Source organism: Magnolia sinica, chromosome 4, assembly GCF_029962835.1.
Source record: "Magnolia sinica isolate HGM2019 chromosome 4, MsV1, whole genome shotgun sequence".
NCBI classification, from domain to species: Eukaryota; Viridiplantae; Streptophyta; class Magnoliopsida; order Magnoliales; family Magnoliaceae; genus Magnolia; species Magnolia sinica.
This window is the reverse complement of record NC_080576.1, coordinates 87,512,448-87,800,805: the sequence shown is the minus strand read 5'-3', so window position 1 is coordinate 87,800,805 and position 288,358 is coordinate 87,512,448. Positions and strand designations below refer to the sequence as shown.

The 288,358-nt window shown below is 40.0% G+C and overlaps 3 protein-coding genes across 16 annotated transcripts; 2 read left to right on the top strand and 1 right to left on the bottom strand.

The window, feature by feature from the left end:
* Window positions 1-18,076: 18,076 nt before the first annotated feature.
* On the top strand, window positions 18,077-24,242 carry LOC131243334 (uncharacterized). The gene is made up of 4 exons (XM_058242621.1): window positions 18,077-18,320; window positions 20,058-20,843; window positions 22,694-22,741; window positions 22,817-24,242. The coding sequence occupies exons 1-4, from the start codon at window positions 18,147-18,149 to the stop codon at window positions 23,138-23,140; spliced, it is 1,332 nt and encodes a 443-aa protein (XP_058098604.1). The 5' UTR covers window positions 18,077-18,146; the 3' UTR covers window positions 23,141-24,242.
* Window positions 24,243-82,833: 58,591 nt separating this feature from the next.
* LOC131243333 (DNA mismatch repair protein MLH3) lies at window positions 82,834-219,279 on the top strand. Of its 13 annotated transcripts, XM_058242613.1 has the most exons (27): window positions 82,898-82,977; window positions 91,869-92,005; window positions 119,603-119,663; window positions 121,340-121,391; window positions 121,481-121,528; window positions 127,355-127,509; window positions 127,616-127,673; window positions 167,554-167,611; window positions 167,761-167,853; window positions 167,932-168,097; window positions 168,195-168,210; window positions 168,321-168,544; window positions 179,192-179,270; window positions 179,404-179,487; window positions 179,727-181,385; window positions 181,907-181,985; window positions 182,073-182,185; window positions 184,319-184,392; window positions 184,515-184,715; window positions 186,733-186,777; window positions 186,858-186,911; window positions 187,048-187,154; window positions 187,323-187,371; window positions 209,652-209,711; window positions 218,110-218,182; window positions 218,708-218,793; window positions 218,947-219,279. In XM_058242613.1, the coding sequence occupies exons 2-27, from the start codon at window positions 91,989-91,991 to the stop codon at window positions 219,121-219,123; spliced, it is 3,888 nt and encodes a 1,295-aa protein (XP_058098596.1). In that variant the 5' UTR covers window positions 82,898-82,977; window positions 91,869-91,988; the 3' UTR covers window positions 219,124-219,279. The 13 variants fall into 13 exon arrangements, 11 of the variants coding, with proteins under 11 accessions (XP_058098595.1, XP_058098592.1, XP_058098603.1 ...); XM_058242612.1 differs by lacking the exon at window positions 119,603-119,663 and having other exon boundaries at window positions 82,834-82,973; window positions 91,866-92,005; window positions 179,407-179,487; XM_058242609.1 differs by lacking the exon at window positions 119,603-119,663 and having other exon boundaries at window positions 82,834-82,973; window positions 91,866-92,005.
* A 4,828-nt stretch (window positions 219,280-224,107) lies between these two features.
* LOC131243332 (putative pentatricopeptide repeat-containing protein At5g43820) lies at window positions 224,108-238,925 on the bottom strand. 2 transcript variants are annotated; one of them, XM_058242607.1, is made up of 3 exons: window positions 236,568-238,925; window positions 232,060-232,144; window positions 224,108-224,243 (listed from the first exon to the last, which is right to left on the bottom strand). In XM_058242607.1, the coding sequence occupies exon 1, from the start codon at window positions 238,676-238,678 to the stop codon at window positions 236,861-236,863; it is 1,818 nt and encodes a 605-aa protein (XP_058098590.1). In that variant the 5' UTR covers window positions 238,679-238,925; the 3' UTR covers window positions 224,108-224,243; window positions 232,060-232,144; window positions 236,568-236,860. The 2 variants fall into 2 exon arrangements, with proteins under 2 accessions (XP_058098590.1, XP_058098591.1); XM_058242608.1 differs by lacking the exon at window positions 224,108-224,243 and adding an exon at window positions 228,303-228,355.
* Between the last annotated feature and the right edge of the window lie 49,433 nt (window positions 238,926-288,358).

Below are 288,358 nucleotides of genomic sequence, written 5' to 3'. Positions count from 1 at the left end.
ATCCTCATCGTCGACAAAGTCTGCCTCCGCCTCATCAGTCGAGTCTCCATCTGCAGCTAAGACAGAGTCTGGTTGGGGTGTACAATACCGTCTCGTAACGTGGGAGTGAGTGATCAACTTAGTGGAACAATAAAGCAAAGGTTAACATGTTATCAATTCAGTCAAGCAGTAATGATAAGGCAATACAATCAAACATTCCTAAGTACTCTGATTAATGCAAGAATGATATGTATAAATGATGCATGCCCTCGCCTGCACTCCCTCTGCGATCTTCATCTAACGGTCGCGCATGTCAGTCACTTCCTCAGTGCTCTGCCCAACGCCAAACGGCACATGCAGTGCGGTGCATGAACGTGATTACCAAGTTCTTATTAGTCCTTTTCATACAGCAGGATTGAGAAGCTAAGGTACCTCCCTTATATTAATTCCCAAACGATGATCCAATTTAGGGTCGTCAATCCTAGTAAATCTCATACGATGTTACGGTTCTAGGTCGCTGCAAAGGGCTCGTCACCTTATCAGTGCAGGCCTAGTGTACTCTTGTTGCTACGTAAGGGCTCGTCGCCTCTACGCAGTTTTAGCGTACGCTCGAGGTCACTATAAAGGGCTCGTCACCTTATCAGTGTAGGCCGACAGCTCGAATACAGTGTCCCATACCACCGTATTCGGTTCACGAGTCTGGGTTGCTCACTGGTCACTATGGGGAGGCTTGTCACCCCAGCGTAGGCCGACAGCTCGACCACGGTGTCCCATACCACCATGTCCGGCTCATGAGTCTTAGCGGATCGAGGTACCAAGGTTTAAAAGGGTTTTCACTGGTGAGTTTGGTACCTTAGATTTAAGCAGTAGCGTCCATACATGGTGAACATACATCGGGTCAATCGGGTTACTTGACGAGCTCGACTAGTACGAGCGCACGTTGAGTTAATCGACATGAAGTCATAAGCACTCTGTGTGGCCTAACCACTGCCAACATCCCAAGTACGGCTCCGATTCATCGATCAAGTCCTATGTGGCGAGATAACCTCAGCCACCAAATCAGAACCTGTTACCAATTGCTTGGACTATTCCATAGTCCCAAACACATTAAATTATAACAGATAATCATTCAAGCTAATCCGAACAGTAATGGATCAACAATTCCAATCATACAAGCATGTGAGCATTTGATGGATTTCAACTTAAACAAGAATTCACGCATATGTAATCCCTAAGTAAAACAGATAGAGAATATAAGTTGCATGGAGGAAATCATACACATTGTTAAGGTAGTTGAGAATCTCTTCTCAACGCCCATATAAAGTACAATATATTACACACTTGTTCATTCAGACATTTCTACAAACACTTAGACTACATATTCCAACATACATTACGTGTGTTGGTGATAGCACGTCTTAGGGCAAATCCTTTCATGAGGGAGTTATTACACATACAACTAGCATAACCACACGATAATTAATCATGGCAAACACACGTTCAGATTCCATACATATACGACCCTTTCTACAAATACATGGAATGCTCTAAACTCCATATAGTTCATATATATCTGAAATGTGAAACAAACATCGCATTTGGCATGTGAAATAGCACCCATATCAGTAATAAACCATTAACCGACATTGAAAGCCTTGAAAACCATAACCTAAACATTTATAGTTCGCACCTTTCGCCAGTAGACTCATAACGAACTCAGTTTTAAAGCTAAGTCTTTGTCTACGGCAGATTGGCAACCTATAATATAAATTAGGTTAGTTATTTCATAACTTACACTATCTGAAATTCTAAAACAGATTAGGGTTAGGTTTTCTTACCCAAGTACATTGTCGAAAACGCCGGATTTGTGATGCAGAGGGGTTGGCTAAGTGCGTGGAGTAACGGGATCAAATCCCAGGAAGAACTTCCAACTCACTCTCTCACTTTCTCTTTTTTCCTTTCTCTTTTCTCTTCTCTCTCTCCTAAGGTTTCTCAAATTCGTATGGGGTGAGAGAGAGAGGGTTTAAGGTCCTTATGTAGGCCCAGGTTTGATGAAAATGGCCCCAGGGCCAAGGTATACTTAGGTTATATCCAAATACGGACCGTTCCGGTCCAACGGAGCACTTCTGGTGGCCCCTTTTTCACTTGCGATCGGACTTAAGCTCCTTGATCATGGATCTAGGTCAGGCTAAGTTTTCGTTTCGATCGAATTTATAGATCGACCGTGGCGGACCAGTTTCAGTTCAACGGTCACGGGTACTCGATCAAGGTCACAAGTACATGGCCATGCATGGGACATTTTCCCTAATCCGAGGGTGTATTTGGGTCAGATTCTGACAGTCTGAATCCTTATATTTGGCCCGCAAGCGACACGACTCAGATTACTTAAATTCAGATTTTTATTTCTAAATATTTTCATGTTTCTCACATACTTCGCTCTGGGCTCAAGTTGTGTATTTTTAGACACAGTTAGGACTTGATTTCCGAGGGAGTTGTCAAGTCCAGTAATGCGGTCGTATCCGTATAATTTCGCGGTCATCGGACTTTCGACGTGCGGTCCAGGTCCGATACGAAGTTTCAAGATGCTCTCAAGAGCAACCGGGTTTAGGGATGGATTCTAGATTTCAGGGTAATGTAGCGTCAATGATTTTGCACGTTTTGGGTCTTGCAGATTATATTTAAAGTGATTAGTGCTAATTTCATAAGTACTCTAGTTTAGTACTTGCTAATATTAATCTAATTTCTAAAGGTTTTGGTCCTAGGTGATTTCTGCCTGAGGTGGTAATTGGGACCTTGTACGGATTTTTCTGAGATGTTACAACCACAGTGTCCCATACTACCATGTCCGGCTCATGAGTTTTAGCGGATCGAGGTACCAAGGTTAAACGGGTATTTCATTGGTAAGTTTGGTACCTTAGGTTCAAGCAGTAGCGTCCATATATGGTGAACATACATTGAGCCAATCAGATTACTTGACAAGCTCGACTAGTACGAGCGTACGTCGAATTAATCGACATGGAGCGTGCAAGCACTCCGCGTGGCCTAACCACTGTCGATAATCACCGTATGACTCGGATTCATCGGAACGTGTTCAACACAGCTAGAACAGTCCAACCTCTGATCGTAAACCATTGCCAATCGCCTGGACTACATCGTAGCCCCAATCACACTCCGAAACAATAGCATTCACATATGATAGTTAAAGACAGCATGTGACGACCAATTTCAGTACCAAACTCATTTAAGCATTTCAACAAACACATAGCACACGTGTTATCATACATAGGCATGTCATCTACAACACACGTAGTAGTAGGATAGGTTACACAAAGGAAACTGTAACTACAGGTAAGGGGATTGAGAATCCTATCTCAACACCCTTATTAAATACAGTTCAACAAGTATTTTCTCATTCAGGCATTTTATCAAACACTTAGACTACACATATCCATATACATGTAATACATTAGTTATAACATATATTATGACGAGTCCTTTCACAAAGAAGTTGTCACACATACAACCATCATATATTTACAATTAATAATCATGGCAAGCACAAATCCAAATTCCATATTCATTCAGGCATTTTAACAAACACATGGAATGCATTTAAAATCAACATAGTTTACATGTATGTGTAATATACGGAAAACATCGTATCTAAGCATATGTGATAGCAATCAAGTTAGACATAAATCATTGCTGACATTGAAAGCCTTGAAAACCATAACCTAAATGTTTATAGTCCGCACCTTTCGCCTGTAGACTCGTAACGAACTCAGTTTAAACACTAAGCCTTTGTCTACGGCACAACGACAACCTATTGCATGAAATAGGTTAGTTATTTCATCACTTTCTTTATTTGAATCCCTAAAATGGATTAGGGTTAGGATTTCTTACCCAAGAACGGAGTCGGAATCACCGGAATAACGATACGGGAAGGCTAGTTCGGCACGTGGAGTAGTGGGATCGAAGGCCAGCAACGATCTCCCACTTTCTCTCTCTTTCCTTCTCTCTTTGCTCTCTTCTCTCTCCTAGGGTTTGAAATTCGTATGGAATGAGAGAGGGGTGGGTTAAGGCACTTATATAGGCCCAGAACTGGTCTCAATGGCCCCAGGGCCATGGTATACTTAGGTTATAACCAAAGAGCGGCCGTTTCGGTTCAACGGAGTACATCCGGAGGCCCCTCTTCTGCATATGGTCCGAAGTAAGTCCCCTGATGATGGATCTACGCTAGGATAAGTTTTCGGTCCAATCGGGTTCGTGGATCGACCGGGGAGGATCAGTTTCAGTTCAACGGTCACCGTTACTTGATCAGGGCTACAAGTACATTGACATGTGTTAGAAATTTTTCCTGATCCGAGTGTGTAGTTGGGTCAGAATCTGATGATCTGAAATCTTAAATTTGACCCGCAAGCGAATGACCCAATTCACTTAAGTTTGATTTCGTTTTCTGAAGATATTCGCGTTTCTCACACACTTCGGTCCGGGCTCAAGTTGTGCGTCTCTGGTTACTATTAGGACTTGATTTTCGAAATGGTTGTCAAGCCCAGTAAGGTGGTCATAACCGTATAGTTTTTCTTTAATCGGACTTTTGACGCGTGGTCCAGGTCCAATATGTAGTTTCAAAGTGCTCCCAAGAGCAACTGGGTTTTGGGATGGATCCTAGGTTTTTGGATAATGTAGCATTAACGATTCTACTGATTTTGGGTCTTGCAGTTCGTATTTAAAGTGATTAGAGCTAATTTTAGAGATAATCTAGTTTAGCACTTAGTTAATTCTCGTCTGATTTCTAAAGGATTTGGTCCTTAATGATTTCTGCTTGAGGTGGTACTCGGGTCTTTGTATAGATTTTTTCGAGACGTTACACGAACCCTACCACAAATTATGAACTTATACCATTAGATCCAAGTTCTATGTACTACCTAGGTTTAAGGTCATGGCCTATGGCTTGAATTATTTATCATTAGGGCTTTAATGTAGAATTTGGATTTTCTTTCTAGGGTTTGATTATGGAGTTTGAACTCTATTTTGCATGACCATTAATGATATTGTTAATGGGGGTAATAAATGAGTAAAATTAATAAATAACTTAGTTATAAAATTTGAGAATCTTACAATGGCTAATATTATATTAAATTACCTAACAACCCACGAATAATGATACTAGTAGTGACTCATACTAATAATAATAGGAAAAGGAACTTATAGTGATATCGTAGAGGATAAACTCATTAATTTATAAGGTTAAGATCATATCTTATGGCTTAGGTTACTTATATTCTGAGTTTTATCCACCAATCTAATTTTAGACTTTGGTTTAGAGTTTGAAATCTAACTCACACAATTAATTCATATTAATTTTAAAATGAAGTACAAGTAGATGATAATTGCCTATTAATGCTATCAATGTTAACCCTATTGTTAATAACCTACAATGACAAAATAGGCATAATTTGATAAATGTTAATATCTAATACTCATAATAATTAACACTAGTAAAGTTAACCTACTAATGGTAAACCATATTTAATAATTGCATTAATTATAGCAACATTAATGATGATAATAAATACTAAAATCTACTATTTGACAATTAAAACCTTTGATTATAATAGCTAGTTACAACATAAATAATCTACTAATGTTCTATTTAGAGTCCGAATGCAATGTATAAGAGGAAACACACTTATAGTTGGTCTGACTTAAACAGACTTGGCTCAACGTCCGAGTTGACTCGGCTCAACTCTTCCCTCCTCTTCTTTCTTCCTCTTTCCTTCCTTCTCCCTTTTCTTTCTCTTTTCTTCCTTCTTCCCCTACTGCTGGAAAATTCCAGCAAGATGACCGCCCGGTTCGAGCTATGACTCAAACCGAGTCGAGTCCAGTCGACTCAGTAGGAACCAACTCGACTCACAACACTCTCTATTCTATCTTTCTCATCTCCTCAAGCTTCCTTTCCTTCCTTGCTTCCTCCTCTTTTCTTCAAGCTGGTACATCCATCAAGGGACGTTAAACTCAACAGCGAGTCAACCCATGACTCAACCCAAACTCTTTCTTCCTCTCTCCCTTGTTTTCTCCTTTTCCTTTCTTTATTTGTGGCTGGTGGGTCCAGCAACAGACTTAGGGGAACCCGACCTGACTTGAGCTCGCAGATCGGCAGAGATCCAGACTCAGCCCAGGCCCGAGAACAGCCTGGTGTGGCAACAGACAGGAAGAAGAATGAAGACAACGTCCTCATTCTCATTCTCTCTCTCTATTCTCTTTCTCTGTTTCTTTTCCTAGCATCTTAGAAAGCCTGGATGCAAGCCAGACTCGGCCAACTCGGACAGGTTCGAAATGATTCCCGAAACTGGCCAATAACTTGGTGGGTCGGAAGCAGCATGGCGGACCTGCTACGGTCGCGCCCAAGCTAATCTCTCTCTCTGCCTCATTCTTCTCCATTCCTTTCTCTCTACTCCCTATCTCTCACTTCTTCTTTCTTTCTCTCTTTGCTGCTGCTAGAAGCATCTAGGAACATTCGAACCAGGCCCAAACCGATCCCTTATTCTCTCTCTCTCTCTCTCTCTCTCTCTGTTTTTCTCAAATGCGACTGCCGTTTTCAAGTGCGACCGCAAGAATAGGTGAAGGGATGCTATCTCTCCCTTTTGTAGGGATTTCAATGCCCCAAGGGCCGTTGGATGCGAATGGGAGGCGAGGATTCAATCCTGTTTTCTGGTTTCCTGGAAAATAGCCAGCGGGAGGGAGGTTTTGGCCATTGGTTTTACACAGAGGATCTTAGCTCACGTGAACGGTGAATGAGTGGTTAAGATTGCTCCATTGGGACGATCGAGATGAGCCCTTGCTGGCTCACGCGGATCGCCAAGCGGCGCACAAAAAACAGTTTCCGTTTTCAGAAACTTGGTTTTCTACAGTCCATTTGCGACTGGATTTGTGGCCACACACGTGTACATCTCCGTGTGAAATGGCCAGGGTTTTGGTCAGCCTTTAGTCGTGCACACGATAGACGGTTCTAATCGCCCAAGCGGGTCTTGATGGTGGGCCATCGATCAACAGACGGACGGTGTCCGTTTCAAATGAAATCGAGTGGGAGAGAGAGGGAATGCCTCTCTGTTTATGGAAACCGCAGCGCTGGTCAAACCAGCAGCCCGATTCCGTGCACTTCATGCACAATGCATTCAGTGCACTCGCACTTCGTGTGGGGGCCCATCGTGATGTGTGTGACTAATTCATACCGTCCATTCATCTTGGGAAGCCTTATAAGGGACTTTAGACAAAGATTTAGGTGGGCTCAAGGCTTAGGTGGGGCCATACTAGTTGAATTACGTCTTTTATCATAGAATGTGTCAACCCAATGGTCGGATTAGTTCCATTTCGACCATCAATGGTCAAAATGTCCTAAGGGATTACTTATATGTCTAAGCACACCATCATGTGCTAGTATTTAAATCATATGTTAATTTTAATATTAATATACTACCATATACATGCTATGGATCACATGTTTATTAGTATATAATTCATAATATATAATATAATATTATACATATGAATGAATTTAAGACTGTACAATATATATTTAATTAAAATCATATTTATATTCCATAATGTTGTTAGATAATATAAAATCTTATTAAAATATCTAATAAATCTTGTACACATATTTTATAGAAGATTTTTAGTACCACATCAGTATTTATGGTTTAATTATACATTATAAAATTATTACTCATTTTAATATTATTTTCATAATATTTTATATATGTTAGTTATATACATATCACTCTACTACAACACATTTTCATACATTATTTATATGATACACAAATTATCAAATACATCCATAATTCCTTTGATCTATGCTTGTGTAAAACTTATAATATAACAATTAAAAATATATGTACTTATTAAATATTACTGGATGGTTTGATTCTTCTATCAAAGTGACCAAAGTCCTAACAACGGGTTATGCTGATGATGTGATGGTCCGTCTCAAAAAATAACGGATGGATAGCCTGATATATGGATGGGAATCGTCCTTCAACGGTCAGATTTTGACCGGTATGCATGTGGACGATCACTCAAGATAGGTTTATACTTATACTAAATAAGGTTACTCGGTAGCACCCGAGTACCGAAAGTACGGGGTGTTACAAGTAACCCCAGTGTCTAGTACCCAATGCATTGTGTTGACAAATTTCACTTCAGATACTACTGCAATTATTTCAGCTTATCTGTTTTGTTCAGTTAGATTAGCCTGAGCTTAAGACGCTTTCTTGTTATGCATGCACTCTCGAATATGTTGCCCGGGTTTGCCACAATGAAAACATTTTCCTTTCCTTTTAACGAATTTCCCTTTCTTATTTTTGAGCCTATATTATTCAACACGATGGCATGATTTTCCATAGTTGAAACATGTTCCTTTTAAGTATCGGCATTTATCAATAAGGTGACTTGCCTTTCCACAGTGAGAACATGATCCTTTGATCCTCTTATTCTCATGATTTATTTCAATCAGGTTAGCATTTGAAGCAGTGCCATTAGCATTATTCTTTTGATCCCTTATACAATTTGTCATGCCCCGACATTCGGGTACTCGAATAGGGTATTTGGGACCCGAATCCCAAGTTTGTGAGTTTTAATATATCAATATTTATTACAATCCACATGATTCCATCAAATTAGGGGTTTACACGAACCGAGTTAGCTCGCTTGACTCAACTCAAAAAAACTCGATTCGACTAATAAAAAAAATAGTCATCGTGCATGGTGCATAGGTGTAAGTCAGTTATAAAAAAAATAGTCAGTGTGTGCACAGTGCATAAGTGTGAGTCAGTCAAGACTCGATTTTAGACATTGTGCATATTATTTTAGATAGATGTAAAGGTATTAAATATAGCATGAGAGGTGACAACGTAGGTTGGAACTTTTTAGTATTAGTATTGAATATAGTAATAAAATTAGTATTTTAATGTAAGAGTTTTAAAAAATTTATCGTGTATGAAACATCAAGACACATTTTACTTCACATATGAAGCACGTGCATGAACATTTATGGCATAGGTCCGATAAATAGGGGTTTAGCCATAAATGCTCATGCACGTGCTTCATAAGTCAAGAAAATGAAAAAAAAAAAACTAAACTTAATAATGTTTTTCATGCATGAAAAAAATAATAAATAAATTTTAAAACTCTTAACTCAAATACTTTTCAATACTACATTTAATGCCAAAACTAAAAAGTTTAAACTTACGTAAGCACTTCCCATGCTAACGCTTATGCTAATACATCTATTTCTACTTTAAAATAATTTGCACATAAACAAGATTTGTAGTTAGAATACTGTTCATTAGATGTATGCTTAGATGATTCTTATAATGAATAGTTTAGATTTCTAGATGGGCACTCCACATGACAAATTCTATTTCAATAGTCCAGACGATACGATTCGCCACTGGATCTTTTTGATTAGTTAGACCATCTATTTGGAAGTAGGTCAGGGTTTGAACTATTTGAACGGTTTAAATTGATATGATGATACATTGACTAGTTGATAAAAGTGAGTACTATGATATTTGAATGGTCCAAATTGGTAGAGTGTTTGAAATAATAAACATCCCATGTTTCACACACACACATATCCATTTATTTCTTTTTCTCATTCGCATGTGTGTCACATGTGTGCAACATGTGAAGGGTGTATGGTGTGTGTGGTTTAATTTGGTACGTGCATGTATGCATAGGTTGGTTACATTTTATCAAGGTTATTACACGATTGACTTCCTCTATTCGAATATGTATAATAATGTTTTTCATGAAAATTTCATTTTTTTTCTTGTATTTCATCTTGTTTTTGTATTCTTTTTAGGAGGGAGGAAGTTTTTCAATTAAAGCACCTCCAAGGAAAACATCATCCATTTTTAATCATTCAGATATAAGCCCGTGCACTAAAATTTGATATTCAATTATCTGGTCAGAAACAAATTTATTATCTAAAATAGAAACGTTTAAAAAGGAGAAAATAACATGCCTTTTGACACCAACTTCTTCTAACACATTTCTTAACCAATGCTGACTAGATATCCTTAGCTCTTTCATATGTAGCGTATACGTCATACAATTCATTAAAAAGGAAATTTTGAATATAATTTTTCCAGTTGTGGTCATCCCTTACAACAATTTCTTTATCGGCTTCATATTGGAAAGTATCAGATAATATATATGATACTTTTAATGTATTTAAAAGAAAGGTAAGTTTATGTTTCCACATTTTAAAATGGTTTCCAGAAAATAGTTTGAGTTTAGATAATTTGGCGGTCGGGTTTATTGTTATATTTGCCATCGTTACAGATGTACAAATCAGTAAACCAATTTCGGAATTGTATGAATTTTTAGATATGTAAATCCGTAATTATGAAAATTTGGAATTAAAAAATGAAATAAAAAGAAAATTAGAATAAGGAAGATTTTAGAAAATTTATTTGATTCGAAGCGCAACGAAAGTCGCTCGGCTTGAAATTGATTTGTCCTCATTTGAACGATATCCATAATGCAACAGGAATACTGGACAATCAATCTCCAGGATACCCTCAAATGTTGTTTCATCACATTGACACACTTGATGTATGAATACTCGAACTGTCACTATACGTCTAACACGAAGATTGAACTAGATAAAATCATTTTTCGTCTCTGTTTGGAAATAACTGTTTCAAATAAAGATTTCAAAAAGGTAATAAAACTTTTAGGCTTGCAAGTATACTCACTTGGCATAAATTTGTGCTGATGGTATAGCCGCGCCCACACAAATATCAGCTTGATCAAAAACTTCACAAATATCAGCTTGATCAAAAACTTATGTGGCTCTCAAATTTTATTTTTATTTTTTCAATGGTGGGTGTTCAATCTCCATTGTTTCCTATGATGTGGTCCACTCAGGTTTTGGATCTGTCTCATGTTTGGGCTCATGCCCTAAAATGAATTGGCGAAACGATTGGATGGAGTAGATATAATACGTATATCAGGGTGGCCCCCATATATAATACTACTTGACTCAGGAGGTTTATGAGTGGTTGGTCATTGGTTTATATGTTTGGCATACATCCAACCTGCTCATCAAGTGTGACCCACCATGATAATGGCATTTACAAACTATCATGCCAATACAATAATCAGGTAGGCTACCTAGAAATTACTTAAAATTACACACATGCATACATATAATAGAAATGGTATAAATGTTGTCCCATTTTAGCTGGCCTGCCATATGGTTTTAGACGTTTTAGGCACAATTTCACGTAATTTCAGATGATATAGCCCACTTGAATTTTAGACACGCTGATTTTGGAGATATCCATAACCAAGAGACCCACCAAATGCACGGTATATGGATATTTGAGATAGATCACAGTGGGGCCCACATAGCTCGACCTCACAGTAAGTAATTTACCTATTTACCGGCCATCTTCCTTCTTAAAAAAAAAAAAAAAAATCATAATGATTGAATATCAGGTTGGGCCACGTTTTTTTCTTCTTTTTTTTTGAGATATGGTCCAAATGGAAAGCAGTCAATGGTCCAAATTAAAAAATAAAAAATAAAAAAAAAAATAATCCTACTAATCAGTGGTTAAGTTCATTCAATCAATGTTATTTTTGGATGATGGCGTATGTATAAGAGAACGGATTGGCTACTCCCCCCTGCCGCTAGCCCCATGGTTGGTGGTTGGTGCTCTGTGGGCCCCATCATGATGTATGTGTTTCATCCATTCCGTTCATCCATTTTAAAAGATCATTTTAGGGCTTGATCCCAAAAACGAGAGGAATATAAATCTCAGGTGGACCACACCACATGAAAACAATAGTGATTGAATATCCACCATTAAAATCCTCCTAAGGCCCACTGTACTGTTTCTTTCACATCCAGTCTGTTTATTAGGTCATACATACCCAAATGAAGAGAAAAAACAAAGATCAGCTTGATCCAAAAATTTTATGGCCCCCAAAAAGTTTTTAATAGTCAAGGTTCATTCAACACTGTTTCCTGTAATGTGGTCCACTTGAGATTGGGATATACCTTATTTTTGGTAGCATACCATAAAATGATCTAGAAAAATATATGGACGGCATGGATGAAACACATACATCATGGTGCGGCCCACAGAACACTGACCACCAGCTATTGGCTGGTGGCAGGGGCAGTAGCCAATCCGTTTCCCATGTATAATGGGTGCCTCAATTAGAACTGCTTTTTGAGGTGATGTATGCTGCATGCATGATTTTAAGCGCCGGCATATCAACCATCACACTATGTAAGACTTGAAAATAGTTGAAAATAGTTATTCTGTTGAAGTACTACCTTGGAACTACCAAAAGAAAATTGGCCCACTATCCCATCAATTGGAAAAGATGGCCAATGCCGCGTCATGGACGCCCCTATATTCACCGTCTTCTATCATTCGTTGGCGCGTGGAGACTGTAACACATCCCAATGCATTGTAATGGGATAGTCGGATGGACTTGAATCTTTATTGGTCATACAAAAGCTAAGGGCCCGTTTGGCCGGTCGGATTGGAAGGGATTGGATGGCATTGGAAGGGATTGGAAGTTATATCCTGATATTTGCCGGGCGTGCCAAATAGAGTCGGTGATCCGATCACAATCCCATGGATATTAGGATAATCCACTGACAACACCATCATTACCTTTAAATCCCATCCAATCCACCCTAATCCGTTCAAATTTTCCTGGGACGTGTTTGGTTTGGGGATTGAAAGGGATGGAAAGGTTTAATCCTGAGAATGGCCGAGCCTGCCAAACAGACTGGATATAACAATCCAGCGATAGAGCAATCCCATAAATCTCAAGACAATCCACTGACAACACCATAGTTACCTAGAAGCCCAGGCCATCCACCCTAGTACCATTCAATCCCTTCCAATCCACCTGGCCAAACGGGCCCTAAAAGCTAACTGGCTCAAAGATGGACGCGGATTCCATCCTACCCAGCCGTCTCCAGCTGGGAATCGGGCAGGAGTTTTGAGTGTCCACCATTATGTATGAACCTTATCTACACCGTCTATTTATTTTTTTCCTATCATATAGGATAGAAGCCTAAAAATGAGGCAGATGAAAGGCTCAAATGAACCACACCACAGGAAGCAGCGGTGATCATGATTATCACCATTAAAACTTTTTTAATTTCCACCATGATGTTTATTTGCCATCTAACCTATTCATAAAGTTACATAGATTGGTATAAAGAGATAACACAAATATCAGCTCCATCCGGAACTTCCGTGGTCTCCGGGAAGTTTTTAACAGCAAGAGTTTAATCTCCATGATGTAGTCCACTTGAGCTTTGGATCTGCCTTATTGTTCCTATTATAAAATGATAAGAAAAAATTAATGAACTGTGTATAAGACCCATACAACATGGTTGACACTTAAAGCTCTTGCCCGTTCCCAGCTAGAGTGGGGTAGGACGTAATCCATGTCCTTCAAAGATGTACGCGAATTAGGTGCGGCCCGCATGGTGTGGCCCTTACTGTATGGCCTGCCTTGACGTATGTATTCTATATCTTTACCGTAGGAAGCGGATTTCCTGCCAAAGCCTTCTGCACTAATCCTGCCTAAGCATACTATGTGCAGTCCACTGATATGTTTGTGAGAAATCCACTCTGTCCATCCGTTTTTTGAGCTCATTTTTGTATATGAAATAAAAAATAAGTTGTAGACAATACTCAAGTGGGCCACAAGAGAGGAAACGGTGGGCATTCAGTGAGAACCATTAAAGCATTCTTATGGCCACGAAGTTTTGGTCTATCCTTTTAGTGTTTTCACTGCATTCCATTAGGAATGACCTTATAAACGGTTTGGATATCATATAAACATCAAGTTGGAGCTCAAGAAGGTTTCAACGGTGGGAATTTCTTTCACCAATTATCCCTCTGACCCACCTGAGTTTTATATCCAACTCATTTTGGGTCTATCTCCTAAAATGAGCTCACGAAACTGATAGATCGTATGCATTGCAATGGACCCCACCAGCATCCTTGGGAAGTAACTTCCTGCTTTCACACGAAATCCGCGTCCCTTACTGTATGTCCCTGCGTTCATCGTCATCTATCATTATTTAGTGCGTGGAGGTTACGACACATCCCAATGCGTTGTAATGAGATAGGTTGGGACTTGGGCCATTTTTTTTTTAAATCTTTATTAGTAAGGAGAGGATTGCCTGTGACTGTGTCTGGAGTTATGTGGGGCTCATCAGAGAAGTCCATGACAAGTCTACTCTGTCCATCTGTTTTGAAAGACCATAACAGGACAGGATGCTGATCAGATCCAAAACTTGTGTGGGCCATACCAGATGAAACAGTGGGGATTGATTGCCCGGTGGTAATAGGAGTTTAACAGTATGTTATTTGTTACTACAGTTTATTAGAGTGATAGTAATTCTATATGAATGGTTTGGATGACATATAAATATCATGGTCAACCCTGGGAAGGTTTGAATCGTGGTGGATGATATTGTTTCCACTGTTTTGTTGGTGTAGCTCACCTGAGTTTTGGATTTGTCTGATTTTTAATATCTTATTTATTTTGTGGTGAATGATATTGTTTCCACTGTCTTGTTGGTGTAGCTCACCTGAGTTTTGGATGTGCCTGATTTTTAGAATCTTGTTTTATTTAATATTTCGAAACAACAGATAGACGGGCAAAGCGTATTTGTCACATATCTGATATCTCTTTGGACCCACATAGCCGCAGACCGAGACTCCCATAGGCTACCTGCTTGGAATATGGAGCGGATTAGGTGCGCCCCAGCCTAACCTAAGGGTATGTATTCTATATCAGGGCATTCTATTTATTTTGTAATGTCATTTTAGAGTATGAACCCAAAAATAAAAAAGATTCAAATATAAGGTGGACCAAGCTACAGGAAATAGTGGTGATTGAAGACCTACTGTTAAAACTTCTTATGTCCCACTATAAGTTTTCAATACTCTCTATTTGTCATCCCATCTATTAATAAGGTCATATAAACCCGGGTGGAGGGATAAAACAAATATCAGCTTGATTCAAAACTTTCGTGGCATGTTAGATTTACTTTATTTTTGAGGTCATCCTCTGAATTAATCTAGAAAAAATAGATGAACAGTGTGGATATAAAATCTCGCGTGGACCACACTAAGGAAACAACTATCGATGAACACCCACCGTTAAAAACTTCCTAGGGTCCACTGTTATGTTTATCTACCATCCAACCTATCGATAAGGTCAAACTTACCTTTTGATGAAGAGAAAAACAAATATTAGCTTAATCCAAAAATTTTGTGTACCACAATAAATTTTTAATGGTCAATTACCATTGTTTCCTGTAGTGTGGTCCATTTTAAATTTGAATCTGCTTCATTTTATATATCATAGCCTAAAATGAGCTAAAAAAAGGATATACAGCGTGGATGTACTAAACATACATCAGGTGGCCCCCACGTCAGGGCCATCCTGTGTTGTTCGTGGCCGATAGACGCGGACTCTCGTGACTCTGCGTCGGTGCGTCGGTGCCTTTTAACGCTCGAGTTTTCTGGCGGCACAAGTGCGACCCACATCTCACTGATCCAAACCGTTGATATTTATGGGACTCACGAGGGATGGCCATCCAATCAAAATATCCAAGATTTGAAGATCCACTACCTGTAGCATATCTGGCCATAAAGCTCGAGTTTTAATGGGACTCACGGGGGAAGAGGCCACGTGTCTGACACGTGTGCGGAAAGTGTGGTTGGTAATTAGAGATGGACGCGAATTTTCTACAACACCGGTTTCAGGAGCCCGGATCACAAAAAGCTCTCTGGAATGTTTGTTTTTACCATTCATCCCAGTTAGACTCGACTTATGAACGGAAACGGATTGGCTACTCCCCCTGCCACCAGCCAATGGCTGATGGTCAGTGCTCTGTGGGCCCCACCATGATGTATGTGTTTCATCAATGCCGTCTATCTATTTTTATAGATCATTTTATGATATTACACAAAAAATGAGGTGTATCCCAGTCTCAAGTGGACCACATTATAGGAAACAGTGATGAATGAACGTCAACCATTAAAAACTTTTTGGGGCCCATAAAAATATTGGATCAAGCTGATCTTTGTTTTTTCCCTTCATCTGGGTCTTTATAACCTAATAAACAGATTGGATGTCAAATAAAAATTACAGTGGGCCTTAGTAGGAATTAAATGATGGATATCCAATCACTATTGTTTTCCTGTGGTGTGGTCCACCTGAGATTTATATCCCTCTCATTTTTTAAATGTAGTCTATAATTATCTTTAAAAACTGATGAACGGAATGGATGAAATAAATACATCATGGTGGGGCCCACAGATCACCGACCACCAGCCACGGGGCTGGTGTCAGGGGGAGTAGCCAATCCATTCCCCTTATGAACGGATTGGATTGCATGTAAATAACAGAGTGGGCTCCAGGGAGGTCTCAACGGTGGCCGTCCCCATCCCACTGTCTCATGTGTTTTGGCCCACTTGAATTTTTTGATCTGCCTCATTTTTTCCTCCACGTCGTAAAATGATCTGTAGAAGATGATGGACGGTGTGGATATCACATAAACATTTCTCTGGACCCACGAAGTTTTTGCCGCACGGGCTTCCTACAACAGCGGTTGTAGGAAATTCGCGTCATACTCCCGCCACTACACGTCGGCGCCCTCCGCTCTCGTGTAATAAAGGCTCATCGCGATCACGAATGCTACTCTCCACATACGTCCCAATGCAGATCCAGTCCATTCATCAGGTGGACCACACAGTTCAAATTCAGTAATTTAAACTAGGTTGGTCCAGGCCTCCACCTGGTCGCCACACACCCATCTCGAAATGTGGACCGCTGATGAATAACCACAATTCATTTTCTCGCATAAAAGTTATCATTTTTTGGCACATAGCATACAAGATGTTAAGTACAACTAACTAACGACCCAGATGCTCTACACGTACCAAATGACACGTGTTGGGAGATTCAGCTTGAAAAATCCTACTCTCGCGTGTACCCTTCCCATTTCTAATTCTTCTGATCTTTGTAACGGGAGCGTATTAAGTGCGGCCCCGGCCTCACCTAACACGATGAGGCCCTTATTGTGGGGCCCACCTTGATGTGTGTATTGTATATACTCACTGTCCATCAGTTTTTACAGCTTATTTTAAGGTATGAACCTAAAAATTAAGCAATTCCAAATATTCAGTGGACCATACCAGAGGAAACAGTGGTGATTGGACATCCACCGTTAATAATTTCTTTTGGCCTATTGAATGACCAAATTAATGTTTTTTGGCCATCCAACCTGTTGATAAGGTCATAAATGTCAACAGAAAAGTATAAATGTAATCTTGATCGAATTTGTTTTCTAATAAGTTTTTAATAATCAATCACCACTGTTTAAAATGGTGTGGTCCATCTGAGAGTTGGATATAATTCATTATTATCATATTTACCTAAAATGATCTTGAAAAACATTTGGACAGCGTGGATATATAATATATGTATTAAGGTGGGCTCCACGGTCAGGGCCGCACCATATTCTATGAGGCCAGGGCTGCACCTAATCCTCCTCCCTTTGTAACCACTTCCGCGAGGTTCCCAAACTCCAAAGGAGTATCTCGTTACAAATGAAATCAGGTCAAGATCCTCTGATAGTTCACCACTATTTTGAAAATAGTGGTTTCTCACCCTCGTGCCATTTTCATATTTTTCATTAATCCAGACCATCGAAATTGTGAGAATATTGTCAATGAAACGTATCTCTAAAATGTCGCCCATCCAAACGAAGACTATATACAATGATGGATTACTTAAATCAAATTTTAGTTTGATCCAACGTAAATAATGTTTTTTGGTGTAAATTTTTTGTTAGAATACATCCACCATATTTATCATAGATTTGGATGGTATGGATATATCTAAATATATAAAATATATATGGTTTAAAGGGTACCACTATTTTTTAAATGGTGGTGAACTAGCATGGGATTCTGTCCAAGAAATGAATAGCTTCCATAAGAGAGAGGGCGAGAGAGAAGAAAAGGTCTGGGAAATTGTGAGAGAGAGAGAGAGAGAGGGAGGAAAAGGTCTGGGAAATTTTGAGAGAGAGAGAAAGAGAGATGTGTTCATCTTCGTCTGAGGAAGAAGATGAAGGGATCGATTCTTACAGAAAGGGAGGATACCATGCTGTTAGAATAGGGGATCTCTTCGGTGGAGGCCGATACATTGCCCAAAGGAAGCTGGGTTGGGGGAATTTCTCTACCGTCTGGCTCGCCTTCGATACTCAATCCTCTGTATGTATTTCCAGACCATTTCTCATCTGGGTTTTCATTGTCTTGCAGAGATTTGTCTGAGTCAAGGAAAGATTTCATTTCATCATTTTGCCTTTTGAGTTAATATGCATTGGATTGATTTCTCATCTTGAAGGACTCTTGCTTTTGATTCTGTGTGTTTTGGATTGGTTTCTCATCTGGGTTTTCGCTGTCTTGTGGAGATTTGTCTGATTTTTGATGTGTTTGATTCCTTGGTGTTTGATTTTTAATATCTGCATCAATTTCTCATATGGGTTTTCTTTGTATAATGGAGATTCACTTGATTTCTGCTGCATTCGAAGAAAGATTTCATTTTTGCTTTTGATTTTGTGTAATTTGGATCAATTCTCATCTGGGTGCTTGTCATCTTGCAGAGCGTTTCTTTTCTTCTTTGATGTATTCGTATAAAGATCTCTTGTTTACTTTTGATTTTGTATATTTTGGACGTGTTTCTGATCTGGGTTTTTGTTGTCGTGTGGAGATTTATCTGATTTTCATTGTATTCGAAGCAATCCCTCACGCCTCTGAATTGTATATTTTGGATCGAATTCTCATTTTGGTTTGCTTAGTCAAGCGGAGATTTGTCTGATTTTTGCCATATTAAAAGAAAATTCCATGATCTCCCTTTGATTTTGTATAATTTGAATCGATATTTTCTATTGGGTTTTGTTATTGCGCGGAGATTTGTGATATTTTCTGTATATGTTGGAAATCTCCGTCCCCTTCTCTCTCTCTTTCTCTCTCAGGTTTGCTTTTTATCTGCTTCTTTCTCGATTGAATTGATTTGAATTCATTCTTTTTATGTGAAAAATCACACATGTTATTGATTTTTCTCTTATCAAATCATCTTCTTAGTTTTCTTCAGTATAATGAGATTACCTGAATTTCTAGAGTTCTATCTGTAAGTGGCTGAGATTGAGTTTGAGTACGTGATTTCTGTATGCAATTAGTCTCCTTTCTTTTTATCAATTTTCTGTTTCTGAAACCCCTTTGCATGGTGGGTTTTCTTTCTTATGATTTGATCTGCCAAAATTCCTATCTGTGAAATTAGCTGAGATTGGTTTGATTTCTTGCTTCCACTTGCAAACTATCTCCCTTTATTCTTTTCTCTTTCTGAACTCCCTTCATCCTTCTGTATTGAGGTTCTCCTGAATTCTGAGACCCACTATGGAATTTTCTGAGATTGATATGAATTCTCACTATTTTATGAGAACAATCTCATTTTTTTTGTCAATTAAATGTTTCCAGTAACCCCTCTTCCCTGACAGTAATTTTCTTATGGAGATTTTCCTGAATTTCCAAAAAATTCACCAGGTTGATTTGCATTTACTCTCCAGGATTCAAAAGAAATGATCTTTTATTGATTTTTTGTTTCTTGAACACCCCCTACCACCTTTTCCTTTTGCCTTCTGGATTTTCTTTCTTAAGCAGCAACTTTGGCTGAATCCAGACTATTAAGTCCCCCATTTCTCTCTGTTTTCCAATTCCCAAATATCTTTTATATTTAACATTTTTTCCTGGCATTTGCTTGGACCTTCCTCTCTTTTATGGGTTTTCTCTTTCTTATGATGATCTGTCTGAATTCTCCTTCACATTCTTGGAAAATCTACTCTTTTATACTTCCATCCTTTTTTGTTATTATTATTTTTTGGTAGGTATTGATGAACTTCTTCAGTTATCCATTTCATTGGGAAGCCTCATTCTTCCTTTCTTTTGCAGACATTTGTTGCTATTAAAATCCAAAAAAGTGCGGTGGAATTCGCTGAAGCCGCACTTCATGAAATTGAGGTTCTCACAGCAATTGCCAATGGCGATCCTTCAAATTCCAAGTGCATCATTCGATTAATCGACCATTTTAAGCATGCCGGCCCGAATGGGCAGCACACCTGCCTGGTCTTTGAATTCCTTGGCGATAGCCTACTTCGCTTAATTAAGTACAATCGTTACAAAGGCCTCGAACTGAGTAAAGTTCGGGAGATATGCAGATGGATCTTGTTGGGTCTTGATTATCTGCACCGAGAACTTGGTATAATTCACACAGATTTGAAACCCGAAAACGTCCTTCTTGTCTCAACCATCAATCCTTCCCAAGACCCCATTCGGTCTAGGGCTTTGCCAATCCTTGAGAGGCCCGAGGGCAATCCCAATGGTGGAGCTGTCACCAGTTTGATTGAGAAGAAGCTGAAGAAAAGGGCAAGGAGGGCGGTTGAGAAGATCTCAGGGAGGAGAGAATCAATAGAAGGGATCGCGTTTTCACCGCAGAAGAAGAGCTTGGAAGGGATTGATCTTCAGTGCAAGATTGTAGATTTCGGGAATGCTTGTTGGTTTGATAAGCAATTCACGGATGGTATTCAGACAAGGCAGTATAGAGCACCTGAGGTTGTTATCGGGTCTGGGTACTCCTTTCCTGTTGATATGTGGTCTTTCGCTTGCATAGCTTTCGAGCTTGCTACTGGTGACATGCTATTTGTTCCAAAGAATGGATCGGGATTTGACGAAGATGAGGTAAGATCAGCCTTCAGTTTTAAGCCATGATGCTTCTTATGTGAAAGGTTGATAAGAAATGCTGTGGTAGCTTGTCAGTTTATAAACTACGATTAACGGAAAAGATAAAGACTATTTGTTTAGAGGTTATAGAGAATGAAATATCTTGACTGAACTGATGCCTTAGTTGTGGAATGGTTGACAACCGTGATTTTCTCTCTTTAAATGTTTATAGAAATATCTTGTTTATTAGCTGATGAACTGGGAATTCTAGAAATGGCCATATTCATTGATGAGAAAGTGGAAGTATGCGATATTCATTTGATTGGCAATCTCCATGGAATTATGTCATAAAATGTTTTTCATTTCTTTTTTTAATGAAATTTTTTCCTTGATGTTCATTTGCTTCTTTTTTTTTTATTAAAAAAAATAAATAAATAAATAAAAAAAAAAAAAATCTATTTACAAGGTGATGTTGATCATATTTTCCTTGGAATCATAATTTTTTAAACTCTGATTTATTATGATCATCAATGTTATAAATAAATTAATGATGTCTTTCACGTAATGGTCTGCTAGTTACATCTTATCCAAAGGATCCTGTTTCTTAAAGCAATTGATCATCTATGAGATGATACCAATCTCTTCCTTTATTAATCTGTGCGGATCAAAGTTATCCTGTGAAAGCTTTTTCCCCTGATTTGTCATCTCATACAGAAGGAATTCTCAGATGAGTTGCTTGTGAGATTCTGAAAGAAATAATCTGCGGATCTGGAAACATTTGATTTTGCATGTGAGTTCATGAAATGGTTAACATATTTAATCTCCTACTTAAAAAAATAAATGCACCTTAATTTTCACGAATTTCGATGTTTATTCATATCAATTGGATTTTGTGGAATGTCATTCTGTTAATTGAAAACTTAAATTATATTTAAAGATGCACGCTGCTCACAAACACACACAACAGTTCACTGGCATACTGCTGTATATGCCTGTCAACTGATAATTTGTAACATGCAGAAGGGAATTTGTATTGCCTCTCTCTCTCTCTCTCTCTCTCTCTCTCTCTCTCTCTCTCTCTCTCTCCCCCTTAAATTTTTTTTTAAAAAAAAAAAAAAAAAAACGAATCAAGAAAGATAATTCATGGTGCAAAACATAGATGATGTGGCAGAGCATGACGCATGATATGCATGCACTTCAAAAGTACTCAGAAATTGCATACATGGCATGCAAGTGATTCATATTAAACTGTCCAAACTATGAGTTCCAGTTTTCAGATGTATCATGAACCAAAAATTATGCTTGTTTGCCTATTTGTGTACGGGATTGGTGGACATTTATTGGACGGCTGATAAATTAAATTATCCAATGGTCCTATTTCAATAAACAAGTGTCCATGAGTCAGAGGTTTGGATTGCTCAAGCAATTTGATTTTGCTTCTGTGACTTTGTCATTTAGTCAGTTTAAATTTGGTTGATGTTTGCAATGAGCAGTCTTCGAGTGTGTGTGCATCAACTGTCATACGTTGCCCGTGTATCAAATAATTCCTGCAATTTGCAATATGAAGAAGGGAATTAATATCTGCACCACACTGATTGATTTGCATGCACCCATTTTCCGCATTGGAGCTAACAGTGCATTCAGTGCTGTTTCAATTCTAATTTTGGAATGTACTCATTTAAATTCCGAATTTGGAAAATGGGCATGTGCCCTATTCAAAGAATGGCCTTTCATATAATACTACTCGTTCTCACCATCCAGGAGAACCATGGTTGTTTTTGCATATGTTCTTGCTCTGATGATATTTTGATCAAAATGGGTCTGTAGTTCCCTTCCGTGGGTGACTTATAGATAGGTCTTGATTTCAGGATCACCTGGCTCTTATGATGGAACTCCTTGGAAAGATACCTCGGAAGGTAAATTTTTTCAAAAAAAATTTCTCCCAACATTTACATGATTATCTAATGCTGGCCTCTTTCTTGTGAGCATAGATTGCTATTGGCGGTTCTCGATCCAAGGACTTGTTCGACAGACATGGTGATCTTAAGAGGATCAGAAGGCTGAAATTCTGGTCACTAGATAGACTTCTGGTCGAGAAATACAAATTTAAAAGCACTGATGCAAGTGAATTTGCTGAGTTTTTGCGCCCCCTCCTCGATTTTGCACCAGAGAAGCGGCCAACTGCAGCAGATTGCCTACAACACCCATGGTTCAATAGCAGAAATCCAACATTGCCAAATGCAGAAAATAAAGAAAAGGGACTTGAAAAGTTGGAGATTGGGATGAGCAAGGTGCAAGTTGGGGTGGCTAAGTGAAGGATGGGTTGAAAGCCTTGGAGTATTTGATGCCCTTGCAAATATCTATTCTCCAATTTGGGTTGTGTTTGTGATTTGTTTTAGGGCTGTAATGTTTCAATAAGATTAATTTGATTGATGAAGGTGTGTTTGGATTCGCAATTGACTCAAATCGCACTCCAATGGCAAAAGTCGTAATGACCAAAATGGGGCTAGCCCCAGTCCTGTCATAATGATGGAATAGCCCCACATAGTAACCACAATTGTTTCAGGTCCAACTTGAAGCACATGGAAATTGCAATTAGGGGTTTGGTCTTTGTTACTGGACATGGCACCAACCCCCCTTTTGGGTTTTGGCCATTTCTTCTTATATCAGATTTATCATTGCAATTCAGTTCAATTGAGCATCCAAACACGCCCTAAAATTTTAGAAGCGGCGATATCATCATCAGGAATAGTTTGGAGCTGAATGAATAAGTCACATGAAGTACAGAACTCCATTAGCATCAATGGACTTGCGCCGGTGTAAGTATATGCCACAAGGATTCTCGAAGATGGCAGCAATTTTGGAGGGGAAGGGATAGATAAGTCGCCCCACAAAATGGTTGTCTTGATTTGAAAATGCAATGCCTATTCCTATCCAAGGAAAAGGAGATCTCAGCCATTAAAGTATGGGCAGTGTTTGGGCCTTTTTGGAGGATAACCCATGTGGGTAATGTGAAGCTTTTTGCCTTTTAGAAGGAGAGAGACCTTAGTGGGTGGGGTGCCTTTGCTGTATATGATTGAGATGTACACTTTGATGTGTCCTATAGCTGTTGCAAGTTCATCACCAACAAAGAGATGCTTGACTTGTGAGGGACTTCATTCAGGTAACTCTAACACCTTGTGAGCTTTTTCTTTTCTTTTCTTTTTTCCTTTATTTGAACACTTGAAAGGGAAATGATCATGTATTGCCTTTTTTTTTTTTAATTATTTTTTTTTTTAAATTTTAAACTGACTTTGGTATCTAGAAATAATTGATTTTTATTATTGAAAATTTGTATATATGGCTTTGAGGTATGGAGTTAATTTTCTCAATCCTCAGCTGTTTTTCTGATAATGCTATCCACAAAATATTTAAGCAGTGACAGTAGGCTGACCTCCCTGTGCTTTCCGGCTTTTCTGTTCGGAATAGCGGCATTTACAATCCAGACTGCTATTTCTTCCAATCTGAAAATGCAGTTCGAGTGTTGATTAAGTTGCATCGCAAACTTATATTTACAACATACATATTTAGATTAGAATTGTGCAAAACAGGGAAGTCTACGAGTCCTCATGCTTATTCTACTATTGCTGCATGTGGGGCTGCTGCTTAACTTGCCCAGCAGGGTCGCCCATCTATGAATGTTGGATGCTCCCAAAATCAGGCCTATCCAACCACGAATGTTGGAGGTCTTTGGATGTCCATTGTTTTGTTGGCCCACCTACTCATTGTGTCAACCCCCTGAATAAGAGCAAGAACAACATTATATTTTCTACTATATATAATAACACGAGTAACCAAGGATATTTTTGTCCATGCAATTAGTTTTAGGAGAGTTGTAACCTTCCAAATTCTATGAGACATTAAATGAGATTCTCAATATAGATAAGCGATATTTCTAGAATTTAGAAAATTAGGAGGCTTAGAAATGGATGGTTTGGATTTTACCAGATCCCTTCCCCTCCCCACTCTTTTTTCATCTATAGTAGCCCGCACTCATCTCTCTTTGCATTTTAAGTGTAACCTGCACATCACATACTGTGTTTCAACACTGAAGTCATGGGTTCAAGTGCCGATATGGAGTGCGTGTGTTGGTGGGCGCGAGTCGAGTCATAAGTGAAAAAAAATAAAAAATAAAATTGTAACCTGTACATGCAATGATTAACATTCATGGCTACATTTGTTGTGCTGCCTGATGTTAGGACTACAGCCCCAAATAAGGGGCAGACCTAGAACAGTGGGCCAAAATCTGTTTTTCTTACACTTTTTTTTCCCCACTTCTCCTCCCACATAAAATGCTGATGAGAATTTTAAGGCCTGCTCCATCAATGGATGGTGACATCAAGCCAATGGTCTGGATCTCCAAAAATGGGTCCCACTTGTTATAACTGAAGGCATGATTACACATGTCAAGCATCCCACACAGTTCTCAAGCTGCAAGAACTGGAATAAGCAGACGGATGGCTTTAGTGTTTTTTTTTTTTTTTTTTTAAAACATGGGACAATCTTAGCCATTAATTTTTCAATTATAACTCTAATGGAAACAGATGAGGTGGATAGGATTAGTTGAGAGCTCACAGTTTCAACTTTAATGAAAACAGATGGGTGGATATGATTGGTTAAAACTCAATGCTAGGGACAAAGCATAAGGGTGGCCCCCGTTTCCACGTTTGAATGAACAACAACAACAACACAAATGAGGACGAAGAAGCTGTCTTTTCATTATCTGGACACATCAAAATCAGCTATGCTATCTGTTGCACCACGTCGCCTACTTGCGTGATATTAGGGCAAATTCGTCTCAAATCTCTTTCCATTGATTGCGTTGCAATGGTAGGCCCTAAAAACCATATCATCTTTGACTTTCAAGACAAGATAGAGAAAGAGAAGGAGAATATTTTCTGCTTTTGGACCATGTGCATGTTATGGCAATGGATGACGTCTTCCCTCCCTCCCTCATGTGACGCGGGATTGCGTACTGAGTAAACTCTGCGGGGCCCACATGTGATGTATGTCTTATCCGTGCCCTCCAACCGTTTTTCCAGATCATGTTATGGCATGAGACCAAAATTGAAATATATCCAAAGCCCAAGTCGATCACACCTGTCCACCGTTGGAACCTTCCTAGGCCCATAATGATGTTTATTTACCATTCGATCTGTTCATAAGGTCACACACAGACATGGATGTAGGAAAACACAAATATCAGCTTCATCCAAAACTTTTATGGCCTACGAACTATTTTCTGTGTGAAGTTATTACACAGTAAGGTGAATAAACTATTTTCTGTGCGAAGTTATTACACAGTAAAGTTTCTTGTTTCAGTGAGAAGGAAAACTCCATGTTGCTGCAGATGAATGCAAGCATATTGTCGCTAGAAATCATATGTGTGGCATATTTTCTTGTTTTAGTGAGAAGGAAAATGCCACACTAGCATGGATCGTTTTGTGCTATTGGAAGTGGTTTGCCATACCTTTGGAAACGGGCGTTTGATGCATACATACCGTTTCAAGGAAACCTTTTTTCACAAATACCATTTCATCTCCCACTCCGTGAAAACCAAATAAGGGCATATCCCAAAAATGAAACAGATCCAATTATCAGGTGGGCATATCATTCGATCTGTTCATAAGGTCACACACAGACATGGACGTAGGAAAACACAAATATCATCTTCATCCAAAACTTTTATGGCCTACGAACTATTTTCTGTGTGAAGTTATTACACAGTAAAGTGAATATTTTTTGTTTTAGTGAGAAGGAAAACTCCATGTTACTGCAGATGAATGCAAGCATATTGTCACTAGAAATTATATATGTGGCATATTTTCAAGTCATTTAAACTAGCTAGATCATGGGCTGTCGCTCAAAATAATATGTGGAATGTGTGCAAGTCATTTAAACCTGCCAGATCATGGGCCCCACCTGACGTGGATCATAAATCAATGTTGCTTTGAACTGATATCCAAACTAGCTGAGTGGTGGACGCTAAAGGTCACTTCAACGAGACCAAGAATATTTTATAGAAGGGCATCATATAAGAATCATGTATCCTTCACCGATACGCCACACTCGCATGGATCGTTTTGTGCTATTGAAAGTGGTTCGCCACACCTTTGGAAACGGCCATTTGATGCATAAATACTGTTTCAAGGAAACCTTTTTTTTCGCAAATACCATTTCATCTCCCACTCTGCGAAAACCAATTAAGGGCATATCCCAAAAATGAAACAAATACAATTACCAGGTGGACCATACCATTGGAAACAGTGGTGATTGAATGCTCTACCGCTAAAAGTTTATTAGGTAGCGCCTTAATGTTTCCATAGTGTTTATTTGCCATCCAATGGGTTGATAAGGTCACGCGCGCCTGGATGAAAAGAATATATATATATATATATATATATATATATATATATATATATATATATATATATATATATATATATATATATATATATATAGACACGGGGATGAGCGTGATGAAGTCGATCACCATCTTCCTCAAGGATAACTACTTCGAATCTATGGAGCTTCTCTGGCCACTTCATAGAGACTTCTTGAATCTATGTGAAAAAAAAAAGAGCAAGAAAAATAGAAATAAATTCTATAAAATTCGTAATTTGATTGATTGATGAAATAAACAAGTTCACAAATAGGGATACTATGCAATGGGAGAGATTTCAGAGTCAAACAACAACTAAAACTCCTAAAATTCGCAACTTACTATTTATAGACGGTCGTGATGTCTACTAGTGCAAAAGGTTTTCAGCCAAAAATAGTAGGTGTACTATCTGACTTCACCATGCTATTCTCCTAATTATTCTAAGCACTTTTTGCGTTGGGCGCAACTCCTAAAGTCCAACAGATGAAGAATTATAATCAAATTAAAACTTACTATTTATAGTAAAAACGGAATTAAAACAAGGAAATGACCGTTGATTTGATGGTATTTTACAAATCTAGCTCGTGCAACCCGGCATAGCAAGGTTGGGTGGTAAAGTAGCTCATTTTACCCAAAAATCATATATTTTATGTCCGATAACTCATTCCGTTCTGCGAGATACACTCGATTTAAGGTCTGACGGTCCGGATCATTTATGTTGTCGACTGGGCCTTTTCTGATCCATCTTGGCCATGAAACTATCCGCGACCCGCTCTACATCAGTCCCCTCCACTTCAAAAGAACTCGTCCTGCTTTAGTTTATGATACTCGGTCAGGTCCGCGATGTTGAAAGTCCGTGAAATTGCCATATCATTTAGAAGATCAACAATGTAAGCGTTGTCATTGATCTTTCGGATGATTGGTACTGGTCCAATCTTCTTATTCTTCAATTTGTTGTACGTCCCGGTCGGAAATTTCTCTTTGCGTAGATGGACCATAGCGTGGTCACCCACCTCTAACACTTTTTGTCGTCGATGCTTGTCCGCTTGCTCCTTGTACTTCTCATTTGAGGCATGTAGTTTAGTTTGCACCTTCATATGAATGTCTATGATCCTGTTTGCCATATGTTCTATTACAATGCTCATGCCTGAGAGCTTGGGCAGAGGGACCAAGTCAAGTGTGTGCCGAGGCACTCGTCCGTAAATAATGTGGAACGGGGATTTCTCTGTTGAGCAGTTCACCATGTTGTTGAATGCGAACTCTGCTTGAGACAAAGAAAAATTCTTCTGCTTCAGTTTTTCTCCTGAAATACATTGAGAGAGGTTTCCTAACGTGTAATTCACAACCTCGATCTGCCCATCAGTTTGTGGGTTGTAGGCGATGTTGAATCGAAGTCGTGTATCAAATTGAGTCCACAAAGTCCGCCAAAAGTAACTAATAAACTTCGTGTTACGGTCAGAAATAATAGTCTTGGGAACCCTGTGTAGCCGCACAACCTCTCTGAAAAATATATTTGCCACGTGTGTTGCATCAAGAGTCTTCTTGCATGCGATAAAGTACGCCATCTTGGAGAAACGATCTACCACCACAAACACCGAATCCATGCCGTGTTGTGTTCGTGGGAGATGAAGCATGAAGTCCATAGATAAATTCTCTCAAGGGCTGTCTAGCACAGGTAACGGGGTGTAAAGGCCCATATTTTGATGTTATCCCTTGGGAGGTCTAACAAACATGACAACGTTGTACTGCTTTTTTCACATCACGTACTAATTACGGCTAGTAATACCGCTCTTCCACAAGAGGTCACGTCTTATCTTGCGCAAGGTGTCTACCAAGGCCACCTCTATGTAGCTCCTGAATAATCTACTCCCTCAAAGAACTTCGGGGGATGTAAAATCGATTCCCTTTGAAGAGGAAACCGTCCTATATATGTAGGTCATTGGGATGACCTTCTTGGCACTTCATCCAAGAATCTTTGAAGTCCTCGTCCTCGGCATACAGCTCTTTGAAACAGTCGAAGCTGACCACCTCATTGCTCATTGTAACAAGTAGTGATGCACGACGGCTAAGTGCATCAGCCACCTTGTTCTGCTACCCTGACTCATGCTTCAGAATGAACGTGAATTCTTGTAAAAACGTAACCTATCTAGCATGCACATAATTCACATTAGTCTGATTATTAATAAACTTCAATGCTTGATGGTCAGTGTACAGAACAAACTCTCTTTGAATCAGATAATGCCGCCAATGTTATAATACCTGAACAATTGCGTACAACTCAAGCTCATACGTCGATCATTTCTTTCGGGCTTCGCTGAGCTTCTCACTGTAGAAGGCTACCGGCCTGCCTTCCTTGATAATACTCATTCAATTTTGACATATGAAGCATTATACTTAATCTCAAACAACTTGTCGAAATTAAGAAGAACTAAGACCGGTGTTGTGGACAACCAATACTTGATTTCATGAAAGCTCTTGTCAGCCTTATCGGTCAACTGAAACAGTCATTTTTTCATGCAATCTGTAATAGGTGCGACTATCACACTAAAATTTCACACGAATTGACAATAGAAGGTCATCAACCTATGGAAGCTCCTCACTTCATGAATGTTTGTCGAGATCGGCCATTCTCTAATGGCTCACACCTTTTCATCGTTCACACGGATACCGTGAATGTTACAACAAATCCTAAGAACAACTGGTTGTCCATTAAAAAACTACACTTTTTCAAGTTGAGGTATAACTTGTTAACTTGTTGGACTTGCAGCACTTGCATGAGATGTTTCCTGTGCTTTGTTTCATCCTGGCTATATATCAGGATGTCATCAAAATATACTACCACAAATTGGCCAGTGAACGATTTTATCACTTGATTCATCAAACACATTAAAGTACTTAGTGCGTTCGATAGACCGAAGGGCATGACTAGGCACTCATATAAGCCTTCTTTAGTCATGAACGTCGTCTTCCACTCATCACCGGATTGGATACGAATCTGATGGTACCTGCTTCTCAGGTCAAGCATAGAGAACACCTTGGCCCCTTCTAGCATATCGAGCATGTCGCTAAAACTTGAATCATTTGGTGTAGCTCTACAATTTACCACTGGTAGTGCTCTATGAAAATCGGGGTTATACCATATAACAATCATAGGTGGTGGAGCAACCATAGGCGGTGGAGCATTACCTAGGGCCTAGGGCGGAAGTAATGCATCTGCAAGATGGTTAAGGGTTGCCTGCGCAGCCCTTGTATGGTCAACTGACTTTCCCAGTGGAAAGCTTCCATTCTTTCCGAAAGTTAATGAATCCCTAGATCGCTATCTACATAATTTTGGTTCATGCCTTCATTGTTTATCATCGACCCGAGGAGAATCCTCGATCTGATACCAATTAACGTAGGGATGAACGTGATGAGGTCGATCACTATCTTACTCAAAGATAACCACTATGAATCCACAGAGCTTCTCAGAACTCCTCACAGAGACTTCTCAAATCCATGAGAAAAAAAAAAAGCAAGAAAAATGGAAATAAGTTTATAAAATTCGTAATTTGATTTATTGATGAAATAAACGAGTTCACAAACCTTTAAATAGGGATACTAAGCAATGGGAGAAATTTCATAATCAAACTACAACTAAAACTCCTAGAATTCACAACTTACTATAAATAGTAAACTTCCTATTTATAGATGGTCGTGATGTCTACTAGTGCACAAGGTTTTCGAGCAAAAATAGTAACTGGCCTATCTGGCTTCACCACGCTATTCTCCTAATTATTTTAAGCACTTTTCGCGTTAAGCCCAACAGATGAAGAGTTATAATCAAACTAAAACTTACTATTTATAGTAAAAACGAAATTAAAATAGGGAAATGACCGTCAATCTGATGGTATTTCGCAAATCCGGCTTGCGCAACTCGGCGGGTTGGGTGTCTAAAGTAGCTCGTTTTACCCAAAAATCATATATTTTACGTTTAATAACTCATTCCGGATTGCGAGATACGCCCGATTTAAGGTCTGGCGGTCCAGATCACTTCTATTGTCGACCAAGCCTTTTCTAATCCATCTTGGCCATGAAACTGTCCGCGACCCGCTCTCTCTCTCTATATATATATATATATATGTCAACTTGATCCAGAACTTTTGTGGCCCATTAATGGTAAATCATAACTTGATCCAGAACTTTTGTGGCCCATTAATGGTAAATCATCAATGTTTTCTAAAGTAATGTCCACCTAATAATTGGATCTGCTTTCATTTTTTGTATAATGCCCTAAAATGATCTTGAAAACTTTATGGACGGTGTGGATACAAAATGCATACATCAAGGTGGGGCCCATGGTAAGGGCCGCACGGTCTTGGGTGAGTCGGGGGTGACACCTCATCCCGGCATAGTCATGGCTGTAGCTTGAATTTGGACCGTCCTCAAACTTTTAATTAGTCCATTTCTTTTTCACATGTTGCCCGCCATGAAGAACTGACCATGTTGATCTTCGGGGCCACCCGTGGTTTGGATCTTACATGTTGGCACACCTTCCACGGCATGAAATACATGCCAAATACATGCCTACATCAAAAATGAATTTTGCCCTCATAAGTCATGACCTTCACTAACTATACCCAAAAAAAAATTTGATTTTCTCCGCACAATAAGTCTCACAAATACACTTACAAGGCTGGGTGTTTGTTATTCCATAATGGTTGTCCCCACCATTTGAAAAGGCTTACTTATTTTCTAATTTTGACGTTGATGCAATCCTTATTTCTCGCCTGAAGATAGAGATGAGAAAATACAGATGCTTCAACATTTCATTCTTTAAAACATGATGATCTCTTGATCTCCCTCTTGGACCTTCTCTTGACAATGCTTGGAATGCGATCTGGAGTAGTGTTGTCACATGGTTCTGTGAATGGTCCATCCTTAGACATGCTTATAAATCATTTTTATAGACATGACCTTTACTAAGGGATCTGGAACCATTTCACTTAGCAGCAATTAATCTTTTATAATTTCCTTTCTATCGACCATATCATCGTGTGAAGCAATTTATGCCATAAGGCTTTTTATCCATATGTCTTCCTTTTCTAAATATATTTCTCAATGTAAGGTTTTTAATGTTGGGCTTTGGACTGCGGAATCACACAGAGATAGATCTAGGATAGCAATCCAAGAGCACCAAGAAAATACAAGAGAACACAAAGATTTAACGTGGAAAACCCTTTCGAGAAAAAACTATGGCACAAAGCGACAGATCTTCACTATGAAAGCAGAAATTACAAAGAGGAAGTACTTACTAGACTTGAGCAATCCTCAAATCTCTCCATTGCTCCACCCTTTTAAAAACCCTAAAACCCTTTTAGAAAGCCTTAAAATCCCTTGGAATACCTCCCAATCCCATTTACACCCATATATATAGTTTTAGAAAGAATCTCAAACAAAATCATAAACGAAATCGGAAACAAATCCCACACTTTCGCAGTTATGCGAAAAATCTGCGTAGAATTTGATTAGATTTAAGATATCAAATACAATAATCTCCACCATGTCTTCAATCTTCAAACGTGTAGCTCCTTGTCCTCTTCTCTTATCTCTGCCTCGCATCATAGCTTCATCAATGCTTCTCGTGCACACTCCGTCTTCCTTTTACGCCATCGTCAAGCCCAGAGAAGTTGCACAGAACTTGAACTTCTCTATAGGAACAACCTTGGTGAGCATGTCTGCTGGATTCATGCTGGTGTGAATCTTCTCCAGAGTTACACTTCCTTCCTCAAGCACCTATCAGATAAAATAGTGATGAATATTAATGTGTTTAGTACGAGAGTGATAAACAAAAATTTTAGCCAAATTAATAGCGCTCTCGCTATCACAATTAACCGGTACGGCCTCCTGTTGAAATCTCAATTGATTTATCATGCTTCTTAACCAAACACCTTCCTTAAATACTTCCGTCACTACCATATATTTTCCTTCAGTTGTGGAAAGTGCCACCACGGACTGAAGCTTCGAAATCCAACTAATTGCTCCATCCACTAGTACAAACGAGTATCTTGAAGTTAACTTCCTGGAATCCACATACCCTACCAACTTTGCCCCTGTCTTTTCAAAAGTTAAGACGTAGTCTTTTGTACTTCGAATGTATCGAAGTAGCCATTTCACCACTTCCCAATATTGCTTGCCGAGGTTTGACATGTATTTGCTCACAACACCAACTACTTGTGAAATATCTGGTCTCGTATAGACTATGACATACATTAAACTATCTACTGCATTTGAATAAGACACATGAGACATAATCTACCTTTTCTCATTTGATTTACGACATTGTTCTGAGGAAAGCTTGAAGTGAGCTTCATGGGGAATGCTCACCGGTTTTGTCTAGTCCATCCCATACTTTATTAGCACCTTTTCAAGGTATTCTGTCTGTGATAACAAAAGCTTGCTCCTCTTCCTGTCTCTATGAATATCTATACCAAGAACCCTCTTTGCAGCCCCTAGATCTTTTATCTCGAATGTCCCTGATAACTGAGTTTTCAGTACGTAGATTTCAAACATATCATTACAGGCAATCAACATATCATCTACATACAATACTAGGATTATGAATTTGCCATCACTCAGTGTCTTGTAATAGACATAGTGATCATATTCACTCCGAGTAAATTTCTGAATCAACATGAAAGAATCAATTCTTTTATACCACTGCCTGGGCGACTATTTTAGGCCGTACAACGACCTCATTAACCTGTAAACTTTTTTTCCTGCCCTTTTAACTTCGTAGCTCTCTAATTGTTTCATGTAGATCTGCTCTACCAACTCTCTGTGCAGGAAGGAAGTCTTGACATCCATCTGTTCCAGCTCGAGATCGTATTGAGCAACTAGCACCAACATGAATTCGATAGACACTTGCTTAACCACCGATGCGAATATCTCTGTGAAATCAATTCCTTCTCTCTGAGCATACCCTTTCGCTGTCAGCCTTGCTTTGTATCTATCTTATTTTCTTTCAAATAACCACTTGCATCCGATCGTTTTTCAGCCCACTAGAAGCTCCACCAGCTCCCATGTATGATTTTTGTGCAACGAGTCCATCTCATCATCCATAGCCACTTTCCACTTTTCTGCATCAGGCTCATCAAGAGCCTCCTAAATAGTTGACGGGTCCCCCTCATCTGTAATGAGGGCATATACGATATTAGAGTCGTCCCTGTATCTTACAGGTAACCTATGATCTCGCGGTGGGTTCCTTCTCACAGGTGGCTGCTCCACCTACTCTTGTACCTCTGTCTGTGCATCTATTTTTTCCTGAGTATCATTTGTGTCAATCTGAACGTCTACGATCAACTTTTCTGATTCCACTTGCTCCTCTTGATCATTCTTGCAGAATAGAGAGCTTTCATCGAATCTGACGTCACGGCTAGTAATGACCTTACGTGTGACCTTGTTAAATAACCTGTAACCTTTCACACTAACACCATAGCCAACAAAAATATACTTTTTGGCTATATGGTTTAGCTTATCTCTCTTAACTGACGGTACATAAGAGTAAGCCTCACAACAAAATATGCTCAAATGTGAGTAGTCTAACTTACGACCACTTCATACTTCATCTGGAATTTTACATTTAGTTGCCGTAGACGGGGACTGGTTCACCAAATAGCAAGTCGTGTTAACGACCTCTATCCATAGGTCCTTACCCAACGCAACATTACTTAACATGCATCTAACCATCTCCAAGAGAGTTTGATTCATCCGCTTAGCCACACCGTTTTGTTCAGGCGTGTGACGCAATGTGTTGTGTCTGATGATCTTTCATCCTTGTAATATTCATTAAACTCAGTAGAAGTAAATTCTCCATCATTGTCAGTCCTTAAAACCTTTATTTTTCACCCTGACTATTTTTCCACTATTGCCTTCCATTGTTTGAATATAGTGAAAACTTCGGATTTTTGTTTCATAAAGTAAACTTTCCTGGAGTAGTCGTCAATGAATGAAACAAACCATGACGACCCCCTAATGGAAACCTCTGGCGATGGCTCCCATACGTCAGAGTGCACATAATCAAGCACTCCCTTACATACATGTTTTCCAGATTTAAAAGATAATCTAGATTATTTACCATATATACAATACTCGCATATATCTAAATCAGAATTTTTAAAAGTTGAAATCAAACAACGATCAGATATTACCTTTATGCTCCGCTCGCTCATGTGGCCCAAAGAGCATGCCACATAAGTACAGATGTAGAATCTGCAACAGCAACTGCCGCTCCACCTGCTGATGTGTTCCTGATCAACCTATAAAGGTTTTCGTACCTTTGCGCTCTCATAACCACGAGTGCCCCTTTTGAAACTTTAAGGACACCATCAATATTAGTGAACTTGCACCCTATAGCCTCAAGTGTACCGAGACAAATCAAACTTTTCTTCATATCAGGAACTTTCTTGACATTAGTCAAGGTACGCTCCATCCCATATAACATCTTGATGCTCACAGTATCAATAGCCACAACATTACAGGCATTATCATTGCCCATAAAGACCTGTCCACCATCGCATTCTTTGTAATCGGCGAACCAACTCCAATGAGGAGTCATGTGATATAATGCTCTTGTGTCAAGGATTCACTCATCTCTAAGATTGTCATGCAAGTGTTCGACTATAGACACAAACAGAACATCACCTCAACTTGTTTCTTCATCAGATGTGACAACATTGGCCTCCCTAGAAGAAGCCTTTGAGTTTTCTTTCTTTGCTTTAGGATTTGTGCAATCTTTCTTCATGTATCCATTCATCCCACAGTTCCAGCACTTTAGTTTTTCTTTGCCCCTGCCCTTAGATTTGGATATAGGTCTTGAAGATCCTGTACCTCGCTCAGTATTTCTTTCCCTTGTAAATAATGCATCAGAAGATGTCCACATGTCGTCATTTAGCTTTCTAATGGCCTTCCCTTAAAATACTGAGATAACGTTGTCGACACTTAAAGTTTTATTTGCTGTGCACATTGTGTCCTTGAATGACTCATACGATGCTAGAAGAGAATTCAACAACACACATGTTTGTTCCTTATCTTTGATTACTTCCTCTATATCCAGCAATTTGCAAACTAATTTATTAAAGTTGCTAATATGGGCCTCCAGATCTCCACCCTCCGCCATCTTGAAGCTATACCACTATATCTTCAAGTGTAGGCGATTTTCAAAGGATTTTTTTTGCATAGATATCCTCTAATTTCGCCCACAAACTAGTCGCAGTTTTCTCCCTCAAAACATTGTAGAGAACCTCATCTGTGAGACATAAACAAATGGAAGCTAAAGCATTCATGTCAAGAGTATTCCAGTCTTCATCATTTATAGTCGATTTTCGCTCCTCAAGAGCCTTAACTTCACCTTGCTTGGTTAATAGACTAATCATCTTGATCTTCCATTACTCAAAATTATTTTTGCTTGAGTACTTCTCAATATCAAACTTAGCATTTCCCATTGATTCTAATTCTGCATATTCAAATCTGTGCCCCAACGATTTCTCTGATGCCACTTGTTAGGTTTTAGACTGCGGAATCACACAAAGATGGATCTAGGATAGCAATCCAAGAACATCAAGCAAATACAAGAGAACACAAAGATTTAACGTGGATAACCCTTTCGGGAAAAAACCACAGCACAAAGCGACAGATCTTCACTATGAAAGCAGAAATTATAAAGAGGAAGGACTTACCAGACTTGAGCAATCCTCAAATCTCTCCCTTGCTCCACCCTTTTAGAAACCCTAGAACCCTTTTAGAAAGCCTTAGAATCCCTTAGAATACCTCCCAATCCCGTTTACACACATATATATAGTTTTAGAAAGAATCCCAAACAAAATCGGAAAGAATTATAAATGAAATTGGAAACAAATCCCGCACTTTCGCAGTTGCGCGAAAAATCTGCGCAGAATTTGATTAGATTTAAGACATCAAATACAACATTTAAACTTTTGACGATATGGGTCTGATGATAAAATTTTTTACCTTGGGGATTTAATGTTTGATTTTTTGTTTAGCAATGTAAGTCATAGTATTTAAGTAATAATGTTTGCCCATGTAATTGCAACAGTGGTACCGAAGTTGACGTTGACAGGGAACGTGTTTGCAAAGCTTTTGATTTTTGGAGAATAGATTCATACGGTTTCCATGTATAAAAATTGTGGGGCCTGTTGTGATGTATGTATCTTATTCAAAAAATGAACCTTAAAAAGCAATTTCCATCCATTTTGCAAACTCATTTTACAAGAGATTATGCACTTGCAATGATAAGAACCCCTATTTCGAATATCATAAAACCCTAGTTTTTCTTCTTTAGAACCCTTAGGAACATCTTAGAATTTCTCTAATCCCAATTACACCCAATATATACACTATCGCAACTGTAATAGGAAACAAATCGCACATTTACGTAGTTCTGCATGCATCATCGATCTCAGTGTCAATTGATCGAGCGCCATTTGATCGATCGAGTAGACCAAAGCTTGAGCGATTGAACTAGTCAAAAACTGTCAAGAGAATAAATAAGGATTTTTCTGAATATTGTCAATCAATAGCATGGTCCAAAACTGTCCAGTGAGCAATTTGTCTTATTCCGAAGAAGTTTGATCGATTGAGCAAGGCAGTCGATCGATTGATGTCCCTTGATTATGTATAGATTGAAGACATTCATTCAACAATATAAGCGTCCTGATGAGCTCCTCTCAAAGGCTTCGATGGTGGCTCATCTATTCTCACTTTTCCTGTCATGTGGCCCACACCTAGGTTGTGGATATGCCTATTTTGGGCTCCTTTCCTACTTCCGGCTTGTGAAATTGATGGATGGAGTGGATTTTTTATGGGCATCATAGTGGGCTAGGAAAGTGGACCTTAGTAAAAAAACATTTAAGCTATATAACCCTCATTTTCTTGGAATGACAAGGATATTTCTCAACAAATGCTTATAAGCCTGGTTAGACCATGCAATTAGAAATAGTGCAAAAACCATTGAAAAATCTCATGTGTTCATAAACATTGCTAAATACTTATTCTCCTCAAATACATGAGCTTAACAATTGAATTGGGAGGGTAATCAACAATGTTGAATTGGTGAGAGATGGAAAAGATTGTGTGGTGCCTTCGTAGTGTGTTGACATTACCAAATTATGTGGGCCCCACCATGATGTATATGTTATATCTGCATTGTCTATCCATTTTGCAAGATCATTCTAGATCATGAGCCAAAAAAATGAGAGAGATCCAAAGCTTGAGTGAACTACATCACATAAAATAAAGTAGTTGGGACAATGATTCTCACTGTTGAAATTTTCTTGGGGCCCTCCATGATGTCTATTTGTCATCCAATCTGTTCATGAGATCACACTGACCTGGATGAAGGGAAAAACAAATATTATATTGATCCAAAGCTTCTGTGGCCCCCAAGAAGTTTTCAATGGAAGACATTCTATTTCCATCCATTCCGCTATCTCATTTTAGGGAATGAGCCAAAAAATGAGGCAGATCTGAAGCCCAAGTGAACCACACCATAGGAAATGGTGGGAATTGAATGTTTAATGTTAAAAACTTCTTAGGGACTATAGAAGTTTTGGATCAAGCTGATATTTGAGTATACCCTTTATACATGTTAGTGTGAACTTATAAACAAGTTAAATGATAGATACACATCCTTGCGAGCCCTCAAAGTTTTCATTTTGAAGGGTGGAACATCATTAACCCCTCTATTTCCCATGGTTAGGTCCACCTGAGCTTCCAAACTACCTCATCGTTTAGCTCATGCCCTAAAATAAGATGGTAAAATTGATGGATGATGTGGATCACACACATACGTCATTGTGGGACCCCATGGATTTTAACGGTACTCATTTCATCTTGATTCCATGTGTGTGGACACTGTTTTGAAGGTGTAATTATGTAGTTATTTTTTTCCCAAATAAACACCCTTCGAAAGTCGTTATTAGCTATTTACCTTCATTTACAGATCTAATTGAAAAAACCAATATCCCTTAAAATTTTACGTACTTCTTCTAACGTAAGACACGCAAGAACCTGGGAGCGATAAGGAATCTCACTTCAGGCCAATGCAAGATCCTTTACGACAAATTACAATCTCGTGTATACTTTCTCTTTCTTTCAATGTAATAATTATACTTTTCTATAACATAGAAAGTGGTGCTGTATTCTTCAATAAAAAAATTTGGTGTTTTAATGATCTTAAAATACTTGATTAATACCACCCAGTCTTTAGAAAAAATTTAACAATAACATCCCACATATATAATGATCTGCACAATCTTCATGCAATTGTCTTCTATATATATATATATATATATATATATATATATATATATCAAATCTTCTTCAAATAGATTATCTTTTAAAACTATGATGTTGGAATTTAGAACAAGATCTACTTCCCTTTTGTTAAAGTCCCATGATATATATTGATACACTATCCTTTGAAGGCTCGAACTTTTATAGCAAGTTGTTATTTGACATGGTATCAAAGCGAACGGTCTTGTTTTCAAATTCTAAGAGCAGCAAATATGCATCCCTAACATATTCTCCCACAATGGCCATTTATTCCTGATATGTTCCCGTGTGGAGTTTCACCCTGCACATGCGCACGTGCAAAGAAGTGTTGAAGTCCCTTCATATACATTGATATCAAGCTTTTAGATCAAGTGGTTATTTGACACCTTGGAAAAAAGAGAAACCCATCTTTCACTTCCACATATCAAAATTAATTTTATCAAAATATTTCTATTTTTCATTACCTAACAACTGTAAGTCTCGAATCATTTTCTAAACTTCGAGGAATTTAAACTAGAAAAAATATTTTAAAATATTTTATGAGGAAAACTCTTTTTCCTTTGTTTTTTTTTTTTTTTTTTGAAATAATAATAATAAAATAAGACCATTTTTAAAATTCTCATCCCTTAATGATTTTAATAATTAATACCAAAAACTCAAGAAAAAATGTTGAAAATAACTAACCATTCAACAACAAAAAAAGGATTTAGTTGCACACCAAAGAATGATGATGGGGACCTACCAAACCAACTAATGTGGGCAAGTCATTGCCCACAATTAGGGGCTTTTTGATACACCTATGACCAATTTAAAAAATGGTAACTCCTTTTCAACATGGTTGGTTAAGCAGTGAAAGGTGGAAATTTTTTTAATTTGTGGTTAATATTTTAACTGGAAATCCTCAAATATATATATATATATATATATATAAATCTCTTAATATTGGTTTGTCTTTTTAACCACTTCCCATATCTCTCCCTCTCCCCTCAATACATAACTAGTGGTGACAATGGGTTGTGTTTAAGCCTGGCCTGTCACTTAAGGCTTTATGCGTGAGCTTGGCCCACGCTTGGCATTGGCCCACCACAGTAGACCCAAGCCCAAGTTCGAGAAGAAATTAGTTGGACTTGGGCCATAAAATCCCCATTTCCAACCTGAATGCTCATCATCTCTCCACTGATCAAGTGGGCCACACATGTAAAAAAAAAAACACTTAAAGAAACAAGATTAATGGTCTACATTCAAGATGCACGGGTTGCTTAATTGAGGATTAAAATGACATTTATAGGATATGAGAAACATGTAATTTAAAATTAAACCGTCCAAATTGTCAACTTTGCTTGAGATAAATAAACTAAACATACTAAACCATCTAAATAGTGGGCCCATTTTAAATGGAAAATAGAACATTATAAAATAGTGAAATAATATTTTAGTTGTTAAATTCATAGATGCCTGAAGGATTGTACTTTGTATATTTATTTTAAAATACTATAATACTTTTTACAATAGAGTTCAAAATTGTTTCATATTAACACGTGTAAAAATTTGTATACAACCAAGTTGCGATCTTCTTTTTTTTTTCAACCTGACAAAAATAAACTTTGTTGCATCCAAACAACCCCTTAGAGATAGAAATATTGCGTTCGTGTTGGGTATAATATGATAATAATCAAGAAGATAATCTCATCTTAATTGTGTAAATTATTCTTTAAAATATAGATTGATTGTAGGCATTGAAGGAGTTAATGTATAGTGAAACCAAACAAAATCAAACCAAACTTTTATATATGTATGATTTAACACAAATATAAAAGCAAACCATGAAGATGATTGGAAGACCATCAATACGGCGCTTTTTCTTAGGGAGTGAAACTTTGTGAGGCTTACTTGTCATGCTTCAAAATTTGGGTGCTTGAGTATAACAATTTGGACCCGAATCCCAAGCCCATGATATAAAAACTATATATACTATCAACATTAAATATCATCATTTCCCTTCTAATACACCATAATCAACATGCCGCCCAAAATAAACCAATACATTAAAAGTTCATATTATTCCATCAATCTTAAAATTTATTTTACCCCAAGTACTTAAGGAATTCAATCCAATGTCCAAATTATTTAAAAAGAAATAACTAAACTAGTTATAAAGCAAATAATTCCACTACGTGTGATGCCGGCAAGAGGTTAATAATAAAAGCCGGCATTTTCATAATATTCCAACGCAATACCCAAAATCATTAAAAACAAGGTCAGCTCGTAGGGTCACTTCACCCCCAAGGTTTGGAAATTCCAAGTTCACATGTAATGAAGAATAATTTAACAACTATAATATGAAATAAAATATAGTAGTAAAATGAAACAACCTGCCACTTGAAATAACTCAATATTAAATAGCAAGTGATTGATAACAATGTGATGTAAAGCGGGTCGTGGACAATTTCATGCCCAAGATGGACCAAAAAAGGGCCGATCGAAGAAGGAGATGATCCAGATCATCAGAACTTAAAACGAAGGTATCTCGCAAACCGTAATGAGCTATCAGACGTACCATATATGATTTTGGGGTAGGGCAAGCTACTTTAGCCGCCCAACCTCGTTATGTCGGGTTGCGCATGCTGAATTTGTGAAATATCATCACATCGACGGTCAAATTCATGTTTTAATTTCATTTTTACTATTTATAGTAAGTTTTAGTTTGGGTATAATTCTTCATCCGTTGGGCTTTAGGAGTTGCACCCAACATGAAAAGTGCTTAGAATAGTTAGGGGAACATCATGGTTCAGCCAAATATGATACTTAGTGTAACACCTCGAACTTTTTAATACTCAAGTATTGAAAGTTCTTGAGTATTACCATGAAATTTAACTTAGTATATACATGTGTACGATACCAATTTAACTAATCCTAACCTTACATTTAAATTATCGTTGGAAATAATCTGCATTCATAGATCAAGTCATCTGACTATTGATTTTTAAGACAGAATCATCATATATCCAAGTATTCTCACTTGTCCATCATAACCGACCGGTCAATCAACTATCAATCGCTAGGTAAAGATATCTGACTGTCCACTTTAAGTTTGGATCACCCGATCATATTAAACTAACTATCTGATCTTTACATCCACTCGTACACGTATCGAATTGAGATTCTGATCCGTTTATCTTGTTCACCACCTATGAATATTCTTAACCCATCATCAGAACTACAATCCGATAAACTTACATATGTGAACAAGTTATTTGAATATAACAGTATACATGTTTTACCTCTTGATCACTCCAAAAAACTAATTTGTGTTCATCCATTTACAAAAATGACCATTCATCCACCTACATACATGATCAGAACACTAACTATCGAGTTTTTCTATTTTTAACATATCATCTGACTATCCATCATATTTGGATCCGCCAAACGGTCCACTCAAATATCGGAATAAACTGCTCAGTTTGAAAATCGTAAGGTATATACCACAATTACCGACTAACTTCTCTATTAAATATATGAAAGTATTAGTTTAGACCTCGGGCGGGATAGCTCATTAAAAAGGCATCTTGGTCATCTATAAGTGATCAATGCCCAAATCGATGTGATGGAAAGAGCACGAAAAATAAAGAATACCTATCAAATTTTAATGCATTTGGATGGTATAGACCGGTGTTACGGATAGTAAAAGTTGGAGAAATAAAAGATGGCAAAATCGTAAATACTCAATGTCATTAACCTATACCATTGAATTCTGGATCACGTGGTTCTCATGATCCATTTCATGTGAAATTTTATACCATACTTATTTATCATAAATTAATTATACATGTCCAATTCCAGCCCTTATATTGTTGTAAAAGTGGCCCAATTGACAAATCAGCCCCTTAGCCATTGATTTTGGTGTCCATTGAGTGATGAAATTCTGTAGGTAATCGTAGTAGGATGTTTACCTTCATATAAATTACTTAAATTACCCATCATATAAACCGATTATGAAATGTGAGAACCCCACTTTAGTAGGAATTTCCTTAGTGGTTTTAGGCTTATCAACTTTTTTTAAATCTAGACCTTCTTATTTACCAACTTTTCACCGTTAATCACAACTCAAACTTGGACCACACTTTGACCTCATATGACTACGAGATCATACAAAATTTAGACCCCGATCTATGATCCTATACTATTGAATGTTGACCACTTTAGAGCTAATTCTTTCCTTTTGGTGCAAAATGTGAAATTTTAAATTTAGGCTTTTTCCACCATCAATCAACCACCAACTTTTGTCCAACCGTGTTTCGATATTGACTATACATTTTTGCCAAAATTGGGCCCTAATCATTAAGCGTGGACCGTTAATTGAGATGAAGTCCGTTTTACCACCCATTAGGAGAATTTTGAAGATAAACCAATATAAATTTTGAATTACCAAGAAAATCATATACCCCAGCTCTATTCGACGTCCCCATCTCTATTTGACAATCACGACATAGTGGATGAATTATATTTCAAGAAAGATCGCCAAAAAAATGTCAAATTGGAGAAACTCAATCCTAGTATGATGTGACACACCCCCTCTCACACGCCCACTCATTTATAAAAGGGGTATGCATCCCCTTCTCCACTCACATGCCCGTACTCCCACATCCATTGAAGAAAGAGAGAGAGAGAGACAGAGAGAGAGAGTCCATACGCCATCATTATCTTCTTTCTCCACACGTATGGTGTCTCCCTCTTGCTCAAGCGATGTCGTGGTTCATATAGAAGCTTTCATACATCGAGTATAGGGTTTATATATAAGGCTAAGATGAGGAATTCCTTTAATCTTACACTAATTTGAGTTGATATGATTTATCTTGTTTTTGCATATTTTTATATTACTGTGATTTTTCATGCAATTGATTGATGGACCATTATCATGTATTTATCCTTTTGGGAATTATGGTTAAGGTATGATTTTAATTATGCATGATTTGTATGAATTTATTTGGGGTGATGAATACAAGCCTCACCCTTTGCCAATTTTGAGAGCGACGCGTGCTTCCACTGTATATTAAGTTAAACTTTTACTCATCTCCCCTTATTTTTGTTGAGTTAGCCTATTTGCTACTCTTCTCTTTTATTAAGTTAGCTTATTATTACTCTTCTCCTTTATTAGGTCACATTGTGCTTCCTCCCTTTATACTTTAGGCATGTATCTTGAAATTCCAAAACCCTCATGGTTCAACTTATTTCTCTATTGATGCAAGTGATGTATTATAGACCTCATATATAGTGGTTTATATATAAACATTTCGGGTAGTAGCCCTCTTGGTCAACATGTAATCCCGTGGGTTGGGTAGTAGTGCACAATCGATGTAAGTAAACCGCCATGCGTGTTAGTATGTTACACCACTTCTCGGGATTTGATGTCACAAATAGTCACTTCATGAACAAATCATGTCACGTAAATCTTCCAATTGTGTGTTGTATCGCCTTGAGATGTTCACATAAATCTATGTTAACATTGGACACACCGACAAATTCCAAAGTATGGGATGCTGGGCGAGCCGAGCTTTTTATGAATTATATTCCACATTGTGATGATCACTATGTATGATGGATTGTACACACTATGTTAGGCATGCATTCATTTGAATTGGTTGCACATACCGATACCACTCATAGTAGTGGAGTACGAGATGTAACCCTCATATTATTTTTATGGATCTCTTGAATTATTGTTAATCTTAAAGGATAACCATCACTATGAGTAGGGCATTGATCATCTCCAACCATACAGACGTTGCAGGTGAAGTGCAGATTGAAGATACAGATGATGATCACTTTATAAAAGACTATTTCGAATAAAGAAGAAGGATAGTATTACATTTAGCTTTATTTATTTTTCGTTGGAAAACTTTGAATAATGTAATAAGCTCTCACTTGAGAGGGCATTAAACAATTAGTTGATTTTATACTTTGAAGGAATAAGAAGTACAATTGATTTTATTCTCGTGAATGGTTACTTTCGTGAATGTAACTGGATATGAAAAAAAAAATGTGCGATTTTGAAGCATTCAATTATAAATTAACACCCAGAATTCTCGGGCATGAGCATATACTTGGGCCGCGAAAATCTAGGGCATTGCACTTACTATTTTTGGCCGAAAACCATACGCACTAGTAGGAATCATGACTATATATAAATAGTAAGTTTACTATTTATAGTAAGTCACGATTTCTAGGAGTTTTAGTTATAGTATGATTCTAAAACTTCTTCCTAAGGTTTATAGCCTTATTTAAAGAGTTGTAAATTTATTTTTCATCATCAATAAGGTTATTTAGAATTTTCTAGAACTAATTTCTATTTTTTCTCGTGGATTCGAGGCATCTCTGTGAGGAGTCCAAAGAAACTCCATGGATTCGGAGTGGTTATCTTTGAGGAAGACGGTGCTCAACCTCTACACATCCTTCCCTGCGTCAATTTAGTATCAGAGAGAGGCTTTTCCCCAGATCTTTGGCTTTTAACGACGGGTTAGGCAACAATCCCATGGATGGTGCTCCATGGAATCATTATTTAACTGAGGCGGCTTTTAAAGCAGCACAGCGAGAGAATCGACAATTCATGCAAGAGAATCAGCAAGTCATGCAAAGGTTGCAGGTTGTCATCAACTGCTTGATGGAAGCTGTAGAGCAACTCCATGGTCATGACGATAATTCGCCAACACTTGTTACTAGAACTCGTAATCGCCCTGATCACAAGATAGTTCCAGCAGTGAACCAAAAGATCATTCTTGAGGAAGGGGGATCTAACAATGAGGAGGTCAACAACATGATCTTCCAAAATCCCAGACAAGGTGGCGATCGGGTAAATCGGACATATTGAGAATTCATGATGAGGGGCAATTTTCCTAGCTTTAATGGCCAACTTCACATCTAGGATTTCCTCAATTGGCTTTCTGAAGTTGAATGATTCTTTGACTATATGGAAATCCCTAAAACAAAGAAGGTCAAACTTGTGGCCTACATTTTAAAGGGCGGAGCTTCAACTTGGTGGGAGCAACTACAACTTGCATGAATGAGACAGACGAAAGCACCGATCTGCATATGGTAGCGGATGAAGCAGTTGTTATGCGCATGATTCATCCCTGGTGACTATGATCATGTCCTATTCCAACAATACCAAAATTATCGGCAGGGTAGTCGATTGGTGAGAGATTACACAGAAGAATTCTACCACTTGGCAGCGCGTAACGATTTGGTCAAGACTAAATCTAAGCAAGTCGCCCGATTCAAAGGTGAATTACGTATGACAATCCAGGATCGGGTCGAACGATGAATGATGTAATCAATTTGGCTACTCAAGCAAAAGCACAACTTTAATGCCCCAACACATGGACTTATCCTACCGCTAGGGTTGCCGAGTCAGATCTATCCCAGGGAGCTTCACAACCTAGAGGGAAAGAACCCATAGGAGCGCGCACTTAACCTCCTGCACTTATGAGCCAAGATTAGGGAAGTAGGCAAGCTAGGCCCTAACGGGAGTATCGACTACACTGATGAAGACCTAAATGTTGAGGAATTAGAGCACATCACAAAGGACGATGCGGATGAGATGGGTTGGGTTTAGTAAGATCATGGCGAGTTGTTCGTCGTGAGGCAACTATTGTATGCTCTAAGGAAAGAAGTATACCCACAACGACATAACATCTTCCGAACTAGGTATATGGTGAATCGAAAAATTTGTGGCGTGATCATTGGCAGTGAGAGCAGCGAGAACATCATCTCAAAGGTCATGGTGAAAAAGTTACAATTAAAGACAACGTCATCCCTCCCTATATACGATTGGTTGGATTAAGAAGGTCAACGAAACAAAGGTAATTGAATAGTGCACTATATCTTTTTCGATTGATAAATATTATGAAGACAAAGTAGTATGCGATGTAGTTGACATGAAGGCCTCTCACATACTACTCGGTCGACCATGAAAATCCGATCGTGATGCCACTCATAAAGGGCGAGATAATGTGTATATTTTCATTAAGGACGGGTGAAAAGTCATTATAGCCCCTATGAATCCAGAGGAGCCACCCAAAACTTCTATAGTGGAAGGTCGTTCTCTCTTAACTATACAGGACTCCATGGAGGAGTCCAAAGAAATAGGACATGCCTATGCATTAATTGTAAAATGGGAGGAACTTGAGCCTACCATCATCCTTGAAAGCCTAAAGCCCTTGTTGCATAAATTTAAAGAAATTTAGCTCGATGACCTTCCTGATGGATTGCCTCACATGCAAGATATCTAGCACCATATCGGTCTTGGCCTTGCGTCCATGTAACACCCTGATTCTCATAACCCCAGCATGATTGCTCGAGAACAAGAATCTCGAGGGTTACGTCATACTAAGAAACTACCATTCATCTAATGTCCAACACATTTCATAATATCAACACATAACTGCTATATAAACTATTTAAATGAGTTCATCATGTGTGAGAGGAAGTAAAGATAAAGCAAGATCCCATAGCAGGGGATTTTTTTAATTACAATTCAAACAAAATACAAAGTCTGAAGCATGAAAGCAAGTAAATCCTAAAATATCAGTTGAGCTTCAACTGCTCAACTATATCAGCATAGAGGCCCTCCTTGCCTAACTCCACCTTAGTCGTCCCTAGGATCCCGTCATAGGTGTCTCCACCGGTCATCAAACCTGCGTCTATTTGGTACAACCGCATGATTGGGTGAGTGAAAAATCAGTGGAAATTTCCCGCAAGGATTCATGCATACCATGTTATTCCAAAATAGTTTAAACCAAACATAATCAATTATAATGAGGATAATATGAACTCAAATGTAAATATATGGATGTATGAATGTATGCTCAAGTCACAGACCTGGGGATGCACATCTACCTGTCAAAATAAAGGGGTCTCCCACGGTAGTAGACTACCTGGAAAAGACCATACAGACCGCTCGCGGTAGATTAACTACTTGGAAAAGGCCATGCAAACGAGTGCCGCCAAGGGTATCTCCTAGAAAAATACACGGGGTACGCCCGACGAGAGTCTAATCCCGGAAAAGCCTCATGTAAAGAAAAAGCACCCAAAGTGGCACAAATGCACATGCTCTGGGAGTTTAACTAAAGTAACAAGACTTACAGCAAATTAAACAGAGTGTGGCTTACATTGAGCACTTGGAAAAGCCCATGTGTCATGCGTGGATGTCATGCACCATGATACTCATGCCTACTTCATATAATTAACAAGGTTGCTTTCATAGACTTTGTCAAAGATCACAATATATTAAACATCCAAGCATGATTTCAATCATAGATTCATTTACATTTTTCTAGGTCCAAATGAGGGCCCATAAATGTAACATGTCAAGTACGATCAATTGTTGGTAAGTTCTAACTATGTTCCTTATAGAAAATAATATTCCACTCACAATCTTCATTATACAATATGTAATATAGAATGAAATGAAATTTCATTACTAATTGAGATATGAATGTAAGGGTTCAATTACCATCCACATGATTCTATACATATTAGATATAAACTAAATGAAGTCTAGCACATGTAAGAAGCAATAATACAGTTTATAAGATGGGTGGAAATAAGATTCTTTATTTCATATTATACTAATAGGAAGGTACATATAGCCAAACAATTTCAAATGTAGCAAGAGAAGTATATTACTAAAATCCTATAAACATGAATTAGAGTAGTATGCTTTGGAACATCCATTAGTAATTATCAATATCAACTAGGCAAAAGGGAGCAAAATTAGTAATTATTCTACTCATTAGGCTTAAAACCAATTTGGATTAAAATGAATGAAAGAAGCCATGTGGGAAATCCCTCACCTTGATTGAGGGTTTCTCTTGATTTGAATCTTCCTATGAGGCGAGTCTATGAGCTCCTGATTTGGAATTGATTGAAGGAAGGTGTCTTTCAAGTGTATCAGTTGTAAACAGCCCCTAAATGAGATATTATAGAATCTCAGTGAGTCTGTATTGAGTTGACTTGGTTGGGGTCCTCAACTAATAACTAGTTGAGCTTGTTTCAAAGGTTTTGTTAGCCACGGGGTTAGATCATGGGTCTATTGAACTCGATGCTTCTCAAAATCACTCACAACTAGTTGGAGTGAACGCCCTGAAAATCGGGGGTCGAGCACAAACTCAACTCCCGAGTTCCAACGCATCACTTATGCAACATAGATAATGATGATTAAATGTTGTCCATATTAGTGCATTAAACATGAATGAGATTATACCAAAATAGCATATCATACTCCAGAGACAAGTGAATTTTGCAAGCAGAAGACTGTATTAGATGTATAAGATATATGAACTGTAGTAAGTCTCCGAAGTATGATCAGGTTACTAGGTTAAACATGTACATGTATACTCCCAAAATGTACAAAAAGAATATACATGTGTGCTCCAAAATACAATCATAATGAGTGTAATGATATCTAGTCAGCATCCCTGTAAGCCCCGTCGATCAGAACACGGTCTACATAGACACGCCTGATAGCTGCATATAGGAGAAACCCTCCTCATCATCCTCAAAGTCCGGCTCCGCCTCGCAGGCTACGCCATCATCTGAACCTACAATAGGGTCTGGTTGGTGTGTACAACACCGTCCCGTAACATGGGAGTGAGTGATCAACTCAGTGGAACAATAAAGCAAAGGTTAACATGTTATCAATTCAGTCAAGCAGTAATGATAAAACAATACAATCGAACATCCCTAAGTACTCTGATTAATGCAGGAATGGTATGTATAAATGATGCATGCCCTCACTTGCACTCCCTCAGCGATCGTCATCTAACAGTCGCGCATGTCAGTCACTTCCTCGTGCTCTCTACACATTACCAAATGACACATGCAATGCGGTGCATGAGTATGATTACCAAGTTCTTATTAGTCCTTTTTATACAGCAGGATTGGGAAGCTAAGGTACCTCCCTTATATCAATTCCAAAACGATGATCCATTCTAGGGTCGTCAGTCCTAGTAAATCTCATACGATGTTACGGTTCTGGGTCGCTACAAAGGGCTCGTCACTTTATTAGTGTATGCCTAGTTTGTACTCTGGTTGTTACGGAAAGACTCGTCGCCTCAACGCAGTCTCAGAGTACACTCGAGGTCACTACCACCCACACCTTACCAACTGGCAGTCTATTTTCGAAAGCTCGTCACTAACCCGACTGGGGACCACAGCCAGGCTGCGCAAGGGTAGACCGACAGCTCGAATACAGTGTCCCATACCACCGTATTCGGCTCACGAGTTTGGGTTGCTCACTGGTCACTACGGGGAGGCTCGTCACCCCAGCGTAGGCTGACAGCTCGATCACGGTGTCCCATACCACCATGTCCGGCTCATGAGTCTTAGCGGATCAAGGTACCAAGGTTAAAGGGGCCTTTCACTGGTGAGTTTGGTACCTTAGGTTCAAGCAGTAGCGTCCATATATGGTGAACATACATTGGGTCAATCGGGTTACTTGACGAGTTCGAATGGTACGAGCACACGTCGAATTGATCGACATGAAGTGCACGAGCACTCCATGTGGCCTAACCATTGTCGACAACCGAAGTACGGCTCGGACTCATCGAACACGTCCTGTGTGGCGAAACAACCTTAGCCACCAAAACAGGGCCTGTTACCGATTGCCTGGACTATACTATAGTCCCAAACACATACGGATATGAGAAATATGTACACATGACAATCATACAACATTTAACAATCAATGTAAACATGGAAAGCATTTGAATGTATAATGAAACACATATAACATGCCATTCTACATATACGTATTCTACACAAACCACGCTATTTAGATTACAACAATCTTGAAGGAATTTATGCATATAACTACGGTAGTTGGGAATCCTATCCCAACAACCCTATTAAGTACAATTCATCTAACTACTTCACATACAGTCATTGTGTCACACACTTATACTACACATATCAACATACACAACACATGTTGATTATAACATATATGTGGACAAATCCTCGCAACAAGGAGTTATCACGCACATAACAATTCATGTATTTGAATTCCATAGACATGGCAGACACAAATCATAATTCCATGTCCATTCAGACATTTCAACAAACACATAGACTGCACACTTTAACATACATGTATTACACTAGTTATAACATATATCCTAGTAAGCTTTTTTACAAAGGAGTTGCCACATACACAACGAGCATACATTCATGGTTAATAATCATGGCAAGCACAGATCCAAATTCCATATTCATTCAATCATATCAACAAACACATGGAATACACTATATTCAACTCAATTCATATATATGTGTAAAGTACGGGAAACGTCGTATTTAAGCATGTGATAGCAATCAAGTCAGTCATAAATCATTAACTGACATTGAAAGCCTTGAAAACCATAACCTAAACATTTTAGTCCGCACCTTTCGCCGGTAAACCCGTACCGAGCTCAGTTTGAACACTACGTCTTTGTCTATGGCACAACGGCTACCTGAATCACGAAATAGATTAGCTATTTCGTCGATATCTCTATTTGGATTTCTAAAACGAGATTAGGGTTAGGATTTCTTACCCAAATCGAAACCGAAACAAGTTGAGTAGCGTAGTAGAGAAGCGAAACAGCGTGTGGAGTTGTGAGAAAAGATCACAACAACAATCCCCAAGAATCTTTCCTCCTTCCTTCCTCTTTTCTCTCCTTTTCTTTCTCTCTCACCTAGGATTTCTAAGAAATTCGTATGGATTGGGAGTGAGGGGGTTTAAGGGCTATTTATAAGCACATAATCGATGTCAATGGCCCCAGGGCCAAGGTATACTTAGGTTATATCCAAAGAGCGTCTGTTTCAGCCCAACGGAGCACTTCTGGTGGCCCCTTTTCTGCGTACGGTCAGACTTAAGCTCCCTGACATTGGATCTAGGTCAGGCTGAGTTTTCGTTTCGATCGAGTTTGCAGATCGACCGTGGCGGACCAGTTTCAGTTTAACGGTCACGGTCACTTGATCAGGGTCACAAGTACACCGACATGTGTGGTACATTTCTCCTGATCCGAGGGTATATTTGGGTCAGATTCTGACGGTCTGAATCCTTATATTTGGCGCGCAAGCGACACGACTTAGATTACTTAAATTCGAATTTTATTTCTAAATATTTTCATGTTTCTTACACACTTCGCTCCAGGCTCAAGTTGTGCATTTCTAGACACAATTAAGACTTGATTTCCGAGGGGATTGTGAAGTCCAGTAATGCGGTCATAACTGTATAGTTTCGTGATTATCGGACACTCGACGTGCGGTCTAGGTCCGATACGAAGTTTCAAGGTGCTCCCGAGAGCAACTGAGTTTAGAGATTGATCCTAAGTTTTAGGGTATTGTAGCGGTATCGATTCTACTCGTTTTAGGTCTTGCGGTTTGTATTTAAAGTGATTAGGGCCCATTGCACAGAGAATCTAGTTTAGCGTTAAATTAATTCTCGTTTAGTTTCTAAAGGATTTGGTCCTATTTGATTTCTGCCTGAGATGGTACTTGGGCCTTTGTAGTTTGTATAAAGAGTGATCCAAGCTATTAATACTTAACTAAATTACGCCCTAATTACAACAAAATAAGGTCCTAGGGCAGTTCTACGTCCAAGGACATCCATTGCCAAGTTGGAAAAAATCCGGGATGTTACATGGAGTCAGCTTGACTCAGCCAGAAAATTGACTGAGTTAACCTGATAAAGAGCATTGAGCTGACCTAGTTGTGAAAAATGATCGGGTCAGTCCCCAAATGGCCAAACCTGTAACACCCATGGCTGGGCTGAAGCTTAACTAGGCGAACTACAACCCAGGCCCAATTGAGTCGAAGTTTTACCTCCCAAAACTGAACCTGAGTCACCGACTCAATGTTAGCTCATCCTAGCCAGGTTTCTTTAGCTAGCAGCGTGCAACTGTGTGAACCCATCTGAGATCCGATTATAGTGTTGGTCACTGGCAAGGTAGGTCGATCACAGCCATGGGTTCCAATCTGGAGTTTCCATCCAGATATGTAGCTGAGTCACTCAACTCGTGACCGAGTTGAGGTGACTGTGAATACAGTCAACCGAGCAAATGGACTTTAATAATAGTTGAGGGAGGATTTTCGAGATTACCCGATCAGGGTCGATGTTGGATGCAAGAAAGGGGTCTGGATGAGGTGTGCGTCTCTCTGAGCCTGTCGAAAATCAGGAAACTCGCCACCGGACCTGATTCTGGTTGCAGTCAGAAGCTTCCGAGTTGGACAGCGACTAGAAACTCGTTCCAGTTGTTGCTTCCACTCCCAAACTCCCCTGATTTCTCTCTTTCTATCTTCTCTCTATTCCTTCTCCTACCCTCAAAATCTCATCTCACACTCTCTGTCTCCTTTACTGCAGGCGGGTCACGTAGCCGAGTCGGGTTGCAACTGGTTATGCAACTCACTCCAGCGGCGCTAGGTACTCCAGCAATCTCTCTTTCTATTCTCTGCTTTAGTTTTCCTTGGGAGTCACCTAACACGCGGCTACTTATAGCCATTCTTATTTCTAGACCTTTCCACTGCTAATCCCAAAGATTAGCTTGCAGTTAAAACAGAGCAGGCGAGAACACTCACCATCAGGGTCTCTCACACCACTGATCATGTGCACGGGCATCTAATTTAAGTTTGGATAGGTATTAAAGAGAGTGGGCCATGAGATGGACGGCTTGGATTTGAGAAAGGATCGTCCCATCGAGATCTGTTGCTGATAGTTAGATCGGGTAGATAACCCGCTGATCATGGCATTTTTACCACAGTCGGGTTATCTGTCGATCCGGTGCGTTCAGTAGGTTTGGATGATGCTCAAAAGGTAGGTGTGGTCCACCCGACGGTGAGTAGGGACAGTTGGTTACTACATTAATCCAAGAGAGGCGGTGACTCGCGTCCATACGGCATCTCGCCAAAATATCGTTTCTCTTATGAGATTTTCACAAAACCTAATCTCAACGTCCTGGATTTGCTTGATAGAAGCTTCCAGAGGACGAGTGATGGCTGAGATTGGGAGTTGCTAAATGTGGAAAGCAGTGGGGCTGAGTGCGATCTTCCTGCGTACGTGGCACCCATCCGATGACTCCCAACGGTTGGTTCTGCCAGAGGAGCGACGGACGTGGATGTACTCTCCTCGTCAGCGACCTCTGCTTGTATTGTCTTAATTAGTCATTAATGGGGACGATGCAAGTGGTTTTCAATGGTGGTTCTAAACGTTGTTAGGGTCGACTTTGTTGAAGTGATAAATTCCCTTGATATATATTGATACACCACACCATACTCTGAAAGCTTAAGCTTTTGGAGTGAATGGTTGTTTGACAGACCGAACCCCACCTATCAAATGGACAGTCTGGATTAAGTTTCTGTATTCGGAAAAATGTCCGTTTGTGTCATCAAATGGACGGCCCCGTTTGAAACAGCGTCGGGCGGGAGTCCATTTGAAAATTTTTGAGATTTTTGGCTTTCATTAGGTCAAAGCTCCTTTGATCCGATGTGGTGGTCTCATGCGCGTCATGTGCACCTCATCTGTACACATGCATAGGTTAAATGTGGGGTCCACATCATGATTCAGGCCGATCAACACCATCCATTGGTCTTAAAAGGCTCCCTACTAGCTACAAATTAAAATGGGCAAGTTCAAGTATTTGAGTATTTACCCTTTTTAAGAGTTTAAGATCCTTATTTGTAGGTTATCATGGGTCCTGATCATTAGTGGGTGGAATCTGAGACGTACGTTCCTTGTACTAGGTTTATTAACTGTCCTGGGTTGAAGATCAATCTATCTCCATCCTTGTAAGGGGGTCCTACTTGCGAATTTATCCTAGATGAGGGTTGATCATTTCAATTGGGCTATTAGTTTCTATTCTCGATCTTAAGTTAGTAATCCTAAGGCATGTTTAAAGGAAGATAGAATATTTCTCAGTATTGGGACCTTATTACTGGGTTTAGTTTTGATCATAGTGTTGAAAAGTGGGGTGATTCGTCCCATCTCAAGTTGAAACATATGGTAAAATTTAAGGGTCGTTACACATGTCTAGATCTCTATAGCAACACCCGAGTATAGAAAATACGGGGTGTTACAGTCCAGCTTACCCAATCGTCCTCACTATCAAATGAATATGAAGGAGTGCAAAATTCTGCAGGGGTAAGTGGAGGAACTGATCCATAAGGGTCTTATTTGAGAAAGCGTGAGCCCATGCGCCGTACCAGCTCTATTAACTCCTAAGAAAGATGAGAGTTGGCAGATGTGTATCGACAGCTGAGCCATCAATAAAATCACTATAAAATACAGGTTTTCCATACCATGGCCAAACGATATGTTGGACATGCTTGAGGGTGCAAAGTTATTCTCTAAGCTAGATCTAAGGAGCGGCTACCATCAGATTCGAATATGGTCGAGTGATGGGCGAAAGATGGCTTTTAAGACCAAGGGTTGTACGAATGGATGGTCATGCCCTTCGGTCTTTCAACCGTGCCTAGCACTTCATGAGGTTAATGAACCAAGTTCTGAAACCATTCATTGGGCGGTTCATTGTGGTTTATTTCGATAATATTTTGATATACAGTCAGGACAAAGTAAGCCATATGGAATACCTCAAGAAGATCCTTTAAGTACTCACTAAAAATAAAATGTATCTCAATTTAAAAAAATGCAGCATCATAAATGATAGCCTATTATTTTTTAGCTTTGTCGTGACATTCAAGTGCATTCGGGTGGGATGTTGAAAATGTGAAGGCAATTAATGAATGGCTGGTTCCCACAAACATTCACGAGGTACGAAGTTTTCACTAACTGGCGACATTCTATCGTCAGTTCATGAAGAATTTTAGTACCATCGTGTCACCAATCAAAGATTGCATGAGGAAGGGGCAATTTTAGTGGACTGACGAAGCCGACGGGTGCTTTATTGAAATTAAGCACATGTTGTCCACAACCCCCAATTCTTGTACTTTCCAACTTCGATAAACTATTTGAAGTCGAATGTGATGCCTCGTATGTCAAAATTGGGGGAGTTTTATCTCAAGAAGGTAGGCCAGTAGCCTTCTACAGTGAAAATCTTAGCGATGCAACAAGAAGTGGTTGACCTATGAGCTCAAATTGTATGCAGTGGTCCAAGTATTGCGGCATTGGCGACACTACTTAATAAAAATGGAGTTCATTCTTTACACAAACCATCAAGCTCTCAAATTTATTAATAGCCAAGCTAATGTGAATTGTATGCATGCTAGATGGATTTCGTTTTTGTGGGAGTTCACGTTTGTTCTGAAACATAAGTCTGGACAGCAAAACAAAGTGGTTGATGCACTGAGTCACCGTGAAACTTTGTTAGTTACTATGAACAATGAGGTTGTCGGGTTCGAGCGCCTTAAGGACATATATGCCGACGATGACGACTTCAATGATGCATGGGTTAGATGCCAAGAAGGTCACCCCAGTGATCTCCATATGCAAGACGAGTTCCGTTTTAAAGGGAATCGACTATGCATCTCCAAAAGCACGTTGAGGGAGCAGATCATTCAGGAACTACATGGGGGTAGTCTTAGTGGACACCTTGGACGGGACAAGACACGGGCTCTTATTGAAGAACAGTATTACTGGCCACAGTTAGTACGTGACGTGAGTAGAGCGGTGTAATGTTGTCATGTTTGTTAGGTCTCTAAAGGGTAGTCTCAGGATACGGGACTTTGCACCCCGTTACATGTACCTGATGGCCCTTGGGAGGACCTATCAATGGACTTCGTATTGGGTCTCCCACGAACACAGCATGGCATGGATTCAATGTTCGTGGTGGTAGATTGTTTTTCAAAGATGACACACTTCATCCCATCTAAGAAGACCCTCGATGCAACGTACGTGGCGAATTTATTCTTCAGAAAGGCCATGCGACTACAAGGGGTCCCCAAGACTATCACTTCTGACTGTGAAACAAAGTTCATTAGCCACATCTAGCGGACTTTGTGGAACCGGTTCGGTACATGACTTCAGTTCAGCAGTGCCTACCACCTATAGACCGACGGACAAACTGAAGTTGTGAATCGCATGTTAGGGAACCTCCTTTGATGTATTTCAAGAGAAAAGAGAAGCAGTGGAATTTAGCCTTGTCTCAAGTAGAGTTTGCATTCAACAATATGGTGAACCGCTCGACAGGGAAGTCTTTATTCCAAGTTATTGATGGCTGAGTGCCTCGCCACACACTTGACTTGGTCCCTTTGCCCAAGCTCCCAAGCATGAGCATTGCAACGAAAAATATGGCAGATAGGATTATGGGTATTCATGCGAAGGTCGAAGCCAAGTTACATACCTCAAACAACAAGTACAAAGAGCAAGCCAACAAGCATCGGCAATGAAAGGTGTTCAAGGTGGGCAATCAAGTTATGGTCCATCTACACAAGGAAAGATTTCCAACCAGGACGTACAACAAATTGAAGAATAAGAAGATTGGGCCGATACTAATCCTCGAAAGATTAATGATAACGCGTACATTATTGATCTTTTGGATGACATAGAGATCTCGCGTACCTCCAACGTCACGGACCTGATCGAGTATCATGAACCGAAGTAGGACGAGTTCTTTTGAAGTAAAGGGGACTGATGTAGAGCAGGTCACAGATAATTTCATGGCCAAGATGGACCAAAAAAGGCCCGATTGGAGACAGAGATGATCCAGACCATTAGAATTTAAAATTGACATATCTCACAAACCAGAATGAGCTATCAAGCGTACTATATAGGAGGATTTTGGGGTAGGACGAGCTACTTTAGCCACCCAACCCCGTTGTCTCGGGTTGCGCATGTTGAATTTATGAAATACGATCAGATTGACGGTCGAATTCCTATTTTAATTTCATTTTTACTATTTATAGTAAGTTTTTGTTTGAGTATAACTCTTCATCCGTTGGGCTTTAGGAGTTGCGCCCAACATGAAAAGTGCTTATGAAACCCCAAAATCTGAACTCATCATAAGTGATGTAACTCCAAAATCTGAACAATCTACGTGAAGCAGCACCTCATGAAACCCTGGGCTCAATTTTTACTTTAATCCAAAACTTTAGTGGGCCATGAATATATATATATATATATATATAGATATATATATATATATATATATATATATATATATATATATATATATATATATATATATATATATATATCAAAAGCACGGGCCAAAAAATGAGGCCGATCCAAAGCTCAAGTGGGCAACATTAAAGGAAACAATGGGTACCCACTGTTAAAACTCAAAAATGGTTTGTAACATTACTAGAGTTAATCATCTATTTATAGACTTTTAGCATATTGTTATTTAACCCTTGAAAGAGATTATACATGGTAGAAGCAAAATTAGATCTACTCCTAGGCATGCATAGCTAAGAAAAAATATAAAAATCCACCTTTCAACAGAGTTTGAAAGAGGAAGATGATTGAAGTGGCACTTTTGACTCATTGCGATAACTGCAACCAGTGTGCCGAGAGTTTCTATTTTACGTGCCAAGGAAATTTCCCCAAAGTGTGGAACTCTAAGACTTCATTGATAACTCATAAGTATTCATAGACTTATAGTCTATTACCTTATAGCTTTCTTTGTCATAGAGTGATATTTCGATGGCAGTCATTATAAATTACTTTATCAAGTAGCACCCACAACGTATTTGCACAAACACCAAAGGACTTTGACTAAGTTAAACCTTTAAGACCGTTTGTCACACTTAAGCCTTTTTATGTGCACACTTAACAAGCATGTATGAAATTGCCCCACTCATGCTGCCATATACACTTCTTCATATTGCCTTAAGGCCCACTATTTTAGAGCTAACTATATCCCATTGCTATGATTGATTAATTAAAAAATAAATTAAATTTATTGATTTTACAAAATAATACATATGATGATTTTCGAAATCGGTTGTTTAATAAAAGGAATTATAAAAATAACCTTGTTCAACCATGTTAATTAGCTATTATGATTCATGAGAGAAGACTAAACTTGTAAGGGCTATAGGTTGTTTGTTGAGAATCCTAGTCCTTATAGGAGACTTGATTGGCCACCCAATTCACGATGATCCACTTAAAAGGATCACATATTGGTGAATCAGTAATTAGTCAAGCCCACATTTGGACCCAAGTTCCTCTTAAGTCTAAAGATAAACATGACAAGCATAGGAAGTACAACCTAATATAGATAATAAAATCTAGTTTGACTTTTCAGATCCAGTTAATGTGTAAACATGCATACACTTATATGTTTGGGGTGCAATATCCAACGGTAGAGACTAACCATACACCCAACAGTCACACCATGTATATGTTATCCCAACTTGTTTGTTAGCCATAATAATATTCTATGTTTATGAAGAATCAAACAAGTTAGGCCTGTAAGTGATAAGTTATATATCTAGCACCCCAAATTGTCAAATTTTGTTATGCCAAAACACTTCAATATGGTGGACTTGTTTTGATAGATGGAAAGTTCACCTTCAAGTTCAAATTGATGGAAAATTCACCTTCATTTGAAAATGAGCGTGTTGTTATCTACATCGACGGTATATGTGCTACATGTATGCATGTTCAACTATAACAACAAGTTGAAGTTCAACAAGTCGAGGTACTCAAGCTCAAGTGCATCATTACTTCAATCCTCAAGCTTAAAGTTTAAGCTTAAGTTAAAGTTCAAGTACACTACTTGAAGCTCGAGTACATTTTCTCAAGTCTCAAGATACAAGTTCGAGACAAGTTCAAGAATTCAAGGTCAAGCTTCATGTGCTTCAAATTGTCCTATCTACCGAAGCGACCGATGGTTCAATTTCAATACTCACATTTAAGGTATACATGACCCTAGAAAGACCTTAGGATTAGTCATTATCATTGCATATTTAATTTGGGTCATTGTATTTAATTTAGGCTTTGCTTCGACTAGTCCAGGCACTGGCTCGACCAGTCCAAGTTTTTTCTCGACCAGTCCAGATTTAAATTCAAATTTTTAAAATTTTCTACTAGGTATTCGACCAGTTGAGTACCCTACTCGACCGGTCGTGGAGACTAGTTCAACCAGTCAAGTGTGACTCGACTTGAACTCCACCAACGTGATTTTTATTCACTCGACCAGTCGAGCGTCTGTTTTATCTGATCACGCCAGAAAATTTGAAATGTCGTTCGGCTAGGACCAGTTGAGCCAAACCCAGGACTAGTCGAGTGAACCGCTTTGCAGCCTATAAATAGTGGACTTTTCTCAGAATTTTTCATTCATTCCAATCCAATTCAAGCCACCACTCTGAGAGATAAGTCCCCACTATTGAGAAGTTATTGTGAGGTATTTAAAATTTATTTTAATAGCTTTTTGATTTATTTAATTTCTTGATCTCTTGATTCCATTTTATTTGATTTAAAAAAGGGATTTTGATTTAACCCTTTATGAGATCCAAGAAATTGAATCCAAGTAGTTTAAGGTTGGATTTAATTTAAAATTCATCTAGACTTAGAACCCCTTCTTCTGTGAGATTGAACTGTGAACATCTTCATCTACAAAGAAGCAGTTTTACCGGCTACATCAAAGATCTTTCTTTAAATATGTATTGATTTTATTTTCTATATTTTTAGCTTGTGAGATTCAGCCAAGAAAATCTCTATTTGTGGTTTTGACTGAGATCAGCCAGGAAAATCTCAGTGTGGGGTTTTTTATTGTTTAAGCCCATTAAAAAACACATCTGTAAAGGTTTTAAGGTGAACCTTGGAAAACTTTCCTTCTTAGTGAAAGCCAATATCCCGTGGGTGTGGATATTGGGAGTGTAGTTATGTGGCTATTTTGAACAATTGGTGTACACACATGAACCACTATAATTCTTGGAGTTGTGGTGGATGATTGTATTTATTTATGTGTATGAATGTTGTAATCTATTTTATGCTTTTGTAGTGAATGTTGTAACTGTTATGTTTATTTCTTTTTCCTCTAAATCAGTTTGAGTTTTTGATACTCACAAACGTTATAGAAATTAGGTTGTCCTACCATAAGCCATTGGTTTTTGGTATAAGGTTGTCCTTGGAACAACGTTTGTATCAACCTCTCAATACTTATGCATTTGAGGTTGCTTTATATTTTTGTTATTTGTGTTATATTTTCACATTTTATTTTTATTTGGCATAGTCCCCCCCCCCCCCCCCCCCCCCCAAGGACTTGGTGCTCGCCCTTTTCAAGGCCTCACAATGTTTTTCACTTCAAAGTTATTGTATTTCATTATTTAAGGATATAAAGACCTCAAAAGCTTTTAAACCAAATCAATCCCAACCATTTCTATTTCACATCTATGTTGTTTTTACCAATTCAATCAAACTAGGCCACACATGTAAGTGAGGGCATGGATTGATTATTTGTGTGAGAGTGACATGTATGGGTGTGCTAGAGTCTGCTCGACTCAGAGGTTTTGATTGAACCACTGGTGTCCCTAGTGTCGAGATGGACATTTTGGAGACGAGACTGGGATCCAATTATCCTCTTAACCACTGGTTTGCACTCCATTCAAGCAATTTATGAAAGGGTGGGGGTTAGCCCTTCCGAATGAGTTCTTTTTGCCTTGTGATGATAAATGTGATTCTACAACCTTAAGGACTTTTTGTTTCGTCAGTCTTTATATTTGTATGCCTCTCAAATTAACAAGAATGTATAGATAAATGAAAAGTAGATAAATACGTTTCGTGTGAGTCCTCGAGCTCTTCTTCGTATGTTTTTTTTTTTTACACACTCACACACACCCCCACACACGCCGTAGTGGGATTTCACCACCTATGGATACTCAAACCCTTGACCAGGTGTTGAAACTCCTGAGAGTCTAACACCGAAGAAAGAGTAAGGATCCTCTCCTTCTTTGTATGTTCCTTTTATAGCTCGCCAAGGCGATGAAACCCCTTACTGGGCTTTCTTGTTTCTTCTGAATCCTTCTCATTCACGTCACAATTCTAAATATTGTGATCCCCTTGAATGTTCTAGAACTGACGGCTTGGATTGGGAAGAAAGGACTCCTAGCCAAATATAGACTTGTTAACTTCCTGGATCTTCTTCTCGTAGTTGATTCGTCGCGGAGATATTCATGGCTCACTATATATTAAGGTTGGAACCACCAAAGTTTCTCTGATGAAGACAGTCAAACCAAGATCCGCGAACCTCAAGGGTTAGACCTAGACCGATCATGGTCAGTCAACATCTCCGCTGATGGCCCACCTTATCAATTTCGAGGTGTTGGATAGTCCAGATCAAACCAACCCTTGCATTTAACCACCCATGCGACAATGGTTTATAGTGAGGTGGGATTTGACACCCGATATTGATCTATTATCGGGCCAAGTTAGATCTAGTTCTCTCATTCTCTTAATGCCAATTAATGTGTGGAATGGGGAACTTGATTGAACTGATGTGTCTGTCTCTCTCGTCTTAGGTCCGAACCAAAGCTGGATTGGCTTGGGCATAGGTCCGATCTCCTGATATTTAGAGCCTTCTTAAGTAATGCTGCCTCTCCGAACGTTTCTGCGAAGATCTCCTATTTTGGAAGGATTATGAGACACCACCTCATCAAGAATTTCATTGCCATATCTGTGATGAGATCCATTCTCTTGGTGGGTCTTTTATAGCCATGTAAGGCACATTGCTTCATAAATGGGCATGTCGATCATGACCACATGGCATGTGATGATTCATCCCCCTAAAGGCATGCATAAAGGTTTGTGCCACGTATTAATAACAAAATGCATAACGTCGAAGGAAACTCAACTGAAGATCTCTTCAAGTGCGAGTACATTTTCCATGTGTGCCAAACACGCAGTGTCACCACATGACAATTCTCTATTGGGATCACATCAGGGCACCAAAATGGGTGTAAACATATGCAATAATGATGAATAGTGAATAAAGCATTGATGAAGAAAATTATATAATTCATTGGACTAGAAGCACAGACTTTACAACAATAATAGGGAAGGAGTGTAATTATCTACTAGCTAAGACCGTATTTCTTTGAAGGGTACTCTGATAAAGCAGTATCATAATCATCTAAGTCTCGTCCCAACTAGTTCGGGTTGACTACATGAATCATGTTATGTTATTCCACTCTATAAATGATCCCTTAGTTCAACAAGAGCCCATCAAGTCTTTTCTTACCTACCTCTAACCATGTCCTTTTAGTCCTTCCCCTTACCCCTTTAGGGCCATCAACTTATACTAATACACTCCTAATCAATGCAGTTCTTGGTCTTTGTTATTGTGTATTACAAATGTCTAATTTATGAGAAGGTTTGATATTATCAATCAAACTATAGGAATATGCACCCACATATTCTCTGTCAAGAAGCTTTCATTAATATTGAAAACAAAATACATTCTAAGTTGTGATCTGACACAAACCCTTAATTACATTCCTTAGAAAAACCATTAATTAAGAGGTAAAACAAGAGAAAACTAATCTATTACATGATACAGAATATCCGATGCAAATTATGCATAAATGTCCTAATTCACAATCCTTCGTCTTTAGAGCGTCTAGATCATCGATCAGACTAAGGTACCAGCAGTAGCCTTTATCTTTAAACATCTTGTATAACAAGTTGGGCGTCAGAATATTGGGAAATAATGTGTATTACATGTCTCGAGAGGCATCAACTTTAGATAGCCATGTAGTTTTGTGGTGTACACAAGCGTGAGCATTTCAGTATTGTTAGGGGTCTCACATGATAGAGATGATAAAGAGAATGTATCAAGTTGCATGTTAGTGTTTGTCTTCTTATAGTGACGGGGTGAGTGAGTGACAACAAAGGGCTTCCCAGTTAGGAGAAGCTCGAGTGGAGTTCCTTCTATTAAGTAAGGCAAAGAAGAACTCTTAGGGTAGGTATAAATACTGAAGCAAAGGGCGAGTGAATTGGTTAGGCAAGGCAAGGGACATGAGGCATCGCTGATTGAGAATATAGGCCTCACTGATTAAGAGAAAAGGCTTTACCGATTCAGAACACCATAAATAAAATCTCAAGCAAGCAATACTAAGCACCTGGCAAAAGGGATACATGTGAATGAGAAAAATTAATCTTATTCATAATACCTATTGTCCTTGAACAATGGTGCTTAGCATCTAGCAAGGATGTTGCAATGGTCTATGCCTAGGCACAAAGCCCTATCCCTCTGAAAATTTAGTGCTTGAAATTTTGGCTTCCCCTGTAAGGTTTATGCATAGCGAAGAGCCTTCTCAATGTGAGTGAAAGTGTTCAAAGTAGTGGGACTTGCCTCAACTATGAGATGAGTGTTGGCATCTTAAGCTCCTAGAGTTAAAGAGAGTCACAAAGTCTAAGAGCGAGCCCCATAAATGATGTGATGAGGAATATTAGTGCTTGTTTGTCATCTCTACTCTAATCCAATAAGAGTTTTTCAAATAAGAGCTACTTTAATAAGCTCCGTTTGTTCTAGCTCTTGTTTTAAATAAACTCATTTGGTAAAATCATATTTTTGAACTTAAAATATATATATATATATATATATTTAAAATAAGCACATATGAGTAAAACATTTAAATAAAAGGTTTTTTTTAAGGGTAGTTGATACTATTTTTAAAAATTGCAACAAATTCATTATAAGAGCAATGTAGACTGTTGTTTTGTTATATCTCACAATAGATGTATAGTGCTCCAAATGGTAAAAGAATGGATGGATACAATCTTTATGTTTTAAGACATTTGGGGCCGTCTATTATATAAGACACTGGATGTGGATCGTCCATCATATGGGCCTACCTTTGATGCCCATCATGTGGGCCAAGCCTTCAAAGTGGGTCATCCATATACGAGGCTCATCTTGGATATGGACCATTCATCATTAGGGGTTAACCTTTGACACGGACTATCCATTATGTGGGGCCCAACATTAATGATAATTGCCCTTTATGTGGGGCTCTTCAATGTCCACTGCCCTTCACATGGAGTCCATATTCGATGCGTCCATCATGTAGGCCCCTTCTTCGAAAGTGGGTTGTCTATCATGTGGGGCCCACTTTTGATGTCTACCTTCCATCAATCAGGGCACACCTTCTATGTGGATCATCCATCATGTTGGGCCACTTTTGATATGGGTCGTCCATCATCCCATAGCTTAGATGTGGACCATCCATTAGGTGGGGTCCACTTGATGTGGATTGTCCATTGCGAGGAGCCACCCTTTGATGTGAGCCATCCATTATGTGAGGCCCACTCCATCCATTATGTGGGCCCACCTTGGTGTGGATCATTCATTACATTTATTATGTGGGCCTACCTTGATGCGGACCATTCATTATGTGGGCCCCACCTTCAATACCGACCGTTCATCATGTGGGCCCACCTTCAATGTCCACCATCTATCATGTGGGTCCCACCTCTAATGTGGATCGTCCATTAGGTGGGGCCCACCTGATGTGGATGGTCCATCATGTTGGGCTACACTTTGATGTGGGCCATCCATCATGTAGGACCCACCTTTGATGTGACCGTGCATTATGTGGGCCCACCTTGATGTGGACCCTTCATCATGTGGGCCCCACCTTCAATATGGGTCGTTCATCATGTAGGCCCACTGTGACGTCCACCATCCATTATGTAGGTCCCACCTTTGTTGTGGATTATCCATCATGCGAGGCCCACTTGATGTGGATAGCCCATCATGCAAGGCCATATTTTGATGTAAGCCAGCCATCATGTGGGACCCACCTTTGATGTGAACCATACATTATGTGAGCCTCCTTGATGTGGAACATTCATCATGTGGGGACCAACCTTCAACATGGGTCATTCATCATGTGGACCCACCTTAGTGTGGACCATTCATCATGTGAGGACCAACCTTCAACATGGGTCGTTCATCATGTGGGCCCACCTTTGGCGTCAACCTTCCATCATGTGGTCCTACCTTCAATGTCCACCACCCATTATGTGGGTCCCACCTTTGATGTGGTCCATCCATGAGGTAGGGCCCACTTGATGTGATCATCCATCATGTGGGGCCACACTTTGATGTGGGCCATCCATCATGTGGGGCCACCTTTGATGTAACCGTGCATTATATGCAGCCACCTTGATGCAGACTATTCATCATCCAGAGCCCTAGCATAAATATGGGTCGTTCATCATGTGGGCCCACCTAAAGAGATTATAAAGAAAAGAGAAGAGAGCAAGATGGAAAATATTTTAAAATTTTAAAGACAAGCTTGTCTCAAAATTAACTAAAAATATCTAATGCTTAAGTCAAATAAGCTTTTAAAAAGAGTGATATCTCCATTGCTTAAGTTTTAAGAGGGTTTTTTTTTTTTTTTTTGCTAGTTTTTAAAAAGTTTAGTGGTAAAATTAGAGCTTTATTAAACAACCTATTTTCAAAATAAGAGGTTTTTTTTTTTTTTTTTAATGAGCAAATAATCTATTATTAATAGAGATGCCAAACAACCCCTTATCAGTACCTATTTCAATCATGGAATTAAGTGGTATGGAATTGCATTTGGTCCTATGCAAATTTCATCTAGCGTTTGGAAATGACAAAAATGATTAGATTAATCCATGTATTATATCATCCAGTCCCAATAGTGTGTGTGTATACACACACACACACACACACACACACACACACACACACACTCTCTACTGGATTTATGATGGATTTCAAAATCCACGGCATTTGGGGGTGACGATGATACATGTGTTTTATTTACGTCGCCCATCCATATGTGCCCTCTACACGTGACATTTGAGTTGCATGCATGTAGGTGACTGGCATCATTTGTGAAATCTAATCCATTGATTATAATTCTAAGATCCACCAAACATAGGTTTCACTTAATATGGTGTTTTTTCCAAATAAAGAATTTGATCCCAAACATGGAATTGGATGGTCAAGATACCATGGTATTTATAGACATGCAATCAGTGTGTAATAATGGTGTTAATTCCTTCTAATGCAATTCCATACCATTTAATCTCGCATTCCAAAAGTGCAAGCCTGCGTGAAGATCTAGATCTCACATACTTGAGGCCATCACATCTAGGCCCATTTGGATGCAACCAAGCAAGTAATTTTTGTTATTATTACTTAATGCGGAATTGAGAAAATGCTCCGTGTTAAGTGTTGTTTGTTAACGCTAAATTTGAAAAACATTACATGATTTAGTTATTTATTATTATTTTTTTTGCGACAGAGTTCCGGTGTAATGGTGAATACAAAATGAGCTTTATGAATTTTTTTTATTAAAATAATTCTTCCAAAATTACCCCTCCTCAAGTTGCTAATGAGATTTTTTTTCCTCTTTCGGATGGTTTGGGTATTACAAAACCCAACTTTTAACATGTGGAACTTCTTTAGGGCCCACCATGATTTGTGTTAGATCCACACTATCTATTAACTTTTTCAGATCATTCTAGAACATGAGCCCAAAAATGAGGCACATACAAAGCTTAAGTGGACCACACCATAGAAACCAATAAAAATTGAATAACTATTGTTGAAACCTTCTAGGGTCTAATGTGATGTTTATTTCCCATATAACCTCTTCATAAGGTCACACGGACTTGGATGACGAAGAGAAAACATAAATATCAGCTTGATCATGGCCTTCTGTGGCCCTAAGAAGTTTTTAATGGTAGGCGCCCAATTTCCACTATTTCCTAAAGTGTGGCCCACTTAAGCCTTATATCTACCTCTTCTTCTCTTGTTTGTCTTATGCCCCCAAATGATATGGAAAAGTGGATGGACAATGTGGATAAAACATATACATCATGGTAGGCCCTACATAGCTAATAGGGTCGCCCTTTTCTAGTCCCATGGGATCAGTGGATCCCATGCGATGGACGCGGTTTTCCTGCAAAAGCCTTTCCCAGGAAGTTCATGCGTTAGGATGAAAGGTGGGGTCCACCGTAATGTTTATGAGAAATCCAAACCATCCATCCATTTTTCGAGCTCATTCTAGGACATACAACCAAAAATGAAGAAGATCCAAAACTCAAGTGGGTCATACAAGATGAAATAGCGGGGAAAGGAATGCCTACTGTTGAAACATTCCTAGGCTCCACCTTGATGTTTATATGCCATCCAAACCATTTATAAGGTCATTTTCATTGAAATGAAGTGAAAACACTAAAACTTAGATGGATACAAAACTTTTGTGGCCATATAAATGTTTCAACGATGGTCACTAAATCTCCATTGTTTCCTCTCGTGTGGCTCAATTGAGTTTTGGATCCACCTTATTTTTTGTCGCATGTCCTAAAGATCGAAAAATGGATGGATGGGTTTGATTTCTCACAAATATCGCAGTGGGCCCCACCCATAATCCTTGCGTAGGAACTTCCTGCAAAAGGCTTTCACATGAAATCGCGTGGGAGTAGCGAAAGTAGAGTAGGGAGCGATACATGTTGTATTTAATGTCTTAAATCTAGTCAGATATAGGGTCTGTCATTGCCATCGACCGTCTATTCAATATCACCTTCGATGACATCGAATAATGCTCGATCCATCGAATTTATTTCGAATTTCCTCGGTTGGGTGCTGGACATATTGTCGTTATTTTCAATGACATCGAAGAGCTTTCGATGACATCGAATAGATGTTCGATGCCATCGAAGATTGGTCGAGCAATCGAGAATTTTCATAATATCCATGTTTAGTCGCTGGACTCTTATGGCGTCTGTTCGATGTCATTGAAGGTAGTTCGATGACATTGAACGATTTACGCAGATTTTTTACAGATCTGCGGGATTTGCGAAATTTGTTTCTTGGTTTCTTTCTAAATCTATATAAAGGGACGTATATGAGATTAAGAGGTATTTTAAGGCATCCTAAGACTTCTAAAAGGGTTTTAGGGTTTTTAAAGGGGGGTTCTAGGGTTTTAAGGGGTGAGAAAGGTGATGTTTGAGGATTGTTCAAGCCGGGTAAGTTCTCTATCTTTGTAATCTCTTTTTTTATAGTGGAATTTTGTTACTTTGTGCCATAGTTTTTTCCCGCAAGGGTTTTCCACGTTAAATCTCTGTGTTCTTCTTTGGTTTGTTTGGTGCTTTTGGATTGCTATCCTAAATCCATCTCTGTGTGATTCCGCGGCACAAATCCCAACAAGTGGTATTAGAGCAATCGTTAGGGCACAAGCTTGAATCTGTAAGATTAACAATAATGGGAAGTACTAGGTATGATATTAAGAAGTACTCAGCCAAAAATAACTTTGTGTTATGGAAGATCAAGATGATCATTTCCTTAACCAAGCAAGGTGAGGATGATGCTCTTTAGCCGAAAAGATCTACTATGACTGATGATGAATGGAATACCCTTGATAAGAAGGCCTTATCCTCAATCCGTTTATGTCTCACGAATAAGGTTCTATATAATGTTTTAAGGGAGAATAACAGCTAGTTTATGAGCGAAGTTAGTGAATATCTATGCGAAAAGATTCTCTGAAAATCGCATACACTTGAAGCTACAATGGTATAACTTCAAGATGACAGAGGGTGAAGATCTAGAGGCCCACATCAACAATTTTAATAAATTGGTTTGTAAATAGCTAGATATGGAGGAAGTGATCAAAGATGAGGAACAAGCATGTATGTTGCTGAATTCCCTTTTGGCATCGTATGAGTCATTTGAGGACGTGATGTGCACCGCAAATAAAACTCTGAGTGTCGACACCGTTATCTTAGCCCTTCAAGGGAAACCATAAGAAAGCTAAACAGTGACATAGGGACATCTTCTAATGCACTGATTACGAGAGGTAGAAATTCTAAGTGAGGTATAGGATCTTCGAGATATAGATCCAAATCCAAGGGCAAGGGCAAAGAAAAACTAAAGTGTTAGAATTGTGGGATGTATGGTCATATGAAGAAGGATTGTACCAATCCTAAATCAAGGAAAGAAATGTTGTCACATGAGGCCAATGTTGTCACATCTGATGAAGAGACAAGTGATGGTGATATACTGTCTATGTCCATGATAGGATACTTGCACGACAATCATAAAGATGAATGGATCCTTGACACAGGAGCATTATATCACATGACTCCTCATTGGAGTTAGTTCGCCAGTTACAGAGAATGCGATGGTGGACAGGTTTTTATGGGCAATGACAATGCCTGTAATGTTATGGCTATTGGTACGGTGAGCATCAAGATGTTTGATGGAATGGAGCGTACCTTGACTGATGTCAGGCACGTTCCTAATATGAAAAAAAGTCTGATTTCTTTCGGAGCACTCGAAGCTATAAGGTGCAAGTTCACCAGTGTTGATGGTGTGCTTAAAGTTTCAAAAGGGGCACTCGTGCTTATGAGAGTGCAAAGGCACGGAAACCTTTACAGGTTGATCAGGAGCACTTCAACAGGTGGAGAGGTGGCAGCTATTGCAGATTCCACGTCTGTACATATGTGGCATGCTAGTATGGGCCACGTGAGCGAGCAGGGCATGAAGGTACTATCTGATCATTGTTTAATTCTAGCTTTTAAGAATTCTGATTTAGATATATGCGAGCATTGTATATATGGTAAACAATCAAGATTATCTTTTAAATCTGGAAAACACGTATGTAAGGGAGTGCTTGATTATGTGCACTCTAACGTATGGGGGCCATCACCAGAAGTTTCTATTGGGGGTCGTCATGGTTTATTTCATTCATTGAAGACTACTCTATGAAAGTTTGGGTTTACTTCATGAAACGTAAATCTGAAGTTTTCACCATATTCAAACAATAAAAGCAATGGTGGAAAAACAGTCAGAACGAGAAATAAAGGTTTTAAGGACTGACAATGGTGGAGAATTTACTTCCACTGAGTTTAATGAATATTGCAAGGATGATGGGATCATTAGGCACAACACAGTGCACCATACGCTCGAATAAAACGGTGTGGCTGAGTAGATGAATCAGACTCTCTTAGAGAGAGCCCGATGCATGTTAAGTAATGCTGCGTTAGAAAAGGACTTATGGACTAAAGCCGTTAACACGACTTGCTATTTGGTGAACCGGTCTCCTTTTACAACAATTGAATGTAAAATTCCAGAGGAAGTATGGAGTGGTCATAAGCTAGACTACTCAGATTTGTGCATATTTGGTTGTAAGGCTTACTTTTATGTACTGTCAATTGAGAGAGATAAGCTAGACCATAGAACCAAAAAGTATATTTTTGTTGGCTATAGTATTGGTGTGAAAGGTTATAGGTTATTCGACAAGGTCACACGCAAGGTCGTCACTAGCCGTGACATCAAATTCGATGAAAGCTTCCTATTCCGCAAGAATGATCAAGAGGAACAAAAGGAACCAGAAAGGTTGATCGTAGACGTACAGATTGGCACAGATGATAATCAGGCAAAGTCAGATGTGCAGATAGAGGTACAAGATCAGGTGGAGTAGCCACCTGTGAGAAGAAACCCACCGCGTGATCGCAGGTTACCGACAAGATACAGGGACCACTCTAATATTGCATATGCCCTCGTTACAGATGAGGGGGACCCGTCTACTATTTAGGAGGCTCTTAGTGAGCCTGATGTAAAAAAGTGGAAGGTAGCAATGGATGATGAGATAGACTCGTTGCACAAAAGCGATCAGCGATCAGATGCAAGTGGTTATTTAAAAAAGACAAGATAGATACAAAGCTAGACTGGTAGCGAAGGGGCCCGCTCAGAGAGAAGGAATCGACTTCATAGAGATATTCGTGCCAGTGGTTAAGCAAGTATCTATCAGATTCGTGTTGGCACTGGTTGCCCAATACGATCTCGAGCTGAAACAGATGGATGTCAAGACTACATTCCTACATGGGGAATTGGAAGAGTAGATCTTCATGAAGCTACCAGTGGGCTATGAAGTTAAAGAGGTAGAGAACAAAGTTTGTAGGTTAATGAGGTCGTTGTACGGCCTGAAACAGTCGCCTAGGTAGTGGTGTAAAAAAATTGATTCTTTCATGTTGAGTCAGAAATTTACAAGGAGTGAATACAATCACTACGTCTATTACAAGACATTAAGTGATGACAAATTTATCATCCTAGTATTGTATGTTGATGATATGTTGATCGCCTGTCATGATATGTCAGAAATAAATGTACTGAAGACTCAGTTATCAGGGACATTTGAAATGAAAGATTTGGGGGCTTTAAAAAGAATTCTCGGCATAGATATTCATAAAAACAGGAAGGAGAGCAGGCTTTGGTTATCACAGGCAGAATACCTTAAAAATGTGATGATCAAGTATGGGATGGATCATGCAAAGCCAGTGAGCGTTCCCCACACGGCTCACTTCAAGCTTTCCTCATAACAATATCCTAAATCAAATGAAGGAAAACAGGTTATGTCTCATGTACTTATTTGAATGCGGTTGGCAATTTAATATATGTCGTGGTCTGTACAAGACCAGATATTTCACAGGTAGTCGGAGTTGTGAGCAGATACATGTCAAACCCCGGCAAGCAACATGTGAAGCAGTGACAGGGGCAAAGTTAGTAGGGTATGTGGATTCAGACTACACAAGCAGTGTGAATTTCAGAAAGTCTACTTCAGAATACTCGTTTGTACTAGCGGGTGGAGCAATCAGTTGGATGTCAAAGCTTCAGTCCGTGGTGGCTCTTTTCACAACCGAAGCAGAATATATGATAATGACGGAAGCATTTAAGGAAGATGTTTGGTTAAGAGGCATGATAAATCAGTTGTGACTCCAGCAAGAGGCTGTGCCAGTTAATTGTGATACTGAGAGTGCTATCAATTTGACTAAAATTTTTATTTATCACTCTCGTACTAAATACATCGTTGTTTGTCACCACTTTATCTGACATGTGCTTGAAGAGGGAGGTGTGACTCTGGAGAAGATTCACACCAGCCTAAATCCAGCGAACATGCTTACCAAGGTTATTCCTACAGAGATGTAACCTCTCTAGGCCTGGCGATGGCATAAAAGGAAGATGAAGTATGCATGAAAGCATTAATGAAGCTATGATGCGAGGCAGAGATAAGAGAAGAGGATAAGGATCTTCACTTTTGAAGATTGAAGACATGGTGGAGATTGTTGTATTTGGTGTCTTAAATCTAGTCAGATACAGGGTCTGTCAATGCCATCAACCATTTGTTCGATGTCACCATCAATGACATCAAACAATGCTCGATCCATCAAATTTATTTCGGATTTCCTCGGTTGGTCGCTGGACATATTGTAGTGATTTTCGATGACATCGAATACATGTTTTGTAAGGCCCGTATCCTATCCCGTACCGTTCTGTAGACCCCTGCGATCCTCCCTGTCGAATTCTGATGACATGTGATGCATAGATAGATTTGCGCGCCGTCCGAATTTCTTGAATTTTGGCAGGCATTCTTTATTTTTCGTGCTCTTTCTCTTAGTCCAATTTGGACCCCGATCTCCCAAGGATGTCCAAGATGCTCTTTTAGTGGCTTGCACTCTCCGTAATTCAAAATAACATTTGTACACCTCCAATTGATAAGTTACCAGGTAGTTGGGACTTAAACCCGAAGATCTTCACAATGACCGATTCATCCTGATATTCGGATGGTCCATTTGGCGGATCTAAACCTGATGGATGGTCAGGTGACTTGTTAAAAATAAGGAAGCTTTATGGTTAGCAATCTAACCATTCATATAGGTGGATGTATGGTCAGTTTTGTGAATAGATAAACACAAAGTAGGTTTCCAGAGTGATTAGGGGTAAGACTTATATAACGTTAGATTCGAGTGACTTTCTTATACATGAAAGTTTCTCAGATTCTGATTCTAATGGTGGGCTAAGCATATTCATATGGTGTGAATAAGATGGGCGGATCAGAATCTTGATCTGATAAGTGTACGAACGGATGTAGAGGTCAAGTAGTTGATTTACTGTGATCTAAGGCCTAAAATTCGACGTGTACGGTTAGTTTTTGGTAATTAGGCCTGGTATAAAGTTTCACACGAAACGGATCATGAGAACCTTGTGAGTTGGAATTCAGGGTATATGTCTATGGCATTTTCGTAATTATTGTTGATCTAAGAGTTTTGTGAAATCTAATGGTTCTAGATGATTATATGTCATTTTCTAAACAATTCTTACAAAAGGACTTATATTTAAATCATTATAAATAAAGACTTATTCATTGATTTATTTAAAGGAAGGTACATATATCGAACTAAATGAGCAATGGTCGGACTTGATTTATGGATGAATATCATTCATAATTGGTCAGATTCATGTTCGAGGATGGATGTAGGGTTAGGATAGCTAAGTTGATGTCGTACACATGTATGTATCAAGTTAAACTTCATGGTAACACTCGAGGACTTTCAATACTCGGGTATTGAAAAGTTCAGGGTGTTACACTCTATCTTTATAATCTCTTCTTTCATAGTAGAGTTCTGTCGCTTTGTGCTGTGGTTTTTTCCTACAAAGATTTTCTATGTTAAATCTTTGCGTTCTTGTTTGGTTTGTTTGGTGCTTTTGGATTGCTATCCTAGATCTCTATGTGATTCCGCGTGACAAATCCCAGCAGTACATGCATTCCTTCACTCCCCAACTAAGTTTTAAGGGCTACGTTCTTTATTTAAGGAATGGTTTCAATAGGGGAGGGAGTCTTGCCTTTAATTAAAACCTCCCCCAAAAAAACCCCGACAAAGGCTGATCGTCTGTCGTCTAGAGAACCAACCCAATCTGCATCTATGTAGGATGATAAGTCATCTCCACCGAGTAGAATAACCTTTTTTGTCTCGTATCTCATGATCTGAATGAGTTAACTAAGTATTAAATTGACCAAATTGATCAAATGATAGGTCAAGATCATGTTGTTCATTGGGGTATTAGCCAAAGAGTCATGGAGTTTTGAGAGAGAAATATGTTATATTCATTTGGAATAGGAGGGGTAGAATAAGAAGGATCTTCATGGTGCTTTAGGGCGATTGTATCGTTGAGCATCCAAGAGGGGTCAGATTGTATAATAATAAGAATGGATTTGTTTTTTTGGGGCTGAAAAAGCACGTCCGGGTCAGGGATGTCCCCCGTAGATTGCCCATTGACGCTGTAACCAGTGAGGAGGCTAGTGCGCAATACTCTCTGTCACGCCCTAGACCCGGAAATCGGGCTCACAAAATTCCCGATTGCTGAATCCGGTGTCGACAGCCTCCGTAGTACCCCATTCTCGGCTCCTAGCGTCCATACACCACGTTCCGATCCTGGGATCTTACAAGGAGGATTTTCTAATGTACATTTGTCTCATAAGAAGTATAACCACAAGTATACCCAAATCATAAAGGCAACATCATCATCACATATCCACTAATATAAACATTTGAATACAATGTTGAAAGGAAAATACATATGTCAAAAATTAAAGCTCCAGAAGACCGTTGCACACTCTAAGCTCAACGCTGCTGCAACCTAACACCACCTGCACGCATCTATCGTGCATAAGCTTATAGAAAGCTTAGAGGGTGGTGTAAGTGTATGCGATGCACGTACCAAGTATCCAATACAATGCCATAATCATACAATATCGGAAATATAGCCAAGATCATGAATCATATGATATCAGAGTAAGCGAAGATACTGATAAGATCATGAATCATACGATATCAAAGTAAGCAGAAATATACTGGTAAGTCTATGAGTCATATAATATCAGAGTACGCAATGCAGATCATAATGAGCCAAATATCATATGCTACGAATGCAATGCAATATGCAGATCCTGCCAAATCCGTCTAAGTCATATAAGTGCAGAAATGTAGCAATCCAAAATGCCATATGCCTTGGATGAAATGCAATATGCGATGCGAATGAAATGACTAAGTTGGAGTGAAGTCGGAATGATAATATGTAGTATAGCAGGTTTTGGGGTCCATCATAAGGGAATTCTATCCAAACCAGTCCCATACCTAAATTTGGATAGTCAAACACAATTTAGTAAACTCCTGATCTCAGGGTAGTCGTACGCCCAACCGAAATCCTGGCCATTGCGAAGGTACACGTAACAAATAGTTGCGCACCACCAGCCCGAGTGGATAGTGAATGGATGAATGAATGAGTATGTCACTCCTGCTCAGTAGCCTACCAGCATAGTAGCCTGCAAACCATTAGTAGCTCGCCTAGTGTGGTAGCTCGCCCAGGCCTCAGCCCCGCCCACATCAGCGTCCACCCACGTGCACCCGCCCACATGTGTAACAGTGACGGGGTGTCATAATATCATGTCAGTCCTCATATCAAGTCCACAGATCAGTACAGTTCCCCACTGAAAAATCACCGGAGTCAAATACACTGCCTACTAACTGCCGCTCTCCAAGCCGCACAGCCCAGCGAGGGTAAGAGAATTCACTACCTGCTTATGGACAGCCAACACCAATAAGGCACAAAGGTAGCGGACCCATTTACAAGCTGGTCAAACTCAGCCTAGCTATTACCCCCTCACTTAGGCGGGTAAGGCCACACCACCTCCCAACTGACCACGATACAGTGGGATATGTGGCCTAATGGTAAAGGCACCGACGCTCATGTTTTTCACTCGGTCTCGGCGTTGGAGCATCTCCTGGTACCAAGGAGGTTCTGGGACTTTCACCCAAGGACATCCTACGTGCCCACAGTTCTAGAATCAAGCATTTATGGTGTCCAAATTCAGCCATCCATGATGTGCATGTGAAGGATACGGCCCTGATGATGCTAGGGCGAATAATAACCGTGCTATGAAAATGTGAGATGCATGGGTCACACCCTCCATTCATGCTGCAATCTTCCGCGTACCGCGCACTCATGTGGGTAACTCCTATCAGTGAGTCCCATAAATAGTTTGCCCAATGGGATATGCTGTGATTAGTCACTACTCATATCAAGCATACATATGATACGTATGGGCATGAGTCATGGAGTTATACTAAGCATGTTATATGGTGATGAACTATCCTTACAACAAGGATGAGCCTAGACGGTCTACACACAACAAGTACATGCCTATCAATGGTCCTTAGGGAGAGTTATAATGCGGACATTTAACCAATATTATCCTTATAATGTGGACGTCAAACCAACATTGCTTCTAAGTCACGGCCTGCCATAAACATCATTACACAAACCATGGTGGAATCACACATTGCAATGAGCCTTATGTACATCCCATTGGGCCTCGACCCATGGGCCTCAAATATATCAAATGGGCCGCATCACATGGGCCTCATACATATCAAGGTGACCTTAATAACGGGCCTCATGTATCACATCGGGCCTAATCAAATGGGCTGAATCAATGGGCCGAATCAAATAGGCCAAGTCGAATGGGCCGAGTTCAAATAGGCCGAACCCAACTCATCTATTTTTAGAGATCCATATAGAGTATTATATAAAAATGAACCATATCAAAAGATCAACTGGACCATGTCATATCTAACCGTGTTGATAATGATTTCCATGGTTAAATTCCAGTGGGTCCCATCATAGGGTTTATTTCCCATCCAGCCTATTCATAAGGTTACAAAAGACCTGGACTTAGAGGAAAAACAAATATCATATAGGTCCAAACTTTGAAGCCCAAGGGTTTTAAATGTTGGACGTTCAAACCCACTGTTTTCTATAATGTGGTCCACTTGATCCTAGATCTGTCTTATTTTTAGCCTCAAGCCCTAAGATGAGCTTGCCAAAGGATTGGACGGTTTGAATGCAACACATGCATCAGCAGCCCGGCCAAAATGGTTGGACGACATAGATAAAACACATGCATCATAGTGGGTCCCACTGTCCAATGGTGTGGACGGTGTGGGTAAAACACATACACCATAGTGGGTCCCACGTGGGGCCCACCATAACGTTTATTTACCATCTAATCTGTTAATAAGGTCACACGGACCCGGATGCAGAGGAAAAACAAATTTCATATCGATTCAAAACTTCTGTGACAACCCAAAAAGGGTTTTAATGGCAGATGCTCAATCCTATTGTTCCCTGCCGTGTGGGCCACCTGAGTTCCACATACGGCTGATTTTGGGTGGGGGGCCCACTACCCTAAGGGGCCTACCAAATGCACGGTGTGGATGTTCTACCACATCATGGTGGGGCCCACGGCTGGGACCCTCGTTCCCTGCCCACCGTTCCATGCAACAGGACGCTGCTGGCATCCTCTGATGGTTAGCAGCAGCAGCAGCAGCTGCTGCTGCCTTTTTAATTTTAATTTTTTGTTTTCTCCAGGATTTTTCGAGGTGGGGCCCGCATAAGGGGAATCCGACCCAGCCATTGGTTTTTATGGTCCAAGACAGACCCATCAAGCCCAATATTCGACATATTTTGGAGTATAGAAACATCAGGGTGAATTTCAATGGTAAAAAAACACTGTTTTTCTATGCTATGGCCCGCCAGACAGTCGTATTGGGTTCATTTTTCGACTCAACGCCTAAAATGATCTGGGGAACGGGATGGATGGCATGGATAAGGTTCGTACATCAAGGTGGGGCCGGTATGAGTGGCCCACCTAAAAGCCTTAAAACCAAGTACTTTTTTTTTTATTATTATAATACACCCACTGTCTGTTCACACTTCACAGCGTGTGGCCGTGTCCAGCGTCCCTGGACGCTGGACGGTTTGAATACAACACATATTTAAGGTGGGTCCCACGTGGACGTGGCCCACTTGATTGGATCAACCTGATATGTGTGTTTTCCCATCATCCAGAGGGTAGGGCCGACATAGCTTGGACGGTGTAGATCTAACACATCCATCAAGTGGGTCCCACGAGGGTGGATGACATGGATAAATTGCATACATTATAGGGCCAATCAACTAGGGAAAAGAGAGAGAGAGAAAGAGAGAGATCGAGTGATGGAGGGACCCCGACACTATGGGCCCTCCCTTCCGTACATCACAACATACATCAAGTGGGTCCCATTACATATGGGCCCACCGATCAAAATCAATGGTGGAGATCCTTTCTCCACCAAAATGCAAGGTCTAGATGACCCTATTTGTGCAAGGAAAATAAACATCATGATGGGGTCCATAGAGAATGGCCCCATCATGGAATGATCATGAAAATTAAAGTGGGCCATCGGCCACATCTAGGGTCCAAAGTGAGATCCATACCATCAATCGGTAGGCCTCACTTGGCCCATCATTAAAAATGAAATCTAGGCCTATAGAAACACCCATCATTCGATCTTCTTGGTTCGATGGAACGCCGAGCTCCTTGTGCCTCTCTTTGATAGAAGATGATGAGAAAAAAATGGTTAGGATGATGGATCTTAGGGTGAGAAGTAAGCCACACACATGCACTTTTCTCTCTTGGGATGCTTGGACGTCCACCACATTGGTTGAAATTTTTATTACTTGGAAAATGTGAAGAGGAGAGAGAGAAATGGTGGCTGTAAGAGAGGTGATGGATGTGAGGTGATAGTTGTACTTGACATGTATGGGTGTGTAAGAGAGAGGGTGAGAGAGTTGACTTTGGGGTTGCTCTTGCACTTGACATGAGGTGATTGATTGATTGATTAATTGATGGGACATGTTATAGAGATTCTTTTGGGATTGCAAACGCGCTGTGTTTTCCTTAAACTGAACGCGGGCCCACATCTCCTAGCCAGGGTATCGGATCGGTATGCAAGATGCGACATCGGAACCGCGGCAACGGTGCAGTCGCAATGGTACAAGTCTCGAGTCGAGCTGACTCTGGAATACGGGAAGCGACTCAAGGTTGTGTGCAAATGAAGTCTACGTGTCGCGGGTCGTCGAAATTCGTCCGGGTGGACCGCGGAAACCTACGGAACAGTACGGACTAGGATACGGGTCTTACACTCTCTGTGTCCCATCATAATATATGTAATTTATCCACATCATTCATCTATTTTTACCGATCATTTTAATGCATTGGCTTAAAAATGAGATAGATCCAAATCTCATGTGGACCATGCCACAAGAAAACAATGGTGATTGAACGTACACCATCAGAAACTTCCTAGGCCTAATGTAATGTTTATTTACGATCTAACTTGTTGATTAGGCCATAAAAACATGGATGAAGGGAAAACACAAATAATAGGCTCAAGTGAATCACACCACATGAAGCAATGGGGATTTAAAGCCTATTGTTAAAAATTTCTAGGGGTCACATAAGTTTTGGATCAAATTGATATTTATTTATTTTCCCTTCATACAACTTTACGTGACCTTATAAACAGGTTGGATGGAAAATAAACATCATAATGGCCGTAGGAAGTTTTCAATGGTAAAAGTTCAATTCCCACTGCTTCATGTGGTGGGGTCGACTTGAGCCTTTGATCTATCTCATTTTTAGGATATTTGTCAAAATAGATGGATGGCATGGATTAAAGATATTGATTGTGGTGGGCCCTATGAAGACCCTTATATGTTTGTTCATCTCTAGCTAGGTCTTGGGAGGACGTGGATTTACTGAAAGCCTTTTCCAAGAAGTCTCCATAATGGGATGCAAGGTGGGGCCCACTGTGCTGTTTGTGAGAAATCCATCACGTCCATATGTTTTGCAAACTCATTTTATAACATTCCACCAAAAATGAGGTGGATCCAAAACTCAAGTGGGACATATAAGCGAAAAATTGGAACAAGAAATTCTTTTGGAAATGAATATCGAATCAGAGAATGATATATATATAAAGTATTTGGAAGCTTTGAACAAATTATTATGTCTAACATGCTGGGAGAAATTGCCGCTATACTTGTACATTCAATTCATTATTTTTTTTGCTCTATTTTTTTTTAATGGATAATGGTATTTTAAATTTATATTAAGTACTTTAGTTAATTTGAATTAAATGAATGTCAACTTAATAATTTTATTTTCATTTAATAAAAAAATAATTTCTTGTAATGTAAAACATCTTCAAACAGGAGTAAATGTGTCAAATTAACGGATTTCAAACTCATTTATGTTTTCACTTCAACGAGGTCTAAGTGACCTTAATCAACAGGTTCGTTAGCAAAAAAAAAATCACGATGGGGCTAGGCAGAGTTTCAAGGGAGTGTTTCAACGGTAGAAATTCATCCACCGTTGATACATGAGATGGAGCCCACTTGAGCTTTGCAACAAATTTATATTTGTGTTTTGGCTCTACCTAGACCCCACGTGGCCATACCCACGGGTTGGGTGTCAAAGAAACAGCATGGTGGGCCCTACAGAAAATCTAAAGATGGGCATGTTGGAGTCCACTTGAACTTTGGATCTCCCTCATATCTGGGCCAGGCCCTGAAGCGGGCTAGAAAGTTGGATGGAAGGTGTGTTTCCAACACACTTGACATTGTGGGCCTAAGAAGGTTTCAACGACATGTGCTCAATCGCTGCGGTTTTCAGTGGTGTGACTCACTTTAAGCCTTATGTCTGCCGCGGTCTGCCTTGACTTAGGGCTAAAGCCTTAAAATGATTTTAAAAAAATAGATAGGCCACGGTATTAAGACAAATAAATCAGGTGGGTCTAACTGTGAGATGGTCCACACCAGAGGTTGGCCCCACATGATAGAGAGTGAATATAAGGAGACCAAGTATACTTGAATATTGGAGAGTGAATGTGAGGGAGGACCAAGCATACTTGAGGTATAAATAACTGTAATGTTGAAAATCAAACATATTTATTTGTTAGTTACTGAATATATTGCTTACCAAATATATTTTTCTGTTTAATAAGTATAAATCAAGATAAGTTATTTCAAAGACATAAATAGTTTATCTTAAATAACTTACAACTCAAAATAGCCACAGTAAGAGGCTGAAACATGCTTTTATATATATATATATATATATATATATATATAAATTATATATTATATAATATATATTACTTATTGCCATGGAGCAAACTTTTGAAGGGAAATTAAGAAGCGCTGACGCTGAGAGTTCTGCAATGGCCATTTAGGCTTTGTCAGATTGCCTTTATGCAGAATATGGTAATTTTAGGCGCAGAGAGCGTCTTGTATTTCTACATGTGGTCCAATAATCCAACCATTGGTCCGTTGTTTCCCATCATGGATCGACCATGATGCAAAATATATTGATTTTAGAAGATCCCAGCTGTTAAACTTGAGACTTGCGTTTCAGTTGAATGTGGACCGTTTTAGAATTTTCTTTTAACCGTCTATATTTAGGCCATGAAGCGGACAGTAGGTACTTTATAATTGATTTTTTTAATTATTAATATAGTCCATCGACGTTGTGTTACCAAATACTAACGGTCAGGATTACTGAACCATTGGCCCCATTTGTCATAACAAAGAACGCGTGTACAATGTGCAAATATGCGGTCGCGTATATCTTCTAGCTCCCTCAATGCGAATATCTATCTGTTTCTCCTGTTAAAACTCGACCGCCTTTTTCAGCTTTTCAAACCGACTCTGGGATCGCTCACTCGTTTCTTAATGGCGGTAAAACCCTGAAAGCCCTAACCGTTTTTTTCAGGTAAGAAAACTCGAATTCTTGTCATTCGAGCATCTTTATTCAATCGAATCTTCCATCGTCGCATTTCTTTTTCTAGGGTTTCTCAGATTGGGTTCTTCTAGCAGCCCATTTTCTTCTGTTACTTGGATTGTTCAAATGATCGCATTTTCGTTTCTCTTCGAATTGTGCATATTTCTAGGGTTTCTTTCATTTTCTTTGATTTTGTTTCTGAAATTTGCGTAAATTTACAAAATTGCAATGTATTTTTTTTCCTGGCGCTTTGGGTTGGTTTCATGTGTAGCGAATCAAAATAATGAACGTACTTCCAGAAAATCTGGACCGTTCATTGGAACAAATCTCTGATGTGTACTCTCTCTCTCTCTCTCTCTCTCTCATATGCTGTATTTGAATTGAAGGGAGCGTTTAGGCTTGTTGATGGTTTGGTATTTTGGACAGTATCGTTCTTCTTACTGGAAGTTTAGTTTATCATCCATGGAACTGTGTGGAATAGGAGTTTATGAAGCCTCTACCCATCATGGGGTCCACCCACTGATTTGGTGGGCCTATCAGTGGATGATTAAAGGTGTGAAAATTGCACCACTTAGACAACATTAGCTGGCTTGGTAATGTTGTGCGCAGCCGCCACACGTTAGGTGCAGAAGCAACCTTAGAATGAATCAAACACGCAATAGAGAAATAAAAAAATTCAAACAATCATAGAGAACACAAAGATTTTATGTGGAAAAACCCTTGAAGGAAAAAAACCATGGCAACAAGCGATAAACAATCCACTATGAATGGAAAGTTACAAGAAATGGAACGACTTACATATCCAAAAACCCTAGTTTCTCCCTTCAAAACCCTTTTGATGTCAAGCTCCCACGTTTTGCACTCTTAGCACTAACCCTAATCCCTTATTAACACAATTTTTATAACCCGCATACAAAATTAGAAACAAAACAGCGCACTTATGCAGAAGTTGCGCGAATCGTCGATCGATCGACTCTGATCGATGATCTTCGATTGATCGACACCCTATGTTTGATCGAATCAAACATGCCCAAAAGTGTCCATAGAGTACACATATTTTCGGGATTTTTTCGATTAATCGCTAGTTTGTTTGATTCGATTGAAATCCCTTGTTTCAACATCAGATTGAAGGCACTCAATCAACAATCTCCATCGTGGCTTCAATCTTGCACATTCACTGATCTAAGCTGCTATCACCATCTCTAAATTTCTTCATAGTAGAATCACCATCGTCGCTTCTTGTGCACGCTCCATCTTTATTCATCCTTCTCCAAGCCCAGAGAAGTCGAGCAAAACCTGAACTTCCCTGCAAGAACCACTTTCGCAAGCACGTCCGTCGGATTTTTACTGGTGTGATCCTTGTTAAGAGTAACACTGCCTTCTTCTATCATCTTCCGGATAAAGTGATGACGCACATCAACGTGTTTAGTCCGGAAATGGTGCACTGAGTTCTTTAACAAATTTATTGCGCTTTCGCTGTCATAATACACAGTCATGACTTACTGCTGAAGCCCTAACTCATCTACCATTCCTTTCAACTAAACAACTTCCTTAAATGCTTCCGTTATTGCCATATATTCCGCTTCGGTTGTGGAAAGAGCAATCACAAACTGAAGCTTCGACATCCAATTAATCGCTTAACTCGCTAACACAAACGAGTAACCGGAAGTCGACCTTCTATTATTCACATTTCCAACATAATCCGAATCCATATAACCTACCAGTTTCTCCTTAGATTTTTCGAATGTAAAGACGTAGTTCATCATACCTCGTACATAACGAAGTAACTATTTCACAGCTTCCCAGTGTTGCTTGTTGGGGTTTGATATGTATCTGATAAAAACATTCATTGCATGTGAAATATTCAGTCTAGTATAGACCTTGGTGTACATAAGATTGCCAACTGCGCTCAAGTAGGACACACAAAACATATACTACTTTTCTTCATCTGACGTAGGACATTATTCGTAAGAAAGCCAAAAGTGAGCAACATGGGGTGTGCTAATCGGTTTAGCCTTATCAAGTCTGAACTAGATCAGGACATTCTCAAGATACTATTCCTGAGACAACCATAGCTTGCTCCTTTTTCTGTTTTTATGTAAGTTGATGGCGAGAATCCCTTTTGCAACCCTCAGATCTTTGATGTCAAATGTCTTGGATAACTGAGCCTTCAATATATTAATTTTAGATATGCTATGGCTGATAATAAGCATATCATCAACATATAATACCAGAATTATGAATTCTCCATCACTCAGTGATATGAAATAGACACAATGATTGAACTCACTTTCGATAAACCACTAACTCAACATGAAAGAATCAAACTTTTTATACCACTGTCTAGGTGACTATTTCAGGCCGTACAACGACCCTTTTAACCTACAAACCTTATTCTCTGCTCCCTGCACCTCGAACCCTTCAGGTTCCTTCATGTTAATATACTCTTCTAGTTCCCCATGTAGAAAAGCATTCTTCATATCCCAACTATTCTCATTCTACATTGTATTGGGCAACCAACGGCAATACGAATTTGATAAATACTCTCTTGACCACGTGTGCGAATATCTCATCGAAGTCGACGCCTTCTTTCTGAGCATAGCCTTTCACAACTAGTCTGACCTTGTACCTATCCAGTTTCTTACAGAAAATCCACTTGCACTTGATCGCTTTCCTTCCAACGAGTAGCTCCACCAGCTCCCACATTCGTTCTCATACATAGAATCCATCTCATCATACATCGCGTCAACCATTTCTCAATATTTGTGTTATCTAATGCTTCCTGGTAGGTAGACGGATCCTCCTCATCTATATTGAGGACAAATGCAACATTTGAGTCGTCCCTGTATCTCAATGGTAGTTTGCGATTTCTTGGTGGATATCTCCTGATAGGTGGTGACTCCACCTCTTTATGTACTTGTTTTTATGGTTCCGCTTCTTTAGGTGTTTCACCTTTGTCTGTTTTACATCAACAATCAATTTTTTTGATTTCCTTGTTAATGAGGACATCATGTCACGTACACCCTTACGTACGTATTAGAGGAGGCGGGACACACCACTTTCCCTGTGGTTAGGTGAGTACCCGTGATCGTGCTGAAGATTCCATGTGCATGTGTGAGCATCTAGAAGACCTCACACTGGGAAGATGCGCATGGGCTGCTTTATGGAGTGATCCAGACCGTTGGATCGGAGGGACGCGACGATCGGACCATTGGATCACATGGATCACATGATCGGGCCATTGATCATTGATCGTCCACATCATTTTAGATTTTATCATATTTTAAGATTTATTTTTTGATTATTTTATATTTGGACACATTATGAGTGTTTTAGTTGATTTTATTTAGACTAGGACTATTTTCGTTAAAGCTCACGAGAAGGATTTTTGTAATTTTTGAAACTTCTTGAATCTATAAAAAGAGGAGGGCGTGTCACCTCTCCCTCGTTGAATTTCTTGATAAAAAAAGAGAAAAGCTCTTGCTTTCTTTTCCCATTTTCATGTGATTTGAAGATACTTCCATGCGATTTGGAAGGAAGATTGGTTCAAGGCTAATCTTCATCAACGAAGGAGCGAGGTCTCTATCTATTCCCACACCATCTTCTTTTTTCTTCCACATTCGGGTATTTTCTTCAGATTCTTAATTCTCCCATCCCAAATCTTCGTCTTCTCCCAAACCCAACTTTTCCATACCCATCTACAATCCAAACCCTGACCGACTTAAACCCATCCTCCCATGCCACACGTGTGACCGTACGACCACGTGTGAAATCCACCTGCCCCTTTTGGTTTCCCACTATCATTATATCAAAACCCCTTTCTTTCATCACCGAAACCCTAACCCTAAACCTAAATTTCCTACTTTCCCAAATTATCAAAACTCTAATTTTCACCCTAGGTTGTATTGAGCTTCCTATTTTGAAATAGACTACATCCTATGTTAATTGGATGTCCCTACATCCATTAGATCCTAGTTTCGTTTTATTTAATGATCTTATGTTACAGTGTTCCTAGCTTAGGCCATGATTACGCATGATTTTCTTTTGATTTTCATGATATTTGTGATGGATATAGTGACGTTTGTGTTTTTTTCTTAAATATCTTAATTCGGTTATCTGATTTCACATGTTACTTAGTTCATGCATCGGTCCTGCATCACTTGTGCTCATCCTTCCGATGTAAGGAACCTATATTGAATTTTATGTCACAACTATTTATGATTTTTTGTGATACCTGGTCGTATAGTTTGTACCCTTTCACTCCATCACCATAGCCGACAAAGGTACAGTTTTTAGCCATTTGGTCTAGCTGATCTCTCTCAACTGACGGAACATGAGAGTAAGCCTCGAGTAGTCAACTTCCTAACCACTTTATACTCTCTCTGGAATTTTACAATCAATTGGTGTAGACAGAGAATTATTCACTATATAGCAAACTATGTTAACGTCCTCAGCTTATTGCTCCTTGCCCAACCCAGTGTTACTCAACATACTTAGGGCTCTTTCTAAATGAGTACGTTTCATACGCTCCGCCATACCATTCTGCTCTGGTGTATGCTTTCCTGTGTTATGCCTTACAATCCCCTCATTGTTAAAAAATTGATTAAATTCTTTAGAAGTAAACTCTCTGCCGTTATCGGTCAGAAATTTCATTTTTTTGCCCTGACTTTTTTCTAACCATAACCTTCCACAACTTGAAAGTGGCAAACATATCAAATTTATTTTTTCGGAAATAAACCCAAACTTTTCTAGAGAAGTCGTCAATGGATGTTACAAGGAATGATGACCCTCCTCTAGAAACAACGAGCGATGACCCCCACATCAAAATTCACATAGTCAAGATATCTTTTATTAATAATGCTTTCTAGTTTTAAATGACAATCTTGATTGTTTGCCGTATACGCAATCAATGCTCACATATATCTAAATAAAAAATAATAATTTAAAAGCAGGAATTAAACCACGATCGAGTAGTACCTTCATACCGCGCTCACTCATATGGCCCATGCGTGCATGCCACAAATGTGCTGACATGGACTCTGCCATAGATGCTGCAGCTCCACCCGATACAGTGCTCCCGGTTAACCTATAAAGGTTTCCGCTCCTCTTTGCCTTCAAAACAATGAGTGCCCCTTTTGAAACTTTTAGGATACCATCGTGGCCAGAGAACTTGCACTCGAGTGCATTAGGAGCTCGCAGAGATATCAATTTTTTCTTCAGGTCCGGAATGTGCCTCACATCGGTTAAGAGTATGCTCCAGCCCATCAAACATTCTTATACGAACCTATCCAATTCCAATCATCTTACAGGCATGATCGTTGCCCATAAGAACCAGGCCATTATCATACTTGTTGTACATGACGAACCAACTCTGATGAGGACATGTGTTACGATGCCCCCGTATCCAAAATCCACTCATTATATAAGTGTCTGACATTGGACACATACAATACGTTACAGTCGCTCGTCTCTTCCCTCGATTCCGCTGAATTGGTCTCCTTTGGTGAAGTATATGAATTTTCATCTTTCTGGGTTTTGGGATTTGTGCAATCCTTCCTTATGTGTCCCATCTTGCCACAATTCTAACACTTCAAGTTCTCTTTGCCCTTCAACTTGGACCTTAATCACGACTTCCCATTCTCTCGCTTAGATGATCTCCCCTTAGCAACTAGTGCACCGTAAAAGTACCTTTCCCACCGTTATTCCTTCCCTGCTTCTTTGACTGAAGTGCTGATATAACAGTATTAAGGTCCAAGGTATCCCTACCATGGCACAGAGTATCCATTAAATTCTCGTAGGAATTCGGAAAGGACGTCAACAAAATTAGGGCTTTGTCTTTTTCATCGATCTTCACCTCCATGATTGTCAGTTTGCAAACTAGTTTGTTGAAAACACCGATATGTTTAAAGAGATCCGATCCTTCGGCAATCTTTTGAGTGTACAATCGTCTCTTTAGATATAGATGATTGGAGAGCGACTTCGTAATGTAGATGCTCTCCAACTTTGCCCATAGGTATGCGGTAATTGTCTCATTAATAACATTATAAAGGACTTCGTCGGCCAAGCACAATTGAATCGCGCTAATCACCCTCTGATCAAGATCATCCTAGTCCTCTTCTTTCACCGCTTCGGGACGTTTCGCTTTACCAAGGAGTGCTTGCGACACCCCTTGCTGAATTAGGAGGGCTTTCATCTTCAACCTCCATAATTCGAAGTTGTTTTTACCTGTAAGCTTCTCCGTTTCAAAACTCACATTTGATCCCTTTGATCCCATGTCTCAGATTCAATCTAAAAAGTTCAACATAAAACCTATGCTCTGATACCACTTGTTGTTCACAACTGCCACACATTAGGCACAGAAGCAACCTTAGAATGAATCAAATGCGCAATAGAGAAATGAAAAAATTCGAGCAATCACAGAGAACACAAAGTTTTACATGGAAAAATCCATGCGGGAAAAAACCACGACACCAAGTGAAACAATCCACTATGAACAGAAAGAACGACTTAAAGATCCGAAAACCCTAGTTTCTCCATTCAAAACCCTTTTGATCTCAAGCTCTCATGTTTTGCACTTTTAGCACTAACCCTACTCCCATATTAACACTGTTTATATAACCCGCATACATAATTAGAAACGAAACAGTGCACTTACATAGAAGTTGTGCGTACCGTCTATTGAATCGTCAATTGATTGACTCCGATCGATGATCTTTGATTGATCAACACCCCCCATGTTTGATCGAATCGAACATCCTCAAAAGTGTCCAGAGAGTACACATTTTTGGAATTTTCTCAATCTATTGACAATATGTTTGATCCGATCGAAATCCCTTGTTTCAACATCAAATTGAAGGCACTCAAACAACATGAATGGGCTTTTTCTCATAGAATGTGAACGTTTGGCCTTTTTAGTTTTAACGGTTTGGTTACTTGCTAGGATGGATTGTCCAACCAATGGTGTTTTCCACATGATGGGGTGCTACCGTACAACCATCTAGTTGAATTGTTCTAGCGGAATATGTTGCTAAACTTAGAAAATGCTGTTGCAAAACCCAAATCAAATTTATAGCATAAGTAGTGGAAATGTTTGACTCAGGTAATTTTATTCTTCATTTCCGCTGGGCTGTTTGGATTTCTTGAATTGATACGACGAACTCAAAGAATGTTGAAGTCACACTACTTGCGTTCAAATTATCTTATTGTGCATATCTCTTTAACCATATTCCCCATATCAACCTTTCATTAGTATAGAAGCACATCTTGGCCTTTCCTTCATGTAAATGTGCATACAAGGTAATTCGTTTGGAGGCTGTGGATTTCTTGCATTGAGAGGTTCTTAAAGTGTTTATCACTGCTGGTTGTAGTGATATGCACACACACACACACATATATAGGGAAATGGTACTATAAGGCTGACCTCATGGGAACTTCTCATGAGGTCGAGCTGTGTGGGCCCCACTATGATGTGTGTCGAACATCAACACTATGTCCCCTTTAGGTTATGGGATATGCCAAAAATCAGCCGTATACGGAGCTCAGGCGGGCCATACCATCTAAAACCATGTGATGACATGCCTAAAACATATAAAAGCACTTGGTTGAGGCCACCTGAATTTTGGATGTGGCTGAAACTTGGTTTGACCCCTCATCCAAGTGGGACACACAATGGATGGGTTGGATTTGTGAACCACATCTAGGTGGGCCCAATAAATAATTATGAAAGTTTCAATGGGAGGGTAACCCCTCTCAACTGTTGTATGTAGTGTGGCCGACCCAGGTCATGAATTGACTTGATTTTTAAGCCTGTGGCCCACCATGGAATGGTGCATCTGACTGATGGGGTAGATGTTTGACACACATCATGGTGGGGCCCACACAACTCGACCTCCTGTGAGGTCGACCTCATAGTGTGTGTGTGTGTGTGTGTGTGTGTGTGTGTGTGTGATGCACATTGCTGTGTGTGTGTGTGTGTGTGTGTGTGTGATGCACATTGCTATCAGTTTGATTTCGTATATATAACACATATTGTAAGGATCGTTCTATGAGCTTTGCTAAGCGCAAGCCTATGTACATGCCACACATATGCCAACACAGCACATAAGTGTGAAATCTAAATCCATCCAACATGTTGGTCCAACCTTGTACATGTTTTCCCAAAAATAAAATCTGGTCCAATCAGCATGTGGGCCTCAATATTGGAAATAGGTGGACGGGTTAGAAAACTTCAGCCATGTTCTTTCAGAGCTGTACATTTGTTTTGCAAACTATGGTCTACCTGACCAGTGAATCAATATGATTCTTGGACTAGAGCATTTATAAATTATATGTATTGCTTGTGTTTCCACACGTCTTCTTACATTTATAAATTATATGAATAGACTTTGAATATACTTGCATCAATTCAGTTAGAGAACGCATAGATTAGGACCCCATACAAACAAAACCTATTATGTGCATTTGATTTTTATAATGTTTTGATTTGTAAGCATATATTGATGTATTTTTTAACAATCACTGAAATTTCATTGAAAAATTCGACCAATTTCCAATGTTTCCCCATGTTTCCAACAACAACGATACATTACGCGGTACAACCGATATGTCCCATGCGATAACCGATACGTATCCATATCTCAAGGGTGCGATACGTAATGCGATACCGATATTTCGAACACTGGTTGCGGGTACATTATGCTGAATTACTTTTAAAACTCAATTCATTATGTGTTTGGACATCTTTCATTACATGATAATACATATCACCGAATTTAGGCTTAATTGATCTATCACATGGCTTTGAATCTAGGAATAAGTTGAAACTCTTTTATGTTTCTTACGCTTCCAATTGTATTTAGTTAAAAGTTTGCATGTTCCTTCAGCTTTTATGTGAATGAGGAGCATTAAGCACTTGCCAAGGGCTGTTCATAGCTCCCTGCGTTCAAGTGTTGTTCTGTTTGACTTTACAAGAGTTGTCGAGGAGCTGATATTTAATAGTTTGGATGCAGGTGCTACCAAGGTAATAATGTTGATCTCCATCTGTTAAAATTTTGTTGATCTTGTTGTTGTATGCTTAAATTTTACACACCTAACTTCTTTTAATATTATTTTCTTGATTTCCTTTTTATTTATAGTTGTGTTAAAAATCATGTATCTATCGGTCCTCAAATATATAACTGTTTACTTGATATGTGAACTGACACTTGCATGAGAAGACAGGGAACACCAACCATGACACTCTGCTCCTACCTAATAATCATCTTTGTCCATGCAATCAGTTTTTTTCTTATTTATGGGATCTATCAGCGTCCGATGAGAGTATTTCTAACCATAATTTTAGGACCACAGCTTATTTCAACAAAAGGCAACTAAGGATAGATTCCCTATCGGACTCTAGCATATGTATGATATTTGTTTGTAAAGGAAAATTTTACAATGTTGTTTTCTTTTAATTTTTCAGCTTTTGTCTGCATCTCTATGGAGAAACTATTTGAAAAGTGTGAATTTAGATAATACAAAGTGGGAGCCAACATGGTTTGACTGTATTAATGATTTCTTTTTCTTTTTTTTTTTTTTTTTTAAGGTAAGAAAAAGTATATTATAAACAAAGAGCCGAAAGGCAAACTATACAGAGCATGGGTGGGTAGCCACCCAAAATAATTACGTGAGAAAAGAATAATCAAAGTCCCCTTTTATGCTTAAGGCCCATTCAATAACCAGGCCTTTCGCTTTTAACAGAACATTTCCCATAGAATGACTCAAGTTCCTAAAGCATCTCCCATTCCTCTCATCCCAAATAGCCCACAACCCTGCCGGAAGGAACAATTGTCACAACAATTTGAGGTCTATGGGAAGCTGAATCTCATGCTAGGACATAAGGAGAGTTTCCATGGAGTTAGGGCAAGCCCATTGGACTTGGAACAAGGATAAGTAATGCAGGGGCATTTTCACACCGGGGTCGAGTGGGGTTGCTTGTGGGATGCTGGGGCACACTCAGGTGGGCGGCCCATGTGAGGTGGGTGGCTCGTGTGAGGCGGAACCCATGTGAAGTGGGGCCCATGAGGGGGGTTTGTCCGAGGTTCTAACCCATCCGATGTGGGGCCTGGGCTATAAGATAAAGGGATTAATTCGCCATGCTCTATCAGTTTGAGCTTTTAGAGCAAGTGGTTAATAGTCCTGCATTAATAAGGCTGCATTCCAAATGAAGTTTGCTATCGGACAGAGAATAAATAAATGATTGATCGATTCCGAATCAGCCATGCACATGAGACATGTTTGGGAGGACCATCCTCCTTTTACGAAGATTATCCAATGTTAGAACCTTGCCTCAACCAACCAACCAAGCAAATGCTACCACTTTTGGGGGAACTCCATAAGACCATAGAAACTTAGTCGCCACTGCAACACTAGAAATTACCCCGCCGCCTCTATCTTGAAGTAATTTGTAGTAGGAGTGGACCGAGAACTGCCCCAAGCACTCTAATTCCAGCACATCTTCTCTTTTTCATCTTTAATCGGATAGCAAAATCTGAGGTGTTCCAAAAGGGAGCTCAATTCCCCCACCTAATCATCCGTCAGAAAGAGATGATAGGGGTTGATAGAATGCGGAGAGACTTTTTGTGGCAGGGAGTGGAAGATAAAGGAAAGTTTTATCTTTTAAATGGGAAGAGGTGTGTAAGTCCTACGAGGGAGGTGCGGGCATAAAAATGTTGGGCGATTTGAATAACACTCTTTTGGGAAAGTGGATTTGGAGGTTTGGCACAAAAGATGGGGCACTTTGGAAGGATATAATCACTTCTAAGTATGGGCTCGGTGAAGGCAGATGGTTTACGAAAGAGTCATTTATGTATAGGGCATCCTACCTACGGAAAGGGATTGCCTCGGTTAGAAGAAATTTTGGTCATGGAGTGCGATTTATGATCAAGGATGGTGGAAATACAAGACTTTGGAAAGACTTGTGGATCAGAGAGGAAACTTTGGAATCTCGCTTCCTACGGATTGCAATACTAGCAATGGATCGAAATGTTCTTGTGGGTAGATGTAGTAGAAATTTGTTGTAGAAGGAATTTGTAGAAAGAAGGGAAGAGAGAGAGACAGCTAGGGCAACTTGTGTTGTGTTGGTTGTTAGTCTAGTATGACTAACACTCACACATATATTAATTTTGAAACAAAGATATAAATAATGCTTCACAGGAGTATACAACACGCATACACACACAAACAAAATTATATGTATTTCCACACTCCCCCTCAAGCCGGAGCATGGATATCGATCATGCCTAGCTTGGAATACATATAAAGAAGATGGTGATGAATAGCATGGGCCATTGCTCAAACACATGGTAGGATACAAGATCTTCAATTGGTGATTATCTAAAGAATGTAGCTTGAACTCTTCAAGTAGGAGGCCATAACCAAACTCGACAACCATTGAGTTACCGACCTATCATGCACATGCAAAATTCTCTCACAAACATGTGCAACTTGCACAATAAATGAGTGAATTACACTCATAACACTTGAGAGAATACACACACACACACACTAGCATGTGGAGACGTGTGCAACACGTGCAACACAATGTGAGTGATTACACTCACAACTAACAACAAGGGCTTGATCTGGGGGGCTAGGTTTGGTAATGATACCAACCTTTGGGCGGAATTCATGAGATCTAAGTATTTGCAGAGGGGGGTAGCAGCCTCCCCAAGCTCCCTTCCCCCCAACGCTTCGCCGATCTGGAAGGTTTTACAGGGCCTCTTCCCAATTCTGGATGGTAATGCCCAACGGAAAGTGGGCCATGGTTTATGCAATATGTGGGACTGTAACTGGTCCGGTCTGGGGCCTCTTAAATCTCATCCTTCTCTGCTCATTCCCTCTCATTTGTCGGGTTTGAGAATAGCGGACTTCATAGGTGAATTTGGTCTCAAGCCAATTACCCTTTATGCGCTTCCCCGCTGGTTAAAGGACCACATCCTTCATAGAGGTTTTTGCAACTCGAAAGCCGATGACTTGCTTATTTGGCCTCATGATTCCTTAGGTTCCTTCTCAGTTAAATCGGCATGGGATGTGGGTAGAGTCAGAGGCCAGATGAACTCTTGGGCGAAATGGGTGTGGCATCATAACATCCTTCTAAAAATCTCCATTTTCCTTTGAAGGCTGCTGTAGGAGGCTATTCCAGTCGACGGTCGCGTCCGGAAGAAAGGTATTCTCCTTGTGTCTAAATGTGAGTGCTGTGGGGCCAATCAATCTTCCAGCCCTGGCGTGGAAGACCTGTCTCACCTTTTCCTCTCTGGCTCCCTCGCGGTTAAAGCTTGGGACTTGCTCGCAAGTTTTTTCGGGGTTCCCCTCCTTCACCACAACACGATAAAGGGCAGACTCCTATGGTGGTGGCAGAGACCTTTCCCTCTCCGACGTTCTCCCACAGTGCTTCGTTTGGCCCCTGCTTTCTTGATTTGGGAGACATGGAGGGCCAGGAACGGTACCAGGTATGACGACCGTGTTATCTCTCTTCAGGCTCTTTTCTCCAATGTGAAATGGTGGCTAAAAACCGTCTTCCCTCATTCTTAGAGGCCTCCCTCCCTTCCATCTGATGGCACGGGCCCCGTTTTATAGCCACAAGCCTGTCCATCCTGCCCCTCCCCAGCTTTCATCATTGTCAAATGGTCCAGACCACCTGCGGGCTAGTTCAAGATCAATGTCGACGGCTCCTCCCTTTTGAACCTAGGACTGGCCGGGGGCAGAGGTATCTGTAGGGACCACGCAAGGAAGTGCGTCTTTGCTTTCATCAGTGGTTACGGGGAAGCTTCCAATAGCTGGGCTGAATTAAGGGCTGTATACGACGGGATGTTCTTTGCTGTGGCGCTTGGTTCAAATAGAGTCCTCATTGAATCGGACTCCAAATGGGCAGTGGACTGTATCAGTGGCAAGTTCCCCGCCGGCTGGAAATGGTCTTATTGGATCTCCAAAATTCAGACGCTTAGTCTCAGAGGCTCCTTCAGGATCTCTCACATCCTTAGGGAAGCCAATGGTCTGGCAGATGGTTTGGCAAAGGAGGGCAGCAAATTGCGAATTGATAGGTACTTCAGCAACGCTTCCTCTCTGCCCTTCTTGGTTAAGGGCCGATACCTTCTAGATAGAACCGACCTTGGCTCTATTAGGGAATGTCGGGGTTTTTCCTCTGTATAGGATATGATAGGTGGGGTAGGTTTTTTGCTCTGTTCTCCCACCCTGAAAGCCTCTGTCTGTACATGTGCTACACTAATGAAAGTCCTCTTTTGAAAAAAAATAAAAAATAAATACATTATACCTTCCCAAAAAAAATTAAAAAATAACAAGGGCTTGATGAAGGAAGAGATGATGAACTGAAAAGGAAAGATCCATTACTTGTAAAATCTCCAATGTCTAGTTGAGTCAAGCATTGCGTCGAACATTTTGTGTGCATAGTACTTGTAAGCACCGAACGAGAACATCGACTTCACAATCACCATTAACATGATTTTACACCGCATTTCGCATCCCCATAACATCAAAACATGAAGAAACAAAGAAATTCTAGCAAAAATCCAAAAAGCAAGGACCTACAACACCCATTTCTCACAAAACACGTTGTAGCACACCCAAATCTCGACGAAACTTCATGATTCTTGTTTCTAGTGATTGCAAATGATCAACCGCACTTGCTCTATGTGGAAAATCTGCTTAGAAAACCTTATGAAAAACAACACAACAAAAATAATGAAATTTGGACTTTTTTCAAAATTTCTCTATTTTCACTATAACACCACGAAAACCGCATCAAAAAATTGCAGAAAAATCACCATTATTCTCTAAAAACATTATCTTCCAGTTCCCATACTTTCTGCTTCAAAAAAGACTGTCAAGTTGTGCACGGCTAATGTCACCTGTATGTACGGACGACGTCAACAGTGGGTCTCACTATCGTAGGTTGCGATTAGGTCCCATCAATCGCAGGCCCTAATACCAAGTAGAAATCTGTAGAAAGAAGGGAAGAGAGAGAGAGAGAGAGAGAGAGAGAGAGAGAGAGAGAGAGAGAGAGAGAGGGGCTAGGGCAACTTGTGTTGTGTTGGTTGTTAGTCTAAAATGATTGAATAACTCTCTCACACACACACATATATATTAACTTTGAAAGAAAGATACAATGCTCCACAGGAGGACACAACATACACACACACACACACAAACTAAATTACATGTATTTCCATAGGTGTTGCCCTCATCAGGGTGTCCCATATCGGTAACGGCCGTGTCCATTACGTGATACGGGGCCGTAACGGGCACCCCACCGATTTTGTATCTGTAACGGCCGTTACTGCCTAGTAATGGCCAGGGCGTAACGGTAAAAAAACGGTCACTTTTTTTTTTTGGCTTTTTAAGGTCCGTTTTTCCACTTTTTTTGAAACTTCTTTTTTCCAAACTCTTCCTAAATCATTCTATTACTATTTTCGACCAATCTTAGCTTGATATTTCAGACAAAAACAACTTATATTAAGAATTTTCTTGATTCGAAGCTCCGTGGGCCATTTTCCAGCAATTCCTCAAAAATAGGTATTTATACTTTTTATTGAATGTTTTACTGTTTTAATGGTAGAATATGATGTGTTAATCATAGTAGAACATGTTAATGTGTATTTTACAGATTCTTGATGTCATTTTATATTTTTTTCTATTTACGGACTATTTTCAGCCCTTTTTTTGAAAATTCGAAAAATAATTTTTTATTGAATGTTTTGCTGTTTTAATGATAGAATATGATGTGTTAATCGTAGTAGAACATGTTAATGTGCATTTTTACAAATTCTTGATGTCATTTTATATATATATATATATTTTATATATATATTTTTTCTATTTACGCACTATTTTCAGACCTTTTTTTGAAAACTCGAAAAATCATTTTTTGTTGAATGTTTTGCTGTTTTAATGATAGAATATGATGCGTTAATCATAGTAGAACATGTTAATGTGCATTTTACAGATTCTTGATATCATTTTATATTTTTTTCTATTTACGCACTATTTTTTGCCCCTTTTTTTGAAAATTCGAAAAATCATTTTTTATTGTATGTTTTGCTGTTTTAATGATAGAATATGATGTGTTAATCATAGTAGAACATGTTAATGTGCATTTTATAGATTCTTGATGTCATTTTATTTATGTTTTTAATTGTTTTTCTATTTACGCACTATTTTCGGCCCTTTTTTTAAATTTCAAAAAATCATTTTTTATTGAATGTTTTGCTGTTTTAATGGTAGAATATGATGTGTTAATCATAGTAGAAAATGTTAATGTGTATTTCACAGATTGTTGTTGTCATTATATATATATATATATATATATATAGAGAGAGAGAGAGAGAGAGAGAGAGAGAGAGAGAGAGAGAGAGAGATGCTCACACACAACTAGTTGGACCGTGAGTTTTGGTCCAACTAGCTGGGCATTAAATGACAAGAATGCCTTTTTGATTCACATGTAATGCCTCTTGTAAAAGAGGTACTACAATGTCCTACTCACGTAAGATGGTAATAAGTATCAAAGATCCTATCCATTCATCAAATAGGACCCATTACTTAGATGTTATTTACAAAATTTTATTAAAATATATTAGTTATTTAAATCACATATGGAAGTTAAATTTAAATAAATATAATGCATTTCTAACCACTCCAAATTTCTCCTAAAAGAGTGGTACTCTAATCAACTATTGATTAGAAGAGAAAAAAAAAATTGGCCTCTCATATTATCATAAGGTGCTGTACTTGATAAACAGATCAGATTTATGACACATGTAACGTATTGTACAAATGCATCACATCCAAACAGCACAGAGGAGATGTGGGCTTGGCATCCCATCCTGATATGCACGGTAAATCCACTCCAACCATTATGTGAATAGTAGAAATTTAACCATAGAGCTAAAAATACAAGAGACAATAGAAGAGGCGGATGCCAACCCTTGATTTTTATGAGGCCAACAGATTTTTATGAGGCCAAACCAAGAGCCAACAGTAGGACAATTAAAAATGCATTACAAGGATCAAAATTATCGAAATATACTTATTTCTTTACCTTGTAATGCATTTTTAATTGTTTTTAAATGCATTACAAGGTATCCACCATTGGCCTCATAAAAATCAAGGGTTGGCATCCGCCTCTTCTATTGTCTCTTGGTTTGGCCTACTTAATCACAAATCTACTTGTATTTTTAGCTCTATGGTTAAATTTCTACTATTCACATAATGGTTGGAGTGGATTTACCGTGCATATCAGGATGGGATGCCAAGCCCACATCTCCTCCGTGCTGTTTGGAGAGAGATTTTTAAACTATGCTTTCCTTTTAAAAAGGAGAGAAAAGAGGAGAGATTTAAACGGTGAGAGAGTAATAAATGAAGGGAGAGAAAGTGAGAGCATAGTCTTGTTTATGGATTTTCTGGCTATATTTTAGGAGTTTTACATGTGTGATGCATTTGTACAATACGTTACATGCATCATAAATCTGATCTGTTTATCAAGTACAACACCTTATGATAATATGAGAGGCCAATTATTTTTTTTCTCTTCTAATCAATAGTTGATTAGAGTACCACTCTTTTAGGAGAAATTTGGAGTGGTTAGAAATGCATTATATTTATTTAAATTTAACTTCCATATGTGATTTAAATAACTAATATATTTTAATAAAATTTTGTAAATAACATCTAAGTAATGGGTCCTATTTGATGAACGGAGAGGATCTTTAATACTTATTACCATCTTACGTGAGTAGGACATTGTATTACATCATCTTTTACAAGAGGCATTACATGTGAATCAAAAAGGCAGTCTTGTCATTTAATGCCCAGCTAGTTGGACCAAAACTCATGGTCCAACTAGTTGTGTGTGAGCATTTCTCATATATATATATATATATATATATATATTTGTTTTCTATTTTCAAATTAGTGACTTTATGTTTTTATTTTCTTATATTGGACAGGTTTTGGAGCTTCTTAGGGTTAGCAGTGTTTAAATTATTGGCGACAATATCGAATTGTCGCCGATAATATCGGTATCGCTGGCTCAGCGATACCGAAAACCCATTTATTCGAATTGCTACCAGATATCGCCGATATTTTTGAAGGGTGGGAACTGTAGCCAACAAGAGATGTTTTTGGCGATAAAATCGTCGAAATCAAAAACAAAAAATGCAAGAAAATACTTGTTTTTCACCCAGATTTGGTTGAAAACACGAATTTCAAGAGCTTCATGGCTGTTGAGTGCGGATCAGCAACTTTCCGGTAAGATTCAACCCAAAAAAATCGGCTTTTTCGTCGAAAAATCCTCCGGCAGCTTCTCAAGAAAAAATCAGCTTGCAGGCTATGAAAATCTCGAGATTTTGTTGGAAAATAAAGGTTTTTTTTTTTTTTAAAGTTTTGGGATGAGGGAGAGGGATTTTCGTGTTGAAAATCCAGAGATTTTGGTGGGAAGGAGAGGATTTTCAGGGTTTTTACGGAAATTGGGGTTGGGATTTCATTTTAAATCGGGGGTTTGGATTTTAACGGTGCAGGTCGGTGCTCTGTGTGCCCTACCATGATGCATTTGTTGTATCCATTCTGTCCATTAATTTTTAAATATAATTTTAGAGCTTAATACAAAAAAATAGGTAGATCTAAAACTCAGGTGGACCACACCACGGGAAAACAGTAGTCATTAAATGTCCACCATTTAAAACCTCCTGGGGCCCATTGTAATGTTTATTTGATATCCAAGCTGTTGATTAGGTCTTAAATACCTAGGTGAAGGGAAAAAAGAAATATCAGCTTGATCCAAAACTTTCGTAGCCCGTAGGAAGTTTTTAATGGTAGACCGTATACGTTCAATCAACATTGTGTGGTCCACTTGAGATTTTGATCCATCTCATTTTTGGACTGTTATCATAAAATGATCTAGAAAAATGGACCGATGGAATGGATTAAACATATGCATCATGGTGGGACCACAGAGCATGGACCAGTGGCGAGGCTTTAAATCGAACTGCGTACTGAGCTACTCAATACGCTTTTATGGTAGTGAGTCAACTCATTTGGGCCCATTGTTAATGTATGTGATTTATCTACACCTTCTATTCATTTTTTCTGCTAATTTTAGTGGTTGATCCAAAAATTTAAGTAAATCCAAAGCTCAAATGGACCATACCATGGGAAACAGTGTGGAATAATGATTTCCACCGTTGAAACCTTGTTAGGGCCCACGATTATGTTTATTTGTCATCCAACCTGTTCATAAGGTTGAACGGACCTCGATGAAGCGAAAACACGAATATCAGTTTGAGGAAAAGCTTTTGTGGCCTCCACGATTTTTCAATGGTAGAGGTTCAATCACATTGTTTCCTGTGATGTGATCCACTTGAGTGTTTTATATTCTTTCGTTTTGTGGTAAAGTCATAAAATTATGTATTAAAATGAATGAACAGAGTGGATAAAATAAATAAATAATGGTGGAACCCACAGTGTTTACTCAGTGCACTAAGGTTACTGAATAACTCAGTAAGCAATCCGCTTCCTACCGGAACCGGATTGGCTGGTGTACCTCACACCAGCTATATATCTGGTGTATTGACGTCAACAAGTTCTGTGGATCTGATCATGAGGTATGTGTTATATCCAAACCGTCCATCCATTTGGCGTGCTCGTCTTAAGGCTTGAGACGAAAAATAAGATAGATCTAACTATCAAGTAGACCACACTGAAAAAAAAAAGTAGTGGGAGATTAAACGTCTACCATTGAAACCCGTTTTTGGGGTTACAGAAGTTTTGGATCAATATGAAATTTGTTTTTCCTCTTCATTTTGTCCTTTGTGATCTTATGGACAAATTGGATAGAAAATAAATGTTATGGCAGGCCCTATGAATTGTTTAACGGTGAAAATCATTATCTCTGCTGCTATTTGTGGTGTGGTCCAGATGATCTTTGGATATGATTCATTTTTTGGATAATGCTCTAAAATGATCTATAAAAATAGATGAACGGTATAGATATAATAAATACATCACTGTAGGCCCATGTAACTTTGATCTACTTTGAACCGTCCGTACAAGAGGAGCGTCAGTGCTCGTCTTCGCACGACACATACCTACAACAGCTATATAGTTGGTGTGTGGTACACCAGCCAATCTGCTTCCGCTTTGCGCACCTCCGTACAACCATGATGCATGTGTTGTATCCATACCATCCATCCATTTGGAGAGATCATTTTATCACATGAGAAAAATAATGAGACAGATATAAAGCTTAAGTGAAGCACGCTGTAGAAAACAGTGGAGACAGTGACATCCACTATTCAAAACTTCTTAAGGGCCACAGAAGTTTCCAATCAAGCTTATATTTTTGTTTTCACTTCATCTATTTTTATGTTAACTTGTGAATAGGCTGGATCTAAAAAATACATCATGGTGAGCCCTATAAATTTTTCAACTGAATAGGCTGGATCTAAAATATACATCATGGTGGGCCCTATAAATGTTTCAACAATGGGTTGACTGATCCCACGGTTTTCTGTGGTGGGTCCACTTGAACTTTAAATTTATCTCATTATTCTTGTAGGTTTGCATTTGTATTATATAAACTCATTATGATTACTATTTGAGTGATTTCACTGAAAAATTCCACCATTTTCTCCATGTTTCTCCCTTTTTCCCTGCATTTCCAGTTATCGGCGATAACGATATTATATCTTTATCTCTAACCAGCGAAACTTATAGTGATACCGACAACTCGAACATTGGGTTTTAGAACATAAAATCATCTTTATTGATTAGATTCTGAAACTGTATATAAATTTAAAATAGCGAGTGCCGAGTAGACTGGACTCATAATCTCACATAGACATAGGTCATACACTCATACTCATATCTAATTATCTAGTATCTACCTAAACCTAAAGAAATGTCTGGGTCTGGCCAACAAGTGAGGATATTGGATGGCAACATTGTCAGAGGGTTGGTGGTACTAGGCACCAAATGAAGTGCAACTATTGTGATAGACTAGTGACTGGTGGAATTACCCGTCTTAAACAACATTTGACACATCGAAAGGGTCAAGTTGCGGGATGTACTAGAGTACCGAAAGAGATAATGATTTTAATACAAGCTAGTCTGGATGAGTCGAAGGGTAAACGTGCTACTGTACAAAAGAAGAAAGATGAGATTTTGGATGCAGCTCGACAGGAGGTGTTTGGTCCTGAATATATGGGCGTTCGTGATGAAGATATTATTGATTCTGACGAAGATTCAGATCGGGAATTAACTATAGCTAGGAGAGAGCTTGCGTCTAGCTCGTGAAGAGGAAGAACGTCGCCGCATGTTTGGCGCGCATGGGTCAATACGTGATACCCCGCGGGGGGGGGGGGGGTGGGTTACGATGTGTGTTTGGGAGCCGACAACAACTTTACGTGATGCTCCTATACGTTTGGATGAAGAAGTAAATGAGCCTAGGAGACCCTCTATTGATCCAATCCTGTTTAGGAAAGAATTAACTAAACAAAAGAAGATAAAACAAATGTGGAGTAGAACTTTTGTTGAGAAGCTAGATAGAGCAGCAGCAAAGTTATTTATACATGCCAACATACCTCCTAACACAACCAATTCTCCATATTGGCAGGTGGTGATTGATGGAGCAGCAGAATCAGGTGAAGGAATAAAAGCTCCCACAACTAAGGAGATTAGGGGGAAATGGACAGATGCAGAGTATGCGGATGTGAAAGCATACGTGGCTACCTTTAAACCTGTATGACAAGCGAGAGGATGCACGATCATGTGTGATGGTTGGACTGGCCCAACCAGACGCAGCATGATCAACTTTATGGTGTACTGCCACTTAGGAACTATATGCCACAAGTCAATTGATGCCTCAGAGGTAACAAAAGATTCTAATTATATTACTGGACTAATGGATAAAGTTAGTGGAAGAGTGGAGAGGAGAATGTAGTGCAAATTGTGACAGATACTGAAGCATCATATAAGCTTGCAGGACATAAGTTGATGAATAAGAGATGACATCTTTTTTGGTCACTATGTGCTGCCCATTGTATTGATCTTATATTGGAAGATATTGGGAAGAAGAAGAATGTTAAGGAAATGGTCAAAAGGGCAAGAGAAGTGATGACGTTTATTTACAACCATAATCAAGTAGTCACAATAATGAGAAAGTTCACGAAAGGACGAGAGTTGTTGAGGCCTGCGGCGACTAGATTCTTAGCAAACTTTATAGCATTAGAGAGTTTATTCCAGCATAGGGGAGAGTTGAGTGAGATGTTCGCTTTCCAAGAATGGCTTAACACAAAACACGAGCAGAAGACATCAGGGACACCGGTTAAAGTTGCGAACACCATACGGGACAACAAATATTGGAAGAGGGTCAAGTCGATCCTAAAGGTGATGGAACCACTAATGAGGTTACTCCGTCTTGTTAAAACCAATGAAGCACCTACCATGGGCTTCCTATACGATGTCATGGATAAGGCAAAGTTGGCAATTCAATATGATTGTAGAAGCTGGGAGTCTTGTTGGAGGATGATCGATAGGAGATAGACAAAACAACTCCATCACGATCTTCATACAGCAGGTTATTACCTAGATCCTAGGTACAGATATGCCCAATCATTTGTTGCGGATGATGAAGTTTGTGTCGGGCTAAAGAATGTGATAAAGAGATTAGAGCCTGACTTAGATATGCAAATAAAGGCGTTGAATGAATTAGATACATTTGGAAACCGCCTAGGTAGCTTTGGAGATGCTCTTGCACAACATGCAGTATCTAGGTTGCAACCGGCCGAATGGTGGATTAATTTCGGAGAGAGTACGAAGGCTCTCTAAAAAATTGCAGTAAAAGTTTTGAGCTAGACAACATCTTCCTCTAGCTGCGAAAGGAATTGGAGTTGTTTTGCGCTTATTCATTCAAAGAATAGGAATATATTGCAGACTAGGACATTAGATAGACTTGTTTTCATGCACTATAATATAAAACTAAGAATGCGACGACATCATAGGAGCATTACAGCCACCCATGACGCAGACTACTGTCCAATAAATGTGGACAATATTTATGATGAGGATGACCCGCTTTTACCTTGGTTAGAAACAAGGGAAAAGCAAATTGAAGAATTGGAAATTGATGACCCAGAAATACGCAGAGCGCAACAAGAGAGTCGTGCAGATATGTTGGACCCAGTAAGAGGGGGCAACGTTTATGCCAAGTACGGCTTAAGATCAACAAAATAGTACGAGCAGTGGTAGCGTGACCGTGTCGGATGATGGTGATGATGACCCCCTGCCCCTGGTGCTGGCACTTCTAGTGTTGCTCAGCACCCTATACAGCCGTCTACAGATCACGATGCCGATGAACATCGACGAGGTAGTACACAAGGTCGGACTTATGAGTGTACCGAGTCACGATACAGCCAGTATGAGGAAGGTATGTCTAGTGGTGCACCGGGTCTGGGGGGTCCGGAACATCAGCAGGCTCAAGGTCCTGGTTATTATGATGGATATTCTTATGGTCAATTGGATTATAATTATGGTGGTTATACTGAGCCCATTCCATCACATTCATGTTGGAGTAGTCCTTTCGATCAATATCCATATGATTATAAATATCCAGATCCAAATTCAAGTTACTCATCACAGCAGACACTCTCAATCTCAAGATTCTCAACAGCCTGAATACGGGCACCAGTATGGCTATTCGATAGGCACTAGTGGATATCCGTACTCAGGGTCGGAGTCGTTGCTTAGTCAGGATCGGTCATCCTCTGGTTTCGTTGATCTAATATTTCCTTCTGACACTGGATATTATAGATATGCAGCACCACCTATTGGACAGCCTCAACCTGACGATGACGATGATGTGGAGGTCGAGCAATCACAAAAAAGCAGATTTTCATTTTGGTGGTGACTTGTGATTGTGAGTATATATTTGTATTAAGGTAAGTATTTGCAGCAGACAACTCATAGCAGTATTATTGCAAGAAGCCAAGCACACACTTGACATTGCCGAACTTGTATTTAAAATAGCTCCCCTGACAACCAATCAAGTAATCCTTAATCAAGTTGCAGGGGAGTATATCAGACACTACTATTTTTTTATTTTATTTTTTTAATTTTTAATATTCTTGACTTGAGGATGACAGGTCACAGGACAGGAATCACAGTCACAACCACAGGTATGTTAAATAAATTATGAAAAATAATTGCAAACACCTACACATGTAAGATATTTTCATATTACATTCATTCTAATATATATCTATCATTGATGGTAGATAGTTAGAAAATTAAATATATGAGTTTTGCAGTCAAATCCAGGTTGTCTGGTTTATAAATTCATCAGACAGTCCAATAGAACCTCTCACCAAAGAGTGGACCGTTACACCACCATAAACATGTTCCAATTTATAAATGAATGCATATTTGGAATGCTTAGAATATTCCGGATTTAATCCATATTTTTTCATATTTTTTTGGCAAATTTTTTTTTTTTTTTTGCACCGTTACGCCCCCGTATCGCCGTTACGCCCCCGTATCTGTATCGGTATCGGAGGGTACCGTTACGCCAACCAATACCGATACGGGATACCTTGACCCTCATAATGGGAATAGTGTAGTTTGGACTCACTGTATTAATGATGAAGCTACAATTTTTGTAAAGTAAAAATCAAGAAGCTGGAAGCCCTAACTGGCATATTCATAAAGCAATATTAAGTAATTTAAAATGTGTATTAGTATTTTTAGTTGTCATCACAACCTTGTCCCGGCTACTTGGGTTTGGAATTTTGGGCCCTGTATTCATATATCTAACATAATCTAATTTTTGTTATTGTTTCATGGAAAAATTCATAATGTGATTCAATATTTTAAAAAAATTCAAAATAACTAAATATAGCACAATTTATTGAGTTAAAGGCAGTCCTATCAATCATGGTTGATCTTCATTAATGGAAGCAAGTGGAAGTTCTGTAGTAGTAGTAAATGTCGATATGGTCTTGTCTCTATACCGTGGGTAGAAAATTCCTTTTAGCATGGGTTTGAGCAAGAAGCGTAGTTTATGGGTAATTGAAGCTGTGTATTTTCCAAATTTGGGAAATGTGTAGCAAGGGATTTGCCAAATATCAAACTTCCTTTTGAATGGAAAGAGGAGGCATATACGAACCATGTTGTCCAATGCAAGTGTTAGCAAGAATCGTTTAGGCACCCAAATTCTTTCCTTGGTGATTCCAAACCACTAGTTCATGAACAGAATCATATATACTATGGTTTTAAAAAAATCAGGACTCTGTTTGCAATTTAATGATGCTTGGAGTCTTTGGACTACATAACTATACCGAGGTTGAAAAGAGTATTTCTACTTGAGCTTTGTTTGGAGGAAATTGGGATTGTTGGCAAAATTTGTGGAAAATATCTATACATTTTTATCATTACCTTGCTTATTTATGTGGTTTGCTGCTTATTTTGAAATGGATAAACAATTTTGGAAGATGTGGTTGGCTGGTTGCAGCTGGATATTTGGTGCAGATTCTGTTTGGTAGTTTATGGAGCTATTGCTTTATATAAATAAACTAGTAAAATGCATGTGTTGCACATGTGAGTATATCTTCATAATTACATGGACTAATGTTGTTGATTAGCTTAATACTGACATTTAAAAAAATCAATTCAATGTAAAAATATGTAGAGTACTAATGGGAAGGGGAAAAGCTCGTCCACCGCTCAAGTGGTTTACATGTGCAAAAATTTAGACCTTATAATTGTCGACCACATTTTGAATAGAGATTGCATTAACCCCAATCAAATAAACTTTAGTCATAGAATTTAGACCTTTACCATTTTAACTTGAACCATTCATTTGATTGCCGCCATTGCGAATGGATAGGATCATTCTACAACGTGATTTCTATTCTTTCTTCATCTATTTGAATTGATGAATGATCATAAGATTCATAACCTTTGTATACGTGTTTAAAAATATACTTTACTACTTAGCTATTTGATATTGTCGAAATACATTTTTTGATGAAAGTATATTGTTAAACCGTGTTTTATCTTCTCAACTACGATGTAGGTTAAAACATATTGAATAAAGACAGTCGATTCGAGTCCCTCAACTATCTATGATCTTAATAGAAATAGAGTGCCGTTTGTTCCTATTTCTTCCTTCTTTTTTTTCTTGTACTCATTCAACTCTCTTAGGGAGTCTACACTTGCCAAAAGTGGATGTAAGGTATTTAGAGAGCAATTTGTTCTAGTGCATTAGAACATGAACATTGTCCTAGTGCACTCTTTTGCGACACGTGTTCATGGCTTACTAATCCAAACTTTTGACCTCATGCATGTGTGGCTCCCTTTTGCCCTAAGTTTTGTACATCGCATGTATCTGGTATCCCCATATGGAACATGTGTTAGATTAGATCCGTTGATCAAGATTTAGGCGATCCCAACTGGGTGGATACCATGTTTAGATGTCACTCCCCGAAAATGGCGCTCGAGCCTACGTCGCCCCCAGAACCCTATCCTCATGGCGCGGCCCCCTTTTTTTGATTGGGTTAAGTCGCTAAATACCATTATTACAACATCTCCACTTTCAATTCAAATATCCAAATAACCATTCGTTTGATCAATACAATTGTTCAATTACAAATATTACATTCCTATATTGCTTTTGATGGACCATAACTTCTCTTAAAAGAGGAAGGTTGATGGAAAGAAATTTTGAAAGGTGAAAGATGCAAAGGATTTGGAAGGTGAAAGGTAATTGGAAAGGTAAAGAGAGTTTGGAAACTAGCGTCGGGGAAAAGGATAGCGGTTGGCAAATGGTCTCGAGGAGGAAGTTCATAGCTCGGGAATTAGGGCGAAAGAGTATAACTCCTCTCTCCGAATTTCCAACTCCTTTTGTGGAAAGTTTCCTAGAAGGATGGATGGCCATCAACCTTGAAAGGGTGTTCGGAAATGTTGGGATTGTTAAGGAGGTTGTCATTCCTAGAGAGGAATTCTAACACCTTACGAGGTTTTGCTTTCGTTTGTATGAATACAGAAGACAAGGTTTTGAAGGGAGTCCAACTTCTAAATGGAGAGAGTTTTGGAGGTATTAAGTTGAAGGTTCAGAGAGCGAGATATGGTCCAGAAAGGAAGAACAGAGAAGAGATCGACGGAGATACAAATAGAAGTTTAGCGTCAAAGAGGACAGATAGTTTGGGGAATAGAGAGAGAGAGAGAGTCAGGCAGGAGTCTTGAACATGGTAAAATGCGTCCGATAACATAAAAGAAATCCTATAAGGAGGTGATTTCTAAAATGGACAATAAAGAAATCAAAAGCTCAGAGGCAGGCCATAACTTAGCAGAAAGGTGGGTGTGGAGGGAACCATTGGTCGAAGGCCCGATTGTGAGGATCCATAACAAAGCTCTGGAGGAGTCGCTAAAGTCTTTCGAGATTTCCTTTGTAATTTTCATTCAGTCAGGGGTAGCAGAATCTTTGTTGGTGGAATGGTTAACAAGTAGATGCAAGGGACTGGAGGAGGAAGACATTGTCATCAAAACTATTCATCTTGACACGATGCTAGTCTTGCTAGGTAGTGAAGTTCAAGTAGAAACTATTTTCTTGGCATGCAAGTATAATCGAAAAGGACCGATAATAGATATTCAAAAATGGGAAAATTGGTTAGTTTTCAACTGGGAAGAACATTGGTAGTAGATTTGGAATATACCGCTTGAGTTATGGATTGATGATATTTTCAAAGAAATAGGAGCATATATCAGGGAGATCACAGAGACAGATAATCGAACGGACAATAACGAAGAATTGTGTTTTGCGCGTTTAAAGATTAGAAAAAAGAAGCTACTTCCATTTCCAAATTATGTCACTTTACCAAACAAGACATTGAGAGTGTCACTTAACCATTCCCCTCCTGCAGCCAAAGTGATAGTTGTTGTAGCATCCACCAGTAATGTGTTGAGGGTGGACAATGCAAAAATTGTGACTTCAATGTTTCAGGAGCTAAGGTTACAGTTTGCCAGTGTGGTGGAAGAAGAAAGAGGTTAGTTGATGGCGTCCCTAAGTTTCGAAGGACTGCCCATTCCATGCTCCTACGAAACTCCGGATGCAGGGAAGTTGCATTGTCGAATGGGGATTGGCTCTGAAAAAGTTTTCTCAATTGAAAACGCTTCGTGGTGTGGGTCTCCAATAGCCCTATCAGTACCTATTGAGACACGTGTCGAAAGCCTTTCAGGAGAAACTGTCAGAACAACTACGTGTCCCTTTCCTCTTATGACATGTCAAACAACAGATTCGACAACTTTTAATGAAGAGATATCACGGGATACGTTTCTAGTAGGGTGGAGTATAGGTAATGATACTCGGGCTTTTACGGTGGAAGAGTCACATGTGGAACTTAACGCTATAAGCGCACGTGAGGGTAGTGACTTAAGTATAGCCAAGCACGTCGACTTTTGTAAGCTCCGTCTCGACTCAAATCGTGGAAAAGTTTCGAAGATAACAATCATGAAAGCTTCAGGGCAAAAGAGGTAGTGAGTTTTCTGATTCCAAGCGTTGTGGTGCTTATACCTTCAGAATCCTGAAGAGAAGAAGATTCGCGAAGAAATGCTGTAGATCTAGTGGTTTCGGGGATCAAAGCAACACTTTGTCAGAGAATTGTGCCGATAGAGATGGGGATGGATCAAAATTTTTGGTGAGTTTGCCATCTTAGAGGACAGACATTTCCAGGGAGCCTGTAGATGATAGAATCTTATAGATGATTCCTTATGCTGTAACAGAGCTTCCTCCTAACTTGGATGGGTATCTTATAGTCGAAAACCAGGTTACGAGTGACGCTCAGAGCCCGTCCTATGAGGTTATAGATATTTGTTTTGCGACAGGTGTGGTGTCTTCGGAGGATGAAAGCATACAAGATCTTGTAACCGTGCCCCCTTTGGCTATCAATAGTAACTTAGGAGCTATGGTTACATCGGACGGAAGGTTGGAGGATCAATTTCGAATGTGTGAGATTCCAGAGTTGCGCAAGCTGCAGAACAAAAGGGTTACGATGGCCCAAGGCATGAAGAGAATCAAAATGGTGACTATGGATGTGGCATGACTAGTGGGGGTTAGTTTTGGGACCATGCTAGAGGACTATGGCCTATTTCGAATTCGCAGAAGCAAATGGAAGACAACTTATTCCTAGACAGATTTAAATAACTAATAGAGAGATGGTAACTGTGGCAGACAGGGTCCCATCAGAAGGAAGGAGAAGGTTTTGCAATACAAAAAGGGTTAGCTGGGATCCATTTAGTGATCAATGAAGAATGTTAAGGGATTGGGGTGTGCACAAAAAATGAGGGCAAATCAAAGATATTTGCAAAAGATATAAAATTTAGATAGTAACTTTTCAAGAGACTAAATTGAAAGAAATTGATTAGAGGTGGTTAACTCGTTATGGTGGTTCAACATAAATACTGGTTAGCAGCAGATGCATTAGTTTCAGTAGGTGGCATTTTAGTTATATGGAATTCAACAATTTGGAGCAAGGAGTACAGTTGGAAGGGAGAATAGTCAATGTTAGTGGTGCTCAAGAGGTCACATCCGGTTTTAGGTATCTGTTTCGACAGTTTATGGACCTTAAAGCCAAAGTTTCGTGCGGATTTATAGGTGGAGTTGGATAGCTGCCGCAATAGATGGGATTTACCATGGTGTTTGGGCAACGAATTTAATGTTGTCAGACTCCTTTATGAGAAATAAAATGGAGGTTGGATATCCAAAAGCATGAAAAAATTCTCTGGATGGATCCTAAAAAATGAGTTAATGGACTAACCGATGGGAGGAATTAAATATACATGGTTGAATGGGTGATTACCACCAATCAAGTCTAGGTTGGATAGATTTCTTATCTCTATAGAATGGGCGGATAAGTTTCCGATGATTTATCAGAGTCGATTGCCTAGACCGTTTTCCGATCATTGTCTAGTTTTGCTTGAGATAGAAGATGAGAATTGGGGTCCTTGGCCTTTTAGATTTGAGTTGGCATGGTTAGAGGTGGAAGGTTTCAAGGAGAAGGTGGTGGAGCGGTGATCTTCCTTGTCGTCTCAAGGGGGTGTGGGTTTTTCTCTCTTTAAAAAATGAAAGTCTTTGAAAGAGAAGATTTGTGAATGGAAGAAAGAGCATCGAAAGGGTGAGGAGAGGAAACATCCAGTTTTCTTCGAGAAATCCATAGGTTGGATTCAAAAGAAGAGGAGGCTTTGTCGGAGGAGGATAGGTAATGCAGGGGCATTTTCACATTGGGCTTGAGTGGGGTGGCCTGTGGGATGCAGGGGCACACTTGGGGTGGGCAGCCTGTGTAAGGCGGGTGGCTCGTGTGAGGCGGTACCCATGTGATGTGGGGCCTACGAGGGCAGTTCGGCCGAGGTCCTAACCCATGGGATGTGGGGCCTGGGCTATGAGAAAAAGGGATTGATTCACATGCTCTATCAATTCAAGCTTTTAATGCAAGTGGTTAATTGTCCCGCATCAATGGGGCTTGGAGAGAGATCTACAGTCCAAAACATAATGCTAGAATGCAAGAGGAAGAGATCAAATGGTGATAAAAGTCGAGGGCTACGTGGTTGAACGAAGGAGACAAACATACAAGGTTCTTTCATGCAATTGCTAGTGCTAGAGCACATATTAACAAGATCAAATCTTTAATGGTGGAAGGGCAAAGGATATAGGGGAAATCCAAGATCTGTGCTTCTCTAGTTGATTTTTACAAAAAAAACTCTTGTTTAAAGATTCCTGGCTTAGGCTGGGTCTTGATAATCTTTTGTTTGGCACTTTATTGCCGGAAGCGGTGGGAACGTTGGAACAAGCTTTCTTGGAGGAAGAAATCAAGAAAGTAGTGGCATATTTGGGTGGTGATAAAGCTCTAGGGCCAAACGTTTTTCCTTTATGGTTCTACCACAATTTTTGGATGTGGTGAGAGGAGATGTGTTATGTTTTATGAATGAATTTTACGAAAAAGGATGCATAGCTCCGGAATTAGGGGCCATGTTCATAGCATTAATTCTCAAAAAGGAAGAATCTGAGTGTCTAAAGGACTTTCGTCTTGTCAGTTTGTTAGGCGGTCCATTCAAGATCTTGGCAAAGGTGTTGGATTCCGAACAGTGTTGGGAAATGTTATCTCAGCCTCCTAGGGGGCTTTTGTGGATGGTAGTCAAATTGTTGATAGTTCTTTGATGGCTAATGAATGCATTGATTCATACAACAGAAAGGGGATAAGGGCATTGTTTGCAAACTTGATATCGAAAAGGCATATGATAATGTGGATTGGGCGTTTCTAGATTATATGTTGCGTAGGTTGGGTTGTGGACCCAAATGGCGCACTTTGATCCATATGTGCTTCAGGTCGGCTAAATTCTCGATTTTGGTAAATGGTTCTTTGAATGTTTTTTTTTTTTTTTCCCAGCTTCTAGAGGGTCGTCGCAAGGCGCGATCCTTTATCTCCTTACATATTCGTTTAAGTTATGGAGAGGCTCGTAGCAAAATGTTAGAGAAAGGAGAATAGTTACATTTGGAGGAAGGTTGTGGGGTGGATAATGCAATTTTTCAAATTTCTCATCTTCAATATGCTGATAACACTTGGCTTTTTTTTTTTTTTTTTCAAGGCAAACGAGTTCAAAGTGCACAATCTTCGATCGATAATTGTTAGTTTTAAAGTGGTTTCCGGTTTGAAGGTGAATATCGCAAAGAGCGAGATTTTAGGGGTTGGTCTATCCAATGAAGAACTTCAAATTTTTGTGAGGATTATCGGTTGTAGGGAGGGTTCCTTTCCGACCACTTATCTTGGGCTTCTGCTTTGTATCGGAAGACCGACTCAACACGTGGGACAAAGTTATTGGGAGTTGTGAGAGCAAGATGTCCAAATGGAAAACAAGATATCTATCAATGGAGAGAGAATGATTATGATATCAACGTCAATGTCGAACCTTCCGGTCTAGTTTATGTCGCTTTTCACATGTCCAAAGTCGGTTTTAAATGCTTTGGAAAAGCTTAGGAGGGATTTATTGTGGAAGGGATCAGATGTGAAGCATAAGTTTCATCTTATGCAGTAGGAAGAGGTGTGTAAACCAGAGGAGATGAATTTTGCTCTTCTTGGGAAATGGGTTTGGATGTTTGGGGTTAAAGAGGGTTCTAGATGGAGAGAGTTGATAGGAAAGAAATACAAGGTAGATGTCAACAGGTGGTGGATCAAATCCTCCTCGTTGTATCGGGAGTCATTCTTGTGGAAGTCAATAACATCCGTAAAAAATAAGGTGTGGGAAGGGATAGGTTTCACTTTGAGGGATGGGAAAAATATTTGTTTTTGGGAGGATAGGTGGTTTGGTGAAAGCAAGCTTTGCGAATGTTTCCTAAGGTTAGCAGGGGTAGCTAGGGAAGCACATGTCAAAGTGGTAAATTGTTATTCTTGGAGGGGTGTGGACATTATATGGATCCCCCCGCGTAGAGAATCTCTCGGGCGAAGAATTTAAAGAGTTGATTAATCTCCTCCAGGTGCTATCCAATACTTCTCTGATTGTATCAAGTTTTGATTTGCTCAAATGGTTGAAAGATAAATTGGGTATTTTTCAGTGAAATCCTTTTTTTGGATGCTAGTCGATCATGAGGCAAATGTAGTGATATCTTCGACAGCTTATGTTGGGCAGTACGATGCTCCATTGAAGGTCACGGTGTTTGGATGGCTTGTTGGGAGGAACAACGTGTTAACGATAGACAATCTTTCAAAGAGGAATATGATTCTTCCAAATGTGTGTCTATTATGCTCTAGAGACGTAGAGTCAGTGAACCACCTTTTTCTTCATTATTCTTATGCAAGAGAGGTGTGGTGCCATTTCTTTCAACTTTTTGGAATGCTTTGGGTGTTTCCGAGCTCAATAGATTTTTTTCTCTTGTCATGGCATGAAGAGGACATGGGTATATCAAGAAATAGGTTATGGAGGTTGAGCTTGCTAGCAGGTTTATGGGCTCTTTGTCCTAAAAGGAATGCCCGATGTTTCAAAAACAAAAATGGGATGGTGATAGATGTTTTCAGGAGATCTAAATTGTTTTTGCTAGAATGGGCGCCAGGGGTGGGTAGCTTGCCCTTTTTTCTGGGGGGTGGTTGTAGTTTTGTTTCCCTTTTCATGTTTCTTGTTGTACATTTGTTTATAGTGGCTGCAACCATTTAATGAAATTATCAATTAAAAAAAAAAAAAAACAAATGTTACATTCTAAAATTCTAAAATGAACAACTCAAAATAAAGTAGCATCTGGCCCATGTCGTCTCTGAAGGATACCCTTTCCTAAAAAAATAAAAATTAAAAATTAAACAAACACTATTATGAGCTTTGAAAGCCTAGTAGGTACATTTATAAACACAATAAATAATCGGAAGCGCAATGTCAAATAGTTAGGATTTGCATGTTGTGTAGGAATGAAATACAATTATGAAAATAAATCGTGATTAGCAAGCATTTTAGGAATAAAGTACATGTAAGAATAGTCGTAGTTATAAATACAGTGCAAGTATGAATGCAATGCATATGAAGGCCATATTTAACGTATCTCAATACGGTTGACCTAAGCGAAAATATCGGGGCCATTTTCTCTAGAGTGGCCTAACTCTCCAAACCACTACCCGACCTTAGTAGTGTGACTTTTTCACACTGAACGTGCTCACCCAACTTGACCCGACAATATGGAACACATTTAGAAAGTACATATGGTGGGCTCGTGACACCTTTGCTCCATCTGACCTCAACAATGGTACTCTTGCATAAACGACATGCTCATCCACTGGGCCCGACAATGAAGGGAGACATTTGTGGAAAATCCCTAACTGACCTCGACAATTAGGGTCTTGCACAAACAACATGCTCACCCAACCTGACTTGACACTAAGTAGGCTCGTTACACCTCTTCCCCATCCGACCTCGGCAGTAGGGCTCTTACACAGCCAATATGCTCACCTAACTTGTGTATATACATGGAGGAAGTGCCTGACTTGTTGCAACTTGCAGCTGATCGCTATGTGAGACAAACATGCATCAAATCCACCCTGTCTATTAGGTGCACCATCACATTTTCACCATGGGTCCTAAAAGTCAGTCAAATCCAAGACTTTGGTGGGGGGCACTATACGGGATGGTGCAAAATCATGCCTAAAATTGTAAATTCACATGGTGTGGCCCACATGAGTCTTTGTATGTCCTAATCTTCGGGGACATCCTAGTGTTGCACATCAAATGAGTGGATTCAATGGCATATACACACTACTATACCCCACATGCAATTTGGACAAATTATCATGGGACTTTCCATCTCAACTATTTGCCATGGTGTAACATACCTCAGTTGCTTAATTAGGCTGATTTTTGGGCCCTAGTCAGGGTGGCGCACCTAATGGACGGGGTGGATCTCATCCAATGTTTGAAGTATCAGTATCGCTACAAGTTTCACTAGCTGAGGATACGGAAACAATATCGATATCGTCGTTAATATCATTGTAATCGTAAATGTGGGGAAACATGGAGAAAACAATGGATTTTTTTAGTGAAACTTCAGAAGATGCTAAAATACACATATTTACATATTTAGGAATATTAAAAAAAATGCAAAAAGAATGCACACATAATAAGTTTACATTTGATGGGGCCCTAAAAGCATGTGCCATTATAAGAAATCAGTCCAATGACTCCAACCTTCCCATTTAGCCATCCATCTAAACATCCATCAATATTTCATAATATCGATATCATGATATTTCACGAAGAAATCATCAACAATTAGAAAGGAAATGAAAAATTGTAGTCTCGATATCGTGTATGTTATGATAACGATAATATCAAGATATTATCAATATTATCAACGACAAATTGAACATTGCATACAACCATGTGCCCATAAAAAAATTGAAATGGATTTTTTTTTTTTTTAATAAACAAAATTTTGGCTATATCGATGCATCAGTGATAGTACTGAAATATCACCGATACACTTGTGATACAAAGTGACACCTAGAATTTACACAATTGAAAACAGTGGCGATTTCAATACATTAGCAATACAATTGACACCTAGAATTTACATACATGAAAATATTGGCGATACATACATTGCTGGTACTTGGAATTTCTGATACTACTAATGTGATCAGTATCGCTACTAGTGTTATTAGTATCGCCGAGCTAGAGATAAGGATAATATCGGGGATACTTCAAACAATGATCTCATCCACGTGAAGTGGTTCCATCCACATCAGTAAAAGTAATGTACCTTACCAGTGTTTTCTACCAGTGTTTTCTTTTTTATAATTCCTAACTCTTGAAACGGTGGGGCAATGGTTGAAGAGGAAAGATGTGTTTTGTAATGAAATACTTAAATGTAGTGTTTTAAATATCGACGATATCAGCCGATATATCCCACTATATATCTTGTATCTCACTTGTGCGATATGAAACGCACAAGTAATGCCGATATATTTCACCTATTCAATCCAATGAACATTTTCGATCCATGTTTTTGTCGTAAATCGCGTTAAACTAGTGTCCAATGGTTACAAATTTATGATTCTTCATGTTTTCGATGAAAAATCATGGATTTGGAACTTCAATTTTGACATTTGGGGGAGATGGACCAAGTTGTGGAAAATTGAGAAAATTCTAAATTTCTAAATTTCTTGCAAATTAGTTGCAATCTTTTATCCAAACACAAAATTAATTAAACATGTATGCAGTGTTCGAAGTATCGGTATCGTTGGCTAGGGATATGGAAAAAATATTGATATCGCCGATAATATCGCTGATAACCGGAAATGTGGGGAAACATGGGAAAAACGGTGAAATTTTTAGCAAAACTTTAGGAGATGTTAAAGTGTATATATTTGCATATTTAGAAATAAAAAAATTGTAAAAAGAATACATACATAACAAGTTTCCATTTAATGGGGCCTTAAAAGCATGTGTTGTTATAAGAAATCAATCCAACCATCTCATCCGGCCTATTTAACCATCCAACCCTTTAAAAATAAAAATAAAAATAAATAACATATAAATTATGATAGTCTCATAAAGTTTCACAAATTAAAAGTTGCGTTGTTCATCTATAGGGGAGAGGTGGGTGTGTGTGTGTGTGTGTGTGTGTGTGTGTAAAATTTCGTAGATGCAAGAGGCTATACAAAGATTCGGGCATCGTTGTGAACAAAAATAGAACAGCGACGCCTATCGTGAGCAGAGAAAGGAGGGTTAACCCTCTCTTAAATTGCCTAAGCCTACTCTATCCAAAAATAGGAGACCTCTAACTATAAAGGGGAGCTCGGACTGGGACCGATAGAACGAGGGAACTTGACCCTCGTTGGCTTTGCGGACAACGGCATCAGCCACTGAGTTTGCTTCCCTAGGAGTGAAGGAGAGATTGATATCCCGATGAGGCATAAGAGCTTTAATTCGGACTTTCCAGTACTAGATGGTCCACGCAGGAGGAGTAGATCTGGAGAGGGTATCGATCATGGATTTGGAGTCATGCTCAATATCCAAATTGTTAATATCCAGCTCCACGCACCTCATGAGGCCTTCCCAGATGGCTCTTATCTCAGCCTGGGTGTTGGATCCAAACCCGTAGCTAGTTGAGAAGGCAAACAACACCTCTCCATCGTAGTTCCTATAGACGCCCCCACCACCTATCGGGCCAAGATTCCCAAGAGATGATCCGTCGATGTTGATTTTGAACCGGCCGCTCCTGGGTCTGGTCCACTTGACCACTTGGGCTGGATTCTGGCTGACGGATCTCCCCTGAATTCTAAGAGCTGACGGGGTTTCCTCTGAGAATCGGCTGATAATTCTCGGCAGGGGTAGAGACGGGCCGATCATAGAGAACCAGTGTAGGACCTTTCAGATCAGCCTATCTGAGCAAAATGGGGTGTCTTTGAGGCGGGCTGAGTTCCTGGCCAGCCACAATTCCTAGAAAATGAGAGAAGGGGTGAGACCCTTGAGAATTTGTAGTCGATAAGAGGGGGCTGACATTGTCTACCATAAATTTGCTAGGCCATGGGCTGTTGAATGGGCCGAGTGGAGCATGCCGAAGATGGAGTGGAAGTGGTTCCAAACCTTAAATGCAAACATCCATCGATATTGCAAAATATAAATGACACATTAATTTCACCAAGAAATCATCAACAATTGGAAAGGAAACGGAAGATTGTGGTCTCAATATCGCGCATGTTACGATATTGATAATATTATCAATAAAAAATTGAACACTACATACAACCATGTGCCCATGAAAAAAAAAAAATTGAAATAATTTTTTTCCTAATAAACAAAATTTTAATGATATCAATTCATTGGCGATATTATTGAAATATCGTCGATTCACTTATGATACAAGCATTACCTAGAATTTGCATGGTTGAAAATATTGGTGATACATTGGCGATATTGATGCGTTGGTAATACAAGCGACACCTAGAATTTACATAGTTGAAAATATTGGGGATTACATTAGTGATATTGATATGTTGGCGATACTTAGCAATACATTGCTAATACCTGGAATTTTTGATACTACCAGCGTTATCGGTATCGTTGAGCTGGAGATAAAGATAATATCGGAGATAATTCAAACATTGCATGTATGTAACCTGATCGAGCGATTCTTCTTTTGCTTTTGAATATATTGCTTGTGTTTCCATCCATGTCTTCTTACGTTTATAAATTATATGAATAGACTTTGAATATACTTGCATCAATTCAGTTGGAAAGTGCATATATTAGGACCCCATACAAAGGAAACCCTATTATGTGCACTTTCTTTTTTTCATTTTTTAAAAAAATATTTCTAAGTGTGTATTGATGTCTTTTTCAACAATCCTTGAAGTTCCATTGAAAAAATCGACTAATTTCCCAATATTCCCATGTTTCCCAACAACAACGATACATTACACGATACAACCGATATATCCTATGCGATAACGGATATGTATCTGTATCCCAAGGGTGCGATGCATTATGCGATAACGATATTTAAAACATTGCTTAAATGCCCTAGAGAAATTGAGACAGTCATTTCTAGATGGTAATTTCGTATCTTTATGAAAGGAGCAAGAAAACTCCCTTAAAGCCCCTTAACATGTGAAATATTAATCAATTTATAGGTGTAATCTTCTAATTTCATAAGGGCGATGGAAGTAGGAATGACTTGGCTTTTAGGAGTACTATAGATTAAAAAGAACTGTGAAGCAAGACCAACATCTATGATGTAAACCTCAGGTTTTTTTGTGTCTCTGCAATATTTATCCTATAAAAGGAGGCTTGTCAGTTCATGCTATGACCCATCTAGATACAAATGAAATGCATAATATACAACGTTTTTCTCGCTTTGTTGTGTAGTCATTATAATGAAGTTCCGTGATCAGATTGTTCTCTCACTTTGGTGAATTGGTTGTTTCTACTTAGGTTTTGTTTGGAGGAAATTGGGGCTGTTGCCAATAACTGTGGACAATTTTTCCAATATCTTTAACTTTTACCTTGCTTAGTTTATATGCAACGGAGACCAAGAACTGCACCGGTTAGGAGTGAGTTTGTGCAAGTTGAAGGCTCTAGAAGGGCAAGGAGGAGACTGAAAAGGACATGGATGGATGTAGTAGGAAAAGACTTGATGACCTATGGTCTAATTGAAGTTATGGCCCTTGGAAGACTGGAGTGGTGGAACGGATTCATGTAGCCAACACCAGTTAGTTGGGATAAGTCTTAGATGATGATGATGGTGGCGATCTTGCTTATTTGTGTGTTGCTGCAAATGTAAAATTGAAATGGATAAACAATGTTGGAAGAGGTGGTTTGCTGGTTGTGATGTTGGATATTTGTTGCAGATTCTGTTTTGTAGTCTATGGTGCTATTACTTTATATAAAATAAATGAAAAGGAGTGGTGAAGCCAGACAAATATCAATGATTTAAACCTCATGCTTTCTTGTGTGTGCAATGTTTTCCTGTAAAAGGCTTGTTGATCATTCCATGATCATCAAGATACAAATGAACATCATCAAATACTTGCCCATCAAGATACAAATGAAATATGTCACATACATGGTTTTTTCTCACTTTGTTTATAATCCTATAGATCCGTGATCGGGTTGTCACCTACTTTGGCAAATTGATTGTTTCCTCTATATTGTTAATTTTAATATCACAAGTAGATGATAATTCATAATTGTGAACATAAAATCAGTTCTGGAATCTGGATTGACCAGTTCCATCCACTTGAAGTTCTTTTCCAAATTCTAAAAATGACATGATTTGTTGTCTTAGGTATATGTTTCCATCAACATTGGAGCATGCTATGTTAAAGTTGAGGATGATGGTGAGTACTGATTTTGCTTTCTTTATCTTAATATTATGACCATTCCAATTCACTGCATGCATTTTATAATATGTATGTCATGCTTGCAGGATGCGGTATTTCACGTGATGGATTGGTTCTCTTGGGGGAAAAATATGGTACACATGTAATTATGTTTTCCAATTAATTTTTTCAGACTTTTTGCAATGTCACTGATATGTAGAACCTACTTGCCCTCATACTTTCTTGTCGAGGTTAGCACCTGAATTTGCATTTCCTGCATTCACCAAGAAATAATTTCTGTATAAGATTGAATTTGGCACTTCTTTCTATTGTTTCATGAGTTTTTGGCATCAATTATCTTTCAAGATATGTGATAAGTGGCTCTCTTACAGCTGAATATGTGGTTATTGTTCTTTGGGGAATTTTTATTTTTTATTTTTTAGAACTTCACAAGTTATTGTTAGATCATTGGACGTTGATAGTGAATTTAATAGGGATTGCCAATAGATCAAATCTCACAGAGAGAGCTTTAACAGAACATAAATTTCAAGATTAGAGAAGTTGTGCTGGAAAACGTGATTGGGGTTTCCACGATCTATATTTAATACATCTTCCTATGAAGCTATACTTTTGCTTACGTAAAGAGAAAGAATACAAGGATAAAGATGGAGAAAAGGATACGAATATGTAGAGAAATGATCAACTGCACACCAGTGCGCAGCTAGCTACATGCGCACCTCATCATCAGCTGTTGGATCTGGCAGACGGCTGAGATTAAAACAATCTTAGTGCGCACGCCTCGAAACATTGACTCGAGAGACTCACTCTCCCGCAATCCCATTGCCAGATTTCTCGGGCTCTCTCTCTCTCTCTCTCTCTCTCTCTCTCTCGCCTTCAGTCTCTCGCCTCCTGTCTAAATCGGAAACTGGTTGCATGTTGCTGTCCATGGTATGTTGACGTCACCAAATTCCGTAGGCCCCTCTATGATGTATGTGTTATATCCACATCGTTCATCCATTTTACGATATCATTATAGGGCATTGTCCCAAAAATGAGGCAGATCCAAAGCTCAAGTGGACCACACCACAGAAAGTTGTGTGGATTGAACATCTACCATTGAAAGCTTCTTGGGGGCTATAGAAGTTTTGGAACAATTTGATATTTGTTTTTTTTCCCTTCATCCAGGTCCGTGTGACCTCATGACTACGTTGGATGACAAATAAACATCATGGTGGACCCTAAGAAGGTTTCAATGGTAAGAATCATTGTCCCCACCGTTTCTGTGGTGTGGTCCACTCAAGCTTTGGATATGTCTCATATTTGGGCCCTTACTTAAAATGATATTTCCAAATGGATGGATGGTGTGGATATAACACATATATCATGGTGGGTCCTACAGAACTTGGTGACGTCAAGACACCACCGAAGTTAGTGGTGTGGCACACCATGCAATCCACTTTCGATTCAAATTCTCTCTCTCCAACTCTCTCTCTCTCTCTCTCTCTCTCTCTCTCTAGTATAGTGCAAGGTTATATTACAGAGGTACAACACTCCCCCTTAAATTAATGCAAGTCAAGAAGCACCAATTTTCCAACAAGGCAGGCAGGCATAAGTAGAAATGGTTGTGGCTTCAGTAAGTAGTTCAGTGTACTAATATGTTTAGCATGTTCATGAAATACTAGATTAGAAGCAATTTGAATGGCACTAGTATTGTTGGCATGAAGTGGTGTCAGAGTAGTTGTAGTGACCTCAAATTCCTTAAGAAGGCCAATGAGCGAGATAATTTCACCAGTAGCCAATGTTTGAAGTATCAGTATCGCTACAAGTTTCGTTGGCCAGGGATACGGAAACAATATCGATATTGTCGTTAATATCACTGATAACCGGAAATGTGGGGAAACATGGGAAAAAAACGGTGGAATTTTTAGTGAAACTTCAGAAGATGCTAAAATACACATATTTGTATATTTAGGAATATACAAATAAGTTTACATTTAATGGGGGGCCTAAAGCATGTGCCGTCGTAAGAAATCAGTCCAACCATCCCATCTAACCATCCAACCATCCATCCAACCTTCCATCCAAACATCCATTGATATTTCAGAGTATCAACAACATGATATTTCACAAAAAAAATCATCAACAACTGGAAAGGAAATGAAAGATTGTGGTCTCAATATCGTGTATATTATAATAACGATAATATCAAGATATTATCAATATTATCAATGACAAATTGAACATTGCATACAACCATGTGCCCCTAAAAAATTGAAATGGATTTTTTTTTTTAATTTTATTTTAATAAACAAAATTTTGGTAATATCGATGTGTTGGCAATATTATTGAAATATCGCCGATACAGTTGTGATACAAGCAACACCTAGAATTTACACAATCGAAAATATTGGCAGCATCGATACATCAGCAATACAAGTGACACCTAGAATTTACATAGTTGAAAATATTGTCGATACTTAGCGATACTTAGCGATACATTGCTAGTACCTGGAATTTTTGATACTACCAGTGTGATCGGTATTGCTACTAGTGTTATCGGCATCGCCGAGCAAGAGATAAAGATAATATCGGGGATACTTTGAACGGCAGTAGCTGTTTGAATTGGTATTTGGCTATGGTAGAAGATTTGAGATAAGTATAGACCCAACTAGCAATACTAGAAGACGTGATAATTTGATGTACAGCGCTGACATGAATGTGTTGAGGACCTGATACAAACTAGCTGACCATATCGATGACATGAGCTATACTTGGTCAGTCATAATGAGATAAATGAGGCTTCTCATGAGATGCCTGTATTGAATGGGATCATCTAAGGATTTCATTCATCTTTTTGGAACTCGATTTAGCTCCATAGGAGTTTGAGCAATATGATTTTTAGTCTGATATGCAATAGTTATAAGAACTTCAATAGTTTTCTCATTGACAAAGATTCTTTTCAGCGAAGCTGAGCATAGAGCACTTGTTCACGCTGCTTCCAGGATTGTTTGGCTTCAATGGCTTCTATTAGATATGGGAGTACATTTCAAGGATCCTAACCCTATACAACTTGGACTCATTTATAAAGTAGAAAAATACACATGATGCCATGCTGCAATGATGGGCTGATGTCATCTCAGCATCACACGGCCCTTTTGTCTTTCAAACCAACTGCACACCTCTGCCTTTGCTGCTCTATTGGGTTGAATATGAGCCTGGACTGCTGTTGCTGTCAAGCTAGCTATTGGGCTTATTTTGGGTCTGATTTGGTCCACTTTGGGTTATGAGTTCTGCCTTTATTTGTTTATTTTTGATTGGCAATAAAATTTTTATTAAATCAATGAGAAGATAGAAACATCAAACAAGAGGCACTGATGAGCCAATTTTGAGTGACCCTTTCATCACTCTCTCTTTAGTGAGCGAGTTGGCAATCTTGTTGGCTTCTCTTGGAATATTTGAGAATACCTACCTTGCTCAGAACTTGAGTTCTTCTTTTATTGACAATGCCTTCTTGCGGTTTAGATGACCCAATTGATTCTGATGTAATTCAAAAGGTAAAACTGACTATTGCAGGGTTTAGTAATTGAAATGAGCAATAGAATCTCAATCTCCTACAGGCAAGAATAATATCCAATGGTTAGAAATAGTTCTCCAACAGAATAGAACAGTTCTATAGCAATCAGAACAAGATTTGGAGTCCCAAAAATAGGAATCTCAACAAATAAAACAATAAAAAAGTGTACTACATATGCATGTGCAATAGAGTAGGAGGATAGAAGTTTATCAACTTGAACCAACCTTGGTTTGAACACCCAAAAACACCAAAATATGCTTCAGCTCTGTCTGTGAAGAAAATACTAAATCCAAAAAGCTTCTCTACAGCGCCAAAGTCTAAACTAACCTTATTTAGTCTCCAGACTCTCCACTAAACCCTACGCAACTCCAAAAATCTAAGCCTTAGGCTGGCCTAATCTTAACTGTGTTGTAATACATATCTAAAACCTAAGAACAAGTTGCATGCTGCTTGAGCTCTTAATAAACTAGAAAGCTGAAGTCGTGGACAAATACATGCAATGAGGCCTGGTGTCATTCTGACATCAGTTATGGTTGATGTCAGACTGATGTCAGCTGTTTTTGGCTTCCAAACTAATCATACGCCTCCCCCTTTACCGCTTCATTGAGCCTTTCTCCAATACACCCTCCATTGAGCTGAATCTAGGTATCGACCACTGCTGCCATCCGGCAAACAGGTTAATCATTGGGCTTCATTTTGGTCTGATTTAGTCCACTTCAGGTTTGAATTTCTTCCTTCATTGGTGCCATCTTCTTTGCATCTTCTCTTTGAATCCGCATCCAGAACTTCCATCAGGTTGTGGAAGACCTGAAAGGACTTGTATTGTGTTGGTGAGAAGGGACACGATGTCTGGATCACTATTCGAGGAGGATAGAGCAAAACAAAATGCATAAAGGGGACCCCATGTATGATGATTCATTTCAAAAATTTTGTTGTGTGCTTATGTATTTGTTTTATCTACGTAGATTGTAATGGTTGTGCTTATCTTTTATGCACGAGTTATTTGTGCATATGGATTATTATTAATTATAATAATAACTTATAAATTATCATAGTTTAAGGTATTATCACTTGCAAATTGGTTCTGTATTTGCATGTATCAACAGCCTTCAACATCTGGGGTTTTTTTGCTTGTATGATGAGATGTGAATTTCTTAGTTACTTGGGTTCCAGTTGAACAGCTTCCTTTCCCTAACAAACAACCTTGTCATGGGATAACTTCATTTCTCATGTCAAAATTATCTTACTCATGAATCAGGGTGAAAGTAAAGGCAAAAAAGAGTTTCCTTCTTAGGTTCCAGTAGCCACCAAGTGGCAAACGCTTGGGAATTAATCTGGAAAGGCAGAAAAGTCATCAACATTATCTGGCGACTGTCCCAACAGGCCTTATGACGTCTGATTTATGGATGGAATTTTCTTGATTTTTTTATCAGACATTAGATCATGAGGAGGCTATGCTAACTGGGGGAGGATGTCCATGAGTAAACTGTCCATATGATTGACCAGGTATGAGTGAACCTTGTTCACGAAGTGTGATAAATGTTACTCATCCTATGTGAGTTGGACTTGATCTTTGATCAAATTCTAGATCCTGTGAGTCCATGTTCACGATGTTTGATTCATAGCAAATTCTAATATGGGAGACCATTGTTCACCAAGTATATGATTGATCTCCATTCTTTTCACAGTGTGAATCTGTTAGATGTTAGTTTCACAAGTGACTTGCCAGTGATTCTCATACCTCTACCCTCCACTGCATTACAAAATAAGACCTGGACAGTAAGTTACTTCAAGCAGCAATATAAATTCAAATTCTGATTTGGCTAGCCAACATGTAGGCACTGGCTAGGTCATTTCCAAGTAGTGATGTACCACTTGGTAAAATCCCTTATCATCTCCATTACAACCTTGCAGCACATCTGCTCTTTGATTCATTTATCTTATCATGTGCACCTTTCACTGTAGACATGGTAAGAATTTGTCATTAAAAAAAAAGAGGAGTTGATGTTGCTATATTTTGGATAAATAACTAGGCAACTTGGCATTCACCAAATCAAAATTTATCCATTGGCATTGATTTAGAGATTCTATTTGATTCAGTTGCTTCAGATTGGCTGAGCATTTGGTTGGGGTTGATGGCTTTTGACACAGCACTCATTTTGATCACTGAATTTTTTTTTTTTTTTTTTGTTTTTGTTTTTTTTTTGTTTTTTTTTTTTTTTTGGGGGCGGTTTGTTTGTTGAATTTGTTAAATTTAATCTATGCATCGGATTATCTTGTCCCTATTCTGATAATGATCTTTTCTCTCTCTCTCTCTTTCTTTCTTTCTTTCTTTCTTTGTGATCACTAATTTAGTTGACATTGTCAATGGTGATAATGCTTACGGTTTTGTTTAATGAGTGGACAGCAACTTCAAAACTTCAGTTCTTGGATGAGATGGATGCTGGTATTGAAAGCTTGGGTTTTAGGGGAGTGGCATTGGGTTCCCTTTCTGATGTTTCTTTGTTAGAAATCATAACCAAAGCTCGCGGGAGGTCGAATGGGTACCGCAAAATCATTAAGGCATGCATTCTTTTTCCAGATATTGAATTTACATTTTTATCTAGGGATTACCTTGATGGCTATTTTTGCATTGTATTAATTATGGGTGACTTTCTTTCTTCCTTAGGGATGCAAATGTTTATTTCTTGGAATCGATGATCATAGACAAGACGTTGGCACCACAGGTAACCTAATCTTGGCTTCACTGCTTCAGTAGTTTCAAATGTGTTTCATTTGTTCTTGTAGTTTGCTCAATGCTAATGTGAGCACTTGATTTTCAAGAGATGAGATTGTTCTTCCCAAAAAACAAAAAAACAAAAACAAAAACAAAAAGGAGAAGAAACAAATGTGTAGAAAAATTTTCAGGTTTTGATGCTTGTCAACAGCTGAATTTGTGGAAAATTAGGAATTTATGAAATGGAAAAATAGATTCGAAATTACAAGTGCCTGCCAATGCCATGATGCCATCTTGAGATAATAAAAGATTAGAATGATTCTGAAAACTGTGTTATACATTGTAGGAATGTAAAATGTCTTTCATTCAATTGGAGTTGTAACATCAGCGAGTGAAAAACTCTTTATATTAATGTGCTTTAGAAAAAAAAAAAACTCTTTATATTAATCAGATGTCAATCTGTGGGACTCAACAAACATATTAGAGATCCCTAACAAATTAATCATGCTGCCCTGATTTCAGTGTTGTGAACCTGCCTGTTCATGGAATACAGCATGCTTGGAATCATGCTCATAGTATCCCCATTAAGAAAAAAAGGAGAAATAACCTGAAGATTGAAATTATCAGCAAAGTCTGCACTAGATGGTTTATGCCCTCCATTATTCTGTCTTGGGAATGTTCTTTTTGCTTGCTCCTCCAAAGAGGACCTAGAATGGAGAGGATCTGAAAGTGAAGGGTGAGCTTTAGGGAAACCGGCTCATTATTCTATGCCTCTTGAGGTTGTTAGCATTGTAAGGATGCTGTTTTATTTTTCTTTGCTGTTTTTTATGTGTTAGATGTTATCTGGTGTAGGATGTGTTATTCATGTTCACAGTTCATCTAAGGGCATTTTATCTCTTATATAAATATCCTGACTTGTACAACGGACAAATGCATGAGCAATGTTTGCAGTATCAGTATTGTTACATGTATCACTGACTGGGGATATGGAAAGATGTATCCATATCATTGATACCAGGAAATGTATTGCAGATTGAGGGAAACGTAGAGAAAAAGGTAGAATTTTTCAGTGAAACTTTAAGAGATGCTAAAAGAAACATGTTTACATATTTAGGGATAAAAAAGTTGCAAAAAAAGAATCATACATAATAAGTTTTGCATTTAACAAGGACCTAAACCATGTGCTGTCGTAAAAATTTTTTAAAAAAAAAGTGCAATAGTAACAAAAATTTATCATACATACATACATAGATACGTAATCCATCCATTCACTCATGATAATTCCATACACGCATAACACACCTGTCCATCCATAGCACATCCATTCCATTCATTCATCCATCAATGATGTAGGATGTGTGGTCTAGGCTAGATATGATGGAAGGAAATTGTAGACGGATTGAAGAGTAATTCAAAGTATAAGATATACTAACCTACCACAAATCTAAGAAGTCAAATAAACAATAAAATTTAGATTTCAATCTAAATCACAATCCCACAATAAACTAAACCATATAAAACATGGAATTTCAAAGGATCAATGGAAGGTAGAACTTACCCCTTTAGCATAGGCTTAGGTCTAATTCAAAGGGGCTGATTTAGTCTTTCCAGGGTTTGGGATATGGGAATCTAGGGTTATGGATTTGAAAAGAATTGGGGCTTTGGTAGGATTTGGGGATTTAGGATTTTATATGGAATTGAGGATTAGGGTTTCATAGGGAATTGAGGATTAGGGCTTAAGGAAAATTAAAAGAACTAGGGTTTATTGTAGAATAAGAGTTAGGGTTTTAGGCTAGGGTTTATGGGATAGGAAGATGGATTGAAGAAAGGAAAGAAAATGGAGAGAAGGGGCTAACTGTACAGTTGTATGGCCTTGTCCGTACGTGTAGGGGTTGATGGTGATGGGTTGGGTTTGGTGGAGTGAGGAATAAGAAAGGATGGGTTTGGGGTAGCGGGTTTATGTTTAGAAGGAAAGAGTAAAGGGATTTAGGATTTGGAGAAGAATAGTGAAAGAAAAGAAGGATTTGAGAAGAAGATGAGAAAGTCAAGAAAAAAAAAAACATTTTCAAAGAGTAACAAAGAGAATAGATTAGGCTTCACACCATAAATCTCCATTCATAAGAGATTTTCTATCTCAAAACAAGAGAGCTTTTTTTTTTCTTCCAAAACATTCAATAATGGGCTAGGGCTGGACGTCCAAGTCTTTTTTAGTCTCAAGAGAGACTTTTTACAAAAAACGCGCTCTCAAATGAAAATGCTCACATTAAGACGCTCAATGACTTTTTACAAAAATGCGCTCTCAGATGAAAATCCTCACGTTCCTAACTCCCTAATCTCAACTAAATATTAAAATAAATCCAACATGAATAATCAACTAAATAAACGAAATAAATCTAAACATCCTAAAGTCTACGATCAGTGTGATCTAAGATCACAATGATCCAACCATCTGATCAACGTGTCCTCAAGATCCAACTGTCAAATCGGCATGTCTTCAAAGACCCACATGCATCTTCCTAGTGTAGGGTCCTTGAAGATTATGTGGTCTTCAATGTGGCCCACCTGGGCCCATGTAGTAGTCGCCGAGCCAAAGTGAAACTGGAACTGATCTCCTCCTCTGGTGTACTCTATAAGGCACTTGGATGTCCTCATCAACTCCTCTGGACAGAGAAGAATTTGCCTCTGGCGAAATAAAGCTGTGATAACGCTCTCAGAGGTCTGGATCGAGTCGTTGAAGCTCCATCTCTGTGATCCACACACAATCTGACACTGGCCTATTCTTCCACTTGACAAGATATTTCTGAAATTCTCCATATTTGGTGGAAACCACTTGCTCGTCCAAATTATCATGTCTCTTCTCTTTTCGTAGGTATAGATGGTAAAGGTGGCAAACACAGAGAAGAGGATCTGGTAATAGCCAAGGGTCATTGGACAGGTTGGGTGTATCATCATCTGGGTCCATGTGGGGATCAAAGGAAGGGCCCTAGAAATGCGCAAGATCTTCAACATTGAATGTAGAACTAATGCCCATACTAGGTGAAAGATCTATAATATTTGTATTGGGACCTAATTATTTCAATATCTTATATAGTCCAGCACTACGAGCTTGTAATTTCTTTACTTCTTTTCGAAATCGTTCTGGCCTTATCATCACTTCATCGCCTACTTGAAATTCTTTGAACCTGCAATGAGAGTTACCAAATACCTTATACTTTTCATTGCTCTCATTAATCTATTTTCTAATTTCATTATGCAAATCATGGATATGTCGTGTAAATGCATCTTCAAACTCGAATGGTCCACGGGAGACTGACATGGGAATGAGGTCTATAGGCTTCCTAGGCTTGTAACCATGCACTACTTCAGAAGGACTCATGCCTATTGTCGTATTGACCAAACTATTGTAAGCAAATTCTGCAACTGGTAAGATTAAATCCCAAGTCCTAATATAGTCACCCACAAGATATCGTAGCAGATTTTCCAGGCTTCGATTAACCACCTCCATTTGACCGTTAGTCTGAGGGTGGTATGCTGAATAGAACTGAAGTCTTGCACCCATCATGTGCCAAAGTGTCTTCCAAAAATAACTCATGAATCTCACATTTCTGTTAGACACAATGGTTTTGGACAATCCATGCAAGCGAACCACCTCCTCAAAGAATAGCTTCACAATGTTGGATGCGTTAGATATTTTAGAACATGGTAAAAAAATGGGCGATTTTAGAAAACAAAATCCCACCACAAAGATGAAATTGTGCTTTTTTATTGTCTTGGGTAGCTCAAGCACGAAGTCCATACTGATATCTTGCCACAGAGCATGTGACACTGGCAAAGGCGTATATAAACCTATGTTTTGCCTTTTCTACTTTGCCAGCTGACAAGTCATACACTACCCAATAATCTTGGCAATGTCTTGCTTGAGACTAGTCCAATAAAATCGATCTTCCACAAGGGCAATAGTCTTGTCTCTACCAAAATGACCAACAACCCCTCCGACATGAAGCTCTCAAGCTAGAAAATCCTAGAGGGAGATGCAGGGAATGCAGTTTGTCGTCTTTAAATAAGAATTCATCAATTAAGACAAACCCACTATCACTCGACTGATCTTCCAAGAGTGACGTGTACACCTTTCCAAAATCTGGGCATGCAAAATGTTCTCCATTCAATTCTTTAAACGCAATGACTTCTACGCTCATAGATTGGAGTAACGCCACTCGACCACTAAGGGCACCAATAGGCTTGTTTTCGACCTTGGCCTTATGTTTCAGAACAAAGGTATACTATTGGAGAAACTCTATCCACTTGACATGTCTTAGATTTAGCTTCTTCTGGAAGTTGAGGTATCTCAAGCCTCATGATCATAAAACAAGACGAACTCTTGTGGTAGTAGGTAATGTCACCTATGTCACAAGGATTGAACTTCTGCATAGAATTCCTCGTCATAGGTAGAGTATCGTTGCTTCGCCTCATTCAACTTCTCACTGAAATAAGCAATAGGGTGCCCTTTCCTTGCTAAGTACTCCACCTATACCTACACTACACGATTACATGCAACCTCGAAGACTTTAGAAAAGTCAAGAAGGCGCATGACAAGAGCCTCAATCATCTTGTCCTCTATCTTCTTGAACGCCTTGGAGTTAGCATTAATCCATTTGAACTCCCCCTTTTTAATGCAGTCCGTGATGGGATCCATGATGGAACTAAAGCCTCAAATAAACCGCCTATAGAAAGTAGTTAACCCATGGAAGCTACGCACCTCATGAATGTTTTGTAGTTCAGGCCAACTTATTATGGCATTGACTTTCTCAGGGTCTGTAGGGTCTGTAGACATGCCCTCAGATGAAACAATGAACCCTAAGAAGATAACTTTGTCAAACATGAAAGAACACTTCTTCAGGTTGGCATATAACTTTTGTCTTAAGGACCCTGTAGACTTGCCTCAAATGTTGAAGATGTTATTCTTTGAAGGTACTATAAATGAGGATGTCATCAAAATATTCCACCGGGAACTTACCCATAAATGGTCTCAACACCTAGGTCATCACTCTCATAAACGTACTCGGAGCGTTGGTCAAGCCAAAGGCATGACTAACTACTTATGTAGCCCATCCTTAGTCTTGAAGGTTGTCTTTCATTCATCTCCTGGGCAAATATTTATCTGACGATTCCCAGTTTTGAGGTCAATCTTGGAAAAGATCGTGGCACTGGCCATCATGTCCAATATGTTGTCAAGACATATAGGAAACTAATACTTGACCATGATTTTGTTGATGGCCTGACTGTCCACGCACATGCGGCAAGTGCCATCTTTCTTAGGAGTGAGTAGGGCTGGCATGGCACATGGACTCAAACTCCCCTGAGTTAACCCTTTTTTAAGAACCTCATCAAGTCGACTCTTGAACTATGCATGCTCTGTGGGGTTCATTTGGTAATGAGGAAGGTTTGGTAGAATCGACCAGGGGACAAGATCAATGGCGTACTCATGGAAAACATCTCTAAACTCCTCCAATATCGAATTCACATCAGGAGGCAACCCTATGCTAACCTCGGGTGTGAACTCTCTTGCCACGAGAGCATACGCCAATGAATCAGCCTTAGTTTCCCTCTCAAATTCTTTGGAGTTTATTATATGGAGAGATTTGGTATGATATTTCCTCACCTCTTTAAGATCACCCTTCTTGACGTCCTCTTTCTTCTCTGTGGTGCTTTTGGGTAGAAGAGGATTTAACTTTATCATCTTACCTTCGTACATAAATGAACACGTATTTGAGCTAGTGTCACATCACAATCATAGAGCCAAGGTCTGCCCAAAATGATGTGGCTTACATCCATAGGCAAGACATCACACCACAACGTGTCTTTGTAGGAAGCAAACTAAATGGGAACGAAACACTGTTGAGAAACTGGTATTGAGGACACATCAACCCATGAAACTCGATAGGGCTAAGGGTGAGGAACAGGTTTCAAAACCAAATGAGATACAATGTTAGTGGATACCACATTGGTGCAACTATCATTATCAATTATCACATGACAGTTTTTGTCACAATACTTGACATAAGTGTGAAAAATTGAACTTCTACGCCAATCATCTCTCTCTTTAGCTTGGGCCAAGGCGCATCTGATAACTGCAAGTTACATGTCTCAACTCATTCAAGTTCTTTATTACTAGCACCAATTTCAGGTTGATATTCTTCTTCTTTGCAATCACCCTAATCATCCTCTTCTTCACAATCTCTAATCACGAGGGCTTATTTCGCTTTTTTGTGGGGCGCTGGTGTGCGAAATGGCCATATCCTTGGCAATTGTAACACCGCGTTTGCTCACCTGCCCTTGAGTTTGTACTAGCTAGCCATTTTCCCTTCACATCCTTATTGTTGGATTGAGTACCAGTAGGGGCTTTGGTTTGACTCCCAAAATTAGGCTTAGTTCTCCCGGGAGTGTAGCTCTAACATTGGATTCACGAGAGTTGAATCACCTCACGAATTGTGGTTTTAGATACCGCTTGAGTTCTTGCACCACTTGGTAGGCATGCTCTACGGTGCTAACGTCGTGGGGAATGAGCTCACGCTGAAGCTCAGGTTGGAGGCTCATCCTTCAATGGGAAATGGTCATCAACAGATCCTTGATGTTACAAGATATCATATACTCATCAAACTTGGTGATGAATAGAGATCCTTGGACTAAGCTCATCGATGATCCTATAGAAAATGTACAATGGGGATCCTTGGACTAAGCTCAATGGTGATCCTATCGAAAATGCACAACATCGATCCTTGGACTAAGCTCAACAGTGATCTTGTTGAAAATGCACAATGGAGATCCTTGGATTAAGCTCAATGGTGATCTTGTTGAAAATGCACAATGGAGATCCTTAGACTAAGCTCAATGGCGATCATGTTGAAAATTCACAGTGGAGATCCTTGGACTATGCTCAATGATGATCATGTTAAAAATGCACAACAGAGATCCTCAGACTAAGCTCAACAGTGATCACATGTTGAAAATGCACATCAGAGATCCTCGGACTAAGCTTAACAGTGATTATCTATCGAAAATGCACAACGGAGATCCTTGGACTAAGTTCAATGGTGATACTATTAAAAATGCACAATGGAGATCCTTAGACTAAGCTCAACAATGATCTTGTCGAAAATCACAACAAAGATCATTGGATTAAGCTCAAAGGTGATTCTATTGAAAATGCACAACGGAGATCCTCGGACTAAGCTCAACGAGGATCTTCATTGTGCATTTTCAACGGGATCACCCATTAAGGAACAAACGGAGGATGGGAGGAGGGAGGTATTAGACAAGAGGAGCAATTGGGCCTAACCTGCCACCTAACCATTCGTTCCACCCCTATTCCCTCTTGTAGCCATTGTTAGCCTCTGGTTTCAGAACCAAATCAGGAGTGAAAAGCAGAAATTCATTCTTCGAGCGCATGCAGCCTTAATTGGGAATCAGTGCTCCGCTGCCAGTTGTCTATTGATGCGGATTGACTAAGGAATGGAATCTCTTACATTAGGGTAAGGAATTAATAGAGATGGGATCAAAAGATCCGTCTTCAATTCTCTTTGAATATCTCCTATTTGAAATGCGCGAGTTATGTTTGATCCCTGCCGATTGATCAAGAATACAAGCTGGAGCAGTAGCAACCCTGGTTTGATAGGGGAGACAGATTGACTCTGAAGTCTCCTCCTTCATTTGGGAACTACGAACAGATGAGATTTTGGTTCTATGCTCCTCTCTCTATCCCATTCCTCCCCAGACAGCGAACCGAAGGGACCTTCAGGAAGCTCCTTGCCGTGGGTGGGGGCATTCCCATATCCTTGCTTGATCGAAAAGGCGGTAATCCCCCTCTAACATAAGGGGCAGTCATCTTTTTTATGTAATAACGATCAATACGGTGTCAACCAAAAATGACGTATTGGAAAGAGGGTCTTATTGAATGTAGGACGGTCCGATCTCGTCTCCCCCATGTTCGATTCAGCAGGTTCATCAATTCGATCCACCGGTCGAGCGCCTGAAGCAGCTATTGCTCAAGTACCTACATGATTGCATTCGCTCAGTGAAGGAAAGAGCTCTATTGACACAACAGGACTACCGGAGGAAAGCCCACCCCTGCTATCTAACATAGATATCTATTCTCGGATAATAGTAGTCTCTATTAGAATCTCTTCCCGACCAGACCAGGCCGAATCGGGCCACCACGTCAAGATGGGAATGGCTCAACCCACATGCATCATTTGATGAAAGCACTCCAGTCGCCTCCTCGAAGTTGCTTGTCAACCACCGAATCGTAGCTCCTCACGAAATGCCCTTGGGTTGGGGCAACACGGCACATGAGTAGTTCGCTCTAGGACCCCATCCTCTCGAGAGCAGGATGTTGGCCGAGATGGAGCTGGGAGCCAACCTATACTTTCCTTTGGCTTGCCTTGCCCCATCATCTTGAAAATGCACAACAGAGTCCTCGGACTAAGTTCAACAGTGATTACCTATTGAAAATGCACAACGGAGATCCTTGGACTAAGTTCAATGGTGATACTATCGAAAATCACAATGGAGATCCTTAGACTAAGCTCAAAGGTGATCCTATCGAAAATCGTAACAAAGATCCTTGGATTAAGCTTAAAGGTGATCCTATTGAAAATGCACAACAGAGATCCTCGGACTAAGCTCAACGAGGATCTTCGTTGTGCATTTTCAACAGGATCACCGTTGAGCTTAGTCTAAGGATCGTTGTTGTACATTTTCAACATGATCACCGTTGAGCTTAGTCCAAGGATTTCCGTTGTGCATTTTCAAGAGGATTACCGTTGAGCTTAGTCCAAGGATCTCTGTTGCGCATTTTCGACTGGATCACTTTGAATTTAGTCGAACTTAGTCCAAGGATCTCTATTGTGAATTTTCAATAGGTGATCGCTATTGAGCTTAGTTCGAGGATCTCCATTGTGCATTTTCAACAAGATCATTGTTGAGCTTAGTCCAAGGATGTTCGTTGTGCATTTTCAATATAATCACCGTTGAGCTTAGTCCAAGGATCTCCGTTGTACATTTTTTATAGGATCACTATTGAGCTTAGTCAAAGGATCTCTATTGTGCATTTTCGATAGGATCACCATTGAGCGCTTAGTCTAAGGATCTCTGTTGTACATTTTCAATAGGATCACCATTGAGCTTAGTCCAAGGATATCTGTTGTGCATCAAAAAATGGGTTCAAATGGCCTCTTAGTCCCAAAGTCATTTGAAAGTTCATTAAATTATCTTTCCAACCAGTACTAAATCACCCCAATTGGTCTTATAATGAGGGAGTTATGACTGTTTTCATAGAATCGCTCTCATTTCTAGATGTGATTCATGCCATGATGGACTTGGGCCCACTTTTGGGTTGTCAAATGGTTTCCAAATGAGATGATTCTAAAGCTATTTGAAAGTTGATCAAATTATATTTCCAACAGGCACAAGATCACCCCAATCAAACCTGTAACGAGGGAGTTATGACCGTTTTCATGAGATAGCTTTCACTCTCTTTTCCAGGTGTAATCCATAGGTGTGATCCATGCCATGATGGACTTTGGTTCCACTTTAAGGTGGTCAAATGGTATCCAAATGAGATTATTCCAAAGCCATTTGAAAGTTCATCAAATTATCTTTCCAATAAGCACAAGATTGCCCCAATCGGACCCATAACGAGGGAGTTATGTCCGTTTTCGTTGATAGTGGCCCAGGTGCAATTCATAGATCCTAGGTGCGATCCCAGAGTCCCAGGTGCAATCCCAGTGTCTCAAGTGTGATCCTCTCCTTCAGCACCTCTTGTCATCATCTTCCTTTCCTACCTCATCCTCCCTATCCATCTTCTTCTTTGACTTTTCCTCCGTATCCATCTTCCTTTCCTACCTCCTCCCTATCCATTTTCTCTTGTGACAGGGCCCCACAATAAGACCCTTCGAGGGAAAACAAGTCATTTTCTACCGTAAAAGTTGATGTGGATCCCACAATGAAGTGAATAGTTCATTGGAGGCTCACGAGAGAGTAATTGGAGTGGGTAGTGTCCCTACACAGCTACCTTCCAACCATTGGAACTTTTGGAATGGGTGGTGATCCCACTCTCTGGAAAAAAAAAAAAAAAATCTAAAAAAGGTCTCCGGAAACACGCTGGAACGGAGAGAATGTCGCCAGAACCTGGAAGGAATAGGTCCCACAATGTTTGAGTTGTGGGTGTTGCTACAAGTTTCACTGGCCGGGGATAAAGATATAATATCATTATTGTCGATAATGCTAGAAAAAATGAGGAAGCATGGGAAAAACGGTGGAATTTTTTAGTGAAACTTCAGGACATGCCTAAAAATACATATTTGTATATTCAAGAATAAATAAATTGCAAAAAGAATGCATTAAATAATAAGTTTTCATTTAATGGGGTCCAAAAAGCATGCGCTGGCATACGAAATCACTCCGACGGTAATCAAAATGAGTTTATATAATACAATGCAGCTAGCTTACAATAATTAAGACATGTAAAAGTAAATGAATTAAAAAAACACACCTTTTCAGCCATATTTCATTCCCACATGGAAACGACGGTGTGAACTCCATCCCAGAAGGAATCAGTAAGCACCATCTTTGAAACTTTCTTTGCACCCTTAGTCTTCCTCTAATTTCACTCTTTAAGTATTTCTCATATCTAAACAAATTCCTCAGACCCACACGGTGCCTGTATAAGCTGTCGAGTGCAATGAAGTTCGTGGCGAGCCGTTTTGCACCTAGTCTAACGATGTCTCCTCCACAACACTCACGCGTTGCAGCCAACAACCATTAGTGATTGTATATAGAGTTCATCACTCTCCTCGCATCCTCGATGGTCTTCCTAACAGAATCCCTCTACCCTATCTGCTCGAGCATTAAATCAATGCAGTGTGCCGCACACGGGGTCCAATAGAGATTGTACCTCCTCATCAATTTCCTCCTCGCTTTAACGATCGCACTGCCATTGTCCATCACAACTTGGTTGAAATTCTCCAACCTAACACTTTTAATCACCTTTTTCAGGAATTCATATATGTATTTGTGATCTTTTATTTTGTCTAATGCATCAATAGATTTGAGGAAAATAAGCTACCCTCTACAGTACATCATGAAATTGATAATGGACAATTGCATTGGTCCCATCCACCCATCACACAGGATTGTCACCCTGTACTGCTTCCAGTTCGGCTTAAGACCACGTACCCAAGTCCGCATTTCTTCGTACTCCTAATCAAGGTAGACTCCAAGAATCTGTTGTTGCGTCGGAGGCTTCACACCGGGCCTAACACGCTGCACCTCCTCAATCATATTTTTGAGGTGAAGACTGGTTGCTGCATTTGCTGGTACATAGCTCGAGATGAACCACCTAGATATTGCGCCCCCCACTTTCTCCCGAAGTCCCTTGTTCCACATATTTTTTAATATCTTTTGATTAACACATGCAACGGGTGCATCTGTGACACAAGCGCTTTGTGTGCGTTGTAGGCCATGCTCGCCAAAACTACTACCACCCATACTGTCTCCCTCAAACCATCTGCTGCTCCAACCAACATCATGTCGGGACTTCCCAAATGACGGCTTACTCTCATCAAGCTATCGTCTTTGCTCCCCCTCCCACCCTGATGCCCAAGACTCACAAATCACTTCTCTGAACTCCCTCCTATCGCAAGTCGTAACATAGTCATTGGGATATGTGATCCCCTTGTTGTCGTCGTCATCTTGCTCGTCGATAGCGCCTAGGCCCTGTCCAATGCCTCGTAGCTCCACCCTCGGATCCCTCTCCCAATCCTTCTGTTGCTACTTGTGTGATTTCGCTTCAGCCAACATGTAACGCCCTAAAAATCGGGGGGTCGAGTAGAAGTCCAACTTCCGAGTTCCAACGCATCACTTATACAACATATTTAATGATGCTTAAATGTTGTCTGTATTAGTGCGTAAGACATGAATAAGATTAAGCCAAATCAACAAGACACGATCCAGGGACAGTTGTAATACGCAAGTGGAAGATTGACTCAAATATGTATAACTTTACAAATCAGTATAAGTCCCCAAAGTATGTATGCATTGCCAGGTCAATAATTACATGTATTGTTTCAAAATACAAAATGTCAAAAATGTAATAGTCCTCTACAAGTGTAACCCTGAAGCCCCGTCGACCAGAACGGTCTATATGAACCCGCCTGAATACTGCATATACGAGAAAGCATCTTCCTTGTCTTCGAAATCTGGCTCTGCCTCGCCACTCGGGTCTCCATCTGCAACTAAGACAGAGTCTGGTTGGTGTTTAAAATACCATCCCATAACGTGGGAGTGAGTGATCAACTCAGTGGAACAATAAAGCAAAGGTTAACATGTTCTCAATTCAGTCAAACAGTAATGATAAAGCAATACAGTCGAACATCCCTAAGTACTCTGATTAATGTAGGAATGGTATGTATAAATGATGCATGCCCTCGCCTGCACTCCCTCAGCGATCTTCATCTAACGGTCGCGCATGTCAGTCACTTCCTCGTGCTCTCTACACATCGCCAAACGGCACATGCAATGCGGTGCATGAATATGATTACCAAGTTTTTATTAGTCCTTTTCATACAGCAGGATTGGGAAGCTAAGGTACCTCCCTTATATCAATTCCCAAACGATGATCCATTCTAGGGTCGTCAATCCTAGTAAATCTCATACGATGTTACGGTTCTAGGTCACTGCAAAGGGCTCGTCACCTTATCAGTGCAGGCCTAGTTTGTACTCTTGTTACTACGGAAAGGCTCGTCGCCTCTACATAGTCTTAGCGTACGCTCGAGGTCACTACAAAGGGCTCATCACCTTATTAGTGTAGGCTGACAGCTCGAATATAGTGTCCCATACCACCGTATTCGGCTCACGAGACTGTGTTGTTCATTAGACACTACGGGGAGGCTCATCACCCCAGCATAGGCCGACAGCTCGACCGCGGTGTCCCATACTACTATGCCCGGCTCATGAGTCTTAGCGGATCGAGGTACCAAGATTAAAGGGGTTTTCACTGGTGAGTTTGGTACCTTAGATTCAAGCAGTAGCGTCCATACATGGTGAATATACATCGGGTCAATCGGGTTATTTGACGAGCTCGACTAGTACGAGCGCACGTTGAGTTGATCGACATGAAGTGCGTAAGCACTCCGTGTGGCCTAACCACTGCTGACAACCCAAGTACGGTTCGGATTCATCGAACACGTCCTCTGTGGTGAAACAACCTCAGCCACCTATTCAGTGCCTGTTACCGATTGCCTGGACTATACCGTAGTCCCAAGCACATTCAATTATAACAGATAATCTTATAAGATAATCAGAGTAGTAATGAATGCCTAATTCCAATCATACAAGCATGTGAGCATTTGATGGATTTCAACTTAAACATAAATTCACACATATGAAGTCCCTAAGTAAAACAGACAAAGAATATAAGTTACATGGAGGAAATCATACACATCATTAAGGTAGTTGAGAATCTCATCTCAACATCCATGGAAAATACAATTTACTACATGCCTGTTCCTTCAGACATTTCTACAAACACTTAGACTACATATTCCAACATACATGGCGTATGTTGGTGATAGCACGTATTAGGGCAAATCCTTTCACTAAGGAGTTGTTACACATACAACTAGTATAAACACACGACAATTAATCATGGCAAACACACATTCAAATTCCATATTCATTCAATCATATCAACAAACACCAGAATGTATTATATTCAACATAGTTCATATATATGTGTAAAGTGCGAGAAACATCGTGTCTAAGCATGTGATAGCAATTCAAGTCATAAATCATTAATTGACATTGAAAGCTTTGAAAACCATAACCTATACGTTTATAGTCCGCACCTTTCGCCGGTAGACTCGTAGCGAACTCAGTTTTAAAAGTTAAGTCTTGTCTACGGCACCACAATAACTTATAACAGGGAATAGGTTAGCTAACTCATCTATTACGCTAGTCGAAAATCCTAAGACAAGTTAGGGTTAGGTTCTCTTACCTAAGTATGGAGTCGAAATCGCCCGTATAGTGATACAGGAATGGCGGTTGAGTGCGTGGAGTAGCGGGATCGAATCCCAGGAAGAATCGCCAACTCACTCTCTCACTTTCTCTCTTTTTTTCCTTTCCTTTTCTCTATTCTCTTTCTTAGGGTTTTTAGAATTCGTATGGAATATGAGAGAGAGTGTTTAAGGTCCTTATATAGGCCCAGGACTGATGGGAACGGCCTCAGGGCCAAGGTATACTTAAGTTATATCCAAAGGGCGTCTGTTTCAGCCCAACGGAGCACTTCTGGTGGCCCTTTTTCCACGTGCGGTCGGACTTAAGCTCCCTGACATTGGATCTAGGTCAGGCTGAGTTTTCGTTCCGATCGGGTTTGCAGATCAGCCGTGGCGAACCAATTTCAGTTCAACGGTCACGGCCACTCGATCAGGGCCACAAGTACATGGCCATGTATGGGACATTTTCCCTGATCCAAGGGTGTATTTGGGTCAGATTCTGATGGTCTAAATCCTTGTATTTGGCGCGCAAGCGACACGACTCAGATTACTTAAATTCGGATTTTATTTCTAAGGATGTTCACGTTTCTCACACACTTTGTTCCGGGCTCAAGTTGTGCATTTTTAGACACAATTAAGACTTGATTTCCGAGGGGGTTGTCAAGTCCAGTAATGCGGTCATAATTGTATAGTTTTGCGGTTATCGGACTTTCGACGTGCGGTCCAGGTCCGATACGGAGTTTCGGTGTGCTCCCGAGAGCAACCGGGTTTAGGGATGGATTCTAGATTTCAGGGTAATGTAGCGTCAATGATACTGCATAGTTTGGGTCTTGCAGATCATATTTAAAGTGATTAGTGCTAATTTCACAAGTACTCATAGTTTAGCACTTGCTAATACTAGCCTAATTTCTAAAGGATTTAGTCCCGGGTGATTCCTGCCTGAGGTGGTACTCGGGTCCTTGTACGGATTTTTCCGAGATGTTACATATCATCATCAACAACTTTTATGCCTTCTAGATGGCTAACGAACATAAATTGATGAAAGTCGATGGGATCACAATTTTCTTCTTCCGTGTGATGCGTTCACAGCACTTTCACAAATGAAATAACTTTGCTACGCAACACCTGCTCCTTCCTGTCTAGGATACGCGTTGGTCGCAGTACATAAGTAGCATCCTCGCTCAACTGTACCTGCTCCTATCCAATAATGTGGGAAGGAATGGGAACGTATTTCTTCAGCATAGATACATGAAATACGTTATGCATACCCGCGAGTGGAGTGGGCAAAGCAAGGAGGTACGCCACCGCCCTCACTCGATCAAGTATCTGGAATGGGCCAATGAATCGAGGTGTAAGCTTCCCCTTCTTGCCAAGCCGAAGGACTCCCTTCATAGGGAAAACTCTGAAGAATACATGGTCTCCGACCTCGAACTCTATCGGTCGCCGCCGCGTATCGGCGTAGCTCTTCTATCTGCTCTGCACTGTCAGAAGTCGGCGCCTGATAATGTCGACTTTCTCTGAAGTCGCCTGAACTAACTCCGGGCCAATCAAGATCTTCTCGCTAACCTCTGCCCAGCAATGCGGTGCCCTACACGGGCGCCCATACAGTGCCTCATAAGGAGCCATGCCAATACTTACCTCGAAGCTGTTGTTATAGGCGAACTCTACATAAGGAAGACAGTCATCCCAACTGTCCTTGAAATTCAGCACACAGGCCCGCAACATATCTTCCAGAATCTGATTCATACGTTCCGTCTGCCCGTCAGTCTGTGGGTGGAACGCGGTACTGAACTTCAACTTTACACCCATCGCTTCCTGGATGCGAGTCCAGAAAATGGATGTAAATCGCGTGTCTCGGTCCGACACGATCTCCAAAGGAATCCCATGCAGCCGTATGATCTCCTTGATGTATAGCCTGGCCAACTCGTCTACAAAGTTCAAAACTCTGATCGGGAGGAAATGAGCCGATTTCGTCAACCGGTCCACGATCACCCAAATAGAGTCATAACCCTTCCTCATCTTCGGCAGCCCTGAGATGAAATCCATAGAGATGAAGTCTCACTTCTATTCAGCTATAGGCAGCTATAGGCATGGGCTGAAGCAAACCAGGAGGTCGGCAATGTTCTGCCTTAACCTGCTGGCACGTGAGGCAACGTGATACATAATCTGCTATGTGGGCCTTCATATTGTCACACCAGTACGACCTTTTTACGTGGTGATACATCTTCATACTACCTGGATGCATAGCCATCTGAGAATTGTGAGCAGCCTCAAGAACTTCCTTTCTCAAGTCAGGGAGGTTCGGGATGCATAGGCGGCCACGGTAACGTAAGCCCCCATCCGTGCCAACTCTCTACTCTGAGTCCTCATCTGCACTAACCTGCTCTCTCATCTTCGCTAATAGCTCATTGTCTGCCTGAACTGCGATAATCCTGTCATCAACGAGGGGCTGTATTCGAATATGTGCGATGCCCTCATACGGCTCCTCCACCGTGAGTTTCTGCTCAAAGTCTCGCATGAACTCTACCATGTCCCACTCTGCTACCATTAACGGAGCCGCAAACGTTAGTGCCTTCTTGCGGCTCAGCGCGTCAGCCACAAGGTTGGCCTTGCCAGGATGGTAAGAAACCTCGAACTTGAAGTCCTTTAAGGTTTCCATCCATCGCCGCTGCCTCATATTCAGGTCCCGCTGAGTGAATATGTATCTGAGGCTCTTGTGATCGCAAAAGAGCTCGAACTCCTCTCCGTAGAGGTAATGCCTCCAGATCTTCAAAGCAAAGATGACGACAACAAACTCTAGGTCGTGCGTAGGGTAGTTTTCCTCGTGTTTCCTCAACTGTCGCGACAGGTAGGCAATAACCCTGTCCTTCTACACCAAAACACCGCCCAAACCGACGCGAGACGCGTCCATGTATATCGTATACTTGACCCCTTGCTCTGGCAATACTAGCACGGGCGGACGTCAACTTGTCTTTCAACTCCTGAAAGGCCGCTTCCGCCTTTTCATTCCAGGCGAACTTCAGATCCTTCTGTGTCAACTGAGACAAAGGTCTAGCTATCTTCGAGAAATCCCGAATGAATCGTCGATAGTAACCTGCCAGACCAAGGAAACTCCTCACCTCGGTAACCGAACCGGGCTACTTCCAGTCCTGAACTGCGGCTACTTAGCAAGGTCCATATCCCTTCCCTGAACACCACGTGTCCCGGGAACTTGACTTCCTCTTTCCAGAAGTCACACTTCTTGTACTGGGCGAACAACTAGTTCTTCCTCAGAGTATCTAAGACTGTTCGCAGGTGTTTCTCGTGCTCTTCCCGACTCTTAGAGTATATCAGAATATCATCAATAAACACGATGACGAATCGGAATAGAAATGACCGAAATACCCTGTTCATCAGGTCCATGAACATGGCCGGTGCGTTCATAAGGACGAATGACATTATGAGAAACTCATAGTGTCCAAAATTGGTCCCGAAGGCCGTCTTCTGCACGTCCTCATCCCTGACGCGCAACTGGTGATACCCCGACTGCAAGTCAATCTTCGAGAAATACCTTGCCCCCTTCAACTGATCAAACAGGTCATCTATCCTGGGCAAAGGATACTTGTTCTTTACCGTCACTTGGTTCAATCTGCGATAATCAATACATAATCGCAGAGATCCATCCTTCTTCTTTACGAACAACACGGGTGCTCCCCATGGGGACATGCTGGGTCGTATAAAGCCTGCATCCAACAGATCATCGATCTGTTTCCTCAGCTCCTCCATCTCACACGGAGCCATGCGATAGGTCGGAAGAGATACAGGTGTCGTACCAGGCACTAGATCGATCGTAAAATCGATTTCGCGCTGAGGGGGTAGTCCAGGTATCTTTCTGAACACGTTCGAGAACTCTTGGACCATAGGAGTGTCCTCAAGCGCTGGACTATGAGCGTCCTCCAGCATGGAAGCATAACAATCAATGCGATAGGGCCAACTGACCTGCACCAGGAAAGTAAAGGTCGTGCCCTCTGGTCCATATGCTGTCACCACTCTACAATCGCAGTCGATCTCTGCCTTCATCTCTGTACGCCAATCCATACCGAGAATGACAGTATAATAATGTAATGGGGTGACAATCAAGTCGAGGAGCGTTGTCCCGCTCCCTACATCTATCGAACACCCCTTACAGATTTTGGTAGCATCCGAGAAAGTCCCTGTGGCGGTAAGGATTCTCACCCCAACCATAGGACTAGTTTCCAACCCTAGCCGCTTGACTGCTGCGCACGATATGATAGAGACAGTGGAACCGGTGTCCACTAATAAAAAGACTGGAGTACCTTGGATATGTGCCGTAACATCAAAAGCCATAGGTGGCGTAGGTGCTGCCTCTGATGCTTCAGCTGTAAGTGAATACACTCGAGCCTGCTGAAAACGGTTAGGCTGAGGTACTATAGGCCGTTGAGGTGGCCTAGATCGAGGTACGGGTGGCCGGAATGATGGATGAGCTGGTGCCGAGCATAGAGGTGGTGCCGATATAACCTGGGAAAGCTGGCGGTTGATCCTCTGAGGTGGTGAGAAGCCGATATCCCTCATCCTGGTGAAGCAATTCACCTCTGTGTGGCCTGACCTCTTGCAGTAGGCACACCACACATCAGGTCACCTCACAGGGGCAGGTGGAGCCATCAGTCTCGGCGGTGAATTTGCCCGTGGCCTCTTCCCGAGGAATGGTCTGCTCGGAATCTCTGGTCGCGGCCTAAGAGCCATCGGTACTCGCATACGGGACTACCTGTCCCCGTCCTGCTCAGCTCTGATGGACATGCTCACTAGCTCAGCATAGCTAGGAATGCTAGCGTAGCACATCTTCGAGCTAATATCTAGTCGCAGGCCCTCAGAAAAACGCCGCATACGCATCGGCTCATCTGCCAGAATCAACGGGGCGTACCTGCCCAACTCTGTAAACCTGTTTTCATACTCTGCCACTGTCATCCCTCCCTGTCGGAGGCGAAGGAACTCACTCTCCTTCTCGTGGCGATAGGTGATGGGATTGGAAGCGGGTCTCAAAATCTGCTCACGTCCATATATGTCTAACCGCAACAGTACGGAAGACACTATCCCACCATAAGCTGGCCTCCTTCTCGAACATGAAGGTGACCAACTCCACCTGCTCGGGCTCTGTGCAGTGCAGTGGTTTTAGCATCTTAGAGATGCGGTCAAGCCAATACTCGGCCTCCTCGGGTCTGTGAGTACCCGCAAAGGTAGGGGGCCGTAAGCGCTGGAATCGCTCAAAATGGCCACTGGCACCTGCATTCCCAGCAGGGGGTGTAAATGGAGCAGGCAAAGCCACACCCATGCTCTGGGCAAAAATCTCCGCCATGGTGGCCAAAAACTGTTGCTGCTGCTGCTGTACCTGCTGTGCTGCATCAACATCATCATCTGCTCCAACCTATCAGTAGGGGGAGCCGACTGAGGTACAGATGGCGTCGAAGTGGACGCACGGTTCTGCTCTGGAACCGGTGGCACAACAGGTGTAGGCCCATTGGTGGGGCCAGTGGTCGGCCGAGAGTCTGGCATAGTGTTAGAGGGAGACGGGCTCGAACTGGGGTCCGTATGGCTATCGCTTAGGGGAGGTGCCCCGTCAGACGAATCGCCAAGAGTGAGCCGTGCTGTACTCCGTGCGGCCTTAGGTGGCATTCCCTATACACAACATAGGGTGCAACCCAGGTCAGATTCAGCATGCCCACAACCTCAACCACACAGCATTTACACAGTTTAAGGAAACTTCATGCATTTTATTTACCAAAATTGTCACAATACATGAAATATGACATTACATGAATCATGACAGGAAATGCATCTGAGCTATTACAAGCAAGACTACGAACGTTAACACAAGCCAACAAGCACAACATACTTTCCACCTACACTACTACTAAGCTTGCCAACATCAAAACACACACATTCTAAGATAGCAACAAAACAAGCTACTGGACAACGGCATGGATGACTAGACATCTGAGTTTGGCGACGGAGGAGGGGCGCCCTTATCCTACAGGCAACACAGAATAGTTTTCAAGGTGCAGGTCACCTTCTTAAACTTGTGCTTCACAAGGGCCCGGACATCGATAATCTCCTGTCGCAAAGCAGCCTGGCCCTCCTCAAGTCGAGCTAAGCGGGCCTCCCTAGCAGCCCGATTAGGGTCATGCCCCCCTGCCGTCGGAGGGGAGCTCTCATCCGTGTCCTGAGCCTCCACTTCTTCCTCCTGTTCTTCTTCTGTCTCCTCTCTGTTTTCCTCCTCGCTTTCATACTCTTTAGTAGCCGTCTCGTCCTCACTCTCATCGAGGTGGGCTTGCCGCTATCGTGGCCCAATTTCCATCTGGTTAAGAGTAGTTTTGTTGATGTAATGGGTCGGCACCGGCACTTCCGCTCCAAGTCTATAGCCAAACTCACGTGCAATCTTGCATATGAGTCGGCCGAATGGGAGCAAATCAGACGCTCTAGTGGAGCGTGCGGTAAGAACTATCTGTCGCAGAACATGCGTAGGCACACACAACTTCTCTCCTTGCCCCACTTGGTACAGGAAATCTACCATTAGACGGGTGCACTCGCTGCGGTTGCTCCACCTAGGGTACACGTTGTACGTGAAGATGTGGAGCAGGCGGAAGTCATCAGTCACATTGGTCGCTAGGATGCTGTTGTTCGGATTCCAGTGGGCCAGTTGTCCACAAAGGAATCGCGTGCGGCGATCCCTTTCACGTGCACTCTTCAAATTTTTCTCACTTGCATGCACTTCCCCAAGCGCCATCTTCATAAGCCGAGCTATCAACCCAGCATCAATTGTGGCCTCCCGATCTCTACCAACGGGGATCTCGAACTATAAGGGCTCCAACGTAGGCTCTCGAATGTGGGCGTAGAAGGCTCGGACTGTGCCCACATTTGCGCGGTACTCACCCTTGAACACAGGACCCCACCCGGCCTCGACTAGGCGGTCCATCACCAGATACTGCTTAAAGAGCCTCTCATCCACATGAGCTTTAGAGAGGACCCTGCAACCCTGAAATCTCCCATGAGACATATCCGTTAGGAGGATCCTCTCGAGGGGAGCCTGGGGATCAAGCTCCGGCTTGGTCCTTATCTCCCGATCGACACTTGCACTAGTGGCGGCGCCTCTAGGCCTCCTTGAACGAGTAGGGCGACTAGTCCCGGCCTCATCCGTAGGAGTCCTCTTCTTCCCCATGAGAAAAAGAAGCGTGGAAATCGAAAAAATGGCCTTCACAAGCTCGAATAGAGCCATTGGAGTGGAATGATAGGTGGAAAAAGGAGGGGTTGTTGAACTTGAAGGTATGTAGGACACAAATGAGGGATTTGTGCACTCAAATCGAAGGAAAAGAGAGAGATAGGAGAGGGCTTTGATGGGAAACGGTGGAAGGGTGTATGTGTTGAAGGAAAATGATGAAATGGGTGGATGGAGGGAAGATTTGAGAGAGAAACAAAGGTTTTTGAGGAAAAAGGAGAGCTTGGAGGGGTAGGTTATGAAGGAGAGGTGTGTTTGGAGGGTTTAAAATCAACCCAACACACGTCAGTGGGCCATGCAGCGCCCTAGGAGCATCTGCCCGAACCGGCGAGGTTCTTGCCGGTCTTTGGACATTCCGGCGATGCCTCGCCGGTGGGGCGAGGTCCTCCTGCCCCCTGGACTTTAAAAACATGTGGGACCCACCCTGGGTCCCCCTGGAAGTGTTCCATTTGGCCCCCGACTCCGTTTTGAGTTGTTTTAGGTCATTTCGAGTAATTTCTGATGTAACCTCATATTTTCTCGGTTGTTGAAGGCTAGGATTGGGTAAATCATGGTCTAAACCCGTCGACTGACGGTCTAGAAGTGGTCCGGGGTCGTCTCAAGCGATCACGGATATGTACGAACCTGATCTCAGCGATCGTTTTCGGTAACTTTCGCCAATTGGCGAAACTGGACAACCTAAGCTTGTTTTTACACTTTTCTCGCACCCACCTATGTCTAAATGCGTCAGTGTACGACATGTGACCATAACCCAGGTCCGATTTAATCCAAATCATGCTCTGATACCAACTTGTAACGCCCTGAAAATCGGGGGGTTGAGTAGAAGTCCAACTCCCGAGTTCCAACGCATCACTTATGCAACATATTTAATGATGATTAAATGTTGTCTGTATTAGTGCATAACTAAGGAATAAGATTAAGCCAAATCAGCAAGACATAATCTAGGGACAGTTGTAATACGCAAGCGGAAGACTGACTCAAATATGTATAACTTTACAAATCAGTATAAGTTCCCAAAGTATGTATGCATTGCCAGGTCAATAATTACATGTATTGTTTCAAAATACAAAATGTCAAAAATGTAATAGTTCTCTACAAGTGTAACCCTGAAGCCCCGTCGATCAGAACGGTCTATATGAACCCGCCTGAATACTGCATATACGAGAAAGCATCTTCCTCGTCTTCGAAATCTGGCTCTGCCTCGCCAGTCGGGTCTCCATCTGCAACTAAGACAGAGTCTGGTTGGTGTTTAAAACACCGTCCCGTAACGTGGGAGTGAGTGATCAACTCAGTGGAACAATAAAGCAGAGGTTAACATGTTCTCAATTCAGTCAAGCAGTAATGATAAAGCAATACAGTCGAACATCCCTAAGTACTCTTATTAATGCAGGAATGGTATGTATAAGTGATGCATGCCCTCGCCTGCATTCCCTCAGCGATCTTCATCTAACGGTCGCGCATGTCAGTCACTTCCTCGTGCTCTCTACACATCGCCAAATGGCACATGCAATGCGGTGCATGAGTATGATTACCAAGTTTTTATTAGTCCTTTTCATACAGCAGGATTGGGAAGCTAAGGTACCTCCCTTATATCAATTCCCAAATGATGATCCATTCTAGGGTCGTCAGTCCTAGTAAATCTCATATGATGTTACGGTTCTAGGTCACTGCAAAAGGCTCGTCACCTTATCAGTGCACCTCCCTTATATCAATTCCCAAACGATGATCCATTCTAGGGTCGTCAGTCCTAGTAAATCTCATACGATATTACGGTTCTAGGTCACTGCAAAAGGCTCGTCACCTTATCAGTGCAGGCCTAGTTTGTACTCTTGTTACTACGGAAAGGCTCGTCGCCTCTACATAGTCTTAGCGTACGCTCGAGGTCACTACAAAGGGCTCGTCACCTTATCAGTGTAGGCCAACAGCTCAAATACAGTGTCCCATACCACCGTATTCGGCTCACGAGATTGTGTTGTTCACTGGACACTACGGGGAGGCTCGTCACCCCAGCGTAGGCCGACAGCTCGACCACGGTGTCCCATACTACCATGTCCGGCTCATGAGTCATAGCGGATCGAGGTACCAAGATTAAAGGGGTTTTCACTGGTGAGTTTGGTACCTTAGATTCAAGCAGTAGCGTCCATACATGGTGAACATACATCGGGTCAATTGGGTTATTTGACGAGCTCAACTAGTACGAGCGCACGTTGAGTTGATCGACATGAAGTGTGTAAGCACTCCGTGTGGCCTAACCACTGCCGACAACCCAAGTACGGCTCGGATTCATCGAACACGTCCTAGTGGCGAAACAACATCAGCCACCTATTCAGTGCCTGTTACCAATTGCCTGGACTATACCGTAGTCCCAAGCACATTCAATTATAACAGATAATCTTATAAGATAATCAGAGCAGTAATGAATGCCTAATTCCAATCATACAAGCATGTGAGCATTTGATGGATTTCAACTTAAACATAAATTCACACATATGTAATCCCTAAGTAAAACTGACAAAGAATATAAGTTACATGGAGGAAATCATATACATCATTAAGGTAGTTGAGAATCTCATCTCAACACCCATGTAAAATACAATTTACTACATGCCTGTTCCTTCAGACATTTCTACAAACACTTAGACTACATATTCCAACATACATGGCGTATGTTGGTGATAGCACGTATTAGGGCAAATCCTTTCACTAAGGAGTTGTTACACATACAACTAGTATAAACACACGACAATTAATCATGGCAAACACATTCAAATTCCATATTCATTCAATCATATCAACAAACACCAGAATGTACTATATTCAACATACTTCATATATATGTGTAAAGTGCGAGAAACATCGTGTCTAAGCATGTGATAGCAAATCAAGTCAGTCATAAATCATTAATTGACATTGAAAGCCTTGAAAACCATAACCTATACGTTTATAGTCCGCACCTTTCGCCGGTAGACTCGTAGCGAACTCAGTTTTACAGGCTAAGTCTTGTCTACAGCACCACAATAGCCTATAACAGGGAATAGGTTAGCTAATTCATCTATTACGCTAGTCGGAAACCCTAAGACAAGTTAGGGTTAGGTTCTCTTACCTAAGTACGGAGTCGGAATCGCCTGTATAGCGATACAGGAATGGCGGTTGAGTGCGTGGAGTAGCGGGATCGAATCCCAGGAAGAATCGCCAACTCACTCTCTCACTTTCTCTCTTTTTTTCCTTTCCTTTTCTCTATTCTCTTTCTTAGGGCTTTTAGAATTCGTATAGAATATGAGAGAGAGTGTTTAAGGTCCTTATATAGGCCCAGGACTGATGGGAATGGCCTCAGGGCCAAAGTATACTTATGTTATATCCAAAGGCCGTCTGTTTCAGCCCAACGGAGCACTTCTGGTGGCCCGTTTTCCACGTGCGGTCGGACTTAAGCTCCCTGACATTGGATCTAGGTCAGGCTGAGTTTTCGTTCCGACCGGGTTTGCAGATCAGCCGTGGCGAACCAGTTTCAGTTCAACGGTCACGGCCACTCGATCAGGGCCACAAGTACATGGCCATGTATGGGACATTTTCCCTGATCCAAGGGTGTATTTGGGTCAGATTCTGACGGTCTGAATCCTTGTATTTGACGCGCAAGCGACACGACTCAGATTACTTAAATTCGGATTTTATTTCTAAGGATGTTCACGTTTCTCACATACTTTGTTCCGGGCTCAAGTTGTGCATTTTTAGACACAATTAAGACTTGATTTCCGAAGGGGTTGTCAAGTCTATTAATGCGGTCATAAATGTATAGTTTTGCGGTTATTGGACTTTCGACGTGCGGTCCAGGTCCAATACGGAGTTTCGGTGTGCTCCCGAGAGCAACCGGGTTTAGGGATGGATTCTAGATTTTAGGGTGATGTAGCATCAATGATACTGCACAGTTTGGGTCTTGCAGATCATATTTAAAGTGATTAGTGCTAATTTCACAAGTACTCTAGTTTAGCACTTGTTAATACTAGCCTAATTTCTAAAGGATTTGGTCCCGGGTGATTTCTGCCTGAGGTAGTATTCGGGTCCTTGTACGGATTTTCCCGAGACGTTACAATCTACCCCCCTTAAAGAAAAATTTCCTCCTCGAAATTAGTACCTTTTCGTACTCCTCGAGAATCTGAGGGTAGTTGTTTCGAGCCTCGGCTTCTGTCTCCCAAGTAGGCTCTTCTTCCGTGTGATGCGTCCACAGCACTTTCACAAGTGGAATAACTTTGCTGCGCAACACCTGCTCCTTCCTATCTAGGATACGCGTCGGTCGTAGTACATAAGTAGCGTCCTCGCTCAACTGTACCTGCTCCCATCTGATAATGTGGAAAGGATCGGGAACGTATTTCTTCAGCATAGATACATGAAATACGTTAAGGGTTAGTGACGTTAAGGGTTGTACCGTCTTGAGAGAGTCCAGGGTCTCACCTAATCGCTTCTATGAAAGGGACGCGGTTTGGCTAGTGACGTTGCCAGTAACAATTGGTGACTACTGGTCATTGCTCTGTCGGCCTCACCATGATGTATTTGTTTCATCCACATTGTCCATCAATTTTCCCAGATCATTTTATGATATGATCCCAAAAATGAGGTAGATCGAAATCTCAAGTGGACCACATCACAGGAAACAGTGTTGATTGAACACCCATCGTTAAAAACTTCTCAGGGGCCAAAAATGTTTTAGATCAAGATGATATTTGTTTTTTTGCCTTCATCTAGGTTTGTATGACCTAATCATCAGGTTGGATGTCAAATAACATTACGGTGGACCTTACAAATTTAATGGTGGGTATTCAAGTTCCAGTGGACCCACACCGTCCATCTGTTTTACAGCTCATTTTAGGGTTGAAACCAACATTAAAGCATAAACAAAGTTCGCGTGGACCACACCAAAGAAAACATTGGGAATAATGATTTCCACTGATGATACCTTCCTAAGGCCCACTTAAGCTTTGGATGTACTTCATTTTTTAGCTCAAGCCCTAAAAGTATCTGGTAAAATGGATGAACAAAGTGGGTAAAATAAATAAATCACAGTAGCCGCACAAAGTTTACTCAGTAATTGGTGTACCACACACCACCGATCTAACTGGCGTGGTACACCAATTACTGAGTAAACTTTGTGGGGCCACTATGATTTATTTATTTTATCCACTCCGTTCATCCATTTTACCAGATACTTTTAGGGCTTGAGCTAAAAAATGAAGTATATGGCCTTAAGAAGGTTTCATCGGGGGAAATGGGTGTGGAGGTTTGGGGTAGAATCATAGTTAGGTGGAGGGTGATGTTGGGTAGGAAATATGGGGTGGATGAAATGGAGTGGTGGACCAAATCTTCCTCGCTATATCTAGCTTCTTGTTTGTGGAAGTCGTTGACGCCTTTAGGGCATCAGGTATGGGAAGGGAGAGGTTTTAATTTGGGGGATGGGGAAAATATTAGGGGGCGTTTGGCGCATGGTATTAGAGGGGATTACATGGGATGGGATTCAAATAAGGACATGATTGTAGTATGTCAGGTATTGTCATGGAATTGCAATAAGCATGGCGTTGTTGGATGCCTGTTTGGATTGCATGGAAGAAGACAATCCCTAGTAAGACATTTGAATCTGTCCGTGTTTGGATGGAGGTCTGAGCTTGGCTTATATAAGGATTATAATCCAGACGTGTTTGCTTACCATTCACTCCTGGTCCCCACAGTGATAGATTTCCAAAATCCACCGTAATGTTTGTTGCCTCGGCTCTAGACGTGGTGTTATGTGGATTTGTATGGCGTTGTGAGCCCTTGCGTTATGTGTATATGCTCCACACGGAAATCTTCAACCAGTGGTCCACTTGACCTTTACATCTATTTCACTTGTTACTCGGCATTTTCTCACATCATTGGGTTTCTATACCTGAAATGCTACGTGTATAGCCCTGTTGGACATCGTCGACGTAAAACTCACCAAATCATGTTGTGCCAGAATATAGTCTAACACATCAACACACCATTGCAGCGGTTGTTGTCATCAACACCCTCAAACCCGGACTAAATGTTTGGCCCCACCTATCTGTCTACCTCCCATACTGTATTATACATATCACTTACTCATGCGTGGTACCTCAAGGAAGCTAGGAAAATTACAAAATATTACATGAGAAAGAAAATATAATGCTTATTAAATGGTCTGTTGAGAGACCTGGTTACAATTGAAGGGTATCTCTTGCTTACTCCAAAGAAATGCCTCAGGGCTGGTAATAACATGTATTGTAGAAGGCACTCTCAGAGTGGTGAGAATTATCACGTAATCTCCCAAGTGCAATCTTCATTCCAATCGGTAGAGAAGTAATGAGTGGTGAAGTAATTTCAATGCAACCGTCACGTACATTGTAAGGTCCAATTGTTTGTCACCCTATTAGAAAAGGATTATGAATCAGTAAAAATGTTGGGTGTCCAAAAAATCGCTACATTTGATTAAGTATTACTAAGTAAAGCACATACCTTTTCGGATTCGGTATTGTAGATATTGTGCTATGGACTACAAGCAGTTCAGCAATAGGTCCAAACATCCTGTGTGCAAGACATTGGTGGATGAGTGAATTAACAAGCGCAATTTACCTCTTGTTGATATATGTTCTGCGGCTACAATGCCATACAAGGAGACTTATGATCTTACATGTAGAGTGAGCTTAGCTGGGTCCTACTAACATAACATAAAAACAATTGGCATGAAAGACCTGTGCAAAGACAGAGATAGAGTATATGAAAATGAAAATTTACTAATACACTTGTAGTTTCATATTTGTAAATGTACATATGAAAGTCATTGAGATACCATGAAATGTTATCAAAACCCATCATCCACTCTCTCACTGTCAAGTGGGATTGACAGTCTCTTCTCATATGCATGCTAAAGTAAATATGTCCTATTAGAATGGAGATGTATGAAATTAGAAATGAATTGTTCTTATACATGAGCATATTAATCATTGATGCTGGTGGTTCCTTCTAACTCACCTAATCACAACTCCAATTATCTGAATCCCAGTCGTTACATTCTTGAAAAATGTAATGAAGGAGAAAACATAGGGTTAACCGGAAGATGTAAAAGAAAAATCAAGTATTAGACATGTTTCTTCCAACTCACGGCGCAGTTTCCTTGAGTTGGGTGAACTGCTAGAGATTTAACATTCCTATCATTATTAAACTGTAGATGATACCTGGCGGTCTTCCAAGGGGTGGCTAAATCACAAAGAAAGAAATGTGCATGTAGAATACAGATCCAAGAAATAATTAATAGACAGAACTATTTAAATGACATGTTCGGTTCGCCAACACGTCAGTCATAAGTTGAAGTATAGTTTAATGACTCGAACTAGAGCTTAATAACAATATACAAAGCCACAAATATAACAATTATCCCAACAACCAACGCGGTGACTGTATCCCGTATTGTCAATGGGCTCCCCTCCATCAATGTACCTGTAGAAACCATGCTCGGGATAGTACATTGGACTACCGAGGTTGATGATGTTGCATTGACTACCTCATTATAAGATGGTGTTCCACACGCATGAGTGTTTTCCATGTGAGTCCCTTGGCCCACAAGCTCCACTGTCGAATGCTCTGTTTATAATTCCACCAATCACTCGCATCTTTCAATGATTTGAAAGAGCGATGCTCACAACTGTTATATCCTTCAACCTGCAACATTGCCTCCTCCCAAGAGAAATATATGCCCAGACGGTGGCTAACCGCTACGACGTAATATCTCTTTTCCTTACCCATTTGCGTTACAATTACATGATGAAAATATTATGAACGAGCTTCTATTCTTTCATCATAGGAAGTCATAAATTGGGATCAAACTAAACTTACTTGTACATGCAAACAATGAGGTTGCATCAAATCAAAACATATCTTCTTGACAACAATTTAGCGCCAGCATGGATTAAATTCACCAAATACAACTGGACTTACTTCGAGATCTACAGTAATATGCTTGAATACATGTAATAAATTACATTGATAAGCCATATAAATGAACTAAATAGTAACCCCACACTCCTAGTGCTACAAGATACCCCCTTTGAATTAGACAAATAAGTTAGTCCCGTCACGCAGCAATTATCTACTTGTTGACACCAATCCATGAAAAGAAGATATAAAACAATGACTGCATAAAAGATTTGACTAGTACCTAAAGTTGATATAAAGGAAGCAAATAAAATCAAGAAGTAAAGTCAATAGACACACGCCAGAGGTTTTAAAGATATAACATGACCATAATATGCAAACAAAACATAAAAGTGCTAAAAGCAAAGTTTGAAGTTCCAACCGTCTCCTAAAAAGGTACCTGCCAAGTCTACACTGTAGACTAGCTTAACTGTCTAGAAAGTTTCACACAGACATCAAACATGAGCCGTCATGGAAAATCACCACCTACATTTTTCTGAGAACTGTGGAGAATTTTCTTCAGCCATTCCATGAGGCGTTCCTCTCGAAGACTAACAAAGAAGGATGCAAGCTGCTCTTCCTTGGAGAGGAGCTGACCAACGCCGATGAACTCAGAGTTGGTCAACCCCTGCACCTCTTCAAGGATATCCAATACTTTACTAGTACGGTTGACTTCCTTGCCAAGTCCAAAATCACACATGGCCTTTGCAATATTCTTAAGAGACATGCCAAGTACGTCACAAGGACGACCAAGGCACATCCGCTTCTTTGTAGTACTCCCGCCACAACTGTTCTCAAAATCATATGTACATTTTGATGTACTGCAGTCTGATTGATTTTCCCTAGACTAACTGTCAAAAGAAAATCGAGCTTTCCTTGTCGAGTCCCCTAAATTGTCGGCCGATAGATCCACACTATCTCCCATTTCCTCATCTGCATTTGACCATTTATGACGCAACCATATTCCTACTACCTTGTACATAACATCTAGTAGCCTGATCATCACTGACAATTACGGCTAAATTATCCATCCTCTCAATTCTTTTGCCCCAAAGTCTTTCAGCTCGTGGATGAGACTACAAAAAACAGTGTGAGTACCTGATTAGCGAACGATCACTTTAATACAGTAATGATATACTAATGAAATTACGTTTTATGTAAAGACATTCAAAGAAGAGCATTGTGAGATATTGTTACTCTTAAATATTCTTCTAAAACTTCATCCAGAGTCGTTACAACCATTCGCTCATTGTCCCATCTAAAGCCACTAGCGGCGAGCATATCCTTCACATCATTGTAGCATTTCTTGTGATACTTCATGCAATTTTGCACATTCGACCAATTCACGAACACATGAGTTTCTTTCGACAGCTCGTCTGCTATAGCTTGGTACACTTCTCTCTTGAATCCATTATCTGTTTTGCGTCTGAGCGCAATCTACTCTAGCAACATGTTCAAGATTACTTGATCCATTACTCTAGTCCATTTTACTTTAGGTGCTCGTATTGATGGCTCAATAAGGGATCTGGCAGCCTTTGCACGAGGTGAAAATCGTGTTGGGAGAATTGGAGTTTTGTTGGGCGATTGTGTAGGTGTCGCTTCTGGACTCGTCCACATTTCCAAGGTTTGACCTATGAGTAGGACATACAGTTACGAATGTAGGTAATATAATTGTCACTTACATACAGACAATTGCAAATATCACACATTATCTACTTGTAATGGGGCTCATATTGTTAACATTCTAACATTGGAAATTTCACGATGAAAAGCATATTGATTTGTTATAAAGTACATTCAAGTAAGAGTAAAGTAAAATAAGACGATCTGTTCCTACTATTGTTGAGGGAGTCTATCCACATTCGTTCGGCGATCTCGTTGCATACTCTCATCCACGCATCTTTCTCGCGCTAAGTAACTTGAACCAACCAGTGCCTCTCGTCGTTGCTGAAACCTCATATGGCGTTGGATTACTTTCTACATCCCCCAAAGGTATACCGGCATCACTAGTTCTTGGTCTGAATCACATTCTGCTCGTATGAAGTTATGGAGCACAGCATAAGCAACTACAATTTTCACTTATGTCTCGAAAGGATACTACACAGTCGTCTTCAAGATTGGGAATCAACTTTTCATTACTCCAAAACAACGCTCAATTGCATTGTGCAGTTGTGCATGTCTATAGTTAAATAACTCTTTCATGTTTGCAAGAGCTCTCCCAGTTCGATATTCTTACAAGTGGTATCAGACGCCACGGTATGAAGCCATAAAACTTGGTGAATATGCGTATCCGGCATCCACGATATAATATTTTCCTACATTTTTTCGTAGTGATATATTCAAGAGCCTAGTTTACCAATAAAATCTACAAAAAAGTATTGTCCATAAAGTAAATGTAAATGTGATGCAGGGACATGTGATGACCTAATCCTATATGCATGTATAATTAGGTTAAAGAATGTTCAAATAAATATACCAATTAACTAACCGTTTCCAGTCAAGGGGATTAGGTAAATTTCAAAACAAAGATGAGGTCATTCCGTCAGGATCATGCCCCTTAGCATAAAATCGCGTAAACAGTAAAAAGGGATGACCTAGGGATATGAGGATATCCCAGATCTAGCATAAGTCAGTCCACAATCAAGTTTGAATCTGATTCTACTGACTAACCATCCCTCTTTTCCGTTCAAATTAGAAAGGGGATATCCAGAGAGGAACGAAAGGGGTGAAGAATGAAGGGGTCGAGATGAAGAAAGTATAAGTCCTTTTGTCGTCAAGAGAAAAAGAGGATGATTCTTACCTTTTCCTGCACCTCGAAGATCTAGAAAGAATAAAACCTGAAATCGAGGTAGAATCCTCAACACTCAAGGGCCAATCCCAAAACTCTAATCTCTTGAATAAATAGGAAGAAAAGAGACGAATTTATATTCATTCAATAATAATGAAAATAGGGTTTCTCACAACGTATATATAAGCTATGGAAAAAAGTAAAAGTGCACTAAAGCTCGTGAAAACAAGAAAAATAAGAAAAAAGACGAAAAATAAAAAAAAGTGCAATAAAGCCCCTAAAATAAGAAAAAAGAACAGAAACGCCTAAAAGTAAAACACCTGTGTGGTAGGGCGTCAAATCTGACCCATGGATCTATGGTCATGGTGTGGTCATGCCGCTCCTGCACTCGTAGTGCATCAGAAAATGGGTATGATGGACCCAACGTCCATCCACATCAACTCCTCCGTTCTGGTACTCTGTCGGCGACGCCTCCTCCTCTGGTACACTCTAAAGGGTGCACCACTGCTATTCGCATCAAAATGTTACCATTTAGGACAATTAGAGGATCATCAGTTCGTGTGAGAGCGTTATGGAGCACCCTTGTGTCGGAAGCAGAACCTTCCCATCTGGCTAAGATATATAAAATTTTCATATCAAATCCACACATAGCAAGCATATTCTGCGTTAAGAAACTTTTTCTATTGCGGAAGCTCACGTGGTTGGTAGTTTATACGTGGGCAGGAATGTGGGCCCCGTCGATTGCCCCAACGCAATCCTAGATGCAGATTGTCCAAACTGATTTGTAGGTTAATGTGAAGTAACTAAACTGATTAGGCATATGTACATAGAACCCTTGAAAAAAACTAGTACCTGAAAATATGTCGACCAAAATGGGTTTGATTGAATCTCAATAGGGATTTGTGGCCCCGCCTGTTTAACAGATGTAGGGTAAAGAGAAATAATTGCATCTAGAACTCGGTGGAAGTGACGGCTGACAGTTTCACCTGAACGTATGAATCGGTGTCCTATTACCCGATTACACACGCTATGTCCTACCGTGTGTAGGAAAAGTACTAGCTGCTCTTCTAAGCTAACGTGACGGCTATCGCGTAAAAAAATCTTCTCACGTACCTCATTACACAACTGAAAAAATACTGCTCAACTCATCCTCAGCTAGGTAATACAATCCCTATCAGGGCTACGAACAATAGAATTGATGAACCTCGCCCGCTCATCATCTCCCAAACGTGTTGGTTGTTGAAACATGTAAAGCCGACAGTATTCCCCAACTGCAGCTATGCCTATTACAAGAATAACAATGTAACGGCTCAGCCCTTCCTCACTCAAGTTATCCATCTCCTAACAAAGACCTACACTTTGGGAAGAAATGTTGTTAAATATCAGCTCTCACGTGTTCCTAAAATTATAGGACTAGACTATAGGAAGTATTGTGATACAACTACAAAATAGAATGTATAGATTGAGAGAAGCTTGAGAGGAAGTTGTCTGTTTGCTTACATGCACGCAATCAGCCACACAACCCTATTTTCATATAAAAACTACATGGTTTGTTTCGTGTAGGGCGAGCGCTTTTTTCATGTAAATCCATACACTTTGTTTCCTGTATTTTCGTCATCTGAAAGTTAATAAAAGGAAATAATCTCGTAATGACAACAACCAAATGAAGTAGATGGACCTCATACATGTGGCATTCAAGTTTTCCAAAAATATTGGGCATGCAAGTGTGGGCCCATGCGACACAGTCATCTTTGGCATGTGAGTTCCAACCAGAAGATGATCTATCATAACCTTTTCCTGTTGAGTCACTCAAGTGGGGTATGGCTCTCTGTTACCATACACTATAGGGTTTATGCATCTCAAGGTCAAACAGTTATCGATCTTTAGGAACAAAAAAACCACTTAGTTCTTAATATATGAATATATGTTCATTTAGCCAGCCACAAGGTTGACAAGGAAATCAGTATTTAAAAAAAAAATAACTCATAGACCCAACTTTACATATAGCTACCTCATGTAAATCATTCCATGATCACCAATCTGCACTAGGTTGACACAATGTAAGAATTTATTTTTGACCTATAATATAGATATGCAAAGTCGATGGAACAAACTATGAAATTAGAAATATACATCTGGATCATTGCAAATGGTTCTCAAACCATGCATTCCCTGATACTAAGCTTATTTGAAAGAAGTTGTTGGGTTGGAACAGTCCATTTACCCATGAAATATTCTTCCCAAACAGAGATACAGCGTAATGTTGTGTAACAGGCTGATATATGGATAGACCTTCATTCTATTTGTTTTATGAGGAATACAACAGGTACATCCGCTATCAAATAGACATCTGGTGTTCTCTGTACTTCCCAGTGACCCACTTCAACTGTGTATGAAGGAGTTCTTTTGCCATAAATCACATTTCTACACTTCTCTCTTGAGAAGTGCACATTATTCTTTCTCTTATAATACAAAAATGGAAAGTTAAAGGCCATACATAAGATAGAAGATATGATGATGGAATGTACCTGCTTATCCGGAAACAGGATCGACAGATTATGAGACACTCCTCTAGACTGCCCTTGGTGTGCATCTCGCCCAAGTAAATCTATATTAAGCAGGTAGGAAATCACTTTCGGAAAACAGAGGTTTTGCAATCTTCCTTGTCGGGCCCACCTTCATTTCCTTTCTTTTCTCTTCTTTTCTCTTCTTCTTCTTCTTCTTTTCTTCTTCTTCTGGCAGACAACGCTGCAGCCCCGACTCTTGCTGCTCTCACTTCCTCTTCTATCTATTTCTTCGAATCGCTCTCTCTCTCTCTCAACTCTCTCGCTCTCTCTCGAATCTCTTCCTCCCCCTTTCCACTCTTTTTCATCCTTTTCTTCTTTCCCTCTTTTTCTTTTCAGGTTAGCCCTCTCTCCCTTGTTTTTTTTTAATATCGATTCGTAAGGTACGTGTCACTCGACGACGAGCACTGACGCTCCTGGAGCTCTCAATTGTACCGACGGTTAAAAGGAGATCAAAGTTATATGGGCTCCACGTGATGTATTTATTACATCTACACCGTCTCTCATTTCAGCAGATCATTTTAGAGCACCGCCCAAAAATGACTTATATCCAGATATCATCCAGGACCACACCAAAAATAGCAACAAAGATAATGATTTTCACGTTAAATAATTTATCGGCCATTATGCGTTTATTTTCCATCCAATGTGATCAGACCCAAGTGGGGCCCACTATGATGTATATTTTCTATCCATATCGTCCATCCATTTTGCCACGTCATTTTATGTTAGGATTCAAAAAATTAGTAATATTCAAATCTTAGGTGGACCACACCATAGGAAAAAATGGTTATAGAATGCTCACTATTAAAATTTTCTTAAAGTCCACTGTAACGTTTATTTTCAATCTAACTTATTAAGTGGTCACATTGACGTGGATGAAGGGAAAACACACATGTCAGCTTGATCTAAAACTTTTCTAGCCCTCAATAAATTTTTAACGGTGAACATTTAATTATTGTTGTTTTTTATGGTGCAGTCCACTGAGCTTTGGATGTGCCTCATTTTTGGGCTCATGCCCTAAAATTATTTGGCAAAATGAATGGACGTTATGGATATAACACATTCATCACGGGTGGGGCCCAAAAAACTTTGACACGTGTTGCACTTTACATCCGAGTCCCTCCTAATTCAAGCCTTAAATAATTGTACACGAGACATATATTAACTTAAAATTTGACAATTAAATTATGGACTCTGCAATTGCTAACTCACAATGCCAAAATCAAATTACTTAAATAGTTTTAATTATTAATTTGTGAGTTTTTATTTTTTAAAATAGGGCCTTTTGATTTTATTTTATTTTTTATGATTCACTATCCAATAAATGTCCACCAATTTATAAGTGGGATAATGACAATAAATAACATGAATTTGAGGCTGATTTGGAGAATAGATTGGTCCTCCAAGTCAGCCCCAAATTGGTAACGCCATCTACCTAAATTTAATTTCATTTTTTTTTAAAGAACTATAGGGAGAAATAATATCAAGTTGTTAAGTATATAAATTACATATTTAAAAAAAAATTAAATATATGAATTTTGTAGTCAAATTCAAGTTACCTGGTTAAAAATTAATCAGACAAGTTCGATACAACTTCTCACCAAATAGTGGACCGTTACACCACCATAAACATGTTCCAATTTATAAATGAATGCATATTTGGAATGCTTAGAATATTTCGGATTTATTCAATATTTTTTCATATTTTTTTGGCAAAAAAAAAAATTTGCGCCGTGGCGGGGCGTTACGCCTCCGTATCGCCGTTACGCCCCCGTATCCGTATCGGTTTCGGAGGGTACCGTTACGCCAACCGATACCGATACGGGACACCTTGCTTATAATACATGAAAAGTTAAAGGTCATACAAAAGATAGAAGATATGATGATGGAATGTACCTGCTTATCCGGAAACAGGATCGACAGATTATGAGACACTCCTCTAGACAGCCCTTGTTGTGCTCCTCGCCCAAGTAAATCTATATTAAGCAGGTAGGAAATCACTTTCGGAAAACAGAGGTTTTGCATGGAAATCAGTTAGGCACAATTGAAATTTCACACAGATCAAGTTTAACCACAGACTGAAGAACTGTTATAACTTGCATTGAAAGACAAATGTTAACACAATGTTTTTATCCTATGGTGGTCAGTTTTATGCTGAGATCTACAATAATCTAACAGAAATGTTATCTCTTCCAAAAATTAGGAGAAATCGGAAAAGGTATTCGGACCGGCCAGACCAACTGAAATGGTCAGTTTCGTGCAGAGATCTCGGAAGAGATGAAAATATACCAAGAGGGTTCATGGACCCTGCAAAATGTCATGAGGGATTTAAAATATCGAATCCCTAAACAGCAGAAGTCGAATTGGAAATCGAACCAACCAATCACTGTAGACAGGGCAATTTCATTCCCACATTCATAGATGAAAGATAGATTTGAAGGATCACGTATCAGATGCAGTCAGATGGTTAAAACGATGCTTCATCTCCATGCACATCCACGTGGGATTTCGACACATGAGCTCACTGAAATGGACAGATCCCGGATATCCCTCCGGTCGAGAATAGGAAACGAAGAAGAAACAGATAAAGAAAACCATACCTGCACTTCTCCAGGTAGAATAAAACGAGCTTCTATGAGAATAACCGCATGCTTCTCTTTCCCATATATGGTGTGGAATTGGAACCTGGTGGGCATCCAAGGACTGAAGAAGTCTTCAATCGTAGACTCCTATCAGCCTTAGCAACAGGTCTGCTCAAGGGATTCGGAGTTAAAATCGGTAGGATTTGCTCAGAAATACTAGGGCGGGTGCAGGATGGGATTTGGTAGTCTTCCCCAAATCCATTGCTGGATTCTGTGGAAGTGACCCGACGCCATTGTTAAGACCGATGCAAGATTGCGAGAATCCCTCGCCCGGGCGCAGTTTCCAATAAGTCACTTCAAACCTAGTGCATGACATCCATCCAAACAAGGCGTTTTTTAAAATCCGGGACAAGGAAATCCTCTCCCATCTAAATCCATGCACTCCCATGCGCCAAGCGCGGCCTTAAATTTTGGGAGGACAAATGGGTGGGAGATATCAAATTGAGCAACATGTTCCCAAGTTTAATGGGGATAGCGAGGAAGGTTTAAAAGTGGCTTCTTGCTTTTCCATGAGGGGAGTGGATGTAGTGTGGGCTCCCCCATGTAGAAGGAATCTTGACGATGAAGAGTTTGAAGATTTTGTTCGTGTTCTTGAGATGCTAGCCAAGTAGTCTCCGCTAATAGCAAGCATAGACTCGCTTAGATGGTGAAAAGATAAATCGGGCATTTTCTATGTGAACTCTTTCTATCATATGCTAAGCGGTGGTGTTGAAGGCGAAAGGGTATGTCCGACTAAGTTCATATGGGGATATGGTGCTCTGTTAAAGGTGGCAGCTTTTGCTTGGCTAGTGAGGAGAAACAAGGTGCTAACTGTGGACAACCTTGGCAAAGGGAATTTCTTTCTTCCAAATGTTTGTCTTCTTTGTTTCCAAAATGAAGAATCTGTGGATCATCTCTTCATCCACTGCTCTTTTGCGAGAGAAGTATGAAATGACTTATTTTGAATTTTTGGAGTGTTGTGGGTGCTTCCATGTTCAATAGATTCCTTTCTTTTATCATTGCATGGTAGGGGAAGTGGGAAAAGGGGGTCAACAATCTGGAGGTTGAGCAGTGTTCAAAAAAAAACAAAAATCAATCTGAAGGTTGAGTATGCTGGTGGGGTTATGGAGTCAATAGCGAGAGAGAAATGATCGATGTTTCAGAAACTGAAAAGGGCAAGCCATAGACGTGTTCAGTAGGGCTAAATGTCAGGTTATGGAATGGGCTTTGGCTTTGAATCTCCTGGGCCACTTCCAGATTCATGGTAGTCATTGTAAATATGTTGTTTATATGTATTTTTGGCTGTGGCCTTTTCTGAATGATATTGTCAATGTTCAAAAAAGAAAAAAAAAAAAAAAGTTTCTAGACTCTTTACATCAATGGATTGGGTTGGGCCATGTTGCATTCATCCAATGGTCAAGAACATTTTAGAAAACTTCCACACTCTTCCACGCTTCTCCTAGCTACAAAACTCACTATAGAACATTAGAACCTTACAATTCGACAACATCCTACCCAGCTCTAGAATTCTCTACACTTAAGACTCTGTCCTACTCTAGATGTCTCTTCACTCTTCTACTATGCACAAGCAGAAATGGCCAAGTCATGAGTCAAACCTCCACGCCCACTACAGTGGGCATGCCTTCTTGGTGGGAGTGCCCTTAACTCTAGGCTCAAGAGGGGTTGCTTCTCTGTGAGTGCTCTAATTTATCAGGAAAGCTTGGTTGCTCAACATAGGGTGCTCTGATTGATACAGAAATCTCTCTCTCTCTCTCTCTCTCTCTCTCTCTCTCTCTCTCTCTCTCTCTCTCTCTCTCTCTCTCTCTCTCTCTCTCTCTCTCTGGGTTAAAGACCAAACCAGCTGGAAGCAGGTTGGCCAGTTTAGATAGGTTGAAAAATGAAAGCTAATGAACTTATAGAGCCAGCGAACTTACAGAAGTAGAATGTTTCTATGTTGAGGTGTAAATCAAATAATCAATGTGAAGGTATCTCTGTAATAATCTGTTGACATCCTTTTCAGTCACCACAAATTTGAAGCCAGTATTTGGTGGCGGTTTCCCAACTCTGTGATTCAATGGGTGATGCCTGTGACTGTAAAAGGATTCCTCTTAGCTAGGAAGGGGATTTGGAGGAAGAAGGGCTGTCTTATGGAGGGTGTGTCTGATAGCCAGGTTATGGGCAATATGCAAAGAGTGGAACTGTTTCATGGCAGCTCTTTGATAGATCCCAGAATTGGGGTATTTCTTGGTTTTTGAAAGCTTTGCATATTTGTAGTTGGTCCTCATTTGCCGCTTCCTGGGACATGAATCGCTCCTCTTTGTTGGATAATCCCTCGTCATCCACTTTGTTTTGTCTTGTTTTGCTTTTGGATTTTCTTTTAATAGAAATTCAGTTACCATTCAGAAAAAAGCTGATGATTCCTGATATGTGGTTTATGTAAAGATACCAGCTAGTATCAATTCGTTAATCTTCCTTGCTCTGAATCTTCTGTTTTTATGCATATCAATCAATCTCAATGATTCTGTAGCCTGTAGGCAAAGTTTTACTAAAGACAGCATTGCCCTATAAACATGTTTCTCGTTTTCAGTTAGCCTGTGCAAATTTTATGTACACTTTGAAAGAGATCGATTTTCTTTTGTGCAGTCATTGTTCGTGATTTATTTTACAACCAACCGGTTAGAAGGAGATGCATGCAATCCAGGTTTTTCATTTTTGTAACTTTTCTTTTCCTTATCATGTTCTGATTGTTAAGAAGGCTTTCAATTGATTTCCTGCACACAATGCAGTTACACTGCTCACAGTCTGCTGATATATTGCCCTTTTGGTTTGCTCATGCATGTGTTTTGTAAGCCCCAAGAAGGTATTGCATTTGGTGAAGAAATGTGTACTTCGAACTGCACTTGTTTGCCCACAAGTTTCTTTCAAAGTCATCGATGTTGAGAAGTAAGTTTCTTGTTTGGCTATAGGATGGAAACTAAACCTTTTTACTATTTATTTACAAGTTACACTTCATGAATGCAGTGAGAATGAGTTGCTTTGCACGATTCCTTCCTTGTCGCCTTTGCCACTATTGACTAGCTGGTTTGGGAATGAGGTGTCTAGTTCTCTACATGAAGTAAATTTTTCTGAGGGAGTATTGAAGCTCTCTGGGTATTTATCTGGTCATTCTGATACTTTCTCCACAAAGGTAGGCATGATTCACATCCAAAGAAATGATTTGTATAATTTAAATACTGAATTTTTAATAGCTTGTGTTCTAATTTAAAGTTGCGTTCTGCTTGCAGACCTTCCAATATGTCTGTATCCACTCACATTTTCTTGGGTCCAGTGTACTTTCTGTTAGCAAGCTTCACGGTTTTTTTCTTTTTTCCCATCCATTATGCATTGTTTTATGACCTTAACAATTTCAGATATCAATTCACGCTTTGTTTGCAAGGGGCCAATTCATAAAATGATTAATAATATGGCTGCTAGTTCCGAGTGCTCTCTGGCTCTGTGGAAGGGTGAATCTGAATTGCAAAACAGAAGGAGACACAAGATGCAAGCATATATAGCATATATGCTTAACCTTTGTTGCCCTCAATCTAGCTATGATCTGACTTTTGAGCCATCGAAGACAATAGTAGAGTTCAAGGTGATACTTTCTTTCTTTCATTTTTTTTTTTTTCAGCTTAGTCCATGTGTACAACTTGTGCTCATGTCAGTGAGATGATCTTTTTCTTCTTTCTAGCATGTTTATACATATCCAAAATCATGATACCTATGATTCTATTGTGACTGGTTCTTAACAATACACTTGTGCTGGTTAGGATATAAACATCATATTTATTTTTGGTTCAGTACAATGGCATTTGTTCCTGGATTCTAGCTACTTTTGGTTCTACTGTAGCATTGTTGCACTGAGGCTTTTGTTCTCACTGAAAATTAAAATTTCCATGAGTTAAATTTTCATCTTATTTTCCTTTTAAGATGATGCCTGGTCTTGATAGAACCTGGCTTATAGATCATTTATTTTGGGTGAAGAGGACCTCTCTCATCTGCAGTCTGTGGCAGTCATGGAAGAAAACATTCTTGGTTTTCCAAAAGGCTTTTTTTTTAGATCTTATTTCTTCATTACTTTAATGAATGAGGTCATGTATTCATTATGATGGCGAAAGCCAGAAATAAAAGGTCTGAAAGCAAGGCTTACAGCAAGCATCCAAACCATAAAAATCCTTAAACTTCCTTATTGCCCAATTCAACGATCACAAAATTTCTATCTCCATGAATGTCAGAAGCTGCAAAGGAGCACACTAATCATGAAGAACATATAATATATCTTCAGTAAAGTTCATTGCCTTAAGCTGGCACAAATCCTTCTTTTCCTTGAAAATGACGACAAGAGACTCTCAGATTTGTATCGGTGTCAAAAAATCTGGTCCATCGAGAAGTCTGGATGAGAGGAAAGAGAGTACTTGATTGGGTTGAAAAGGTTAATGAATTTACTTAAAACTTTGATCAAGTGTTGAGAATAATATTTATAATAAAAACAATAAGGATAGTTGGAACATAATGTTCTATGTTTGGTTCAAGAGAAAGATTTGCTTTCGAGTTAGTTGTCATAACTGTCTTTAAGTTTTAGTATTGCATCGTCATCATTGCCTCATGTCATTGTCATTGTTGTCGTCTACTTCTCAGCTATTTGGAGTTAGCTTCAACTTCATCATCATCGTTTTCATCAGCATCCCCTTGTTTCAGCTGTTTGGCTCAGCATTATAAATCCTACTCAGCCAGAAAAATTGAAACAAGGAAGCTTTACAAATCATTTTCCACCAGAAAGATTCGAAATAGAGAATCTCATGGATGCTTGGCAAAAGTTCAACAACTGGCCGTCCACCTAACATCAACAATCCTCCTATCCAATGAGGAATCCCCCTGCTCGTCTGCAAATGTGTGGTTTGCTGACTAGTAGGATTTCTTGCACTGGCCAATGGTTTGAAATTCGAAACCATTGACATGAGGGCCTCATCATGGATGAGGATTAAGGAGGCATCAGAAATCTCTTAATTTTAAGATCCCAACACATTGAAAGTCCTATAAATACATGGTTAATAAATGGAAGAATGACCAAATATCAGAGGTATATGTGTTAGACAAGTTCACATGCCTTGTATACATTGTATAGCTAGTATACCTTGTATAGTTCGTCTCCATAGGTAGAGGATTCTGATTTTGTTATTTTCCTTGTATAAATGACTGTAATCTCTATATATTCAAGCCCTTTGGGTTGTCTCAAATACAGAAAATCTTTCAGCTCCTCTCTGTTTTTTCACTGTTTTCATGGTATCAGAGCTTCACTGATCCAAAACCAGCACCACCTGTCAGATCCGACCATCCCTGCATCCGGCCCCCATCCCTGCTGCGTCCGGCCACCATCCATGCTCGTCCGATCGCCCCTGCGTCGTCCGGCCACTCCTACTGCGTTGTCCGACCATCACTGCGTCGTCCAACCACACAGGGTCGTCCGACCACCCCTACAGCGTCGTCCGACCACCCCTAAAGCGTCGCCCTTGCTCGTCCGACCACCCCTATTGCACGCCCCTCTGCTCTCTGCTCTGTTGTTGCCGAACTTCGTTCCAGATCCAACAACCCATGTTGTTGTTCCAGATCTAGATTTTCCAGATCTGGCGACCCCTGTTGCTGTTGCTATTACGCTAGTTCCAGAAACTGCAATCCCTTGGGTATCTCCTGCTGTTAGGTACATCTAAAACCTTCTTCTGCTGCGACTCTTTGCGTGCTTTACATTACTTCAGATCAATGGACAAGGACTCATCACGTACAGAGGCCCCACGTTGTAGTTTTGATGGTACCAACTATTTTCTATGGGCCATCCATTTTCAGAACTTCCTCAAGAGTCATGGTTTGTGGGGACTAATTGATGGATCTGTTAATATCTCCACTTCCACAGATGCCGACAAATTAGCTGATTGGGAAATGAACAATGGATGGATTATTACCTGAATTCTCGATTCACTCGATCGGTCTATTGTTGTTGGCCTCACACCTCATCGCACTGCTAAGGCAATGTGGGAGCATCTCCAGACAATTTATCAACAGAGTAATGCGGCCCAGTTATACCGCCTGGAACAGGATCTCGTTAACCTTACTCAGGATGACGACAGTATTCAATCATTTTACTCTAAAATTGTGACAATTTGGACAGAGATGGCTATGATGGATCCAACATTTCCTCATGACTTTAAGATATTCCAAACTATGCGCGAGAGTGCGCAAGTTCGACAATTTCTTATGAAGCTGCGTCCGGAATTTGAGCATTGTTGGGCTGCTCTCTTGAACCGTAGCCCTACTCCATTGAATTCGGTTATTAATGATTTATTGGCTGAAGAACAACGACTGAAAGTTCTCTCTCCTTCCTCAACTCCGGGATCATCTAATATAGTGCTTGCTGTATCCACCACTACAACCCGTGGTTCCACTCCTTTGACTTGTCGCGGCTGCAACAAGGTAGGTCATGTCGTCGCTCAATGCAAAGAATGGTGCGCTTATTGTCGACGGACTGGTCATGATATTCAGGATTGCCGTGCACGTGCCTATGCATCTTCTTTCGGCCATGGCCGTGGTCGTGCTCTTTCTGCTACTGTTGCCACTATTTCTTCCGAGTCGTCTGTTAGTGATACGGCATCTGCTGTTTCTGTTGAAGGTCTTTTATCACCTTTGACTCCTGTGATGCTCCAGCAAATCGTTCAGGCCCTTTCTGCGGCCAGTATGTCAGGTGTATCCCCATCTTCTACATGGTTCTTCGATTCGAGTGCTTCCAATCATATGACTAGTGTTGTATCCCATCTTCGTGACATTTGTCCCTACACCGGATATCTGGCTATTTCTACTGCGGATGGCACTAGACTACCCATTCAGTCCGTTGGATCATTGACTTTCTCTCCTTCTGCCCATCACCAGTTCACCCTTCGTGATGTGTTTCATGTCCCTAACCTCTCCAATTTAATTTTAGTTGGTCAACTCACATCCAATAACTGCTTAGTCATATTTCTTCTCAACTATTGTTTTGTGCAGGATCTAGCAACGAGGAATGTACTTGAGATAGGTAGGCGGCATGGTCGTCTGTACGTGCTAGACTTTGATCCATCTGTCACTCCGGCTCGTTGTTTCTTTTCTCCATCTTCATCAAATATTTGTTCGGCAAATAAATTGTGGAAACTGTGGCACTTTCGCCTGGGTCATCCACATTCCGATCGGTTAATTCAGTTATTTTCTTCTGGCATGTTAGGGAACGTTTCTCTTAATAAAAAAGATTTGGATTATTCTTGTTCATCTTGTTGTCTTTCAAAAAGTAAGTGTATTCCTTTTCCAAGTACTACAAAATCATCTTCTATGTTTGAACCAGTGTTCATAATATCGATACTATCGGCCGATATTATCGTTATTAATGGTCGGCGATACAAAACCCCTAAGATTTCCCTCAGAAATACAAAAAAATACGGAATCCTGTGTATCGTGCGATATATCGCACAAATATCATAAAATATCATGCGATATTGCCGATATCGATGATATATCGGCATTTATCATGACTTTTCCCTTGATTGCGTACACAATATCGTCGGAATATCTTCATAACCACCTACGATTCCAGAAATTCGAAAAATAAAAATAAATAATAAATAGGAAAAAATCTCTTACCTCAAATCTGCCTGAAGGGGTGGCCTTCGACTAGATTAGGTGGGCCAATCGTCGACAATGGCGGCCGGTTAAGCTTAAAACCTTTTTTTTTTTCCTTCTCGATAGAATCGCCTTGAAAGAAATCAAATTTTCGTCGAGGTTTTTGGGATTTGGGTAGGGATTTTGAAAAAAGAAAGAAAGAATAGCTAAATTTTTGGGATTTTGAATGGATTTGAAATCGCAGGCGGGTTGCGCCTTTAACGGAGAAGAAGAGTCGGTTTCTTCATTCGAGTAAATCAGATTGCGTACTGAGTTACGCAATTCGCTCCTATGGTACTGAGTAAATTCTGCTGGGCCCACTGTGAATTCACGTGGTTTATCCACACCGTCCATCCGTTTTTGCACATCATTTTAGGGGTTGAGCCCAAAATTTAAGTATATCAAAAGCTCAAGTAGACCATACCAAAGGAAATAGTGGAGGTATTGATTTCCACCGTTGAAACCTTTTTAAGGACCTAGTGATGTTTATTTGTCATCCAAACTGTTCATAAGATCAAACAGACGTGGATGAATGGAAAACACAAATTTCATCTTGATCTAAAACTTATGTGGGCCCCCAAGAAATTTTCAATGGTAGAATTCAATTCACACTGTTTCAGGTGGTGTGGTCCACTTGAGCTTTGGATATGATTAATTTTTGGTCTAAAGCTCTAAAATTATATGATAAAATGGATGGACGGAGTTGATAAAATGCATGAATGACGGTGGGCCCCATAAAGTTTACTCAGTAAGCAATACGCTTCCAATTCTGGAGCAAATTACCACTGTGAACCCACCTTTTATCCCGCGTCTTTTATGAAGGATCCAAAACTTCCCAACTTAAGACCTATCACATACAGATAGAGCATTTGAGGACGAAAATACCCCTGCTTTTCAAAATGATTTTTCGTTTCTGTGGACCTATGGCTACGGATTATAACCGTAGCCATATGGGTGAACTAACCGTAGGGCCCACCTCTATAGATATATTATACATCCATGCCATCCATATGTTCTTCCATATTATTTTAGGATATGATCCAAATAATGAAGGTGATAAAAGTTTCAAGTAGACCACACCACTATAAAAAGTGATCATTGAACTTCCACTACTAAAAGCTTCCTAGTGTCCACAATAATGTTTATTGAACATCCAACCTATTAATAAGGTCATACAGATCTGGATGGAAAGAAAATGCAATATCAACTTGATCTAAAACTTTTATGGCCCATAAAAGGTTTTAAATGGTTATTAAGAACTATTTCCTATGGTGTGGCCCTACCATTAAAAACTTCCTAAGGCCCACTGTTTCTTGTGGTGTTGTCCACCTAAGAATTGGAACTGCTTCATTTTTGGGCCCGTGTCCTAAAATGAATTGGCAAGAAGGATGGACAGTGTAGATATATCACACACACATTGAGGTGTGTCCCACATAATAATAATTGTGTCTAATGGTTTTCTTTTAATAAGTGTCCACTAATTAGATATTAGAAATTTTTTGCCCTAATAATAATTGTGTTTTTATACATCTCTTGATACATTTATAAATATTATGCATTTTATTTTAATATAGTTGCCTTAGTTCAATCAGACAACGCTTGGCTTAGGATCTTATACAAAAGAAACCTATTGTGTGCAAATTTTTTTTTGCAATGTTATGATTTAAAACTGTGTATTAAGATCTTTTTTGACAATCCCTGAAGTTTCATTGAAAAATTCAACCATTTTCCCAATGTTTCCCCATGTTTCCCAAAAAGTGCGATAAATTATGCGATACAAACGATATATCCCGTGCGATAACCGATACGTATCTGTATCCCAAGGGTGCGATATATAGCGTGATACCGATATTTCGAACGCTGGTTTGAATTAGTGCATACAGATGTCTAGGGTCCTTCACCAATTATATCTCTCTGGGTTACGATAGTATATTATATTCATTGATGATTTCACACGTTACACCTGGATTTGCTTTCTGCACTCGAAGTCATAGGTTTTTGAAAAATTCAAGATATTTCACTCTATGGTGGAGACTCAATTTTGGGTTCCAGTTCAAACTCTCCGCTCTGACTCAAGGGGGGAATATCTCTCAACAGATTTTCGTACATTTCTTCAGGGTCATGGGATTATTCATCAGACCACCTGTTTTAATACTCCACAAAAGAATGGGGTGGCTAAACGAAAAAATCGTCATATTGTTGAAACTGCCAACACCCTGATGACAGCTATGAGTGTTCCTCGTTCTTTCTGGGCGGAAGCAATGTGACATTCAGTCTACTTGATTAACCGGATGCCAACCAACGTTCTGAATAGTAAATCTCCATACTTAGTTCTCACCAGCTTACCTCCTGCATATCCCACATTTCGTGTTTTTGGTTGTCTGTTATGTTCACCTGGTTTCATGTGAGCGTAACGAACTATCTCCAAAATCGATCAAATGTATGTACTTTGGGATTTGGAGAAACTCAAAAGGGTTTTCGATGTTATGATCCGGTTTTTCGTCGTATTCAGGTTTCACAACATGTTATTTTTCTTGAACATATTGCCTTTCATTCATCTCTTCCTCCTCCGCACGCCCCAAAATCTCCTGGTCTAACCACCTTTCCTGATATTCATTTTGCCTCGAGTACTCTCCCTCGTCCGTTGCAGGTTTACTCGCGTCGACCACGTACAGATCCACCACCTATTACTCAACCCGAACCTACTGTACCTGTTGCAGATCCTGCACCTACCTCGATACGTTGTTCTGCTCGTGTACATCGAGAGCCTAATCGCTTGATATGCTCTATGTCTACCATGAATGCTACTCTGGATACTGTCTCTATTCTTACTTCATACATTCAGGCAGCCACTCATGATTGTTGGAAGAAGGCTATGGCAAAAAAACTTGCGGCATTGGATGATAATCATACATGGGACATTGTCACTCGACCCACTGACCAACAACTAATTGGTAACAAATAGATTTATTTTGTCAAGCTCAAGTCTGATGGATCATTGGATCGATACAAGGCTCGGCTTGTCGCTCAGAGATATGAAAAGGAATACAGAATTGATTATGATGAGACATTCGCTCCCGTGACCAAGATGAAAACTGTTCGTACTCTTCTGGCAATATCTTCCGTTCGCTCTTGGCCACTTGCTCAGATGGATGTGAAAAATACTTTTCTTCATGGAGACCTCCAAGAAACAGTATATTTGAAACCTCCTCCTGGCTCTTTAATCCCTGACAATAAGGTATGTCGCCTAAAGAAAGCCCTGTATGGCCTCAAACAGGCACCTCGGGCATGGTTCCAACGCTTTCACGATGTTGTTACAAGTGCTGGCTTTACTCAAAGTAGTCATGACCCATCCTTATTTTTGCGCACCACTACTCGCGGAATTGTCATTGTTCTCATCTATGTTGATGACCTACTTCTGACTGGTAGCGATGCTACTGGTATCTTGGCTTTAAAGGAAGTTTTGCAATCATCCTTTAAGATGAAAGACCTCAGCCATCTAACATACTTTCTTGGGCTTGAAATTTCACGTTCTAAACGTGGGATCCTGGTCAGCCAGCGTAAATATACCAAGGATCTTCTCGCCTTGGCATCATTGACGGATCAGAAGACGGTTCAGACTCCCTTAGAACTTAACATTCAATATGACCATGACGATGGTGATCTCCTTGCGTAGCCCGACTTATACCGCCGTTTAGTTGGGAGTCTGGTTTACTTAACTATGACTCGCCCTGATATTGCTTACGCTGTCCAAGTCGTCAGTCAGTTTGTTTCTGCTCCTCGGACTCTTCATATGACTGCTGTGTTGCGCATCCTACGGTACCTACGTGGAACTCTAGATCGATCACTGTTCTCCTCCACAACGACTTTGGACCTTCATGCTTATTCGGATGCTGATTGGGCCGGTTGCGCTCTCACTCAAAGAACTACCACTGGCTACTGTGTTTTTCTCGGCACTTTTCTCATCTCTTGGAAGTGTATCGGGCAATGTCCGCTGCGTGCAGTGAGCTTGTCTGCTTACGTGGACTTTTTTCTGACTTGGGCATTTATCTACAGAATCTTACTCCACTCCATGTCGATAATCTAAGTGCCATTCAGATTGCCTCTAACTTGGTTGTTCATGAACAGACGAAGCATATTGAAGTTGACTGTCACTTAATCCGCGAGAAATTTCAGTCTGGGCTCATTTCTCTTCCATATGTCGCATCCCATGATCAGATTGCCGACATTCTCACCAAGTCCCTCACTTCTGCACGTCACTCATTTCTAGTTGGCAAACTATTACTTGTCGATGACCGGCATTAGTTTGAGGGGGGATGTTAGACAGGTTCACATGCCTTGTATGCCTTGTACACCTTGTATAGCTAGTATACCTTGTATAGTTCGTTTCCATAGGTAGAGGATTCTGATTTTATTATTTTCCTTGTATAGATGACTGTAATCTCTATACATTCAACCCCTTTGGGTTGTCTCAAATACAGAAAATCTTTCAGCTTCTCTCTGTTTTTTCACTGTTTTCAATATGATCTTCCATTCTGGGTGATTTGTAGCTAACCCCTTATACATGGTGACGCCCACAATATCAACAGTTTGAACTATCAAACTGTGAACCCACATTTCAGAAAATCCTAATCATTGGCAAACTGTATATTTGATGGCGAAGAGAACCCTTTTAACTCCTCATCCTGTTAGCTTGAACAAAGCAGCTCTCAGCGGAAGATTTCAGAAGAAAGTATTGATAATTCGAACAAAGACTCAAGTAATTAAAATCAAGAGATTGTAGATAACAATTGCACATTTGAAGTGAGACTCTGGATGATGAGATGCCTTCAAGACCATATGAAAATCAGCATGGAGGGCAAGGCACTTGTAGTCTCCCTCGTGGGAGCACAATCATGAGTAACAACCATCATAAATATAAAAGATACCTGAGATATCAATCCCAATATTGCCAAGTGTAGCTAGTCATGCACCACACTACCACCAAGCCAATGCCACACAACTCTTGAAACACAATACTCTGGAACAGCACTCCTAATGCCTAGAAATAGAGGAAAGATGACGACACGTCTGCAAATGAATGATGCTGTCCCATGCACATCTGATGACTCCAGCTCCACAACTAATGATACTCAAAGTACAATAAAGGTGGTCCACAATATGCATTGAATACCAGCCTAAGTGTTGAGTCTCTGTTCTTTGACTGTGTAAAATAATCATTAGAGAGGTTTGAGGAAAACTAGATCTAGGGTTTTCTTCCCTTCTTTAATACTTGGATATTGTGATGACATGCAAGAGAAGAAAAATCCTTACCAAAGAAGGTGATAAAATCCCGCATATGATTCGCTTTGCAAATTAAAAGAGTAACCTCCAAGTGATCAGGGGACTAGTTTAAATAACAATCCACACATAATACCAAAATACCCTCATAACGAGGATGGGGATCAAGAAATAGTAGTCTGTACGATTTTTCTGATATTCATTTTTTGATGGCTATGAAGAAACTTTTTTTTTTTTCTTTTTGGGTTAGCTTGTCAGTACACACACTCCATGTTAGCCACCCCCACTAGGGATCGATACCAAGACCTCAAGTGTTGAAACAAGGCATCTCCGCTTAGTCTGCCAGTTGAGCTATGGATCTGGGTGTAGCTACGAAGAAACTTGTTGCTTGTAATCAATCTCTGTGATAGACTATTAGATAGCACTTGATTGTAACCAACCTCTGCAGTAGTCTATTACATTGCACCTATGGGAGTTTTGTGCTCTCATTGCCAGTCCCAAGCCAAGATAAAGGTGGACGCGTCAGTTGGCAGCCGGTGTCAAACTTTTGCCATAATATGACATCCCAAACTCATGCTAGGGCGTAAATTATGGCCCTTGATAGAGTGGCGTTGCAGAAAAGGATTCATGTATTGCAGAAAAAGAATTCATGTAGCCAACCCCGGTTAGTTGGGATAAGCCTTTGATGATAATGATGATTTTTTGGCAGCTCTGAACATGTTTCTTCTTGACATCCAAGGTTCACGGTGATGTGATTTAAACTTTCAAAGTTTCAAAATAATGAGCCTACAAAGAAAGAGAAGTCCTCCTTTTTTTTTTGGATCGCAACAAATACAGTCGATGTTTTTTTTGAACAAAAAAACAAATCCAGTCGATTTTTCATCTGACAAGTCAGAATCCAAGAATTACATTTCGGGCTTCAACCCCTGTTCTTTCCAATTATCATTTGGAAGGTCTGTTGGAATTCCAAAGATCGTAAAATAGGATGCAATCTTGGAAGCAAATGGACTACTAATGGAGATATTCTGTTTTTATCTGCTAACCATAGAGTAGAAGTTGCATTTCATGTGAAGAAGAATCAGTCTCCATGCAAAGGATTCACCAAAAAGAGAGATTGTCTTATAGCTTTGTTCCAAGGGGAATATGTGATCCTTAAGTGTTGTTTTGCTCTCTTCGCATTCAGCTTTTGCATATTTATATGTATCTGTGAATTTAGTACTTGTAACCTATTCAGGAGATGTTTGGGTTTTCTTCCTCAATAATTAGGCCTTCTGAACTTTTACAGGATTGGCCGCCTATACTGTCCTTTATTGAGCAAGCTGTTAGGCACTTCTGGAGACGAATTCCATCTCACTTTTTGCAAGGTTGAATATACATGGAAGTGTAGCCCAGCAGGATGAATACTTCTCTATTTTCGCAGAAATTCCTTTTTAAAGCACAATTACTAGCTAGTTTTTATTTTTTATTTTTTCCTTTTTCTTTTTGCCTTTAATGCAGGAGAACCCCATGATCGTAAAAATGGTGTACCGGCAAAAGGTGAAATGTGGAAGGAGGATGAAAACCCTGCATCTCTGTTTCAAGGTCACAGATGCTCTGATCTTTCAAGAGTTTATTTATACAAATTTGACACATATTAATCAAATGCAATTCCAGGGCTAGATATTTCATTCTTAACCTTCTTAGATCCTTCAGACAAGAATTTCTTTACGTTATTCAGTTTAATGTTTTCTCGCAGATTCTAGTTTAGCATGCAATGTGAGGGGCAGTTTTTTTTTTTTTTTAATCAAGTTACTAATATTTCGGAGATTGTTTGCTGCCAGATCCATTCAGTGCTGATTTGTCCAGGAACTCAGATATTAATAAAAAGAAAGGCAAGATCCAACATCATCAAACATCTGTGAATCTTAACCCATCTACCAGTTCCTTAAAGATGTCATCCCCAGAGGTTGACTTGTTTTCCCATCTAAAGAGCAGTAAAAGGCCATCTAGAAAATCACACATGATGTCATCACCAGAGGTTGACTTGTTCTCCCATCAAAAGAACTGTAAAAGATCATCTAGAGAATCACATGCAAATGCTGCGGAGCATAAAGAATGCCAAAGGAAGGCTGGATTTATTCATCAGACTGAGTACTCTTTCCAAGACACAACTCCTGCAGCATGGGATGTTTATGGTACCAAATGTAGTCAAATGGTTGCTCCAATAAGTAGCATTCCTCTTACAGGTGACATTGATTTTTTCCCTGTGGAAGATCATTTCTTGTCAGAGGGATACGTGATGAGACATGCTACTGAGGATAATGAAGAAGATGACATTTTAGGTTCGAGATGGAGGAATGGGTCTCTGGAAGTTGATGGAAACTTGAGGGAGGGATCAACAGGGAGCATAGTGACAATCAATCAATTTGACTACAAAGATGATGCAGGAAATGTTCCATTTCCTTTTCACCAATCCAAGAGGATAAAAAAGGATTTAATTGGAAACTCGCAATCAGCATTGTTCTCTAATGACAGGGGTTTTGAAATCAACTTTGATGACTTCAGGACCGAGAAACAACAGCTTTCTGCTGCTGATACTATTGATGCTGTGGAAACTCATCACAGTAACAGTATTTCAGACTTCTTTACAAAGAATCCGTGGCAGGACAAATTAGCAGCTTCTCACCTTTCTCGCGTCATGAGAAAATGCCAGAGAAGTACAGAGTTAAATGTACAGTCAAGTGATTTCACAGATTCTCGTGCTTGTGATATACCATGCTTTGCTGAGGAAAATGACCTTCGGAAAAGTTTACTTGCAGAAGTTGGGGAAAGAGGCTCTGATTGTCAGTCTACAAACTCTGAATGGTGTTTTCTATCTTCATCTTCTGGCCCTGATACTTCTCTTTGGAAGGTTGAAGATTTTTCAGACGGATATGCCATTAAAGGGAATTTTACGTCTCGAAAAACTGTTAGGTCTGGACATTTTAGGGACCCTGAAATGAAAGATAATTTCTTCAGTCATTACACTCTGCCGAATAGTCCCAATGAAGAGGATCACCCCACCTCAAGTTGTATCAAAACCGAATTAGATTATAAGAAATGCTTCAGTCATGGGAGGAATGTGCATAAATTTCTGCGCAACGGATGCCACTCAGATGACATCATCTTTAGAGAAGTTGGCTCTTCTGACGAGTTAAATAATGAAAAAGATTGGTTATGTATGGACTTGTCTAACACGCACACAATGAATAATTATGCCATAACTTCATGCTGCATTCTCTCACCTAACTACGGTAAGATGGGCAAGAGTCAGAGGGATAAACTGGAAATCCAAAATGGTGGAGAGTTTCACATTCCCAAGGTAAGATCAAGGAGAAGTTGTTCGGCTCCACCATTTTATAAAGGCAAGAGCAAGTTCTCCCTCTTGTATAACCATTTAAACACTGCACCTGGAAGAGAACCTAATGCACAATTGTTCCACGATGCCCCTACTTTACCAGGTTTCCTTCAGCATCAACAATCCTTTATTCAATTTCATTATTATTCATTTTCATTAAGGGTGTTTTTGGCTTTGAGGGTAAACTAGGTGAAACATTCAGTTTACGTCAACAAGACGTTTACACTTGCTTGGAAAGCGGAGGATGCCGTGGCAAACTGTTTGCCTTTGCCTTTCCCACCTCAGCAAGGGAGTAAAACCTTTTTCCAAAAATCGTGATGGCAACCATACTTTGCCTCTAATGTGTCCTTTTTAAATTGAAAAGTTGGAGGGAGAAGAGGTTTCCCTTTGTGGGATTGCAATCAAACAGTGGTAAATACAAAAGGAAAGCATTAGCCAGGACTTTTCTTTCGCAAAACAAACAAGCGCAAAGGATTTCCTTCCCCTAGCACTGATTACAGTTTATGAGCTTTTTATGTAACAATTTTGCTTTCCCTTGCATTCCCCTAGCTTACCCCAACCCAAACATGCCCTAAATAATAGTGCCGGTTACTTGACTCTACTGCTTGTGTTGATGCTCTGCAGTGACTGTTTGTGAGTTTAAGGATTCATTACAGCCTTGTCTCAAGCCAAATCTAGCGGACAATTCTCGCACATGCCCCAGGTATAACATTTGTTTAAAGCTTTTATCTAGAATCATGGATCAAACATGGCAAAGCTTTCAGTATACTTAACCCAATCTTATATTCAGAACAAGCTTGGAGGAGAAGTCATACAATACAGACAACCTGACCCGGATGCAAGGAAGCAAAGGATTCGATAAATCTCAAAGCATTGAGCTTTACAAAACCAATGCACTTGAAGGTAAATGATGATGGAAACATATCAAGGACCTAAACACATATATCAAAATTAGCTATTAAGCCATCTGATCTCCAAAAATGCAGACACCTGTATGAGATCTGAGGCATTCATCTGATGGACCCTATCCTCTATGGGCCATACCCAAAAATTTGCCTTAGGCTGACACTTTCGTTTTCCCTTCATCCTAGTGGAACCACAGGTAACAAAACGGCATATAACAAAAAAAGGGTACGGGAAATGTTCATGTTTAATTCAGTCTCAATCATTAAAATCATAACCCAATCAATTGAGGACAGCTACATGAATCCTGCTCCACCATTCCAATCTATCAAAGGCCCTACCTTCAGTTAGACATAGGTCATCTAGTCTTTTCTAACTACCTCTATCTATGTCCTTCTTGGCCTTCCCCTGGCCCTTTTAGAGCCTTAAACTTGTACCACAGCAACCGTGCATTGTTGTGGCGCATCGCTTCTGGGGGACACCCTAGCCAACCCTTGCCCATTTCTCACTACTCCTGGGTTCCAATGCAACATGTTGCTTACAGACAATGCCCTAGCATGATTTTGGAATGTCATATTGCTCGATTTATGATGAAAATTATGGCAGGAGTTTAATGGCTGCTGCCAACCTGATACAATCCTCCTTTATTGGGCTAGGGAGTAGGGACTAGCAACGAGAGAACAAAACTCCCACAAGCGCAATTTGATAGACTTTTATTTAGGCTAATTACAATCAAGCGCTACCTAATAGTCTATTACATAGATTGATTAGAATTTACAATCAACAAGTTGATCACAATCAATGACTCTCTCAATCATTAAAAATATGGTAAAAAAATTTGTCAAAAAAAAAAAAAAAAAAAGCACTAAAAATCCGGAGAATGAACAGTTTAGGTTAATACGGTCTGGACTAAAAAAAAAAAAAAAACAGAGTGAAAATAATGACTATATATGTGCATATAAAATGAAAAACTTTTAATTAAAATAATTAAAAATTTGTTTGAATAATAATGTATGTCAATAGTCGAATGGTTTTCCTTGCCTCTCTCAAATCCTTTCTTTTCAAGTAATCCGCATATAAATCAGTTTGTCTCTACTCTACTAAAAAAATTCACCTTCTACTCAATTTTATCAATGGGTGGCAACCACCAATGTCTATTTTCTAAATTGCCTGCCAATATTTTTTTATTTTTTTAATAAAACATGCTTTATTGAAAAAAGAGAAGTATTAAATTCCGTTTACCGAATAAAAAATGAGTTTCTTTGCCTTTCTTCTGAAATACACCAAGTTTTAAACATTTTATCGATGATACGAGGTTTTATAGAGCTTTTTTGCTGCACGAGCTCCCTACAGCTAGTGATGGGAAATTCATGTACCTCTAGGAACACATTGTCAAAGGAGGAAATTTTGATACTCTGCTAGAGTATGGTGATCCTAGCCATTAGTTTGAGTTTTTTTTTTTTTGTGTGTGTGTGTGTGTGTGTGTGTGTGTGTGTATTGAATGTCATATGTTGGACATTTTCTAGCCATAGATTTGTAGTCTGGAAAATCCCCCTATGTTACATGGCTAGGATCATGTAAGTTATGCTACTTTGGGGGTACTGACCAATGTTACCTCGATCGCCATGCAATCCACATTACATGTTTGTGTTCTGGATTTCTTTTTTCTACCAAAACAAAATTGTTGTCCTATGCTCTTATTGTTGATTAAGTAGTTTAAATTTATATTTAGACTGGATATGCATACTTTGATTTATGCAATAGAAGGCATATGATATAATACTTTGCATGAGATTCATCATTTCATGTATAAATGAAGATATCATTTTTTATGTATTACTATATTGTGTATACTTAGTATTATGCAATGGAGCATCCCATGTGATCCTACCTTAATGTACCACATATTAGAGGAAGTAGTTTAGCATGAACCCATTCCCCATACCACATACATTGGTTCAGACATCCACAGTGAGCCCAGCAAATGATCTGTCCAAATTTGATACATTTGTGTCACATGTATGGAGATAGAAGCACAACTTAGGTAATGGCGAATTTCCTTCTGCGTGGATTTTCTTTTTTTTACTTTGGAAAACATCATAGTGCTGATGTGGTACTATCCCACCCTTGCAGAATTTCTCTCCTCTGATCTGGAAAATTCAAAAGTTACTCTGACCAAGTGGCGCGATGGTGGCCCACATCCTACAGTTGAGTGCATCAGCAATGTTCAATTGTGCCATAGCTATAAGCAAATTATAATATCATAAGAGGGCATTGCATAAATTTTGGTGGTTTCATTAATGTGATTAATAGTTTATCCATTTTTTAGGATGGTGATAAATCAAGTAACTTGGCTGGTCATGAGGATGGAATACTTGACATTTCTTCTGGGCTTTTGCACCTTTCTGGTGGTTCCTTACAACCCGAATCCATCCATAAAGATTGCCTTCAAAGTGCGAAGGTTCTTCTACAGCTCGATAAAAAATTTATTCCTGTTGTGGCTGGTGGTATACTTGCTATTATTGATCAGGTCTGTGCATCAGGTCATTATATACTTGATAAAAGTTGTTAGCCTCTTCTTCGCATGTTTTTTCTTGTGCTTTATTCTAATGTTACAAATAGCGCTCGTAGCATAGTGGTAGCATAGCGTAAATCCCCTGTAGCGTACGCTATAGCTACATAGCGTGTAGCATTTGTAGTGTACAGTACAATGTTCTTTTTTTATGTTTTTTGCTTCTTTTTTTTCCTTTGTTAAAAATGGTGTAAAACTCACATCACATCATAAAAAACTTAAAATGCAAAGTTAAAATCAAACCTTTCTTTTTTAACTTTCACTTAAAATGGTGGTGATCCATTGTTAAAGTTGGTGTGAAACTCATTCATTAAAAAACCTTTAAAACTAAACTTAAAAGAAAAAGGGTTTTTGTATTGATGACATCTATATTGTACTTAATACTCTTTTAAGTCTTAATCTATGGGATTTTTATTTCTTTTTCATACCTGTGAGTTATGACTTTTAGTTTAATTAAGACTATTAATTAAAGTGGTTTGCTTAGAAAGTTGTTGATGTGATAATTGTTTGATTTGGTTTATAACTTTATATATCTAGATTGGCTTTTGATAAGCGATAATTAATAACTTTTTTGAACATGCTTATACTTGAAAAATGAATCATTTTAGGCATTTTTCTTAATATTTATCATGTTTTCCCTATCTTTAAATTAAAAAATAGAATTATCATGTAGCTCACACTACACAACACACTACCGCTATTTAAAACACTGTTTATTCCTGTATGGTAACTGGAAGCACTCTGATCTGGAAGATCTGACGTTGGGTCTGAAACAAGAGTTTAGTGACTTCGTATATCAACATATGTGATCTAGGATTTCAGCCTAGTATTCAACTGTAAATCTGAATGGGAAGCCAAGACATTATTTTGAGTGGATGTCTTAGAGGCAACCATGCACTGCCAGTCTCTCATCAGCACCCTCAATTTGTCAAGCTACTTGACCAATTGATTTCTTCCGTTGCTGTTATTGCACTGCCAAATTTTCGACTTTCCACTTGATATACATGAAGCCGTGGGAAGAGAAGCCAAACAGGATCATATGTATCATTCCATTGACCCTCATGAGATTGACAGTTTATTCTTGAATATGGATGGCAATTGATCCCATTGTCTTAATATTCAATTTCATATATTCTGGTGAACACAACTGATGTCAATCAGTCTTTTTGTTTCAGTCCTACAATGTAAAATGGATGTTACTGCATCTTGCCATCCTTTTATGTGGGTTGAGCACATAGTCCTCCCACCCTGGGTCTTGTTGGTGACTCTGGATTATTTTTTCTGTGTAGGATGTTGACTAGGTAGTTCTGTATTTTTTATGGGACCATGCATGGTGGCCAACAACTTCCCCACATAATTAACCTGTGTTCAACTGGCTTACTAATTTATAGTTTTCGAGGGTTGGATTTAGTGGGCAACTTCAAGCTCATTTTTGTTTTAGTTCTTCTGGATGCTGAGATATATCTTGCTATTTGTTAGTATCCGGTTACTCATTGGTACATATCTACAAAAGTGGAATCTTCGAGAATCCTAAGGTACAACCCTCAGATAAACTTTATTCCTTTTTCTTACAAATACCAAAAGATTTCAATAAAAATCACAAAACACACCCAATATCTATCAAGCTGGTGGACGTGAAGACCCAACAAATTGAGAAACCCATTTCATTCATCCTTAGCTTTCGTGTTAGTTCATGGTTATTAGCACAGAATCATAATGGGTCCTGTAGAGCAAGGTTTTGATTTTCTTTTCACCATCTTTAGGTCCTGTGCGAGCACAGCATTCATAATCATTCTAATCTATTGAAGGCTTTCCTAATAAATTTACTTTCAAGTCCTTTAATGGTGAAATCTCAACTCTGTATGAGCATGCATCAAATGTATGGACAGTAAGGAGTTTCTTAAACACATTCAATGATACAATCTTGTTACGAATTGGCCATAATTGCACACTAACATGGGGACCTGTTTTACAGCATGCTGCTGATGAACGAATACGTCTGGAAGAACTGCGGCGAAAGGTCATCCATGGTTTACCCATTTGAACCTGTTATAGTTTCATGCATTGCTTGTGGCTCATATAGTTGGTCCAAAATCTTAGGTATTATCTGGTGAAGGGAAGACAGTTGTGCATCTAGATTCTGAACAGGAATTGGTATGTTAACATTTTTTGCAATTGTAAACTCCAAATTCTATTTTTGGGTTAATGACAGCTCTAAACTTTGTTTAAATTTCTGAAGTAGTCATCTAAGCTTTTGACTTTAACCTTTTGTTTCAAATTTTGAAATCAGATTCTACCTGAGATTGGGTTCCAGTTACTGCAGACCTATGCTGAGCAGATAAGGAATTGGGGTTGGATCTGCAATATTCATTCTCAGGGCTTAGGGTCCTTTTCAAAGTTAACTTCCATGTTATCTACGCTTCACCCTGCCATGCTGCTTCATATTTAATATATAATTTATTAAGTATATTGGTTACATTTCAACTTCAGCATATTCATTCTCTTCTTCTTCTTCTTCTTAGTCATCTATCAAATTAATCAAACTGATTTTTGTCTTTTGTGCAGGAATTTGAACCTTCTGCATAGGCAGCCATTTATTGCAACTCTTGCTGCTGTAAGAACTAGTCATTTTTCCTTATATGTTGGTTTAACTAACAGCCGTCATTACATGGATAAAATCATCTCTAAATTGTTCTTTTATCATCTCATTTCTCATTAATGTGTAATTTGATATCCAAACCGTTTATTGCAACTCTTGCTGCTGTAAGAGATAGTCATTTTTTCTTATATGTTGGTTTGACTGCCAGCTAATTACATGGATAAAATGATTTCTGAATTATTATTATATTTTTAATCATTTCATTAATGTTTGGTTAGATATCCAAAGTTTCAAGATTTACATCAGTGTTTGACTTGACCATGACAAGAACTAAGTCTGCTTCCCGAGTTGGCTTAAGCTGTCTTTTTTCTTTTGAGAGTAAGCCAAAAAAAAAAAAAATTACAAATAGGGAAATAGGAAAGGTGGGGGAAATTTATAAGATAATTGGAAATGTTATTGACTTTTTTTATAGACCAATAGTTTCAATAAATTCAGCCTCAAGTTGCTGGTATGGAGGTTACGTAAACTTGGTATCTTCCCCATCCATTATGGACTTACGGATGATTTGTTTCTGTGTGACTTGGATGTTATGGGATCACACCATACAACTCGGCTGATACAAATAAATATTGGTCTAGTTATGTTGGGTCAGCATGAGTTGTCTATTGTATTTTTTATACATCCTTCATATGGGTTAGCAAATAGTTGGGAGTTTGTTGTGTTTCTTAGACATCCTTGGTGTGGTGAGCAAATAGTCGATACCTTGCAGTGGAGGTCATGTTTAGAGCAGCTTTATATATTTAAAGAATGTGAGTGTGTGCGTCACGTATCTTTTTTAGTTGCAGTGCACCATATTGTATTTAGAGCAAAGTTGATATAAATAAGAGTTCTATGAGAGCAGAAGGCTCCCACCACCTCTCTTTCCTTTCCTCCACTTTTTCCTTACCTTTTCTTCTTTCTCCATTCCCATGGATTTAAACATAGTATCTTCACTAAGGTCCTTACCATTGAAGTCGGACGACATATTCTTAGCAACCTAGGCATGATTGATATATATGCCTCAGCTTGTGGGGGAATATAGCTATTTCTGGACTGTGAGCCTTTCTGGACTGTGGAGCATGGCATCATCTATATAAATAAGAAGGGACTGGATGCCCAACCCTAGTTAGAGTTTTTTCTCTCCCAATGGCTTTTTACTCTCTAATAGGTTGCATCATTATTACTCTCTAATAGGTTGCACCATGAAATAATGAACAAGGAACAATGGGAAATGTCAATTGAGGATTACTTTGCAAGTATGCTAGAGTATGAAGAAGTGGACAAAACAAAGAATTTTCAAATTCTTGGCTAGGTTACGTTTTAATTTTGTGTTGCAAAAGGTGCATGTATTGGGAAGAGATTCATGTACCTTCCTTAGAATCAATTTATAATAAAATCATAAGAGAAGCTAGTCGGTGAGCTGCTACTATTAGAAACTATTTCAATCTTTCTGAGAGATTTGCTCAAGCTACGTACTCTAAATCATTCAGGGGTAGTGGTTCTAGAAAAGGAGAGAGTCGTCCCCTTTCCCTTCTACAAACAAGCATAGACTTTGATGTACTGATTAAGAAAGCACGGACATCTTAGGGAACAATGTTGGTATTTAAATCCTCACCTGAGTCTGAAGGCAAGGAATGTTGTCGCCAACTCTGCTCATATTTAGGAGCAAGATTCTATTATTCTATCTTCAAGCGATTCTATGATAGAGTCGGTATTCGCGGTATCGGTCTTGATGAGTGTATGACACCATCAATGTTTTAAATATCGACGATAGTGGCCGATATATCCCATGATATATCTTGTATCCCACCTATGCAATACGAAACGCACAGGTAGTGCCAATGTATCCCACATGTTCGATCCTGTGAGCATTTTCAATTTTCAATCCCTTTTTTGGTTGAAATTATACTAAATAGGTGTCAAGTGGTTACAAATCTATTGGTTCTTTATGTTTTGTATGAAAAATCATGGAGTTGGAGTTTTGATTTTGATATCCATTACTTCATCTTTTTTTAAAATTTTCCTTCAATCTGCTGCCAATTGAGACTAATTTCGAAGTATTTAGGAGTATTTGATGAAATGATCATCATATAGACTCTAATTTCGAAATTTGAGTGTAGGTGGTCTGATTTGGGGAAAATTCAAAATTTTCCCAATTTCTCCCAAATTGCTTGTAATGTTGCACTCCAAACATGAAGTCAAGCATATACGAAGGCTGATCTACTGATTTGTTAAGTCCTTGTCAATTTTCAGAAAATGAAAATCATTTTTAATTAAAAATTATTAAAATATTAATATTTTTTCAAAATTTTCCTTCAACCAGCTGTCAATTGAGACTAATTTCGAAGTATTTAATGAAATTATTATCACATACACTTTAAATGTTATGCATTCAATTTGAATATAGTTGCATTTGTTCAATCAGACAATGCATAACTTAGGACCCTATGCAAAGGAAACCGATTGTGTGCACTTCTTTTTTGAGATGTTATGATTTGAAAGTGTGTATTAAGGTCTTTTTTAATAGTTCCTGAAGTTCCATTGAAAAATTCAACCATTTTCCCTGTGTTTCCCAAAAGTGTGATAAATTACCCGATACAAACGATATATCCTTTGCGATAACCAGTACGTATTTGTATCCCAAGGATGCGATACATAACGCAATACCGATATTTCGAACACTGGACACCGTTGGAAAGTAGAAACCTATCAATGTTGCAAAGAAAATTTTGCATGCATCAGGGAGTGTATTGCCATGTGAGGGAAACGTTGGGAAAATGATGGCCTTTGTCAATGAAACTACAGGAGATGTTAAAAGATACGTGTTAAACTCTTAGAAATCAAAACATTACAAAAAGACAAGTATGCATAATAAGTTTACATTATCTATGGTCTTGAATTATGTATTATCTGACAAAAGTGGTGTATTTATATCCAAATTGAGTTCATATCATCTAATAAATATCCCACAACTAACTCAAATTAAACCATCCAAATTACAGGTCCCAATTTAGATGTATGATGAATGGAACGTTATGCTTATTTAATTATTTGACTATCACATTGGTTGACATTTATTGGAAGGTTAAAAATTAAAAATTTCCAATACTCCTGTTTCAACAAACAAGCAACCAAAGATTAAGCCATCCAAATGAAAACTATTAAACAATTCCTATCCTCACAGGTGGAATTGATATCCAACCATCTAGACCATCCAAATTGTTAAGCTCATCATGGACGGAGCATAAAATAAAACTGATCAAGTAATCCTAACCAACCAATGGCAATTAAATGGATGGTTAAAAGTAGAATAGTGAGTGGCATGAATTTAAATGGACAAATCAGAAGATTAATATTATCCTTGTAGTCAATCTTTTGGGTTATGCTCCATCAACAGTTGGGTCATTGATTTTGATGGTCTCAATTGTTGTACAATTATGCCATTTGTACAATTGAAGAGTCACCCCTTTTTTTATAGGGTGCTAAATTAACATGGAAGTTGCTTGTAAATTAGAAAAAATAGTGGGCACAAGAACCAGCCGTCGTAGCATCATCACAGAGATAAAGGCCAGAGACCCCCTTCTCGGTTGTTTGGGGTGAATTGGCACACCTACCCAACCAGTCTATGCAGAGCTAGGAGGCACAGCATGGGACCCACTTATATAGCATGTGTCACTAAATCAAGTTAGCCTTTAATCTTGTGACAAAGTGTGATGAATGATACACAAGCGCTTAAAAATCACTTGAAAAACTTGCACACATGGCATACAAGTAAATTCGAATTAGATTGTCTAAGCATGTATCGCAATTTAGATGCTCCATAACCCAAAAAATTATGCTTATTTCATTATCTGACCATCAGATCAATGGCCATTTACTGCGTAGTGAAGAGTGAAAAATATCCAAATATCCTATTTCAACAAACAAGTGTCCATGCAGTTAGGATCGCTCGAACAATCTTATTTTGGGACTATGAGTGCAAAAATGGGTTACACAACTTGATCGGTTTACTTTTGAGTTAGTATGTGCCATGTGTACAATTTCCAAGTATCGGAGTATCAAGAGCCTTATGCTGTCTATCATCTCCCATTTCTTGACAAGTACATACACATTGCAGAGCCTTTTGAAGCTCTTTTATTTTGAAATGAGAAAGAAAGAAAAGGAAAGAAAGAGGAAAAAAAGAAGAAAAGAGAGACGTTTCGAAGGAGGGGGAGAAGAAAGAAAAAGGAATGGAGGAGATCTTGACAAATACAACATTCTCCTCCTTTCGAAAAACGGGTTTTAGTGTTCTTTTTTTTTCAAAAAATTTTCAGCATGTTTGGATGGTATTGGCATTGTCCGAGTATTGTAGATGCGTATTGCATGTATTGACGATTCAAGGGAACTTTATAAAGGGCTTATGACAATACATTGTGATATATTGACAAGAAGATCTATTTATAGGAGTATGGGTTTCCAAGTTAAAGCACCAATATGGTGCTCCACACCCCTACAAACTTAAGCATGTGCTACATCATCAAAAGTTTGTGATCTTGCGTACGCATGTGCCCAAATTGATCCAAATCTTTCACTATCCGTGGTGTCCATACTAGGCCCTAAATCCCATGCGAGCACAAGTGGTGGACCACTAAGAGATCCATCCATCGGATTTCCATCAAGTTAAATCGAAACACTTTCACAATAAAATTAAAAGATGTAATAGCTGAAAACATTTGAGATAACTAGCCACCTCAAAAAGTGTGTTGAGGGCCTTGAGGCCACAACACTAGGACCATGGAATCCTTTCATGACCTCAGGTCTAAGCATTAATCAGAGGTAGCACATGATCAAGTCAATCCAATCGGAGCATGATGGGCTTTTCAATTTGTAGACTTGATGGTCTTTGTGTCCAACCAAACCCGATACAGGTGCTAGCACATGATCTAGTCAACCCATTGTTGGTTCTTCATCACACAGGATAACTACTAAACTAATCCTAGGTTGCCCAAACCCGATGAGTGGTCATGGAATTTAGGGAACTCGGGAACCATGTCGTTGTCATAACTCTCCTTTAGCCTTGATGGCCTTTGTGTTGACTTCATTCTTTCCCCACGAACCCATGAGAGAGATTTTGTAAGAAACCCCTGTAACCTACTAAACATATTTAATGCACAAATTCCGCACATAACACTAAGTGGTTATAGATAAATAGGATCCATCAACATATGTACCATTGGCTTTGCAGGGCACACATATGTAACAAAATTAAAATGAAGATTGGCTTTTAGAAATTACAATTGTGCCTTGAGGTTTAAGGAGGAATTCAAGCCAAGCTAAGTCTTGTAAGCTATGCCATTCCAGGGTCAATCAAAGCATGTGTTATTTGGTCTTCTTATGATGATTCAAGCTTAGCTAGCTTTTGGTTGTTATTTTAAATCAAGGTATGGTAACCAATCTCTTATGTGCAAATACTGAATATTCAATTTCCGCTTCTCTTGCAACACTCAACTTTCCAAACAGGATGTTGTGTTTCCTTTCTGTTCATTATTTCTAAAATCATCAACCTGGACAGGTAAAATATTGTAAAAATAACTCATAGCAAGTTCTAGACATTTGTACTACCAGTGGACCGTGATGATCTCGCTTGTGGTTTCTCATTATTATTAGGCTGAAATGTTTTAGAATAGAGTTTAGGTACATGGGCTTAGCTTATGTAATAACTTTAGTATGGAGGGATTTTTGTACGTTTGCTTTTCTTATGAAAGCCCGAATAAAATCTTTGATCGTTTGGGGGCTGGTTTACACAAATGTAGTTGTATCCCGTTAAGTGTACTTGAGGCCGACTTATGCATACAACGAATCATGATGATTCAAGGAGGCCAGATTTGAAGACCAAGTGTGCATGCGTGCGTCTCTCTCTCTCTCTCTCTCTCTCTCTCTCTCTCTCTCTCTCTCTCTCTCTCTCTCTGATTCGTTGATTCAAGGAGGCCAGATTTGAAGACCAAGGGTGCATGTGTGCGTCTCTCTCTCTCTCTCTCTGATTCGTTGATTCAAGGAGGCCAGATTTGAAGACCAAGTGTGCATGCGTGCGTCTCTCTCTCTCTCTCTCTCTCTCTCTCTCTCTCTCTCTCTCTCTCTCTCTCTCTCTCTCTCTCTCTCTCAACTATGACCATATCTGAAGATCAACTATGTAGAAGTGGTGAATGAATGTGAACCATTTTTTGTATTTGTTATCAATCCGTTCATGCGTGGTGGTGATCATTGATTTATGCGCTCTTAAAGCAAGTGTTGGGTAAGTTTAAATTCAAGCTCTTCCCTGTGTGTTTGATTTCTTCTCTCCTGAACATGGATGTCCAGGATGACACCAAGAATAGTCTTCTATCTCCATCTGAGTCAATGAATCTTCAAATTACATCAACCCAACTTAATAGTATGAATTGTTTACATTGGGCCACATCAGTGGAAGTATTTCTTACAGGAAAAGGAAAGTTGAAGTATTTGATCTCCTAAACCTGCCAAAAGCTCAACAAATTATGAAGATTGGGTGGCAGAATATGCTTATATTAGAGCCTTATTATGGAATAGCATAGAACCGCATATTAGTACAAATGTTATCATGCTTACATTAGAGCCCTGTTATGGAATAGCATGGAACCACATATTAGTGCAAATGTTATTTTTTTCCAATACAACAAAAGAAGTGGGATAATTTGAAAGAAATGTATTCTAGTGAGAAGGATTTAACTTGTATATACAAGTTGCTTGAAAACATCTTTACGCTTCAGCAAGGAGATAAGAGTGTAGGCAAATACTATTCAGTTTTATGTGGTATGTGGGAAGAACTGAACGTATATGCCCTTTCTACTAATTATAAGATCATGAGACGACAGAGAGGAATTTCACGTTGCCAAATTCCTCTATGGTCTTCGTCCAAAGTTTGAGCATGTGCAAGCTTAGATTCTTAGAGGTAGGGAAATTCCATCTACTACGGAAATGTTTGCCCATATTTGGTGTGCAGTTAGTATAAATACATAAAGAGTTCATCTACATTTGATTGCTCATTGTTTGTTTCTTCATCTGGTAGGGGAGATGGAAGTCATGATGGCCATGGTCATGGTAGATGATTTGGTTGTAGAGATTCAAGGGAGGTCGTTTTATAAGTGAGAATACTTGGGAAGGTGATGGTATAAATTTTGGTGGCAGTTGGAGTTATGATCATGGTAATCAACGGTGTTCTTATTATGGTCTTTCTAACCACACCGTGGATACGTGTTAGGATATTACTGGTAGGCTAGTCTGGACAAATCTGATTTGATCTTCTTATGGCAGTTCTAAGGGCTATCTCCAAGCCCATCCCAACCCATTTTGAATCTGGGTTGGGTATTGCTAATTCTACTCCATCTCATTCATTATCATCAGTGTCAAGCTAACCAAATCCTTGAACCGTTCTATTACATTTTATCTTTTTTATTGTGAATTTCAGGATCTAAAGATGGAGTATAATTGGTGAAGAATATAAACTTTACTATCTTGACAATGGAATAAGTGAAGCTGAACTATGGACAAATATCTCACCTCATCAATGACATTGCAGGCTTGGTCATCTTTCTTTTGAGTAGTTTAAAAAGTCTTATTCCATCGTTGTCTTATGTGCCTAAGTTAAAGTGTGATGCTTGCGAGTTACGCAGACATCATAGAGTCTTGTTTCCACCTCATGTGGATGGACAAAAGGAGTAATACTCATTTCCCTGAAGTACATTCTAATTTTTGGGATCCGGTTCGTACTGCTAACTTATTTTATTTCAAGTACTTTATTATTTTGTGGATGATTATTCTCACATGACATGGTTATATTTAACGAAAGATCGCTTTGAAGTGTGTGTCTGTGTGTGGGTGTGTGGGTGTGTTTTGCTTTAAGGAATTTCGTATGGAAGTGCAAACACAATTCAATGCTAAGGTTTTTATTCTACGTTCAATTAATACTCAGGAATATGTATCTCCTGAACTTAATTCATATCTCTCGTCTCATAGCATTATTCATCAAACCTCTTATCCGCACGTCACAACAAAATGGTGTAACTAAATGTAAGAATCGACATTTACTTTAGATTGCTATAGCATTGTTATTGAATATGAAGGTTTCAAAAATGTTTTCGAGTGATACAGTCTTAACTACATGCCATTTAATAAATCGGATGCCTTCATCTATTTTAAATGATAAATCTCATTTTTCTCTTTTTTGTCCTATTTTCCCCACGTTATTCTTTCCTCCCAAAGTATTTGGTTGTGTGTATTTCATACATCAATTAGATCATGTTCTTGTTAAGTTTAAACCGAAGGCTATCAAGTGTATCTTCCTTGGATACTCACGTACCTAACAAGGATACAAATGCTACAATCCAATCTCTTGTAAACTTTATGCATTAGCTGATATCACATTCTTTGAACATACTCTATATTTTCTAAAGGTGGTAAATCCTTGCAGTTTGGAGACATTTTTGCTACTCTTCCCATTGCGTCCGACACGAAACATCCAGTGAATGAAATGCTTGTACACTGTTTAGCTCCACCTTTATAGGTCTACTCCGAATTCTCCAAACATGATAATGAAATTCATACCATCGTGCCTCCCACCAATTCTCTTTGTCCGAAGATCATCGTCCTCCTGAATTTTTATATTTGGCATTTAATGAAAGCGATTTGCCAATTACTCTTCGCAAGAGTATGCGTTCTTGTACTCAACATCTTATTTCTTAGTTTGTTTCCTTTGTTGGTTTTTCTCCTTTCAAAAATATGCTTCGTCCTTGTCTTTTGCTTTTGTTTCTCGTTCTTTACAAGAATCTCTAAGTCATGATAAGTGGAAACAAGCCATGGAATAAAAAATGGGTGCTCTCTATCAGAATTTTACCTACTTGAAAACACGCGGTTTGGGTGTCGATGGGTGTACGCAGTATAGAACTCTAATGATCTAGTTGATCAGCTTAAACTTGATTGGTTGTTAAAAAGTACTCTAAGACCATAGGACTTAACTATTCAAAGACATTTTCTCCGGTGGCAAAGCTTAACTCTATGTGGGTTGTTGTTTCCGCTGCCGAAAATTTAGATTGGCCCTTTTACTAACTTGATGTGAACAATGTTTTTCTTCATGGGGATCTTACTAAAGAAGTCTATATGAAGCAACCACTCAACTTCGTGGGGACATGAAATTTAAATATGATATGCAAGAATTCAGGCTTAGATCAGACTAATGCAGCATGATCCCATGATAATTCCATATCCCACACAAAAGTTCAAACATTCAAGTAAAGGGGAATCTGCGCGGGTCTAGGCCTACACGGGCTAAGACTGGATCGGTAAAATTATGGACCAAACAATGCTCAAAGGGAAATAGAAATCAACCACACATGCATAACAATCAGTCCCTAATCCAAGGAATTCCCCAATTTCGATTCAAGGAACCCTAAGGTGAGAAAAGGGGCAAATCAATTAGGGGTAATGCAATCTAGGGTTAGGGTTTATGAAATCAGGTATAAAAAGAGGAAAATAGGAAGAAAACCTGAACTTGGGACAGCTCCCACGTGCAGACAGCAAGGGGGGGCCTGACGCACATGCACTGATGGCTGGCCACACATGCGTGGGTCCCACGAACCCAAAAAGGGCTCTCTTGGGTCTGGTCGGCCAGACCTAGGCTTCAAAACTCCAAAATCTCACTCGATCCAAGGAACGGTCTGGGCGCAGTGCTCCGTCGAAGTTTCGGCCCTCTTGTAGGGCTAGATTCTGAAAACTGGCTGTAAGAAAAAGATCTGTTGCAAAAACTAATGGATTCGAAGCAAGAATGATTGTAGAAAGTGAGAGATATGGATGGAAGAAGGTAGGGGCGGATTGGGATAGGCGTGGCTTCACACCACAGTAGTTAGCCCTTCGAAAAGGGAGGGCTTCGCACCCACTTGAATTTTTCCACAACTCAAAACTCAGTGAGTAGAAAAAAAACACACAGGAATTTTTTTATTTCTTCAATGAATCAAAAGAACAACAAGGGGTGCCTATTTATAAGAAAACCTTGTACCCCAAAACTCTCGCCATGTGCGCAACCTATTACTTGTCGATGAAGTAAACTAAAATAAAAACCAATCAAAGAAATCAAAAGTGTTCATGATGTTCTAAATAATATAAATAAGGAAAACCTAGAGTATGGACTTAATCCGACTAGTGGGCCACGATCATGAGATCCCATAATGGGCTTTACTTGACTATCGGGCCCACTCTTTTGAACCAAAACTCCGTCTACTAACTAGGAGGCCCTCCCTGGATGTCGTCATCGAGCCAGATCGACGATGGGGCCCTCTGTGCATACGTGCGTAGGGGGGCGGCGCGTGTGCGTGTGATGTCCCCATCATTCGTTGTTCAGGGGGAATCAAACAAATTATGCCATCTTAAAAAGTCAATTTATGGCCTAAAACAATCTCCAAGGGTTCTTGATGGGGACATCACGTGCACGCGTACGCACGCCGACCCCCCTACGTATGTACAAGAAGAGGGCCCCACCGTCGATCTGGATCGATGACGATGTCCAGGGAGGGCTTCTTAGTTAGAAGACGGGAGTTTTTGTTCAAAAGAGTGGACCCGATAGTCAAGTAAAGCCCATCATAGGATCTCATGATCGTGGCCCACTAATCGGATTAAGTTCATATTTTAGGTTTTGCTTATTTATGTTATTTAGAACATCATGAACGCTTTAGATTTATTTGATTAGTTTTTATTTTGGTTTACTTCATCGCCAAGTAATAGGTTGCGCACATGGCGCGAGTTTTGGGGTATAGGGTTTTCTTATAAATAGGCACTCCTTATAGTTCTTTGATTCATTAAAATTGAATAAAAAATTCCTGCATGGTTTTTCTACTCTCTGAGTTTCCGAGTTGTGGAAAAACTCAAGTGAGTGCGAAGCCCTCCCTTTTCAAAGGGCTAACTACTGTGGTGCAAAGCCACGCCTATCCCAATCCGCCCCTACCTTCTTCCATCCATATCTCTCACCTTCTACAACCATCCTTGCTTCAAATCCATTAGTTTTTGAAGCAGATCTTCTCCCCACGGCCAGTTTCCAGAATCTGGCCCTACAGGAGGGCTGGAATTTCAGCGGAGCACCACGCTCAGGCCGTTCGTCGAATCAACGTGAGATTTTGGGGTTTTGAAGCTCAGATCTGGCCGACCAGACCCAAGAGAGCCATTTTTTGGTTCATGGGCCCCACGCACGTGCGTCAGGCCCCCCTTGTTGTCCACACGCGAGAGCTGTCCCAGGTTCAAGTTTCTTCCTATTTTCCTCTTTTTATACCTAATTTTATTAACCCTAGCCCTAGATTGCATTATCCCTAATCGATTTGCCCATTTTCTCACCCTAAGGTTCCTTGAATTAAAATTGGGGAATTCCTTGGATTAGGGACTGATTGCTATGCATGTGTGGTTGATTTCTATTTCCCTTTAAGCATTGTTTGGTCCATAATTTTATTGATCCAATCCTAGCCTGTGTAAGCCTGGACCCCTGCAGATTCTCCTTTACTTGAATGTTTGAACTTTTTACTTGAATGTTTGAACTTTTGTGTGGGATGTGGAATTATTATGTGATCGTTCTACATTAGTCTGATCTAAGCCTGAATTCTTGCATATCATATTTAAATTTCATGTCTTGCATCAGCTCTATTCATTAGTGTTTGAATATAGGATGAAATGTGGCCTGGCTAACCCTGTTATCTTTGTAAGATGAAATGAGGCAAGCGTTATGTGTCAGTCGTGTCTATGGATGATATTAGTATCACTAGAGTGATAGTATAAATATTGGCAAGTTGAAGAGATATTTACAGCAGCACTTCCATATGAAGGATTTGGGTCATCTTCGATGCTTCTTAGGTATTGGGATAGCAAGTTATAAGGTGGGCATTAATTTGTCGCAATGAAATATGTGATGAATTTATTAGCTAAAACAAGTCTTCTAGGAGCCAAGCCAATCAAAACTCTTACGGACCCAAAATCAAAAGCTTAGTGTGGATCAAGGAGAATTAATTAATGATCTAAGAAGATATTGTCAACCTGTTGGAAAGCTAATTTATTTAACAATTACTCAACCTGATATCACCTCTCCTATAAGTGTGGTTAGTCAGTTTATGCAGGCCCCTGTTTATCATAAGGAAGCCATGTTTCATATGTTATGGTACTTGAACAGAGCTCATGGCCATGGTATTCTCTATGAGTAATGGCTATCTTCAAGTATAAGATATTCGGATGCAGACTGTGTCGATTCTCCATCTAATAGGCAACTACAGGCTATTGTATTTTTGTGGGAGGTAACCTGGTTACATGAGAAAGTAAGAATCAAAGTGTGGTAGCCCATTCATGCGTATAGGCAGAGTACAAGGCAATGGTTCATGCTACATGTGAACTTGTTTGGTTAAAGATAATAATGTATGAGTTGGGATTTATGATTGATGTTCCCATGAAACTATATTGTGGCAATGAAGCTACCTCTCATGTTATAAACAATCTAGTTTATCATTAGATAACTAAGCACATCGAAGTTGATTGTCACTCCACCAGAGAGAAATTACAAGGAAATTTGCATATGTCGTTCATCAAGTCCCAAGATCAATTGCAAATGTATTCACTGAGGCTCTTAGTCGCACTCATTTTGATCATCTCTTCATCAAGCTAGGTATTCAAGATTTATATAATCTCTTAGGCTCTCCTTGGTCACCTCGTCGAGGCTCCACCTCAAGGGGGGAGTGTTGGTGGACTACGATGATCTCACAGGTCGATCCTGATGATTTGACATGTGGTATCTCATTATTATCAAGCTGAAATATTTGTTAAAATAGAGTTTAGGCCCATGGGCTTTGCTTATGTAATAACTTAAGTGTGGAGGGGTATTTTTGCACTTTTGGTTTTACTATGAAAGCCCTAATAATAAATTGGAGAGGCTAGGAGCATGAGAGGCTATTCCAACCCTTCTCTTGCTTTCTCTTGCTTTCTCCCATATTTTTTCTCTCAATCCTACTTAAGAACATGTATCATTGTTTATATGATTATATATATTATTGCCCATATAGGCGGATTTATAGATCTAACAATTATTGTGATCCTTTGGATGAAGCACATAATTACACCATAATATTGCTATAGGAATCTTAAATTATGACCTTTGCACTCCATGTTCAATCTTTTTATCAAAAATGTTCCAAAGTGATGGGGACATCACCCGCACACGCACGCCCCCTACGCACGTGGTGAGGAGGGCCCCACCATCGATACGGATCAATGACGACGTCCAGAGAGGGCCTTCTAGTTAAAAAACTGCGTTTTGGTTCGTTGGAGTGGACTCGATAGTCCTGTAAATCCCACCATGGGTTCTCATGATCATAGCCCACTATTTGAATTAATCTAGTACTTTAGGTTTTGCTTATTATTGTTATTATGAGTATCATGGACGGTTTAGATTGCTTTGATTAGTTGTTATTCTAAACACTATTGAACAATTGTATCAAGTAGTGTTAGAGGTCGAGCAATACCTCAAAACACATGTGGGAAGGCGGTTTGACTTTCACGATTCTAGTACTAAGGCCAACCCTTCTGGGCTAAGCCTAGCACTGGATACCAAGACAAACCTTCCAGCAGTTCTCAGTCCAGGCCCAAGGATGATAAGGGTAAAAGAGGTTATCGGGTCTAGCTCGCGCAGAAGCGAAGCAACTAGGTATTTTAAGTGTCAGGGGTTTGGTCACTTTGACCACCAGTGTGGCACGAGAGAGGGCACCAAGGTGTTCCTTATTGATGCGCAAGTAGAAGTAGTGCACCCAGAAAGTGATGGTGAGGAGGAAGAATATGAACCAGTAGAAGCCCCTAGTGATGAGGAAGAGGGAGCGCAAGAGTCTGCGACCCTTGCAGTTGTGCGTCGTGCCTTTACACAAGCAAATAATACCGATAGTTGGCACCGTCGTTTTGTTCCAATTCGGTTTGGGTCATATAAAGCCACATTTTGGTGTAATATTGTTCCTAGGAAGCCTATCGATCTTGTCCCTATGTCACTATCTCATAGGCCATCAAAGTCTACAGTCCCTTGTGCATCACATTCATTCATGGCATTAAGAAATCAGGCAAAAGATCATGACTAGTAATGAACATTACACACTTTTTACAAATGAACATAAATGTTTCAAGGAATTCAATGTAAGGGACTGTGATGGTCTGCATCAGGCCAAAGCGGTACCCTCAGGGAGCCGTTCGTAAATTATACGCGTGTAGCGCTGGACCATTCAAAATTATAAAATGAAACGGTCTCAATACGTAGATCTTCCACCTTCCATGGGAATTAGTTCTACATTGAATGTGGATGATCTAGTTACTTTTTCAAGGGACTATTGATACTTTGTCTGGCCCTTTGCCCAACCATTCTAATTCCCCAGACTTTTCCCTTGATCCATGGCCCTTTTCCGACCCATCTTTCCAGCCCCTACCTCTCATACCTACCCTTTCCGACCCATCATCCCAACCTCTACCTCTCATACCTACCCTTTCCGACCCATCGTCCTAACCTCTACCTCCTATACTTACCCTTCCCACACCCAGAGAGGAGATAGAGGATATTCTGGACCATCAGATAATATCCACGTCGGACAGCAGGTTTCAGAAGTACCTGGTTAAGTAGCAGTCACGCCCAGCTTCAGACAATACGTGGCTCACTGAGGAGGAGCTTTAACTACTTGATCCTGACATCTTGAAGCGGTTCAAGAGTTTTGTTTCGCCAGTGGCGAAATCTTCACAGCCGGGGAGAATTGATGGAGACATCACACACACGCACACCCCCTACGCACGTACTCAAGGAGGGCCCCACCATCAATCTGGATTAATGAGGACATCTAGGGAGGGCCTCCTAGTTAGAGGACTACGTTTTGGTTCGTTGGAGTGAACCCGATAGTCATGTGAATCCCACTATGGGTTCTCATGATCATGGCCCACTATTCGAATTAATCTAGTACTTTGGTTTTTGCTTATTATTATTATTATTATGAGTATCATATAGGGTTTAGATTACTTTAATTAGTTATTATTTTTTATTACTTCATCGCCAAGTAATGGGTTGCACATATGGCGCGAGTTTTGGGGTATAGGATTTTATTATAAATAGTCACCCCTTATAATCTTTTTTATTCATTGAAGATTAATAAAATTTCTGCGTTTTCCTGCTCCTTTCCGAGTTATTAAAACCTAATTGGGTGCAAAGCCCTCCCTTCTTTGAAGGGCTAACTACCGTGGTGCAAAGCCACATCTATCCCGATTTGCCCTCACCTTCTTCCATCCATATTTCTCCTCCTACAGTTATCTACTCTTCAAATTCATCTTCTATTGCAGCCGTTTTTCTCTCTACAACAGATTTCCAGAATCTGGCCTTGCAGGAGGGCTGAAACTTCGGCGGAACACCACGCACAAACCGTGTAACGGATCAAGCTGATATTTGGAGGTTTTGGAGTCCACCCTTGGCCGACCAGGGCCAAGCTGGTCCTTTTCTGAATAGTGGGCCCCACAAACGTGCGGCCGAGATCACACGCACATGCGTCTAGGCCATTGCTGTTATCCACACGTGTGGTACTTCTTTGGTTTATCTCTCTCCTCTCTTTCACTCCTCTTTCACCCAAAATCTCTAAACTTAACCCTAAATTATTCAAATCCCCAATTTTATGCCCTTCCTTCAACCTTAGGGTTCCCCGAATTGAAATTTCTGAATCTCTTGGATTGGGGAAATTATTTCTGTGCATGTGTGGAATGCTCACCTACACACCAATTCTCACGAGAACTCGTGAGAACTTTTCAGAATTCATCTCCCGTGAAACCTCTAGGGCCCAACTTTCACCCTGATCCAAAACTTTGGTGGGCCATGGCAAAAGAGAGCGACAAATCAAGGGAGGAAACTGTTTCCTTTTGTCATGGCCCACCAAAGTTTTGGATCAGGGTGAAAGTCGGGCCTCAAGGGTTTCATGGGGTGCTGCATCACATGAACGATTCAGAGTTTATGCTCATATCACGGGAGATGAGTTCTGAAAATTTTCTCATGAGAACTAGTGCGCAGGTGAACATTCCTCTCTCTCTCTCTCTCTCTCTCTCTCTCTCACACACACACACACACACACCCTCCACTCGATCCTTGGTCTCATTGTTGAAACAGAGGCCTGTCTACCACTGGGCTATTGAAACCATGGTAAATAAGAAACAGTTTCGCCCCTTGATTTGTTTCTCTTTTTTCTATGGCCCACCAATGTTTTAGATCGAGCTGAAATTTGGGCCTGGGGGGTTTCGTGGGGTGCCGCATCATGTGGACAAAGCAGATTTTGTGCCCAGCACATGTGTGCTGCTCACTTGAAAAGGTGCACATGGGTGCTCACCAAAAAAGGTGCGCAGGAGAGCAGGCCTATATATATATATATATATATAGGAATTCTCACATGCGCACCTTTGCACACGTGTCATGGTCAGAATCTGAACGGTCCACATGATGCGGCACCCCTTGAAACTCTATGGAGCCTAATCCGAAACTCTAGTGGGCCATAGCAAAGAGAAATGCAAATCAAGGGAAGAAACTGTTTCCTTTTGCCATGGCCCACCAGAGTTTTGTATCAGGCTGAAAGTTGGGCTTGTGAGGTTTCAAGGGGTGCCGCATCACGTGGACCGTTCAGATTCTGTGACCATGACACGTGTGCAAAGGTGCGCACGGGTGCTCATGTAAGAAGGTGCGCCGATGAGCATTCCTCTATATATATAGGGAAATGATACTATGAGGTCGACCTTGTGGGAACTTCCCATGAGGTAAGTTGTGTGAGCCCCACTGTGATGTGTGTTGAACATCGACCCCATCATTCAGATACACCATTCTATGGTGGGCCATTGGATGTAAAATCAAGTCAATCCATGACTTAGGTGGGCCACACCACATACAATAGTTGAGAGGGGTTACCCTCCCATTAAAACATTCATAATCGTTTATTGGGCCCACCGAGATGTGGTTCACAAATCTAGCCTATCCATTGTGTGTGTCCCGGTTGGGTGAGGGGTTAGACCAAGTTTCAACCACATCCAAAACTCAGGTGGGCCCCACCAAGTCCTTTTATATGTTTTAGGCATGTTTTCACGTGGTGTTAGATGGTATGGCCCACCTGAGTTTCATATCCGGCTGATTTTTGGGATATCCCATAACCTAAAAGGGACCCATCAAATGCTTGGTGTTGACGTTCAATACACATCACGGTGGGGCCCACACAGCTTGACCTCGTGGGAAGTTCCCATGAGGTCAACCTTATAGTACCATTTTCCATATATATATATATATATATATAGATATAATGAATGACTAGTTCGAAAAAGAAGCAATCTGGTTGAGAATGACTAGTTCAAAAAAGAAGCAATCTGGTTGAGTACTACTAAAGGCCTAAGCACATATATCTAGCAATTGATCTTGAAACTTGACGAATGGCGATGCATATTTTCTTGCTAACAACTCTCCTTAACGAAGTGACAAACTAGGTTGTTGGCAATATAAGAGGTAGCTTGATTATCACTGTACAAGTAATGGGAATATCAACCATAAACCCGAGCTCGCACATTAACATTTTTAGCCAAATATGTTTGCACGTCCTATGGGCCATTGCCCTATATTTTGCCTCGGTGCTTGAATGGGCAGCATTGCTTCATACTCCATGTAACTAGTTTACCAAGTACGAAGATATAGTAACCAGTAGTAGATCGCCTATCAGATGGAGGGTCAACCCAGTGTATATCTAAATACCATTCGACACGGAGATGGTCATTCGGCTTATAGAGAATACCACAACCAAGAGCTCCCTTCAAATAGGTGAAGATACAAAGCACAACCTCCATATGGGGAATACAAGGAGCTTACATGAACTAACTAGCTGCACTGACTAGATAAGTGATATCTAGTCGTCTTATCGTTAAATAGATCAGTTTTCCAATAAGTCAACAATATCTCCCTAGATCATCAAACAATTCCCCCTGATCCACACAGCTTTTAATTTGTATCCGTTAGAGTTGCGGTGGGCTGGGCTCCCAAAAATTTGTCTCATCCAGTAAATCCATCACCACAAAAAATGTGACAAATTAATACCCGCCTTGCTACATCAATACCCGAGAAGAATTTAAGATAGCTCAAGTCCTTTGTATATAAGTGTAGCTAAAAAAAATTTCTTCAACTAGCCAATTTTTGTATTGTTGTTGTCGGTGATGATGATATAATCCACATACACAACCAACACAATGACACCTGCCTCATTTCGTCGTGTAAAGACCACTTGTTCATCCTAGCAACTCTTCATCCCAAATTCAAATACTACTTTACTGAACTTGTCAAACTAAGCTCTCATGGGGATTATTTTAAACTATAAATTGACTTCTTAAGGTGACATACTTTATCTTACTTCTTCTGAGCAGCAAAGCCAAGCAGTTGCTCCCTATAGACTTCTTCAATAAGATCTCCATAAAGGAAGGCATTCTTCACATCAACTTGATATAGCAGCCAATCAAGGTTGACAATGGAAACAACAACACGTACAGAGTGAAGCTTGGCCAAAGGAGAAAAAGTCTTTGAGTAGTCGTCTCCTAGGTTTGAGAGTATCCTTTTGCAACCAGATGAGCTTTTAACTAATCAACTAAATCATTAGGGTTATACTTCAACGAATACACCCATCTACACCCCTATAGGTAGTTTAACCAATGTCCAAATTTGATTTTGATAGTGTAGCCATCTCTTCTTCCATAACTTGTTTCGACTCATCACTATTAAGAGCCTCTTAGAAAAAAACAAGGAATAAGCATAGATGACAAGGACAGAGCAAATTGTCAAAATGAAGGAGATAAGCTAGCAAAGGAAATTAATCGAGAAACAAGATGTTGAGTGTAAGTACATATACCCTTACAAAGAGCGATGGGCAAGTCACTTTCTTTTGACGATGCAACTAAAGATTCAAAGAGACTATGACCTTCTAATAAGGTAGAAGGATTGATAGAAGACATGCTTGTATGCACTCCATCACTCCATCTCCTCTATTAGAACATCTTGAATAGACCTACAAAGGCAAAGGATTATACGGGCATCTCGTCCACTAAATATGTTGTGTCTAGCATAATGGGTATAGTATAACCTTCTTCAAATTGCAATGACCTTCCTTCCTTGGAGAAATATAGGGAATGTTCATAAAAAGTGACATCAACTGACAGTGACACATAACATTTACGAGAGATTGGATTGTAACATTTGTCTTCGTTAAGTGCAAAAGTACCCAAGAAAAATACACTTGATGGCCTTTAGTTCAAATTTGGCAAACACATTATCGAACTAATGTACAAAACTCACAAAACCAAATACTTCGGGAGGAATTAAAAAAGTAGGAACACAAGGACATAAACAAGAGAAATGAGATTTTCCATCTAGGACAAATGATGGCATCCAATTTATTAGGTATCATGCAATCAAGACTACATCGCCCAAAAAAAAAATCGAAACCTTCATATTAAATAACAATGTTGTGACAACCTCAAGTAAATGTCAATTCTTATGTTCAACTACTCCATTTTGTTTTTGCTTGTGTACATACGAAGTTTGATGAATAATACCTTAAGATGAGTGATACGAGCAAAAATCAAGAGATATTCCCTAGCATTATTTGAACGTAGAATACACACTTTAGTTAAATTATGTTTATACTTTTATATGGAATTCCTTAAAACAAGAGAACACTTTAGAATGATCATTCATTAAGTGTAACCATGTCATTTGAGAATAATCATTCATAAAGCTAATAGAATACTTGAAATCAAATAAACTAGTAACATGAACTAGATCCTAAACATAAAACTATATCAGATAGAAAGGTCTTTCGTTCACACAAGAAAGAAACGGCACTCTATGACGCTTGTTTAATCTAGACACATGACAATGATAGAACCGGACTCTTTAAACTACTTAAGGGTGACCTAGCCTGGAATGCCACTAATGAGGAGATATCTGTCTGTAATGCAGCTACAATTATTCCATTGGCGGGGTAATAGAGCATGCTTACTTTGTGTCCTTCACTAATCATCATTCCTGTCTTTGGACCCTAAAATTTACAATAGGAGGGATAAAATGTGACAAAACAGTTTAAGGATTTGGTCAACTTATTGACAATAAACTGGGAGGAAATTTAAGAATATAAAGTACTAACAATAATAAAAGAGATAGGGTAGGGCAACCAATACCCAACCCTGACATGGGTCGAAGTACGATCGCTAATGTCACAGAGGAAATTAACGAAGACTTGACTGATTGAGATGATGCATTGTGCTTACCGGTCATATCATCGAAAGCTTCAGATTAAATAACTCAAGGGACACTCTTAAAAGAAGCAAGACAAATTATACCCGACTAAATAATAGCATTTGTGAATGATGAAACATAAGTGGAACTATCTTTTAGAAGCTTGGCATACTCTTCCTTGTACAACGTAACTGTATCACCTACAATACTAGGCTTAGGATGGGTGGGGAGATAAGATTTGACACATAACCCTCATAACTATTATCTAAAGAGCAAATCCGATTTGATCCCGTCCTTTTACTTATAAGATCCCAACATGTATCCTTTGCGTGGTTATTAAGATCACAAGGAGTACACTGGCGATTACCACGACCGTGGATGCCACAAAAGTTTGTGCAGCAACTTCCCCATGTATTCCTGTCTCCAAAACGACCTGCCCCCATAATCTCTATCCCCAAATTCACCACGACCATGGCTACCTCGACTTCCTCTTATCTCATTTACTAGATGTAGAGACAAATGCCAAACTATCAGATGAAGGCAAACTCTGTGCCTTTATCTAACTACATGTTGAACTCAGGAAAATGTCTCCACGGTAAATGGGATCTCACTATCTCCAAGGATTTGAGCTCTCACAAGGCTCAAACTTAAAACGAAAGCTAGAGAGGAATTTAGCAATATGGAATTCCCCTCTCTGTCATCCCATTGTCTTGCATTCTGTCAACCGGGGTTGGTCTATATTCAGTTCTTCCCACATACCTCACAAGGCTAAATTATATTCCCTAAGCTCTTATCTCCCTGTTGTAGTGCAAAAATATTCTAGATACGGGCTAGATTCTCCTCACCCGAATACATCTTCGTCGAGTTTTCCCACACTTCCTTTGTCGTCTTGAAGAAGACGACATTTGCACTGCTGTCAGGTTCCGTACTATTTCACAACAAAGCTCTAGTATGAGCATCTTCTGCCACCCAATCTTCATATTCTATCAAATTTTCTACAGGCTTGGGGGAAGTCAAATACCTTAACTTTCTCTTACCTGTAAGAAATACTTCAACATATTTGGCCCACTGTAGGTAATTTGCTCCGTTCAGTTTAGTTGAAGTGATTTGCAAATTCATCAACTCGAATGGAGACAAGATTATTCTTGGCTTCATTCTTGACATCCATATTTAAGGGAAAAAGAAATCAAACACATAAGAGAAGAACTTTCAACTCATACTTGCCAAATAAGTACTTCAAGATAACATATGGCCACGAACACAACCAATCGGGAATAATACTTGCTTCACACCTTTCATGCGTACTTGATTTATCTTCAATCTTGGTCGTAAACAACTTCCACACACACCTTCATCTTCAAGTCTAACTGGAGATTTGACCATAGACACAATGGCACATTTTGACCCATCACAATGGTTGTATATGAAAGTGGGCCTCACACACCTTCACGGCACATGTTAGACAACCCATCAAGCAAAGGCACAAAGATGAAAACAGATTTGGTGTAAATTGGCCTCAAACGAATTAGGGTTTCACCTTAAGAAGATGAAAGAAGAAGAAAAGGAGAGGAAATATGAAATAGAGAGGATGAAAGAAGATACCGGATCAATGATGCTCTAATACGATGTTTTAAAGCATGAGAGAGAAGGGGGGGGAGGAGATTGAGGACAGCAACCTGCACCTCCTTGTTATATTATTTGGGCTTCACTAATTAAAAGTAAAATTACAAATATATCCTTCCACACTTGAAGCTAAGCCCAAAAAACAAATGAACCGGACCACACGTGTGATTAATATGGGCCATCAACAAAATCAAAGTTGGATAGGGATTCTTCTAATATGCAATAATTAAATCGGTAATGAGACTTGCTTCTTGCACCTTGTTGAGTAAGCATAGTTGTATTCATGTGTTTGCATTTTTCAATGGTCTTGCAGGTACCTTGTATATTAGGGATCAATTTGTCTGACAAAGATCTTGTAGAATTTCTTCAGCAGGTAGCAGAGCATTCTCCTCAATTGTTTTTTTACTGATATGCCCCATGTTGAACAGGTTGTATTATACTTCCATTCTTGATGATTGTTGTGTGTTAAATTTTCTTATTCTAATTCGATGAGAAATCAAATGGTCACTTTTTAAGGGTGTAAGCAAGTTTGGCTAGCCTGTTAGGTCTTGAGGCTTTGCCTATCATTGTTCAGCGTCGCCCATAAACCACTAGGCCCATAGGATCAAGTCTAAAAGTTTGGGTCCAATTAGTACCAAGATTTGGTCAAGCTCTAATGTGCATGTGCATCAGGGCAGGAGCCTGGGCCATAGCCATATGGTAATATTCTATATTAGATGTACATATCACACACCACTAATATTCTTGTATAAATTTGTTAACATAATTGTACCATTAATATGCATTTGGAGATTTGTGATGGGTTGGGCACGGCCTTGCAAATCTTTTAATTGGGTCAGGCTCAAACTGAATTTCTCGAAAGGTCCTCTTTCAATGTCTCCAAAGAGATGTTGCTCTCAAATGAAAAGATTGAGTTTCCAGAGTCTTGAATATTTGTTCTCTTCATCTCTGGCCACTGTCATCCATTTCCATCGTTGCATAACCTCACTCTCCTAGTTTTGTAGCCTCTAACAGATTGTTTCATTTACTAATTCTAGTTAGGAAATTTTCAATTATTACGCCAGATCGCCGGAGAGGTTTGACTTCCCTACCCTGCTCCCACTTGACTTTCCTGCTTGGTAGATCAAATTATCAACAATTTTTCATGTATTTATGGGATTACATATTCAATTAAATAGGCCAACATTGATTGACCTAAATAATTACATAAAATTATAACAATTTGTAGATAATGGGGTCCATGCGCATTCTAATACTGATTCATATTTGCCACATATAATATATTCTTTCACGTTTTCCAATTTTCATTCAAGTGGAGGGGACATCTAATCATCCACGGCCTGTTTGTTGATGGAGGCCCAAGGTGCACCTTAGGGTCCAACATGTGCAAGATTTGGAGCCTAAATGTCATAGATCACATTTACCGTGTTTGGAAGATAGGAGGTTGATGTGGAGGATACGGAAGATTTGGGGGGCATTTAATAGATTTGTTTTTGCTATTTTAGGCCACATCCACTCAAGTTTGCTAGAACCCCATATGCAGGAGGAGTTTGGCGGATGTGGAGGCGAAGAAGTTTCTTGGTGTTTTGGCTAGACTAGAGTTTGTAGTCCCCTCGAAAGAGGTAGATTCTTGGGTAGGCAGATTCTTGGGTTTGGAAAGTGCATCCTTCGGGGGTATTCTTGGTCAAATCCTTTTATAACCTTCTTCAGGCTCCTAATATCCCGCCAAAGAAGTTTACGCTTTCCATTTCTGGTCCTATAGAGTGCCGTCTAAGTTGGCAACTTTTACATGGTCGGTGGGTAGGCATGGAGTCTAACTATAGACAACCTCCAAAAAAGAGCCATGGTCATCCCAAATATGTGTGGGTTGACTTCCCTACCTTACTCCCACTTGACCTTCCTGCTTGGTAGATCAAATTATCAACAATTTTTCAAGTATTTATGGGATTACATAGTCAATTAGATAGGCCAACATTGATTGACCTAAATAATTACATAAAATTATAACAATTTGTAAATAATGGGGTACATGCGCATTCTAATACTGATTCATATTTGCCGCATACAATATATTCTTTCACATTTTGCAATTTTCATTCAAGTGGAGGGAACATTTAATCATACACGGCCTGTTTGTTGATGGAGGCCCAAGGTGCATCTTAGGGTCCAACATGTGCAAGATTTGGAGCCTAAATGTCATAGACCACATTTACCATGTTTGGAAGATAGGAGGTTATGTGGAAGATATGGAAGATTTGGTGGGCATTTAATAGATTTTCTTTTTCTATTTTAGGCCAAATACTCTCAAGTTTGCTAGAACCCCATATGTAGGAGGAGTTTGGCGGATGTGGAGGCGGAGAAGTTTCTTGGTGTTTTGGCTAGATTAGAGTTTGTAGTCCCCTCAAAAGAGGCAGACTCTTGGGTTTGGAAAGTGCATCCTTCAGGGGTATTCTCAGTCAGATCCTTTTATAACCTTCTTCAGTCCATCTAAATTGGCAGCTTTTACATGGTTGGTGGATATGCATGGAGTCTAACTATAGACAACCTCCAAAAAAGAGCCATGGTCATCCCAATATGTGTGGGTTGTGTTGCTGCAATATCGAATCCATTGATCATCTCCTCATCTTTTGCCCCTTCACAAGCAAGGTTTGGGGTTGCAGTGGGTCATGTTGTCTTCTGTTAGGGAGCTTCAATGGGCATGGCATGGAGGCTATAGCGAGAACGTTGGGAGGGAAAGATGGATTATGATGTTGTCGGCAGTGTGGTGGATCTTATTGGGCGAAGGGAACAGGAGATTCTTCCAGGATAACCTCTTAAGTCTCTTGAGATGATTGTGGATTCCATTCTGTTGTCTATTTCAGAATGGGTTGTCTTTTGTGCTAAGTGCTAGGTTGGATGTCTTTTAGTGAATTCTTTTGGGTTTCCCTTGTATTTTTTTCCTGCTTTGCTTCGACTGCAAGCCTTGGATAATATTCTCCATTAACCTTCAAAAACAAAAGTGTACTTTGTCCATTCTTGTGATTCGAGTATCGAAATCTCATTGACTCAATAACCGGGTTGCTCCATTTTGGTATCAGAGTGGGTCATCATTAAAGATTTCCAACTCTACATCATCTCCTAATAGCTTCGAAGGTGGCGGCATAGGAAGAGTTTGTGCAACCCAATTAATCCACACATACATTGCTTGTATATCAACTCATATGCGAGTAGAGTAACTCACATATATGGTAGGCAATCTCACTAATCAAGTGAGAGAGCTTTGCCATGAGGACATTTGGAAACTAAGTTGGAGCACGTGGACACGTAGGGGAAGGTCCCCACCAAGGTCTTAACCAACAACAGGCGGCCTCAACTTGTTGAAGACACCAATGATTGACTTCATTGTTGGAACGTGACAAAAAGCCAGGAATTAAGGTAGAAATTCTGGAGTTCCATGGCCATTCGCATGTTAACGACATAATCGATTGGCTTAGCAAGGTAGAAGAGGTGTTTGAGTACAAGGAAATCATAGACAATCAGAGGTTAAGTTAGTACTTAGTAGCTATGAAGTTTTACAATCACACATTAGCATGCTCGGCAATCTCTAAGCCGAATGAATCAGTCAAGGGAATGAGGGAAAAAAAAAAAAAATCCTAGGAAAAAGATAAAAAGAAATTAAAAATAGAGTTCCCATCCACAATTTATGCTCGTGACCTCTATCAAAGATGTTACAAATGAAGTTCCATATTTACGATGACTAGGTTCTTGTAGTTTCTTGCCTTTTGACTTTTCTTAATGAAGGTTCTCCTTAAAAAATGATAAATGAAAGCATTGAGTTTCATATATTGACATCATAAGTAGGTTTTTGTGAGTAAAAAGACCATAAAATTTCAAGGTATCTTAATTGTTTTAATCCAGACACAAGAAATGAATTAGCTTTCAAAGATGTAGTTAAGATGTCGATGCATACATACTTTCATTAAAAGCCAAGGAGAATCAATTTGGGACTTGGGATGCAACTTGGCACTGCACGCGGACCTTCACCAATGAAAAGGCAATATGTTAACTTCCCACGTAAGACAACCACAGGGCCTCTCATAGGTCAAAGGATGATAGGCCAACGTCCAATAATGAAACCAAATCTCAACCTAGGGAGAGGTTATGGATGAGGGACTGGTACAACCACATTGAGACAAAGCAACGCTCCCTTCACATGCTTTAAGTGTGGGCAATCGGGACATCATTCTTTTCACTATTTTGAACATCAGTTTACAATTAAAGTGAATTTGACCAAGGAAGGAAAATATGTTGAAGACACTACCGATCGCATGCAAATGAAAGCCGAAGATGACACTAAGTATGAAGAACATGCATATGATGATGGGGTGCATGTTGGAGACGGAAGTAATGGACGTATACGGAGATAGTGACCCAATTGACTATGTTATTGGTGCCTCAAGCGATTGACGAGGTGCGATGATTACAACACAATATCTTCCGCACCACTTGCACTTCTAGTGGGAAGATATGCACAATTCTAGTAAATGAGAAGAGCAATGAGAATCAAGGTAAATAAGGATAACAATGGTCGTGACGGCCACCATCGTTACCGTTATGATATAGGCCATAATTATTGTTACGGCCCCCATAACACCTGTGACTGTGATGGGGACATCACGCGCACACGCCTGAAATCTCGCATCTCATATTTAATTTTCATGTCCTGCATCATACTGCCAATTTTTAAAAAAAAAAAAAAAAAAAACCCACCTACAACAGCCTTGTTACAGGCCATTTTTTGCTTAATGGCCGTTACAGCCCCATGATGTGTAAAAATGCCCGCCTTTACCATTATGTTATGTAACTGTTTTTGGAAACCATGGCAAGAACATTTTCACATAAGAAATGGTGGATAAAAAATTAAAACTTAAAGGCGGCCACACCAGATCCATTTGTTAAAGAAAATGGGTGAAGCCTCTGTTAACTCCAAGTGCTTTGTTTCCTTTAAATCTAGGTCGAAGGATGAGGTGTGGTGTGATGTGTTCCCATGGAGGCATGCCGTATTTTTATTTTTTTATTTTTGGAAGACCATGGCTATGGAGCAGAGATATGGTGCATATGACTGTGATAACACCTATTTATTTGTCAAGAATGGTGTTGTATCACATTGCACGCAATAAAACATCTTCCAATACCCATTTTTGATAAAGAGGGTTAGAAATCACTCATGTTCAAAAGTTTGAAGAAGAAGGATACCAGCATCATTTATGTCCTGGTTGCTAAAGAAAACATAAACAGTTAGATGTTCCACCTCATATACAAAAGTTTGAATATGAAGACTTGGCGCCTTAAAAACTCACAACTAGACTTCCTCCTAAGAGAAACACTAAAACAACACCACATTGATTTAGTGTTGTGCACTACTGAATGAATCTAGCCAAACATACTGAGCTCTGTCAAGAAGGTACCGAGTTGCTATAGAAGAGGTTAATACGGAAAAGCATGTCACCATGTGTTATTTGTGTATTATTTAACTCCTAAGAAAAATGAATCTTAGAGGATGCACATGAACAATTGTGCAATCGCTTGATACCAAGCTCCGTCGAGAAGGTACTAAGTTGTTGTAGAAGAGGTTAATACGGAAACACATGTCACCATGTGTTGTTCCTGCATTATTTAACTCCTTAAAAAAATGGAACTTGGAGGATCCGCATGAACAATCATACAATCAATTGAATTACCATCAAGTACCACTTTCATATTCCTCGCTTAGATGATGTGCTGGAAGTGATGCTTGGGGCAAAGGTCTTTTCAAATATTGATCTTAGGAATGAATATCATCAGATTTGTATATGGCATGCCGATGAATGGAAGACCATGTTTAAGACTCGATACGTGTTGTGTGAGTGGTTCCTCATGCTATTCAGCCTTTCATAGCATGAGCACTTTCATGAGGGTGATGATAGAGGTACCCATCTCCTTCATGGGGAAGTTCTTAGTTGTTTTTATGATATTCTCATTTTTAATCCTGATTCATCTTATCACCTTGACCATTTATGACAAATATTTAATATACTCCGGAGGTAGTCAGTATATGTTAACTTGAAAAAAAATGCTCATTATTGATAGTGTTGTGTTTTTGGGATATATTGTGTCTATTAGAGGAATAAAGTTTGACAATGAGAAAATTAAGGTCATCATAGAGTGGCCCTCCCACCAACACTTTCAAAGGTCCATTCTTTTCACGGCTTAGCGATATTTTGCTCGAGATTTATCCGAAATTTTGGGACTAGTATTGCACCTATCACCGATTGCATGCACAAAGGGAAGTTCGAATGGACCAAAGCTTCAATGTCATAAATGAGAAGCTTAATGATTTATAGAAGAACTACTCCACTTATGATCTCAAGTTCTATGCAATGGTATAGGCACTATGACATTGGAGCCATTATTTGATTCATAGGGAATTCATTATATTTTGACATGAGGTGTTGCGATATCTCAACTCCCATAAGAAGTTTAGTGCTCGTCATGCAAAGTTGACGGCTTTTCTATAAGAATATATTTTTTGCGTCACAAAGCAGAAAGTCAAAACAAAGCAGCATCCACTTTGAGTAGGAGGTGGTTCTGTTAGGAACACTCATCGTAGACTTGGTGGGATTTGATGCATTAAAAGAACAATACAAGGATCTCAATTTTTGCCAGGTATTCGATAGATGTATGGATCCAAATATCTAAAGTGTGAATTCATCTCACAAGATGGATATTTATTCAAGGATTCGCCTTTATGCATCCCCGAAAGATTGTTGTGGGAGAAGATCCTATTTGAGCTACACGAAGGAAGAGTGGGTGGACACTTTGGAAGAGAGAAAACATTGGCAATGGTGGAGGAAAAATAATACTGGCCTCGTATGTAGCGTGACATTGAATGGTTCATAGCACGATGTTGACAATACCAAATCTATAAAGGTCATGTGCAGGAAATTGACCTTTATACATTACTTCCCATTCCAGTCACGCCATGAGTGAATATTTCTATAGACTTCATTTTGGGTCTTCCTAAGACTCAGAGAGCATATTCAATTTTTGTTGTGGTGAGCCGTTTTTCATTCCACCTGATTCCATGCAAAAGGATGATGGAAGCTATGCATATTGCCAACGTATTCTTCACAGAAATGTGCAACTTCACGGCGTACCGAAAACAATAACATACCATAATTTGAAGTTTGTGGAGCACTTTATGGAAACATTTGTGAACTTAGCTTCCATTCTCTAGTCATATCATCCTCAAACAAACGGCCAAACCAAGGTAGTCAATAGGAGCCTTAGTAACCTGTTAAGGAGTATCGTGGGCGATAACGTATCTTAGCGAGACTTGGCTTTAGCCCAAGCTTAGTTACCTACAATAGCTTAGTAAATTGTACCACGGGAAATTCCCCATTCCAAATTGTGAACAGGAGAAGTCCACATCATGTACTTGGTACCGTTATCAGTACAGGATCAAGTGAGTGAAGATGTCGATGCTTTCATTGAGCACATCCAAGACTTTCAGGCTCAAATGAAGAAGAGGATCGAGGAGAGTAACGCCAAGTATGGAGAAGCTACCAAGTACCAAAGAACATCACTAGGAGAAAATATACAAAGAAGGTGACTTGATTATAGTTTGCAAAGAAAGGTTTCTGCAGGAGACCTATAAGAATTTCAAGTCTAAGAAGATTGGCCCATGCCGAGTCGAGAGGAAGTCAGGTGACAATGTGTACGAGATCGAGTTTCCAAATAACTTGGATATCTCACCAACTTTTAATGTGGTGGATTTGTTCAAGTACCATGGCGAGGTGTCTGATGTGCAAAATAAAATCATTGTTGATTTGGATAAATGACTCCCGAAGGAAAAGAAGCAATTGAACTAGTGTTGTGCATGAAGACTACCGACACTTGTAAGGCAAATACAAGCACTACTTGGTGAAATAGAAGAACAATTCTAAATGCACATAGATCACAAGCGATGAACTGAAAAGATTAGATTTGGACCTCTACTAGTATAAAGTGTCCAACTCACCAAAGTCAAAAGTTCTCTCCAACTGGTGGGAGATTATGTAGGCCCAAGGCACACCATAGGGCCCAATATATGCTGATTTGGGCTGTTTGTTGCGAGATTCGGGCCTAAACGTCAAAGATCACATTGTTTGGAAGATAGGCAGCTGATGTGGAAGAATTGATGGAAGATTTTAGGGTCATTTAGTATTATTTGGTTTGATATTCTAGGCCAAATCTTTATAGGTAGAATTGTTATTATCTTTAATAGAGTATGGTTGATTTGAAAACAGTTAAGATTGATTTGATAATCAATCTAATAGTCAGGGGATCTTCATTAAATATTCATAGGGAATTGTCTTTAGGATTATAAAGGGGGAGAGGTGTATGAGGTAGGGAGTTCATTTTCCAAGTTTATCGAACTTTTGTTTTTGTAAAGAGAAGTTTAATTTTTAATAAAGTTGCTCATTCATCTCTTCTCAAACATTCTTGGGGGTATACTCATGTCCATTCTTGTGATTCGAGTATCGAAATCTCATGGATTCAATAATCAGGTTGCACCATGTGCATAGTAGATTAATTTAATCAGTGTGTTGATTACAAGGACAACAACTGTCCTTTCAAATGGCAGAATCCCCCGTGTGTGTATGCAAGTCCAAATTGATGTTTTTCGGCTTGAATGCATTTCTTTCCGCGAACTTTTGTATGGCATACTTGACATCTCCTTAATCTGGGCTTTTTGGGGTATCATTGTCTAGCTTGCTGAGACAGATGGATCATCAACTACTCCGCCTGCTGTTCTTCGAATTCTCAACTTTAAAGCATGCAGAGGTAGATGCATTTAATCTTCAGTTCCATATATCCAGGGCACAGTTGAATCAGATTTGATGTTTTACCATTAACAATGGTGAAATCTAAATCGAACACCGTGTACCTCCTCATCTGGTGCAATGCATTCAAAACTCGAATAAGTAGAACAATCATCCATGTTCTGGAATATCAGGTGGGTCTCACTGTGGATGGACCATTCTGTAAAACACACAGATGGGCCAATCCCACCAATCCAGTTTTGGACCTTTTTCCATTCTCTGCTGACCACAGTAATTTCAGCCACTTGCTCTTTTCTATTATCGATTCATACGTCAGCAAAAGGATGTTAAACTGCTTAATCGGTGTGATTTTCTACAATGGTGCATCCATGGGGAGACCCAGTTAAATAATGCCACCCGTATTAGATTTCCTGGGACCTCACTTTAAAGCGCTACATTTTGTGGACTTCAAACGTGAGCCGTGTATGTGTTGTCCACATATTTAGAAAGCATTTTCTGACACTGTTCATCTAATTTACAAATATAGGAGCAATTATGTTTGGAGACTCCTTGTTGCCGTCAGAATGTTCCCTCATCGTTGAAGAGCTGAAGGAGACATCGCTTTGTTTCCAGGTAATTTCATGTTCCTCAAATTTTGACCCAAGAGGCCCTTCAAACTGACCGTCATACTGGATGGGCATAAGGCTGTGATAACTGCAGCTTACCCGAAGACTATCTATATAGTCTTCAGAATATCCTGATATAACGTAAGTGTCTGTGGTGCAGTGTGCTCATGGGCGACCGACTACTGTCCCCATTGTCAACTTGGAGGCCTTGCACAAGCAGTTGGCAAAGCTTGGTTTGCAAAATGGGGGTTCTACTGAGCAGTGGCACGGGCTGCAACGACATAGACCCACCCTCGAACGCGCAAAACGGCGGTTAAGTTCAGCCTGTAATCAATGAAGGCCTAAATTGCATTTGTAAATATGGTGTATTGTTAGATATACTGGGCTTTTATGCCTCACTCTATTCATTGTAAATGTTTTTTTCTCAGAATTCTTTGTATGTTGGTATCAATTAATAAGTAATAAAACGCTGAATGGCCCATTCTTTCTTTTTTATCATGTTTTAGCTCTTCTGGCTTCTCTAATGTGTGCACGCGCGCACATTTCTGTGTTTTTGAATTCTCTGTACATTGGCATCAGCTAATAACTAATAAAACGCTGAATGGCCCTTTCTTTCTTTTTATCATGTTTTAGCTCGTATGGCTTCTCATGCATGGGCGTGGGTGTGGGTGTGGGTGTGAGTGGGTGCCTGGGCCAGCAAACTATTACCCTTTTCTATTTGAGTTGGGGCCATTTTTTCTCCTTTTTTTCTTTTTTAAATTGTCAATTCGCAAGGCATGATTGAAGGGTGGACATACGAGGACTGTCCTGTTAGGATTGTAGATGTCGCACCCCTGGGTCAAGCAAAATCAAAATTTCTGAGCAGGTCTTGCCCGACCTATCCAGAATAGGGACCAAATGAGCCTAGGGGCAGCCTTTCAACGGCCTGTCCATTGGAGGCATTCCATGATCGTGGTCCATCATAGCTGTCCACTCAGCTCAATGGTTGGGATCGATAAACCTTGGATCCAGTTGAACAGAGGTTCGGAGGATACTTCTACATGTCCTCAGTTGTAGAATAGGCTTGCAAGGGGCCATGCTTAGGCCAGACAAAAGATCAATATTATGAATAGGCCTGGCCTGACTAGTTCAAAATCTAGGTGCTTGATTAGAAGATACAAGCCACTAACCATGGGCCTTTTTCTTTCATTGGAACTTAAAAGACTTGGTTGCATCTTTGTAACTTTTAACTATCTACTTATAGGCCACAAATTGAGAGGCTATGATGGTTGATGTGGGCCAGGGGACCCATGTTATGGTCATTTGGAACAAATTAAAATGTGTGTGTTTGATGGGGAGGGGCGGAACCTTTTTATTGTGGGCCCGATTGGCCTCGACTGGGCCAATGTAAGCACTCTGGAGGAGTCCCGTCTCCCTGTTGGTAGGAACAGTATTTTCTGCAAGCAAGAGATCCATTGCTGGCTATCACGAGCGAGAGACACCCCATTGTTGCCTTGTTTGGGGGCGGTTTTGGGTGTGCAGGGGTATTTTCTTCATTTCCGGTGGTATTTGTTGTGTAGTTTGTTTGTTAAAGTGTTGGGCCCAGTTTGTTAAATCTGAAGTCTAAAGACTGAATCTGAAATCTGAAGTCAAAAAACTTGTTTGATAATTATGGCTGAAGTCTGAAAATTGCTTCTTAACAAACATCTTAAATGTCTGAAATATGTTAATTTGACACATTTGCCCCTATGTCCCGTTTGGAAATGTTTTACATTATAAAGAAATTATTTTTTATTAAATGAAAATAAAATCATTATGTTTAATTCAAAATAAACTAAAATACTCCTAGTGGGAAGATTGTCATGTCTCGTGTAGGGTGTCGTGTAGGGTTGAGCACAAGTAGCAACAAAACCTTCAAATAAGTCTCACCTTGATGTTTATATGCTATCCAAACCGTTTATAAGGTCATTCCCAATTGGATGAAGTGAAAACACCTAAAATATAGCTTGATACAAAACTTTTATGACCATAAAAATGCTTCAACGGTGCTCATTGAATGCCCACTGTTTCCTCTTGTATGGCACACTTAAGTATTTTATAAACTTCAATTTTAGTCACACATCCTTAAATGACCTCGCAAAACAGATGGACGGGGTGGATTTCTCAAAAACATCGTGGTGGACCCCACCCAACATCATCGCGCAGGAAGTTCCTGTGCTGTGAACGGCTTTCGTAGGAAATCCCGACTTGCACAAACGGTTCAAAGGAGATCAAAGTTACATGGCCCCACAGTGATGTATTTATTATATCTACACCGTTCATCTCTTTTTAGAGATCATTTTAGAGTATCATGCAAAAAATGAATCATATCCAAAGATCAGATGGACCACACCACAAATAGCAGCAGAGATAATGATTTTCACTGTTAAAAAATTCGTAGGGCCCACCATAACGTTTATTTTCCATCCAATATGTTCATAAGGTCACAAATACCTGTAAGAAGAGGAAGACGTGGATTAGCTACTGACATGTTGAACAGCGCGATTGGCTACCGAAGTTACGTCACCAAGTTCTTTGGGCCCACTATGATATATGTGGGCCCCACTGTGATGTATGTGCTTTATCTACACCGTCTATCTATTTGGAGATTTAATTTTAGGAGATGAGTTAAAGAATGAGGCAGATCCAAATATGTAGTTGACCCCACCACAAAAAACAGTGGGGAGATTGATGCCTACCATTGAAATCTTTCTAAGGCTCAACGTGATTTTTATTTAAATCCAACCTGTTCACAAGTTAACACAAACATGAAAGAAGGGAAAAAAAAAAAAAAAACAAATATTAGCTTGATAAAAAACTTGTGGCCTATTTAAGTTTTTAATGGTGGGCATCACTCTCCCCACTGTTTTCCTTGGTGAGGTCCACTGGAGCTTTGGATTTGACTCATTCTTTAGGTCTTTATCTAAAATTATATTTCCAAATGGACAGTCGGCATGGATACAAAACATACATCATGATGGGGCCCACATAACTTGGTGACGTCGCTTCGGTTGCAAGTCTCGTTACTCGGGTAAAATTTCGGCATAAAGAAAAATTCAAACATAAAATCATGGAATATTTTCCAAATTCCGCGTTAACAAACACCACTAAACACCACTAAGAACATAACTTGGTGCGCTTTCTAGCATGGAATATTTTCCACATTCCGCGTTAAGCGTTAACAAACAGCCCTTAATACATCCTTGATTTTGGCCTTATTTTCTATTAGCTATCCTTATCCTTTTCAAAGCTATGGATAGGATGACTATGATTCCCGACAAAAGTTACTCTTTAGAATTATAATCAATTCGCGATGGGCCCTAATCAATAGATGATTCAGATTTTTTTATTGGACCTATTTTCTGTACAATCAGGACCGTCCATATCAAAAGCCATTGATCAATGGCTAATATTTATTGGATTGGTGTGATGTTTACATGGTAGCCAATGAAACATGGGTTTGACCTAATGAACAATCTGGATCAATAAATTGGACTAAATTGAGCTGTCCGAGTGACCAATGCAACTGGGAGCACTAATAATGGTCTGCAAGCACTGGAGTCTCATGGAAGAATCAGTTAGAGATTAGTTTTGGGTTGTTCTATAAATACACAGTTTCTGAGAAATTGCAATTAGTCTTTGATTCTTAGAATTGAAATTGAATGTTGGGTATTTGAAAGGCGAGCTGGTAAAGCCCTTTCCCCCTTATTGGGGTGGGCGTTTGGATTGGCAAATCGTAATTGAAAAACATTTGGAGTTACCTGATCCCCTTTACCTTTCCTTTCTGCGATATTGAAGGTTCCTGTTTCCATCAAATCAAAGTCGATCTGAGATTACATAAATTATCCTGTCAACGAGATTTTTAGGCCATGGTCCGTCCACACTGAACCATGGGGTCCACATGCACAGACTGGATACCTGAATTCACTGCTTATCATTGTATTCAGGATCATATAATTCTGCTCCTTTCAACCCATCTCAGTGCTAGTGGTTTTCCTCCTTTCATGAATAAGTTTGATAAATAGACTGGTAATTCTGACTAAGAATCAAAGAGATTTCTTGGCACCCCAAGTACCAACATGCAGCATGCCCGCCAACATGGCATGTGTAGGGAATTTGAACTGTGAATGAGGTTGGCCCCACCGAGCAGATGACACGGTGGAAGGATCAGAAAGTCCACTGATCAGGTGGAGCACACATACAATGAGTGACGACTGTTGGCAAGTTCTTTTAAACCACCATTCCTTACGGGTGTGGCACACTTAATAAGCACGCTGCTTGATCTTTGCACCAGTCATCTTCCTGAGGCGGCCCACCTTATGCACGTTTCAAATGTCCCATAAACCCATTTCTGGCATGTATGCCAGGTGTACAGGGAGCTAGAACACCGTGGAACAAAACTCTCGTTCTTTCGCCTCATCAATAAAACCCAAAGATTATCAACTGAAGACACCTAACTTGGCCAACAAATCTCAACCAAGTACAGGCTCATGGCATTCAAACCCACAACCTTCCGATATCAGGGAAAGTCTTCCGTGACTACTAATTCTCTGCTCAAAGTTATAAAATAAATAAATAACAGTTTATACCGAAACGGATCCAGCGCTATCGATCAGCCTCTTTATCTGTTCTCTCTATACTATCAGTGGCAGCACACAACGCCTTCCAAACAGGAACCAACATCTTCAACGGCGGACGTAGTTCCTGCACAAGCGAGTTCGAGATGTAATTCCTGCACAAGTGAGTTCAAGATCCCAGAAAGCCAAAAACACATACGACTCAATATCATTTCCCTATCTTTCCATCTTTTGAATGGGGGAAAATTCACCCATCCAATTGTTGCTACGGCGGCTTGATTGTCGTGTTGACATGGAACACTCTAGAGCTTGGATATCCAGGGAAAATATATGCTACCCAGGCCAAGCTTACTGAGTTTTCAATCAGGCCACCACTCTGTACAATGTGGGCCCAACTTCAAGTGCTCCAGACCGTTCACCTGTTGGGCCCTGGCCGTGGATGGGCACTGGTGTGAAAAGCTCATCCATCCAACAATCCTACCCATCCAATTTTTGGCCGGAAAATGGGCAGGTAGAAATAGAGCATAGCCAACATGGAAGAATCAGATCAGATGGCTGACATGTCAGATGGAAGTAAGTTTTGTTCCATCGTTCATACATGGCGGCAAGTGACTGAAGCCACTGATGATAGGATTGGACCAATCCTATCATCATTGGCAACAGCCATCATACTGATTCTAATTGCAAACTGCAAACGTGGGCCAGAGAACATCTTAGTCATACCTTGAAAACTAACAGCAGTTCTGCTTCCCCACGTACGATCAAAGCTAGGCTCCAGTAACAAGTAACAGGGGTCACACATTCATTCAGCACAGGCTTCAGAATTTTTCCAATGGGCACAAAGTGGCGGACAATTCTTCCACTAGACAAGAAAAGAAGGGGGGGAAATCATATTGCAGACACTTGGGAGAAAAGGGTGAACACAAATAAATTTAACTGCGAAAATGGCACCATCCAGTTCACATTTAGTACTCAATGATGGAACTAAAATGTGGCAGTGCCAGGAACAATTAAGTGATTAATAGAACAGATCCTAGTTTATCAAAATCACAGAGCAAAGCCATCAAGGCCCCGTATGCAGGAGTCCATACGGGTCAGCCATCCACGTGGCATTTGATAAATAGGAAAATATCTGGCGCCTGAGCAATACATGTTGGGAAGAAAGTGGTGCTCCACTTCCACTCTGGCATATTTGGTGGCATGTGCATTGGCTGACTTCTACACGCATGTGGATTTAGCAAAGCTCTAAAGTTATTTTAGTTTTTCAAGGTTAAATGGTAACTATAACAGGGAGACCATGTTCTGGTGGCACAACACAGCCAATCATGGAGCCTGAATCAGAGCTTCAGAGCAGATAGATGCAGATTGCGCTGAATTTGAGCATTGATATGGGAGAAGTTTGGATATCAAACCAACCACCAATAGAAATAGCACTCAATAATATTGTGTTATGAGAGGAAAATCTAAACAGAAGACCATAACAGAGCCTGAAAGAATAAAATGCATCACAACCAGTGTTCGAAATATCGGTATCGCATTAAGTATCGCATCCTTGGGATACAGATACATATCGGTTATCGCACGGGATATATCTCATTTGTACCGGGTAATTTATCACACTTTTTGGGAAACATTGAGAAAATGGTTAAATTTTTCAATGAACTTCAAGGATTGTTAAAAAAGACCTTAATACACACTTTTAAATCATAACATCTCAAAAAACACATAGTAGGTTTCCTTTGTATAGGGTCCTAAGCTATGCGTTGTCTAACTGAACTAATGCAACTATATTCAAATTGAATGCATAACATTTAGAGTATATGTGATGATCATTCCATCAAACACTCCTAAATACTTCGAAATTAGTCTCAATTGATAGCTGGTTGAAGGGAAATTTCAAAAAAAAAAAACTTTTTATTAACTTTTAATTAAAAATTTTATTTTCCAAAAATTGACAAGGGACTTAACAAATTAGTAGATCAGCCCTCATATATGCTTGATTTCATGTTTGGAGTGCAACATTGCAAACAATTTGGGAGAAATTGGAGAAATTTCATTTCTTTTCTAATTTTTCAAAACTAGAGTGTATGTGATGATCATTTCATCTAATACTCCTAAATACTTCGAAATTAGTCTCAATTGATAGCTGGTTGAAGGAAATTTTCGAAAAAAAAAAACATGAAGAACATGAAGAACCAATGGATATCAAAATCAAAGCTCCAACTCCATGATTTTTCATGTGAAATATAAAGAATCAATAGATTTACAACCATTTGACACTGATTTAACATAATTTCAACAAAAAAAAAAAAAAGGATCGGAAATTGAAAATGCTCACCGGATCGAACATGCGGGATATATTGGCACTACCTGTGCGTTTCGTATTGCAGAGGTGGGATACAAGATATATCGTGGGATATATCCACCAAAATCATCGATATTTAAAATATTGCTTGTGCGTTTCAGATCCCACAGGTGGGATACAAGATATATCCTGGGATATATCGGTTGGCCAATATCATGGATATTTAAAACACTGATCACAACAATAAACCTTTTCTTTTTGTCTAACCAAGGAAGCTGAAATCAAATTGAGGAGAGAGGATGCACCCTTTACAAACAAATGTCATGACTTCTCTTGAATTGAAAGAAACAATATCTTAAAGAATCTAAGGCCATGGATTCCATGGCAAATAGTGGAAAACGTTTTTCCTTTGATGTGACTATTTGTGTTTTTTGAATAACAGATAAGGTTAGACTCCACCTAGCAATCATTACACTTTTCCATAATTTGCATTCTTTGCACAAGAAAAAAAAAAAAAAAGTGATTATTGTGAGAGATATGAGATTTCCTCTAGCTACCCAAAAAGAACTCAAAATTGGAATCCATGTATCAATAGTTCTTATGGAAACCATCATTGGATAATTATTGTTTTTTTCCTTTCATTTGCCTTGGATTCCACGTAACAAAACATGTCCTTAAAGCCTTTTGTGGTGTTTATGGTTCCATAGAATCAAACCTGGACAGGAACCAATAACAGCAATTTTAAAAGCCCAGCAAGTGACCAGAAAAAAATGACGCATTGGACTAGGAACAAGCCAAAAAGCCATAGAAAGGAACGAAATGATCCATTTCATCCTTCTGTTGAGTCCAATGATCCAATCAACTAGGCATGCTACCAAAAAGACCTATCATTTGTTGACATGATAAGTTCTATTTGGTAAAGTCAACCACATCTTGGCTGTCACTGCATGAGATGGGTAAAGGGACCCAATATAGCAAGCGGGTTCTAGAAAGCAATGCTTCCAAGATGTCGGCTAAGAATCCAACTTCAGGAACTTGCAGCCCATGGTAAAAGCAAAAGCCAATCAATGCCTTTTCAGGTTGACATAAATAAGTCAGACTCTTGATCTTGGAGAGCCATTGACATTGCATCAAGTATCTGTCAAATAGGTTAGGATGGTGGTACAGCCTATTGATCCAGGCACAAGTTAACAAGGACCAAACCTGAAGCTTGTCTACATGTCAAGCAAGCTTCTTTTGTTTTCAAGATGATATGTTTCAACAGTTTGGCAAGGGTATCTGATTCTACTCCATCATGATTGTAAACACAACTTCTGTGATGTTTCGTGGAGACATCAAAGTACTCATTGAAATGTGCTGGAGCAAAGTTGACAGCCACAATTTGCTGTGTACATCAGTACATGGTATAATTTGGATTATTCCTTATTAGATATCATCGGGTGTGCTTGTCCGCATGCATGCATCTATTGTGCTTCATGTATTTAGAAATAGCATTGCCGCATCTATTGGATTTTATGCCCTCAAAGGTCAAATTTGCTGAAAGCTAGCTGGCTACTTGCATAGAAAATGCCACTACAGACACAAGCACGCGCACTACTCTTCAGTTCAAAATGCCATTCACAACTCTCCATGGGTGAAGCGTGTAATTCCCATATGCGTAGCATTGGCTACAATGCCAAAATTGTTTATGCTCCGACAATGGTGATTGGAAAGCCCAGTTCCGAAAACCTCTAGTTTTCATATGGACAATCTAGAACGAGTGGAGGGTATTCCATCTACCCAATCTAGAAGCTATTTCATAAATTTAAAATTAAAATTTTAAAATTTTAAATAAATAAATAAAAAGAAGAAGAAGAAGAAAAAGAAAGATGCTATCTAAGGTGTCGTTTGGCTCCCTGGAATCTGAGAAGGGTTAGTGAATCTGGTTGCGGGAAACACATTCCCAGTGAAAAAGATTTTGCCTAAGGTGCTGGCATACTTGAAAGAAATTCTCAGGAATCCAGTTTTTGTGTTTGGATATAGGGGATGGGGAGGAGAGGAGACGCGAAGCTTTTTATCCTTTTTAACAATATGACTGTAAGATGAGAATCTATTTCCCCAAATTCAACAACCCATCTTAAAGCTGGGAAATCATTCAAGGGGCGCATTTTGGGAATTGGATTCCCATGGGAATTCATTTCCCACCCTTTCCTAGGACCCAAACACAAATTCAGCCCCTCATGGAGTCCATTTCCCAGGGCTGGATTTCCAAGAGCCAAGCGACAAGCGAGTAATGTGAATATTTACAAGAACGGCATGTCAACAAACTCTATAAAATATTTCTCAGGGGATGGAGTTACTGATAGTCTTCCACATCAATGTATCAAGCTTATTGCATCAGCTACGCAGATCTTCATGGAGAGTTGTTTAGAATATTCGGACAAGATTTGACGTTTTTAAGGCATAAGTTTCAGGAGCCAACATAACTCTGGCACTAACTTTGGGAGTAAATATTTGTTCCATACATCTCTTGTACGGGGCTGACACCAATATACTTTGCAGGAGTTAATATTCCTAACAGAAATATCTCATCTCAACTAACAATTTAACTTCTCAACTCAGATAACATAATTACCTCCTATAGTGTGTTTCGAGCTGCACTCCAAATGCCCGCATAACCACGACAGACTCTGTATGGTTCAGGCAGAAAACAAAGTGAATGGATAATGATAACAATGCATGCTAGAAAATTAAGGTGTCATTTAAACTCTGTCTCAAGGGATATGAAAACCAAGATGTGGGATGTAAAACTGGTTATCATACTAACGTTGATTATGAAATGTGTCTTTCATTTTATTTACTGTAGCACATTAGGGAATAGAACATCCTAGCTTTATTTTTATTTTTATTTTCCAATGGCAACAAAAAATGTTGTTGGAAGTTAAGAACTGAGAAAAAAGAAGATACAACTCCAAAAGGCAAAGAAACTATGAGAAATCATCTCTCACAAACACAACAAAGAGATACAACTCCTCAGCATCCAAAGACGCTTAAAAAGGAGCCATGAAGAGACATCAAATTAGATGGCTTCTCAAGTTACTAGTTATAAATCCCTAAGAAGATCAGAAAAAGAGATGTCTCTAAATTCAGGATGAGGTATATAACCCACCTAACCAGCATAAGACGAATACTTTGCTTTAATGCTCGACCATTCTTACTATAGTTTTTAAGATTAAAACCTAGATTGAAGTGATTTGAGCGAATGAAAGCTCTGGAGGCCATTTTTTCAAAAAATTGAAAAAGTAGTATTTATATTTTTTTTCTGATTTCTAGTTCTAGTGTTTGATTGTGATGTGTAAATATTAGCGACATAATCATTTTCACAAATTCACTAGACAACCCAATACAACACTCTCACCAAAGAGTTTACAGTTACATTAACATAAACATGTTTAAACCAAAAAAAAAAAAAAATGAATACATATTTAGAATATTTACATTACTATGGATTTTCTAGATTTTTATTATTATTATTTTTTGGGCAAAAGAAAATTTCCAACCATTACGGGTGTCATAACGGTCGTTACGCCCCCATATCAGTAATGGTGGTGATCGTTACAGCCATCATTATCGATACGAAATACCTTGTTCCCAGTGTCCCTACACATGATGCATGTGTTAGGATTGCAATCCTCCTCTCTTTGAGATTTTCAATGGTGAGGGTTTTGTTGCCATGTCAATCCATATGAATGGTTAGACCCAATGTGGAAGGCATCCAAATGGAGACAAGGCCCCGTCATGTTAAAAAATCACCCGAACGAAGGATTTAGATTTTAGAGGTGGCCTTCATGTCCTTAACTAAGAGAACAAAACGGACCTCGTGCAATGTACCCATGAGCCTACCAATGGACCTTATATCCCCATCAAGAAGATCTCTTCGGCGGTATTTAATGTATCAATAATGTTAGCCGATACTATCGATACATCACTATATCGGCACAAGTTCATTCGTATATTCATTCGTATAAACTGTCCGCAAGAATTGATTGACACTAGTGACTATTGAGATATTCAATGAAATTTTATATATAAAAAAAAAAAAAAAAATCTAGATATTTTTTAAAAAGAGCTCTTTTGCCCTAATATTTTTGGTGATTGTATTTCTCTGTGTTCTAACAACTCCACCCGAGTAGTTTTGCATCAAAACATGAATTTGCTTGAGAAATCACAATGTGAGAAAGGATTCAAACCAAAACTCCAAAGGTGGGATAAATTTGTTTAATTCATTTTTTTTATAAAGATTATCAAGAAAAGAAGTAGAAACCCATAAGTATGCATAGTGTTCCAATTATCAATAATATCCCCGATAATTTCAATATCGTTGGGTAAGCGGGACTGAGAACCTGAGTAAATGGAAATTTTCCAAATATCACAGATATTTTTCATAATATCATTAACATCTGGCAATAATATCAATATCCACGATATTTTGCTCATGATCCTGCACATATTTTCCTTACTAATGGTAATATTCAATGACACCAGCGATATTATCGCCGATATCAAGCCAAAACCTGGAAATTCATAATAAATTCCCCAAAAAACTCTTAAAAAATCAATTTTTCATAATTTTTTTGGGGGATTTGTTCTTGTGGTGATTGACATCACTCATTTTCATTTTTCTGCTAACCAAGGTGCGGGGTAATGGTAACGAAGGACATAACAGTACCCACTGTTATTGTTACAGGTAACGGCCATTATGGCCACAACAGGGGGCATAACGGCCGTTATGCCCCTAAAATGATTTTTTTTTTTTTGTTTTTTTTTTAAAATCTCGGCTAAACAATCTCAAAAAAAAAAAAAATACAAGAAAATTTGTAAATATTTAGAGGATTCCATATATATATATAGGGAAAAGGTACTATGCGCTCGACCACACGAGTCCGTCCCATGAGGTCGAGCTGTGTGGGCCCCACCGTGATGCGTTTCGAACATCTACCCCATCAGTCAGATGCACCATTCCATCGTGGGCCTAGGTCTCAAAAATCAAGTCAATCTGTGACTTGTGTGGGCCACACCACATACAGAAGTGGGGAGGGGCCGTGCACCATTAAAACATTCATAATCATTTTTTGGGCCCACCGAGATGTGGTTTGCAAATCCAGCCCAACCATTATGTGTGTCCCACTTGGATGAGGGTTCAGACCAAGTTTCAGCAGCATTCAAAACTCAGGTGGGCCCCACCAAGTGCTTTTATATGTTTTAACGATGTCTTCACATGATTTTAGATGGTATGGCCCACCTAAGTTCCGTATACGGCTGATTTTTGGGATATCCCATAATTTAGAGGGGACCCATCAAATGCACGATGTTGATGGTCAACACGCATCACAGTGGGGCCCACACAGCTCGACCTCACGGGAGCTTATCGTGAGGTCGAGCGCATAGTACCTTTTCCCATATATATATATATATATATATATATATATATATATATATATATATATATATATATATATATATATATTCTTTTGTGGTTTTGAACATGTTTATAATGGTGTATTGATCCACTCTTTGAAGAGAATTCTATCTTAGCCTGTCTGATGATTTTATTAACTTGACAAGCTTAGATTGATCACAAATTGGCCCACAATTCATGCAGGTTATAGCACTCATGCCACTAATGCACATCCCTAGGCATTTGACATCACTCCCCCCAAGTAATTATAAGAAAAATTAAAATTACATTCAGATGAATAGTGTCACCGATTTGGGAAGCACCCAAATACTCCCAAATCGGCCCCAAATTCATGCAAGCTATTGCACTCGTCCCACTAATGCATATCCTTAACCATTTCACATCATTTCCCCAAATAAATTTTTTTTAAATATTGAAATTAAATTCGGATGAATAGTGTCACCAATTTGGGGCTGATTTAGGGGACCACTCAATGCCCCAAATCGGCCTAAAATTCATGCAATCAATTGGCACTCATCAAGATCCTGCTGGTTTAATAACCAGGTACAATGGGACTGCAACCACATAATATGTTTGAATGCTAAAAGTGACTGCTCTTAGATGACACCATAACAATAATCAATATTAAAGTCTCCAAAAAATAAACCTTTTGAATAGAATCCATATAGAAATTCACATGTAACGAGAGCATTTGCAAATTTGATGACTGTGTTAAGTTTAAATTTCACCAAAAAAAAAAAAAAAGACATAAGGGGAAGCAAGTTTTGCCATTACCCAACTATCTGTAAATTTTCTTCTATTGGAAAAGTGTATGTTAAAGAAACAACAAGTTAAAAATGTAATAGAGTCGATTGCAAAAGCATGAGCAACTAAATATTGTCAAAGCATCAGCAGCACTGATGGACAACATCTCACCTTTCTTAATGGTCTTCCAATGCAAGGATTTCACAAGAAAGGCACCTGAAAGAATACTCCAAAAGAAACCAATGCCAGGTCTCTCCTGTTATTTGCAAAGTCGCCATGTTAGACATAATAAATAATGGTGCTGACCATGTCAGCAAGCAAAAATGGTCGTGACATCATACTTCTAAATGAGTGAATGGTATGCATTAAGAGCTATGGAACATTACTTGATGCAAATGAGGTATGCACTAAAAACTTGCTGTCCATACACCAGTTTTCCAAAAGCAAGCATAAATTAAACATCCATTTGATATTATGGCTGAAATGAGGTCATTCTCCAATTAAATGAATCTCTATTCAAAAGCCATGAAACGTAACAAACAAGACTGAGGAGGAGCATAGCAAAGAGAGACCACTAATTACCTTTACCATGAACAGATAACAGGCATATGCCAGCAAGAGAAGGACAATGGGGCATAATAGTAGGACATCCCTTGCACTATTCTTTCGGATGAAAACATGGTGAATGTCGATTGCTTGTAAAGGTCCTTTTTGCTCATCATTAACGTAAATGTATCTTCTATGATAAAGAGGGACCCCAGGCATGCTATAAGTATGGAAATGAAATATCCTTAAACTGCAGCAGACAACTTCTTAACTCATGTGTCAATCGCTTTGTATACTATAAACCTGCATCAACAACTGAAACAAACCCAAATTACTTGTTTTGTCAAAGCTTCTATGCAAACAATTCCCTAAAAGAGAGCACAGTGAACTCATTGGAGGATTCTATGCAATCAACATTGGATTTATTGAGTCATCAGAGGACGAATAGCATGCATAGTACAATACTAGTGCACATACTCGGTGCTAGATAACCATCGAGGATGTTTCGCATAGGGTCAGTCTCATAAACTAAGCCCAAGAAGCACAGTGAGGGCTCTATAAACACACCTTGAGGAAAATCCAAGATGCTACATCAGGAAAGAAAATTTCCATATCCACCACGCTCTGCATTCTCTTTGTATAAACAGTGCACAAATCAGTCTGCCGAATATATTAAGGGACTGTTTTGAACCACTTGTGAAGAATGTGAAGTTCTCCGTTAGGCATGGTATGAAGTATGAAGCATAAAAATTTCTGAGGTTGGTTTGTATATTATGAGCTGTTAAACAGCTACAGCTTATACATCATCATCGCCTTGTCCCAACAATTGAGGATCGACTTCCATACCTTATACAATCATTATTATCACAATCTTCGCTTTTCTGGCAGCAATTTGAGGTCAGCTTTTAAATTGGCAGATTGGCAAAAGTTTTATGGTTGTCTGCCTACCAAACCTTCCTCTTTTACCAAAGTTCTTAACAAGCCATGGCCCATGACAAAGTTTCGCACTAACAACACTTGCACGTGATGGTTTCAGTTTTCACCCATTATTACACCCCAGCTTAACTAATGCAGGCACACCCCTAGGCAGAAGCAAGTGAAGGAGGGTCATGAAGCAATTGTCAAATATACCAGTGAGAATGACAAACACACACACGTAGTGCCCCCATATCAGGTAATAAACAGAGGCAGCCAAGGTGGCACCGAGGGACACAAATATACAATCATCAGACTAGGAGTGAAAAGGAAGCACTCAACTAGTTGACTGAAAAGAAAAGCAAGGAGCTCACAAATATGTTTATAGAACACCATTCATGTGATAATATGATTGTCATTTATAGATTATAAATATTAGTATAATGATGACTTATTTTTGAAAGGCAAATGGTATTTCTATTAAAAGAACCCGCCAAAGCAAAAACTAAGATGGGGAAATCACGGCCAAAGCAAAGCTTCCACGGCTTTTAAGCTGGACGTCCAATCCACAACATCAAGCTTTACTCTCTTGATGACATCTTCAACCGGAGCGGTTCTATTGTAAAAGCAGCAATTATTCCTTTCCCCCCATATAGCCCATAGTACTGCCATTAGGACTCGCTACCACACGGCTTTTCCTTCCCAGATCCTCTGCCATGCCAAGCTACAAGGAGATTATTGATGGAGTACGGCATCGCCCAAGCAATATTAACGAGGCCGAGGAAGCAAGCCCACACCTTGTGAGCAAATGCAAAATGATGAAGGGGTGGTTTATTGACTTAGCATCTTCCATACACATGATGCAAACATTAGAGCTCATAGACCTACTTTGAAGATTGTCGATAGTGAGCACTCTTTTCCTTCCCGCCAACCAAACAAACACCAAGAATAAAAGGTGTGAGCCCTCAACGTCTCTAAGGTTGGCTTCCGAAGTAACTTATCAAAGGATCAGACTGGAATATAGCCCAACCTATCTATGTGCCACACCATCGTGTGTTACAAGTGATCCTAGAGCTTGACAAACTCCTCCGCAACCATGTCCAAGAGGCCGAGCAGGCAAGGAGGAGACAAAACCACCATGTCACCCCAAACGGAGCAACAGTGAGCTAATATAATATTTCTAGTGGGAGATAGATGGGATAAGCTAGGAAACCTCTCCATATGTGATTCATCACCACTGCATATGTCCTAGAAGCATATGTGATTGCCACACCCAACGAAAAGGACAATCCGTCCTTGAACTTAGGCACCACCATGGAGACAACCCTCCAAAGTCTAGACGCTCGATAAAGGGATGAATCCCTAATCCACCATCCCCTCTCTTGCACCCTGTATTCAATGGTTGTCATCTCTCACCAAAGCCTCCCTTCTTTCGTGTCAAACCTCCACACCCATTTCCCAAGGAGAGCTAGATTCACCGCATCCAATTCCCTTATACCTGCCCCTCCCTCAGCCAAAGGCTTGCAAACCTCTTTCCATTTGAGAAGATGGGATTTCTATTTTTTCCCCGCTCCTTACCACAAGAAATCCCATCTTAGTTTCTCCAGTCTACCCACGACAAATTTCGAACATTGGACGAGAGAGACGAAGTAGATGAATATATTGGACGAGAGAGACGAAGTAGATGAATATATTGGATAAGGCAACTTTAATGAGTATAAGTCTTCCCCCCAAGGACACCTAGATCATAGCTCAACTGGCAGACTGAGTGGAGATACCTCGTTTCAACACTTGAGGTCTTGGTATCGATCCCTACTGGGGGTGGCTAACATGGAGTGTGTGTACTAACATGGGTGTGTACTAACAAGCTAACCCATAAAAAAAATAAAAAAATAAAAAATAAAAAAATCTTTAAAAGTCTTCCCTCCAAGGATAGATGATGGCTCTTCCATCTCGATAACTTCCTCTTGACCCTTTCTATCACCTTATCCCAAAGGTGCTTTATCAACTTACCAATGCACAAGGGGAGACCTCAGTACGTAGACAAAAAGGAACCCATACAGCATCCAAACACTTTGGTGAAACTCACAATTTCTTCTTTCATCAACTGAATGCCCAGCATCTCGCTCTTTAAAGTATTCATTTTAAGGCCCAATGCAACTCCAGAGCGCCTCACAATCTTTTGCAAATCATCCACCACTCCCTTGTCAACATCACAGAAGAGGATGGTTTCATCAAGAAATTGGAGGTGGGAAATCCAAACACATGTATTTGTCCCTTTGAAGCCCTGGATAAGACCAATCTCCTGCCCTTTATCCAGCATATAGCTTAGAGCTTAGGCAACAACCAAGAACAAGAAAGGGGAAATAGGATCACCACATCAAAGGCCTCTTAAGGCTTTGAAGAAACCTTTTGAAGACCCGTAGACCAAGATGGAGAAGGTCCCCGACCGAATACATTTTTGCATCTACCATCTCCATTTCTTTCCAAAACCTAACATTTCCAACATGTAATTCAAAAACTCCAAATCTACATTTGCCCACATCATTCACCAAACTGATTAGCCTACAATCCTTAGCTAAAATGTCCAAAGGTCTACCTTAGGCTTCTCTAAGCACCCCCAATGTGTTTATAAGAGTTGAGCCTATTATTGAATAACCCACTTATCCCTTTGACCCGAAGCTATTGAATTTGAAGTCATCAACTAGTTTCTTTTTTTTGTTTTTTTTTTAACGGTGTCATCAACTTCTTCCATGTGTGGGCAAAATAATCACAACATCATCAACTGGGGTGAAAAAAAAAAAGGAATAAGGACTAAAGATAAGAAGAACGAAAAAAGAAATGGAATTCCACAATTAATTCACAAGATAAATGTTCTAAAGCATGAGTAGTTTTGTGGGTACCTACAATGCAATGGGTGGGAAACAAAACAACCTTAAATAGTTGAAAAAAAAAAAAAAAACTAATTACAAGATAATAGTGAAAAAGAAAAGAAATGATCAAACCAAAGGGGATGAGAATCTCTACAAGGGAAAACAATACAGCCCAGCTAAAATAAAACAAAGAAAAGCACTAGTAGGGAGTATCCAAAAAGTGAGGGAATAGAAATATGAACATTAGAAGCATGGATCCTAGAAAACAGATAGTCAAAGATGAAGTGGAAGACTCAAAGAAAAAGTTAAACATTTCCTACATGAATTTCAATTCAAAAGAATTACCGAATCATGTAGGAGAAAGAATCAAGGGGGTCCTTGTTCTTCAAAGCCAGTGCTAAATCCAGACAAGAACCCCTACAAACAAATCCAACAAAACTAGTTAACTCTGCATTTCAACGGATGCCATCTAGAGAGAGAGAGAGAGAGAGAGAGAGAGAGACCTACTGAAAAGGTAGTAATTTGGGCAGAAATTGTGAGATGACTTTCAGATTTAATGTGCAAGCTAGTGAATTGCTGTGGAAAAGAATAGTACTGGCATATTGAAACCTTCTGCATTCTTCAACAAATGCATATGGTCAGAAATGCCAGCCATTAGCTCGCGAATATTTCCAAGCATTTTCATATCGCCGCACATTTTTAACCTTCAGAAAAAGCTTGTATGCCCTCTCTACTTTATTTGCATTCAGTAGTTTGTTATTCAGTTTGCTATAGATGACCTTGCTAGGACAAAATCCTTTATGCATTGCATCCTCCATGACAAGCACAGCATTTTCCAATTGCCCTATATTACAAAGCCCATTAATGACATACTCATAAACCTCCATATCAGAAGAAAAACCACTATCTTGCATCTCCTCCCAGACCTTCAACACCATTCCACATTTCCCAAATCTTGACAGTCTCATGAGCAACAGCTTGTAAGCCTTCAATGATATTCTACATCCCACTTTCTTCGCATTCTTGTATATCATCATCGCTGCATAAGGTGGGCCGAAGCTACACAGAGGCTCGATAAAAGATGTAACTGTCCCAGTACTCGGAAGGATCCCTCTACCCAACATCTCATCAAACATTTCAAGTGCATCAGCCACTCTTCGGACCTTAATAAAAGAACCAATCATTCTGGTGTAAGTATCCATGTCCGGTACAATATTCTTTTGCAACATGCCCTCGTAATATTTCACACATTCATCTAAGTCTCCAATTGAAATAAAGTTACAGATCATCGCATTGTAAGTAATGGTGTCTGGGATGCACCCTTTCTCTTCTAATTTTTCAAAGACTGCAACCGCATCGTCAACTCGACCAGCTCTCCCTAAACCCTCAAGAAGATAACTAAATGTCAGGCAGTCTGGATTTAATCCATCAGCTATCATCATTTTCAAATTCCTCTCAATTTCTCCCACCCTACCTAACTTTGACCACCCACCAATGACAATGTTATACGTCATTCTATTAAAAGCTACCTTCCCTTTCATTGCATTGAAAATCGAATTTGCAGTTCCAACATGGGACCTCTGACAGAGACACTTTAAAAGTGCATTCAATGACTCGCAATCACAGTCCTTTCCAAACTCTCCTAATCTTTCAAAAAACTGGACAGCCTTAGCCACTCGGCGGGCCCTAACAAAACTGTCCATTACAATTGAAATGGTCACATCATTAATTTCCGTCCCTTCGTTCTTCATACGATACAGGACTTCTTCCATGTGATTAAAGAATTTCCTTCTGCCCAGTGCTTTAAGGATTGTATGGAAAGTTTCTAAATCTTTCACTACTTTAGGCTGCCTGACTGCCCAATTAAAGAACAGAACCATTGCCTGTCCACCTAAATTCCCTCTATTTACTACTTCTGCTACAATCTCCACCGTTAAATCAACACTGGTGGCCGATAAAGAAGATTCTATCATCGCCCTTCCTTTCAACTTCTGAAGGAAAACTCCTCGCAATTTCTCAGCTGGCGATAAAAAGCCATCCATTTCTCTGCTGACAACAGGCGTTTTAGCAGGATTTTCAACAAATTGGCGATAATTTGAGGTTTTAGCATCCACGCATCGTTCAACAGAATCTCCAATGAATTGGAGATGGCTTGGAATTTCAGCATCATTCAGGAGCAGATTTGAGCTTCCAGCGTGATTTTTAATGGGATTTTCGAGAAATCGGCGATCGTTCGAGGTTTCAGCGTCGATTCGGAGGAGATCTGAGAGTTCCAGCAAGACAAACTGTTCGTCGATTCGATGCGAGGGTTTAGGCGGTTTCTGGGATGGTTTTTCGAGTTCCAGATGGTTTGAAGGGAGATCGAGAGATGAGAAGGGAGATATGGAGATGGAAGAGAAGGGAAAGTACCTGGTTCTATTGACGAGAGAGAGAAACCCTACAAATCGAGCCGCCATTGGCAGAGACTGGAGGAGTTCTCCCCGTTTTTTGACGAGATGGTGGGAGCGTTGTCTGAAGGAGGAGAGGGCGAGAAGCGTGCGGATTCAGTCAGGTCGGGAGTGACCAAGTTCGGTCAGGTCGTGACCGTGGGGCCAACCTTAATGTACGTGTTGTATATCCACGCCGTCCATCTGTTTTTCCTGCTCATTTTAGGGACGAACCCAAAATTGAAGCATATCCGAATTTCATATGGACCACACCACATGAAACGGTGGTGATTGAACGCCTACCATTGAAAACATCCTAGGGCCCACCGTAATGTCCATTTGCCATCCAACCTGTTAGTAAAGTAAAACAGTTCTAGATGAAGGGAAAATACAAATATCAGCTTCATCCAAAACTTTTGTGTCCAACTAAACAAGTATCCTAATAGTCCTTGGGCATCGGTATGGGATCTACATAGATCCGCCCGATAGTTGGACGTAGGAGAATCCTTCCTCCTCGCCTACGAAGTCCAACTCTACTGTATAGACCTCGCCATCACCTGCATCTAAACCGAAGTCTGGGTTGTGTTTTAAAACACCGTCCCAGGGTGAGGGTGAGAATGAGTGGCCAACTCAGTGATACTATAAGGCAAAGGTTAATATGTTATCAATTCAATCAAGGAGTAATGATAAGGCAATACAACAAACATTTCCTAACTACTCTAGTTAATACAAGAATGATATATGTGTAATGATGCATGCCCTCACCTGCACTCCCTCGGTGACTTTATCTCACAGTCGCGCATGACAAACTCCCTAAACGTGCACTTCCTCGCCAAATCACATGCAGTGCGGTACAGGAACGTGTTAGCCAAGTAATTTCTTAAGCATATTCATACAGAAGATTCGGGAAGCTAAGGTACCTCCCTTTATATCACTTACCCAAACAATGATTCATCTAAGGTCGTCAATCCTAGTTAATCACATACGATAGGCAAGTTTGCAAGTTTATACGATAGATTGCTACGGGAAGCTCGTCACCTCAACGTAGGCTTAATTCACATTCGAGGTCACACCACCAACGCCCTACCAATTGGCAGTCTATTTTCGAAGGCTCGTCACTAACCCGACTGGGGACCACAGCTAGGCTACGCCGGGGTAGGCCTATTTTATACTCGAGGTAACTATGGAAAGGCTCGTCGCCTTAGCATAGTCCTAGAGTATACTTGAGGTCACTATGAGAGGCTCGTCACCTACTCGTAGGCCGACAACTCGAATACAGTGTCTCATACCACCGTATTCGGCTCACGAGTTTGAGTTGCTCACTGGTCACTACGGGGAGGCTCGTCGCCCCAGCGTAGGCCGACAGCTCGACCATGGTGTCCCATACCACCATGTCCGGCTCATGAGTCTTAACGGATCTTAGTACCAAGGTTAAACGGGTTTTTCACTGGTAAGTTGGTACCTTAGATTCAAGTAGTAGCGTCCATACATGGTGAACATATATTAGGTCAATCGGGTTACTTGACAAGCTCGACTGGTACGAGCGTACGTTGAATTAATCGACATAGAGCGCATATGCACTCCTCGTGGCCTAGCCACTGTCAATAATCAGCGCATGACTCGGATTCCTCGAACGTATCCGTCATGGTTAAAACAGTTCGGCCACCGATCGTAAACCATTACCGATTGCCTGGACTACATCGTAGCCCCAATCACACTTCAAATACAATAGACATTCATATGTGCTAGTCAAAACAGCATGTAGCAACCAATTCAAATATAAATCTCATATACGCATTTTAACGAACACATATAGTATATGTTATCATACATAGGCACTCATCCATAAATCACATAGTAGCAAGATAGATTACATAAAGAAAATTGTAACTATAGACAAGGTAATTGAGAATCTCATCTCAATGGCCTCATTAAATACATTTCAGCAAGCATTTACTCATTTAGGCATTTTATCAAACACTTAGACTACACATTACTAAATACATAGACTAAATTAGTTACGACATGAACTATAACAATTTCCTACACGATGTAGGTTATAAAGCATATAACAAACATGGATCTTAGATTAGAAATCATGACAAGCACAAATCAGGATTTCACACTCGTTCAAACATTTTATCAAACACTTAGGCTACCCTTTACCCAATATATGAACTAGGTTAGTTACGGCATATATTATAGCAAATCATCACACATAGTGATCATAATACCGATGACAACCATGAATCTTACGCTTACAGTCATGCCGAACACAAATCATCATTTTATATTCATTTGAACATTTCAACAAACACATAGAATGCATCTATATATTCAACATAGTTCACATATGTATAATATATACAAAGCATCGTGACTAAGATCATATGGCAGCAATCAAGTCAAACATAAATCAATAGCTAACATTGAAAGCCTTGAAAACCATAATCTAAACGTTTATAATCCGCACCTTTCGCCGGTAAACCCAAACCGAGCTCAGTTTGAACACTACGTCTTTGTCTATGGCACAACGGCTACCTGAATCACGAAATAGGTTAGCTATTTCATCGATTCATCTACTTGGATACCTGAAACAGATTGAGGTTAGGATTTCTTACCCATAAATGGATTTGGATTCGTCGGTCTAGCGACACGGGAGAAGGGATTCAGTCCGTGGAGGGGCAAGAACAAATCCCGGCATTTATCCCTCACTCTCTCTGACTTCTCCTCACCTTTTTCTCCTCTTTTCTCTCTTCTCTCTCCCATGGTTTAGGAATTTCGTATGGAATGAGAGAGGGGTGGGTAAAAGCCCTTATATAGGCCCAGAATTAACGTAAATGGCCCCAGGACCATGGTATACTTAGGTTATAGCCAAAGGGCATCTGTTTCGGGCTAACGGAGCTCATATGGAGGCCCATTTCATGCATAAGGTACGAAAAAAGTCCCCTGGCATCGGATCTAAGTCAGGTTAAGATTTCGGTCCGATCGGATCAGTGGATCGACCGCGGAGGACCTATTTCAGTTCAACGGTCATCGTTACTCAATCAGGGCCGCAAGTACACTGACATGTGTTGAAAATTTTTCTTGATCCAAGGGTATAGTTGGGTTAGAATCTGACGATCTGAAACCTTAAATTTGACCTGTAAGTGAACGGCCCAATTCACTTAAGTTTGAGTTCATTTTCTAAAGATATTCGCGTTCCTCACACACTTCACTCCGGGCTCAAGTTGTGCATTTTTTTATACTATTAGGACTTGATTTTCAAGATAGTTGTCAAGCCCAATAAGGCGGTCATAACCGTATAGTTTCACGGTAGTCGGACTTTCGACGCTTTGTCCAGATCCGATACGGAGTTTCAATGTCTCGTAAGAACAACTGGGTTATGAGATTGATCCTAAGTTTTTAGAAAATGTTAAGTTAGCGATTCTAATGGTTTTGGGTCTCGCAGTTCGTATAGAAAGTGGTTCAAGCTAATTCCACCACTTATTTAGTTTAGTACTTAACTAAATTACGCCCTAATTACAACAGAATATGGTCCTAAGACAGTTCTATGCTCCTTTTTAGAATTTTTAAATAGTATATTATTTTAATTATTTTTCTAGTAGTTCATCATCAAGTCTACTTCATCTCTATCAAATTTTATTAGATTCTGTATTGTAAAAAAATTCTAAAAATTCTAAAAGCAGCAACTGTCCAAACTAATAATTTTCAGATAGTTGTCACAATGACTTATATTTAACTATATTAAAAAATTTATTATATTTTTTACTTATTTTTATATAAAACTAGACTTATCAAGATTCAATATGGCTTTTGAATCACTTAAATCGGAGTTATAATGAGGGAGATATGACTTTTTGAAGTTGGATGAAAATTATAAAAAATGGGGCAGAAAACGGGCCGCCCGGCTCGCTGGATGGCGAGGCCTCGCCGTTGCGGCAATGCCATCACCGACCGCTGGACAGTGGGGCAATGGCTCACCCCAGAGGCGATGCTATCTCCCCCAGGGTGCCGGATATGCGCGGGACCCATCTTGGGTCCCCCCGATTTGTGTCGTTTGGCCCCCCAAGTCCGTTTGATGTGGTTTCGCCACTGATATTTGAAACGGGTGTATCTTTCAATCTGGAATGAGTTACGTGACGTACAATATATGATTTTGAGGTAGGAGAACATGCTCTATCCAAATAACCAATTTTTTTCATGAGATTCTATAAGTTTAATAGTTAAAATATCATTTTATTTATGTATTTGCTATTTACATTAAGTTTTAGTTTAAGTATTGTCCTTCATCATTTAAACTTTAGGATTAGTGTCTAATGCGAAAGTACTTAGAAAAATTTGAAGAACAAGGTGGTGAAAGGTGAGATTTTGAAAGAAATGAGTTAAAAAGGGATTTTAGACTTTGGGATTGAGTTCTGAGAGGTCAGTAAGGTGTTATGATCGACTCATAGCCTAAGGACGCCTAACTCCAAGTTGGCAAAAACATGGGATGTTACATCCTCTTTGAAGATTTTTTCTTATGGGCCACCTTGGGTCTCAGAAGGAGCACAGTGCTTGGAGAGACTTTGCTCAAGCATTCCCACATGATAAAAGAAAATGATCAGCAAACAGACAGGGATGAAATAATTTTTGACTATCTACTAGAGTGTACCTGATATGTATGAGGCAAGGCATGATTTAAAAAGCAGCTTGGGCGTGATCAGCCGCTTCCAAGACATTAGCCGAGCGTCCACCAACCTCGCCTCAGCTATTCAGACGCGCTCTGACTCGCTCACTCCAACAGGATGCCTAGGCAGAGCTGCCAAAAGAAAGCTACAGAAAAAAATATAAGAAAGAAAAAATAACTAAGGGAAAAATCAGTTTGGACATACTGACATGGTTGAGCAAAAAGGGTCGAAACCCGAGGACGTAGCCAGGAAGCTGCCGGAGCCTCCCAATCTCCCAACGTCCATAACCACTTACTTTTTCAATTCTTGCTCGAGGTCGGGGCGTCCATGATTATAGCCTTGTTAGTCTTTGGCCAGGCCGAAAAATAATAGCAGCCCTCATGGTAGTGGTTAGATTTTACCTGGTATAAGTGGAGGAATTCATTCACGGTTAGCTCGAGTTGCTCGAGCTCGACCCAGAGAATGAATGACCCCACTAACGCCCTCCAAGCATTCGGGATTATTTGCTTAGGAGCTAACTCCATGCGCAAGAGGACGTCCATGACTATACAGTGGAGAGGGAGCCTTAAGCCGCACTAGAGGGCGACCAAGAATATGGCCATCTCGTTGTCCTGGGGCTCACTTGGAAATTCACCAAGTATGGGAGCTCAGAGCACCACAGAGTCTAGAATACGGTACTCCGACCTGATCCGCACCAGGGTGGATTCCGTTAATGTCGACTCAATAGGCCCAGTTTCTTCTGATTCCGACGAAGATTGACCGGCCTCCTCCCCAGCTGGGGCAGCCCCTCAATGTCCATTGGTCTCTTAGCCAATGACAGGGCAGCCATCCTTGACCCGTGGGACGCCTGAAAGTCCCTGTCGCTCATCATCACCAAAGGAGCTAGCGGATTCTCCAGGAGATCAAAGTCTTCCGGACCTTTATCACGCTGGAACGACTCCCCTCACCGTTTCGACGAACTTGGCATTTTTCTTAGTTTTGGTTGGAACGACTATCAAAGGCCGGACACCCAGAAGAAAAAGAAAATAGGGAGAAGGGTCAGGGGAGATGATGCTCACTAGAGAAGGGGAAGGAGCCCTTTGAAGATCGTTGGAAATCGCCTAAGTCTAAGAGAAGCAGAGAGAGAGAGGTAGAGAGACGACAAAGCAAATGGGCATAACGATGCTAGGGCACCCCCATTTACAGGGGACTCGGTCGTACATCATTTAATGCTCATACTTATTGTGACAGCCAAAAGGACTCCTCAACACCCACGCTCGAACACATGGAGCTCTCCCACTCGCTGGTCGACCCGATATTTCAGAAGACGCCACGCGTCAGAACCCCAGAAGCTGAGGACCAAACAGGCGTCCTGACAGCACAGATGACCTCGAGCCACGACACGCTACCTCGAGCGTGTTGTATCATGATTGCAAATACGCCCTGATTCCCATGCACGCTTCCTTATCCAGCATTGATGATGTGCAGGCTCAACGCCCCAGGCGTAAGAGAGTCCGACTTCACCAACACCGACTTACTTCCCGAGCATGCCGCATAAGCTTGAAAGTAGAGGGGCTTCTATTATAGGTAAAAATAGATTAACCAATAAGACAAGGTTAGGTCGAACACTTGCGTACAATGTGAGCTCGACTAATACCGGTTATGACCAATGAGCCCCTAAACGCCAGAAAGCAGCAACACCCTACTAAGGAAACGGTCATCCCGGATTTCGCCTACATTCCACTAAGGAAAGGAGCTCGGCCCCCATGCTCGAACAAAGGTAGATCAAAAGGGTGACCATGCACTTGATACCGAAGGAAAGCTTGACCACGGTTCACAAAAGAATTCAGGCCGGCGAGCCGCCCTCAGAAGCAACCATATGATTCACCTCGAACTCTTCGCCTCGGTCTCCTACCACGGCTTTCTACTAGTTTTAACCTGGTACCAACCGTCCAGATCTTACCAAACTTACCTAAGATCCTGGCCAATAATCTAGGGGGAAGACTGCAGCATGGGTCTGTCCGAGATCTTCGCAAAAGATCTCGAAAGATCATCACAACACGCCAAGGATCTGAATCCCTTTATTATACATCCCTGCTAAACAGGGAGATCTCCTTTCACGCCACCGCCACCTCTTACCTATAAATAGGAGGATCCCTAATGGTGAAAGGTACTCACAATTCAACCCAAAAAATACTCCCAAAAACCATATGTCCAACTAGACCTAGCTTGCATGTTTGACTTTTGCATCGAGGGATCCCATGCTGCAGCCAGGGTCTCCATCTTTGTCTTGTTTTGCAAGTCTCAAGTGGTACAAGGGGAACGTTCGGATTTATACATCAATAAAAATAGTCCAACGTAAAAGCATAGACTTGGATTACCGCTACTCCTATGATAGAGCTAAGACATGATCAGGAAAGAAAAGATAAATTCAATTGGTTTTGTTGGATTGATATGATACGATTTTCTTTGTTGAACTTCTTGTTATTCATAGATTTCTTCTACGTCCTCAGGGCGCTTCTCTCTTTATTTTAACGGCTATGACAGCTAAATCATTGCCACGTTTGGTCTTCCATGTCTTTTTGTCTCCTCTCGACATATGTCCCTCTAACCATTCTTTTCTGCTCAACCGATTTCTGCCTCTTGAGCTTCTTGGACGTGCCATATCATGAAATGACATGTAAAATTGCATGGTGGGATGTCATGGCTATGCGCGGAAGCTTAACGGAGCTAAGTTATAGAATAAATGGCTATGTACTAAAGGGGGTGATTAGGACCAATTAAAATTTATGTTAATTAAAACACAATTACCAACTTAAACTAATATGCCAGTTTACACTAAGTAAGGCAATTGACTATAAGGCTTCCAAGCTAATAGAGGGTCCAATCACATAGACTACTAAATGTATGACAATTATGCAACTACTCTATACTTAATAGTGTGCTTGTGTGTATATTATGATTTAGGTGCAAGCATTCATATGATTTAACTAATCAACACATAAGTAATAATAGAATTGCAAACATTAATCCCAAACATTTTCGTCATATCGACGTGGACTAATGAGAAGTAGTCACATGTTGTCACTACGGGTTTAGTATTGGTGGAATTGTGTTTATGCCCGAAGATATCTTTTGTTGATCTTCTTTCAACAATACGAATTCCATCATTAATGCGATGGTGCAGAACCATGTGTATGCCCTTAGGAGAGCAAAACGTTACATGCACATGGTTGTAATTAGCGTGTCGTATTAATGAGGCAGTGTACTCAACACATCTTAAAAACACCCATCGAGAGAAAGAATCCTACCACGTATCTGGCTATGATATACTCACTAAGGCCATCCCTTACAATCCTTCTAAAATGGGAGATTTTCCTTAAACATTCAGAACTTTTACGATGATTACAAAGGTTCTGAATATTCAAAGATCATATTAATATCCAAGTAGATTGGTTATAACACGAACCCAAATCAAAAGAGTGTGGATATTGACAAATTGGGTCCTTGGCCTTGCATCAATTGGAATTAAAAGAATTGGAGAGCTTTATCTTGTGGATCTAGTCCCTCCAATTTTATGATGAGAAGGGACCAAGATTGTGGAAAATAAGACATTACCAAGTGGGTCGTTCAAATGCAACAAGGACTTGATCTATTCGAGGTCTGGGATGAATGACAGAGATGGATCCGATCAATGCCAAATCTATATGCATTATGGTCTTGAAGGTTTATAATATGATGCATTCACATAAAAGTGGAGATTTAAAAACCAACGATTTTAGATTTACGAAGATCTCCTTATTTAGAATGCATGTCGTAAATGAGAGGGATCCTAGATCGGCAAGGAAACTCAATGAGGGTTTTACCGCCTCCATAAGCTATAAAAGGAGCACGTGATGAAGAACTTGGGGCTCACACCAAGCACAATTTATCTTTTACATTTATCTCTATGTTTATCTTAGCACAACTTAGTCTTATCATATATCGCTCATATCCAATGCCATCGCTTCAGTACCATAGGATTATATTAAACATCCATAACCCTAAGTCATTGGATGCCGATCAATTGATTCTTTACTTGGGCGATCATCTTTCTGGTCACATTACGCTAATCGTTCGCCTCGATCATCTGTTCTTACAGATGTTGAGGGTTAAATATTGCATATTATCCCCCATTTATATCTTGGTTTTATGAGTATGATAATGCTTAATGTTCTTTTTTACTCATGTTTGTGTTGCAAGGTGAATTTAAGAGCTTGGATTGAAAATGGTGCTAAAAGCATGGATTTGATGCTTAAGAATCACCAAGGCAAGGGATAGATCTTAGGAGAACAAGATTGAAGAATTCACATGCCAAAGATCCAAGAAAACCAAGTGAGGAATGAAGAGAATCAAAGATTTGAAGTGAATAAAAGGAATCCTGAAATCGTTCTTAAAAAACGTATTCTGAAACTCTGGGTCATTTTGTGAAATTACACAGAGTGAAGCCTATTTTAAAAAACTGTATAGAGTGAAGTTTATTTTAATAAACTACGTAAATTTGAGGCAGTTTCTAGAGTTTTCCAACTAGGTGCAAAAGTTGGAGTTCCACAACTATAAATAGGACTCCTTAGGATGTTCTTAGGCATCTTCTAGGGTTTAAGGAGTGGAGCAAAAGGGTGGAGAAGCCGTCGCCAAGAGTTTTTCTTCTTCTTCCTTAGTTGTTTTCATATTTTTCTTAAGAGACTTTAGTCCAATCATGTCTATGGTGGGCTAAACCTCTCAACTAAGGATAAGAGGTGAAGCTTGTAGCATGATGGGATGCTTCTATTACTTTGATTCATGTTTATGTTGAACTCCATGGATTCTAATTTGATGTCTAAGGAATACTTTCAGTTTTTAATAGTTTATTGTGACTCAAATTACAGTAGATCTGCAATAGCTTTAAGTGTCTTCTTTTCCTGATTTAAGATTGTGAAATTAATAAGTCTTGTTGTTCACCATCATCCCTTGGGCATGGTAGGGTGACGGAATCCTTCCTAATCTTCACAATTCTCTTGCTTTGAGATTATAATATTAGTAAATCCTATTGTTTGTCATTATCTCCTGGGCGTGGTTTGGTGATGGAATCCCTGCTAATTATCATAGTTCTCCTTTATTGAGAATTAGGTCAATGGAAGTTCAAATTTGGTTTTATTGATATATTTTTCAATTCGATAGGATAAGACTCTAATTTTAATTGTGTTACTTGAATCAAGCAAGAGGGCTCCCTGATCAGTACAAGTGGATCCTTGACAACCTAGTTTTCACTTTTAAATTCTTAGTTTTAATTACTTAATTCACAATTACTCTCCCAATCACTTCAGAATTAGTTTTACGTTTTCTTCTAGTTATACTTCTAGTTAATTTCAGAAACGCACAAGATCAGTCCCTGTGGATTCGACCTCGGTCTTACCAAGATTATTACTACATCGCGACCATACACTTGGGGTTGTGAGCAACAGACAAATTAGGTATTTATCTCTTGTTGGTTTATTTCTCTAATTTATTTTAATACTCTATTGATTACAACAAGCTTCATTCAAACATTATTAAAAATCGGCATTGTTTTAGCCTTATTTTTATTTATTTGTCAATTTTTATCTATGTTGAGAAATGCATTGGTTGCAATTGTTGGTGAAAGAACAAGTCCTTAGACAGAAGGCAAAAATAATCCATTAAGAATGACTCACCCCTACCCTTTTCGTAAATCGCTTGATCGCTAATGACATTCGGTGGTTGGCTTGATAGCTGGATTTCTCAATCTGGTCTTACCTAGTTGTTTCAGCATGAGGTCACCAACATTCAATCAAACATTTGAGTTGAGTACGACTTTGGCATGCCCACACTCCATAAACTCACCGAAATCTAAATATAGGGCCTCGATCACACATGTGCCTTGTGTTTGATTGAATTGTACAAACATATATTTTGGCACACCTCGTGAGACCTAGTAAGTTGCCATTACTATTTCTCAATAGAACAAGATGCCTCTTGAAATAAAAGGTTAGTTTTGTTGTTGCACTGCTGAAGAGCTACAAGAATTGTGCTAATAATATGAGCCTGTTGTCGACGTTGATGCATGGTCATTTTCCCAGCTAACCCCCAACAACCTCTTCGAGTTCTTCCTCCGAATGGATGAATACATGCAACATATTGCCGGAGGATCTAAGGCACAATTAGAGATATTCGAGATAATGGCTAAGAGTTTCCTTATGAGACTCGAAACCAGTGATATCTGCTTTACCCCCGCTCAGCCTGTTGAACAAGAGGCATAATGGCCGACTGAGCTCCCAACTAGAGCTAGCCAAATCGAACCCCAAGGTTGACCTTCACTACTTCTATTAGTGACTAGGGCTAAAAGTTGGGCGGGTTCAACCCGACCGACCCGTGACTGACCCGACATTGGGTTGGGCTTGGGCAGGATGCATCGAGTCTGATCTCGGGCTTGTGCCATACAAACACCAACCCAATAAACTTGGGTGGGGCTCGAGTTGAGGTCTTGGGATGCCCGACAATATATAAGTTACTAATAAATTATAATTGAGTGCGGATCGTCTGTGTTGAAGGAAAAGGAAATTACAGTGTTCTTGGGTCTCATTGGTCCAAATCATTTCCGATGACTCAAGCTAATAAGATATGTCAAATTTCTCTCTCCCAAATAGATTGTGTGCTACACAACATGACTTTTAAAGAAATAGTTGTCCTATATTTTAGCTTGTTTGTTTAGAAAAAAATGAAATTCTTTACTATAAATAACTACATATATAATTAATAAAATCATAGATACAAAAAATAAGACGTGTATTGAAATACAATAAACTAATGTAATAATGAAAATATTAGCATGTATCCACCCGATCAACCTGACCGAGCTTGCTTGGGTTGAGAATTCCCAACCCAAGGTTGGGTTGGGTTAAGGTTGAGGTATAGGAACCTTGGGTTGGGCTAGGGTTGAGCACCAACCCGACCCAACCCGCCCGACTTTCAGCCCTATTGGTTATGAGGAATGAGCGAGATGGTCGGTTATACAACCATCTGGAATATCCCAACTGATAGAATTATTATGCACCCAAGGGAATATCCTGTCGATGCAAATAACTTTAGGGGGGGGGGGGGGACCCACCTAACCGTTACCGCATGGTCTAGTGCCCGGACAACTTGGGGGGCAATCTCCAACTAGTCCTACCATACATAGTGGTTTCCAGAGGATTGAGTACCAGACGCAACCTCCAGCAGGTTTGTCCATCTACCGAGCCTACTACAGGACCGAGGTGCTTGAGGGGTAACCTCCGGCTATGCCTCCCCTAGTAGTTGTACAAGGGTCATACCCTAACCAGCCATAAAGGTATCTCGGCTAAGAAGAGCTCTTGGGCCCGCAACGCCCACTCGATCGAGGCGACATTATAGGACTCATACAAGAGTATAAGGTCCAAGCAAACAACTGACAAAGTGCTCAATTGATTTATAGAAAAATCCTATCCTGAGTGAGTTGACGAGCATTACGAGCTCTCTAGAGGTTTCAGATTTCCCGAGTTCACTCTTTTCTTAAGAGACGGTGAAACTTCAACAATCGAACATGTCATCCATTTCACTATGTAATATGGAGAAGTGTCTAAGAACAACTTTATGAGTTCATGTTGTTCAAGAATTCCTTCATGGCGACTGTGTTCACATGGTACATCAACCTCTCGGCCAAATTGGTCTAAACTTGAAACGAGATGGAAGAAAAATTTCCCATGCAGTTTTATCTATGACTGACACGTCTAGGTTGAGGCAACCGTCGTAGGAGTCGGTCGAGTAATTTATCACCTTGTTTAAAGGCGTGAGAAACTGTTGCCCTGTGATTCTCCTAGAGGTCGAGTTTGTCGAGTTGGTTTTGGAAGGCGTGTGCTTTGAGCTTCGTAAGAAGTTCAAAAGAGTGTACTTTGAAGACCTATTTGAGTTATCAACTAGCATTACCGGATACGAACTGATCCTTTGAGGGGAGCAACAATGGATGAATGCATCTAAAGGTACATTTTATCGTGATCTAAATTATGAGTTGACCGTTTCGAAAATTGTTCCTGCGGTTCGGGCAAAGACCATGACATCTGCTATGAGGTAGCCATGGCCGAGATAATTGACATGTGGCTGTGCGAGTGCTCAACCCGAAAGAAGGTTGGGTAAAAAGCCATGCACATGGTAAACCTGAGGAAGAGTGCCCCCAAGGCTCCCAGGAAGTATGCATTCGATATTTTTAAGGTTGATAAAATATTTGACATCCTCTTGTAAAGCAAGTTTATCAGGCCCCATGACCACCAAAAGATTCCCTCAACCAAGGAGCTAAAAAAGGTTTCTATTGTAAATGACATGATACCGAGACACATTTTACTAAGAATTGTATTGTGCTCAAGAAGAAAGTGCAACAGAACATTGACAAAAGCATCCTCAAGTTCCTCGAGAAGGATGCTATGGGTGTTAACCGAGACCATTTCTCGGTGATCACCCCAATCAACAGTTTCTCAGCTAATATCAAAACAATCACTCAACCAGTTGAGGCGATGAAATCAACCACTCCATGTACCCCATAAAAGGAGCCACTTTAGACCGATCCTCAAGGAACTTAGTTGAGCATGAAGTCACAATCAGTCGAAATTTATATCAGCTTCATTTCTGGGACCGTATCCTAAAATAAGCTATAAAAATAGAGGGATTACATGGATATATAATCAACACATCGTGGTAGGCCATACAATCAGGTTTCACTCACATCGCGATGAGCCATATAATCAGGTTTCACCCACATCGCTGGTTCTGAGTTGGCATCCAAATGATCAGATCTCCTTGGTGATGGGAGTCGTTGGATTTTGATTTTATTTTAATTTTTGTCAAGAATAAGAGCAATTATTTTACTTTCAAAAGACTAGCTGACCCAAAAATACATAGCCAAAAGCTAAAGAGAGCTCACACCCCAGCCATGGGTGGAAGAAAAAGTAAAAGAAAAAAGAAAAAACAAACCAAATCTACTAGTAGCAGGTTTGATTGTGCAACCATGCTTGAAAGTTGTCAAGTACATACTTAGCCCGACCATTTATGATCACAACATGTGGCCAAATTATCTTGCCACATCAGGTCCTAAGGGCATGAAGGGATGACCAGATTGGGTTGGCCTCAAGGCAAGAGACTTGTAGATGGACCAGTTTGAGCACTACCCCGCGTGTCTCGAGCTGGCTCAGGGCCACCTTAATGCAGGGGTTCTATCTTTTATGGGGAAAATAAAATCAAATTGACCAGACGCATGAGACACGTGGCAGAGAACCGTCAGAGTAGACCCCCTGAACTACCGATGTGTCTACTACCAGGGAAGATGAGTAGAGTAAGAACCCGACGGTCGAGCCAAACCAATCAATCAAGCTCTATACTAAGATTCATCGATCGACCTTGCCCTCAAATACCGACCTCGAACTCCAACACCGACCTCAACCCCAGATATTGACTTCGGCCTTGACCTTGAAACAAAAGATTTGGAGAGAATCTTGCAACATATAAAAGTAGGATCGGTCCGACGAGGCCATAGCCGAAAATCATGCTGATCGAGGAAAAATTGGAGATATTATCGAGAGTATATTTCGACTCCAATATGGACCCCTCCAACGAATCCACTCAGATACGCAAAAGTCATATAAATACACCATCCTGCTCTAGAGGAGAGGTACACACAAAAATCCCGACTCCAGCCACACCTACTTTAGGTTCATCCACCTGATTTAGGCATCGGAGGGTTCCTGGCCAAAACAGGCGCCCCCATTGTTTGTTGTCCTTCCATTAAGTGCAAGTGTTCATATGATCCACGGGTGGAGCTGCAAGTTCAACCAAATTTAAGCGATAGCAGTTTAGCACCATATGTGGGATCGATAGCAAAGCCATTAAAAGTTCCCTCCAACACCGGCGAGGCTAACTGTAAACAAAGCAAAAACAATGAAGGCTTTGAGAAAAATGATTCTCCTTTGCTTTTCTGTATTTGAGACAACCCTGAAGGGTTGAATTTATAGAGTTCTACAATGATTATACAAGGTAAAATGATAAATACAAAATCTTTTATTTATACATTGTCTATCTATAGAATCGGCTATACAAGGCAAGGCATGTGGCCTGTCTAACATCCCCCCTCAAACTAATGCGGGTCATTGACAAGTAATAATTTGCTAACTAAAAATGAGTGTCGTGCAGAAGTGAGGGACTTCGTGAGAATATCAGTAATCTGATCATGGGAAGTGACATATGGTAGCAAAATGAGCCGAGATTGAAACTTTTCGCGGATAAAGTGACAGTCAACTTCAATATGCTTTGTCTGTTTATAGAAAATCAAATTAGAGGTAATCTGAATGGCACTCGGATTATCTACATGAAGTAGAGTAGGATCTTGTAGATGAACACCCAAGTCAGAAAGAAGTCCACGTAACCAGATAATCTCACTACAAGCCGCTGACATTGATCTATACTCGGCCTCCATGCTTGATTTGGAAATAGTGGTCAGCTTCTTACATTTCTAAGAGATGAGAGAAGTCTTAAGAAAAACACAGTAGCCAGTGGTAGATCTGCGGGTGAGAGTATAACCGGCTCAGTCAGCATCTGAATAAGCACAAAGATCCAGAGAGGCCGTGGAGGAGAAGAACAGAGATCGATCTAGAGTTCCACGTATGTACCATAAGATGTGCAATACTACAGTCATATAAAGAGTTCAAGGAGCAGAAACAAATTGGATGACAACTTGGACCACGTATGCAATATCAGAACGAGTCATTGTTAAGTAAACCAGACTCCCAACTAAACGACGGTATAATGTGGGATCTACAAGGAGTTCACCATCGTCACAGCCATATTGAACGTTAAGTTCCAAGGGAGTTTGAACTGTCTTCTGATCCGTTAAGGAGGCCAAGGCGAGAAGATCCTTCATATATTTATGTTGGCTGACCAGGATTCCATGTATAGAACGCGAAAATTCAAGTCCAAGAAAGTATGTTAGATGGCCCAGGTGCTTCATCTTGAAGGATGACTTCAGAACATCCTTTAATGTCGAGATGTCAATATCATCGCTACCAGTCAGAAGTAGGTCATCAACATAAACGAGATTTCATGCTTAGATGTGCGTAAGAATAAGGATGGATTACGACCACTTTGAGTAAAGTCAACTCCAACAACATCATGAAAACGTTAGAACCATGCACGAGGGGCCTGTTTGAGACCGTATAGAGCTTTCTTCAGGTGACAAACTTTATCGGCAGGGATTAAAGAACCAGGAGGAGGTTTCATATATACTGTTTCTTGGAGGTCTCCATGAAGAAAAGCATTTTTCACATCCGTCTGAGTGAGTGGCTAAGAGCGAACTGATGATACTGCCAGAAGAGTGCGAACAATTTTCATCTTAGCCACAGGAGCGAATGTCTCATCATAATCAATTCCGTGTTCCTATTTGTATCCCTGAGTGACAAGCTGAGCTTTGTATCGATCCATTGATCCGTCAGACTTGAGCTTCACAGAATAAATCCATTTACTGCCAATCAATTAGTGGTCAGGAGGTTGAGTAACAATGTCCCACGTATGGTTATCATCCAATGCTGCAAGTTCTTCTGTCATAGCCTTCTTCCAACAATCATGACTGGCTGCCTGATGGTATGAAGTAAGAATGGATACATAATCCAAGGTTGTATGCATAGCAGACATAGAGTATATCAAGCGATCAGGCTGTCGATGTTCATGAGTGGAACGACGTACTAAGATAGGAGCGGGATCGGTTACAGGTACAGTAGGGAGAGTAGTAGGTGATGGATCTGTACGTGGTCGTCGGGAATAAACCTGCAATGGACAAGGAGGTGTACTCGATGCAACCGGAATGTCAGGAAAAATAGTAAGACCATGAGAGACTGGTGTGGGCGAAAGAAGAATAGATGAATGGAAGGTAATATGCTCAAGAAAAACAACATGTCATGATACCCGTACACGACGAGAGACCGAGTCATAATAGCGAAGACCCTTCTGAGTTTCTCTAAATCCTAAGTACATACATTTTACTGATTTTGGGGAAAGTTTGTTATGTTCACATGATGCCAGATGAACATAACATACACAACCAAAAGCACGAAATGTGGAATATGTAAGAAGAGAACCAATGAGAACAAATTAGGGAGATTTACTATCTAGGACTGTGGTTGGCAACCAATCAATCAAGTAGACTGAATGCATTATAGCTTCCACCCAGAAGGAACGGGGAACACTCATAGTGGTCATTAAGGTATTGACAGCTTCAATAATATGGAGATTTTTCATTCAGCCACCCCATTCTGTTGTGAAGTATCCGAACAGGTGGTCTGATGAGTAATCCCATGACCTTGAAGATATGTATGAAAAATTGTGGAGAGATACTCTCCCCCTGAGTCAGAGTGGAGAGTTTGAATTTTTACTCGAAATTGAGTGTCCACCATAAAATGAAATATTTTGAATTTTTCAAACACATATGACTTAGAGTGCAAAAAATAAATCTAGGTGTAATGGGTGAAATCATCAATGAATATAACATAATATTGTAGTCCAGAGAGAGACATTATTAGGGAAGGATCCCAGACATCCGTATGCACTAGTTCAAACATAGATGATGATTTTATAGTACTTAGAGGAAAGGGAATACAATTACTTTTTGAAAGGCAACAAGAAGAACAAGAATAATCTAAATCACTTTTATTAAGATAAATATTCCCTAACATGCCAGAAGAAAAGAGCTGAATCAAACGATCAAAATGTGGATGACCCAGGCAAAAGTGTCAGAGTTTCCACATTTTATTTGCTAAACAAATATCCGAGGAAGAAGGAGAGAAGAAACAACGACCTAGAGTAACGAATGGGTGAAAGTCTAACACGTACATCCATGCCACCTACCCTTCCCAAGTACCTTCCCCGTTGCCAAATCCTACACAAAACAACAATTGGGAAGAAAGATGACCAAACAGTTATTGGATGTAAGTTGACCACTAGAAATTAAATTTGAAGAGATTTTAGGGACATGAAACACATCACGAAGGGTAAACTGGCGACGGTCAGAAGGAGAGAAAGTTAAGGAACCAATGGACTGTATGGGTAGTTTAGTGCCATCTGCAGTAGAAATAGCCTGATTGCCAATGTGAGAATGAGTATTGCGGAGATGTGATACATCCACAGTCATATGATTTGAAGCACCAGAATCGAAGTACCATGGAGAAGATGAGGTAATACCTGACATATCGGCCGCAGAAAGGGCCTGCACGATCTGTTGGAGCATCGCAGAAGTCAAAGGTGAGGAAAGACCTTCAACAGAACCAGTGGATGCAGTATCACTAACAGAAGGCTCGGAAGAAGTAGTCGCAGAAGTAGCAGAAAGAGCACAACCATAGCCACGACCTTGACCACCACGTCCACGGCCGAATGAGGATGAGTAGGCACGTGAACAACAGTCCTGAATACCATGACCAGTCCTTCGACAATATGCACACCAATCTTTGCACTGAGCAACGACATGTCTTACTTTGTTACAGCCGCGACAAGTTAAAGTAGTGGAACCACAGTTTGGTGCTGAGGTGGATACAATAAGTGCCAGGTCAGATGGTCCCTGAGATGTCCCCTGAGAGAGGACCTGCAATCGTTGTTCCTCGGCTAATAAATCATTAATAACTGAATTCATTGAAGGAGTTGGGCTACGGTTTAGAAGAGCAGCCCTGCAATGCTCAAATTCCTGACGCAGTTTCATAAGAAACTGTCTAACTTGCGCACTCTCGCGCATTGTGTGGAATATTTTAAAGTCATTTGGGAATTTCGGATCCATCATAGCTATCTCTATCCAAATTGTAACCATTGTAGAGTAGAAAGTTTGAATACTTTTGTCACCCTGAGTAAGGTGAACCAGATCTTGTTCCAGATGATCTAATCGAGCCACATTACTCTGTTGATATATTGTCTAGAGATAATCCCACATAGCCTTAGCAGTGCGATGTGGCGTGAGGCCAACAGCTATTGATCGATCAACCAAATCAAGAATCCAGGTAATAATCCGTCCATTTTTCATTTCCCAATCAGCCATTTTGTCAGGCATCGGTGGAAGCGGGCATAGTAACAAATCCATCAATTAGTCCCTACAAACCTCGACCCTTGAGAAAACTTTGAAAGTGGATGGCCCATAGATTGTAGTTGGTGCCATCGAAATCACATCGTGGGGCATCTGTAAGGGAGTCTTTATCCATAGTTAGGGAATGATATAAACCACGCCAAAGAAGAAGGTACCTTGCAGCAGGAGGTAGCAGGGGCGTGCGCAGCAGATAGTAGGGTCGGACAGACAACAGGAGTATACACAGACAGAAGGGGCGTGCACGTGCAAAGCATACAACAGGGCCAGATGCAGCAGATAGCAGGGTCTAACAGGGTTGTTGACATAGCAGACAGTAGCAGGGCATGCGCAGCAAGGATGTGCGCAGCCTGGGGATGATCGGACGAGCCTGGGGTGCAATTAGACGGGCTTGGGGATGGTCGGACGGAGCTGTTGACGCAGTAGGAGCATATGTAGGGACGTGTAGCAGGTGCGTGTACAGGGTCGTGTGTAGGAGACGTGTAGCAGGGGCGTGCAGACAGGCCTGGGATGATCAAACAAGCTTCATGAGGGTCAGATCTGATAGAGGAGGAGCCGAATCTGACAGGCGATGGTGCCGGTGATGAAAAAGATGCCGGATTAAGATCAGTATTGCTTTAATACCATGTAAACAAAGCAAAAACAATGAAGGATTTTAGGAAAATGATTCTCATTTTCTTTTCTGTATTTGAGACAACCCTGAAGGGTTGAATTTATAAAGTTTTACAATACATGGTAAAATGATAAATACAAAATATTCTATTTATACATTGTCTATCTATAGAATCGGCTATACAAGGTAAGGCATGTGGCCTGTCTAACACTAACCACCCTTCTACTTCTCTAATCTCGATGGTTAAGGAAAAAAGAAGATCATTGGCCACCATCGTTGAGCCAATATTAGAGGAATATCCTGAAAACCCTCAGGCTCCATGGTCAGGCCCCCCAGCTTGATCCCCTTCACAGGCAATCACACGAAGATCCCGGAATAGGGGAAGTAGTCTCGTCTCTTTAGAAAACCAAGTCGAAGCTCTAACTGGCAACATCAAACGCATTATGAGAATATCATAGAGGCAACACCCTCTCCCCAATGACCAAAACATATAATTGGGGGTAGTGACCAAGCAATCCCGCCCCCCACTTGCACATCCCAAATCATATGTAGTAAAAGATCGACCAGTGTAAGTAAGTGCATTCCTACACATACTTTAGGAACCACCGAGCTTGGTGAGTTAGATCTATGACATACACTGGAGAAGAGAAGGCGAGCTCGAGGAAAGGCCCTATGTCACGCCCTAAACTCAGAAAACGGGCTCACAAAATTCCTGATTGCCGAATCTGGCGCCGACAGCCTCCGTAGTGCCCCATTCTCAAATCCTAGCACTCACGTGCCCGATTCCGATCCTGGGATCCTACAAGAAGGATTTTCAGTATGATTTTTTTTATAATGGAGCATAACCACAAGTATAACCAAGTCATAAAGGCAACATCATCATCACATATCCACTAATATAATCATTTGAATACAATGCTGAAAGGGAAGTACACATACATATCGAAATCAAAACTCCAGAGGACAGCTGCACACTCCAAGCTCAACACTGCTGCAACCTAACGCCACCTGCACGCATCTATCGTGCATAAGCTTACAAAAGCTTAGAGGGTGGTGAAAGTGTGTGCACAAGATAAGTGCCAAGTAAACCATAAAGCCCATAAATCATACATCATCGGCATAAGCAGAAATACTGACAAGATCATGAATCATATGATATTAGAGTAAGCGGAAATATACTGGTAAGTCCATGAGTGATATCAGCCGTACCAAAGCTGTGTGATGCAAGGTATGAATGCTATCGGCCATACTAAGGCCATGTGATACGGAACATAAAAAGGCAATAACAGATGCTGAGGATGCAATGCAATATGCAAATCCTGACGAGCCATAAATACCATCAGCCTCATCAAGGTTATACGTGCAAAAATATAGTAACCCAAAATGCTAAGTACTGCAGATGCAATGTAATATGCGGTGCGAATGAAATGACCATGCTGGAATGTGAAGTCAGGATGATAGTACGAAGTATCATAGGCTATGGGGTTCATCACAAGGGACTTCTATCCAAACCATTCTCATACCTAAATTTGGATAGTCAGACACAATGTGGTAAACTCCTGATCTCAGGTTAGTCGCGCGCCCAACCAAAATCCTGGCCATGCAATGGTACACGTAACAAATAGTTACGCACCACCAGTCCGAGTGGATAGTGAATGAATGAATGAATAGATATACAATTCCTGCTCAATAAGTCCACATATCAGTATGGTTGCTCTCTAAGGAAATCACCAGGGTCTATTACACTCCACTCTGACTGCCTCCTCCCTAGCTGCACAGCCCAGTGAGTGAAAGAGACCTCACTATCTGCCTGCCAATATCGGGCCCGGCTCGTCCATAGCGGACCCATTTACGAGCTGGTCATACTCAGCCTAGCTTATAACCCCCTCACTCGGGCGGATAAGGCCACACCCCCTTCCAGCCGACCACGACACAGTGGTAGACACGACCTCATGGTATAGCACTAGCGCTCATATTCCACTCGGTCTATAAGTTGGAGCATCTCCTGACCTCGGAGGATTCTAGGATTTTCACCCAAGGACATCCTAAGTGCCCACAGTGCTAGAACTAAATATTTCTGGTGTCCCATCTAACCATCCATGATGTGCTTGTGGAGGTCACGGCCCTGATGTCGCTAGGGCGTATAATGATCAAGTCACATGTATGCGAGATGCATGAGTCACACTGTCCAGTCATGCAGCAATCCTACGCGTACTACGCGATAATGTGGGCACTCTGTTTCATAAGGAGTCCCATAAATAGTCTGCCCAATGGCGTATGCTATGATCAAACATTCCTCATATCAGGCATACATATGATGCGTATGAGCATGAATTATGGAGGTGTACTAAGCATGTTATAAAGTAATGAACTATCCTTACACCGAAGATGGGCCTAGACGGCCTACACGTAACCAGTATGGGCCTATCAATGGGCCCTAAGGAGAGTTATAATGCGGACATTTAACCAACATTATTCTTACAATGTGGACGTCAAACCAACATTGCTCTCAAGGCATGACCCGCCATAAATGTCATTGCATAACCCATGGTGGAATCACACAATGCAATAGACCTAGTATACATCCCATTGGGCCTCAACCCATGGGCTTCAAATACATCAAATGGGCCTCAACCCACGGGCCCTAATACTTCACAATGGGCCTTAACCCATGGGCCCTAATACCTCACAATGGGCCTCAACCCATGGGCTTTAATTACATCAAATGGGCTACATCATATGGGCCTCATATACATCAAGTGGGCCTCAACAACGGACCATAAACATATCAAAGGTGGGCCTCACAGATGGGCCATAAACATATCAAAGGTGGGCCCCAATGGATGGGTCATAACTACATCAAGATGGGCCTTTAAATACGTCAAAATGGGCCTAATCACATGGGCCATATGCATATCATATGGGCCCCAATGGACGGCCACAAATAAATCAAGATGGGCCTCATACACATACCAAGGTGGGCCTTAATGGACAGCCATAAATAAATCAAAATGGGCCCCATACATATACCAAGGTGGGGTCCACTTGAACTATAGATCTGTCTTATTTTTAGCCTCAAGCCCTAAGACAAGCTTTCAAAATGGTTGGATAGATTGGATGCAACACATGCATCATGGTGGGGGTCCACATGAAGGCCCACCATCATGTATATTATATATAATATTATATATATATATATAATACAATATTATATATAATATTATACAATATTATATCTAATATAATATATATAAATATATACACACACACTGTCCCACACATGGGGGTGGGTCCCACCGTCCAGTGTGGACGGTGTGGATAGAATGCATAGATCAGGGTGGGTTCCACCGTCCACGGTCAGTGGACGGTGTGAATGAAACACATACATCACTGTGGGTCCCACGTGGGACCCACCATAATGTTTAGCTGCAATCCAATCTGTCCATGAGGTCACGCAGACCTGGATACTGAGGAAAAACAAATTTCATCTTGATCCAAAACTTCTGTGGCCCATAAAAGGGTTTCAAGGGCAGACGTACATTCACCACTGTTTCCTATGATGTGGGCCACCTGAGTCTTGGATGTGGCTGAACTTTGGAGGGGGCCCACTGCTGGAAGTGGCCCACCATATGAACGGGTTGGATGACAAATATACATCATGGTGGGGCCCACTGCTGAAGCCGTGGGTCCCTGCCTAATGACCACCCGCCCGCCTGGCGCAGGCGCTGCCAGCGCCTCTGACAACAGCAGCAGCAATGCTGCTGCATGTTTTATTTTATTTTTTATTTTTTTTGTTTCATGTGGTTTTTCACAGGTGGCGCCCTCATCAGGGAAATCCGACCCCGCCATTGATCCTCATAGCTCAAGACAAGCAGGACGAGCCCAATATTCAATATATTTTGGGATACAGAAGAGTCAGGTGAATTTTTAACGGTGAAAACCATTGTTTGCTATGTTATGGCCCACCAGAAATTCGAATTAGCTTCATTTTTCGGCTCAACGCCTAAAATGGCCTGAGGGAAAGGATAGACGGCGTGGATGGAATACATACATCAAAGTGGGGCCTATATGAGTGGGCCACCCCATAAGCTTGGAAACAAGCTAACATTTGTGTTTTCTTTCCACATCCAGCGTCCCTGGACGCTGGACGGTCTTTGCATAACACCTGCATAAGGTGGGCCTTGCTCCGATGGGCCACCAAATGGATGAATGGAATAGATAAAACATACATTAAGGTGGGATCCATCCAAGTGGGCCACACCACTACATCATCACATAACAAGAATAAAAGAAAGAGAGGGAAAGAGAGAGAAGGAGAGAGAGACACGTGGATGGAGGGACCCCGGCACTATGGGACCTCCCTTGCATAATTTAAAACAAACATCATGTGGGCCCACCAAATCAAAGATTAACGGTGGAGATCCCTTCTCCACCAAGATGTAAGGTCTGGATGACCCCTTTTTAAGCTAGAAAAAAATATCATGATGGGGTCCATGGAGAATGGCCCCATCATGGAATGATCATGAAGATCAAGGTGGGCCACCGGCCACATCTTAGGGTCCAAAGAGAGATCCATACCATCGATCGGTAGGCCTCACTTGGCCCATCATCAAAACAATGAAATCTAGCCTATGGAAGCACCCACCGTTCGATCTCCTTGGTCCGATGGAACGCCGACCTCCTTGTGCTTCACTTTGATGGAGAGGATGAGAAATGAAGGGCTAAGATGATGGATTTTTGGGATGGAAAGTGGGCCACACAACTCACTTTTCTCTCATGGAAGAGCTTGGACGTGAGCTCATTTGGTTGCTTGGAATTTGTGAAGAGAAAGAGAGAGAGAGAGAGAGAGAGAGAGAGGTTGAAAGAGAAGTGATGGGAGATGGGTGATGGATGTGAGTGATGGGTGAGGTGATGGATTGGTTGACTTTTGGGCTTGCTTAACTTGTGGTGAAAGAAAGCATAGGTTGCTTTGTACTTGACATGAGGTGATTGATGGGATTGATTGATGGGACATGTCGTAGAGATTTTCTTGAGATTGCAAACGCGTAGCGTTTTCCTCAAACTGAACGCCGGCCCACATCTCCCTGCCAGGGTATTGGATTGGTGCACGAGTTGCGGCGTTGGAACAGCAGCGACGGTGCGGTCGCAATGGTACAAGTCTCGAGTCAAGCCGACTTTGATATACGGGACACGACTCAGGATCACGCGCAACTACTGTCTACGCACCACAGGTCACTGGAATTCAACCGGAAGGACTGCGGAAGTCTATGAAATAGTATGGGCTAAGATACGGGTCTTACACCCTAGAAGTCATAGCAAAGAACGAGGTCCCGTGGGAGACATAACTAAAAAAAATTCGAGATAAGGTCGGAGACATCCAACAGGCTTTTCAGGCCAAGGCCCCTGCCATTGTAACTGCCCTACTCGAAGAAATCGAGCCCCCATTCATGAATGACATCATGAAATTTCAGCTACCATCTTGGTTCTGAATGCCTTAGATAACTCCCTGCTCAGGTTCAGGGGATCCAACTAAGCATCTAGAGTGCTTTAAAGCATAGATGGAGCTCCACGGTCTTCCGGACCTGTAATGTATCGGTTGTTATCCCTAACACTGTCAGGAGCTGCACGAAAATGGTATAGACACTTGAAGCCCAAGTCCATTAGCTCATTCACCCAGCTAAACAAGGCCTTTATCACTCGGTTCATCAGTGTAAAGGATGTGAAAAAAACCCACAACTCACCACATTATGATAACACAGAGAGGACGAGCTTTTAAGGGAGTACATTGTGCGCTTTAACACTAAAGCAATCCAAGTAGACGGCTACTCTAACCAGATAACTCTTACCGCCATGATGGTTGGCCTCAGACAAGGGAAATTCCTTTTCTCCATCGGGAAGAATCCCCCAACCACACAAGCAGACCTGCTCAACCGAGCTCAAAAGTATTTAAATGCTAAAGAATTATTCTGCATGCGAAAGGCCGCTTGTCCCTGGAGTAGCTCGACAAGATATAGGGAGCAAAAGGAAGAAGGGGAGCCGCCTGTTGCCAACCCCAAGAGAAAAAAGGGAAACGACTAAAGAAATGGCCAGGGACCCAACCGATGTTCGGAAAGCCGCTTCCACATATACACTCCCTTGAACACCACACCAAAGCAGGTACTTATGGAAGTGTGGGACAAAAAGATCTTGAGATGGCCAAGCAAGATGAAGGCCGACTCTAACAAGAGAGATAAGAGGAAGTACTGCCATTTTCATCGAGATCATGGGGCATAACACAACTGAGTGCTTTGACCTAAAAGAAGAGATTGAATCTGTTATTCACAAGGGACATCTATGTGAGTTCGTTGACAAAGAAAGGGAAGATCGGCCAACCAGGTAATCAAAGCAATGCGACAAGCAGAACAACAATAAAGCAACATGTGAGATATGCAACATCTTTGGCGGACCAACCATGGGAAGAGACTAAAATCGGGCATGCCGAGCCCATGCTCGAAGCACAACCAACAACGAAAAAGAGCATCATATTTACCTTACTAGCAAATCCATGAAGGAACAAAGGTTGAACTCATGCAGCCTGACCTTCAAATAAGAGGATGCTCAAGGACTCCACCACCTGCACGCTGCCGCCTTGGTAGTTACCATAACCTTGGCCAATAAAAAGGTACATTGGATACTAGTCGACATCGGCAACTCGACCCACATTTTTTTTGCCACCGCATTTGACAAAATAGGGGTCAGAAGATCCAAAATGCAACCGGTCCAGATACCCTTACCCGGCTTCGCGGGTGAGAAGATGACCTTTGAAGGGAGCATTCTACTACCAATAACTAATGACGAGGGTGCTAACCAGACCACCACTATGATCGATTTCCACATCGTAGATTGTCCCTCAGTTTACAATGTGATTATGGCATGCCATCATTGAACACTGTGAGGGTTATGGTATCCACTTATCACGTCACCATGAAATTTTCGACTAAGCATGGGGCTGGCCAAGTCAGGGGCGAGCAACATGAGGCCCGGCAATGCTACTCAACGGTGCTCCACGCAAAAGAGTAGCGACAACAGACAATGCACATTACATCCTTAGACCTGCGAGGGGAAACCGTTGAAGAGACTCGCCGATGGAAGACCTCGTCTTAATTCAACTCACCGAGTCCAACTGTCCCGCACTGTCCAAGTCGGATCACTACTCGAGCTAGGACATTGGCAGAAATAACTGACCCGCTGAGACAAGATGTCGATGTCTTTGCTAGGTCCCACTAGGATATGCCTAGCATAGATCCAGAGGTTATGGTCCAATGACTAAATGTGGACCCCGATCACAAACCAGTAAGGCAGAAAAGGCGAGTGTTCAACCCTGAAAGGTACACGACCATTGTCAACTCCTTGAGGATGGGTTTATTGAGGAGATTCATACCCCAACTGACTGGCTAATGTTGTGCTAGTAAAAAATGCTAGCGGAAAATGGCAGGTCTGTGTAAATTACACTGACCTAAATAAGGCATGTCCAAAAGATAGGTATCCCCTCCTGAGGATCGATCAGTTGGTAGACAATACTGTCAGGCATGCGTTCCTCATCTTCATGGATGCATACTTAGGATATAACCAAATCACCATGCACAAATATGACAAACAAAAATGGCTTTCGTCACTAATAAAGGATTGTATTGCCACTAGGTGATGCCCTTCGGACTAAAGAATGTCGAAACAACCTACCAGCGCCTGGTCAACAAAATGTTCACCAAGCAAATAAGCAACATGATGGAAGTCTACATCGATGACATGCTTGTCAAGGGTGTCGAGGCAAAAGACCGTGTAGCAGATCTGAAAGAAATGTTCGCGATCTTAAAGAAGTATTAGATGAAGCTAAACCCAAATAAGTGCGCCATTGGCGTTAGCTTGGGGAATTTCCTGGGTTTCCTGGTCAACCAGAGATGGATAAAGGCCAACCCCAACAAGATCCGTGCCCTCTTAGAGATGAGCTCCCCAAAAAATGCAAAAGAGATCCAATGCCTCACAGGCAGAGGCAGGATAACAGCTTTAAACAAGTTCATCTCTAGAGCTACGAACAGATGCCTATCGTTCTTCAAACAATTGAAGAGAAACATAAAGCCGACCTAGAAGAATGAGTGTGAGCAAGAATTCTAATAACTTAATAAGTGTTTGGGGTCCCCTACTACTCTCTAAGTCAGAGCCAGGAGAGCCATTGTTGTTGTACCTGGCAGTGTCAACCACAGTGGTCAGCTTGACTATAATGCATAAGGAGAAAAATAAGAAGCTACTAGTCTATTACGTGAGAAAAGCTATGGTCCAAGCTGAGACACGAAACCCAGACATATAAAAATTTGCCATAGTACTGATCATATCATCTCGACGCCTCCGACCATACTTCCAGGCTACACCATTGTGGTTTCAACCGATCAACCACTCCACCAAATTTTACAGAAAGCTAAGGCATGAGGATGGCTGACAAAGTGGGCAATTGAGCTCAGCGAGTTTAACACCGTATTCTAGCCAAGGACAACAATAAAGGGACAAGATGTTGCCAATTTCATCACCGGATTTACCTATGATGTTCCCCCGCAAGAGAAAGAGGATGAACGGGAGGTCAGCCTACAAGAATGGACCCTTTACGTAGATGGGTCATCAAACTCCCGAGGAAGTGGGGCACGCTTATCCTCGTAACACCTGATTGGACCAATGTAGAGTACACCCTAAGGTTTGGGTTCCCAGCCTATGACAATGAAACAAATACGAAGAACTCATTGTCGGGCTCTGTAACGCCTTGGAAAAATCCGTACAAAGACCGGAGTACCACATCAGGCAGAAATCACTAAGGACCGAATTATTTAGAAATTAGACGATAATTAATTAAACACTAAACTGACTTAATTAGTAGATTAGGTTGAACCGCTTTCTATACGATCTGCAAGACCCAAAAGTAGTAGAATCGTTAACGCTTCATTACTTAAAAACGTAGGATCAATCTCAAAACCCAGTTGCTCACAGGAGCACACCGAAATTCTGTATCGGACCTGGACCATACGTCGAAAGCCCGATAACTGCGGAACTATACGCTTATGCCACCTTACTGGACTTAACAACCATCTCAGAAATCAAGTCTAGATAGTATCCAGAAATGCACAACTTGAGCCCGTAGCGAAGTGTGTGAGAAACGCGAATATCTTTAGAAAATGAACTCAAACTTGAGGGAATTGGGCCGCTCATTTGTAGGCCAAACTTAAGGTTTCAGACCATCAGATTCTGACCCAATTACACCCTCGGATCAGGAAAAATTTTCAACACATGTTAATATACTTGTGGCCTTGATCAAGTAACGATGACCGTTGAACTGAAACAGGTCCTCCACGGTCGATTCACTGATCCGATCGGACCAAAACTTTAACCCGACATAGATCCATTGTCAGGGGACTTCCTCTAGACCGTATGCAGAAGATGGGCCTCCAGATGAGCTCCGTTGGCTCAAAACAGCCACCCTTTGGCCATATCCTAAGTATACCATGGCCCTAGGGTCATTTTCACCAATTCTGGGCCTATATAAAGACCTTAACCCACCCCTCTCTCATTCCATACGAAATTTCAAACCCTAGGAGAGAGAAGTGAGAAAAGAGAAGGAGAAAGTGAGGAAAAGTGAGAGAGAGTTGTGGTTTATCGCTGGGATTCGATCTCGCCACTCTGAGTGCTGAATCATCCTACCTGCATCGCTACACCAGCGATTCTGATTCTGTTGTTGGGTAAGAAATCCTAACCCTAACCTGTTTTAGGTATCTAGATATAGTAAATGGCGAAATAGCAAACCTATTTCATGCTATAGGTTGTCGTTGTGCCGTAGACGAAGACTTAGTGTTCAAACTGAGTTTGATACGAGTTTATCGGCGAAAGGTACGGACTATAAACGTTTAGGTTATGGTTTTCAAGGCTTTCAATGTCAGCAATGATTTATGTCTGACTTGATTGCTATCACATATGCTTAGATACGATGTTTTTCATATATTACACATATATGTAAACTATGTTGATTTTAAATGCATTCCATGTATTTGTTGAAATGTCTGAATGAGTATGGAATTATGATTTGTGCTTGCCATGATTTTTGATTGGGAATGCATGATTGTTGTACGTGTGGCAACTCCTATGTGGAAGGATTTACTATAATATGTGGTTTAACTAATATATTACAGGTATGTTGAGATGTGTAGTTTAAGTGTTTGATAAGATGCCTAAATGAGAAAATGTTTGTTAAAATGTATTTAATGAGGGCATTGAATAGGATTCTCAATTCCCCTATCTATAGTTACAGTTTCCTTTATGTAACATATCTTACAATTACGTGATTTATGGATGGAATGCCTATGTATGTTAACATGTACAATATGTGTTTCTTAAAATGCTCAAATGAGATTTATATTTGAATTGGTTGTCACATGATATCTTTGACTATCACATGTGAATGCTATTATTTTGGAATGTGATTGGTGCTACGATGTAGCCGAGGCAATCGGTAATGGTTTACGATCGGTGGTCGAACTGTTTTAGCCACGAAGCATACGTTCGATGAATCCAAGTCGTACGGTGATTATCGACAGTGGTTAGACCAAGCAGAGTACTTTTGCCCTCCATGTCGATTAAATTCAATATGCGCTCGTACCAGTCGAGCTTGTCAAGTAACCCGATTGGCCTAAGGTTTGTTCACCATATATGGATGCTACTGCTTGAATCTAAGGTACCAACTTACCAATGTAAAGCACGTTTAACCTTGGTACCTCGATCCGCTAAGACTCATGAGTCGGACATGGTGGTATGGGACACCGTGGTCGAGCTGTCGGCCTACGCTGAAGTGATGAGCCTCCCTGTAGTGTCTAGTGAGCAAACCAAACTCGTGAGCCGAATAGGTATGAGATACTGTATTCGAGCTGTCGGCCTACGATTTGGTGACGAGCCTCTCATAGTGACCTCGAGTATATACTAGGACTACACTAAGGTGACAAGCCTTTCCGTAGTTACTTCGAGTATAAACTAGGCCTGCGCTGATGGTGATGAGCCTCCCCATAGCGACCTAGAACTGCTATTGTATGAGATTAATTAGGATTGACGACCCTAGAGGGATCATTATTTGGGTCAATGATATAAAGGGAGATGCCTTAGCATCCCAACCTGTTGTATGAATAAGACTAATTAAGAACTTGGCTAATCGTGTACATGCACCGCATTTGCATGTGCCTTTGGTGTTGGAGTTGAGCACAGAGGAAGGGGTGCATGCCGCGATCATGAGATGATGTCGCAGAGGGAGTGCAGGCGAGGGCATATATCATTAATACATATCATCCTTGCATTAACCAGAGTACTTAGGAATGCTTGTTGTATTGCTTTATCATTACTGCTTGACTGAATTGATAACATGTTAACCTTTGCCTTATAGCTCCACTGAGTTGATCACTCACTCCCACTCTGGGACGGTGTTTTAAAACACCAACCAAACTCAGTTTTAGTTGTAGATGGTGACGATGCTTACGAAGCGGAGCCTGACTTTTATGATGATGGGGAGGAGTTCTCTTATATGCAACTCTCTGGCAGGTCTACGTAGACCTGAAGTTGCTTCACCGGGGCCATAGGGATTTGTACTAGATGACATTACACTTTACCATTTTGTATATTTTGGAACTTTACATGTAATTATTTAACCTGGTATCATGTTCATACTCTTAAGACTTACAACCACTTATACGTTTTATATACTTGTCACAGTCTTCCGCTTGCGTAAATTTAATTGTCTCTAGAGTATGCTATGTTGTTTTGGTATAATCTTACTCATGTTTAATGCACTAATATGGACAACATTTAATCATCATTATCTATGCCGCATAAGTGATATGTTGGAATTCAGGAGTTTAGCTCCTGCTCGACCCCTGATTTTCAGGGCGTTACAGGCTCAGACTAGCTTAGGCGATGAGAGCTCGAGCATTGAAAATCCACGATGACTCCCAGCTCATAGTCAACCAGGTCGCCATAGAAGACCAAGCCAGAGGAGGGAGAATGATCGCCTATCTGCAAAAAACACTTGACTTGCTCAAAGAATTCAATAAGCATGAGGCCACCCTAGCCCCTAAGTCAGAAAATTCCAAAACAAACGCCCTAGCCAAGTTGGTTGCAGTGATGACGACCTCACCATGGCCATACCAATTGAATTCTTGTCCAAGCCCAGTATTAGGTAGCCCGACCTGTAACGCCCTGAAAATCGGGGGGTCGAGCAGAAGCTCAGCTCCCGAGTCCCAACGCATCACTTATGCAACATAGATAATGATGATTAAATGTTGTCCGTGTTAGTACATTAAACATGAATGTGATTACACTAAATCAACATATCATACTCCAAAGACAATTAGATTACGCAAGTGGAAGACTGTGATAGATATATAAAGCATATAAGTGGTTGTAAGTCTCCAGAGTATGAACATGTTGTCAGGTTAAATAATTATATGTATAGTTCCAAAAATTCACAAAATGATACAATGTAATGTTTAACTAATTTGTATCCCTGTAATCCCGTCGATCAGTACATGGTCTACATAGACCCACCTGATAGCTGCATATAGGAGAACTCCTCGTTGTCGCAGAAGGCCGGCTCCAACTCGTAAGCTAGCCTCGCCATCGTCTAAAACTATAACAGAGTCTGGTTGGTGTTTTAAAATACCATCCCAAAGTGAGAGTGAGTGATCAACTCAGTGGAGCTATAAGGTAAAGGTTAACATGTTATCAATTCAATCAAGCAGTAATGATAAAGCAGTACAACAAGCATTCCTAAGTACTCTGGTTAATGCAAGAATGATATGTATTAATGATGCATGCCCTCGCCTGCACTCCCTCTGTGACATCATCTCACGGTCGCGCATGTTAAACTCCCACTGTGCTCAACACCCACACCAAAGGCACATGCAATGCGGTGCATGATCGTGTTAGCCAAGTTCTTAATTAGACCTATTCATACAGCAGATTCAGGAAGCTAAGGTACCTCCCTTTATATCATTTACCCAAACAATGATCCATCTAGGGTCGTCAATCCTAGTTATTATATACGATAGGCAAGTTCGCGAGTTTACACTATAGGTTGCTACGAGAGGCTCGTCACCTCAGTGTAGACTTAATTCACACTCGAGATCACTATGAGGGGCTCGTCATCAGATCGTAGGCCTATTTTATACTCGAGGTCACTACTGAAAAGGCTTGTCACCTTAGCGTAGGCCGACAGCTCGAATACAGTGTCCCATATTACCGTATTCAGATCACGAGCTTGGTTTGCTCACTGGACACTATGGGGAGGCTCGTCACCTCAGTGTAGGCCGACAGCTCGATCACGGTGTCTCATACCACCATGCCCAGCTCATCAGTCTTAGCAGATCATGGTACCAAGGTTAAACAGATTTTTCAATGGTAAGTGGTACCTCAGATTCAAACAGTAGCATCCATACATAGTGAACATACATTAGGCCAATCGGGTTACTTGACAAGCTCGACTGGTATGAGCGTACGTTATATTAATTGACATGGAGTGCACACACACTTCTTGTGGCCTAACCACTATTGATAATCACCGTACAACTCAGATTCATCAAACGTATCCGTCGTGGTGAAACTAGTTCGGCCATTGATCGTAAACCATTACCGATTGCCTGGACTACGTATTAGTCCCAATCGTACTCAAACATAATAGGCATTCATATGTGATAGTCCAAGCAGCATGTGACCACCAATTTAAACATAAATCTCATTTAAGCCTTTCAACGAACACATAGTGCACATGTTATTATACATAGGCATTTCATCCACAAATCACATAATAGTAAGAGAGGTTACATATACGAAACTGTAGCTATAGATAAGGTAATTGAGAATCCTATCTCAACACCCTCATTAAATACATTTCAATATGCGTTTTCTCATTTAGGCATTTTATCAAACACTTAGACTATATATATCAACATACATGTGATAAATTAGTTATAACGTATATTATAGCAAATCCTTTCACAAGGGAGTTCCCACACATACAACAATCAAGTATTCCCAAACAACAATCATGGCAAGCACAAATCATAATTTCATATTCATATAAACATTTCAACAAACACATAAAATGCATTAATTTCAACATAGTTCATATATATATATATGTGTGTGTGTGTGTGTGTGTGTGTGTGTGTGTAATACGTGGAAAACATCACATCTAAGCATATGTAATAGCAATCAAGTCAGTTGTTAATCATTAACTGACATTGAAGGCCTTGAAAACCATAACCTAAACATTTATAGTCTGCACCTTTCGTCGGTAAACTCATATCGAACTCAGTTCGAACACTACGCCTTTGTCTATGGCATAACGGCTACCTAAATCATGAAATATGTTAGCTATTTTACCGATCTACCTATTTGGATACCTAAAGCAGATTAAGGTTAGGATTCCTTACCAAAAAGTGGAGTCAAAATCGCCGGTATAGCGACATAGAAGAGGTGATTCAACACGTAGAGTGGCAGGAAAGAATCCCAGCAACTATCTCTCACTCCCTCTCTCTCTCTCTCTCTCTCTCTCTCTTCTCATCACTCTTTCTTTCTCTTTTCTCTCTTCTCTCTCTTAGGGTTAAGAAATTCATATGGAATGAGGGAGGGGTGGGTTAAAGCCCTTATATAAGCCATAACTGATGTCAATGGCCCCAGGGCCATGGTATACTTAAGTTATAGTCAAAAGTTGACTGTTTCGGGCCAACGGAGCTCATCTGGAGGTTCATTTCCTACATACGGTCCGGAGAAAGTTCCCTGACAATGGATCTACGCCAAGTTAAGATTTCGATTTGATCGGGTCTGTAGATCGACCATGGAGGACCCGTTTCAGTTCAACAGCCATCGTCACTCGATCAGGGCCACAAGTACACTGACATGTGTAGGGAATTTTTCCTGATCCAATGGTGCAGTTGGGTCAGAATCTGACAGTCTAAAACCTTAAATTTAACATATAAGCGAATGGCCCATTTCACTTAAGTTTAAGTCTATTTTCTGAAGATATTCGCGTTTCTCACACACTTCGCTCCAAGCTCAAGTTGTGCATTTCTGAATACTATTTGGACTTGATTTTTGAAATGGTTGTCAATTCCAGTAAGGCAGTCGTAACCATATAGTTTTGCAGTAATCGGACATTCGACGCGTAATCCAGGTCCGATACAGAGTTCCGAGATGCTCCCAAGAGCAACTAGGTTTTGAGATTTATCCTAAGTTTTAGGTAATGTAGAGTTAGCGATTCTACTGGTTTTGGGTCTTGCAGTTCATATAGAAAGCAGTTCAAGCTAATCTACTAATTAATTCAGTTTAGTACTTAATTAATTTTCTTCTAATTTCTATATGATTCGATCCTTAGCGATTCCTGCCTGAGGTGGTACTCGGGTCTTTGTACGGATTTTGTCGAGACATTACACTACCAAAAGGAGACCTTCTAGATGAACCAATCGTCGAGCTAGATGGACCTGATCATGCACTACATGTGACAGGATGAGCTGCCCGAGGATAAGCTAAAAGCTCACAAAATCAAAAACAGATTAGCTCGGTATGAGATCCTATGATATGTCTTATACAAAAGGGGCTCCACTCGAGCAGATGACCCTAATAAGTGGCCGCTGGCCTTTCGCATAGTGAGGGGTCGACATCATAGGATCTATCTCAATGGGTAAGGGACATACTAAATTTGCAATCATCACTGTTGACTACTTCACCAAGTGCGTTGAGGTCGAGTCTAAGATTATCAAGTAGAAGACTACTGACTTCATTTAGAAGAATATCACTTGCAAGTTCGGTATCCCCCACACCATTATTACTGTCACGCCCTGAAATTCAATGCCTGAATAGACCAGACCCGACTCTGAATCCCAAGTTGCGATTAAATTTTTAAAACATTCTCAACCACAAATTTAATAAAAAGTACATTATAATAAATCAAATATTCATTCAATACAATGTTTAGTCTCACGTCTGAGTTTTTCACTATACATTTTTTTCTAACATATAGAAAAGATCACTACGACTCGACGGACAGTTAGATTGTTGCTCTGCTTTGCCCCTCACTAATCTCTGAGACCTGAAATACTGTTAATGTGGGTATGAGCATAATAGCTTGTGGGATCATATCCAACCAATATCTAAAATTTCTAAAATTTCTATAATTATAAATAATGAAAATACTTTGTTCAAAGTTCAAAACATGAATTAAAGTACCGAATCTTAAAATAATGCAATACTAGAATTATAAAGATGCTCTGAATGCCAAATTTTTCATGAATTTCATAAATAACAAAATTAAATAACCATAATCTCTTATAATACACCCAAGTGGGAGGCAAAGTTGCATTAATGCCCACGCACTAGTACCTTATAGTGAGTGACTCATTTATACGTTAGCTGGTTAGACTAATGCTCCAATTATACCTCTGACTTATGTCCGCGCACACAATTGTACTCATACGTCGTGCACAAAGGAGACTAAAGGATCCAGTGTATTATAGGGTCTTTCACCTAAGGGATACGATCGCCCTACCTATTGGCTTTAGGGTCTTCCACCCAAAGGACACAATCACCTTACATGTGGCATTAAGGTCTTTCACCGAATGGACACAATCACCCTACTTGCTTATGCCTTTAAGGGACATCCCCAGTGCAGTGCACCCACATTCCAACATTCATTCTTAATTAAAAATAAATATATACATGATATGAGTGACCACCATCCATTCAAATTGAAATTTACTGCTGGTTAGTTACGAACTACATGGCATTACATCACATATTCTTTATTATTCTCAAATTATACAAAGAAGTCGTTATAAGGTTCGATAAGTACTAAATAAAAAAAATATTGTAATAAAATACTTAAAATTTTAATTTCTAAAAGTTGTCACACAGTTTTCCATGAGATTTACTCTAACATGCAATTGTGTATAGAAATAGTAGATTACAACATAAATCTCTTAAGAGACAACATAAAAATCTTAAAATAAATTAAGAACCCATAAATGTTAGATTTAAAATAATTAATTTATAGTTAGGGATGTTTACATAATTTTTAAAAAACTTATATAAGAGACCCTACAGATTTTAGGATTTCAATAAAGCACAGTTTTAATCTCGTAGGATTATCGGGTGTAATTTTAAGAATAGTTATCCACTCAAATTACAATATTCCTTTATGATTTATTTTCTAATCTAAATTATTTAATTTTTCAAGTAAGGTAAACCTAAGAATTTAGAAAATATTAATTTAACATGAATTCCTAAGTTATCAATTGATGGTAATTTAATTTCTTAAATTTATGGTCGAAAAAAACTAATGAGAATTAATGCTTAACTTCACAATAGAGATAATCCTCGACGCTAAATTCATAATTAATTTTTAGTACAACTTAATAATTAATTTATTAAAATTAATTTTTTATTTTTATTTAAATTTGAATTAATTTTTCTTTTTGATATGAATTCCTACATTATTAATTGATGGTAACTTAATTTCTTAAATCTATGGTCAAAAGAAAATAATGAGAATTAACGCTTAACTTCACAATAGAGATAATCTTCGATTATAGATTCATAATTAATTTTTAATATAACTTAATAATTAAATTATCAAAATTAAATATTTCTTTTTAAAATTATAAAACAACAAAGCATGGGAACTCCGAAAAGTAACGTATGTTAAATCCTGAATCCCTATAAATTAATGTGTGATTTAGATTTAATCATTTTAATTTAATTAATTTAGTAATATATGAATAAAATTGACTATTTTGTAATAATCTTTTGCTTCTTTCTAATTGATTATAGGAAAGATCAATTTTGAACATATTAATTGGATTCTTTTTTTTTTTTTAACCCCAAAATTTGAATTTCTATTTTATTAAAGTTAAACCCATTGAGATTAGGTAACTACATAGATAGAAAATCTACATTAATAACTAATTTCTAATATCTAAAATCTAATTGATCAAATATCAAAATTTAAATTAATTTTTATTTATTTAGAATTAAATTCTGAATCTAAATTTACCTAATCAAAATTAATTCTATAAATCGTAAAATTTACGACCTAATTAAATTACTGATGAACAGCTACGTTAATCAATGTTAAATTAAAATTAAATTTAGATTGGTTAATTATACATCAGCATTCCGAAACTGAATTTTACCCAATTTATGTTTAGCTCCAATAAGTTATGTTATTAAAATTTTCCTTATATTATAAATATCATTATTTTAATTAGAATAAATTATTTTGGTATATTATTTCTAATTAGTCTTGAATAAAAATTTCTGAGATCAATAACTTGAGTCAACCTACGAATTTACGTTAAAGGAATTAATTTAAAATGTAACTTGAATTTTTAAAATTTTAAATTTAATTCCTACATAATTTAAATACTTTAAAATTATTTTATATTAAATTAAGAAATTTAGAATTTGTTTATTTTAATCTTATTGAACAATTTCTTCTCTAAATATTATACCAATAAAAAATATCAACATTAAACAATAATTCATACAAAATTCAATTTAAAATCAATTAACTATAATGATAAAAAAAATTTAAATAACAATAATTATAAAAATTCCATATTAAAGATGGATCACCCACCTTGACAAAAGCTTCACGAAGGTTTTTTTCTCATTTTTATTATTATTTTTTTTCTCATGCCTTTTCTTCTCGTGCCTACACACACGACCCTATTTATAATAGAGGGGTCCCACCGTACATAATACACACATGTGGAAAAGGAACAAAACAGTCTCTTTAAGTGGCATCTCGTGTAAGTGAAACACCCACCATTCTTTATTACAAATAAATGCATCACGTGTGTATATGAAGTGGTGCGTGTGGTGCATGGTGTTTATGTGTGAGCAGTGTATACATAGGTATACATGTAAAATCATTAATGTACAATAGATGGTTGATCATGTGGGTGGGTTGATGGATGAATTTGGGTGACGAATGACGAGTTGAGGAGTTCTATGGATGGTGCTAATATTGTATACGAATTTAACGGTTTCATTTTATTAGTTTGAGTTAAGGAACGGGTGGTTGGCTGATCTTGTAATAAAACTTGGATGATTTGAAATAGTTTAGTTGGTCATTGTAATGGGTGGTCCAGATTTATGACTTCGGATCATACTAACATGCATTTTGTTTCCTAAATCCGACACTTACGTAATAATAACTTTACTACTAATTAATATGCATTTATATTTCACTAAAAATTAATAAGATTTCATATATGCTATTAAATCTTTAAAATAATAAAACTTAAATGGGCATGTTACACACGTTTAAGATATACTACTTTAGGGAGTTATACCATACATGGATGGATGGTTGGGATATATTGAAAGTAAGATTTAAGTGAACCAAACGGTACCTCAATTAGCAGAGAGGTAGATGTACAACTGATTTTATGAATGGGTTACCTGGTTGCGAGATATGGGGTGTCGGATTTACAGTTGCACATATGGATACATGTATGATTTAATCCTCTTTAAAAATTACAAGTTTGCCACTAAAATATATATATATGGCTTGTGGACCTCTAAAACTTGTTAAATCATGTTTCAATATAAGTACTTCAGTAAATTTGTCCAAAGAAATGTGAGAATATTCAATGTGATTTTTTTAAAAATCTTGGGTGGGCCAATTGGTGGATCCAGGTATGATGTACAGTTGTATGATGAGATATTGGTAAAATAATTAAATGATTAAGAATATAATTCGATATACACATTAATGTACAATTACTTTTATACTCAGATAGGTGCAGGATGGGTTTTTAGTTTATCAAATAGGCGGATCATCGGATAAACGACTTAGATGATTAAACCACAATATTCAAAATGGATGGATGAGTGGGTGATCGCATACCCTACACGGTGTATGAATGGTTGGGTTTAGTGTATGTTTTACGGTTAGATTTGAGCTACTTAATGAATGAATAATTAATTTTAGGTGTATGGGTAAAGAGAGTGCAGGTATACATATACATATATATACATCAAAACCATATAATTATCAATCAATGATACACACTAAATAAATCAACCATGCATATCACGACTTACACACTTTATGGACGCGTGTATGCATGAATGCATGAATGAATAAAAGGATTATGCATGAATACTTAGATGAATGCAAGTGTGCATGTATGCACATGCATGCATGCGCACTAAAATCTCAGGTCATTAAATTCCACCATCCTTTTAAAAATTTTGTCTTGAAAATTCAAACACACTCGACGTGTGGACGGGAGAGGATACCCCTCCTAATCAACGGTGTGTCTAAGTGTCTACTAAGTTCCATATGTTGTAGGTTTAAGCGGGTGCAAAAGTGTGTAAATTGCTATAGGAATTAAGATTATTACAGTTACTGACAACGGTAGGTAGTTCGATAATGCTCGTTTTCAAGGACTATGTGAAAAGCTCGACATCCATAATGCATTCGCTTTATCTCGACACCCCCAGGCTAATGGACAAGTGAAATAAAATAATAAAGAACTACTTAAAAACTAAGCTTGAAAAATTCAAAGGAGCCTCGACTGACGAGCTGCCACATGTCCTATGGGCATACCGAACCACAACCCGAACAATGATTGGGGACCCCGTTCTCCCTATCCTTTAGCGCAGAAGCAGTACTCCCAATTGAGATCAGGATGACCTCAGGACGGACCGAGCTATTCGATATGGGAGAAAATGGCACGCAATTAACCTTGGGTCTAGATCTAATTGAAGAACTAAGGGAAAATGTACAACTAAGGGTCGCCGCCTATCAGTACAGCACCACTCGACGCTACAACACAAGGGCCAAGGTGCATATATTTCGAGTAGGGGACTCGGCCCTCCGATAAATTTTTCAGAACACTAAGGAACCCGACTCGGGAGCCTCGAGATTAAACTGGGAAGGGCCATACAAGGTGGCCAGTATGGTCCGCCTAAGGACATATCAACGAGAAGATACAAAAGGTTATCCCTTACCCTACCCATGGAACGCTGAGCACCTGAAAATCTACTACCAATAAGGGTAAACCCAGGGACATTTATAGCGTGTTGACCGCTCACCTCAGGAATAAGCCACTAACCATCGACATATTGCTACATGTAAAAAATCTCCTTTATAAATGAATAAGGTTTTCTTTTCTACTAATTTCACAACTAAAGTCCACGCACTCGATTACCTTATCTACTAAATAATCATGTACGACTATCAACAAAAAAAAAATGGAGCTGTATAAAAGAATTCTTTTCATTTATAATGGAAAAATTACATAAGACGTACATCTACAAAAATACGAGGCATATCCCTGGGCGAGCTCCTCGTTCCCTAGAGCAGCAGTTTCGGAGGCTTCAGGGGCATCATCACTGAGGCACCCTAAGTCGAGGTCAGGGTATGCTTGCTGAACATCTTCTGGACATCGCTGGAAGCCAACATTGATGTAACACCCCGTACTTTTCAATATTTGAGTGCTACTATGAAAACCTAGCTGAGTATAAATGAATACCTAGTCCATTTGAACGTTCACATGCTCTAGCCTAAATCTAACTGTCCATACTAGATTACAAAGTCTGAATCGTGAGATCCACTGTTCATCAGGCCTACGATGCTCTGATCGACAATCTACCCTTTTAAACCATCCAACGTAGTAACATATAACGAATCAACCAATCACTCACCCTTAGGGTTTCTTATGATCATCGACAAGCAATCAGGAAATGATTCGGCCATCAGATTGGAGGGAATTAACGATGAAAGGTAAAGATTCACTTAGTGTGGCTCACCCAGGTTTTGGAACTGCCTCATCTTCATTCAAATGACCCAACTTAACCCAAAGAGCCTCATGGTCGGATTGGATTTCATCCAAGCATTACTGTGGGCCCCACCGTAGTTAAGTGTGTACCAGTGTGCACATGCACCCGCAGTGCACCTAACCAATGAATTGGTCAATAGTGTGTTGACCCGATACACTTTGAAAAGAGAGATTTTCTCTCTTTCCGTCATTTTCATCCAACAACTACACGAACGGACGATGTCCGTTGTCTTGGCCAATAGCCCACCATCATGGTCGACTAGACCAATCCAGACCGTCCATCATGTAAGGATGAGAGTCTCGACCAAAACCCTATCCATATCTCGCGTGATAGCTCGTTCATGTGCGCACAAACATGAGTGGAATTCAAACATACAACGTCCATTGGGATGCTTGCGGCCCACCATCAATGAGCCCCTTAAGAGATCTAAACCGCCCATTATGTCTGGGATAAGTATCTGACCAAAACCTTGCTGGTTGTATACCTTGAAACACATAAGCGTGTTTGCAATCCCCGGCACAAACTGGTCGCATGTGGTGGCTTCTGAAAATGGAAACTTTCCATTATTGCAGGCTGGCTATCTGCATGAAGAATCCTCCCCTTGCATCCTGGCCCTCCACCTCAACGGATCTCAGTCGTGCGGCCCAAGCCAGCTCTAGGGCTTCCATCGTAATGAGAAAAAGCCGCTGCACTAGAAAATCTTAAGAATCCTAAGGATATCAAGCATCCGTCCCAAAATGTGGACCCCACGGGGTTCGGTGGACCTATCCACACCAACCAAATGTTTTAGATCGTTGAATTTACCAATCATCTGGATTTCGACATGATTGGAGGAGTCATCTCCTCCGTTCATCAGGGAAACCTATCACCTAGTGATGGGGCCCATTTTCTAATTAGAGACATTCATCTGGGAGACCATGATGTCAGAGATCCAGATGTAGCGTTAGATTAATGCCATGCAGCCATTTTAGTCAGTTTCAGGAGAGAAATCGGCTAGTTATGCCTGGGTTTAATTGCACTTAGGCGTAACTAATCCAATGGATTAGTTACCTTTTAAAGCCTCTAAAATGAGGTTAATAAAGCCTATAAAGGTTGCCATTTAGGGCAACCTTTTCCAGAAAAGGAAAGTTAGTAACAGAAAAGAAAAGTGTGTCGTTCTTCCTTACCACAACGAGTTGGGTCGAATCGGTTCGAGTTGTAACCATGTCGTGAGTCGAATCTAGGCTTGGGGATGGTCCGAGTGCTGTTGAAATTTCAATAGAGAAAGAGAGAAGGCAAATAATGAAAGGAAGAAGAAGAAGAAGAGAGATAAGATCGAGAGAGAGAGAGAGAGAGATGTTGCAGCGAGTGCCACACCAACTCAGCCTGACCGAGTTGGGCCTGACTGGGGTCTGGTCTAGTCAAGCAACCTAGCTGGGCAGGTTTGAGGAAGAGAGATGAAAGAAGATAGAGTAGAGAAAGAAGAGGAAATGGGAGTGGGCACGAAAGGCAAGGACACTGTCCGAGTCGAGACCGAGTCGCTATTGTGAGCCTGCTACCGAGTCAAGCTGCTTGACTCGGTTTAAGTCATGTCTCAGGGGCAACTAGATGCAAAAGAAGAAGAGGAAAAGAAACAAAGAAGCAGGAAGAAGGAGGAAAGCAATCAAAACTAAAAATAAGAGGAGGCCGTGATGGGGCATTCCTGGTTGATGGTTGAGTTATACCGAGTCAACTCGGCTCTTGTCTGACCAAGTCAGTGAGAGTTTGCTGAGTCCAGCAAACTTGCTGGACATTGGGGTTTTGAAAGAAAAACAAGAGGGAGAGATTGAGAAAAGGAAGAAGTGAGGGTGAGAAAGAGGGCTAAGTGAACTCAGTGAGTCAAACCATTTATTCTATGGGCGAGTTAAGACAATTGCGAGTCAAGACCGGTCATGTTGGCGGCACTACATCAAGTAAATGACCCTCGTATATTTCAATTACACAACGTAAGTTTTGTAGCATTTTCTAGTTAAGGTAATGGCATTTCATGTTGACCCATTGAGGCATGGTGGGATTTGAATCAAGTTTGGGTTCAACCAACTAGGGACCTTGCCAACATAAAACTTATAGTGCAACACGATGAATTCCTATAAACTCATTTCTAAGTCGCACTAAATTGCATCAAGTGGAACCGAGTCACATAGAATCCATTCCATTTCAACTCGAGTAGTAGACATCTAATCATCTCTATGTGAAGATTTTAATGCAATACTAATCCCCAGAATAAGTCTACGTTCGAGATAGAATTAGGTCTTAATTATAATTCTTATGCAACAATTGTAGGATAATCTAAGGTAGTTGGATGGTATTCATAAAGTGGGGATTGGAATTGATCTCAAGACCATCCACAAATTCTACAAAATGTGAGGATCACCCTTCAAGCTTTTCTACATCTTGATAGTTAGCTTTGTTCATTCATCTTCGTTCAGTTATCTAATTGATTCCTTAATGTAATTCATTACTCTTATTGATTTGATTTCTTATAAATGATTAATGAATTGGAATTAAATTCAACATTTGAACATGCGATGAGATTTAAATACTCCTATTCTGATTTAAAATAAATGCTTCAAACATACATGTGTTATCGATATTACACATAGTTAAATTTGTTATATATGATTACTCAATGAAATGCTTGGAGGTCCTCAGATTAGTGGCCATTGTGTCTAATAGACTAAAAGGAATGTTTGCTGTGGATTTACCATCTTATGAATCATTTGGGCCCCTGTGGCTTTTAGGGAATAATCCCTTATTGTTGCATCATTAAATTGAACATTTAGCCCTTGCGACTTTGATGGAATATTTGCCCTATGTAGCTTTAATGGATTGTCTTCGTATAACCTTACGATGGTAAGTTCCACTTGTAGAAATATAATTTGCCACTAGTTGAGTAAGTTACCTTTAAACATCATATTTGTTAGTCTCATGAGCCAGAGATGGTGGAATGAGACACTGTGCCTGAGTTGTCGGCTTATGCTGGGTGACAAACCCCCCAGAGTGACCTTTGAGCTTCCATAAAATGGTTGATTGAAATTGGAATAATAATGGTTGGGCTAATCATGCATCTTCATTGCATACGGACTTTATCGGGTGGATGATACAAGACGCAGAGTTTTCTTGGGTCACTACGGACTGTACTGTAGAGTATTTTACCTGGTGATCCTAAGTTTTCGTTGCGTGCATTCGACTATCATGGACTGTCCTTGTTGTATGGTCTTTTTCGGGTGGCTAGTTCTCCTTGGGCGTACCTTTGAGTATTTTTTCGGGTGGCTAGTTCTCCTTAGATGACCTTTTTACCTGCTAGATGTACATCCCCAGGTCTGTGAGCATGTGCATGCATTCATGCATTTAAACAAGAATATCATTGTGGACTTTATTCAATATATTCGTATCTAGTAAACTTCATCTTATTTCTATAATGATCATCATGAAATATTCATTATAGACTGTTTCTGATAATTATGCTTAATTATCTTGATCACATCATAAATCTTGGGGGTTATACCTCATTGGGATAGCCATTGACGCTATCAAACCGTATTCAGGGTGCAGGAGACGCAGATGATGTGCATGCTGGTGTTCATGTGGAATAGGAGGAGCTATATGATCTTGTGACTCTCTATTCCAAATTTAATTTGTATTTAATTTGTATTGTTATGTGTTGTAAAAATTTAAAACATTGAGTTGTATAAGTTTTCGGGCAACCACTCGAATATTTGGACTCCCTCTTATACTTGAGTTGTTTCTATTCCGCTAAATTACTAACTCTGATCAAGAAAAAAAATGTACGTAAAATTTGAGCCACGGTTAAAGGTTAACACTCGGGTTTTTGGAAAACGAGTAGTGTACTCGGGTTTCAGAAACCGGGGTGTTACAATTGAAGATCTCCTCCAACTCAGTCATATGCTCCTCAAACGCCTTGAATACCTCCACAACAGTTGCTTCCCTCCCGAGAATTGAGGCCTCGACCTCTTCTAGCTTGGCCTCCGCGTCGACTGCCCGACCTCCCGCCTCAGCGAGGCAGGACTCCACCTTATCCACATGGGCTGCCAGATCAGCATTGTCCCACTGCTCCGTGGCCAGCAAAGAAGTGCTGGTGGCCTCGTCCTCCCTGGATCCCCTTAAGGCCTCGACCTCAGCATGGGCCTTCTCCCGAGCCTCCACAACCCCTTCCAGCTTCACGGTTTTGGCTTGAAGCTCGACCCTGGCAGACTCAAGCCTCCAGGCTGCTTCTTCCATGAGGCCTCTTAGGTCAGTCGGACAGTGGCGAGTGGCGAGAATCTCGGTGGCGCTCTACAAACAATTGACAAACAGAGATCAACAAATGCAAACAACAAAGGATAATAATGTATAAAAAGGGACCTGCGATATTACCTTAATTAACATCGATGCCATCATGCCTAGAATGAGTTTGGGGAGCAGGGAGAGCATCGCGTTGACCTCCTCCTTGGGCACATAACTGTGGCTCCAATGAGCCAATACGGCCACATGTCATGGGAGAAGCACGTGGACTGTCATCCCTGATGTCCTGGCAGCCGTAGCCCCCTCAGGGGCTTGCGGTTCAGAAGCTCCCCTAGCTGCAATCTTCGCAGTCAGGCCAACTGGAGCGCCCTCAGCCTGTTCCTCTTCATCATGAATGAGAGACGACTCCATGTCTACGACCTCCCTCGGGGGATACGCGAGGGAGGAGAGCTTTGTGCAGCACCATCCGAGGTAGCATCCTGGAGCACCATAGGAGTTGTCTCCATGACAACTCATGCTAAAGTGTCCACCCCTCCGGCCGTGGGGAGATCCTCAAGGGTGAGCCCAGTCACTGACCTCCCTGCACAAATCTCCGTAGCCTAGACCTTAGGTACCCACCGGGGCGACGATGATGGAGCAACCTTCTTAATAGCAGCCTTCAATTGTTCTATCTTCGCCGCAAGGGGGAGCCTCAACCTCTTGCCCCAAGGACGATATGTCATCTCTGCAAGATAAAAAGGGAAAAGATATTAGTAAAATAAAATCTAACTATATCTACTAAAACCCTACCAAAATCAAACGTACCTGATGGCCCGACCACCGACAAGTTGACCTGCTCTAAGATGGTCAGAGTGATTAGCCGCCTCCAATCCTGCTGGGCTGTGGGATGCTCTCGAGTGATCCTGACCTAACGAAGGAGGGTGTAAGACCCGTAACCTCGCGAGACCTTCTATACACTTCTACTTCGATAATGACCTGTTCCTGACAGACCAAATTGATGAGTTTTGATCACGACCCTATTTTTAGTACCGCAATACTCTTAGACTTGTGGTCTAACGACCACGCGAGTGCTACGATTCCAATGTCGTGTGGCATGCCCCATTTCGACCCCTATATTAGAAGTTACAATTTTGACAAAATCTGAGGTGGGCTGCGCAATGCACGCATGCCCCACTTTCACAAATCCCCATGTTGTCAAATTAATCAAGCCATCAATTAACCAATCCATCACTCATGTCACTCTCTCCCCATTATTCAAACAAGCCCATACATTTTTCATGCAACTCATACCCGTACTTATGCTAGCCATCATTCTTTCCTTCTTTTTCTCCCCATATTACCCCTCACTCTTTTCATAATTTCCTATCTACCCAAAAATGTCTGCCACAAAAACTCCCTAACTCCCTCTCATTTCTACCACTTTCTAGCAAGAGTAGAGAAAGATTAAGAGAGAAAGAGAGAAAAGAAAGAAAGATTAGGGAGAGATTAAGAGAGAGAAAGATTAGGGAGAGATCAAGAGAAAAGAAGGAGAGTTTATGAGAGAATTAGGAAGAATCAAGAGAGTAAGAAAAAACAGAAAAGAATGATTAGAGGAGATTAGGGGTGGAGAAGAGCTTAGTGAACCATCCAAGACATCTGATCCACGATCCAGCACGATCCAACTGTCCATCGTCATTGTTGTGCGTGGGAGGATTTTTTGTTGTGATTTTTCCTATTTTGGTGGGCCCACAAGGGTGGGACCCACCTTGATCATGTATAACTTATATGGTGGACCCCATGGTGGTGGGAGGCCACCCTAATGGCCGGATCCCTTCCCTTGCTTCTCATTCTTTTCCTTTCTTTTCTCCTAATTTTCCTTTAAAATTCATGGTGTTGTGGGGCCCACAAGTGGGTCACGCTATTGGAGAGCGTGCCACGCATGCTATCATAGCGTGGACCACCTTGTGTGGCGCACTATGATATTTATTTACCATTTAAATCTATTGATTTATGTAATTACATCTGAATGATGGAAATACACCGAAATTGATATGATTTAAAGCTCATTGGCCCACAATGACCCGACCAATCTGATGGACAGAGTGGATTTGTTTAGGTGGACCCAATCACATTGCAAATAAAAGAAAGAAAGAGAGAGAAATGGGCAGATGCTGGAGCATGTTCGTTGGACATTGCTGTCCAGCGTCACTGTTAACACATCCCCTTGGTGGGTGTTGGGAGGAGGTCCACTCGCGAGTGGACCCACCATGATGTATATGTTTCATCCATGCCGTCAATTTGATATCCCTTCTCATTTTAGGCGTTGAGTCCAAAAATCTAGATGATCCACTGATCAGGTGGACCACACCAGAGGTGACGGTGGGGCTGGGAGCACCCCCTCACGTCGGCCATGCGGGCGTGGGATGGGGGAGTCCCAGCCATAGACCCTACCTTGATGTGTATAGATTAGATCAACACCATCCACATTTTTCTATAGATCATTTTAGGCCATGGGCCAAGAAATGAGACAGATCCTAGTCCCGAGTGGACTGTACTGAGGGAAACAAATTCCATTGTGGAAACTTTCTAAGGCCCACTTATGTGGATGTGTGGTGAAAACCTACCCAATCCTGGACTCCTTTGGTCCAAGGAGAGTTGAACGACAAGATGGATGGAGTGGATCATCCACTTGTAGACCCCACTCAGCATTAAACATGAAAAAAAAGTAACGCTGGACGTTACTGTCCAGCGACGTGAGGGGCAGAAGCCTCCTTGGGCTGCCCCCGCTCGTGGACCCTACCATGATGTATATATTTAATCCACACCGTCCACCATCTCCTCCAGATTATTTTAGTCCATGAGCCAAAATATAAGGAAGATCTGAATCTATAGTGGGGTATACTAAGAGAAACAATTGCCACGCCCCAGACTCAGTAACCGGACTCACAAGGAACCTGATGGCCGGTTCTTGCCGCAACAGCCTTCGTAGTACCCCATTCTCGGATTTCGAGGCAGGTTCCGATCGTGGGATCCTACAAGGAGGATTTCCATAACAGTATAATCATTCCAATACGAGCATACCCAAGATCATAACAAGTATATATGAGAATAACAAAGGGCACACATCACAAAATCCACTAAGAATTCGAACTTTTACAAGTTTACATAAGGCCCAAAAGGACATACATCAGATAATAGGAAAAGAGAGAAAAGTTAGCAAAACTGGGTCTTTAAGCTCAGCTCTAATCCACGCTCTGCTACTCTATGACACCTGCCTAAGATCACCTGCACGCATCAATCGTGCATAAGCTTATAAAAGCTTAGAGGGTGGTGAAAGTGTGTGTCAATGGTGCACTGAAGAATAGTAGGAGGTACAAGAAAAAAACATGCTCAACGAGAATATCACTACCCTTACCAAGGCTTATCATGAATACCATGCAATGAGTACTGGATGCCATACCAAGGCAGTGCATGAAGGGGGCTTACATAACCAATGCTAATACGATGCAAGTAATGCCAATGCTCATATCCAATCCACATATCAAATACATTTCTAGTTATAAGGAAATCACCGGGGTCTATTATACTGCTGAATGACTACCGCTCTACGGACCCGTACAGTCAAACAAGCGTAAGAGACCTCGCTACCTGCTTATGAACAGCCAATCACCAACAAGACATAACGGTAGTGGACCCATTTCATGAGCTGGTCAGACTCAGCCTAATAACATCATCCCTCATAAGCGGATAATGCCACATCCCTATCCAACCGACTACACGACAGTGAGAGTCGCAACCTACAGGTGTAAGGCCTTCTTACGCTCATGTTTCCACCCGGTCACGGCGTTGGAGCAGATCCTTGGTACCATGAAAGTTTTGAGAATTTCACTCATGGGCATCCTATGCACCCGGTATGCTTAAACATCATTTTCGGTGTCCACACGTCCAACCATCCATGAATATCCCTGTGGAGGCAAGGCCCTGATGAAGCAAGGGCAAATGTCGATCATACTATGCAATGTCAGATGCATGAATCACACAAACAGCCATGCATCATGCCTAAACATCAAACGTGCTCAAGAGGGAAAAAATCCATCCCTCACAATATCCTGCCCAATGGCATAACCATGACCAATCACATCTCAGTCAAGCATGCA

Excerpts from the sequence above, each read along its gene's own strand:
- LOC131243334 (XM_058242621.1), top strand. The coding sequence starts at position 18,147 with ATGTGTTCATCTTCGTCTGAGGAAGAAGATGAAGGGATCGATTCTTAC. Across the intron at positions 18,321-20,057 it reads CCTTCGATACTCAATCCTCT|ACATTTGTTGCTATTAAAAT; the intron begins GTATGTATTTCC and ends TTTCTTTTGCAG. Across the intron at positions 22,742-22,816 it reads TTGGAAAGATACCTCGGAAG|ATTGCTATTGGCGGTTCTCG; the intron begins GTAAATTTTTTC and ends TTGTGAGCATAG.
- LOC131243333 (XM_058242609.1), top strand. The coding sequence starts at position 91,880 with ATGAGGAGCATTAAGCACTTGCCAAGGGCTGTTCATAGCTCCCTGCGT. Across the intron at positions 181,386-181,906 it reads CGATGCCCCTACTTTACCAG|TGACTGTTTGTGAGTTTAAG; the intron begins GTTTCCTTCAGC and ends GATGCTCTGCAG. Across the intron at positions 186,912-187,047 it reads TAGATTCTGAACAGGAATTG|ATTCTACCTGAGATTGGGTT; the intron begins GTATGTTAACAT and ends TTTTGAAATCAG.
- LOC131243332 (XM_058242607.1), bottom strand. The coding sequence starts at position 238,678 with ATGGCGGCTCGATTTGTAGGGTTTCTCTCTCTCGTCAATAGAACCAGG.